The sequence below is a fragment of the Jaculus jaculus genome, chromosome X, assembly GCF_020740685.1.
Source record: "Jaculus jaculus isolate mJacJac1 chromosome X, mJacJac1.mat.Y.cur, whole genome shotgun sequence".
Taxonomy (NCBI): domain Eukaryota; kingdom Metazoa; phylum Chordata; class Mammalia; order Rodentia; family Dipodidae; genus Jaculus; species Jaculus jaculus.
In genome coordinates, this window is record NC_059125.1 from 61,972,834 (window position 1) to 62,215,006 (window position 242,173).

The 242,173-nt window shown below is 39.8% G+C and overlaps 4 protein-coding genes and 2 pseudogenes across 8 annotated transcripts; 3 read left to right on the forward strand and 3 right to left on the reverse strand.

The window, feature by feature from the left end:
* Positions 1 to 45,460: 45,460 nt before the first annotated feature.
* Positions 45,461 to 52,687, forward strand: Awat1 (acyl-CoA wax alcohol acyltransferase 1). The gene is made up of 7 exons (XM_004660983.3): positions 45,461 to 45,536; positions 46,861 to 46,968; positions 47,238 to 47,308; positions 48,218 to 48,422; positions 49,080 to 49,251; positions 52,133 to 52,332; positions 52,533 to 52,687. The coding sequence occupies exons 1-7, from the start codon at positions 45,461 to 45,463 to the stop codon at positions 52,685 to 52,687; spliced, it is 987 nt and encodes a 328-aa protein (XP_004661040.1).
* Positions 52,688 to 87,570: 34,883 nt separating this feature from the next.
* On the reverse strand, positions 87,571 to 88,668 carry P2ry4 (pyrimidinergic receptor P2Y4). Its single transcript, XM_004660982.1, has one exon. It carries the CDS (start codon positions 88,666 to 88,668, stop codon positions 87,571 to 87,573), a length of 1,098 nt encoding a protein of 365 aa, XP_004661039.1.
* Positions 88,669 to 90,468: 1,800 nt separating this feature from the next.
* On the forward strand, positions 90,469 to 90,950 carry LOC101602316 (annotated as a pseudogene).
* Positions 90,951 to 112,735: 21,785 nt separating this feature from the next.
* LOC101602019 lies at positions 112,736 to 124,432 on the reverse strand (annotated as a pseudogene).
* An 11,785-nt stretch (positions 124,433 to 136,217) lies between these two features.
* On the reverse strand, positions 136,218 to 139,290 carry Pdzd11 (PDZ domain containing 11). 4 transcript variants are annotated; one of them, XM_045140607.1, is made up of 7 exons: positions 139,258 to 139,290; positions 138,783 to 138,878; positions 138,266 to 138,349; positions 137,737 to 137,793; positions 137,198 to 137,296; positions 136,906 to 136,966; positions 136,218 to 136,754 (listed from the first exon to the last, which is right to left on the reverse strand). In XM_045140607.1, exons 2-7 carry the CDS (start codon positions 138,867 to 138,869, stop codon positions 136,720 to 136,722), a joined length of 423 nt encoding a protein of 140 aa, XP_044996542.1. In that variant the 5' UTR covers positions 138,870 to 138,878; positions 139,258 to 139,290; the 3' UTR covers positions 136,218 to 136,719. The 4 variants fall into 4 exon arrangements, with proteins under 4 accessions (XP_044996542.1, XP_004661038.1, XP_044996543.1 ...); XM_004660981.2 differs by having other exon boundaries at positions 139,216 to 139,278; XM_045140608.1 differs by having other exon boundaries at positions 139,213 to 139,259.
* A 142-nt stretch (positions 139,291 to 139,432) lies between these two features.
* Kif4a (kinesin family member 4A) lies at positions 139,433 to 241,400 on the forward strand. 2 transcript variants are annotated; one of them, XM_004660978.2, is made up of 31 exons: positions 139,433 to 139,504; positions 139,611 to 139,901; positions 140,004 to 140,118; positions 147,116 to 147,306; positions 149,249 to 149,341; positions 152,456 to 152,622; positions 152,848 to 152,942; positions 179,931 to 180,047; positions 180,678 to 180,853; positions 182,661 to 182,722; positions 187,753 to 187,885; positions 191,184 to 191,242; positions 191,345 to 191,450; positions 196,950 to 197,006; positions 198,121 to 198,306; positions 201,170 to 201,273; positions 203,016 to 203,160; positions 204,159 to 204,269; positions 206,842 to 206,925; positions 207,885 to 207,998; positions 215,301 to 215,453; positions 215,578 to 215,678; positions 222,471 to 222,600; positions 225,212 to 225,382; positions 226,298 to 226,405; positions 227,359 to 227,436; positions 227,788 to 227,886; positions 228,492 to 228,680; positions 236,174 to 236,290; positions 239,552 to 239,674; positions 240,655 to 241,400. In XM_004660978.2, the coding sequence occupies exons 2-31, from the start codon at positions 139,782 to 139,784 to the stop codon at positions 240,853 to 240,855; spliced, it is 3,705 nt and encodes a 1,234-aa protein (XP_004661035.1). In that variant the 5' UTR covers positions 139,433 to 139,504; positions 139,611 to 139,781; the 3' UTR covers positions 240,856 to 241,400. The 2 variants fall into 2 exon arrangements, with proteins under 2 accessions (XP_004661035.1, XP_044996614.1); XM_045140679.1 differs by lacking the exon at positions 227,788 to 227,886.
* Positions 241,401 to 242,173: the final 773 nt, after the last annotated feature.

The window sequence follows — 242,173 nt, forward strand, 5'->3', positions numbered from 1 at the left end:
TTTTTTTTTTTTAAATGAGAATAAGTTTTTATTTCCCTGGGATAAATACTTAGAAGTGCAGTTGCTGGGATATGTTGTAATTGTGAGTTGAGTTTCTAGGGAAAAAAGGAGAGAGAAAGAGGAAGGAAGAGAGAAAAGGAAGGAAGGAGAGAAGAAAAGAAGGGAGGAAGGAAGGAAGGAAGGGAGGGAGGGAGGGAGGGAGGAAGAAAGGAAGGAAGGAAGGAAGGAAGGAAGGAAGGAAGGAAGGAAGGAAGGAAGGAAGGAAGGGAAGAAGCCTGTCAAACTCTTTTCCAGTCTACCATTTTATATTCATCAGCAATGTGTTAAGGAATTAGTTTCTCTGGATCTTAGTCAGTATTTTGAATTATTAATTTTTTCAATTTTTTAAAGAATCAGGCTGAGGAGATGACTCATTGGATAAAACACTTACTGCACAAATGTGAGTACCTGAGTTTAGATCCCCAGATGCTACTTAAAAGCCAGAAGTCATGGAAGGTTTCTGTAATCTTAGACAGCCAAGGACATAATGGAAGGTGGAAATAGGAGAATTTTCTGGAAGCTCGTGTACCAGCTAGCCTAGCAAACACTGGGGTGAACAATAGCAAGAATGAGAGTCTCTAGGGCAGAAGAGATGGCTTAGGGGTTAAGGCACTTGCCTCCAAATCCAAAGGGCCCAGATTTAACTCTCCAGGATCCATGTAAACTAGATGCACAAGGTGGTGCATGTGTCTGGAGTTCATTTGCAACAGCTGGAGGCCCTGATACACCCATTCTCTCTCTTTGCCATACCCATTTTCTCTCTTTGCCTCTTTCTCTCTCCCTCCCTCTCTTTCTCAAATAAATAAAAATAAAATATAAAAAAGAATGAACTCTCCCTCTCTCCCTCCCTCCCTCCCTCCCTCCCTCCCTCCCTCCCTCCCTCCCTCCCTCCCTCCCTCCCTCCCTCCCTCTCTCTCTCTCTCTCTCTCTCTCTCTCTCTCCATGTCAAATAAATAAATAAAAGAGTGAGAGATTCTTCCCCAGAAGGAGGTTGAAGGTGAAGACTGACACCCAAAAGTTGTCCTTTGGCCGGGCATAGTGGCTCGTGCCTTTAATCCCAGCACTTGGGAGGCAGAGGTAAGAGGATCACTGTGAGTTAAAGGCCACCCTGAGACTCCATATTGAATTCCAGGTCAGCCTGGGCTAGAGTGAGACCCTACCTCGAAAAATCAAAAACTAAGTTGTCCTTTGACCTTCACACCTGTGAATTTAGCCTTTCTGATATACATGCAAAGATACTTCACTGTAGCATTAGTTTTCATCTCCTAATAGCTAACAATGTTGAACATCTTTTTTATGCTTATATTTCTTTCTGTACAATTCTTCTGTGACATGTTTCTTCATATATTTTCCCCATTTTATATATGGATTGGTTTTTGAATTTGAGTTTTGTGAATTATTTATATACTCTGTATACTATTCTTTTGTTGGACACAAGGATTGAAGATTTTTCTCCTAGTGTTTTTTTTTTTTAAATCTTTTTACATTTGTTTGAGAAAGGGTCTTACTGTGTCACCTAGGCTGACTTTGAACTCATGATCTTCCTGCCTCTGACTCACAAGTGTTGGAATTCTAGGTGTGTAGACCACACCCAACTTCTTTTTAACCTCTTAAAAGGACCTTTTATAAAGAAAAAATATTTCTAATTTTGTTGAAGTTCAATTATGATATTTTTTCCTTTCATAAACTCTATAAGATTTTTTTTAAGTAAAGCTATATAACAAATTCAGGGCTGGAGAGATGGCTTAGCGGTTAAGCGCTTGCCTGTGAAGCCTAAGGACCCCAGTTCGAGGCTCGGTTCCCCAGGTCCCACGTTAGCCAGATGCACAAGGGGGCGCACGTGTCTGGAGTTCGTTTGCAGAGGCTGGAAGCCCTGGCGCGCCCATTCTCTCCCTCTTCCTCTGTCTTTCTCTCTGTCTGTCGCTCTCAAATAAATAAATAAAAAATGACCAAAAAAATATTAAAAAAAAAAACAAATTCAGCCTTCATTATTTAAAACCACTAAGTGTTCTGAAAGCCAGAGACCAAAGAACAGATGTGACTAGGATAAAATTTCGGTGCTGATTTGTTCTTTCTGGAGGCTCTAGAGGAAGATCCATCCCCTTGCTTTTCCTTGTTTCTGGTGGCAGTCCACATTCCTTAGTTCTTGGCTTTCTTTCAGCAAAGGCACCACTCCATCCCTGCCTCTGCCACCTGCTCTCTTGTACCTCTGACCTCACTGCCACAGTCTTATATAGACCTAGAAGATAATACTGGGTCCACACAGGAGATCCCTGATAATCTCCCCATCTCCATACCCTTCCGTGTATCCTATCTGCAAAGTCCCTTTAGGGAAAGTGCTACTTCGCAGTTTCTGAGGATGAGAGCCTGACCATCTGTTGTATGAACTTTCCCTGGGGAAATGTTAACAAATGTGGGCTCCTCCCAGATACAGCACCAAAGACAGGTCAAAGTAACAATTCTACCAAAAGTCTGGTTGCTTACATTAGCAAAGGTGACCCCAAAGTAGCCACATCACACTTCCCCATAGCTGCATAGATATGGAGTCACCCCTTCATTTAACCATACACACACACACACACACACTATATACATACATACATACATACATACATACATACATACATACATACTCACTCTAGCACCTCCAGCGACCACAAATCACTTGCAGCTGGGGCAAATTTACATACAGCTGGCTAAAAGGTGAAAGAGTGTGTGGGAGAACTTTCAGGAGAGAGCTGCACATGAGCAGTCACAGCTACTTCTGCCAAAGATGATAATGACTGCTGTGGTCACTGGAAAGCATTCCATAACACCATCTTTTGGAGAGTCATTTTTCAGCCTACTACAGGGATGTTATTTTTAGTGTCTTGTCTACAAACTTCACCAAGTTCTAGGTCTCTAAGATTTTATCCTATGTGTTTTTGTTGTAAATTCTAGTTTTATGTTCTATATTTAACCCCATGATCTTTCTTGAATTATTTTTAGTATAAGGTGTGAGCTATTAATTCATTTTGGATTATGTATGAAGTGTTACCCAGAGCAAATGGAACCATAGAAGGCCACCAAGATTGCTGTTCTTTTTCATAGGTTTTCATTAATTATATTATATTACCATTAATGATACAAAACCATAACAGCATACATGCCAAGAAATGTAGAATATCATTTACAAAGATGTAAATATCTTAAGTAAATTAAGAGTAAATTGAATTCAGAATTCTTTTAACATATATGTTATATTAATGTATGAAGATGTCATAATGAAACTTATTATTTTGTACAATAATAAACACTAATAAAAAGCATTTCCCCAGCCAGGCATGGTGACACACACCTTTAATCGTAGCACTTGGGAGGCAGAGGTAGGAGGATCATAGTGAGTTTGAGGCCACCCTGAGACTACATAAGGAATTTTAGGTCAGTCTGGGATACAGCAAGACCCTACTTCAAAAAAGAAAAAAAAAAAAAAAAAAAGGAATTCCCTTAATAGAACACTCCACCACCAAAAAAGTATTATCCCAGGATTGCAAATATAATCAAGTATTAGGAAATCAATTCCTATAATACAATAATGAGCAAACAAATAAAAATTCCACATTTTTTGACACTGTAGGTTGGCCTTAGAAAGTCACACATGCTAGGCAAGCTCCCTATCACTGAGCTGTACCTTCAACCTTCTTTTTCCTTTTTTTTTTTTTTTTTTTTTTTTTTTTTTTTTTTTTTTTAGGTAGGTTCTCACTAAGTTGCCTAGGCTGACTTGGAATTCACTCTGTAGCCCAGATAGGCCTTGAACTTGGCATCTTCCTACCTTGGCCTCCTGGGTAGCTGAGGATACAGGCCTTCACTAAGCCCAAGTCAATCATTTCTTACGTGTGTGTATGTGTAATATCTCCGTATGTGTGTGGTGCATGTGTGTGTATGCACGTGGAGGCCAGAGGTTGATGTTATAAGTCTTCCTCCATTGCTCTCCACCTTATTATGAGTTAGGATCTCTCACTGGACTCAAAATTCACTGATTTAGTTGGTCAAGCTAGTCAAACAGCCTTGAGAATCCTCCTGGCTCCACCTCCGCAGCACTGGAGCATTGGCTCATACCACCATGCCAGGATTTTTTTATGGGTAACATGAATCTAAACTCAGGTCTTCATGCTTATATGGCAAGCACTTTACCAACTGAACCATCAACCCGGCCTCTAAATAATGTTAGTATATACTAAAAGTAACCAAAAATGAATTAAATGTTCATTCCCCACTAAACTCTCTTTAATACTGAGGAATAGGAGCTACTTCCATAACATCAAAAAGACATCTATCTTGGTGGGTGTGGTGTTGGTACATGTCTTTAATCTCAGTACTTGGGAGGCAGAGGGAGGAGAATCACCATGAGTTCAAGGCTACCCTGAGACTACATACTGAATTCCAAGTCAGACTGGGCTAGAGTGAGACCCTACCTCAAGAAATCAAAATAAATATCTATCTCAAATTAATAGCTAGTCTCATACTCAAGCCTTGTAGATATTTCCACTACAATCAGAAACAAACAAAAATGTTCTTATCAATACAGTCATTTATCACTCCCCCCACCAAACTTTTGGCCAAGGCAAGTGAAACATAAATGAAAAACATGGCAACATACCATCATGAAAACAAATGATCATAAATGTTGGCGGGGATGTGGAAAAAAAGGAACCCTTCTTCACTGCTGGTGGGAATGCAATGTGGTCCAGCCATTGTGGAAAACAGTGTGGAGGTTCCTAAAACAGCTAGAGATTGATTTACCATATGACCCAGCTATAGCGCTCCTAGGCATATATCCAAAGGACTCATCTCATTTCCTTAGAAGTACATGCTCAACCATGTTTATTGCTGCTCAATTTATAATAGCTGGGAAATGGAACCAGCCTAGATGTCCCTCAACAGATGAGTGGATAACGAAGATGTGGTACATTTATACAATGGAGTTCTACTCAGCAGTAAGGAAAAATGAAGTTATGAAATTTGCAGAAAAATGGATGGACCTGGAAAGTATTATACTAAGTCAGGTAACCCAGGCCCAGAAAGCCAAGCGCCACATGTTCTCTCTCATATGTGGATCCTAGCTACAGATGACTGGGCTTCTGCGTGAGAATGAAAATACTTAGTAGCAGAGGCCAGTAAGTTGAAAAGGAGACATAAAGGGTGGAGAAAGGAAGGGAGGAGGATACTTAATAGGTTGATATTGTATATATGTAATTACAATGATTGTAATGGGGAGGTAATATGATGGAGAATGGAATTTCAAACGGGAAAGTGTGGGGGTGGGGAGGGAGGGAATTAACATGGGATATATTTTATAATCATGAAAAATGTTAATAAAAATTTAAAAAAAAAAAGAAAAACATGGCAACAAAATAAGTAATAAGAAGGCAACAGAATTATATGATCCCTTTTATCATAAGTATGAACCTCACAGTGATTATACTGAGAGCATGAATTAATTACAAGCTGAAGTCCAAGTGCTAGATAGGCAGGCGTCAAATTATACAAGGACTTACAGGTCTGGGCAAGTATTTGCTATGCTACTCAGTTATTAAATGGGAAACCACTGTAAGTTTTCAATGGGGTATTAATGAAATCTGATCCCTTTATAACATTTTCACCTAGTTTTTTCTTGAAGGGAAAGAGATGTGAAAGAGGGGAAGAAGAGGAAAGGGTGTGAGAGAAGGGGTGTATGCACCAGAGAAAGAGATTGTCACTTGTTTTAGTCAGCTTCCTTCAAAACTGAACAACTGTTCATTTTCTCTTTTATAATATGAGAAATGATGCCATATCTTTAAATTCCATATCATAAAAACACTGTGGTAGTTTGATTCAGGTGTCCCCCATAAACTTAGGTGTTCTGAATGCTAGGTTCCCAGCTGATGGAGATTTGGAAATTAACACCTCCTGGAGGCAGTGTATTGTTGGGGGCAGGCTTATGGGTGTTAGAGCCAGTTGCCCCTTGCCTGTGTTTGGTACACTCTCTTGTTGTTGTTGTCTACCTTATGTTGGCCAGGGGGTGATTTCTACCCTCTGCTCATGCCATCGTTTTCCCCTGCCATCGTGGAGCTTCCCCTTGAGTCTGTAAGCCAAAATAAATCCTTTGTTCACAAAATCTGCTCTCGGTTGGTTGTTTCCTGTCAGCAATATGAACCTGACTACAACAAACATCACAGTTATGAGGAGGTGGGGAGATTTCTCACTGGTTATAAGTGCTTGCTTGCAAAGTCTGATGACCTGGGCTCAATTGCCCAGTACCCATGAAAAGCCAGATGCACAAAGTGGCATAAATGCCCAGAGTTCATTTGCAGCATCATGCACCCATACACACACACACTCTCTCTGAATAAATATATCTCTAAAAACAGTTATGATTTAAAATTTAATTACAGTGCTTGGGGAGATGGCTCAGTCTGTAAAGTGGACAAGCTGTGTAAGTGTGAGGACTGGCATTTAGATCCCAAGCACCCATATAAATGCCAGGTGGACATGGTGGCTGCCTATAATCTCAGTGCAGGGAGGCAAACAAAGACTCCTAGGTGCAGGCTGGCTAGTCACACTTGCTGAATGTGAGAGCCCTGAGCTCAAGTGAGAGACACTGCCTTAGGAAACAATGGGAAGAATGACTGAGGTTTATGGCTTATGTACATGTGTGCACATTCACACACACATATGCATGCAGGTGTGCACACACCCACACAGATTTGTAGCCATGTCACACACACATGCACCACATACACATGCAAAAATTTGAAATAATATTTTAACTTAAAAGATTATTGAGGGGCTGGAGAGATGGCTTAGCAGTTAAGCGCTTGCCTGTGAAGCCTAAGGACCCCGGTTCGAGGCTCGGTTCCCCAGGTCCCACATTAGCCAGATGCACAAGGGGGCGCACGCGTCTGGAGTTCGTTTGCAGAGGCTGGAAGCCCTGGCGCGCCCATTCTCTCTCTCTCCCTCTATCTGTCTTTCTCTCTGTGTCTGTTGCTCTCAAATAAATAAATAAATAAAAATTTAAAAAAAGATTATTGACAACTTTTATACTTTCAGACAATAAACCATGATAATTCCCTCCCCACCCCCACTTTTCCCTTCACAACTCCACTCTCCATCATATCTCCTCCCTCCCTCCATTAGTCTCTCTTTTATTTTGATATCATCGTCTTGGGTATTGATAGGCACTATGAGGCCATGGATATTGAGGCCAATTTCTGTCTGGGCAGTTGCATTGTAAGGAGTCCTGCCCTTCCTTTGGCTCTTACATTCTTTCCACCACCTCTTCTGCAATGGACCCTGAGCCTTGGAGGGTGTGATAGAGATGTTTCAGTGCTGGACACTCCTCTGCCCCTTCTTTTCAGCACTATGTTACCTTTTGGGTCATCCCAGTGGTCACTGCTATCTGAAAAGAGAAGCTTCTCTAACCAGAAGTGAGAGTAGCATTAATATATGGGTATGAACATTAAGTGTAGTGCTTACAGGGCAGTTTGGTGAGCATAATATACACATTTAGTCAGACAAGAGCAGGCTTTATACACTTATGCTCATGACCTCCCCTTGCCATAGGCTTTTGATTAGGTCTTCAGTACCAGGCATGCATTTCCTCCCATAGAGTGAGCCTCCAGTCCAATTAGAGAGCAGTTTGTTTCCCCCAGAGCAGACATGCCATTATTGCACCTGTTTGGTCATTTGGCCTGGCTGGCCAAACTTGAGGCTTCTAATGTCCACTGCTGTCACCACTGATGACTTCTGTCTCCCATAGGGCTGCATGCAGTATAGCTTTCAGTTGGCTAAATGGGAGGAGGTTTTCAGCTCAGCCCCAGCTTGATTTCCCAGTGACCTTGCCACCTAAGCAAGTTGAATCTTCAGCAACGGGGTCTTACCATCTGTTTCTCCTAGGAAACCAGGGGCCTTGGCAATATCCTGTAATGTTTTGGAGGCAACAGGGGCCTCCCTGGCCAACAACTAACTGGAAGGTATCCCATCCCTGGCACTAAAAATTTTATAGTAACAATCTATGGTTTCTGGATATGCCATTATCCAAAAAAGTAGGCTTTTATATGTCGTATTCAGAATATCTTAAATTTTGATTGACCCTCTCCCACCCTTCTTTTACTCAATTTCTTCCCCTAGCCTCACTTAGGCCATTCCATTCCCTGTAATCTGTTCTTCTACTTACATTAATATAATACCATCCTCTTAAATTCTTCCCACTCCTCCCTCCCTTATAGCCTTTTGACTCTATGAACCAAGAAATAATTTTGCCAAATAACATCGTATTTCTTCTTTTTGTTTGTTTTTACAAGGCAGAGTCTCACTCTAGCCCAGGCTGACTTGGACCTCATTCTGGAGCACCAGGCTGACCTTGAACTCACATCAATTCCCCTATCTCAGCCTCCTGAATGTTAAGATTAAAGGTGTGTGCCACCATGCCAGCTTCACAACATTTGCATTTCTTCTTCTTTTTATTATTAGATATGGACATATTTTGTATGTAAACATCACACGTTGGTACCATCCTTTCCCTCTTCCCTGACCCTTTTCTGAAAAGGCCTTCCTCATTGGAGATGCAGGTCAACCCCATGGGTGTTGTGGGTCATGCATTATGGGGCAGCAGTCAGTTATGGGGGAGAGGCAATGTCTCTGTGTAATTTAGTGCTATCACAAATCCAAGTCTACAATAATTAGTTTCACAAACGAGCTAAGCCACACAAGGATTTGATTGAAACAGGAGAGTAACAGATCACTGTTAGAGTTGCTATAGAAATTACCCTGCTCTAAATATTTGCCATGTGTAATTGCATATCTTATTAACAATATGAACTTCCGTGAAATGATTCTATTTAAAATGTACATGGGTTAGTCCTCCAGGCTCACTTCTTCAAAGGCCTTGGCTGCTCAGCTCCTTGGTGTCCTGTGTTTTGTGTCAATCACCACTGCCAGGGGTAAAATGTTTAGGCACAAGGACCTCAAAATGGGACAAAATGTTTGTAAAGAACCAAAAATAAATAATGTTAATCAAGAACCAGATAATTGTTAATTCCATAGACCTTGTCTTATATTTTCCAGCACTCAATATAACTTCTTAGAATTTCAGTGGCAATGCAACATATCTTATTAGAAATGAGATTGGTGTTTTCCAACCCATATCTTCTCAAAATATAAATGGCCATTCATATGAAGTAGTAGTTTCACTGTCTCTTTTTCTTGTGTGGTTCAAAGCACATTGATGTTACCCTGTATATACCATCTTGGGTTTGTGACTTGTATACTATAGGGTTTTAGGAGATTAGAAGCTGAACTGATTTTATTATTTCATTGCAGATTGTGGAACCTTCAGATGGAAGTAGTTAGATTATGAATTATTATAGAACTAGACTGAATAGTCTAAGTATTACAAAAGAAACACTTAGAAGAGCATAATTATATTGATAAATGATTTTGTTTTAAGGTAGGGTCTCACTCTAGCTCAGGCTGCCCTGGAATTCACTATGGAGTCTCAGGGTGGCCTCGAATCATGGCGATCCTCTTACCTCTGCATCCTGAGTGCTGGAATTAGAGGCATGCACTGCCACACCCAGCTCTTTTTTTTTTAACAAAAATATGTTTTTATTTATTTTCCAGGTGAGAGAGAGACACAGAGAGAATGGGCACACCAGGGCCTCCAGTCACTGTGAACAAACTCCAGATGCATGCTTTACTTTGTGCATCTGACTTTATGTGGGTCCTGGGGGATCAAATCAGGTCATTGGGTTTTGCAAGAAAGTGCCTGAACCACTGAGCAATCTCTCTAGCCCCTATAGATGTTTTCTTTAAAAAAAAAAAAAAAAAAAGGATTAGAGCCTACTTATTTTTTTTTTTTTTTTTAGAAATAAGGATTGAACCCAGGCCTTGCACTCATTACTAAACTACCCTAGCCTCAATACTTTTTGATTTTAGTTATGTCATGGGGAGGACTAAAACCCAGGCCTCACAGATGCTAGGAAAGTATTTCACCATAGAACTATATCCCCAGCCCACTTTTTACTTTTGATCTTGTGAGAGGATCTCACTAAGTTGCTCAGGCTGTCTTTAAACGCATTCTATAGTGCAGGTGTGTCTTGAACTTGAGACCCTTCTGCTTTGACCTCCCAAGTACCTGGGATTACAAATAGCTGTACCACCAGGGCAGATAAACCTCACTGGTTTTAATATAAAATTCCCACCATGTTGACTTATGGATTTTCCTTTTTTCTTGTTCATGTACTACTTTATGGATTCTATATGACATTTTGGTTGTAGTTTTGTTTTTGTTTTTGATTTTTGAGGTAGGATCTTGCTCTAGTCCAGGCTGACCTGGAATTAATCTCAGGGTGGCCTCAAACTCAAAGCAATCCTCCTACCTCTGCCTCCTGAGTGCTAGAATTCAAGATGTGTGCCACCATGCCCGGCTATAGTTATTTTTGATTTGTTGTTTTAACATATGTTATTTTAAGATTTACTTACTGAAACTTTTTGAATAGTATATAACTGACTTTCTTAGACTATTTTCTTTATGTGGTAGATACCATATTACTCTGTCATTCTTTAATAGCTTTTATAAAAGCAAGCTGCCACTTGTCACTTTTTGCTTTTGGAAAATAAAAGTACAATACTTTAAGAATGAAAACACATTTGGACAGTTCTGAGGATGATAAAGAACATCTGTATTCACTCAAGTGATATTTATCATGTAATTATGACATTTGGTTGCATGCTTCAAGGATTGGTATTTTTCAAGTTGATATATAACTCACATACCATAATGAATTTCTCTCTTTTTCCTTTTATTTTTTTTTGAAACAGATTATAACTCTGTAGCCCAGGCTGACCTGGATCCCACTACATAGCCCAGACTGGTCTTAAACTCATGGTCATCTTTCTGCTCTATCCTTTCAAGTGCTGGGATTACAGGTGTGAGCCATCACACCTGGTTTACCATATAATTCATCTCTTTATCTTGTATCTTTCAAGGCTGGAGATTATGTAGCACAGTGGTAGAATGCTTGTCTAGCATGCACAAGTCCTGAGCTCAATTATCAGTATCACAGAAGGAAGGGAGGGAGGAAAGGAGGAAGGAAGAGAGAGAGAGAGAGAAAAGCATTAATGTGTATAATTGAGTGGCCTGTCATCGACCTATAGTGGGTCTTCATAATACATTTATTATTTATTCCCGTGTACAGTGTATTCAGAATACATTTTAAGACATCTTCCAGAGTCTGGTCTCTAAGGAAAACTAGACCTCCAAATGAAACCTTTATGATGTAGCATTTCTAGTGAGAATTTTGAAATAAAGGTTTTAAAGGCAATGTATTTGGATTTTCTTATTACCAATTTTGGTATTTTCAAAGTTTGAGCTGAGTTTTCAAAAACAAATGTTAGAATGTACTATTACATTGTATTAATAGGATAAGAGCTTACCTTATGACAATTTAATGTTTAAATTTGATCCAGGCTATAAGGCATTTGAAAATAATATGGTTGTTTACTTTAAAATCTCCATAGAGAGCTGGAGAGATGGCTTAGCAGTTAAGACACACTATAATGAATGTCTCTCTTTTTTCTTTTCTTTTCCTTATTTATTTATTTATTTATTGGTGACAGAGTTTCACTCTGGAGTTCAGGCTGGCCTGGAACACACTATATAGGCTGGTCTCAAATGCATGGCCACCCTCCTGCCTCATCCTCTCAAGTGCTGTCCAAAAGAAAAGTTACATCCATCAAAATCTCTCTTAATTAATTATACTTATCCCCTTTAACCACTGCTGCTCTCACCCTCCGTTGGAGAACATGTTTTCTCTTTTACAGAAGGCAGTGAAAACTCGGGAGAACCCAAAACTATCTACATGACAAGAAAAGATAGCTGACTCCCTATCATGAGATGAGCTACCTCTTGCACATCATCTGGGATCCAGGTGAAACCACAGAGGAAATGGCAAGTTAAGCAATAGTGCTGCTCGCACAGCAAGCCTGACAACCTGCACCAGGGAAATGGCAAGAGACACTAAGGACACTCAAATCATACCAAATCAGAAAACCAGAAGTTGCTGAAATCTCAACAGTAAGGTATACTTAAAACACACTTGCCAAGGCTCAGGGAACATTGCAGAAGAAGGTGCAGAAAGAATGTAAGAGCCACAGGGTACAAAGGAGTATCCATAGGCATTGGCCCCATAGCTGACTGCTGTCTCATAATTCATAACCCATAACCACATAGTGAATAACAATAACCCCAATGAAGAGGGCCCTCAGTGGAATAGGGGTGGGAAGGAGGGGAATGGGACCAACACATGAATTGTCCATACAACAAAGTTTCTAATTAATAAAAAAAATTCAAAAGCAAAAAAGAAATGTGGGGATATAGTCTAGGAGCAAAGTACATTCTTAGCATGCACAAGGCCCTGGGTTCAATTTCCCAGTACAAAAAAAAAAATAAATTTAAAGCCAACTAGGCAGCTTTTAAAAAAAAAAATTAAGATGAATGAATGGGTGGGAAGAGTAACCAAAAAGAGTATATCAAAATTTAAGTTGTTATGAATAAGCCATATATATACATGCGTGTGTTAAAAATAGTTTTGGCAGAAGTATCATATGAAGATGGATAGCAGTATGCTCAAAAGCCATAGATTGTTATTAGAAAAATTTCAGTGTCAAGGGTGGAATACCTTCCAGTGTGTTGTTGGCCAAAACATTACAGGCCATTACCAAAGCGCTTCATTGCCCACCAGAACTAGATGGTCAGACCCTATTGCTGAAGACTTCACATGCTTGCACTATAGGTCACTCAGAAATCAAGCTGGAGCTGACCTGGAAACTTCCTCACTGTTGACTAGCTGTCAAAATGCTGGAAAGAGCTATGCAGCATGTAGCCTTTTTGGAGATAGAAGTGTTAATCAGCAGTGCACCCTGCAAGCCTAATGGCTTGTGAGTCAGGTGAAATGTGCCAACTGGTGCAATAGTGGCATGTCTATTATGGGGGAAACCCAATGGAGGGTAGACTTGGGAAAGGAAAATGGGAATAGTAGAAAAGAATTTGGGGGGCTTATTATCTATACTTATGGAATTTGTCTGAAAGTTTTTAAAAAGAAGACTAATGAAGAAGAGCTAGCACAACTTGATACTAAAGAAAAAAAAAACAAATATTCACACTTTAAAATATTGAATGGGCCGGGTGTGGTGGTGCACGCCTTTTTAATCCCAGCAGAGGTAGGAGGATCACCGTGAGTTCAAGGCCACCCTGAGACTGCATAGTGAATTGCAGGTCAGCCTGGGCTAGAGTGAGACCCTACCTCAAAAAAATAAAAAAAAAACTGAATGGTACTGGAACAAAAATTGTTATATAGATCGATGGATCAGAATAGTTTATAAACAATTGTATGAATGTGTGTGTGTGTGTATGTATATATGTATATGTATATGTGTGTGTGTGTGTGTATATATATATATATATATATATATATATATATATATATGTCTCCATACTGAACCCAGGATCAAAGATGCCTCACAGACATGAAAATGGATTGTTTAATATATGACATTAAATGAGTTAATGAACTGAACAAACATTTTTCAAAAGAGGAAAGAAAAATGACAAATAAATATTTGAAAAAAAGTGTTTAACTTCCTTAGCCATTAGGAAAATGCAAATTAAAATTATTTTGAGATTCTTTTTTATCCTATTCAGAATAACTATTGTCAAGTAAATAAATGAAGCCAAACAAACGCTTTCATAATCTCAGCACTTGGGGTGGGGGATGTGAGAAAAGAAAATCACAAGTTCCAGATCATCCTCAACTATGTAAGTTTTTTAAGGCTAGCCTGAGGTAATTGAGGATTTTGTGAAACTGAAACTCTTATACACTACCATGATAAACCTGTTAACAGCCTAGGATCCGCACCTACATTAAGCTGTATGTATACCCTACTTCAAACAATGCAATAAACTTCTCCTCCCTAGGCAATTTTGAGTAGCTTCCCTTTTGTGGTCAGTTTCTATTCAAATGTGTTCTTATATATATCCAGTACCAGGAAACAGGAGGCTAATCTGGCCTGGACTAGTTTTGGAAGCATATATAGTGAGGCAAACTGTGTCCACTAAGTGAACTTCTATGCAAAATTGGGTGCACATATAATTAAATCAGATATATTATGGGAAGGCATAGGTGCAGTAGAGAAAGCTTATATTACCCAAGGTTATCATTCAAAATAGAAAAGCATCCTCACTGTACCCCATAATAATCGGCTTCTCCTTTATATACAACTCATGAAAAGGAACCCCAAGCAATATCTGGGGGACTTCAGTACTTTCTCACTCAGGTTGCCTCTCTTGACAACATATTCATGCATTTAAACTTGTGCTTTTGTTTAATCCTCTAATAAAGTTTCTTATTGCTTCACTATTTGTGTGTGTCTTTCAATTCTTTGAATGAGATGCCAAGAAGCTGAAAACACTCACACATAGGCACTGGTAACAAAAGCAAGACTCTCACCAAATGACGCAACACCATCATCCAAGTATGCAGCAAAATCAGTGGCCAACAACTTTTAGAACTTGTAGACCTGAAAACAGTTGAATGGGATCTCTGCCCAGGCAACCCTAAACAAGCTTCCCTCAAGTGCCACAGGCCCAAGCTCACTTGTGGCTTCATAACAAGAAAATATCAAACTGGGTACAAACCACTCCCTCCCAAGCTCAAGAAATAATGTCTGAGGAAGAACCCAAAACTTTTGAGGGTCTAGACTCTGATTTCTAAGACCTTGTGGAGTTTGTCTTCCCTCCACAACCAATTTTACTGTTTTCCCCAGTAACTAGAAGAAAACAGAAAACAGAGATGGTCTGTTTAGGAATTGAGTGAGTCAGTAAACTAAGCAGTAATGCTGATAGCTGGCGAAGGACACCACCCCCTTTACAAACCTAACTACCTGGAGGTAATCCAGGCAATAGCCTCAAAGCATCTGGGCAAACAAATCCTCCCTGAAGATAAGCAGAGTCTGGGAGATGGCTTATCTTGATCCCCAAGGTCTTTCACACCATATGACATATACAGGTCAGGGTAGCACATGGTGTTCCTAGAGAATTAGCAGTTAAGCAGATATGTCATTCTGATTTGTTATTCTGTGTCTTCAAGCTACTACTATACTATTCTAACAAATGTCTATAGAGCTTCTACTATGCAACAGACACTGGTCTAGATACTGGGATAGCAACTAGAATAAAGCAAATACCTATCTTCCAAGAGTTGGCAGGAAAGCAAGCAACACCATCACTTGTGAGTGCTGGGAGTAAAAGGTGTGAGCCTCCACACCCAGCCTGATCTGCTATGAAGGAAAGTTAAGGCAAGAAGGCATCAGTGGGTGGAAGGGAATGATATTTCAGATGGAGTAGTGAGGGAAACACCAACCATGTGTTGCTTAATAGCGATCTGAATGGAAAGATCCAATCCTGCTCACCCCTTAGGAAGAATAGTCCAGGGGGAGAAATACGCATAGAAAACATCCAAAGGGGGTATCTAATTGACATGAAAATTTCAGGGAACAGAAAGATGGCCTGGTAACTGTTTGGAATAAAACAAACAGAAAGAATGAAACAGGTGGTGAGACGTAGACAGAAACTAGATCAAGTAGGACCTCATAGACCCAGAGGACAACTCTGGATATTTCTTTCTAAGTGAGAGGAGGTATTGCCAGAAGGATTAAAGATTATATATATATATATATATATATATATATATATATATATATATATATATATATATATATTGACAACTTTCATAATTATAGACAATAAACCATGATAATTCCCTCCCACACATTCCCCTTTGCAATTCCATTCTCCATCATATCCCTTCCCCCTCTCAGTCTCTCCTTTATTTTGATGTCATCACTTTTTTCCTCCTATTGTGAGGGTCTTGTGTAGGTAGTGCCAGGCACTGTGAGGTCATGGATATTGAAGCCATTTTGTGTTTGGAAGAGTGTATTGTGAGCAGTCATATCCTTTGTTTGGCTCTTACATTCTTTCTGCCACCTCTTCTGCAATGAACCCTAGGTCTTGGAAAGTATGATAGAGATGTTTCAGTGCTGAAAACTCCTCTGTCACTTCTCAGCATGATGGTGTCTTCTGAGTCATACCAGAAGTCATCACCACCTGAAAAGTGAAGCTTATCTAACCAAAAGTGAGAGTAGCATTAATATATGAGTATGAACATTAAGAGAAGTGCTTACTGGGCAGTTTGGTGAGCATAATATATGAATTCAGCCAGACAACAGAAGGCATTATACCTCCTTGGGCTCATGACTTCCCCCATCATAGGTTTTCAGCATTAGGCATGTATTCCCTACCATGAAGCAGACCTCCAGTCCAATTAGAGAGCATTTGGCTTCCCCCATAACAGACATGCCATTATTGCACCCATTGGCTCATTTGGCCTGGCTGGTCAAACTTAAGGCTTGCAGTGTCTACTATTATTCCTTTCAAATGATGACACCTCCCTCTCTCCCTCCCTCCCTCCCTCCCCCCCCTTTCTCTCTCTCTCTCTCTCTCTCTCTCTCTCTCTCCTGCATGCAGTGTAGCTTTTTCCAGCTTTCTGTCAGCTGGTCTACATAAAGGAGGTTTTCAGCTCAGCTCCAGCTCGAATACTCAGTGATCTTGCAGCCCAAGCATGTGGAGTCCTCAGAAATAGGGTCTTACCACCTATTCCTGGTGGAAAACCAAGAGCTTCAGCAATGGACTATAATGTTTTGGGGGCATCAGGGACCTCTCTGGTCAATAACTCACTGGGCATTATCCCGTCCCTGGCATTGAAAATTTTCTAGTAACAATCTATGCCTCTTGACTATTCCATTGACAAAAAAGTAGGTTTCCATATGCTATATTCATACCCTCTTAGATTTTGATTAACCCTCCCCCACCCTTCCTTTACTTGGTCTCTTCCCCTGACCTCACTTAGGCCTTTCCACTCCCATTAATCTGTTCTTCTACTTAGATATATACAATACCATCCTCTTAAGTCCACTCCTCTCCTCTCTCCCTTATAGCCCCTTTCTATCTTACTAACCTCTGCTGCCAAGTTTTGTTCTAATTCACATACAAGTCCAAAAATTTGTAGCTAGGATCCACATATGAGAGAGACTATGTGGTGATTGGCTTTCTGGGACTGGGTTACCTCACTAAGTATAAACCTTTCCAGGTCCATTCATTTCCCTGCAAATTTCATAATTTTATTTTTATTTACCATTGAATAGAACTTCATTATATAAATGTACTACATTTTCATTATCCACTCATCAGTTGAGGGACATCTAGGCTGGTTCCATTGCCTAGCTATTGTGAATAGAGCAACAATAAACATGGATGTGCAAGTATCTCTAAGGTAGTGTGGTGAGGCCTTAGGATATATGCCTAGGAGTGGTATAGCTGGGTCATATGGTCTTTTAGCTGTCTCAGGAACCTCAGCACTGATTTCCACAATGGCTGTACCAGATTACATTCTCGCCAACAGTGTAGAAGGGGCTCCTCTTTTTCTGCATCCTCACCACCATTTATTGTCATTTTTTTTTATAATAGTCATTCTGACAGGAGTAAGATAGAATCCCAAAGTACTTTTAATTTACATTTCCCTGATGGATAAGGATGTAGAATATTTTTTAAGATGTTTATATGCCACCTGTATTTCTTTTTTTTGAGAACTATCTACCTAGTTCCATAGCCCATTTTTTAATTTGTTTGATTTCTTATTATTTAGTTTTTTGAGTTCTTTGTATATCTTGGATATTAGTCATCTGTCAGATGAACAGCTGGAAAAGATTTTCTCCCATTCTGTAGGCTGCCTCTTTGCTCTTCTCACAGTGTCTTTTGCTGTACAAAAGCTTTGTTATTTTAGGAGGTCCCAGTGGTTGATTAGCGGTTATATTTACTGAGCAACAATGGTTATATTCAGAAAGCCATTGCCTATGCCAATATGTTGAAGGGTTTCCCCTACTTTTTCCTGTACCACTTTTTGGGTTTCAGGTCTGATATTAAGGACTTTAATTAATGTGGAGTTGATTCTTGTGCATGGAGAGACATAAGGATCTACTTTCATGCTTCTACAGATACATATCCAGTTTTCCAGCACCATTTGTTGAAGAGGCTGTCTTTTCTCCAATGAGTATTTTTGTTGAAGATCAGCGGGCTGTAGCTGCCCAAACTTCCATCTGGGTCATCTATTCTGTTCTTCTCTATTGATGTATGTGTCTTATTATGTGCCATTACTATGCTGTTTTTGTTACTATGGCTCTGTCATATAGGATAAAATCAGGAATGGTGATACAACCAGCCTTATTTATGTTACTCAAAATTGTTTTGGATATTTGAGTTTTTTGTGCTTCCAAATTAATTTTAGGATTGTTTTTTCTATTTCTGTGAAGAATGCCATTGAAATTTTGGTAGGAATTGCATTAAATGTATAGATTTCTTTTGGGAAGAATGACATTTTGGGGCTGGAAAGATGGCTTAGTGGTTAAGGTGCTTGCCGGTGAAGCCTAAGAACTCATGTTCAAATCTCCAGGTCCCACATAAGCAAGACTCACAGTGATACAAACGCACAATGTTGCACATGCGTACAAGGGGGTACATGTGTCTGGAGTTCATTCACAAAGGTTGAAGGCCCTGGTGTGCCCATTCTCTCTTTCTCAAAATAAATTTTTTTAAAATTTAATTTATTAGTTTTCTTTTCAACAAATACAGGGAGTTTGGTACCATTGTTTAGGCTCATCTATGATCTACCCCCTCCCATTGGCCCCTCCTTGTTGAGGTATATGGGTCATGCATTGTGGAGTTAGCCCACAGTTATTGGTATGATAAATGTCTCTGCATATCATGACCCAACATGTGACTCTGACATTCTTTCCGCCCCCTCTTCCGCAAAATTTCCCTGAGCCATGTTGGGTTCATTTTTGGTCTGCTTCAGTGCTGAGGTGTTGGGGGCCTCTGAGGCTCTGGCTCTCTGATTTGGTAGGAGTTGATTTTTCTCTGTGTTGGTCTCCTTCCCCTTTGTGCTGGTATCCAGTTCGCAGGAAAACATCACCCTTGCTTGTTTCGCCAATTGTCCTTAGTTTCAGTCGGGCCCCTTTTGAGGTATGTTGGGGCAGCTCTCTCCTTAGGATCTGCATCTATCTGAAAAAGAGAAGCAGATTCTCCAACGGAGAATAAGTTAGCACCCAGAAAATTGAGATAACAATTACTTTTTTGATAGAGTTTGATAGGTGTAGGCCCTCTTGTACCCCATGATTGATGATAGCTTGATATTGGAGAGTGGGCTTATGTTTGGGTATGGTTCTGACTTGTTTCTCAGCTCCAGCTATGGGTCTGGTACCACTGAGGGGATCAGTTAGCCAAATCAAGAGCAGTTGGTTCCCCATCAAAATAAATTTAAATAAATAAATAAGTAAGTAAAAGATTGACATTTTCACAATATTCTTTCTTTCAGTCCAAGATCATGGGATATCTTTCCATTTCCTAGAATCTGCTGCAATTTCTCTCTTGAATGTTTTGAAGTTTTCATTGTAGAGGTCCTTCACTTCCTTGGTTAGAGTTATTCCTAGGTATGTATTTATTTGAAGCAATTGTGAATGGGCATGATTCCCTGATTTCATCCTCAGCATGTTTGTTGTTAATATATAGGAAGGCTACTGATTTCTGCATCTTTATTTTGTATACTGCTATGTTGCTAAAAGTTTTTATCAGCTCTAACAGTTTGCTGGTACAATTTTTAGGGTCCTTTATATACAGAATAATATCATCTGCAAATAATGATAATTTGATCTCTTTCCAATTTGTATCCCTTTAAAAACATTTTGATTATTTTTATTTATTCATTAAAGAGAGGAAGCAAGAAGGAGAGAGAGGGATAGAGAGGGAATGGACATGCCACGGCCTCTAGCTACTGCAAATGTATTCCAGATGCATGAGCCACCTTGTGCATCTGGCTTATGTGTGATCTTGGGAATTGAACCTGGGCCCTTAGGTTTCACAGTCCTTAACCACTAAGCCATTTCTCCTGTCCCTGTATCATTTTTATGTGTGTCTTTTGCTTTATTGCTATAGCTAAGACTTCCAGTACTATAGTAAATTAAAATGGGACAGTGGACAGCCTTGTCTTGTTTCTGACTTTAGTGAAAATACTTCAAGTTTTTCCCCATTTAGTATTATGTTGGCTGTGGGTTTGTCATAAATAGCCTTTATTATGTTGAGATATATTCATTCTATTCCCAGTTTCTTTTTTTTTAATTTTTATTAACATTTATTCCCAGTTTCTTTAGGAATTTTATAATGAATGGACGTTTGATTTTGTCAAATGCCTTTTCTACATCTATTGAGATAGTCATGTGAATTTTTTTTGTCCTTCAGTCCATTTGTATAGTCTACTGCATTTATTGATTAACATATGTTGAACCATCCCTGCATCTCTCAGATAAAACCTATTTGGTTGGAATAAATGATCTTCTTGATAAATTCTTGTATTCTGTTTGCCAATATTTTATTGAGAATTTTGCATCTATGTTTATGAGGGAGATTGGTCTGTCATTTTCTTTTTTGTTGTTCAGTCTTTGTGTGGTGTTGGGATCAGGGTGATGCTAGATTCATAGAAGGAGTTCAGTAGTGTTCCTTCATTTTATATTTTATGTAGAAGTTTGGGAAGCACTGGTGTTAGTTCTTCCATGAAGGTCACTAGCAAAATTCACCAGTGAATCCATCTGGATCTAGACTTTTTAGTTGGGAGACTTTTTATAACTGCTTATCTCCATATTTGTTATAGGTCTATTTAAATGATTTATCTCATCTTGATTTAATTTTAATAGGTCATATGAATCAAGGAAGTTGTCCATTTCTTTCAGATTTTCAAACTTAGAGGCATATATATTCTTAAAGCATGTCCTTATGATTTTCTGAATGTCTTTGGTATCTGTTGTAATGGTGCCTTTTCATATCTAATTTTATTAATTTTTGTCTCTTCTCTTTCTTTTGGTCTGATTTGCTAAGGGCTTATCAATCTTGTTTCTCCTTTCAAAGAACCAACTCTTTGTTTCACTGATTATTTGTTTTTTGGGGGGGTTACATTTCATTAATTTCTGCCATAATCTTTATGATTTCTTCTCATCTACTGATTTTTTTGTTTACTTTGTTCTTCTTTTTTCAAGGCCTTAAGGTAAAGAATTAAGTTGTTCACTTGCAACCTTTCTAACTTCTTCACTTAAAGCTATAAATTTCAAAAAAAAAAAAAAAAAAAAAAGCTATAGATTTCCCTCTTGGGATTGTCTTCATAGTGCCCCAAAAGTTTTGGTATGTTGTGTTCTCATTATCATTTGATTCTATGAACTTTTTGTTTTCCTTTGTGATTTCTTCATTGACCCATTCATTATTTAGTAGTGTATTGTTTAGTTTCCATGATTTTGTGTATGCTCTATAGATTTTCTTGCTGTTGATTTGTAGAATGCAAGGAAATATTTCAATTTTCCTGTATTTGTTAAGGTTTGCTTTGTGTCCTAATATAGTCTATTTTAGATAATATTCCATGTGCTACTGAAAAGAATGTGTATTCTGCAGCATTTGGATGAAGTGTTCTATAGAAATCTGTTAGGTCCATTTGTTCTATGATCTAAATTAATCCAGATACATCTCTGTTTATTTTTCCCAGGATGAATTATCATTTCATAAGAGTGGGGTATTAAAGTCACCTATTACAACTGTGTTTGGTGTTATCTGTGACTGTAATTCTAATAGTGTTTGTCTGATGAAATTGGCAGCCCCTATGTTAGATGCATATATATTTAGAATTGTAATGCCCTCCTGTTGGAGTGTTCCTTTAATCAATATAAAGTGACTGTTGCAGTCAGATTCACATTGCTGGCAGAAATTACTCGATCAAGAGCAGCTTTTGGGGAAAAATGATTTTTTTTGGCTTAAAGACTCAAGGGGAAGCTCCATGATTGCAGGGAAAAATGATGGCATGAGCAGAGGGTGTACATAACCCCCTGGCCAACATAAGGTGGACAATAGCAACAGGAGAGTGTGCCAAACACTGGCAAGGGGACACTGGCTATAATACCTATAAGCCCACCCCCAACAATACAGTGCCTCTAGGATGAATTAATTCCCAAATCTCCATCAGCTGGGAACCTAGCATTCAGAACACCTAAGTTTATGGGGGACACCCCAATCAAATCACCAAAATGACCTTCTTTATCTTTTCTAACTAATGTTGGTTTGACATCTACCCTGGCTGGTATTAGGATAGTGACACCTGCTTGTTTCTAGACCCATTTGCTTGAAATACCATTTTCCATCCTTTCACCCTAAGAGAGTGTCCATCTTTTATGGAAAGGTGAGTTTCTTGGAGGCAACAAATAGAAGGATCCTGATTTTTAACTCAGTCAGAAAACCTGTGTCTTTTGATTGGAGCATTGAGGCCATTGTTATTAAAAGTTATTATTGAAAGGTGTATACTTATTCTTGCCATTCTTCTTGTTTTGTATTTCTTCCAGATTTTCCTTTTGTCTCTCATATTAACTAGGATTTGAGTATGATTTATTTTTTTCCCATTTACTTATGTGTGTGCTTTTCTTTCTCTTCAGCATGGAGAATCCTTTCAAGTATTTTCTGTAGAGCTGGTTTAATCTTCATATATTCTTTTAGCCTTTTTTTTGGAATGTCCTTATTTGTCTATCAACTTGGATGGATAGCTTTGCTGGATAAAGTAATCTTGGTTGACAGCTGTTATCTTTCAGAACTTTAAATACCTCATTCCAAGCTCTTCTGGCTTTTAAAGTTTCTGTTGAGTAATCTGCTATTATCCTGATGGGCTAGCCTTTGTATGTGACTTGATTTTTCTCTCTGCTTTCAATGTATTTTCTTTGGTTTGTGTGTTTTGTAGTTTAATCACAATGTGACAGTGAGAGGTTCTTTCCTGATTTTGTCTGTTTGACATTCTAAAGGCCTCCTGTAACTATTTTGGCATCACTTTCCCTATTGAGGGGGGGGGGATTTTCTTCCATGATTTTGTTGAAAGTACTTGCTATGCCTTTGGAGTGAAGTTCTCCTTCTGCTAGGCCCTGAAATTTTTTTTTAACTTTAAATACTTTATTTTTGTTTTTTTATTATTTACTTGACAGAGAGAGAGAGAGAGAGAGAGAGAGATAGAGTGGGCATGCCAGGGCCTCCAGCTACTGCAAACAAACTCCAGATGTATGCACCCCCTTGTGCATCTGGCTAATGTGGGTATTGGGGAATCAAACCAAGGTCCTTTGGCTTTGCAGGCAAACACCTTACCCACTAAGCCATCTCTCCAACCCTGCCCTCCCTGAATTCTTATGTTTTATCTCTTCATAGGGTCCCAAATGTCTTGAAATTCCCATTCATGCTTTCCTGTTAGCTTGTCTTTCTCTTTGTTGGACTGTATTAGATCTGTCACCTGGTTTCCTAGTTTAGATACTCTGTCCTCTCCTTGATCCATTCTACTGATGAGACTTTCTACAGACTTTTCTATTTGACTTACTCTGTTTTTCATTTCTAGTATTTCTAATTGGTATTTTTATTGTTTCTATTTCCTTATGCATGTCTTGTAATTCCTTCCTTATTTCATTAAATTGGCTTCCTGTGTTTTCTGTAGAGTTTTTATTTGACTTACTCTGTTTTACATATCTAGTATTTGTAATTGGAATTTTTTTCATTTTTTTTCTATTTCCTTATTCATGTATTTTATTGACTTCCTTATTTCATTAAGTTGGTTTCCTGTGTTCTCTTGGCATTCCTTCAGAAGTTTGTTTTCTTCTTTGATTCCCTTAATTTCTTTGAGCATAGATATGATCATTTAAAAAAATTTTTGTCATGCATTTCATCTAAAATAATATCACTGACAGTCATTTCTAATGGATTTATAATTTTTGTGGAATTGTATTGTCTTGACTTTTTGTGGTTTGTGTATTATAATGTACAGATTTTTGCATCTTTAATTAATTTGATACTTGATTTTTCTAATTATCTGCAGTGTTCTTAGCCATGCAAATCTGACTTTATATGTCTTCAGGGTAGTTTAAGGTGCCAAGTGTAGCTCTTATATTTTGAGAGATGCAGCAGAAGTGACCTCAGCTATTGAATTTGTCTTCTATTCAAGTATTCTAGTAGACTGTGTGGAGCAAATAACTGAAAAATTCTAAAATTCAACTGAGCAATATAAACATTCAATTAAAACCAGCGCAGAGTATTTATGCAAGAGTGGGGATTAAAACAAATAGATAATCTAATAAAGCCAAAGTCCCTAAGGGCGTGTGTTGCCCCACATCCTTAATCATGTCAACTGGGAGGATGAGATTTCTGGTCTGAAATGGGTTTCAGGTCAGCTTGGGACTATTGCTGCCTTTGACAGTTCCTGCTTTATAGAGCATTCACTATTGTTGCCTTTGACAGTTCCTAGTTTATAGAGAATAATGACAGAAGAGAAAGACATGCTCTATAAAGCAGGAACTGTCAAAGGCAACAATAGTAAACACCAAAATACAGCTTATTTGAGAATGGTAAAGCCAACCAAGAATAAATCAATCAAATGTAACACATAACATGCCCTGACATGGAAGGTGAGATTAACACTTACAGTGTAGGCCTCTGTACCTGGCTTTGTCTAAATAGGCCCTGTTACCCTTTGGACTGGCTTCCAATCACATCAATGCTGAGTCCCCACCTTGACCCCTCTCTATTGCACTGTGGACTTTTAGGCTGCTAATGTCACTGGACCTGGTGTTCTTTTATAACAATATTTTTTTATTTTATTTATTTATTGATTTTTGGGGGCAGTTCAAGGTAGGGTCTCGCTCTATCCAAGAGCTGACCTGAAATTCACTATGTAGTTTCAGGGTAGCCTCAAACTCGTGGTGATCCTCCTACTTCTACCTCCCAAGTGCCGGTATTAATGGTGTGTACCACCATGTCCAGCCTGTATTTATTTTATTTTTGAGAGAGAGAGAGAGAGAGAGAGAGGCAGATAGAGAGACATAATGGGTCCACCAGGGCCTCTAGCCACTGCAAACAAACTCCAGACACATGTACCTACCTTCTGGAGCATCTAGCTTATGTGGGTACCAGGGAATCAAACCTGGGTCCTTAGGCTTTGCAGGCAAGTGCTTTAACCTCTAAGCCATCTCTCAAGCCCTGGACCTGGTGTTCTGATTGGCTGTGCTGAATGCCATGTGGCTGGGGGCTGAATGAGTTCTTAGGTGGTTTATGGCACTAGAGGTTGGGAAATAGGAGGCAGTGCAGGATGCCTGGAGTTGTATCAGAGCTACTCAGTGGGTCCCATTTGTGTTCTCTTTCAGCAGCTGCTCAGCTGGTCCCTGCTGTCTTCCCCTTGTTTTTTTCACTTTTCAAAGAGACTGATGTGAGTGAAAAATCCCTTCACCTTGTTTTTACTCCTTCAGCTCTGCATCCGGCAGGTGGGCAGGCAAGCATATTGATTGGGGCCTTGACAGAGTTCTGGCCAGTTTCCTCCTTTCTAGAATATCTGAGTCTCTCCTGTTTCTCTTTTGTGGTTGATAATAACTTATCTACCTTCACTTTTGGGTATAAGAGTGTATTTTGCTATTTTCTGTTTATTTCCCTCCATAGGCTGCTTTGATGTGGCTACTATGCCACCATCTTACCTGGAAGTCCTAAAGGTTTTTTTGTCTGTTTGTTTGTTTTTTTATGAAAAACTTCAAACACATACCAAAGTAGAGAGACAAGGATACTTAATTTCCAAAATCTTGTCACTTATATTTAGCAATTATCAAGGTTTTAGCACTTGAACTTGTTGCATCTATTCTACCCTTATGTGTATCGCATCTAAAAAATAACCAATAAATTTTAAGCCTATTTTCTTACATAGAGGTAAAAATACTTGTGGTATGTTGAATATATGGCCCCTAATATAGTCAGTGTTTTATTAGTTTGTAGTTTAGATCTGCAGCCACCTGGCTGGATGCAGTGTCACTGGGTAGATCTTAGGATCCAGCCCTAAGGTATGGTGGTGGGTTTGAAATTCCAATCTAAAGATATGCAAAGTGCTTAGTTTCACCTGGAGTTCCTGAAGTGTGCTGTGTGGCTTTTGGCTTTAGGGCTTGGGGCTTCTTTCTGTGTTTGTTCCTATGAAAGCAGGCCAGCTTCTTCTGCCATTATGGAACTTCCCCTAGATCTGTAAGCTTCAATAAATTCCTTCCTCCCTAACTGTACCTGGTCTGGAAGTTTATCTCAGTGAACCTGAAGCTGCCTGCTACACTATTAACCACACCAAACAAAATTAACAAGATTCCTTCCGTATAATCTAATATTTAGTCCATAGCCAAATGGCTCTCTTTACTTTCAAAATGTTTTCTTCCCAGTTGGTTTATGATGCTTCATAAATTATTTGGCTAGACTACTCTTGTCTTCTTTCCACTTTTTTTCACAACAGTGATTTTGTGACAAGACTAAGGCATTGCCCTATTAAAAAGTCCTGTATTCTAGATTTGTCTGTTTGCTTCTTGTGATGTATTTTAACTGTTTCTTTATTTCCTCTACTTACTATAAACTAGGTTTGTATAGATTCAGATTCAACTTTGGAGGCAAGGGGATTTTACAGATAGGTACCATACATTAAATGTTTATGCTTTCAGTGATTTTGATCAGAAGTGTTTGTTTTGAGGAAAAGCTTCATGTAATCCAGGCTTACCTTGAACTCACTATATAGCCAAGATTGACCTCAAACTTCTGATCCTCACACCTCAGCCTTCTGAGTGCTAGAATCACAGGTGTGAGCCACTCAACTTGCTTGTTCTTTCCATTGTGAAATTCCAGGGAACCTTTTACCTCATAGTTTTAGCAGTCACTGATGTCCATTGACTGATACTCTCATTTCATCAGAGGTTGTACAATAATGTTTTTCTACCATTCTGCCAGATTTATTAGCAGATACTATATAGTGTATTCCAATAAGTTTCATTTCCAACTATAACCCCTCTACCTAGTTTCTTTTGTCTCCCCACAAGTAACCATTTTGGTTAATTTGATGTTTTATTTTTCTTCTAAGTTTCTTTTTGCAATTAGAAGTATTTGTATATATGTGAATGTGTATATACATACTTTCATATATATGTATGCATATAAATGTATGTTTATGTGTACATCTATATACATCCCACTATATATGTATATCTGAATATATTCATATTTACTTATTTAGCACAAAGGGTAGCTTTACTGTGTGCACTATTCTGTGTCTTATTTTTTAATTTAAATATGTCTTAGAGTGGCTGGGCATTGTGGTACACTCCTGTAATTCAGGCATATTGGTACATACCTGTATAATCCCAGCACTCAGGAGAGACTGAGGCAGGGGAATCATAAATTTGAGGCCAACCTGGGCTGCATAACAAGACCTCGTCTCAAAAAATTAAAACAAAAAATATATGTCTAAGAAATCTGTTCACATCACTGTCTAAAGCTAGCCCTCCTCCCTGGAGAGATTCTGAGCAGGGAAATGGCAAAAACTGACTCAGAGAGTTTACAAGCCATCCTCTATGTGCTTGTAGAAGATAGGATTTATTTTATTTTATTTATTTGAGAGTAACACAGAGATAAAGAGGCAGAGAGAGAAAGAGAATGGGCATGCCAGGGCTTCCAGCCACTGCAAGCGAACTCCAGACGCATGCGCCCCCTTGTGCATCTGGCTAACGTGGGTCCTGGGGAATCGAGCCTCGAACCGGGGTCCTTAGGCTTCACAGACAAGCACTTAACCACTAAGCCATCTCTCCAGCCCTCCTACTGTTTTCTTTACTTGTTTCTTACTACACTCCACCCACACTGACCCACTTGCTGCCCCATGAACAAATTTTGTATGTTCTTTCCTCAGGGGCTTTGTACCTGCTCTTTTCTCTATCTACAATGTTTTTTTCTCTAGATGGTCACATGCCTTCCTTGACTAACCTATCTAAAATTGCAACCTATTCCCCATCCGCTTCACTCTGCCTAATATTAGTTCATAGAATGCAATATAATTATTATTATATTATACACTTGCTACTATCTTTCTTTCCTAGAATGTAGGCATCATGAAGACAGAGATTTTCCTCTAGGTCACTCCTGTATGTAAGACCAGCATTTAATAGACCATGTAGCAGTTAGGACATAGTAAATGTTTGTTGAATAGATGAATGAGATTTAAACTATCTTTCACTTAAGTCCTTGGGCTAGTACTTTTCTCCAGTTATTCTTATCTAGAGGATATATGAGGTATTAGTGATGAGGAGGAGAGGGCTAGGATGGAAGCTCAGCCCTGGTCCTACAATGAAGGAAGGAGCTGCCAACGGGACCAAGAGACTTAGGTCTACTTCATTTGCAGACTGGGAAGCATTCAGATCAACTTTTGTGGAGACAAAATTTGTTACTTTTTTCAGCCCTTTCTTTTCCCTAAAGTAATGAATAATTTTTAGAAGAAAACACAACTTTCAAACTTTTGGAAGAAACTATAAACAGAAAAAAATCATAGCCCTAGGGAAAAGAAAGATTTATTAAATTGCACAGAAAAGTGCAAACTTTAAGAAAATGGTTGGCAAACTCAACCACATTAAAACTAAGAACTTCTAATCTTTTTGCTGTTGTTGTTTTGAGGCAGGATCTCACTGACGTGGAAATTAATCTGTAAGCCAGGCTGGCCTAGAACTCATGGTGATTTTCTAATATCAGCCTCCCAAGTGCTTAGATTAAAGGGATGAGCCACTACACTCAGCTTAAAAACTTAAAAATCTTTAAAGAAGGTGAAAACAATTGATATATAAGGGGAAAAATTCATTCAATAAATATTTTTGAGCATCTACTATGGCAACAGCCCATTGAAAACATTACTGTGTGTACATACGATCCTTAAGTGCTACAGTCTGAACTTGGAATGTCCCCCCCCCCAGAGCCCATATGCTAAAATTTTAGCAGTGTGATAATATTAGGAAGTGATGGATCCTAGTAGAATCCAGTTAATCATTGGGAGTATGGGGCTATTGAGACTTTGACCCCTTCCTGTGTGCCTCTCCTTTGCTTTTCAGGTGCCTCCTTCACCCCACCCTCCAACCATGATGTGCCATGTTGCCAAGGGCCCAAAGCAATGGGGCCAAGAGATCATAAACTAAAATTTCTGAGACCGTAAGTCAAAATAAACCTTTCCTGCTTATGGGTTTGCTTAATTTGCACACATGCAACAGCAAAACCAAACAAACAACCAAAATGAAAAAGCTCACAATGAAGACTGTGTCAAACAAAAGGTGGAAGGAAAGCCAGGCGTGGTAGTGCATGTCTTTAATCCCCATACTCAGGAGGCAGAGGTAGGAGGATCATCATGAGTTCAAGGTTATCCTGAGACTATGTAGTGAATTCCAGGTCAGCCTGAGCGATAGTGAGACCATATCTCAAAAAAACAAAACAAAACAAAAAGTGGAAGGAGAGGACAAACAACCCCAGAGTTGTCCATGGACCTCCATGAGCACTCAGGGGAGAGCACACCTATACACACATCATACACATCTTTGCATCCACACACCAACACACACACACACTAATAATAATCACAAATAAACCCTTTTCCCTATAAGTTAATTTTCTCTCATATTTTGACACAGTGACACAAAGCTAACTAGAACAGTGAATTCAATCATGATTTGACTTAGTTTTCAAGTGTGATTGTGCAAAATGATCCGGTGCAAAATGAAGAGAAACATAGTTTTAAGTTTTGACTTTTGCCCCCAAGTTAGTCATTCTCTCTCTCTCTCTCTCTTTTTATTGTTTTGTTTTGTTTTTGGAGGTAGGGTCTCACTCTAGCTCAGGCTGACCTGGAATTCACTCTGCATCCTCAGGGTGCCCTCAAACTCATGGCGATCCTCCTATCTCTGCTTCCCGAGTGCTGGGATTAAAGGTGTGCACCATCACGCCCAGCTCGTCATTCTCTTTTTGTTATACTTGACAGTGGTAGTGAGCCACAGCTCCCAGCCAACCACATAATCATGAAGGGCAACAACCAATGTTCTGCAGTGTGTTATGTTGCTAAACTGTGATGTTTGGGAAGTCAGGAGTATAAAATGTATTTTCATAAACCAGGCTGGTGGTTCATGCCTGTAATCCAAGCACTCTGGAGGTCACTGCAGGAAGACCAGAAGTTTAAGGTCATCCTTGGTGATATAGTGAGTTCAAGTCAAGGCCAGCCTGAGGTACAAAAGAGCCTACCTTAAGAAAAGAAAGAAAGAAAGAAAAAATAAAAACAGGACTGAAGAGATTAGATTAGATTAAGAGATTAAGAGATTGCTTAGAGGTTAAGGTGCTTGCCTGCGAAGCCTAAGGACCCATATCCCACATGTACATCAAAGTGCATGCATCTGGAGTTTGTTTGCAGTGACTAGAGGCCCTGGCATGCCCACTCCCCCCCTACCCCCATATCTAATAAATAAATAAATAAATAAATAAATAAAATTTAAAAATAGAAAAACAAAATGAATTTTCAACTGATAATATGTTTATATAATATGATAATATGTTTATATTATAATTATTATATTATATATATAATGATATATATAATTGATAATATGTTTATATTATAATGGGTTTATCAGGATGTAAGTCAAGGATCATCTGAAAAGCAGACAAACTTTAATATCATTTGTTTGGGGACTTGAATACACATAGGATAAAATTACAAATAAAGGAGAATATAGTATTGTTCATGGTGTAGGTGCACATTAGGAAATAACGTCTATTTTCTTAAAATTTTATTTATTTATTTATGAGAGGAGAGAGAAGAGGAAAGAGAATGGGTGCCCCAGGGCCTCTTGCCATTACAAACAATGCATGCACCATTTTGTGCATTCTGCTTGACATGGGCACTAGGGAATTGAATCCAGGCCAGCAGGCTTTGCAAGCAAGCACCATTAATGGCTGAGCCATCTCCCCAGCTCAGTAACATCCATTTCTTTTATTTTTGTTTTACAGCACTGAGGATTTACCCCAGGGTCTTGTGCACACTAGACAAACACTCTAATACTGAGGTATACCTCTAACCCAGTAACATTTATTTCTTAAGCTGGGTGCTGGGTAGTAGACATACATGCTGTCACATTATTATTCAATATATATATATGTGTGTGTGTGTGTGTGTGTGTGTGTGTGTGTGTGTGTGTGTGTGTTAGAGAGATATCATAATTGCACAAATATAAAACATAGCAACCCTAACAAATTTGTAAAGGATTGTATATTGATATTATAAATAAGAAGACTGGGAAGGAGCTGTTGATTTCACCCTTTGTTCCATGTCAGAGCTCTCTAGTTTTCACTGGGCTACCAGGACGTCTTCAGGCACTTGGTCTGTTCCCCATTTCAGCCCTCCCCTAGTATTCATAAATTAGCAGGACTTGAGCCAAATTTATATATAGTTTTGTTTAGACAGCATAGTCATCATTGTTCTTAAAGTTTTAAATGCTGTGTACACACATCCATATACATACAAAGAGACAAAAATATGCTTGAGGGCTGGAGAGATGGTTAAGCGCTTGCCTGTGAAGCCTACTGACCCAGGTTCGAGGCTCGGTTCCCCAGGTCCCACGTTAGCCAGATGCACAAGGGGGCGCATGCGTCTGGAGTTCGTTTGCAGAGGCTGGAAGCCCTGGAGTGCCCATTCTCTCTCTCTCCTTCTATCTGTCTTTCTCTCTGTATCTGTTGCTCTCAAATAAATAAATAAATAATCTTTAAAAATATGCTTGATATTGACAAGTATTGAATGTAAGTGGTTGATGATATGGATGCATTCGTTATATTATTCTTTCAACTTTCTTATATTTTTGAAATTTCTTACAATACCACTATAACAACTTTCTGTTTAGAGTCTTCATTTCTAGACCTCTGGTCCCCAGAAACATTTATGTTTACAATCTCTAGATCAACTTGTATGTTGTTTTTTAAAGACTAGAAGGTTTCTCCCTGTTTGATCTCTCTTGCTCTCTCTCTAATCTATTTGTATGTATGTATGTATAGATAAATATATATACATATCTATACATATATACATACATATCTATATATCTATATCTATATCTATTTACAAGGGGAGAGAGAGAGACAGAATGGGCATGCTAAAGCCTCCTGCTATTGAAAACCAACTCCAGACACTTGTACCACATTATGTATCTGGCTTTATGTGGGTATTGTGGAATCAAACCCAGGCTTTCAGACTTTGCAAGCAAGTGCCTTTAACCACTGAGACATTTTTCCAGCCCCATCAGCTTGTAAGTCTTGACTCCTATGTTTGCCTACCTACCGCAGGTAAACTAGTCACAGTTTTGGGGCATGACAGGTGTTTCTCTTATTCCATAAACTGAATAAGCCACACATAGTTTAATTTTTAAACAGGTAAAGGACAATAAAGTTAATGTAATTACTCCCTACCCTGTAGTAACAGACAGCCACTCCTTTTTTCTAGCAGCTACAGTGTCTTTGGGACATGTAATGTATCTTATAAGATAATGATGGGATCTTGGAATAGTCAAGTCACACCAGGTAGCTTGTCTCACAAGATTAAACAAAGATTTTTATAATTTTATATGACTTGTCTTCTCTCTGGCACCAAAAGTGAAAAGGATGAGAAATTAAGCTCTTCCAGAAACATCAAAGAGCTGTGGTGTAAACTGCTATTTCAAAGATATCATGCATGAGATGAATGGCTGTTACCCAGTGGATACAAGCAACTTCTCCAAGTTGCCACATGAGGATAAGTAGACACCAGAGTTTTTTTTTGAAGTCAATATGCTTCCCTTTAGACTGATGGACTCTTAGTCACTCACAGTCTAATCACCATAGGGAGGCTCAAGTGGCTTCTATATTAATATTTAAGGAGGCACATTCCATGATGATAGGCTTTTTCATTTCAATTTATTGTTTTCACTCTTGCAGCTATTACAATGAAGTGAAGAAATCCTCAATCCCTACCACCCCCAGCCTGGTAACTTCCCACACTCCATACAAAACGAATCCATGCAAAAGAGCTTTGAGTTAATCTGTAGGTTTCCAGAATTAAGCAGGGTAACATGGAGAACAAGCTGAGGTTGGCCAGTGACACAGCATGTCAGGTTGGGTCAGCATGCAAGAGCAAGTGGGTAAATGGTAAGATCCCTTATCTGATTATTTTTCACTCATGTGGATAGACAGATCAAGGTCATTTGCTCTTTTAAATGCTAGTAAGCTTGACTTGGACCTGTGTGGTTTCTAATGAGTAATTTTTTGTAATGGCCTTATCTTTTGGTTTATTCTTGCCTTGACTTCCCTGTGCTGCTGAGCCTCCAGGGCTAAAATCTTCAACTTATTTCTCAATATCCACGTCTCCAGATGACAGAACATTGACTTAGGAGAATGTTCATACCTGCCCATCCTGGTCTGTGACCTACTTTTGTTAGGTACTACCCACGTCTTCTTGTGACAGAACTTGCTTGCATATCTTTTTTTTTTTTTTTTTTTTTAACAAATAGGGTCTCACTGTAACTCACTCTTTAGTCCCAGGCAGCCTCTAATTTAAAGAGATCCTCCTACCTCTGTGCTGGGATTAAAGGTATGCACCACCATGCCTGGCTTCCCTGGTATACTTGAAGCTCCTCTAATTTGTTTTAGAGCCTGGAAACTGAAAACAAGGCAGAGACAAGCTCAATTTCTCAGCTATAACATACAGAAGATTTCTTTAGCTCTCAGAGGAGGACGTGAAGGGCAATGCCAGACAATGAGCTGCTAAGCTGGGGTTTAGGGGTAAGAAGATACTTTCCATTTGTAGTGATCAAGAGAAATTCCTATCAGGCATTTTATTTATTTAGCAAACAAAAATGTCTTGAAGGAATTTGCAGGTAGTAGGGACAGGTGGGGTAATATGGAAAGAAAGAACAAATGTGGAGGATAACATGGATCAATAAAGGAAAGGGAGAAAGAAAGAAAGAAAGAAAGAAAGAAAGAAAGAAAGAAAGAAAGAAAGAAAGAAAGAAAGAAAGAAAAGAAAGAAAGAAAGAGAAAGAGAGAGAGAGAGAGAAAGGAAGGAAGGAAGGAAGAAAGAACAGAGGGAGGGAGGGATGGAAGTAGGAAGGAAAAGAAAGAACTCAAAAGTAAAGTACTCATAAATCAATGATGAGAGTTGTCATCAAAAGTCAGGAATGAGCCGGGCATGGGGGTGCACACCTTTAATTCCAGCGCTTTTGAGGCAGGAATAGGAGGATTGCTGTGAATTCGAGGCTACCCTGAGAATATATAGTGAACTCCAGGTCACCTTGGGCTAGAGTGAGACCATACCTCGAAAAATATTTGAAAAAAAAAAAACACTAAAAGAGTCAGAAATGGTGAAATGCACATATAACCCCAGTACTTGGAAGATGAAGGCAAAAGGATTAGGAGTGCAAAACCAGCTTTGGATATATAGCTAGTTTGAGGCCAACCTGAAAGACATGAGATACTGTTTCAAAAAAAATGTAAATGGGGAGAATATGTCATCAACCAAAGATTATGATTAATATAATTCAGTGAGGTCATAGTCATAGAAAGAATAACAAAAATAAAGCATTAGTGTACTTACAACCACACTTTCAGGTTTCCTAATGTCTTTTGGCTATTATTTCATTTCCTTTAATGTAATTCAGGGCAGCCAGATATACTCACATACCAAAAAAGTCCCTGGATGCCCCAGATATTCTGGCCAAGAAAATTGCAAAACATGCACCGTTAGTTCAGGTGAAGCTAGATTTATTTTCCTTCTTCTCAAAAGGAAAAGAAAATGAAAGCATAGAAATCACACACTGATGAAACACAAATTTATTACTCTAATTTATTGTGGGTACAGTCTGACCTCAATGACCCATGGCTTACAAATCCTATTTTTCTAAGTTTTGCCTCCCACTGGACTTGGCTTGCATTTGAATGTTCTCTTGGCTTATACTCCAGGTCTAGTAGGATTGGTGGGCATGTGGGAAAGTGTCACTAATCCTGCTTCCTCAGCTGTTTGGAGAAGAGAGTCAAGGCCTCTCTCTAGGTCTGCTAACCTCCTTGGAGGGAGAGGCTGGCTCTGCTACTCTCGGTCCCTAGTATCTGTGCCCTAACTCAGTTCTTGGAGGACTAGGAACACACCCCACTTTCTGTATCATGTCTAAACTCCTAAAACTCATTGAGGGAGAAGACACTGAGAAGGTCTTCTGATTAGTGAGTACCCTTAATTTACCATGAGATAACCTAGAAATCTGACAAGAGTTTGGAAGATACTTGTCTAAAAATCAGTGCTTCTGAGTGGGCATGATGGTATCCACTTATAATCAGAACATTTGGTAGGTAGAGGCAGGAGGTTCATGACCAAGGTCATCCTGTAGGTTACACGAGTTTGAGGCCAGCTTTCTTTTTGAGGTCATTATCTCCAAAATAAATACAAATAAAAAATAAATAAATAAACACAAACCATAAAAAGTAAGTGTTTCCTATATAATAAGAGATTAATAAATGAATTACAGCATGTTCATACAAGGAAATGTTACATATGATGCTCTAGAAGAAAACTGACATTTACAAAAAGGACCACCAAGGCTGGAAGGATGGCTTAGCAGTTAAGGCATTTGCCTACAAAGCCAAAGGACCCAGGTTCAATTCCCCAGGACCCACGTTAGCCAGATGCACAAGGGGGCGCATGCATCTGGAGTTCATTTGCAGTGGCTGGAGGCCCTGGTGCACCCATTCTCTCTCTCTCTCTCTCTCTCTCTCTCTCTCTCTCTCTCTCTCTCTCTCTGTCAAATAAACAAATAAATAAAACAATAAAATATATTTTTAAAAATGACCACCATTGGGTGAAAAACAGGTTACAAAATGGAATATAAGATATGGTCCGATTTTCATTAATTAATTATATATAGTAGCTGACATTTACTGAGCCTTTTTAAACATTCCAAAAAATTCAATTTTTTTGGTAATTTTTATTTGTTTATTTGAGAGTGACAAAGAGAGAAGGAGGCAGAGAGCAAGAGCGAAGAGAGGGGGGGGGGAAGAGAGAGGATGAACACGCCAGGGCCTCCAGCCACTGCAAACGAACTCCAGGTGCATGAGCCACCTTGTGGATCTGGCTTACGTGGGTCCTGGGGAATTGAGCCTCGAACCCAGGTCTTTAGGTTTCACAGGCAAGCACTTAACTGCTAAGCCATCTCTCCAGCCCCTCTATTTATTTTTTTGAGAGTGAGAGGGAGGAAGAGGGAGAAAGAGGGAGAAAAGGGAGAATGGGCATGCCACGACCTTCAGCCACTGTAAAATAACTCCAGATGCATGTGCCATTTTGTGCATCTGGCTTATGTGGAACCTGGGGAATCAAACTTGGGTCCCTTGGCTTTGCAGGCAATTGCCTTAATTGTTAAGCCAAAGCTCCAGATCTTACTGAGCTTTTTCTCTTTTTAAAATTTATTTTTATTAGTTATGGACATACTTAATATGGAAACAACACATGTTGGCACCATCCTTTCCCTCATTGCTGCCCCTTTTCTGGAGGGGTCCTTCTAGTTGGGGTCGCAGGTTATTCCAATGGGCATTGTGGGTCATGCATTATGGGAGCAGCAGTCAGTTATTGGGGCGTGGCAATGCCTCTGGGCATAAGGTCCCAACTTGTGACTCTAACCTTTCCTCCTCCTCTTCCACAAAATTCCCTGAGCTATGTCGGGTGTGTTTTAAGTCTAATTCAGTGATGGGCTCTTAGGAGCCATTACTGAGCTTTTAATATGAATATATATATATGAACAAAACACTAAGCAAAGGGTTCTACATGAATTATTTTACATATATAGCAATCATATGATGTGGATAAGTCATATGATGAGGGTAATCTTTTTACAGACGAAGAAACTGAGGCACTAAGAGGTTAAGTCATCTATCATAGTTTATTTAAGTGAGAGCAGAGATACAGACTTTGGTATCTTGGATTAAAGATGCCAAACTCTTTTTTAAATATATTATTTTTTATTTATTTATTATTTATTTGAGAAAGAGGCAGATATAGACAGAGGGAATGGGCATGCCAGGGCCTTTACCCACTGCAAATGAACTCCAGATACATGTGCCATTTTGTGCATCTGGTTTATGTGGGTCCTGGGGAATTGAACCTGGGTCCTTTGGCTTTTCAAGCAAGAATCTTAACTGCTAAGCTATCTCTGCAGCCTAATTATTCTTTTTTTTTTTTTTTTGGTTTTTCAAGGTAGGATCTCACTCTAGCCCAGGCTGACCTGAAATTCACTATGCTGTCTCAGGCTGGCCTTAAACTCACAGTGCTTCTACTACCTCTGCCTCCCAAGTACTATGATTAAAGGTGTGTCAACATGCACAGCTACGATGCCAAACTCTTAAACAATGACACCACATCTATGCCTGTATTTGTATGGGAAAAGGAGAAATACTGAAGAAAAATTGATACCAGTATGTCCATTAGCAGTTAACAGTGATTATTTCTGAGTGGTGAGAATATATGTAGATTTTGTTCCATTTATACTTTCCTGAATACTCTGAAATGGTGTGGTTCTTTCTTTTTTAAATTTATTTTTATTAGTTATGAACATACTTAGTATGGAAACAACACATGTTGGTACCATCCTTTTCCTAATCACTGCCCCTTTTCTGAAGGGGCCCTCCTCACTAAAAATGGTGTGGTTTACATGAATTATTTACATAATCAGAAAAAGAATCATTTATAAAGCAATAACAAACCATTACTCTCACAACCTGTAGGAAACAAACTGCTGAGGAATAGGAGAGTAACTTTATTATTACAAGGGCTTTGGAAGCTTTGCCTAGTTCAATCACTGTCTAGAATGAATAAATAATATGTTTGCATATATAGTTTTCAAATTTATGCAGATACCATCATAATGTGTACACATAACAAGTTTAGTGTGGCATCTATATCTCAATCAAAATTTAAAATATGTCAGCCTGGACTAGAATGAGACCCTACCTCAAAAAAACAAACAAACAAAAAAGGATTTAAAATACACTAAAATACTGAGGCAAGGGTTGAGGTCTGGTATTAAATAGAAAAATAGATATACAGATCAAATTTCTGTAGGTTAAGTGTCTTCAAAACAATTTCTCTCTCTTTTCAGGAGTCAGGAGGAAATACAGGGGAATGCCAAGAATTCATAAACTGTTAAAAGTTAACCCATGAGGCTGGCCTCCTGAAGAAGACAATTTACAGAGTTGAGAGAAGAGAGTGAGAGAAAGACAGAGACAGAGACAGAGTGCTGATGGTGGCCCAGGGTATTTTCTTCTGGAAAGAAAGTGCTAATCTCCCTAGTATTGCCAAGAAGGAGGACTCATTCCCAACCCCAGGAATGTCACCACATCAGCAGCACAGTTGTGCTGTAATACTTTAGCACTAACATTTACTCCATGGCCAGTATTGTTTCTGACCAGCAGGATGAGCTGGAGAAGGAGGGTACTGTGAACTAGGGGAGGCAAAGTATATAGAAGGGATTTGTGTGTGTATGTGCCAAACTGCTTCAAAGTTCATCCAGCATCTGCCTTTCTTTCTTGCGTTCTTTCATCTCCCCTTTTGTAATGCTTCCTATGTTTTATATTCTTGTAAATCTTGTTGTTCCTTATTGAAGTGCCTAGGAACACTCCTCCATGGGATTCCAGGGATCTCACTATACATAAAAAATCATGTATGGGGTTACAGAGATGACTTAGCAGTTAAGGTGCTTGCCTGTGAAGCCTAGGGACCCAGGTTTGATTCCCCAGGACTCACGTAAGCCAGATCCACAAGGTGGCACATGCATCTAGAGTTTTTGTTTGCAGTGGTTAAAGGCTCTGGCATGCCCTTTCTCTCTCTCTCTCTCTCTCTCTCTCTCTCTCTCTCTCTCTCTCTCTCTCTCTCTCTCTCCCTCTTTCTTTCTCTATCCCATAAATAAATAAATAATTTTTTAAATCATGTGATCACAGATCTCAAACCTGAGATACTTAATAATTGTATACTAGATATTGACCAGCCTAGAACTTGACAGATATTAAGAATAGTTACACTGGGGCTGGAGATATGGCTCAGCAGTTAAAGGCATTTGCTTATAAACCTTAATGGCCTGGGTTCAATTCCCCAGTACCCACATAAAGCCAGATGCACTGGGTGGTATATGTGTTTGAAGTTCATTTGCAGTGGCAATAGCAAACCATTCTCTATTTTTATCTCCCTCCTTCTTTTCAGCTCTCCCTCTTGGCAAATAAGTAATAAATAAAAATTAATGCTGTGCGTGGTGGCGCATGCCTTTAATCCCAGCACTCGGGAGGCAGAGGTAGAAGGATCGCCGTGAGTTCAAGGCCACTCTGAGACTACAGAGTTAATTCCAGGTCAGCCTGGACCAGAGTGAGACCCTACCTCGAAAAAAAAATTAAAAAAAGAATGGTTACCCTACTAAGGATGCAGTTTAGTGGTTGAGTGCTTGCCTAATGTAGCCAACGTCCTGAGTTAATTCCTCAATATTACAAACAGAAAATAAAAAAAAACAACAAAACAGTTATACTGACAGATAGGTGAGAGTTTGTTACTATCAGTTTAGATGCATATAATCTTCAGGTGATAAAAGTGAAAAACTACACACACAAATACTTACAACAGCCCAACATGCTATAGTGGGCATAAAGTTACAACAAGGTAAGAAAAGAAAAAAGAAAACACGAAAGAAAAAAAAAAGGTAAGAGAGTAAGAGAGATGAATGAAGATTTTGCTTCCTCTCACACCTATATTTTGGTCTTATATAAATTCCAGGCTACACAACCTATCTCTGCTTATGAAAGCTGGTAATGAGGCTGAAAAGACTGTCTTATTTTAGGAAGAAACAGTTTTCAGTAAGTTAAAGGTGTGGAGTAAAAGGAGAATGGGAAAGAAGTTTATTCTATACTAAAAGTAAATTAAAATCTTGCCAATGAGATCCAATATGAATCTACTCAATCTTTGGTTTGAGCTGTCAACCTGCAGGAATTAGAGAACATGCTGAAGTGTACCATGAAATTCTGTAGGGGAACTGTTACATGTGGGTTCTGAAACATCAAAATCTTAAGGAAAGGAAACAGATAGAAAGAAACCTTGTATGTTAAATATACCTAAGGAGCTAGGGAGATGGCTCAGGAGATAAAGTGCTTGCTGCAGAAGTGTGAGGACTGGAGTTCAGATGCCCAGCACCCATATTAAAAAAAAAAAAAAAAACAGACATGTGGGCTGAAGAAATGGCCTAATCGTTAAGTGCTTGCCTGTGAAGGCTAAGGACCTCAGTTCGAGGCTTGATTCCCCAGGACCCATGTAAGCCAGATGCACAAGGTGGCACATGTATCTGGAGTTCGTTTACAGTGGCTGTAGGCTCTGGCCTGCCCATTCTCTCTCTATCTATCTGGCTTATTCTCTCTGTGTGTCTGTCTATTGCTCTCAAATAAATAAAAATGAAAAAAAAAACCAGATATGTAACACATGTCTGTAATCCCAGCATACCTACAGCAAGATGAGAGGTGGAGACAGGAGAATCAGAAGCTTGTGGGCCAGCTCGCCTGGTGTACACAGCAGCGAATAAGAAGAATCCTTACCTCAAACAAGACCTCTATATGCATGTCATATCATGCACACACCTGCAATTACAGACACACATACATAAACATGACACACAAATATTTTAAAAAGCATAAATTTGAGGCCAGGGATGGTGGTTAACATCTGTAATCCTAGCACTTGAGAGGATAAGGCAGGAGGATTGCTACAAGTTAGAAGGCATCCTGGTCTACATAGTTTCACAGTACCAAAACAGCAAGGACTACATAGTGAGACCCTGTCTCAAATAACTAAAACCAAAACCAAAACAGAATATGCTTAAGCTCTTCAAAAGTTCCAACTTTAAGAAAGACAAAAGACCAAGAAAATGTGGAGGTAACATAGAAGACATGATGACTCAATAAAATGTGAGATCTTGATGGGGTCTGGGAAGGGAAAATGGGTATACGTGGGAAAACTGATATATTGGTTACTATCTTATTGTGAACAAATACTTAACAAGACACATCTTATAAGGAAAGTGTTTCATTTTTATTTATAGTTAAAGAGTTTACAGCCCATCTTAGCAGGGAAAATATGGTGACGGGAGTTGAAAAGTGGCTGGTCATATTGCATCCACAGTTAGGAGGCAAGAAGTGATGTATTCTGGGGCTGAGCTTGCTTTCTCCTGTTTATCCTGTCTGTGTACTCAGACAAGTTATGGTCGGTGTTCCCACCTCAATTAAGCTACCATATCATATGCCTCAAAGATGTGTCCTTGGATTGTGGATTGGTCTTCTAGGTGATAGTAGATACTATCAAGTTGACAACATTAACCATCACCAGTCTATCTCTTGTCAATGTTGACATCCAAGCATAGCATTTTTAGTTTTTATTCACTTATTTGAAAGTAGAGAGAGATTGAGAGAAGAGAGACAGGCAGAGAGAATGGGCATGATAGGGCCTCCAGCCACTGCAAACAAACTCCAGACATATGTACCACTTTGTGTATCTGACTTTACATGGGTATTAGGGAATTGAACCTGGATCTTTGGGCTTTGCAGGCAAGTGCCTTAACTGCTAAGCCATCTTTCCAGCACCAGACATCACTTGTAATTCCTATCCCCATCTCACAATGCACAATGCACTCATTCAATCTGTCTCTAAAAGTCCCCATATGATAGTCCCAACACTGTTCAAAGGTCCAAAGTTTCTTCTGAGATTCTAAACATCTGCTTAACTGAGAGTTCATATAAAATTAATAAACAAATTATATACTTCAAATATACAATGGTACAGAATAAATGTTCTAAAAGGAAGGAATAGGTACATAGCAAGGAAGACTGGAACAAACCAGGACCAAAATCTAGCAGTGCATATATCAAATCCTAAAGCCCCATGTCCAGTATCTGAGGCTTGTGATAGAATAGTCTTGGCTTCAAGGGATTGAGTACTGCCACCTCTCCAGCTCTGCTACCTTCAAGACTCATGGTGTCTTTCTTGGGCTATCTCTACTGCAAGCCTACAGCTTTCCTCAGCAGATGTCCTATGGTCCTGGCATCTTCAACATCCTGAGGTCCCCATTGCAACTTAGGCTTTACCCTCATGGCTTCACACAATTGTCTTTCAGGGCCTTCCTGCAGGGTCTCCAACCCTGCCCTTGGCCTGGCCTTAGCATCTCTCTGAAACTATGGAGAAAACTTTATGACCCTCTCAATATAGTATATGTCATGCATATAAAACAAGTACCATGTGCACAATGCTGACAAATTCTCTTGCCATTTTGTGATAGAGCCTAGCATGCTTGGACCACAACTGTTCTAGCCTCCATATGCTTTCTAGACTGGCCCTGGGATGCACTTGCCTACATCATTATTTTTCAGCAGGAAGCCCTTTCATCAGTATCCTCAATTTCAGATATTTTCAAATGAATTTGGATTTTGCACAACATGTAACCTCTGATGGGTGACTCCATTTTGTGAGCTCTTAGTCCACCTTTTCTATTGTCCCAGTGTGGCACATTAGTGGTACTGATTTCTTTAACAATTATAGCTGCTTTCTTAGAACCAGCCTTTTTTGCTACTTTAAATTTCCTCTTGTCCTTACAAAATGACACATTTTCCATATACTTTTGCTCTGCTTATACTCTATTTCACTGTATATCTGGATCAAAGCAGTGAGCAGTAAGCATAACACAGCCTGGATGCTATTCAGTCTTGAGATTTCCTCCATCAAACAAATTCATCCATTACTTTTGAATATTGCCTCACTTAAGTTCTCAGGATATAGGCAGAATGCACCCAGACTCTTTACCAGAATATAACACAAATTGCTTCTAATCTAGTTCCTAATGATGTCCCTTTTTCCCTTCTGAAACAATATGAATCAGACCTCCATGGTTCTTGTTTCTCTTGATATTCTGGTCTTGTAAAATTCAACCAGAATAGTTCATTAAGGCCTCTTCTATTCTAGGACTTTTTAATCCAAAAGGTCCAAACTCTCCAACATTTATTCTACAAACTCCTTCCAAAGAACAGCACGGTCAGGTTTATCATAGCAAAAGACCTACTTCTTGGTATTATACTTCTGTGCTGGTTAGTTTTATCATTGATGGAAACAAATACCTGACATGAACCAACTTAATGGAGGAATGACTTATTTTGACTTATAGTTCAAGGGAATAGAGTCTATCATGGCAGAGAAGGCATGGCGGCAGGAACATGAAGTGGGATGTGACATTCAATCTGTAGTCAGGAAGCAGAGAGTGATTAATGCTGGTGGTCTGCTCACTTTCTCCTGTTCATTCAGTTATAAACCCCAGTACATGGAATGGTGTTACTCACAGTTAAGGTGGGTCTTCCCATATCAATTAACCTAATATGGAAACCCCTTCAGATATGTTCTAAGATTTCTCTCCTAGGTGATCATAGATCCTTTCAAGTTGACAACATTAACAAGCATAACTGGTTCAATGCAAGGAAAATTTAGACTGAATTTAGTAGAATTGTTCCAATTTTGGCTTCTAAATTGTAATAAATATAGCATGGTTATGTAAGATGCTGCTCTTTGTACTTTTTTGCAACTCCCTTACAAATTTTTAAATTATTTATTTATTTATTTATTTGCAAGCAGAGATAGGAGAGAGACAGACAGAGAGAACTGGTGTACTAGGGTCTCCAGCTGCTGCAAATGAACTCCAGATGAATGTGCCACTTTGTGCATCTGGCTTCATATGCATATGGGTAGCCAAAACAGGGTCATTAAGCTTTTCAGGGAAAGTACTTAACTGTTAAGCCATTTTTCCAGCCCAAAAATTTAAAGTTATTCGAAAAAATTAGGAAGTGGAGAAAGCTTAAAGGACATATTAATTTTTTGAATGGGAAAAATTAAATCATAGTAATTAGAAGATTATGGTTGGATAAGAACTACATAGAAATACAAAAAAAAGATTATTCTAAGTGTTAGAATAAAGTTATTTGTTGATGAGGGGCAGGATTGGGACTAGAATAGGACACATTGAGTGAGTTCTGAATGGGATAGAAACATTCTACCAGGTGTTTGAGAGTAATGTGTTAAACCCTACATTTACTTAAGTGATTTTTGGTCTGGATTATATTTTATATTTAGAGAGAGGAATGAAAGAGAGATAGAGAGAGAGAGACTTAAGTGTGATGGAATCCAAATATAATTAGTGGACTTTGTTTGGAACTAACCATAAAAAGACATTTTCCAGTGTTGGGGAGATTGCTTAGTGGTTAAAAGTGCTTGCTTGCAAAGCCTGCCAGATTGGGGTTTAATTCCCCAGCACCTGTGAAAACCTGGGTGCAAAGTGGCTATGCATCTGTGATCCCAACACACCTATGACAACAATGGAAAGGGAAGCCAGGAGAAGCAAATGCTCATGGGCCAGCTAGACTGGCACTTATTCATTTGCTGTAAGAGCACTTGTCTCAAAGAAGGTGAAGCACAGGCGCCTCAAAGTTCTCCTCTGACCTTCTTGTTCATGCTGTGGCACTCATACCCCCTCTCCCCACATACATATTTTTAAAAAGTCACTTGATTGTATATTGGAAATTAGCTATTGTTGGGAAATTGTTGCATTTGTTAAGGGTGACAGTGGTGCTATTATTGTGGAAGAAAACATCTGTGGTTTTGTAGATGCATGGTAGTATTCAGTGGTGAAATAGCATAATGTCTTATAATTGCTGTGAAATATTCCTCCCAAAAGTAGGGAGAGAAATGAAACAAATATGACAAAATGCTAATAGTTGTTTTTCTAGTGTTTGGATGAACATGAAGATGAAAAGGTGTTCCAGTCTCCAGTTTTTTGTGTGTGTGGAAATTTTTCTAAGTTGCAGGGGTAGGTGAGCCCCAGAGCATGCTGCTTCAGGGCAACAGAGGCCTGATCCCAGATGATCTGTACATTACAGTTCTCTAAAATGACTTTCTTTCCAGTCATCTCCTTCAGCCTCGTGGTCTCTGAATGGTCTGTGAGAGGATTTTCCCCTCTCCGAGTATCTGTCACTTGGACTGGATGGCAATCATTCTCCCCTTTCTCCATCCTGATGTCCTAATAGTCCCAGGAAAAAGTGTCAAAGGGCAGATGGGCTGGGCCAGACCTGATGGGGCAGTCCTCAGCACTCCAGAATCTGCCTCTGCAGTGGGTGGGGAGTAGGGGTAGGACAAGGAGGGGAGAGGGCAGGTGCCAGCTCTTCATAGTCCTGTGCATTCACCGTGAAGTGAGCTTCCAGAGACTGGAGGAACTTTTCATTGGAACTCACTCTGGGATCTTTGTCTCCCTCGGGCTCCTGGGCATCATGCCTTGTTCTAAGCAGCCTGATTACTTCCAGGCTTTGAGCCTTCTTCAATGGCCCTTGAGCTACCTTGCCATCTGTGAGTACTGAACCAAGAGAACACAAAAAGAAGCCAAAGCGAGAAGGCAGGGCCAGACCGTGCATGATTTTTTTATGGCCATGGAAAGTCTCATCTCTGCCCTCTTGATCAGCTGGGATGGTACTAGAGAGTCAAGCTAAGGAGTCTTGCATTCAACTAGTACCCTGGATGGAAAAGGAAGAGATGGAGCCCCAGAGCTCAGTGAGAACAGACAGGGGTTTGTGGTGGTCATGGTGGATATGAGAGAGCCAGCTAATTTCAACCACTTCCTAACCTGTGCTACTGACAGAGAGGAAATGTGGTCACAGGACTATTCACTTATGATCATGGAGAATAGCACAGAGAAACTACTAACATTATAGGCTTAGAGAAGTCCAACCTGTGTGGGGTGGGGAGGTTCTTGCTTGCTTGCTGTAGTTTTAGTTTGGTTGGTTAGGTATTGTGTTTTGTTTGTTTGTTTGTGCACAGTTAGGCAGTCGCCATCTTGGCCAGAAGCCTTTTTGGTTTTTCGAGGTAGGGTTTCCAGGCTGACCTGGAATTCACCATGTAGTCTCAGGGTGACCTCAAACTCATGGTGATCCTCCTACCTCTGCCTTCAAAGTGCTGGGATTAAAGGCGTGCACCACCACGCCTGGCTTTGGTTATGCATGTTTTGAGGCAGCATCTCACTATTTTATTCAAATTTGCTTCTCATTATCCTTCTGTCTCAGCTTCCTAAGTGCTGGAATTACGAGTGTATGCTACCCCACCTGGCTCTATACCCAGTGTTTGAACTACAGAGTTTTTCACTCTGGCATGGGGTTGGTAGCATGGGGTGAGAGACAGACGAGGAATGAATGATGAATAATAGGCAAGAGGACAAGAATAGTGGTTAGGAAACAATATAGAGTTGAGTGGATGGGGAAAGAGATAGTTGAGTGGAAAGAGATATGGAGAGTACACATGTGAGAGAAGGTGGGATGGTGACCCAACAAGGGTTCTAAGATAAAGGATAGGGAGAGAGATAGGACATGAAGGAAAAGATGGTGGCTGAATACAGGCACGAGAAAGAAATTTATGCTAGACGAGAACAGAAGGATGGAGCAGGTCAGAAGCTGGGCAGGATGGCAGGGAAACACGGATGAAAAGTAGGCAAATTAGGGATTGTATAAGGTAGATGAGAGACTAAGAAATTTCTGAACTGCAAGTGGCACTGATGATGAGTAGGCCCGACTTACTGAGGTCCAAGACCAGAGTGTGGGTAATTCAAAGAGGTGGTAATAGGACTGAGAAAGGTCAAGTTCTGCTGCAAGTACAAATTTGGTCTGACCTACTATCTCTTCAGTTTGGATCTTGCAGCCACTGTTCATTTGCCTGCTGTTTACACCCCTGTGGCTGATACCAGTGCTTTACTTTGCCTGGTTGTTCCTTGATTGGAAGACTCCAGATCAGGGTAAGACTCGTGGACCTCGAAGGAAGAATTCTTCACTCAGGCTGCAACCCAGCATGGGGGTGGAGGATGACCTACTTACCACATCACAAGCTTTCCTCCAAGTCCTTAGCTCCAGGAGTTAGGCAACTGGAACCATTATGGAGTATTCTTCCCTTCTAACCTCTCTAGCAGAGCTTTGGTCCCTCCAGTCTGCTAGAGAAGCCCTAGGTAAAGGAGATGTGAGGGGTGACACATGTTAATATCATCTTCTACTGGTACTTTTGTCTCAGGTGGCAGGCGTTCAGCCTGGGTAAGGAACTGGTATGTCTGGACCCACATCAGGGACTATTTCCCCATTACAGTAAGTATCTTTCCCCCAGTTACCCTCTCAGCTCTCAAAACATTAGACATTTAGCCAAATAACTAGGATTACACATAAGGAAGCTCAAGATCCCAGCCAAGTATCAGACCTAGCTTGGTGACTTCAGGGTTCTGTATTTTTCTGGATATTTACTTTAGACACTCTTGGCATGGCCTGTCACATGGCACAGGCTGGGGGCAAATACAGCTCAGCTCAGTTTAATAAATATGAATCCAAAGTTTCCTCTGATCATGCATTTGGGGTTCAGAGAAATAACTAAGATCCAATTCTCAGCAATGAAGGATCTTACATCTGATGGAGAAAGCAGGCAAGTGCATAATTATAGTCTGGTACAAGGTACAGAAGTGATGCCAACAGAGGATAGAAAGGAAGGGCTACACAGACATAGTGATACCTAAGCAATGTTTCCAGTTTCTGTAAAAGTTGTCTTGGCTGGCACTGGAAGGGGCATGGGAGTACAATTACCAGGAGGAAGTTCTAGAAAGATATTGCTTTGCAGCTCCTATGGACAGCCTGAAGTAGATGACAAACATAGTCCTGATTTTTAGAGCAGAGGTTCCTGGCCATTGTCACATAGCATCATGCAAACACACAGACACACACACACACACACACACACACACACACACACACACACACAAAGCTCACTGAAACAGATGTCCAAGATTTCTTGCAGCCACAAGCAAGAGGCTCAAATATTCTAGCTGCCCCAGATCCTATCTTGTTATCCTAGGTATGAGGAGGCCAAAGTCTTGGCTCCCTGAAAACCTTGCACATTCTGTCTATTGAGCAGCTGTGCTCAGAAAGCACTCATATCCCTGGCATGTCTTCACCTTGCTGCCCATGAGCTGATTCCATGCCCTCTGCCTTTTGTTTCCATGGTTATAGATCTTGAAGACTAAGGACCTGCCACCTGAGCACAACTACCTCATGGGGGTTCACCCCCATGGCCTTCTGACCTTCGGTGCCTTCTGCAACTTCTGCACTGAGGCTACAGGCTTCTCGAAGACCTTCCCAGGCATCATTCCTCACTTGGCCACGCTGTCCTGGTTCTTCAAGATCCCCCTTGTTAGGGACTACCTCATGGCTAAAGGTTTCTCTGACCATACACACTGGAGCTTCTGATCCAATTCTTGCACCTCTTTCATAAATGGAGCCCTTTTAAGCCCCTGTGCTCCACTATGCCGTTCTTTTGCCACATAATCACAGTATAGCTATAAATGCACACATGTTGAAGATAACATGCCTGGGCTTGAAACTTGGCTCTGTTGCTTGTTATTTGATCTTGGGAAAACTGGCTAACTTCTATTGGCTTCATCTTTCTCATCATCTGAAAAGTTGTGCTGATGGTAATAGTCCAACCTTAGATGTGGTATGGTGATTAAATGAAAAAAAAATATAAGCTAAAACATTCAACATGATTACTGGTACAGAGTATGTATTCAGTGAACAATGGCAGTTTCTATTAATGGAAAAGGGTAGAATTTTCATTGAAACTCAGTAAGTCCAGTTCATCCCACTAGAAAACTTCTTGCTGTAGTTTCCATCCATTGCTTCTTGTGAAGTGGACATATTTCCTTCAGGCAAAATGTGTTCTCTCTACCTACTGCCTTCTCTCCTCCATCCTTTCATCTCTTGGAGCCTCTCTTCCTATGATCCATTGGAACAGAGAAGCCATTCAGCTTCCTCTCCATTATTTGCTCCTCTTCTGATGAGTTTGTCCTTCTCTGTGTGTCTTGGATCTCTTTAGGCGTATGTTCTGTGAGCCAGAAATCCATCAACTACCTGCTTAGCCATGGCACTGGGAACCTTGTGGGCATTGTTGTGGGAGGAGTGGCAGAGGCCCTGCAGAGTGTGCCCAACACCACCACCCTCCTCCTCCAGAAGCACAAGGGGTTTGTGCGCACAGCCCTCCAGCATGGGTAAGTGGCCCTCTCACTGCAGCATATTGCCAAAATGAATGCCATGTGATCAAAAAACTTATGTCATCAAAAAACTTATGACTGGGGTTGGAGAGATGGCTTAGCAGTTAAGGCACCTGCCTGTGAAGCCTAAGGACCCAGGTTCAATTCTGCAGGTTCCACGTTAGCCAGATGTACATTGTGGCACATGTGTCTCGAGTTCATTTGCAGTGGCTAGAGGCCCTGGTGTGCCCATTCCCCCCCCCCCCCTCTCTCTCTCTCTCTCTCTCTCTCTCTCTCTCTCTCTCCCTCTGTCCCTCTGTATCTAATAAATGAATAAATAAAATGATAAAAAATTTGAAAACTCTTTTAAAAACCTTATGACTGAATAAGGGAGATGAGCATATAATGCTTAAATTTTATTTTATACATGTATATTATATCAGATTATGTACTATTAGTTCCTTGTCCCAACTCCTGTTACCCTGGGAGCCCTCCTCAGTGGGTTTATGGTATTCACTGTGGTGTCACAATGGCCTCACTCAGTCCATAAGAGGTAGCAATGGACTGAGCCTCAGGGTATTCCTACCCACTCTGGCTCTTGAAATCTTTCTGCCCCCTATTCCACAATATTCCCTGAGCCATGGCAGGTCTGTTGGAAGTCTGATTTAGTGTTGAGTTATTTGTAGTCTCTGGATTTCTGCTTTTATTATTCTGTGTGTTTGTCACCATCAACCTGGGGCTGGTTGTCAGGCTAGCAGTAAAAGCAGTATTCATGACATTGCTTCCTCTGCAATTTCTCCTGGGCCCTGGCAGATGTGGCTGAGGTAATATATCTTGTGGGTGGACAGTCAACTATCTTCTTGTCTTATCAATGTATCTATGCTCTCCTCCATTTTCTGCCATCTGTAAAATAAAACAGATTCTCCAACTAAATGTGAGAGCAATTTGGGTTAAAGGAGGTATGCAAAGTTGTTTAGGTGATTTTTGGTATGCCAGCCCACTGTTTTTTGAGCATGGGATTCTGACTTAGTTTCCAGTACCAGATATGAGCTTTCCCCCACTGAGCGGGTTGTGTCTAATCAGAGAACAGTTGGCTACCTGTAGATGCTACGTGCCTCCATTGTACAAGTGTGTACTTCCTGTCCAGCTAGTTGATTTCATAGTCTGAAGGGTCCCCTGTTGGTGACTGTTTTCCTCTGTCAGCTCCAACAGAGCTCTCCAGCACTTTGAGGGGTATCTAAGAGGGAGACAGTTTCCCTTTTGGTTCCAGCATGACATTCTGACCTCCTGTGATCACAGCCTGTGATGTCTTCAGCAGTAGGGTCTTACCTTTATGTCTGGCATGTAATCAAGTTATATTCTAATAATGGCAGTAATAATAATAAATAAATAAAACCCCAGCTCTATGACTTTCCATGTTCACTGTGATAGGTGACCTAACCATTTTGAGCCTTAGTGGTTTTATATTCACAATATGGTTACTTATAAGCAAATGTGGGCTTTGGAAGATTTTAAACTTGTGATACTCCTTCCTCAGTCTCCCAAGGAGCTAGTTACAAGTATGATCTAACATGCCCAGTGAACTTTAGATTAATTCATCCATATAAGATACTTACCATATACCTAGCATTCAGTGTGTGAATGATAAATGTTAACCACATTGACTTGGGCTTCATAAAAAGAAAAAGGAGCCGGGCGTGGTGGCGCACGCCTTTAATCCTAGCACTCGGGAGGCAGAGGTAGGAGGATCGCCGTGAGTTCAAGGCCACCCTGAGACTACAGAGTTAATTCCAGGTCAGCCTGGACCAGAGTGAGACCCTACCTCGAAAAACCAAAAAAAAAAAAAAAAAAAAAAAGAAAGAAAAAGGAATCAAAGCTCGACCCCTAGCAGTTCATCAGTCTATATCATTGGACACAGGGACAATTAGAGAAGAGGAGAATTTATCTTCTGAGGACTTCACCTGTATGGCTTATTTGTCTGGAGCATGATGTAGGCAGATAGTTCTGAGTCAGGAACCAAGGAATCTTGGATTTTAGTCCCTGGCTGCCTGAATGACCTCTTCCCTCTCCCTCCCCATCTAGACCTTGGGGCTCGATCCCCCAACATATCCTCATTGTCTGCTGTGAGAAATCATTCAGATAACATACATTTAAAGTGCAGAGAGATTGATATTAGTAACTCACAAGGAATTGCATGAGAAAATCTGTTCTTTTTTCTCTTGTTTAAGGTATAAGGAGCGTGCTTCTGTTCCTACAGTGCTGTTCAGAATGGGTCTAGTGGTTTTAGGAAAAGAGAAAATTTTCTCTACTCTAATCTCATGATCCAAGGACAGAATACCTTATCCTTTGACCCCCTGAGTGAGAAACATATCATATATTTATATCCGTAAATTTATCTTCATCTCATGCTTTCTGTAATAGAAAGTCAGATATTTGTTCCTTCCTTAGCCCTTCCTGGAAGCTTTACACATGTGGGTCTCTGGGCATTTTTGCACACTCTTCTTCACCCCCTACACCTCCATATCTTGCTCTAATGATCTAGAACAGAAATAGCACCCTTAGAAGTGTGGAAATGTATAAGACAAAAAAATGCTAAATAATAACTTTAGTAAATAAAAAAAGGAAAAAATGGGCTGGAGAGATGACTTAGCCCTTAAGGTACTTGTCTGCACAGCCCAAGGACTCAGGTTTGATTCCCCAGGACTCATGTAAGCCAGACGCGCAAGGTGGCACATGTGTCTGGAGTTCATATGCAGGAGGTCAAGGCTCTGGCTCGCCCATCCCCCCCCCCATAAAGTATATTTAGAAAAATAAAAGGAACTTTAGGCCTCTGATAATGTATCATAATAGATGAGTGCCATTGACTGGATCTGGACAATAAATCAAGATTTTTCTACAGGGCTCATCTGGTCCCTACTTTCACGTTTGGAGAAACTGAGGTATATGATCAAGTACTGTTTCAAAAGGATAGCAGGATGTACAAATTCCAGAGCTACTTCCGTCGTATCTTTGGTTTCTATTGTTGCATCTTCTATGGACAAGGCTTCCACCAAGGCTCCATTGGGCTCCTACCATACCACAGGCCTATTGTCACTGTAGGTGAGTGCTGTTCTCAGCCCCAAGTCCAGCTCAGCACCCTGTCTTCTACCCCCACCCCCACCAAAGAAGAGGGCAGCAGAGTGAGAGAAGCTGGGAGCTGACCTGAGTGGCCAGAGGATGAGGCCCATTGGAAAAAAGGAGTGAGAGAAAATGAAGATTCTAGCACATTCATTCTTCCCTTTTCTCATCTCTCTTGGTAGTTGGAGAGCCTCTGCCACTACCTCACATTGAAAATCCAAGCCAGGAGCTTGTGGACAAATACCATGCACTCTACATGGATGCCCTGCACAAGCTGTTTAACGAACATAAGAGCCGGCATGGCTACTCGGACACCCAAAAGCTGCTTTTCTTATAACTGAAGAGATTGAAAGCATAGGAGTGCCTTCTTTGGAGGGGAGACCAGATTGTCTCCAACCAGTGGCCTGGGGAAGGAAGGAAGATGGTGGGGGAAAGGACATGAGGTATTTCTCCCTTAATGCAACACTGCCCCTCCCCTTACCCCCATAGGAACTGTCCCTGAAGAACTCCACTAAGTTATTCCTCAAAGGAAACATTCTGAGGCTCCTCTTACCCTCATCCTTCTCGGAACCAGATATCCCAGATTCTAAAGGACTCTATGATCAGGCATCCCATACCCCAATTTTTAAACTCTTAATAAAATTTTTAAATCAAGGTGTAGTGTGTATAACCATAAGTTTACCCATTTTAAAGTGCAACATTCAGCAGTGTTTAGTGTGTTCACAGAGTTATACAATGACTACCACTATCTAGTTTTGGAATGCTTTCCAGTACCCCCAAAACACAGTATATATTAGCAGTCATTGTCCACACCCCTGGCCTCTGGAAACCACTAATCTACCTTCTGTATTTATGACTTTGGCAATTCTGAGCATTTGATATAAATGTAACAATATAACGTGCGCTTTTTCATGACTGAGTTTTTTTTCTTTTAGCGTATTTTCAAGGCTTGTCCACATTAAGGTCCGTATTAGTGCTTCACTCCTCTTCATTGCTGAATAACAGTTTGCAGTGTGGATACACCACATTTTGTTTATACAGTTAACTATTTGAAGGACATCTGGGTTGTCTCCATTTTTTGAGCTATTATGAATAATGCTACTATAAATATACATATGCAAGTTTTTGTGTGGTAATATGGTGTCCTCAAATATAAAGGTTTACTTAAGGGACGAAACTCAGGATCTCTTTTCAGTTGGTATAGGCATTTTACATAACTGTCCTCATAATTATCCATGGCTATTAATGCCCTTTTAATTTTTATTTGTTTTTTAATATGTGTATGCATGCATACTGTAGGGATTGCATGTGTGTGTGTGTGTGTGTGCGCGCGCGCGCGCGTGTGTAGAGATCAGAAGTTGATACTAGGTTTCTTCCTCATTCTCCACCTTATTTTGGAGACAGTTTCTCTCACTGAACCTAGCGCTTACCAATTTGGCTAGACTAGTTTCCAGTGAGCCCCAGGAATGCTCCTATATCCACATCGCCAGTGTTGGGATTACCGGTACATGCCACTGTGCCCATCTTTTCATTTGCGTGCTGATGATCCAAACTGAGGTCCTAATGCTGGTGCAACAAACACTTTACTGAGCCATCTCCCCAACCTTATGTTCTTAATCTTTACTAAATTATGTGTATGGGTTTTTATAAAAGCTATATTCTGAGAGTTTTAAAGTAGTAAATAAAAACACAGCTGGGCATGATGGCACAAGCCTTTAATCCCAGCAATCTAGAAGCTTTAGGAGTAGGATTGCTGTGAGTTCGAGGACAGCCTGGTACTACAGAGCGAGTTCCAGGTCAGCCTGGCCTAAAGTGAGATCCTACCTTGAAAAAAGAAAGCCTCAAAAATGTCTCTTCCTTTATGGGGCAACCAATTCAGCAAGTGTCCCAAAGTTAAAAGATCATTTAGACTATTGGCCTCTTTGTCTTTTCTTAACCCTTAGTTGTTAGGCCTTTGGGCACCCTCTTCTTTTACTTTGCACTATTTTATGTTGGAAATATCTATTACTAACACAGATTTTCCTCATAAGCAATAGCCAATTAGATCTAATTTACCAATCTCCAATAAGCACCTTTCCCAAAGCATGCCTAACCTCCTTCCTTTCGACCTCCCATCTTATCTTCAAATATTATCAATTTTACCACCATCTTATTATTAATCAAACATGTCTTCTTTCTCCTCTAATTTTATAATCTAATCAAGACCCTTACCAAAATTCCTAAGCTATTGCTATGCTTTGTAGTAAAGTCTGCTCTAATCAACCCATGCTTCAGACTACTTCCAGGACAACCTTGCTAAATATTAAATCTGATTAGTCATTCCTCAACTTAAAATCTTTTCTTGCCCCTACCAGAATATCCCAACTTGTGGTCTATGTATGACTAACGTTGCTCAGATGCCAATGAATATTTCACAGAAAAACCTGGTAAAAATAAATCTGGGGATAGAGAGATGACTAAGTAGTTAAGTTGCTTGCCTAAAAAGACTAAAGACCTGAGTTTGACTCACCAATACCCTTGTACCACCAGAAGTACAAGGTGGTATATGTGTCTGGAGGTCATTTGCAATGGCTAGTGGTCCTGGCATGTGCTCACTTGCTTGCTCTTGCTTGCTCTTACGCTCTCACGCTCTCTCTCTCTCTCTCTCTCTCTCTCTCTCTCTCTCTCTCTTTCTCTCTCTTTATTTTAAATGAAATGTTTTAAAAAATAAGTTTGGGGATACTCTGGTTTCTCTTCAGACCGAATAAATCTTTCACATTTTACTAAAAAAAAAAAAAAAAAAAAAAAAAGTTTGGGAAGTGCTAGAATAGATAGGTGTGCTTATAAGTATTTTCAAAGGGATTACTACACTAATGAACATTGTGATTTTCCAAAAGCTCCTAAACTTATCTGAAAATAGAATCCTCATTTCTAAAACACTAATTATCTCATGAAACATTTATCTCCTCTAGATATAATATTGGAAATGCTGGCATACAAGATGAAGTTCAAACTCCTGAACTTCTCAGAGAAGGCTGCTAGTAATACAAGGAAAGTGGCTGACCTGCTTTAGAAAATTATGAGGTTGGAAAAGGGTTTTGTAGAAGTCAGGTTCATACAGAGTGATAAGGATTTAATTAAATTAAAGCAGAATTGGATCTGCAGTGTTCCCACCTGTTTTGGTTGCTTCTTCCAAGTTGTAAAAACAGAATTTTCCAGAAGAGACCCAAGGCTGTAACATGGGAACAAAACTCTCTGTGTTTCATAGTTATGACTTCCTGGAAGAGTAAAAAATCAGATAGATAGCAACCTAAAATTTTGCATTCTTAGTGGCATTAAGTACTTGCTGCTCAAAACCTCAATCCCCACTTATCTTTTCCCTCATCCTTACACTCTCCTGAACAAAGTATTCTCCATTTCCCAACCTCTCTAAATATATTTAAGACACTCTAATACCTTAAGCATTTTCACTATGCCTTGTATGTCACAATTATATCATATGTGTTGACCATCAAGGGAGCAGATCAATAGGATTTAGTCATGGAATGAAAGTAGCAAGGAACATTTCCATTGAGTAGCCAGAATTTCTATTGACTAGCTAGAGTAAGGACCCCCTAGTGGACCAGATGACCAGAATCTATCTTAGGTAATAGTAGAGGTATAAAGTGAGCAAAATACTCGAGTTATGGACAGAGGCTTACCATCCCACAGAGACCTATATTCTTGGTTATAGCTTTTTAGAACCAAGATGACAGCCAAAGAACTCAGCACTTCCTCATACATGCAATAGTTCATTGGTTTATCATAAATGCCACACAAGGTCCTTACATTCTGGCATCTACTGTTTGATCTTTATCTCTAATTACCCCTTATCATGATCCAAAGTAGTACAGTTGACATTACATTTTCTCTTTACATGGCAAAGCCTACTTGTCTTTCAAGACCACAGGAAATGGCACCTTCTCCGCAAAGCCTTTGGCAGGCATAATGAATAACCACTTCCTTCAATTCTTTTTTTTTAATTTATTTTTTATATTTTGAGATAGGGTTTCCCTCTAGCCCAGGCTGACCTGGAATTCACTATGTAGTCTCAGATTGGCCTTGAACTCACAGTGATCTTCCTACCTCTGCCTACTGAGTGCTGTAATTAAAGGTATGTGCCACCACACCTGGCCCTTCTGTTCTTTTATATCCTTTTGTTGTCTCTCCTATGGGACTCACCATACTATACTATAGAGCAACTATTTGCTTCTAGCCAAGTCTTCCCTACCAGAGATTTTTGAGAATAGAAATTATGCCATATTAGTTATATCAGGGCATGGTATGTGATAGCTACTAGGTAGAGAAGGGGAATTTTCATAGGAGATTTCATAGACAAAAGCAATAATAAGTTAGAAAAATCTAAGGCATATGTGTCAACAACATGTTACTTAGTGAAAATCTAAAAACTAAATAAGATGACAGAAAAGGGCATTAAATAAGCTGGAAGAGCCGGGTGTGGTCGTGCATGCCTTTAATCCCAGCATTCAGGAGGCAGAGGTGGGAGGGTTGCCATGAGTTTGAGGCCACCCTGAGATTACATCGTGAATTCCAGGTCAGCCTGAGCTAGAGTGAGAGCCTACCTTGAAAAAACAAAACAAACAAACAAAAAGCTGATAGAAATTTGAGGGAATATTTCAACTGATGGTAAAGCTTTGAAAATCATAGATTTGATATAGCTTCAACAATCTACAATCTTTGAAGCTCCATGAGCATAGAAGTTATGTGTACCTTACTTCTACATCCATCAGCCCCAGTGTCTGACTCATTTTGGGTGGTCAAGAATCATCGCTGAATGTAGGAATCCCAAAAAGTCCATGATATATGGGCAATTTCTAATTTCCTAAAGTAAGTCACTGAGAAAGTGAATGAATTGAACCACAACAAAATCTAAACTTGATTTTCTTAGTCTGTATACAAGGTGAACCTCATTAATGATATAAAGGAGATATTTGAAATTTTCAGTTATAGAGTTACTGTACTTTATGAGTAGAATTCATATGTTCTCAAGATGTATATCTCAGAATATATTCCTCACACATCAAAGGTGTGCTACATAATGTAATTGTATATTTCAACAGTCTGATATTAGGATATGGCAAGTATAGTTGACAAAAAAACAATTTTTATTTTTAAAAACTTTTTATTGACAACTTCCATAAATAAAAAAAAAACGCGGGCTGGAGAGATGGCTTAGCGGTTAAGCACTTGCCTGTGAAGCCTAAGGACCCCGGTTCGAGGCTCGGTTCCCCAGGTCCCATGTTAGCCAGATGCACAAGGGGGCACACACGTCTGGAGTTCGTTTGCAGAGGCTGGAAGCCCTGGCGTGCCCATTCTCTCTCTCTCCCTCTATCTGTCTTTCTCTCTATGCCTGTCCCTCTCAAATAACTAAATAAATTTAAAAAAAAATTTTTTTAAATGCCATGATCATAATACCCTCCCCCATGACGTTTCTCCTTCCCAAATCCCCTCCACTGAATCTCTTCTTCTTTCCAACTAGTCTCTCTTCTACTATGTCATTATTTTCCCCTCCTATTATTCAGGTCTTCTGTAACTAGAGTTAGTCACTGTGAGATCATATAGGCCTCCTTGTGTCTAGAAGACAAAACTATAAGCACTCATCCCCTTCCTTGGCTGTTACATCTTTATACCACCTCTTCTGCGATGATGTCTGAGCTTTGGAGGTTGTAATAGAGGTGTCTCAATGCTGAACATTCCACTGTCTTTTTTTAAGCATTATGGTGAGCTTTGAGTCAATCCAGTGTTCACCACCATCTGAAAAGAGAAGCTTTTCTAACCAAAAGTGAGAGTAACATTAACATATGGGTATAAACGTAAGTATTTAGAGGGCAGTTTGGTGGGAATAATATATCCATTTAGCCAAACAATAGTAGTATCTTCTCTAGGGCTTATGACTCCCCCAGCCATAAGCTTTTAATTATGTTTTCAGTGCCAGTAGGCCTCCAGTCCAATTAGAGAGCAATTGGTTTTCCCCATAACAGACATGCCACCATTGCACCACTTGGTACTTTGGCCTGGCTGGCCAGATGTAAAGCTTGCAGGCTTCACTGCTAGTTAACACCATTGAGGAAAAATAAACCCAATTTTTCAAAAGTATAAGAGTTAGATGTCATGGCACACATCTATAGTTCCAACTACAAGGAAGGCTGAGCCAGGAGGATCAATTTATCCCAGGACTCTGAGATAAACCTGGGCAATATACCAAGACCTCATCTCAAAAAGAATGAGAGAAAAGAAAAAGACAGGAAAAAAGAGAAACAGGAAAATTTTAAGGTTAGTCTTCATCTCACCCTCTCCAAGGCCCTTCATTCCAGGTGCTCCCCCTAAGGTCGTGTTGAGGGTTCAACCTCTTAGTATAATTTTGAAGATAAAGGTTTCTATGGTACCAGTTCAATTTGGATTCAGATTTTGTGCCCCCCCCAATCTTCCCTTCCCCCAATCCCCACCCACTGTGTTGTCCAAGTCTCTAGATGCTATTCAGGTATGTCAGAAACTCAGGCTGATCCAGGTTAGGAACTGCAGATGAGTGAGATCATGCAATGATTGTCTTTCTGTGATTGTGTGAGTTCTTTTAATATGATCTTTTCCAAATTCAACCATTTTTCTACAAAATTTAATGTGTCATATTTTCTTACTGATGAGTAGAATTTCATCATGTAGATAAACCACAACTTGGTTATCCATTCATCCAATGATGGGCACTTGGGTTGTTTCCAGTTTTTAGCTATTATGAATTGAGCAGCTATAAACATGGTTGAGAAAATAACTCTTAACTGAGATGTGGAGCTTTTAGGGTAAATGCCCAGTAAGGGAATAACAAGGTCTGTTGGTAACTCTTCAGGAGACTCCATATTGATTTCCACAGTGGTTGTAGCAGCTTACATTCCCACCAACAGTGAATAAGAGTTCCTGTTTCTCCACATCCTCACCAACATTTGTTTTCAATTGATTTTTTAATGTTATCTATCCTTACTGGGGTAAGGTGGAATCTCATAGTTGTTTTAATTTGCATTTCCCTAATGGCTAGGGATATTGAACATTTTCTTAACTGTGTGATAGCCATTTGTAATTCTTGCTCTGAGAATTCTCTATTCAGTTCTCTGCCCCACTTTTGGAGTGGGTTGTTTGATCTTTTATTGTTTAGTTTCTTTGAGTTCTTTGTCGATTCTAGATATTAGGTTTTTGTTAGTGGTATAGCTGGTGAAGATTTTCTTCCATTCAGTGGGTAATCTATTGGCTCTGCTTGTGGTATGTTTATCTGTGCAAAACCATTTTAGCTTCATGAAATCCCATTGGTCAAGTGCTTATTTAATTTCCTGGGTTACTGGGGTCTTGTTCAGGAAGTCATTTCCCATTCCTATATCATGGAGCTTGCCTCCTAGTTTTTCTTCCACTAGTTGGTGTATTTAATCCACTTGGATTTGATCTTTGTGTATGGAGAAATGAGTGGGTCTAATTTCATTTTTCTACATATGGTCATCCAATTTGTCCAACACCATTTGTTGAAGTTGTTGTCTTTTCTCCAGTCTACATTATTGGGACCTTTGTCAAAGATCAAGTAGCTGTAGTTACTTGACCTAAGGTCTGAGTCATTAATTTTGGTCCATTGGTCTATGCTTCTGTAGTTATGCCAGTACCATGCTGTTTGTCACTATGGCCTTGTAATATAGCATTAGATCAGGTTTGGTGATACTTCCAGAGGTGTTTTTGGTTTTGTTTTGTTTTGCTGAGGATATATTTGGATATCTGAGGTCTCCTGCCATTCCATATGAATTTTGAGACCATTTTTTTCTGAGAAGAATGATGCTGTATTTTTATTGGGATTGCATTAAATCTATAACTTTTGGTAGAATTGCCATTTTCACAATATTAATTCTACATATCCAGGAGTATGGGAGGTCTTTCCATTTTCTCAAGTCCTCCTTAATTTCTTTCTCGAGTATTTTTATGTTTTCATTATATGAGTCTTTCACATCCTTAGTTAGTGTTATTCCAAAGTATTTAAAAATTTTGTTGCGATTGAAAATGGGATAGCCTCACTGATTTCTTTCTCTGTGTATTTGTCCTTTCTATATAGAAAAGCTACTGATTTTTGTGCATTGATTTTGTGTCCTGCCACTTTGCTAAAGGAATTAATCACATTTAGAAGTTTTGAGATGGAGACTTTCAGGTCACTTATGTACAGGATCATGTCATGTGATAATAGGGCTAACTTGATTTCTTCCTTTCCAATTTGCATCCCTTTTATTTATTTCTTCTGTCTTACTGCTTGGACTAGGACTTCTAGTACTATGTTGAAGAGCAGTGGTGAGAGTGGGTACCCCTGTCTTGTTCCCAATCTCGGTGGGAACTTCTTGAGTCTTTCCACATTAAGTATTATTTGGGCTTTGGGAGCTTTATATATAGCCTTTATTGTGTTGAGCTATAAACACTCCATGCCTATTCTTTCCAGAATTTTGATCATGAATTGGTGTGGTATTTTGTCAAAGGCCTTCTCTGCATCAATTGAGATAATCATGCTTATTTTATGTGATATAATTTATGTTTACTTATGTGGTATATTATGTTGACTGATTTCCGTATGTTAAACCATCCTTTATATCCCTGGCATGAAGCCTACGTGGTCAAGGTGGATAATGCTTTTGATGTTTTGTTGAATTCAGTTTGCAAAGATTTTGTTCAGTATCTTTGCAACTAAATTTATCAGGGATATAGGCCTATAGTTTTCTTTTCTTGTTGCATCTCTGTCTGGTTTTGGTATTAGAGTAATGCTAGATTCATAAAAGGAGTTGAGGAGGATTCCCTGATCTCCAATTATGCATAACAGTCCAAGAAAAATTAGTTGCAGCCAGGTGTGGTCTTGCTCGCTTTTAATCCCAGCACAGACAGAGGTAGGAGGATCACCATGAGTTTGAGGCCACCCCAAGACTACATAGTAAATTCCAGGTCAGCCTGGGCTGGAGTGAAACCCTACCACGTAAAACCAAAAATCGAAAAATTAGTTGCAGTTCTTCAATGTAGGTTTGATAGAATTTGGCCAAGCCATCTGGTCCTGGACTTTTCTTTTTGGTGAGATTTTTGATTACCTTTTCAAACTAATGGATGCAATAGGTTTGTTTAAGAGATTAATCTTCTCTGAGTTTAGTTTTAGTAGGTGATATGTGTCTAGGAATTTATCCATTTCTTCCAGATTATTTAATTTTGTGGAGTAGAAGTTTTCTAAGTATGCCCTGATGATTATTCCAGTTTCATTGATGTCTGTTATGATCTCTCCTTTTTCATTTCTGATTTTGTTAATTTGAGATTTCTCTCTTTTTTTTTTTTTTTTTTGCTTGATCAATTTGTCAGAGGTTTGTCAATCTTGTTTAGTTTTTCAAAGAACCAGCTCTTTGTTTCATCAATTTTTAAAAATTGTTTTCTTAGTTTCCAACTCATTAATTTCTGCTCTAATCTTGCTTATTTCTTTCCATCTGGAGCTCTTTGTGTTGGATTCTTCTTGTTTTTCCAGTGCCTTTAAGTGAACAGTTAGGTTATATAATTTGGGATCTCTTTGTCTTTGTAATGAAAGGATTTAGGGCTATGAATTTTCCCCTTACAACTACCTTCATTATGTCCCATAGGTTTAGGTAGGTTGTGTTTTTATTATCATTCAAATCGAGGAATTTTACAATTTCTTTTTATTTTTTCCATGACCCATTCATTGTTTCAAGGTGTGCTGTTTAGTCTCCAAGAACTGGTAAGGTTCTTGATGTGTGTCTTGTTGTTAATTTCTAGCTTTAAAGCATTGTGATCTGACATGTTGCAGGAAGTTACTTCAATTTTCCTCACTTTATATAGGCATGCTTTACGGCCTAATATATGGTCAATTTTGCAGAAGGTTCCATGGTCTGCTGAAAAAAATGTGTATTCTGTAGAGTTGGTATGGAAACTTCTGTAGATGTCTGTTAGGTCTAGTTGATCTATGATGTTGTTGAGCTCTATTATTCCCCTGTTAATTTTCTGCTTGGATGATCCACTGATGATAGTGTAGTATTGATGTCTCCAACTATGATGGTGTTGGTGTTTATTTCTGTTTTGTTGTCAAGTAGATTTTGTTTTATACACTGTGGTGCTCCTTTGTTTGGTGCATATATATTTATGATTGTGATGTGCTCATGTTGGATTATTCCCTTGATGAGTAAGAAGTGTCCTTTCTCCTTTTTTTAATCTTTTATTTTTGTTCATTTTTATTTAGTTAGTTGAGAGTGACAGAGAGAGAAAGAGAATGGGCGCAACAGGGCCTCCAGCCACTGTAACTGAACTCCAGACGCGTATGCTCCCTTGTACATCTAGCTAACATGGGTCCTGAGGAATTGAGCCTTGAACAGGGGTCCTTAGGCTTCACAGGCAAGTGCTTAACCACTAAGCCATCTCTCCAGCACCCTTCTTTCCCCTTTTTGATTACTTTAGGTTTGAAGCCTATTTATCATATAACAATATAGCAACACCTGCTTGTATTTTATTTCCATTTGCTTATAATATCATTTTCCATCCTTTCACCCTGAAGAGGTATCTATCCTTAGTGGTGAGGTGGGTTTCTTGATAACAGTAGATAGAAAGGAAAATTTTGTTTGAACCACTCAGATAACTTGTGTCTTTTGATGGGTGAATTAAGACCATTAATATTTAAGATTATTATTGTGAGGTTTGAATTAATCCCTGTCATGATGAGGTATTATGGGGTTTGGTGCTTTCTTATGTTTTGTACTACATAGAGCCTCATCTATTTTTGGTTATGGTGATCTTCTTGTTGGCTCTTGAGATTGGTTGTTTGACTGTTCTATGTGGAGTATTCCCTGAAGTATTCTCTATAGGTTTGGCTTTGTGTTCATAGAATCATGGAGATGACTTTTATTCATGGAAAGTTTTCCTTTCACCAGCTATTATGGGGGACACTTTTCTTGGGTAGAGTAGCTTGGGTTGGAAGGCACAGTTTTTCAGGATTTGAAGTGTTCCATTCCAGACCCTTCTGGCTTTCAAGGTTTCCATTGAGAACTCTGACAAAGTTCTGATGAGACTGTTTTTGTATGTTGTGAGTTGTTTCTCTCTTGCTGCTTTTCAAACTCTCTCTTTGTTTTCATTGTTAAGAGTTTCAACTATGATGTGTCTTGGAGAGTTTCTTCTTTGGTCCTGTCTGTTTGGTGTTCTGTGTGCTTCTTATATCTGAATGGGCCTCTCTTTTGAGAGGTTCAGAAAATTTTCTTCAATAATTTTGTTGAATATGTTCTCTATGCTTCTGGCCTTGGATTTCCTCTCCTTCTGGTATACCCGTAATCCAGATGTTTGGTCATTTTAGAGTATCCCACAGTTACCTGGTATTCTGTTCACTTGATTTTTTTGAACTTAGTGAAGTTTTTGGCTTCCCAATCAATTTATTCTCTCTTGTCTTCCAAATCAGAGGTTCTGTCTTCCACATGAGTAACTCTGTTAGTGATGGGTTCTATTTGTTTTTGTTTTCTGTTGTGTTATTTTGTATCGTGTCCATGTCTTTTTTGAGGTAGGACTTCAGTTTGAGTTCTGCCTTCCTTGGTGTTCTCTGGAATTCATTCTTACATTTGATCAAGTCTTCATTAAGCTTAATCAATTAGCTGTTGAAATCTTCCATTCCTTGACTCACCTTCAATTTATTTATATATCTTTTGAGGGTTGTAACATTTTCTTCAATCAAGTTAATCCTACTGTCAAAAGCTGAATGAAGACTGGAGAGATGGCTTAGCAGTTAAGCACTTACCTGTGAAGCCTAAGGACCCTGGTTCAAGGCTCAATTCCCTAGGACCCATGTTAGCCAGATGCACAAGGGGGCATATGCGTCTGGAGTTTGTTTGCAGTGGCTAGAGACCCTGGCACGCCTATTCTTCCCCCCCCCCTCGCCCTCTCTCTCTCTCAAATAAATAAATAAAAATAAACAAACAATTTTTTTTAAAACCTGAATGATCTAAGAGATTATTCTGTTCAATTTCATTGATATGATTGTTGGTTCTTTGATGGTTTGCTTCCAGTTTAGTGCTTCTTTTGAGCAGGGTCTCATTGGTTGTTGTGTTTTCATTTGGGGATTGAATTCTGTTGATCTGTGATTTCATTGGAGGTTTACATTGTAGGACTAAGCATCTTTGGTGGAGATCTCTTAGTTTTCTGACTTTCATTGGCTTTTTCCCATTGTTATCTACCCATTTTAAGGAGACTCTTTATTTTATTGAAGAGGAAGCAAGTTTTTTCCTTTGGCCTGTGCACCCTCTGACTCAGGTGAACAGGGATGTGGATACCCAGTGGCCAGTCAGGATACCAGAGAAAAAATCCTGATTCCACAGCGCACATAGGGACCAGGCCTCCAGGGAACTGGGAGGAGCTGGGAAGCAGGGACCTGGCCCATTCTCTCCAGGCCCTGTGCCTGCCTGCAAACCAGGACCAGGGAGCTGGGAGGAGCTGTGAAGCAAGGATCTGGTCTATTCAGTCCATGCTGCCACAACCACCCACACACCCTCTGGCACAGGGAACCCAGAGCAGGGACTAATTTCATATTTTTAAAAATATATATGTTTCAGGATATTATGGGTAAATAATATAAATCAAGTCTAGTCTACTCTTCTATAAAGAGCTAATTCAAAAAGCCTTTAAACTTTTTTAACGGTCATATTAAAAGTCTTATGGTAAGGACAATAAAAGTTTATGTTTCTAATTATAAGATAAACTAAGGAAGATAAACTGGAGATAAAACTTTAAATGTTCGATGTTAAATGTTTGGTGAAAAGTTGTTACAGAGTGATTACATAGATTGCAGAATAAAAATATGGAAATAAAAGTATCAATAAAATATAAAGGTAGGAGTAAACGTAAACAGAAGGTTAAAGACAAAGTTGATTAACTAAATCTTCAAGTTCTTGATCAGATTACAGACTTCTTGAGACATAAAGAGACTATTAGCCTAGGGCTTACATCAGACTAACAAAAAATTTTAAGAAAATGGATATGATATACATGTGATTGGTTTAAAAAATACATGTTAAAACATAAGGGATTATGACTAAAAAGATTTTAAAAATATATAAAGTCACTATAAGAGTTAACTGCTAAAAGACTAAACTTATTTCTGTTGGTAACTGAAAAAAATCCCCAAAAAATAACTGCTATCAATCTTTGTTCAATTGGTCCCCCTGGTTAACTACTCTTATCTCAGCTATAGCAGGCCCTTTATTACTTATCTTACTTACCCTAACAATTGGGCCATGTGTTCTCCGGGATATTACTAGTTTTGTATCCAGACGGACAGAAACTGCTAATATACTTGCTCTTCAAAAACATTATCAACCAATATAGCCAACAGAAATAAAAATACCCTATTAAAGATTTGACAGGGATACATTAAAAAAAAATGAAGAGCCAACCTGACTCCATTTTAACAGCAAGAGCCATTTTAATATAATGACTAGACTAAGTTTCTGTTTCTCTAAGTTTCTGTGAGCTGGGTCCACAAATTGTTCCCTCATTACTGTTCCCAGGATTATGTATTCATAAAGTTCTGGAAAGTAGTTTAACTACGACTGGTCTGCTTCTGTCACCAAGCTTACTTGCCTTCAATAGCCGCTCCCCCCCACACACACCCCTACCCTGTGTTTTTTGTGGTTTTGCCCTATAAAAAAGCCTAAAAGATTAACTTGGGGCAACCTCTACACCCGCACATTAGGAAGACAGCCACTGGACTGGTTCTCTTGCACACAATTAAAAGCTTACTTCAGTTTAACCATAATTTATGGTGGATAGTCTTTATTCTCATAAATTCTGGGTTACAACCTAGAACATATGATCTTTATAGCCACAAGGTTTTGACTAGGTTTTCAGTATCAGGCATGAATTCCCTCCCATGGAGCAGACCTCAATTCCAATAAGAGAGCAGCTGATTATTACCATCACAGACACAGCACTATGGCCCTCATGGGCACATCTCACCTGGTTGTCCAGTTGTGTATCTTTCAGGATCCACTGCTGGTTTAGAGTGGTGAGGACTTTCCTACCCCAGCAGGCTGCATAGCACTTTGCAGCACTATGGCAGCTAGTCAACAGAGAGGAGGCTTACAGGTCAGTTCTAGCTTGATTTCTCAATGTCCTGAAACAAAAGCATGTGGTATCTTCAGCAATAGGATCTTACCATCGAGTTCTGTTGGGCAACCAAGAACTTTGGCAATAGGCTGTATTGTTTGGGGGGCCTTGGGGGACATCCTGACCACCAATTCACTAGAAGGTATCCCACTCCTGACACTGAAATTTTTCTGTAACAATCCATAGTTTCTGGGTACAATATCTTCTACCTCGCAGGGTACTTTCCCCAAATTGTCTCTTTTTAAAAATCCTATGTTTTTAAAAAAAAATCCTATGTTTTTAATTGGATAACAAAGAAGCAGCTTTCCATATGGCTTATTCACAATATTTTAGTTTTGATTAACCCTCCTCCCACCCCATTCTCTCCTCCTCCTCTGTAAAAGTTCTTTAAATAAAAATAAGTATACTACTACATTTTATCTAATATTTTAAATTCTACAAGTCATCAAAATCACACACAGAGATATCAATATTAATATATTATTATTAACAACTGTACTTTATTAAATCTCCTTATCTTTTACATAATGTCATTTTACTGCTCCAGGATCCCATCCAGGACATGACACTACATGTGGCTCCTCTTTGCTATGACAGTTGACCTTCCTTGTTTTAAATGATCTTGAGTGTATTGAGGAGTGCTGGCCCAGTATACTGCAAGATGCCCTTATATTGAAATTTGTATGATGTTTTTATTATGATTACTCTGGAGTAATGGGTGTTATGGATGAATACACAGAAGTAAGCAGTCTTTTTTATCACATTATAGCTAGGATACCTGATCTCAACATGTTATATGCCTATTGATGTTGACCTTGATCACTGTCTGAAGTGATGTCTATAAAGTTTCTCCACTGTACAGTTACTTTTTCTCTATTGGACTCTGGGTGGAAGTCTCTGTGCATGGTTTACAGGGGATGGGACATTATACTATCTACACAAATTATTTGGAATTCTTCTGGAAATTTGCTTCCAGTGACAAAAAAAAAAAGCTCTTTGATGAAGCCTAACTTGTCAAATTATTTCAAATGATTCTGTATCCTAAGAAAGTGTTGTCTACCCCATGAGGTTCTTTTTGCTTGTCTGTGTCATCTGATTCTTCTATAATAAGAATTCATTACTTTATAATAATGAAAACCAAGTCTTAAAAAACATGCCTAGGGGCTGGAGAGATGGCTTAGCGGCTAAGGCACTTGCCTATGAAGGCTAAGGATCCAGGTTCAACTCTCCAGTGCCCATGTAAGCCAGATGCGCAAGGTGGCACATAAGTCTGGAGTTGGTTTGCAGTGGCCAGAGGGCCTGGTGTGCCTATTCTTTCTCTCCCTATCTGCCTCTTTTCTCTCCCTCTCTCTCTCTCTCTCTCTAATAAATAGAAATGAAATACATTAAAAAAAAAACAGCTTTTAATCCCAGCACTAGGGAGACAGAGGTAGGAGGATTGCCATGAGTTCGAGACCAGCCTGAGACTACATAGTGAGTTCCAGGTCAGTCTGGGCTAGAGAGAGACCCTACCTTGAAAACAAAGCAAAACAAACAAACAAAAAAGCCTTAATGAAAAGAAGTCATAACTTTTAAGATGAGTTTTTCTTCTTACATTTTTGGAGTTTTATTTCTTATTAATATTTAGACAATTAGGCCAATCTTAGTTTTTCAATGTTTTCACAAATCAAAAATAAAAAAAAAATTAAAGATGTTTGAAAATGTTTAGAAATTGTGCTGGTTTGACTATAAATGGCCCCAAAAACTCATGTATTTTTAATCTATTTTTTATTTCCTATTATTTATGTATTTATCTATTTAAATTTATTAGAGAGGGAGAGAGAGAGAGAATGGGCATGACAGGGCTTCTAGCCACTACACATGAACACAAGATGCATGTGCCACCATGTGCATCTGGCTTATATCAGTTCTGGGGAATCAAACCTGGGTCCTTAGGCTTCACAGGCAAGTGCCTTAACTGCTAAGCCATCTCTCCAGCCCCTGACTCAGGTATTTTGATTAAGATTAAGCTGCCTATTTAATTCTCTAGTAGGCAGAACCCTGCTAGAGGTGTGTCACTGGGGGTAGATCTTGAGTTCTGTCCCAGGAGAGATGTAGAGAACCATTTTGAGCTCTTACTGTTTGTTTCCTGCTGTTGGTCTTTGTCTCTCTGATATGATGTATGATGGAGTGAGCCAATTTCCTCCACCATGCTGATGCTTCCCCTGTAACCAGTAAGCATGAAAGGGACCCTTTCAAGCCATAAGCTGATTCTGGTCTGGTGTTTCCCCAGTAATGAGAGGGTAACTACAATATAAGGTAACAAAAATGTCTGGTGCACCAAAATTACCATATGTGAAGAATCAGTAGCAAGTTTTAGAGAGTGGCACTATTTATTTAGACTGACAGTCTAGGTTAAAACCAAGTCCAGGGAAAAAGCCAAGATTTTACATTTGGGTTATCTTCTGTCACATCTTCACCTGCCAAGTCTACTAGGTATCTAAGTCAGAAAAGGTACTAGACAGTTGTAAATACAGGTAAAGATAAAAATCTGAGGTAGATGTAATTAAAAAAAAGAATGAATTACTCAAACCTGGTGGCATAAGCCTGTAATCCCAGCTACTCAGGAGGTTGAGATGGAAAAATTCAAGGCTAGCCTGGGCAATTTAGTGAGATCTTGTCTCATAATAAAAAGTAAGAGATTGAGTAAAGGGAGGGTGGAGGGAGGGTTAATCAAAATTTAAGAGGGTATACCGGGCATGGTGGTGCATGCCTTTAATCCCAGCACTTTGGAGGAAAAGGTAGGAGGATCGCCATGAGTTTGAGGCCACCCTGAGACTACATAGTGAATTCCAGATCAGCCTGGGCTAGAGTGAAACCCTACCTCAAAAAAAAAAAAATTAAGAGAGTATGAATAAGACATATGTAAACCTACATTTTTGACAATGGCACACCCAGAAGCCATAAACTGTTAGTAGAAAAGTTTCAGTGCCAGGGATGGGATACCTTCCAGTGAATTGCTGGCCAGGGAGGTCCCTGATGCCCCCAAAACATTACAAGCCATTGCTGAAGCTCTTGGTTTCCCACCAGGAATACATGGTAAGGCCTTATTGCTGAAGACTCCACATACCTGGGTTGCAAGGTCACTGATCAACCCTGCTGGAGTTGAGTTGAAAACCTCTTCACTGTAGACCAGCTGACAGAAAGCTTGAAAAAGCTACACTGCATGCAGCCCTATTGGAGAGAGAAGTCACCAGTGGATATAAACAATAGCTGACACTGCAAGCCTTAATTTTGGCCATCTAGGCCAAATGAGCCAATGGGTGCAATAGTGGCATGTCTGTTATGGGGGAAATCAACTACTCTCTAATTGGACTGGAGGCCCACTCCACAGTAAAGAATACATGCCTGATACTAAAAACTTATGATGGGGAAGGTCTTAAGCTCCCAGGGTGTAATGCCTGCTGGTGTCTGGCTAAATGTATATATTATGCTCACCAAGCTGCCCATGAAGCACTTCTCTTAATGTCCATACCCATATATTAAGGCTACTCTCACTTTGGTTTAGAGAAGTTTCTCTTTTTCAGATAGTAGTGACCTTGGGATAACTCAGAAGGCACCATGGTGCTGAGATGAAGTGACAGAGGAGTGCTCAGCACTGAAATATATCAATCACAACTTCAAAGACTCGGGATCCATTGCAGAAGAGGTGGCGGAAAGAATGTAAGAGCCAAAGGAAGGGTAGGCCTCCTTACAATGTGCTCCTCCAGACACAAAATGATCTGGATATCCATGATCCTAACAGTGCCTGACACTACCTACACAATACCATCATAATAGGAGGAAAAGTTGATAACACCAAAATAAAAGAGAGACTGATTGAGAGGGAGAGGGGATATGATGGACAGTGGATTTGTGAAGGGGAAAATGAGAGAGGGGAGGAAAGTATCATGGTTTATTGTCTATAATTATGGAAGCTGTCAATAAAAATATTTTTTAAGTAAAAAGTGGGCTGGGGATACAGCTCAGTGATCAAGTACTTGCCTAATCATGCACAAGGCCCTAATTTTAACCCCAGCCCTACAAAAAAAAAATGCTGAACCTGGTGGTATAGGCTTATAAAACCAGTTACCTGGGAGACTGAGAAGAACCTGAGGTAGGAAGATCAGAATTTCAAAGCCTTCCTAGGCACAGAGAAAGTTCACAGTCAGCTTGATTAACTATATAAGACTCTTTCTTAAAATAAAAAAAAAGACAAATTAATACATGTTACTCAGTGGTAGAGTACTTAGGATGTGTGAGGCCCTAGGGTTACACATCTTAGAAGTGGAATAAATCACTCAGAGTAGAAAGAAAGAAAGCCAAAAAATTCCTCTTTTGTTATTTTTTGAGAAGATATTATATAGCCCAGACTGGTCTCCCACTCACTATGTAACCCAGTGTCCTACTTGTAATCCTCTTGCCTCAGTCTCCTGAGTGCTAGGATTACAAGTAGGAACCATCATCACTTCTAGAACAATTTTCTTTGTTGTTGGTGATGGTGGTAGTGGTTTGATTTTTTTAAATTTATTTATTTGAGAGAAAGAGAGAGAGAGAATGGACATGCCAGGGCCTTCAGCCACTGCAAATAAACTCCAGATGCATCTGCCACCTTGTACAGCTGGCTTACGTGAGCCCTGGGAATCAAACATGGGACCTTTGGCTTTGCAGGCAAGTGCCTTAAATGCTAAGTCATCTCTCCTGCCCTAGTTTTTCTTTTTCTTTTTCTTTTTAAAGACAGGATCTCATTCTGTAGTTCAAATTGGCCTTAATCTCTTAACATTCCTTGTACCTCCACCTTCCAAATACTGAAATTACAAGTATGAGCCACCATGCCTGGCACAAATTGCTTTTGAATTAATTGTTTGCAATTCTGTTTTTTCTACTCTCTTTCTTACCTATAAGCTGATCCTTGCTACTCTGGGAGAGGATCAACCTCCATAGACCAGGGCCTTAACAGACCTTCCTAGACACCTCAGTGGATTTACTCATTCCTGTACTTTACTCAGAAATATTTATTGGTACTTGTTATGGGCTTAGGTACTTGGGGAAACAGAACTTAGAGGAGACTTGACATATACCTTGCCCTTCAGGAGCCAGTGTATGCATGAATACTCAAATGTAATTGGCAGTTGGTGACTTAGTATGTGCCAAACATTCTTTTTTTTAAATTTTATTTATTTATTTATTTATTTATTTATTTATTTATTTATTTATTTATTTATTTATTTGGTTTTTCGAGGTAGGGTCTCACTCTAGCCCAGGCTAACCTGGAATTCACTATGGAGTCTCAGGGTGGCCTCAAACTCACAGTGATCCTCCCACCTCTGCGTCCCGAGTGCTGGGATTAAAGGCATGCACCACCACGCCCGGCTCAAACATTCTTGAATGTGTACATTGTATGAAGGTTTGCATGTGACAAAAGTTAATGATCTCAAGCTGCAACTATATGTAGACAATGACAAAACAATTTGGGGGCATTAAACTTGTTGCAAAATTCATTAGGTGCTTAAGTTTCCAAAAAGTTAACATCATAATAAAAATGATAAAATTTTAAGCTTTCTTTTTTTAATTTTTATTTATTTATTTATTTATTTGAGAGCGACAGACACAGAGAGAAAGACAGATAGAGGGAGAGAGAGAATGGGCACGCCAGGGCTTCCAGCCTCTGCAAACGAAATCCAGATGCGTGCGCCCCCTTGTGCATCTGGCTAACGTGGGACCTGGGGAACCAAGCCTCGAACCGGGGTCCTTAGGCTTCACAGGCAAGCGCTTAACCACTAAGCCATCTCTCCAGCCCAATTCTAAGCTTTCTTGAAAGGCAGTTTGATTGTGCTATAGAATCTTACTATGGAAAACCAAACTTCTAAGTCAGAAATCAAGCAATATGTACACACCCTGATAATATCTTAGTCAATATCCATTTTCCTCATTTTCTTTACCAAAAGAATGAATGTTGTTTGGGGCAGCAATATACTCAAATTTCCATAAATATAGCTAGGGATGGCCACATGACCTAGCTCTGGCCACTGAGATGTATACAGAAATTTATTGGATTGTATTTCTGGAAAAACTATTGTTTTCCTCATAAAGTTAATTTAGAGCTGATGGACATACTCTCCTGTTGTTATTGTTGACCTGATGTTGGCCAGGGGCCCAGGGAGTGATGTCCACCCTCTGCTCATGCCACTTTTCCCCTGTCATCATGCAGCTTCCCGCTTGAGCCTATAAGCCAAAGAGGTTTATTTTGGTTGTTCTTGGTTGGGTGATTTCTACCAGAAATGTGAACCTGACTGCAACAGTAAAGTGGCACCGAGGAGTGGGATTGCTGCTAGACACCTGACTGTGTGGCTTTGGCCTTTTGGAGCTTATTTTCAAGAGGAATGTAGAAGGATTTGAAATCTTGGCTTAAGAGACGCCTTGCAGTGCTGTAAGTACAGCTTGATGGACTATTCTGTTCAGAGTTGAAAAACCTGAACACAGTAAGAACTATGTAGTTTGAAGTTTGTCTTATGAGGGTAAGTAAGAGCTTTGCTTGGACTGGGCTAAGAGCAGTTTGTGTGAGAGCTTGCTGTTATGACCATGTCCTGAGAACTTGTAAAGGGTTGCTTTACGCAGAAACAGACTAATGTGAAAAGAGGCATATGGAACAAAAAAAATAAATCTGTGTGAACTTCTGCCCGTTTAGCTGCAATTTAGAGATTACAACCTTTGTGATTGGGCCAGCTGACCTGCATTGGGGCAACAGGAAGAATGCAGACTCTTTTGGAGGGGCCTGAGTGCTCAAGGAGTACCCTGTTCTTCAGCCTGCTTTATCCCCCCCCCCCAGATTAACAAATTGGCACCATACCTGGTATTGTGGAGTATAAGAAATGCAGGAAAGAGAGGGTCATTGAGTTTGCAATGATGTCTTGTGCTTTGGAAACGGCCATGGGCAGTATGAAGCAGGTTTGCTGTATTCCTGCACAGAGACCCAATGGAGCTGTAAGGATGAAATATGGCTTGCAGTAGAGACCCAATAGAGATGCCCAGACCATGAGACAGCTGCCAAGGAGAGCTACCAGCCCCAGATGAAGTTTGCCAGGACTGTGAGTAGCCTAGCTGGGGGGGCAGAATTGGAATACCAGAAACTTGTTGCTGGTTAGAATTATCAGACTTGGAGATTTGTCACTGGCTAGAGTTGTTGGACTTGAAGCTACAGAGTTTGATGTTTGCCCTGTTTTGTTTTGTTTTTTCCTAAGCTTTTCAAGATAGGGTCTTACTCTAGCCCAGGCTGACCTGGAGGTCACTATGTAGTCTCAGGGTGGCCTTGAACTCACAGCGATCCTCCTACCTCTGCCTCCCAAGTGCTAGAATTAAAGGTGTGCACCACAATGGCCAGCTGCCTTGGTTGTTTTAAATTTTGTATTGGATGAATATTTCTTTGCTATACTCAATGCCATCTTTTGCAGTGTGAATGTTTATTCTGTGCCATTATGGATTTTTTTTTTTTTTTTGGTTTTTTGAGGTAGGATCTCACTCTAGCTCAGGCTGACCTGGAATTCACTATGTAGTCTCAGGGAGGCCTTGAACTCATGGTGATCTTCCTACCTCTGCCTCCCAAGTGCTGGGATTAAGGGCGTACACCACCACGCCCAGATCATTATGGATTTTTCTGAGTTTATTTTTTTTGATTAAAAATTTTTATTAACATTTTCCATGATTATAAAATATATCCCATGGTAATTCCCTCCCTACCCACCCCCACACTTTCCCATTTTAAATTCCATTCTCCATCATATTACCTCCCCATTACAATCATTGTAATTACATATATACAATATCAACCTATTAAGTATCCTCCTCCCTTCCTTTCTCTACCCTTTATGTCTCTGAGTTTATTTTTGTATTATGGGGAAGTATGAAGATCATTGAAATTGATAAAAACTGTGGGGACTTTCAAAGTTGGATGAATGCATTGCATTTTACATCCATGGATAATTATCAGTTTATGGGGGCCAGGGGCAGAATGTGGTGGTTTGACTCAGGTGTCTCCCATAAACTTGGGTGTTCTGAATGCTAGGTTCCCAGCTTATGAAGATTTGGGAATTAGCACCTCCTGGAGGCAATGTATCTTTGAGAGCGGGCTTATGCGTATTATAGCCAGTGTCCACTTGCCAGTGTTTGGCACACTCTCCTGTTGCCATTGTCCACCTAATGTTGGCCAGGGGGTTATGTCCACCCCCTGATCATGCCATCATTTCTCCATGCCATCAAGCTTCCCCCTTGAGCCTATAAGCCAAAATCAGCATCTTTTTGTCCCCACAAAAAAAATAATAATTTGGGGCTGAGAATGTAGCTCACTTGGTAGAATGCTTGCCAAACATGCATGAAACCCTGGATTGGGTTCCTAGCACCACATAAACCAGATGTGGTGATGAAGACCTGTAATTTTAGCAGTCCAGGTAGTAGAGGCAAAAGGTTTAGAAGTACAAGCTCATCTTTGGCTTCATAGCAAGTTCAAAGCCAGCCTGAACTACCTGAGACTCTATCTAGAAAAAAAAAAAGATGGGGCTGGAGAGATGGCTTAGCAGTTAAGGTGCTTGCTTGTGAAGCCTAAGGACCCAAGTTCACTTCTTTGGGTCCCACATAAGCCAGATGCACATAGTGGCACATGCATCTAGAGTTCATTTGCAGTGGCTAGAGGCCCTGGCATGCTCTCTCTCTCCCTGTCTTTAATAAATAAATAAATTAGGGAAGAGAGGGTAATACATGGGATTTTTTTTATAATCATGGAAAATGTTAATAAAAATTAAATAAATATTATAAAAGAAAAAAAACTAAAATAAATAAATTTTAAAAGGAAAGAAAGATAGGCTGGAGACATAATTTAGTGCTTAAGGCACTTGCCTGTGAAGCCCGAGGACCAAGGTTTGATTCCTCAGAATCATTTTCCCCCCACATCTGCTTCTTTCTCTCTCTCAAATAAATAAGTAAATAATTTATTTTAAAAAAAAGAAAAGAAAAGGAAAATAGCTTAGTAGATTCTTGATTTATACTCTTACCTCTTGTTTGCTTTGAATATGAAATGTACCACACAGGCTCATAGGCTCTGTGCTGAAAGCTGGTGGTGCTATTTTGAAAGGTTCTAGAAACTTTGCAGGACGTGGGGTATACTTGGAGGGTTGGTCACAGTGAATGTTCTTTTAAAGGTTCTGTCTGATACCAATCCATTCCTCAATCTTTTTTTTTTTAATTTTTCATTTTTTTTTTATTTATTTGAGAGCGACAGACACAGAGAGAAAGACAGATAGAGGGAGAGAGAGAGAATGGGCGCGCCAGGGCTTCCAGCCTCTGCAAACGAACTCCAGACGCGTGTGCCCCCTTGTGCATCTGGCTAACGTGGGACCTGGGGAACCGAGCCTCGAACCAGGGTCCTTAGGCTTCACAGGCAAGCGCTTAACCGCTAAGCCATCTCTCCAGCCCCTTCCTCAACCTTTATCTTGTCTGTCACGAGGTAAAAAGCTTCCTACCTTCACAACATTATAATGTGCTGCCTCACCTTGAGTCCCAAGTCAGCAGAGTCAAAGTCTATGAGCCAAACTCTTTGAAATGAGTGAAAAGAAGCCAATGCTCCTTTATTTTGTTCTTTCTGTTATTCTGGTGATAGGTACACAAAAGTAACTAATACACCTCTTTCTTCTTTTTTTTAAATATATTTTTATTTATTTATATGCAAGCAGAGAGAGATAGATGAGAGACAGACAAAGAGAATGGGCGCATCAGGGTCTCCAGCCACTGCAAACAGACTCCAGATGTATGTACCACTTTGTGCACCTGGATTTCCTTGGGTACTGGGAAATCAAACTTGGGTTGTTAGGCTCTGCAGGTAAGTACCTTAACCACTGAGCCATCTCTCCAGCCCCCTTTTCTTCTTCTTCTTCTTCTTCTTTTTTTTTTTTTTTTTTTTTTTTTTTGGTTTTTCAAAGTAGGGTTTCACTCTAGCCCAGGCTGACCTGGAATTTACTATGGAGTCTCAGGGTGGCCTCGAACTCACAGCAATCCTCCTACCTCTGCCTCATGAGTGTTGGGATTAAAGGCGTGCACCACCACTCCCGGCTTCTTCTTTTTTTAAAAAAAAATTGTATTTATTTATTTGCAAGGAGATAGAAAACAAGAAAGAAAGAAAGAAAGAGTGAATGGGTATACCAAGGTTTCCAAACCGACTCCAGCTGCATGCACCACTTTGTGCAGCTGGCTTTACATCGGTACTAGAAAATTTAATCCCAGGTCATCAGACTTTGTAAACAAGCACCTTTAACCACTGAGCAATCTCCCAACCCCACCTCTTTCTTCTTGTGTGGAATATAAAGTGCCTGGAAGTTGAGCAGCCATTTTGTAACTATAAGAATAAACACATAACTAAAAAGAAATGGTGAAACAGGAAGCTGTAAGGATTCTCTTGAGCAACCATATCTATCCCATGTAGCCTATCTGGGAAGTTTTTATTTAAAAAACCTCACTAATGCATCTTGTGTTTGCATGCTGACTTCTCTCTGTCCAAGTTTGGCAAGTCTTCTGCTATGATTTCATTGAACAACCCTTCAGTTCCTAAATTTATATCTCACCTCCTTCTTCTACCCTGTGAATTCTAAGATTTAGTCTTTTGAATGTATCCCAGACAATTTGGAAATCTTCTTCACATTCCTTTTTTAATTTCTTTATAAGTTTCTATGTAAATTATTGTCTCGACTTTGTTTCCTGTTCTAAAATTCAATCTCTACATGGTCTTATCTATTGACAATGTTTCTCTGTTGTGATTTTGTTTGAGTAATTGTTTCTTTCATTTCTAGAATTCCTATTTGGTCCTTTTTCAGTATTTCAATTCCCTTGTTGAATTTATCTTCCATGTTTTGGACTTTCTCCTCCAATTTGCTTACAGTGCCATTCACTTTAGAGACTGTCTTGTTAAGATCTTGATTGGATTTCCTTAGTTTTTTTCATCTGGTTGTTTGAACCTTGTATGTGATCATTGATCTCTCCTTCCTTCCTTCCTTCCTTCCTTCCTTCCTTCCTTCCTTCCTTCCTTCCTTCCTTCCTTCCTTCTTTCTTTCTTTCTTTCTTTCTTTCTTTCTTTCTTTCTTGGTTTTTCAAGGTAGGGTCTCACTGTAGCCCAGACTGACCTGTAATTCACTCTGTAGTCTCAGGGTGGCCTCGAACTCACAGTGATCCTCCTACCTCTGCCTCCTGAGTGCTGGGATTAAAGATGTGTGCCACCATGCCCAGCCACTGATCTTTTCTTGAAGTAGGATTCTGAATTCTTTCCCTGATATTTCCCCTATCTCTTTCCCTTATGAAAGAGTTAAGAGGCTGGGAATGGGTCAAGGTAGGCTGATCCTTCATATTCTTTGTGTTCCTTTGCTATATTTTAAACATTTGATCCATATTTAACTCCCCCCTCTTTTCAGTACTAGATGGTGGTTTTGATTTTTTTTTTTTTTTTTTTTTGTCCTCTATGGGACCACTTACTGGTAAAAGATGATGTCATACAGGCTGGAGTTCTCTGGTGTGGGCCAAGCAGGTGAGTCAGGTGCCAGGGCCTTCCTTCTGCTAGTAGTTTTGGCTGGAGTTTTCCATCGAGGCTAGGTATAAGGTCCAGCCTTCCTCCTGCTTGGAGATACAGGCTTGACTGCCTGTGCCCACAGCATTGGGGTATCCGAGATTTTGTTGGACCAGGGTCTTATAGGTCTGTCTGGTTGCTTCTACCACAATGATGTCATAGAGGTCTGTGGGGACTAGGGCAGGCTGACCTGGATGCATGCTTCCTCCAGGTCCAGAGGTCTGTGTGGACCAGAGTGCATAGATCTGAGGCTGGTGTACTACTAGACTCTTAGAGGTCCTATCTTCCCAGAGATAAATATCCCTCACTTCACAATCACACTTTATGCATGTCATCACTTTTTAGAAGAACATACATTTGTGAGAAAGTGTTATCCAAAAAGCTGGGCATGGTGGTGCTCACCTTTAATCTCAGCACTCGGGAAGCAGAGCTAGGAGGATCACTATGAGTTCAAGGCCACACTGAGACTATATAGTGAATTCCAGGTCAGCCTGAGCTAGAGTGAGACCCTACCTCGAAAAACAAAACAAAACAAAAAAAAACAGAAAATGTTATCTATAATCAAATACACCAAGAATAAAAACAGAACCAAAATATCTGATAAGCACCTGAGAACTCACTGAAAATTTCAACTACTTCTGTCGAATCAAATACTGATACATTACTTTCTCAAATACAATGTTAAATATCTCATGAGTCTTATAGTGTCCCCTTTTCTTTTGAATCGATATTAAAATATATAAAAATAGCCGGGCGTGGTGGCACATGCCTTTAATCCCAGCACTCAGGAGGCAGAGGTAGGAGGATCACTGTGAGTTCAAGGCCACCCTGAAACGACATAGTGGATTTCAGGTCAGCCTGAGCTAGAGTGAGACCCTACCTCAAAACACCAATATATATATATATATATATATATATATATATATTTTTTTTTTTTCTGGGCATACTGTGCATCTGTGCATACCTTTGATCCTAGCACTCAGGAGGCAGAGGTAGGGAGACTGCCATGAGTTCAAGGCCAGGCTAGGACTAACAGAGTGAGTTTCAGGTGAGCCTGGGGTAGGGCTAGAGTGAGACCCTGCCTCAAAACAAAATCAATAAGTTTTTAGTACTTAAATATACTCATTTTCTTTATTAGTGATTATAAACTTGAGAGCTGATTGGTGATTTTAAAAGACTCTCAAAACAGGGGACTGCATAATTGGGATTATATGTGAGGACATTTTTCCTTATCTATAGTGGCAGACATGAAAATTCTTCCCAAATGGACATTTTTTGCTCATCAGCTTTCAATGGTATTTGTCTATTTAATATTTTGCCCAAGACAATTCCTCTGTGTCCACTGTTCCTCAGAAAAGCCAAAAGGTTAAACACTCCTTGAAATATGTGTTGCCATAGTAGGTTCTTTCAATGTGCCTTAGAGAATTAAAGCCCCATTGGTAAGTAAGTTCAGAAAAAACTGTATTCTGTGGTTTGGATATTGTTTTTCTGCTTCTAACACTCATTAAAAATAAAAAAAGTCAAATAATGTAACAGTATTTAAAGGTAGTGGGATCTGTGTGTGATGTTAATGTGCATGTATGTGGTTGCATGTTCATATATGTGCACACACATGTGGAAACCACACATCCATATTATGTACCTTCCTCAATTTATCTTCTCCTTTTTTTGAGATCTGTCTCACATTGGTTTGGAGCTCATCAATCAAGCTAGAGTAGCTAGTCAGCAAACCTCAGAGATCCCTCTGTCTCTGCCTTCCCAGGAGTGGGATGACAGGCACATGTTGCCATGCCTGGCTTTTTTACATGAGTACTGGGGATCCAAACTCAGGCCATCATGCTTGAACAGCAAGCATTTTACCCACTGAACTATCTTCATAGTCCCCAGGTGGTGGGATCATTAAAGAGTGATGAGGCCATTAAGGAGTAATTCTTTCTTAAGAGAATGGCTGAAATGTTGGAGAGATGGCTTAGCAGTTAAGGCGTTTGCCTACAAAGCCAAAGGACCCAGGTTCTATTCCCCAGGACCCACGGTAGCCAGATGCACAACGGAGTGCACATGTCTAGAGTTTGTTTGCAGGGGCTAGAGGCCCTAGTGCGCCCATTCTCTCTCTCTCTCTCTCTCTCTCTCTCTCTCCCTCCCTCCCTCCCTCCCTCCCTCCCTCTTTCCGTGTGAAATAAATAAATAAAATATTTAAAAGAGAATAGCTTTTTATTTTGTCAAAAATAGAATACTTATGCAAAATTCTTTTAACACTAACATGTTCTACCCATCCCCTATTTTGTGGCTTATCCTTTTGTTTGGTAAATAAAGCATTTATTGAGAAAAAATAAAAGAGAATAGCTTAATTCTCAAGAGACTGGAATCATTACCTTGAGAGCAGGTTGCTAGAAAATTAGACTGCCCCTCATCTTTTGCCTTTTTCTCATGTCTCTGCTTGCCTTCACACTTTGCATCATGAGTTGAAGTAGTACAAGTCACTTGCCAGTGTATTACTCTTCGACTTTCCATCCTGCAGAACCATGCTCCAAAATAAACCTCTTTTTCTTATAAATTACCCAATCTCATGTACTTAGTTTTAGCGATAGAAAAAAGACTAAGACATACAATCTCTTCCTCAAAGCAATTTATATTACATTAACATTATGATGTTAAAAGCTCTTGATAAATCCTGCAATAAAGAAACATACTGACAGTTGTTTAACTTATGTTCTTAAAAACTCAGTAGCACCTATTACTAATCTATAAAATGTGCTTTTGGTAGTGTCACTAGAGAAATGGATAAAGACAAAAAAAATCAAATTGACTAAAATCCTTGAAGAACAAAAATAATGGCTACCCTCTGTAAGTGAATCTTACAAGGTTCAAAGTAAGTAAAAATGTTTTATTCATGTTGGAGGTTAGGAGACCATTGTGTGTTAAAGGAACATTTACAATGAACACTAAGTTAGGTATCAGGAAGAGTTAACCCAAATTGATCAGCTGCCATTGGCCTGCTGTATCTGTGAGGATATCAGTTGGGTTTTGGTTACTCCTTCCTTTGAGAAGATACCAGAACATGACCTGGGCCCAAAATTATGGTACACAATTGACAGTGACAACCATCCAGCCCAAGAAGTATTTTTCCTTTTTTTTTTTTTCTCTTAGAGAGTTACTTTAGTAATTTTCACTTTGTCTCAAGGAAGAAACTTTTGTCTTCTTCCCATTTTGTGACCCAAATACATTATCTCTGGCAATTAAACACACCAAGGTGCCTGTAGACAGATTAGCTTGCTGATTGCTCTCAAGTATCTTTGCATTTTATTTTGGCAACAAACCACAGCTCATACTGGAAATATCAGCTCTGTAGGTTATGTTGCCATTCAATGGCTTATACAGAAATCTTTGCAATGAAGTCGGAGCACTTAGAAACTCAAAGTAGAAAAGAAATTTGAAAGCATGATGACAGTTCTTCATTACAAAAGTTATTTGAGATTGGCCTCTTTAGCCAATGTCAATGGCTAATGTGTTTTTATCCATAAATCCAGATTGGCAATGAAACAAGAATTTTTAACTGTTTTTAATTCTGAGTGCCTTATCCTCCCTAAATTCTCTTAGGCAGTTGACACTGTTGTTATTTTCTTAGTCTTTTTTATTCAAATGTTTATTTTTTTAAATGGCTGTAAGTCTCTCATTTTAAAACTCTCCTTTCCCTTGATGCAATGCCAGAGGCCCAATTTGTTCTCTTCTAATTCATCACTAGGGGAATTCTTCTGTGATTAGTTCTTAGACCTTTTGTACTCACAAAAGCTCATTTTTGTTGTGATCTTATTACTTTGAAGCAGTGCCAGAACCAAATCTAGAATCCTGGCTGCTCATCTGGTTTCATTAAAGTTGAAAACTATTGAGAGGGCATTCCCACCCTCAGGAACTACAAGTGATGTTTCTGCATTCATTACCCTATGGAGTCTTTACCACCTCAGCCCTATCAAATTGGCATTCCTATCCTAATTTATTGATGAGGAAAATGAAGCTTGACAATGTCAAGTATTTTGGCCTATCACCTAGGGACTATGGGATGAAGCAGTGAAATATGTGGGGAAAACAAAAGCTTAGATATGCCACTTCTTTTCATATCTATTTGAACCAATTATTAAGTAACCTACTTAGTAAAATACAAGAATGTTGATAGGCCTACTTCCTTTCAAAATATCTTTCCAATGCCCATTTCAGCCCAAGTGTTCCTAAAGTCCCTCTAGATCCTCAATTCCTTAAAATACCTATAGCACCTTAAGGTGGAAAAATACACCCAGGAGAAGACACAATAAACTGGATTACTATCATGTAATCATTCAGAAAGTATTTATCAAACACCATTGATTAAGCAAATAGGATGCTATGATAACAGCCACTTATATTTGTTTAGCACTCCAGATTTGCAGACCCTTAGCATAATCTAAAGAATTACAAAAGGCTGAGATTGTGATCTTCATTTTACAGATGATGAAACTGTGGCCCAGAGAGTGTGAATGACTCATTAAAGATGACACACTTGAGCCCCATTTTCAGAATCAGGGCTCAAACTTGATCTTCAGCCCTTTGCTCTTTGCTTTCTATCCCATTAGCTCAAAGGGTTTGCAGGTGAGGTCGCAAAGACAAGCATACACAAAGGTTAACTGACAGTTCAAAATAGTGTAAGTGAAGTTAACAGGTATTAGCAATATAAGCAATACTAGAGTATAGAAACTAGAAAGGTCACTGTATGAATCAGCAGAGATCTCAGGATGTGAGGTGTCTGGCACTTGGCAACTGGGTAGGAAAAGGATAGCTAGGGAAGAAAGAATGGACATTTTAGACAGCAGGCAGGAGCATGTCAGTCCAGAGATGAGAAAGTACAAGTCAGAAGAAAAAGACTCATGTACCCAGAGAAGTCTAGAGATAAAGTTCAGTGGTAGAGCACATGCCCTGTGTTCAATCACAACTACTACACTAAAAGCTAAAGAAAAGAAAGGGTTGTATTGAGACAGAATGAAAGTAAAATTGGAAAAGCATTCTTGAATTTCAGGTTAAAGGATTTTGACAGATAGATGGTAAAGAGCCATGAATTTTTTGAGTTAAGAGAGAGAAACTCTGAAAGCAATGTTGGGGGTGTTGATCTGGCAATGTGCATTATGCAGTATCCATTTCTGTGGAAAGAGAATGGCAGCAAACACCAGACAGGAACCTATGAAACTTGGTCAGGGAGAAAGTGACAAGAGTCAGTATTACAATGGTAGCATTGGAACTCTTAAATACGGCTAATTATAACCAGCAATCCAAAGAAAGCAATGTCAAACCTAGTGGGACAGAAAAAGAGAAGAGTGGGAGTTTTCTACAAGTTTTAGAGCCAGGTGACTTGAAGAAGTTGCCTTAAACAGAAAGGAGCAAGACGGTTGGGGTAGGTTATATATATATATGTTAGAAGTGAACCTATAGGCACATCATCTAACTGTGTCTGTTTCTTCAACGGGAGAATGAAGGTGAGATCAGGCCCTGTATGAGCTCTGAGGCATTCCCAAAGAGGAGGTGTGAACTCAAATGTGTTCACCTACATATTTATTCTTTCTGAGAGCAAATAAACAATCTGATGATGGGGAAGCAAATCAAGTAATCCCCACATGACAGAAAGATGCCAGTAAAGACTACAGAGAGAAAGTAATCAGGGAAAAGCATGAGGAAAAAGATTCTAAATCTAGGGAATGAAATAAGTAAATTAAAAGTACTATAATAAATGGGATAAAAATGTCCAATATTGCAGAAGATGAACACATGTATTAAATAAATACCACTTTTAGATATGAGCACCACTAAGATGGTGTCTTTAGGAGGATGCAAATATTAAACATAAGGGAAAGTGTTCAAACCCATGAGTAATCAAAGACATGAAATTAACAAAGGAAAATTTAACAATCCAAAAAGCTTCTCCACAATGTCTGATGCTAAAACTGCAAGGAAACTGGAATAGTTGTATATCATCATGACAATGAAACATTATGGGGCTGGAGAGATGGCTTAGTAGTTAAGCGCTTGCCTGTGAAGCCTAAGGACCCCGGTTTGAGGCTCGATTCATCAGGACCCACGTTAGCCAGATGCACAAGGGGGTGAATGCATCTGGAGTTTGTTTGCAGTGGCTGGAGGCTCTGGCATGTCCATTTTCTCTCTCTATCTGCCTCTTTCCCTCTCTGTTGCACTCAACTAAATAAATAAAAATGAACAATTTTTTTTAAATTATGTAGTAATTTTGAAAGCCATAACCCATAAAAACATTCAAGCTCTTTGGTCTGCTAATCCCACTCCTGAGAACTTGCCCCAGAGACAGAATGGCAAAGAATAAAAAGCCATATACACTAAGATGTTCAAAGCACAGAAAAACTGAGCTACCAAAATATCCAATTAAGGGGGAAATCAAATTTTAATCTACAGATGGAAGTAATTTTACATGGCTCTTGAAATAACAAACATAAAAGACTGCATCAACATGGAGAATATTTATAATAAACTGTAGATCTGTTTGTTTAAAAACAGGTTCTCACTATGTTGCCCAGGTCAGCCTTGAACTCATGATCATCCTTTCTCTGCCTACTGAGATTACAGACATGTACCACCACACTTTTAACAGTTCTTAAAACAGAATTTAAAAAATATATACATTATTGTTATATGTCTATAACATACATATACAAATTGAGAAACCATAAAACAGAAAAAATGAAACATATTTTTGAAAGTGTAGTTGAATACCTTCCCTCCAAATTTCCTTTGATGTTGTCACAGTGAGATTTTTCAAATGCTTTTATAGAAAAAAAAAATTTAAGAGGAGATTTAATACAGTCAAGTGAAGTAAAGAAGCCAAAGAGGATAAAGTAGAGAAAATATCATTAAATATCATGCTGAGGCAGTCATTTGTGTTTTGAGTGCAGAAAGTGGAAGGAAATGGATTCAGAAAGTTAAGGAGTAATTTTATGGTGAGGGAACGGGATTTACAGTATTATTCCTGGAAATTTGGTAGCGAAATCAATATAGAAGAACTGAATGATAGAAGAGATAACAAGGTAAAGGTTTGTGTGGTAATGTTTCGTTTTTGTTTGTTGCTTTATGGTGGTATGACATTGGTGATTGAAGAGCTCGACAGTGATGAAGAGGGATAAATAGAGGAACAAGAATTAGGACCTTAGTCAGAGACTTCAGGGAAGAAAGGAGGAAAGACAGGGCAGGCATAGATGCAGAGTTATGAATGGAGTAGAGAGAAGTTGAGGTATACTAACTTTTCAGCTATGCAAGAAGCAAAGGAGTTCTGAGGAGCTCACAAGAGTAGAACGGAGTGGGGGCCTCAGAAAGGTAGAAAATATAAGAAACAGAAGCCGTGGAATATTCACTAGAAATGCACCAGGTCAGGAGGAATGAGAACTTAGGTGATGTTCCAGGGCATGAAGGTATAAGTCATGCCAGCCTTTTGCCCTCCAATGTGAGGAGAGAGGAGATTGGCCCAAGGTGAAAGGTGGTTAACTGAAAGTCGAGTGAAAAGGAAGATAGTACTAAAGCAGGAAAACCATGAAATTCAGGAAGTTAGCCTCAACTAAAGCTGGGGCATTATAGGATCTGAGAAATGGAGGAAGCTGAATTAGCTGTAATGAAGAAAGCAGCTTCACTGAGTGGGGCTGCTGGGAAAGAGAAGTGATGGGCAAGGAGGCTGTGGCCAAAGAAATCAAAGGGAGAGTGTGCAGGTGAGGAACATTCTAGGCCATGACCAAGAGAGTGAGAGCCTGGTCAGAATGGAGAAAGCTAGTTCATTTATTCTTAATGGGAGGACTCCTGGGTACCTAGGGACAAAGGAAGAGTCCTTTAAAGAACCTCTCTTCTTTACAAACACAGGAACATTAAAGTTATTTTATTCTGCAGTCCAGCCTCCCCCTCCCCCTATGAAAGAGGGAGAGAGAGAGAGAGAGAGAGAGAGCATTAGCACCTTTGGAAGCCAGTATGAGTTGAGTGGATCATTACACGAGTGATAGATCAGACCAGTCAGGAAAGCCTGGAGTCTGATTCCAGAGACCAATAGGTGAGAAGGTAATCTCAGATGGAGGAGGTCTGGAATTGTGAGACCACCCCTCTCACAAATGCCTGTCCAGGAATTCTTATTGCTCAAGGCTCACTAACTCCATACCCCTGCCACTGGATCCTCTAAGCCCATAAATGCTGAAACAGCACTGGGGGGAGTGGGTGGACTGAATAGGTGGGAAACTCTGAGGGGAGCCATTCTAGTCCAGTGCCTCACCCTAGCCTTAAAGTCATACAGCCTGATCCAAGAGAACAGGTGACAAATTTCTCATTGTTCTGGGACTGGAGCTAGAGAAAGGGAAGAGAGCAGTGAATAGCCAGTTCAAGGCATCTATTCCTGTCAGTACCCTATCTTTTTTAAAAAATATTATTTATTTCTTTATTTATTTGAGAGATAGGAAGAGGTATAGAGAAAGAGAGAATGGGCATGCAGGGCCTCCAGCCACTGCAAACGAACTCCAGATGCATGCGCCCCCTTGTGCATCTGGATTACATGGGTCCTGGGGAATCAAACTGGAGTCCTTAGGCTTCAGAGGCAAATGCCTTAACTGCTAAGCCACTTCCCCAGCCCAGTACCCTATCTTTTGCACAATCCTGCTTTACCTCTCAGAAATAGAACTTAGAGCCATGGCCCCAAGAGCTCCTCCTTCCCTGTCAGCTGGAGCTATCCACTCTTCCTTTCATTAAACATGAGCTATCAAACATGTTCTCAGCAAGTATCATAGAGAATAGTCTCATTCCTGTTTCAAAGGCTGCTGTTAGCTTGAGCCTTGCCCTTTGAGTCTTCTCAGTATTTCTACACCATGACAAAACTCTATCTTGTGGTTGATCAGCAGTTTAATAGCCCCAGACCTCCAGCTGCCTGTGGGGCCCTGCATGCAGGTGTGCAGGTATTGTGCCCTATTTCAGCACCTTGGCAGGCAAGATTATCCTGTCTTTGAAAGGAACCAGGAAATGGGTGTGGATACTACACATTGGCAAATATGGTGTCTGTGATATATCAGGGTCCCTACTTCCTGATTCTGGCTATCTCCATCAGATACGTTAAGCCAATCCCGACCTTGCCCCACCAGTTGAACTCAATCCCTCCAGTTGAATTCTCTGCTCTGCCTGGTGAAATGCATGTGCTAAGGGAAACAGAATGAGGAAAAGGCACTGGGGGCTCCAGAAACAGGACCAGTGGCCCCCAGGAAGGGAGAGAAACAAAGAGAAAGAAATAGAAGCAGAGGAGTAACTGTTGCTGGCATGAGCTGAAAAGAACAGGGCGTTGATGCACCTTATTAGGTGTCATTTGTAGATGGATTCTCTCCCTTCTGTTCTGAACCCAGCCCCTTTCCCTTAATTTCTCATCCTCAGAGTCACAATCGTTCTCCCCTACAAGAAGGATAGCTACTGTTTGGGTGAGTGGCTGTCCATCTGCAACTGCTATCCTCATGCAGGGTCACCAGTGCCAGGGAGGAGGCAGTTGTGCGGGTCTGGGGCCCACCACCACAGCAGAGCTGTTGAAACTGGCGTCGATACTTGTCCCCAGTGAGCAGATAGAGCACTGGATCCAGGCAGCTATTGGCACTAGCCAAGGGTCGAGTCACCTTATAGGCCACATTGACAATGTTCAGCACCTGGCAGTCAGCTTTCAACAGCCTTGCCAGGTAATAGACGGTGCGGGTGATGTGGAAAGGCACAAAGCAGACAGCAAAGACAGTCAGGACCACGGTGATGGTGCGGAGAGAACGGAGCCGAGAAGATGACTGTGCAGCTCCTGGCAAGGGCCGATACAATCGCCGGGCCATGAGCCCATAGCAGACTAGAGTGACCAGGCAGGGCAAGCCAAAGAGCAGCCCCATGACTGCCGAGCTAAAGTGCACATAGTGGTCAAACTCCTCAGGCCGAGTCGTATCGTGGCACAGGATGTTGGCTTCCTTGGTGCTGGTTGTGACAAATAATAGGTAGGGCACAAGACAGCCAGCTACCACCAACCAAACTGATAGGCAGAGAAGGCCTGCAAAGCGAGGGCGGCCCCAGCGTAGTGCCCGCAGTGGGTGACAGATGCCCAGGTAGCGGTGCACACTGATGCACGTGAGGAAAATGACACTGCAGTAGAGGTTCCAATAGAAGAGAAAGCGAATGAATTTGCAGAACCCAGTGCCAAAGGGCCAGTGGTTTCGGGCTGCATAGTAGTAGACCAGGGTGGGCAGTGATAACACATACAAGGTGTCTGACAATGCCAAGTGGAACATGTAGGTGGCTGTTGCATCCCAGGGTCGCAGGCGAAAGAGGAATAGCCAGAGGGTCGGGGCATTGAGGGCCAGGCCCAGCACAAAGACAACCGCATAGCTCACAGGCAGCAGGATGAACTTGAACTCCTCATCAAATAAGCAGCCTGGCTCCTCCTCACCATCTCCAGAACTTGAGCTGGGGCCTAGTGATGTAAGCAGCAAGGACTCTGCACTGTTCATGGCCCCCTAGGGGTGGAAAGGGCAGAAGTGAGTACCTGGATTTCCCCGGTCCCCGAGTCCTGATATAGAACAAAATAGTTCAGGGAGAACAGAGACGGCAATGTTAAACACCAGGGAGAGCTGGGAGGAGCATATCCAAGTGCAACCCGGAGCTGCTGGGCCCTACCCTGGCTCCCTGGCTCAGCTCAGGGAGGAGGGAGCAGCTTAGAGGGAACTTAGCTTAGGAGGCAGTTGTAGGGCTCCGGAAGGCAGTCAATGGATTTGGCCTGTTCTTATTCTACAACTGTCCCTGTCCTGCAGGGCATGGCTAGCTGAAGAGGATGGAGTCTGACCAGCATGATCTAAAGCAGGAAGGTGGTACTCAGGCCCAAATGTTTAACTCCCCAGCACAGTTCTGTTCTAGTGATGAGGGGCCTCTCTCCCCACAGTGCCTTCACCTCTCCTTCCCGGGCTCCCCATCCCAGTTCTCTGAACTCTATTTGCCTCTGATACTTTACCCACCCCTGCTACCTCCAGTCCAAAAGCCCCATCATCACCCTTTGTCCATGAACCCTGGCACATCAGATCACCTACCTGATCGCCTTGAAGCTGAGCCCAGCTGACTCTGTCACCTTTCCTCTTGGCAGCCAGAGGGCATATTCAAGGAGGTGGAGCTCAGGGTGGGGCCTGTCCCTCCTCCAGTCCCATCCCAGTAGATACTCAGAGCTGGAAAAGCCTTGGAGATTATCTAGTCCAACCCACTCAGCATACATATTGGGAAATTGGAGCCCAGTGAGATAACTACTTAACAACTTCAAAATGATCGTGGGAAGGAGTACACAAGGAAACATCAAAGTTTACCGATAAGGAACTAAGCCACCGGAGATAATTAAATTATAGGAAGATCATATAAGTCTGTGCAAGTAAATAGAAACGTGGAAAATAAATTTTTAACATGCGAAAAGGCGAGACAACACATTGAAAGACTTTGAGAAACCTAAACTACTCATATATATCTTAATTCTGCATGTATTTAATTATAATAAATGTTTATCTAGCCCTTACCATGTGCTGGGCACTGTTCTAAGGACTTTATACCTATTAATGGCTCCCCACAGGCTTTCTATCAAATATGTTCTATTACTACCCATACTTTGCTAATAAGAAAACAAAGGCACATGGGGAAAGTGTGGGGGTGGGGAGGGAAGGAATTACCATGGGATATTTTTTTATAATCATGGAAAATGTTAATAAAAATTTTTAAATTAAAAAATAAAATAAAATCTCAAGGCCTCGACAAAAAAAGAAAACAAAGGCACAGTTAGTTTAAAGTGGTTTGCTAATTAGTGGTAGCATCAATATCTGTATCCAAGCAAGCCTGCCTTGGACCTGTCTCTAACATCCATGGGTATGATAACTTGCTCTTCTAAGCTACTGTCTGTGGAAGGGATCTACAAACATTTTTTGAGAGTCTTTTGTGTGCCTGATCCAGTTCTTGGTGCCGTTGGTTCACTAGGCATGAAGAAGATAGATAGAAACTCGCAGCTTAGTAAGGCTTCCACACTATGACAGGTACTAATTGCTAACATATATCAAGTATAATCATTGTTATAAAGAAAAATAAATGAGGGGCTTTGACCTGATCCCAAGGCAGACCCAGTGCAGTTGGCACTGTGGAGCCGTCCACCTTGGACAATAGCCCCTCCTCAGGCTTCCCTGAGAGCCCTGGTGCCCCAAGGCCTCTCAGATCAGTGTCACAGGGTGAGGTGAGAACAGGCTGGGGGAGGGTGGTCCGCTGTGGAGCAGGCACTGTCAATCAAGATGATAGAAGTACTGACAAATGACTCTCAGAAACTGTTCCACTACCTGAATACCCTGGGAGAACAGGAATCCAGATGTCCACCAACGGTCTATTGCTTGAAACTGATTGATAATGGACTCAGGATGACAGCAAGCATGAGGGTCTTTGAAGATCTGCTTAGTCTAACTCAGTTTTTTGGCTAAACCTGGAGACATTTTCCTTAGCTGTGAATTTACTGGACAGGTTCTGGTCTAAAATCGAGGTACAGCTGAAGCATCTTAGGTGTGTTGGACTGAGCTCTTTTCATTTAGCTGTAAAATTAACCAAAGAATAAAGGAATGTCCCACTGGCAACTGACTCAATGCGAAAAAGTCAATATAGATTCATGGTTTCAGAGTTGATGAGAATAGAAAAGATTGTATTGAAGATGTGTTGGAAAGTCATAGCTATGATTGCCTTTCAATTTATGCAACTCTATTATTCACTCAATCAAAACAAATAAATGAGGGAGGGAACCTATGGAAGAAAAAGGGAAAGAGGAGTTTAATGTTTTGAAAATTAGGGGACTTGAATAAAGACAGGGTGGTGAGAGGAAGAGAAAACATGAGATTAGTACATTTGGCAGGTACAAGAATTTGAAGGCCCTTACAGGCCACTGTAAGCACTTTTTACTTCTCACACTAGACAGAAAGCAATTGAGGGTTTAGAGAAATGTCATGTTCTAGAAGACTAACCAGGAATCTCTATGTTGAAAATAGACTGCAGGGCTCGTGGCACAGGGAATAACAGGCAAGATGATGACAAGATGATGGCTGTGTGGGCCAGGGTGGTACAGGTGGTACGAAGTGGTCAGATTCTGAATAAAATTTTAAAATAGAGGTGGTATTTTCTTTTTTTTTTAAGTAGAATCTTTATATGGACACATCATGTGTTGGTACCATCATTTTCCTCCTCCCTGCTCCCATTCCACTGAGGGCCCTCTTCAGTGGGATTGCTGGTATTCACCATGGGGTTGTGAGTTATGAGCTGTGAGCGCAGCAGTCAGTCATTGTGTGTGGGGGGGGGGGTCAATGCCTCTGAATATCCCCTCCCACCCTTTGGCTCTTACAATCTTTCCACCCCTCTTCCACAAAATTCCCTGAGCCTTGGTGGATGTGCTTTAAGTCTATATTAGTGTTGAGCTGTCAGCAGCTTCTGAATATCTGCTTGGGTTCATTTTAAGTATCCTCAGTGTCTGTCTCCTTCACCCTGGCCCAGGTTGTCAGGCTTGCCATGGCAGCACTCTTGCTCATCTTGTCAATTCCTCTGTGGTTTCATTTGGGCCCTAGATAATGATAATGCCAGGGAGTCTGCTATCTTTCTGGTCTTGTGGATAAATTTTGGTTGACCTCCATTCTTGCTGCCTTCTGAAAAAGAAAAAAAAAAAAAACAGTTTTCAAACAGAAAGTGAGACCAGCATATGTTAAAGCAGATAAGCATTGTTGATTTAGAGAGATTTTGACAGGTGTAGCCTCTGTTTTGGCCATAATCATGGTCTCCATAGGATTCTGACTCTGTTCCCAGTTCCAGTGATGAATTCCTTTCCACTGAGTAGATCTCTTAGTCAATCAGAAAGCCATTAGTTAGCCACCTAGGCTGGGTGCCACCATTGCACAGGTGTCTAAGTCTTGTCAGGCTGGTTGCTTTCCTATAGCAGTGTCCCCTGCTTGATCACAACATTGTTGGCCATTTTCCCCCAGAACCTCATGTAGCACTTTCCAGTACCTTCTGGGAACTGGCTTCCTTCCAGATTCCAGCCAGATCTTTTGATGTTCTGTGACAGCAGCATGTGGTGTCTTCGGCAATAGGGTCTTACTTTTTACCTTATCTTTTAGTCTACTACCCAGGAGGAAGATTTCTATGGTACCAATTCATTTTGGATTTAATTTTGTATATATCTCCATCCACCCTCACATTCCCCTCCCCCAACCCCTTCTATCTCTATTATCTTCCCTTGAGTTGCATGTCAGGTGAACTCAAGCTGTTCCATGTTAGGAACCACAGATGAGGGAGAACATGCAATGTTTATCTTTCTGTGCTTGTGTGAGTTCACCTAGTATCATCTGTTCCACGTCTGTCCATTTTCCTACAAATTTCATTATATATTTTTCCTTACTCCTGGGTAGAATCCCATTATGTAAATGTACCACATCTTAATTATGCAATTGTGAAACATTGGGCATAGAGGTGGAATGTTCTGGTGTAAATATAAGAGAAAGAGGGGAGTCTGGAATGACTCCAAGCCAAGTGTAGCCGCATCTTTGTAATTCTTGTATTAGAAGGCTAAGTCAGGAGGATTACTGCAAGTTCAACACCTGGGATACATAGTGGGATCCTGTTTAAAAAAAAAAGAAAAAGAAAAAGAAAAAGAATGACTCCAGGATCTGGAGAGATGTCTAATTGGGTAAGAGCAATTACCACATAAGCATGAGGGCCTTAGAGGTCTGATTCATCCTAAGTTTGGTTTCCTGTCACCCATGTAAATAGCTGTATATGGCCATGCACACCTGTAACCCCAGTCTTGTGGGGATCAGAGACTGGAGAATCACTGGGGCTCACTGATTTACCAGCCTTACTGAAAATAGTAGCTCCAAGTTTATGAGAGATCCCATCTCAAGGAAACATATGGCTGAGCATTATAGAGGACACCTGATATTCTTCTCTGGTTGCCACATGTGCATGTTTGTAGCACATGTGTCTGCACTCACACATGCATGCACCACACTTCCCATGCACATATTAAACATACCTGCAAAAGAAAATAACCCCAAGTTTGATTGCCTGAGCAACAAGAAGAACAGAGGTCCAGTTAACAGGTGTAGAGAAGGCTAAGGAGCATGGCTGAGGAAAGATGGAGAGTATTGTTTAGAATATACAGTTTGAGATGCTTGTGACCCATGTGAGAGCAGGTGGCCAGGAGGCAGCTCATGCCCAACTGTGGATGCTAGCCAATGAGCTTCCTTTATACATCTCACCCCTCCTACAAGGCACTCATCTGTCTCTGTCACTCCCAGAGACACTGGTCTCAATACAGTGGAGAAGGCATGGAGAGCGAATCTAGATTTTTTTCAACAGCCTAATGCCAAGAGAACTGTCTGTAGCAGTAGGTCTGGGGCTTCTGGAGCTAACCGAGGCTATTATGTCAGACACACTGCCTTAGGTAAACTGGGTCTGAAAGACTCTGAGGATAAGGTGAACAGTGTTTGTAGGGAGGGGTAAGCAGGCTGGAACAGAATCCACTTCAAGTTGAAGACTCAGAACCTGATCCTCAGGTCTCAAGAATGTTACCTAGCTGGCTCCTGGAGAAGATAAGAGGAGGCAGGCCTGCAAAGGAGACTACAGGATCTGGGGTCTACAGCTATACCATACATACACACACACACACACACACACACACACACGTCCTAAGGACTCATCTCATTACCTTAGAGATACATGCTCAACCATGTTTACTGCTGCTCTATTCACAACAGGTGGGAAATGGAACCAGCCTAGATGTCCCTCAACTGATGAGTGGATAATGAAGATGTAGCACATTTACACAATGGGGTTCTACTCAGCAGTAAAGAAAAATGAAGTTATGAAATTTTCAGGAAAATGGATAGATCTGGAAAGGGTTATACTAAGTGCAGTAACCCAGGCCCAGAAAGCCAAGTGTCACATGTTCTCTCTTATATGTAGATCCTAGCTACAAATGATTGGGCTTCTGTGTAAGTAGGAATAAAACTCAGTAGCATAAGCCAGTAAGCTAGAAAGGAGATATAAAGGGAATAGAAAGAGAGGGAGGTGAACTTAATAGGATCCTATTGTATATATGTAAGTAGAAGAAAAGGTTAATGGGGGTGAAAAGGCCTAATTGAGGTCAGGGGAAGAGATCGAGTAAAGGAAAGGTGGAGGGAGGCTAATCAAAATCTAAGAGGATATACATAAGTCATATGGAAACCTAATTTTTTTGACGATGGAACACTCAGGAGCCATAGATTGTTAGTAGAAAATTTTCAGTGCCAGGGATGGGATACCTTCCTGTTGAGTTGTTGGCCAGGGAGGGCCCTGATGCACCCAAAACATTGTAGGCCATTACCAAAGCCCTTGGTTTCCCACCAGGAATAGATGGTAAGACCCTATTGCTGAAGACTCCACATACTTGGGCTGCAAGGCCATTGAGAAATCTCATTGGAACTGAGCTGATAACCTCCTCCATGTAGGCCAGCTGACAGAAAGCTGGAAGAAGCCATTCTGCATGCAGTTCAAATGGGACAGAGAGAAATCATCAGTGAAGATACCCAACAGTGGACACTGCAAGCCTTATATTTGGCCAGCCAGGCCAAATGAACCAATGGGTGCAATAGTGGCACATCTGTTATGGGGGAAAACCAACTGCCCTCTAATTGGACTGGAGGCCCACTCCATGGGAGGGAATACATCCCTGATACTGAAAACCTACAACAGGGGTAGTCATGAACCCTAGGAGTATAACGTCTGCTGCTATCTAGCTAAATATATGTACTATGCTCACCAAACTGCACAGTAAGCACTTCTCTTAATGTTCATACCCATATATTAATGGTACTCCCACTTTTGGTTAGAGAAGCTTCTCTTTTCAGATGGCAGTGACCTTGGGATGAATCAGGAGGCACCATGGTGCTGAGAAGTGACAGAGGAGTGCTCAGCACTGAAACATCTCTATCACACCTTCTAAGGCTCTCAGTTCATTGTGGAAGAGGAGCAGAAAGAATGTAAGAGCCAAAGGAAGGGTAGGACTCCTTACATCGTGCTCCCCCTAGACACAAAATGGCCTGGATATCCATGACCTCACAGTGTCTGATACTACCTACACAAGACCATCAAAATAGTAGGAAAGATGATGACATCAAAATAAAAGAGAGACTGATTGAGAGGGGGAGGTGATATGATGGAGAGTGGTGTTTCAAAGGGGAAAGTTGAGGAAGGGAGGGAATTACCATGGGATATTGTTTATAATTATGGAAGTTGTCAATAAAAAAATAAAAGAATCTGGGGTTTAGGTCTCCTAGAAAGCTTACAGTCATAGATGGGAGAATCTTAGAAACTGCCCTGTGATAGAGTAGCATGTGGGATAAAAGTAGAAGTGGAGAATTGAGAATTGGGTATAACCTGAATTCTGGACCATTGATTACTAGGATGCTGCATAAAAAGTCCAGATGTTTGGAGCCACATTTGAGTTCAAATCTTTGTTCTGCTTATTATCTATGTGATGGGCTTTTTCTTGTGACATAATTTCCTCACCAGTGAAATGGGGATAGTAATCCTAACCTTTTAGTGTTTTCTGAATATGAATTGTTTGGTAGGCATGAAAACATTCTATAAGTCATAAAATGCTGCAAGCTTATATATGGTGTTCTCTCTTTTCTGTTTGTTTAACATTACTTTGTTCCCAAGGATGAACCTGACCTCTTCAGGGAAGTGAACTGTGACTTGAAGCTTGGTGCGCACCCAAGAGGAAGTGTCACACTAGAAAAGCCCTTCCTGGTCCTAAACTAACTTAGGTGTGTGATAGGTTCATCTGATTTCATGCTAGGCTTCTGCATGGCCGTGAACACAACTGCAGCTACTGCTGCTGCCTCCCAGTGGCTATTTCAGGAAAAGACCTCTTCCAATATACCCCAACTGAAAGCCCTAGTTTCTACTACCTTAATCCAGGCCAAAAGGAATGAAGCGTCCAAGAAGAGACTTTCTGTCTTCTCTCAGACTCTTCTTCATCTTGGTTTCTGAAAATTTGCATTGCTCATCTTTTCCTGTTCTTCCAGATATGCCTTCTGATTCCTTCCTGGGCTCCACTTGTCCTTTGCTTGAATGTGCCAAATGTGGGCTTTGCCTGAAAATGTCTTCTCTCTACTCCAGCCTCTTCCTCCTCTTTCTCTTCCCCTTGCTCCACCACGTCCAGTACTTCTTTCTTCTCTTCCCCTCCCTATTCCTCCTCAGAACTCTCATAGTTTTAGCTATGATGTCACCAACAATTTGTTTTGGTTGGTTGTTTTGTTTCCGAGATGGCATATTGTTGTGTAGCCCAGTCTGGCCTTGAATTCATGCTCCTGCCTCAGTCTCTCTAGTGCTGGAATCACAATATATGCTTCCTCACTTAGCAGATATTATTAACTATTCTAATAACCAAAAGATTTTAGCACCCAGGTAAATCTCCTTCTCTCTAATCAAAATTAATCTATCTTATAACACTCTTACCACATTTGAGTTTTCAGAGTTCCTAGGATCAGACTCATTTGTGTTTTTATCCACCACCTCCTGATCCTCCCACCCCTAAGCTATATCCAGAACTCCTTGAGAACATACATTTCATCTTACCTCTGAATTTTCCCACAGACTTCCAGGAAAATTATGATAGCATTTTCAAATTATGTGTGTGATTGTCCAAAGAATACCTTCCAGTCCACCATTAAGAAAATAGGTACTTTTCACACATGCCAAATGGTTTCTACATGTCTAAATTAACCTTTTATGTATTGTTTGCTGTAGATTATATTCATTTGGGTGTTCACTATGGAAATACTAAGGAAACGTTTATTATCTTCTTTCCTCTGACAGAGAAATAAAATGTTTTTATACCATTATTGCTGATTTACTTCTCTAACTTTTTTTTCTAGTCTTCTATTTCCTGGCCTATATTATTACAGTTTCTCTGGAATGTCTATTGTTTTCAGTAGAAAGAGGAGGTATTGTGCTTTGAATGTAAACTGTCTCCTATAGGCCTGTGTTGGAACACCTGGTCTCCAGCTGGTGGCACTGTTTGGAAAAGTTGTGGAAAGTGTAGGAGGAGGAGCATTGCTGGAGGAAGTGGGTCAGTGGGGTAAAACTCAAGGTTTTACTAGGCCAGTACGCTTTCTGTTCTGTCTCTGTTTCCTGACTATAGATGCAGTCTGACCAGCCTTCCTCCTACTGCTGCCACCCTGACTTTTCTACTATGATGGACTATACTCCCTGGAACTGTAAACTGGAAAAAAAAATAAAACTTTTCCTTCCTCAAGGTACATATTGTCATGTATTTGTTCACAGCAATGTGCAAAGTACCTAATACAAACATTTGGTGCTAAGAGTGGGGTCATTGCTATGATAAACATGACAATAGAGTCCATAGGCCTTTGAAACTAGTTTTGGAGGAGGAATGTGGAAGAATTTAAAACTTTGGTCTAGAAAAGCCCTAGAATGCTATAAACAGAACTTGATTTTGGTGGTCAGAATGCCAAAAGAAATACAGACATTGGAGGCTTGGCTCATGAGGTTTTAGAGGGACATAAGGACTCTATAAGGAACTGGGCTAGAAGCAGTTCATAGTTTATGCTGGCAAAGAATATGGCTGCAGGGCTGGAGAGATGGCTTAGTGGTTAAGCGCTTGCCTATGAAGCCTAAGGACCCCGGTTCAAGGCTCAGTTCCCCAGGTCCCACGTTAGCCAGATGCACAAGGGGGCGCACACATCTGGAGTTCGTTTGCACAGGCTGGAAGCCCTGGCGCGCCCATTCTCTCTCTCTTCCTCTATCTGTCTTTCTCTCTGTGTCTGTCGCTCTCAAATAAATAAATAAAAATTTAAAAATTAAAAAAAAATCCTGATATTTTTTCTGCAACCCTCAGCATATTGTTTAGCAACATTCATGGTCACAAGGTGTGGTGGTTTGATTCAGGTGTCCCCCATAAACTTAGGTGTTCTGAATGCTTGGTTCCCAACTGATGGAGATTTGTAAATTAATGCCTCCTGGAGGCAGTGTATTGATGGGGGCGGGCTTATGGGTGTTACACCCAGTGTCCCCTTGCCAGTGTCTGGCACACTCTCCTGTTGCTATTGTTCACCTTATGTTGGCCAGGTCATGATATCCACCCTTTGCTCATGCCATCGTTCTCCCTGCCATCATGGAGCTTCTCCCTCGAGCCTGTAAGCCCAAATAAACCTCTTTTTCCCACAAGCTGCTCTTGGTTGGGAGATTTCTAACAGCAATGCAAACCTGACTGTGACACAAGGTGACTGTGGAAGTTCAGGCCTTGCATTCAAATGAGTCACAATTCATTTGGAAGACAGGAAGGTATCCCTTCCTGTGTGTTTCTTTATATCACTCAGGAAATTTTTTTTTTTCTGGACACTCCTCCCCCAGCATACTGTTCCCCTCACATCTCAGTGACCTAAATTTCATTATACCTGTTACTAAACCAGTCATTTTCAAAAAGGGTGAAGTGACCATAAGGAGGAAAGTAGAATACATCTAAAAATGGTGATTCCTGTCCAAAATATAGGGGAGATGAATTGGTAAGCAACTGTGTGTGTATGTACAAAAGTTCCCAGACAAGAATCCACACCTATGTTAAACATCTCTATGGCTGATTGACTGATTAGAACTTCTGTGATTGTGGAGAGCTAGAATGTAGTAGGTTTGGAGCCAAATTATCTTGGGAACTATCTTTATCCCTTAAATAGCCATTTCTTATCTCTATGTGTGAGCTAACATTCTTGGACTTATCAGATAAAATCCTTCTTGGAATGTACAAACAGATCTTTTAGCTTTCACCAGCCACAGACTAAGGAAGCACATCATCATCATCAGGTAGCATCTGAGATCTATAGCAGAGATTACTCTGCTTTTCTATAACCTCTCTGAAATTTCCACCAATGTATCTGAAAAAAAATGCCTTAACTTACAACTTTCTTTGTTCTGCTACTATATGAACTTTATGAAACTGTTACCACATTGGAACATGGTTGTAGCAGAGAGCTTCAGGTTCACTGAGATAAACTTCCAGACCAGGCAAAGTTATGGAAGAAGGAATTTATTGAAGCTTACAGATCCAGGGGAAGTAACATAATGGCAGAAGAAGCTGGTCTGCCTTAACAGGCCCAAGCAGACAGAGAGAAGCACAAGCCTAAAAGCCAAAAGCCAAATAGCACACTTTAGGAACTCCCGCTAGGCACACTTTGCATATCTTTAGATTGAAATCTGAAACCCACCACCACACCTTAAGATCCATCAAGTGGCATTGCCTCCAGCCAGGTGGCTGCAGATGCAAACTATAAACAAATAAAAAACTGAATATGTTGGGGGCCATCTATCCAAACCACCACAATGGTGTTTGGGGAAACCAAAATCAGTGTTCCTAGGCCATGGTCACTCATATTTGTGACCGGAATAAACTATTTATTTCCACTGAGATGAGAGGTGTGTTTTTGCATCAACAGTTTTTGGCACCTGAATGTGGGGACCCAAGGATGATTCACTTTCACTTGAGGAGTCATCTAGTTTGGTGCCTGGTAACAACATGGGTCCCGTATGTCCAGCCATTTAGAGTTGCATCTTGAGGTGGATGTTGGTGGATTCCTTCTGGGTTTTGGACATCCCTTGCTTTGGTTGACAGTTTATTCAAAACTGGTTATCTTGGTTATTAAGATCATATCTGTTTGGGTAGCTTTTTCTGTATGCTTTTAGAGCATTTAGTTGGTTTTTAAGGTACCCATTTTGGTTACTTTGGTCTTTGGTTTCAGACCACTCGGTTTGTTTTCATTTTCAGAATATCCAGTTTGTGAATTTGTTAGCATGTAGCCTTTGTTTTTCCCCCTTGCCACCTCTCCAGGATCTAATTTGTGTTTTTCAGTGCCATCTCCTGCTTATTGCAACCTTCTCACATTCAGGTTAAGCATTCTATGTGTGCCTGATCATAAAGATACGGAAAATAAGAAGCACCTGTTTCCTTTAGCTCACTAGTGTGGAGGTGTCAGGGAGAATACTGTAGGTAACATAGAGAAGCTTGTAGTTTTCAGGAGCAAATTAGAAACAGAAATTCAAGGTAGGAGTGAATGGAGAAAAACTGCCATTGGATACCATAGCTGATTTTATGTTAGATAACTGTGTTAATTCAACTTTATGAGTATTGAGAAAATGGACAAATAACTTGACTTTATGATCCCCTTAATGGAGAACATATAATATCTCTAAATCAGTATTTTACATGCTAAACTAAAAGGCCCAGGAAATAAAATTAAAGATCATGGCTAGGTAGCCTACTTCAATTGGAATTTAAAACACACATTAAAAAATAAAAATGATTAAAATGGTAACTTAGTTAATTAATGAGAGTTTAAAATACTACATATAGGGCTGGAGAGATGGCTTAGCTGTTAAGACATTTGCCTTCAAAGTCTAAAGACACAAGTTCAATTCTCCAATACCCACATAAGCCAGATGCACAAGGTGGGTCATGCATCTGGAGTTTGTCTGCAGAGGCTAAGGCCCTGATGTACCCATTCTCTCTCTCGCTCTGTCTCTCATAAACAAATACAATGAATCTATTAAAATAAATCTAAAAAAATAAAAATCTAAATTAAAAGAAAATGCTAAAAATAAATAAGAAATTAATAAGATAGAAGTTGTATTATAACTAAAGATAAATTCTGAGAAGTCTAACAATTCTCAGGCCTTTACTCTCATCTTTCTTTCTATGACTTTACCTCTTCCTTCTACATCTCTAAGCCCAACAAAACTCCATATTAAGAAAAAGATTAGCTGGGTGTGGTGGCTTACACCTTTAATCCCAGCACTTGGGAGACAGAGATAGGAGACTCACCCCAAGTTTGAGGCCACCCTGAGACTACATAGTGAATTCCAGGTCAGCCTGAGCAAGAACAAGACCCTATCTCGACAAATAGATAGATAGATAGATAGATAGATAGATAGATAGATAGATAGATAGATTATGAGATTGGGGGGGGGAATTCCATTCTATATTAATAGTTTTTACTTATTAAAAAAAAGTCTCATCCCCATTAGATCTTACACAAGGAAAGCTAGAAATCTAATTCTTCATAACAAGCTTCACTTTTGATCTTTTCGCAATGACTAGGCTTTTCTTACATCTCTTACAACTCAAAGATATAGAAATGAGTCAAGCATGGTGGTGTCTGCCTTTAGTCCCAGCACTCTGGAGGCAAAGGTAGGAGGATTGCCATGAGGTCAAGGCTACCTGAGACTACATAGTGAATTCCAAGTCAGCCTGGGCTACAGTGAGACCCTACCTCAAAAAACCAAACAATAAGATGTAGAAATTTTAAACTTTCTCCTTTCTTTAATGAGAAATACAATCGGTGTTATATGTTTTCATATAATTGTCTTATGTGAGAGAAAACTCAATCTGCCCCCAAAATTCCTAAAAATAACTAATAAAATCTGTGGCCATTTTACTTTATACTTTTTAAATATTTTATTTTTATTTATTTATTTGACAGAGAAACAGGGAGAGAGAGAGAGAATGGGCACACCAGGTTCTGCAGCCACTGCAAATGAGCTACAGGCCCCCTTGTGCATCTGGCTACCGTGAGTCCTGGGGAATCAAACCTGGATCCTTTGGCTTTTCAGGCAAACACCTTAACTGCTAAGCCATCCCTCCAGCCCTATTTTTATACTTTTGAAGACTTATTATATACTAAAATTACTATCCTTGGCATGTCTCATGTAAGATGTGTATGTATGTGTATGTAAATATAAACATTGTAAGATGACTTTTGATTGCTACTGACTCTTGAAAAACAAATTTTTTAAAGTTATTAGCCAAGAGAGATGCAAGTCTAAAAAAATTGGGGTTAATTAAAAAAAAAAAAAGAAGTCATTTCAAAACCTGCTTAGTCTGCTTACATAGGCTAACAAAGGTTTCTTAAATTTAAGGTAATACTGGTGTATTTCATTATGCCATAAATATAATTTCTCTTTTACAACGTATTAGGAACAATAACTTATCTCTGTGTTGTGAGACCCTACCTTGAAAAACCAAAAAAAAAATTTTTAAGTATGAATTTATCCAGGTGTGGTGGCACCCACCTTTAATCCCAGCACTTGGGAAGCAGAGATAGGAGGTCAGCCTGGGTTAGAACAAGACCCCACCTCAGAAAACCAAAAAGAAAAGAAAAAATAAAGCCTTATAAATAGTTAATTTAAATGTGTTTAGAAAACACAGAACTGCTAATATATTTTGCCTTTTTTACAGCTATTAGATATTTGTTTTAATATACATGTCCTCAGTGTATCAGATATAGCTTCCTAGTTTTTCATTTGTAATACATTTATTTTATTAAGAAAGAAGTGCTTAATGAGATATTATATATATATAAATAGATGAACAGATTACTCATTCCGCCCCTGGCCACAATAAACTGATACCCATACATGATACAAAATACAATACATTCAGTACAATTTTAAAAGTCCCCATAGTTTTTATCAATTCCAATGATGTTCAAACATACCCACAGTCCAATGTCTTTTAACTTAGTCATAATACCAAAAAAATCCCCCCCAAAAAAACCATAATGGCATGGAATAAACATTCACACTGCAAAAGATGGTACTGAGCATAGCAAAGAAATATTCAACCAATACATGATTTAAACAGGGAAAACACCAAACTCTGTAGCTCCAAGTCCAACAACTCTAGCCAGTGCCAAATCTCCAAGTCCACTAATTCTAACCAGCAACAAGTCTCTGGAATTCCAATTCTTCCCCTCCAGCTAAGCTACTCACAGTCCTGGAAAACTTCATCGGGGCCAGCAGCTTTCCTTAGCAGCCATCTTGTGGTCCTGGCATCTCCACTGGGTTTCCACTGCAATACATGGTTCACCCTCATGGCCCCATTGGGTCTCCATGAAGGCATCCAGCAAACCTGCTTCACACTGTCCATGGCCATTTCCAAAACACAAGACCATGTAGCACTCTCAATGACCCTTTCTTTCCTGAATTTCTTATACTCCATAATACCAGGTAGGGTGCCAAATTGTTAATCTGGGGGAAAGTAAAGCAGATTTTGAAGAACAGGACACTCCTTGAGCACTCAGGCCCCTTCAAAAGAGTCTATATTCTTCCTGTTGCCCCAATGCAGGTCAATCTCAATGGTTGTAATCTCTCCAACAATTTGCAGGTGAACAGGCAGTAGTTTAGGTCCAAAGATTTTTCTTTCTGAGCATATCCCTCTGCCCACACCAGTTCATTTCTACACAAAGCAACCCTGCACAACTTCTCAGGACATGGGCATGAGAGCAAGCTTTTCACACAAACTGCTAGCCCATTCCAGGCAAAGCTCTTTCTCACCCTCATAAGTCAAACCTCACAGTCCATAGTTCATACTGCATTCAGGTCTTTCAACTCTGACCAAAATAGTCCATCAAGCTGTACTTACAGCACTGCAAGGCATCTCTTAGGCCAAGGTTTCAAATCCTCCCACATTCCTCTTGAAAATCATCTCCAAAAGGCCAAAGCCACACAGTCAGGTGTCTAGCAGCAATCCCACTCCTTGGTACCACTTTACTGTTGCAGTCAGGTTCACATTGCTGGTTGAAATCACCCAACCAAGAGCAGCTTGTGGGGAATAAAAAAAGTTTATTTTGGCTTACAAGCTCAAGGGGAAGCTCCACAATGACAGGGGAAAATGATGGCATGAGAAGAGGGTGAACATCACCCCCTGGCCAACATAAGGTGGACAATAGCAATAGGAGACTGTGCCAAACACTGGCATGGGGAAACTGGTTATGACACTCATAATACCACCCCCAACAATACATTGCCTCTAGAAGCCATTAATTCCCAAATCTCCATCAGCTGGGACCTAGCATTCAGAACACCTAAGATTATGGGGGACACCTGAGTCAAACCACATTCCACCCCTGGGTGAAAAGAGCCCTTCCTTCTTCCCACTGGGCTGCAAGAGTTGCTTGCTGCCTTCCAGCATGGATTGAAGACCAGCATCAACTGAAGACCCGTGTGGATCAGAACCCAGTGGCTCCTCAGGAAGCCTCCAGATCTTCCGGCACCAACTGCAGTGCCAGATCAGAACTTCTGAGGCATCTGGCCACGTGGACTGAGCAGCTACCAGATTCGTAGATTCTCAGGCCTGCAACTGCTATTGGACTACCGTAAACTAATCCAATAAATTCCCTTTTGAAAATAATCAATTCTAGCAGTTCTTGTTCCTCTAGAGAACCCTGACTAATACACTGGGGATGGAATAGCCTAAGTGAGGTCAGTGGAAGAGACTGAGTAAAGGAAGGGTAGGGGGAGGGTTAAAATTAAAATTTAAGGTGTTATGAATAAGCCATATGGAAACCTACTATTTTGGACAGTGACACACCCAGAAGCCATAGATTATTACTAGAAAAATTTCAGTGCCAGGGTGGGATACCTTCAAGTGAATTGTTGGCCAGGAATGTCCCTGATGCCACCAAAACATTACAGGCCATTTTCAAGGCTTTTGGTTTCTCATCAGAACTAGATGGTAAGACCCTATTGCTGAAGGCTCTACATGTTTGGGCTGCATGATCACTGAGAAATCAAGTTGGGAGCTTATCTGAAAACCTTCTCCCTGTAGACCAGCTGACAAAAAGTTTCCATAGATTTTATCAATCACAATACTGTTGAAACATCACCACAGTCCAAGATTTTTTAATTGAGCTGTAAAACCCAAATGACATAATGGGACAGAGTAAACATTCACACTGCAAAAGATGTCATTGGCCTTAGTAAGGAAAGATTGAACCAACACAAGATATAAAACAAATAGGGCAAACATCAAATCTTGTAGCTCCAAGTCCAACATCTCTAACCAGTGATTGTCTCAGGAGTTCCAATTCCACCTCTTCAGTTGGGATGTTCATAGCCTGGGAAAAACTCCATCCCAAGCCCTCAATACCCTTTGGCATCTGTCCCATAGTGTTAATATATCCAAAACGTAGTTGGGTCTATACTAAAAACCACAGTTTGTACATATGATGGCTCCATCAAGTCTCTACACAGGGAATCCTACAAGCCTGTTTCACATCACTCAGTAGCCATTTCAAAAAAAAAAACAAACAAACACACACACACATTGCAAATCCAATGACCCTCTGTTTCCAGCATTTTATGTTCCATAGTACAAGGTAGGCTACCAAATTTGTTAATCCAGGGGGGAATAAAGCCAACTTTGAAGATCAGGAAAACTCCTTTAGCACTGTGGCCCCTTACTTTCAAAAGAGTGAGCATTTTTTTTTTTTCTGCTGTCCCGGTGCCGGACAGCTGGCCCAATTCCAATGGTCATGATCTCTCAAGCAGCTACAGCTAAATGGGCAACAGTTTCAGTCCAATGTTTCCATTTCTTTCTGTTCCATATCCATCTGCTCATACCAGTGCATTTACATGCAAAGCAACCCAGCATAGGTTCTCAGGACATGAGAAGAATGCAGCAAGCCTCTTTCACCAAACTGCTTCTAGCCCAGTACAGACAAGATTATTTCTTTGGGCTGGAGAGATTGCTTAATGGTTAAGGCATCTGCAGAGCCAAAAGATCCCAGTTCAACTCTCCAGAACCCATGTAAGCCAGATGTACAAGGAGGCACATGTGTCTGGAGTTTGTTTGCAGTGGCTAGAGGTTCTGGCATACTCTCTCTCTCTCTCTCTCTCTTCCTCTTTCTCAAATAAATAAATAAAATATCTTTTTTAAAAAGATTATTTCTTCCCCTCATCAACCAAAACTCAAAGTGCGCAGTTCTCAGTTAATTCAGGTCTTTCAACTTTGGCCAGAATGATCCATCAAACTCTGCCTTCAACATTATAAAGCATCTCTTAGTCCAAGGTTTCAAATCCTTCCATTTCCCTCCCATAAATCACTTCCAAAAGGCCAAATGCCACAGTCTGGATTCTAGCAGCAATGACCCTACTTCTTGGTATCAGATTTTCTTTTGCAATTACCTTCTCATTGCTGGGATAAGATACCTGACCAAAACTAACATGGGGGAGAAAAAAGTTTGTTTTGATATACAGACTTGAAGGTAAGCTTCATGATGACAGGGGGAAATGTGGTATGAGCAAAGGGTGGACATCACCTCCTGGCCTACATCAGGTGGAAAACAACAACAGATGTGTATATCAACAAACACTGTCAAACTGATGGTCAAAGCTGCACTTTCCAAATTGCCATCAGCTGGGAATTAAGCATTCAAAACACATGAATTCAAGAGGGACACCTAATTCAAACCAACACACGTAAATAAATAAAATTTAATTGTTTAAGATGAGGACAAAACTAGAATGTTAGATTATGGTATAAAAAGGAATATAAAATGGATATAACTAAGTTAGCTGTAGGTTACTAAAATTCCTAAGGTCAAAATTCAATTCCCTGAAGTAAAATTGGTACCTTATTCTCCTTTACAATAATAAGGTTTCCTTGGGCTAGAGGGATGGCTTAGAGGTTAAGGCATGTAGCTACAAAGCCAAAGGACCCAGGTTCTATTCCCTAGGACCCACGTAAGCCAGATGCACAAGGTGCACATGTATCTGGAGTTTGCAGTGGCTAGACATTCTCTCTGTCTCCCTTCTCTCTCTCTCTCTCTCTCTCTCTGCTTACAAATAAATACAATAAAAAAATTTAAAATAACAATAAGGCTTCCTTAAATATTTATCTAATCTTAGTAACATTTACAATAAACAATGGCTTAGAGAACAATGGTTTTGTGTCTTGTCCTTGTATTGTATGAACCACTTAAAACCTTTTGATTGGCTAGGTATTATGGCACATGCCTTTAATTCCAGCACTGGGGAGGCAGAGGTAGGAGGATCACCATGAGTTTGAGGCCACCCTGAGACTACATAGTGAATTACAGGTCTGCCTGGGCTAGAGTGAGACTCTACCTCAAACAAAAAAAAAAAAAGCATGAGGACCTGAGTTTAGATCCCCATCATCTATGCAAAAGTGGCATGTTTCTGCTATCAAATGCTATGGAGGCAGAAACAAAGTATTCTTGATGGTTTTTAACTAGCTAATCTAGCCAAAAGTTGGGGGGGCTCTTCAGGTTCAGTGAGAGACCCTGTCTCAAAAAAATAAAGCAGCGAGTTATTGAGGCAGATACTCAATGTTAACCTCTGGGTTCCACATATGTACATATATGCCACACACAAACATGTACACCTACACACCCAGAAACACACATACATACCACACACATATATACAAACAAAAAGGAGAATTATTTCTTCTTAGGGTATTCCTACTAAATTACATAATAATCATAAAACTTGTATCAGTAAACAAATATTTATATGTATATTTGGCTTATGGTACAAAATTTTTATTGTGTGTATGATTGTTTTTCTTATTTATTTATTTATTTATTTATTTATTTATGAGACAGAGAGAGAATGGATTGCCAGGGTATCTAGCCACTCTAAACAAACTACAGACGTATGCACCACCATGTGTATCTGGCTTACATAGGTCCATAGGCTTAACAGGCATGTGCCTCAACTGCTAAACCATCTCTCCAGCCCATGTGTAGGATTTTTTTTTTCATTTCACTCTATTTGGGGGGGGTTGGTATCTTTTTTTTTTAATTTTTATTAACATTTTCCATGATTATAAAAAAATATCACATGGAAATTCCCTCCATCCCCCCCGACACTTTCCCCTTTGAAATTCCATTCTCCATCATATTACCTCCCCATCTCAATCATTGTACTTACATATATATAATATCAACCTATTAAGTACCCTCCTCCCTTCCTTTCTCTTCCCTTTATATCTCCTTTTCCATGTGTGGGATTTTTAATCATCTTGTTTGGTTGTGAAATAGATGGCTCTAGTTGCCAATTGTCTAAAGTGTTAGTTTTCTTTAGTCAACTCCAACTAGTTCTTCTAAATCTAAGATGTATCCCTTCTTGAAAGAAATTAATTAAACCCTTATAAAATATGGACTGCTTATCCTATAAAAATAAAGTAAAATCTATATGAGCCATCTCTATTAAAGGGATACATTACACACTCTTATATGGAACTTTAATACATACTAACTAAAATTTCAAAATTGGTTATAGTCTTTCCACAGTGAGCTCCAGGAAGATGAACAAACTAGGAGTGAGAGGTAAAAACAAATTGATTTCAACAATTGAAGAAAAAAAAGATATTGCATCAAAGACTTCCTGCAGTCTGACGGGAAAACACTCTACCTCCTGTGCTATAAAACGTCAGGAGACAAACTCTTAAATTACTTTTTCTCACCTCAAACTTGTGCCAGCTTCTTCTGAGAACACATCTACATAGACTTCAAAAAAAGCTGGGTGACACTCATCTTCAGCTATCAACAGTTGTGTATCCCAAGTAACTGAATTCAAAATCCCTCTAAGAATATTTCTGACTCTCATTTCTCTCTATCCCCCAACACTCACTCTTTATATTTCTCAAGTCCTTTTATATTTAGGTATTTTAAAAATTGCCTAAAGTATTTAGAATTTTCTTTGGTATATTTGTAAGTGATAAAAATTAATGCTTATTTTGGTTTTAATGAAGCAACAAATGGGAATTATGTCCTTGCATTAATCATGCTTTTGTTATAAGTGTTTGTAAAAATATGTTTATTATTTGTTTGCAAAGAGAGAGACAGACACAGACAGACAAAGAGAATGGGAATGCCAGGGCCTCCAGCTGCTGCGAATGAACTCCAGATGTATGTGCATCTGGCTTTATGTGGGTCCTGGGGAATTGAACTTGCTTTAACTGCTAAGCCATCTCTCCAGCCCTATAAATGTTTTCTTACTCAGACCTCCTACCAGCAAGGCCAAAGGACCCAGGTACAATTCCCTAGTACCCACATAGGCCAGATGCACAAGGTGACACTTGTCTCTGGAGTTTGTTTGCAGTGGCTAGAGGCCCTGCTATGCGTATGCTCTCTCTGCCTCTTCTTCTTCTTCTTCTTCTTCTTCTTCTTCTTCTTCTTCTTCTTCTTCTTCTTCTTCTTCTTCTCTCTCTCTCTCTCTCTCTCTCTCTCTCTCTCTCTCTCTCTCTTTCTCTCCTCTTAAATGAGTAAGTACATAAATAAATAATTTTTGAAGGTAAAAATAAGAATTCGAGATTTATTTTACTGTCTTTGTAAAATAGTTCTCACTTTATTGAGCAAAATTTGGATACAAATTCTAGTTTTTAAATTAACAAGGACTTATTTAATTAACAAAGACTTATTTAATTCTTCTAACAACTCAACTCTGATACCACAGGGCATTGAGATATCAAGCTGGAACTGAGATGGAAGCCAACTCCCTGCTGGATAACTCTCATAGTGCTGGAAAGCACTGTGAATAACTGGGGACTACTGGTCATCTGCTGTGTAAAAATTTTAAAAAAAAAGTAGTGAATCCTGCAAGTGGCAAAATCAACCAACCAGGCAAGATGTACACACCTGTGTAATAATGGCATGTAGGTTATGGGGCTAATCAACTGCTCTCTGATTAGATATGAGGCCTGTTCAGTGGGAGGGAATTCATGCCCAGTACTGACAACCAAGTCAACCCTATGGCTTGGAAGTTCATAGATCTAGACAGAATCTTCCACTGTTCCTTGACTAAAAGGAGAGATTATACTTGTCAAAGGTGTTCTAAAAGTCTATGCTTATCCCCATTGATCCATGCTGCTCTCATTCTTTGCTACAGAATCTGCTTTTTACAGATGGCAGTGAATACTGGGGAGACCCATTCCCATCAAAATGACAGGAACAGAAAACTTAGTGCCTTGAACAGCATGAATCATCTCTATCACAACCAACAGGGCCCAGAAAATACTACAGAGGAAGTGGCAGATTACATATGAGTGCTGCTTTCACTGCTAGACTGAGAATCTCCTCCAGGGAGATGTCAGGAGACACTGAGAAGACTCAAAACTCATCAAAGCAGAAAATGAGAGGGTGCTAAGAGCTCAAGTGAATATTGGAGAAAGGGGAGCTGAAACAATGGAAGAGCCTCAGGGTAGTAAGTATACTCTGAGGCATTGACCCGACCCATAGAGACTGACTGGTACATTCATGACCCCACAGTGATTATCAATGATAACCCCACTGAGGCGGGCCCTCAATGGAATGAGAGGTAAGGGAAAGGAGAACATAAGAGCATAACCCGATGAGAATATGATCAAGATGCAATTTGTATATATATATTAAAGTTCTCCATTAAAAAGAAAGTAATGGAGAGACAAACAAAAGAAAACAGGGAAGACTATGATCAAAATATATTATGGGCTGGACATGGTGGCACATGCCTTTAATCCCAGCACTTGGGAGGCAGAGGTAGGAGGCCTGGATATCCATGACCTCACAAAACCTACACAAGACTATCATAATAGGAGGAAAAGATGATGACATCAAAATAAAAGAGAGACTGATTGAGAGGGGGAGGGGATATGATGGCAAGTGGAATTTCAAAGGGGAAAATCGGAGGAGGGAGGGAATTACCATGGAATATTGTCTACAATTATGGAAGTTGTCAATAAAAAATGAAATAAATAATACCTAATTTGGGCAAAATTATTCTTTGGAGGTGAATATTGCTCAGAAGCTACAGATTGTTATTAGAAAAATCTCAGTGCCATGGGTGGGATACCTTTCAGCCCATTGTTGGTCATGGAGGCCCCTGATGACCCCAAAACATTATAGGCCATTGCCAAGGCTCCTGATTGCCCACCAGGACTAGATGGTAAGGTCCCATTGCTGAATACTCCACATGCTTGGACAGCAGGTCACTGAGAAATCAAGCTGGAGCTGAGCTGGAAGCCAACTCCCTGTTGACTAGTTGTTATGATACTGGAAAGAGCTACGCAGTCTGTTGGGGGAGAAAAGTCAAGGTTGTTAATTAGCAGTGGGCAATGCAAGCCTTAATACTGGCCATCCAGGCAAAATGTACCAACTAGTGGAATGGTGGCATGTTTGTTATAGGAGAAACCTTAGGCCAGGCCTATTGTGCAGCAGAGGAAAATACTATAAAGAAGTTTCAGCAGTTGATGTACTTACCTGCAAAGCCTAGCAAAGCAAGTTCAATTCTCCAGTACCCACTTAAAACCAGATGTAGTAAGTGGTCCATGCAATCTGGAGTTCATTTGTGGTGGCAGGAAGACCTGGCACACACATATTCACTCTCTGTGTCTGCCGTTTTCTCCCCCCGCCCCTCTCTCGTTTATTTATTTGAGAGCGACAGACACAGAGAGAAAGAGTCAGATAGAGAGAGAGAGAGAGAGAATGGGTGCACCAGGGCCTCCAGCCGCTGCAAACGAACTCCAGATGCATGCGCCCCCTTGTGCATCTGGCTAAAGTGGGTCCTGGGGAATTGAGCCTCGAACCGGGGTCCTTAGGCTTCATAGGCAAGCACTTAACCGCTAAGCCATCTCTCCAGCTCTCTGTCTCTCTCTTAAATAAATAAATATTCTTAGTATTTTTAATTTTATTTTTTTAATTGACTAATTTATTTTTTTGAGAGAGAGGGAAGGAGGGAGAGAATGGGCACTCCAGGACCTCCAGCCTCTATAAACAAACTCCTATACTTCTTAGCAATAAGTAAAGGGCAATCCATTACATGGACAAGAAGAGATATAATAAATACGCTCATTCATTCATTCTTCTGCTTACTGTGTGCCAGATGGTGTCCAGCCTCATGAAGTCCAAGAAACACATTTTCCTCACACTTTTCAGAATTCAGGCCTCTATCTGGCCTCTTTTCAGAAAAGTACATTCTCTCTGAAGGATGGCAATGATGTTCTAGCCAACTCCCGAAGCTCAACCCATTTTAGGCAATAGACAATAGGTTAATCAAATATTTGTACAAAATAGGGAGGATTTTGCATAAGTGTATGGCTGACGGTTGGGTAAGTGTATGACTGAAGAAGTGCCCTTGGAAGGAAAGAAGCACCAGGAAACACTTGGTGATGATAAGATATCTAAGGAAGTAGGTTTCTATCATAATAGGTCTGTCTGATAGATTGGGGTGGGGACAGGGAGAACAGGGACTAAATGACTGAGATTACCTCCCCCTTTCCCTCATCTCATAAAAAGCTCAACATCAATTCCATGGCCAGCATGTCCAAGTGAGTAACGCCTCGTAATGCTCTGAATCTGTGAACTCCTTTTTACCCAAACCCAAGTATTTGTGTTTGGGGTAGAGAGGTTTCCAACCTCTTCCTAACTTGTAGCCTTGGACTCTACCACATTGGCTCTACCTTTGCTCCATCTCATACTCCTGGAGCCTCCTCCTAATCCTAGAAATCTTTTGTCTCCCTATTCTCTCTTCTTTCCTACTCTCTCAATATCCCTTGCTCTTCCTGGTCTTCTGGCCATAATTATATGTGTGTGTGTGTGTGTGTGTGTGTGTGTGTATTTATAAGACAGAAAGAACTCAAAGGACCAGGGCCTCTTGCTGCTGCAAACAAACTCCAGACACAAGTGCCACTTTTTTTTTTTTAGTCATTCCCAGATTTATTGAAAATATTACAGAATAGCAGAAAACATTCAAACAGCTCCGCGTGGTGTTTTGAAATTCATCCCCACTGTAGGCTGAGTGATCTGCAGGTTGAAGAGACTGCCAAAGTCCAAAAGCTTCAGCATTTCCTTAGTGTCTGGATCCACCTCAATGATCTCCTGATCCAAGGCTGAGACCTCAGGAACATAGTTATCTCTCCTCTCTCTTCTTCCTGTAGCTTGAGGGAGATTCCTCTCACAGGACCTCCCTGAATCCGCTTCATCAGATGCGTGACATAGCCTGCTATCTTGTTGCGGAGCTTCTTTTTGGGAATGATGGCGATCTCCTCGCACACGCACTTGTTGGTGTGGAAGTCATTGCCCAGGCGCATGTAGTACTTCTCGATGATGACCCGGCCGCTTTCTTCATGGTCTTCGTGCGCACGCGGCCCGTGTTAGTGGGTCCTAGGAAAAGAGGAAACAGGAAGCACAAGAGAGGCCTCACAAGTGCCACTTTTATGCATCTGGATTAATGTGGGTTCTGGGAAATTGAACCTGGGTCACCAGGCTTTAAAAGCAAATGCCTTTAACCCCTGAGCAGTATTTCCAGTCCCAGTCATAGGGTTTTAAGAAGACTAGTTCCAGAGCTGGGAAGATGGTTTAGTGGTTAAGGTGCTTGCCTGTGAAGCTTAAGGACCTAGGTTCAATTCCCAAGAATCCACATAGGCCAGTTGCATATGGTGGCACATGCATCTGGAGTTCATTTGCAGTGGTTAAGGCCCTGGAACATCCATTCTCTCTCTCTCTCTCATAAATAAATAAATAAACAAATAAATAAAATTTAATTTAAAAGACCAGTCAGTTCTGACGGGAAGGTAAGATAGCCTGGTGCAAATGAGATGGCAAAAAGGATAGGTAGGTACCTTCTTCAAGGTCTTGGGGACTTGAGGTTGGGGGCTTCAGAAGAATTTATTTAGACATGACTAAAACTACATAGGAAGTAACTCCTCAATAGCTTTCTATTTGCAGTCTATCTTTGTGACTTCATGGACACTGTGTAACCCATTGATCAGTGAATCCAAAAAGGTAAAGAACCTGGGGAGAAGGAAATGAGCACCCTGAAGTAAAGCTCAGGAAGGACCATGCAAAGAAGAAGGTGAATTGAATGGGAAGAATCATTTGAAGGATCAATATCTGTTTAGTAAATTTTTTCTGACCAGTGAACCATCTCTCTTTCTCTCTATAGATGACATAGTCCTGGTTGACCCCAGATTTCATGAAAGGTCAAAAGAGTAAGTGAAAATCTATTGATTTTTTGTAAGTTTGGTAGGGCCTCAACAGGGAATTCCAGTGCAATGTTGTCTTTTTTTTTTTTTTTTTTTCCTGAGGTAGGGTCTCACTCTGGCTCAGGCTGACCTGGAATTCACTATGTATTCTCGGGGTGGCCTCGAACTCATGGTGATCCTCCTACCTCTGCCTCCCAAGTGCTGGGATTAAAGGTGCGCACCACCATGCCCAGCCTTTTTTTTTTTTTTTTTTTGGTTGTTAAAAGAACAGTGGAAGGGACATGGGGGAAGAAGGCAGGAGAGTGGGATGGGAGGGGACAATGATCAAAATATATTATATACATATATAAAACTGTGAAAAATGTTATTAAGAATAAACCTACACTGGAAAAACCTTGAAATGAAGTTCAGATTAAAAACTTTTAGAGGACTGGGGAGATTGCTCAGCAGTTAAAGGCACTTGCTTGCAAACCCTGCTGGCCTGGGTTCGATTCCCCAGTACCCACATAAAGGCAGATACATAAAGTGACACATGCATCTGGATTTTGCTTGCAGTGGCAAAAGGCTATGGCACGCTGATTCTCCCTCTCTCTCTCTCTCTCTCTCTCTCTCCCCTCCACACAAATAAAAATAAATTTAAATTTTTCAAAGAAAAACCTTTACATACCCAAAGTTTAAAAACATTGTAATGCTCCTTACCCAAACAACATTAAAAAATAAGCATATTTCTAAAGCATAAATAAAATTGTATTCTTCAAAATCACACAAAACTACAAAAGTTGGGGCTAGAGAGATTGCTCAGTGGTTAAGGCACTTGTCTGCAATGCCTAACAACCCAGATTCGATTCCCCAGTACCCATGTAAAGCCATATTCACAAAGTGTTGCATGCATCTGGAGTTCACTTGCAGTGGACTGAAGCCTTTGTTCTCTCTCTCTCTCTCTCTCTCCCACTCTCTCTCTCTCTCTCTCTCTCTCTCTCTCTCTCTGTGTGTGTGTGTGTGTGTGTGTGTGTGTCTTTCTCTTCCCTCCCTTCCTCCCTCTCCTTGAAACTAATAAATAAAATATTTTTTAAACTACAAAACTAACAAGTATGCTGAAATTCAAATAGCTTCTGTTGAACCTTTCCTTTAAAAAAAAAAAAAAGAAGCAAAGTAACCACAGGAAGTAATAGCAAGAGATATTACACTGGCAGCGGGGCTACAGGTCAAGATCACACTGAAACTTTTTTTCCAATGCCTTTTTTTCCCTTTTAATTCTCACTATGGATTAACCCTGCTGTGTTCCAGCTAGACTGAAATGAGGTAATGAATACTAGTTCAGATATAACCCTTAGCTTACTGAGTAACAACATAGCCTTAATCTCTCAAAGTAGGCCATCTATCTGCTTCTAAATATTTGAGGGACTTTGCATACTAGCCATAAATTAACCAACTTACTTATGATTCCCAAGTATTCTATACTTCTAAAATGTAAATGATTTTTCATTTCTTACAAAATATTTAGAATTATCTATGGAAAGAAATCATTGGTTTAGAAATATTATTGTTACTGGGCATGATGGTTTATGCCTGTACTTCCAACACTCAGGAGGCAGAAGCAGGAGGATCGCTCCAAGTTTGTGGTTGGCCTGGTCTACATAGTGAATTTCAGGTTTGGCTAGGCTACATAGTGAGACCCTGTCTCGAAAACAAAACAAAAAAAAAAGTGTTAAGCCAGAAATAAGAGGCATTTTCCTTGTATTTGAATATTATTTTATGTCTTCTTAATAGAGTAAAATTATCAAAAGAAATATTCTTGGGCTGGGGAAATGGCTTTATGGTTAAAGACACTTGCTTGCAGAGCCTGATGATTTGGGCTCAATTCCTCAGTACTCATGTAAAAGCAGATGAACAAAGTAGTGCATGCATCCAGAGTTAATTTGCAGTGACAATAGGCCCTTGTCCTCTCTCCCTCCTCCTCTCTTTCTCTTTGAAAATAAATTTTAAAAAATTTTGTAAAAGATTCTTAAGGCCAGGTTTGGTAGAGAGATACTAAAACAAATTTCTTCTGGGGGACAGGTTTATGAGTTGGGGGGTGTTATGCCATGGATGAGCATTATGGGATTCTGAAGCCAGAGGAAGGATTCGGTTCGGAGGAACAAAGTAAGATGACCTTACTTATAGGTTTTCAGGGGAGGGAGAAAGTTCCAAGGTGACCCAACTTAAGTGCTAGAAGCCACAGAGGCACTGAATAGAACTGGGAGATGTCAGAAAGACACTAGATAGGACCCAAGGCCACAATTCAAGTGGACTTTTGGCCCCTGGAAATAGGGAGCTGGTCTTCCTTTCCTGCTTGGCTTTGGGCCCTGGGCAGCAGTGGGGAGGGGGTGGCCTGCTTATCATTGTATTCACAGCAGTGGCAGCCAAGAGGATTTTAGCTTGTGAGTCTGCCCCCCCCCACACACACACACACTGCTTTAGGTGTGCATTGCTACCTTCCTTCAGAGCAGCAGCATCTATGTTCTCACAAATAGGGTTTTAGATTATTATTCACTTAAATTATACACACTTCTGAAAAGAAAGTTATAGCTTATGTTATGAAGGTCATAGGTGCAATGTCTTTTCTAAGTGATTTTCTATTGAGGTTTATTTGTTATGGTAAAATAGCTCATTCAATGCCATTCAGTAATAAAAGCCAGTGATAGGACAAAATATGTGTGGGTGTGAACAGATTATTGTTTAACAACCTATATAGGAATTTTTGCTGTCATTTCTTACAAGTGCATGTGAATCTACAGTGGTAACAAAATAAAAACAAAGGGTTGATTTCAAAAGGGAAATGAGAAGTTTCAAGTACCTAAGGTAATCTTGTGTCCAGTTATAGAAACAATACAATTTGGGATGCATTCACATCCAGTATTAACAGCAGTTACTAGACTATGTACTACAATAGAGTTTTCAGTTACTTTTTTTTTTTTTTTTTTTTTTGAGGTAGGGTCTCACTATATCCCAGACTGACCTGGAACTCACTCTGTAGTTCCAGGCTGGCCTCAAACTCACACCTCTGCCTCCCAAGTGCTGGGATTAAAGGTGTGTACCACCATGCCTGGTGAGTTCTTTTCTTGATTATATTTTCTGATATTCATAAACTTATACATATATAATTTAAATAACAAAAACAAAAATTAAAAATTTAGAGTAGATACTGCCTTTAAAAAGAAAACAAAAACAACCTGCCAGACCTGGTGATTGCCGGCCCATAATCCCAGCTACTTGGGAGGCTGACCCAAGAATATTTATCATATATTCAAGGCCTGCCTGGGTTATGGAGTAAGTTCAAGTACAGCCTGAACAACTTAATAAGACCCTGTCTCAATATAAAATGTAAACAAAACTGCTAGTCAAGAAATGGGCTAATGAAATGAACAAAGAGTTCTCAAAAGAAGAAAACACAAATGACCAATTTTTTTTAAATTTGCATTTCCCTTAGCCATTAGAGAAATGCAAATTAAAACCACTTTGAGATTCCATCTCATTCCAGTCAAAATGGCTAGCATCAAGAAAACAAATGACAACAAATGCTGGTGAAGATGTAGGGAAAGGGGACCCATTTATTCATTATTGGTGGGAGTGTAAACTTCTGTATTCACTATGTAAATCAGTGTGGAGGTTTCTCAAACAGCTAAATATAACTATCATATGATTCAGCTATACCACTTTTGTATATATGTTCAAAGCACTCTACGCCTTAATGCAAAGATATTTGCACATCCATGTTCATTGATAGTCTATTCACAACAGCAAGGAAATGGAATTGATCTAGATGCCCATCAACTAATGACTAGATATTAGGTTGTAAATAAAAATGAAATCATGAGATTTGCAGGAAAATGGATGGAACTAGGAAAATGTTATTGAGGTCATCTATGCTCAGAAAGACAAAAATCCATGCTGTTTCATACGGCTGTCCTAACTTTTAATATTTGTATATATGTAAATAAGGGAATTGAAAAGTAGATAGGAGATATGATACTAGACATGAGACTACAAGAGGGAAACAAGACATGATGAGAAAAACAGAAGGCTATGGTGGGGGAGGCTGCAAGAGAAGGAAAGGGGAAAAGTAGGGGAAGGGAGAAAAAACAAATTTTATTTGAAAAGTACATTAATGAAACCTAATTTTTTGTATTTTAATATAAACAATAAAAAATAATAAAAAGACGACTGGAGATGTAGTTCAGTGGTAGAGCCCTTGCCTAGCACATGTGACTCCTTAGATTCTTTTCCCAGTACCTTTAAAAAGAAAAAAAAAATAAATAAAAGCTATTTCCTATCAGGAGACAAAGGATGGTTCTAAACTGCCAGAAATCCAATTTGAGCTTCAGCAGGAGCTTAGCATGTCCTCTGCTGCTTCTGCTGCCTTCCTTAGGCACTCATAACTAGGTGTGCCAAGAACAATTTATCTGTTTAACAGCCTCACATCAAGGACCTTCTCTGCCTCACCCCTCCTAACCTTTTTCTGTCTTATTTCTCATCCCTTTCATTTCCTCCCTCCTCCTGCATTCTTCTGGCCACTTTTTTAAACTTTTTATTTATTTATTTTTGCCTGTTTACTTGTTTATTGATTGTGGTGCTGGGGGTTAAACCTACAGCCTCCTGCTTAAAAGCTCAGCTTGCCAAAGTGAGCCAAGCTCTCAGCCCTGTAAGATAATGATTTGTAAAGTATTTTATTTATTTATTTAGAGAAAGAGACACGGAGAGATAGACAATGGGTGCGCTAGGGCATCTAGCTACTGCAAATGAACTCCAGATGCAGGGGCCAACTTGTGCATCTGGTGGTGCTGGGGAATCAAAATACATGAGACATTTCACATTCAAACCACATATTTCTCGGCCATTGCTTAACTTTCTCCCCTTAAGGATAGCTGTGAAATCTAATAAATAGACTTAAGGCTCCCATTATACTCCTATTTTTAAATTATTAAATTAGTATTAATATTAATATAATTAATATATATAATATATATTAATATATAATTATTAAATTATTTTTAATTTTTTAATTGAATTTTACATATAGCAGGTTATACTCTTTTATCCCCTCACCCTGGCTTCTGTTACTCTGGGGGCCCTCCTCATTGGGATTACAGTATTCACTGTGGGGTCATGAAAACCTCAGTCAGTCTTTGTGGGATAGTGGGGCACCATGCCTCAGGATATTTGTACCCACTCTGGTTCTTACAATCTTTCCATACCCTTTTCCATAATTTTCCCTTGGGTATGGCAGGCATGTTGGTAGTCTGATTTATTGTTGAGCTCTCTGTAGCCTCTGGATTTCTGCTTTGATAGGTCTTTATTGATCACCATGTCTGTCTCGAACTGGTTGTCAGGCTAATGGTAACAGTAGTACTCATGTCACCACGTCCTCTGAAATTTCTCCTAGGCCCTGGCATCTGTGGTAGAAGTGGCACATCTTGTGGTGGGCAGTCACCTATCTTTATGTGCTATAGATGGATCTTGTTTCTCCTCCATTTTCTTTGTCATCTGTAAAATAAAGCAGATTCTCCAACCACGAGTGAGAGCAGCTTGGGATAAAGGGGGTATGAAAGTTATTTGAGAGATTTTTTTTGGTGTGCAAGCCCACTCTTCTTCTCAAGAGAGCAGTGGGGGTTTCTTTCTGAAGTGTGAGTTTCTTGACCATGGGATTCTGACTTTGTTTCTAATATCAGATATGAGTTCTCTCCCACTGAGCAGGACTCATATCCAGTCAGGGAATAGTCAGTCACCAGCAGAGGCTGCATGCCACTATTGCACAAGTGTGTGCTCCTTGTTTAGCTGGTTGATTTCATAGTCTGCAGGGTCCCCTGCTTATTCATGCTATTGGTGACCACTGTCCTCCAGCAGCTCCCATAGGGCTCTCCAGCACTATGAGGGCTATATAGGTGAGATGTAGTTCCCCTTTCAGTTCCAACATGGTATTTCAATGTCCTGTGACCACAATCTGTGGTATCTTTGAAGGACCCAAAAACTAAATGACACCATGACAGGCTTCAGTAGAGTGTTGCCCTGGTTAGGCCTAAGTTACAAGTTTCAGCTTAAACAAAGAAACTAAGGGGCAGCTGCCCCGCCCCCTATCCAGGACACCTGAGACTTGTCCCTCCTACCTCCCTGTCTCGGCCAATTAAGAAATTTGTCCCTGGCTGGAGACATGGCTTAGTGGTTAAGCGCTTGCTTGTGAAGCCTGAGGACCCTGGTTCAAGGCTCGATTCCCCATGACCCAGGTTAGCGAGATGCACAAGGGGCGCATACGTCTGGAGTTCGTTTGCAGTGGCTGGAAGCCCTGGTGCCCCATTCTCTCTCTGTCTGTCTGCCTCTTTCTGTCTGCTGCATCACTTTCAAATAAATAAATAAAAATAAACAAAATTAACATTTAAAAAAAAAGAAATTTGTCCCGCCTACCTCCCTGTCTTGGCCAATCGAAATACATACAAATGTTATTGCTGCTTGTTGCTTAGTTACCTAGCACCCGCCTGCCAACCTTGCAGCCAATGTCCTAAGAAATCAACCAATCATGTACCCATTCCCTACTTCTTTGTTCAAATCCCTATAAAAAACCTGCCCCCCTGCTACTCGGGGCTCTTGTATGGATCCACTGCATTGGTGAAGTCAAGAGACCAAGCTTAAGCCCGAAAATAAAGCTCCTTGCTCTTGCATACATGTTTGGTTCTCCTTGGTGGTCACTGGGGGTGCCGAGCACTGGGCAGAACAATCTTCAGCAATGGAGTCATGCCTTTTAGGTCTGGGAGGTAATTCAGTGCTTTGGCAATGTCCTCCATTGTTTTGGGGATCTCATGGATATCCCAAGAGCTCATTGTGGAGGCAACCCAATTCTGGCTTTACCAAGTATCAGGGATGTACTTCTATTTTTGGCAGACGTAATAACAGACCCAGAGAATTTGAGCAATTTTTACAAGTCTAAGTGATTTGTACAGGTCCTATTCAAGCCCAGGTATCCTGACCATAAATCTTTTTTTAACCAATTTATTTATTTTTAATTTTTTAATCATTGATAACTTCCATAATTACAGACAATAAACCATGATACTTCTCTCCCCCTTACTTTCCCCATTACAACTCCACTTTCCATCATATCTCCTCCCTCTCAATCAGTCTCTCTTTTGTTGTAATGTCATCATTTTTCCTATTATACTGATCTTGTGGCGGTAGTGCCAGGAACTGGGAGGTCATGGACATCCAGGCCATTTTGTGTCTGGAAGAGTGTATTGTAAGGAGTCCTATCCTTCTTTTGGCTCTTACATTTTTCCCACCATCTATCCTGCAATGGACCCTGAGCCTTTGAAGGTGTGATAAAAATGTTTCAGTGCTAAGCACTACTCTGTTACTTCTCAGCAGAGTCATCCTAGAGGTCACCATCATCTGAAAAGCAAAGCTTCTCTAACCAAAACTGAGAGTAGTATTAATATATGGGTATGGACATTAAGAAAAGTACTTACAGCTGGGCGTGATGATGCATGCCTTTAATCCCAGCACTTGGGAGGCAAAGGTAAGAGGATCACGGTGAGTTCCAGACCACTCTGAGGCTACATAGTGAAATCTAGGTCAGCCCGGACTAGAGTGAGACCCTACCTCAAAAAACAAAACAACAAAAAAAGCACTTACTGGGAAGCTTGGTGAGCATAATATATGTATTTATCCAGACACCATCAGGTGTTTCACCCCTAGGGCTCATGACTTCCCCCCATCATAGGTTTTCAGTGTCAGGCATGCATTCCCTCCTGTGGAGCAGGCCACAGTCCAAATAGAGAGCAGTTGGTTTCCCTCATAACAGACATGCCACTATTGCACCTGTTGGCTCACTTGATCTGGCTAGCTAAATTTAAGGCTGGCAGTGTCTACCATTGAGTGTCTCCACTGGTGATTTCTTTCTCTCCCATGGAACTGCATACAGTGTAGCTTTCGGTCTACATGGAGGAGGTTTTCAGCTCAGCTCCAGCAGGATTTCTCAGTGACCCTTCAGCCCAAGCATGTGGAGTCTTTAGCAATAGGGTCTTACCATCTATTCCTGGTGAGAAAACAAGAGACTTGGCAATGGCCTGTAATGTTTTGGGGGCATCAGAGACATCCCTGGCCAACAACTCACTGGATGGTATCACATCCCTAGCACTGAAGTTTTTCAAGTAGCAATCTATGGCTTATGGGTGTATCACTGTACAATAAAGTAGGATTCCATATGACTTATTCATACCCTCTTAGATTTCGATTAACCCTCCAGACCCTAAATCTTATTGTTTCTATTGTCAATTGTTAACTGTTTTAGGCATAGAAAATTATGTAATCAATATCTTGTATCTATTACCTATTTTTGAAAAGAATTACAGAAACTGAAGGTCCCTATATCCTTCTCTGATCCCATCTCTTCCTGTCTACCTCGTCTTTCTCCTTTTCCCTACCCAGGTAACTGCTACCCAAATTTGGTTTTATTCTTCCCATGATGTTTCTGTACTTCTGCTCAATATTTACATATCTGTGATCAACTCTGATATTGTTCTACATGGTTTTAAGTTTTATATAAATGGAAAAACATTGTGTATATACTTCTAGAGCTAGCTTTTTTCACTCAGTAGTTTTTAAGATTTAACCATGTTAATATATTTCTTAGTACATTTAGTGGTATTATACCAAAATACCTGAGACTGGGTAATGTATAAAAAGGAGAAAATTTGGGCTGGAGAGATGGTTTAGTGGTTAAGACACTTACTTGCAAAGCCAAATGACCCAGGTTCAGTTCCCCAGGACCCACATAAGCCAGATGCAAAAGGTGGCACATGTATCTGGAGTTCGTTTGCAGTAGCAGGAGGCCCTGGCTTGCCCATTATCTCTTTCTCACTCATTCTGTCTCTTTGCCTGTCTCTCAAATAAATAAAAATTTAAAAAGAGAGAAAATTTATTTTCTCACTAATCTGTTGCCTGGGTATCCAACATAAAGTCACTATCAGGTTCAGTTGTCTAGTAAGGACTGCTCTCTGCTTCCAAAATGGTGCCTTGTTGCTTGGTCCTTCAGAAGGGAAGACCACTATATCCTCACACGGTAGAAGGTGGTGAAAAAGAGTTGAATGCTGGAAGATGCACTTATGACCTAATTATCTTTGTTTTCTTTTTCTTTTTCTGTTTTTGCTTCCATTTTTTAAGGCAGGGTCTCACTCTAGCCCAAGATAACCTGGAACTCCCTCTGTAGCCCCGGTTAGACTTGAACTCATGGCACTCTTTCTACCTCAGCCTCCCCAGTGCTGGAATTAAAGGTGTGAACCACCATTCCTGGCCTAACTCAATTATTTCTTAAACCTGTTATTTAACATATATGTTTTATTTATGTGCAAGGGGAGAGAAAGAGGAAGTGTAAATAGGCATTTCAGGGCCTCTTCCCACTGCTAATAAACTCCAGATGCATGTATCTTTCTGTGCACTTAGCACAGGCTTTGCAAGCAAGCACCTTTGAACACTGAGCCATCTCTCCAGCTCTAAAACATAATCTTGAAACCACCATATGACTATTAAGTTTCAACATCTGAATTTTGGATGGGTCTTGCTGAAACAAAAGCATTACATGAAGTTGTAGCTTGTTTATTTTAACCTCAGTTTTGTATTCCATCATCTGAATACTTCAAAAATTTATTGCCCATTTTTCTGTTGATAGATATTTTGATGAGTTCCCATTTTATGTTCTGAGAATCACTGGTTCAATGGATGTTTGCATCTTGTAAATGTGAGGAAGAGTTACTCTAAGGGAATAGAGTTCTTAAGATATGAGCAGGTTTAATTTGACTGTATGGTACCAAACAGTTTTCCCAAGTGATTCCATTAAAGCATATTCCTGCCAGGAGTTAATATCAACTCCAACTGCCTTGCCAACATCTTGTGCACTTAGTGTTGTTGTCAGCCTTTAATTGTTTTGACAATATAATGCCAAAGTTCCAAAAGCAACCAATGTTATCCTATTGTGGTTTTAATTTGAATTTACCGAATTAACTACTATGACTATATAAGCCAGTGGTCATCCCGTTTTTAGCCTCTGTTAACAATCTGTTCACATTGTTTGCATACTTTTATGTTTTTTTTCACTGATTTGTAAAAGTTCTTATGTATTCCAGATGCTAAACGTTTGTTTGTTATATGTGCTGCAAATATTTTATCCCTGAATTTCCTTTTATCTTTGTTTATAAATAAAGACATGTAAAATTTTACTATGGCCAGATATAGTACTTTTTTTTTCCCTCTTATGCCATACTATTTCAATTAAACTATGTTGCCTGTATGTATCTTCCTAAGACCTATTTAAGATCTTTCCCCAGTGTTTTGACATCTTTTCCTGTTTTGTTTATATATTGACATGTACTTTTTGCCATGGCCATGATGACTTGGATATGATTGGTGTGACATTTTGTAAAGATCTGTATGTACAGATCAAGCAAGTGGTTGCAGCTGAACTCACCAGCACCAAGGGGCCTCTCAGTCTCACGGGAGGAATTACTGCCCAAGCTGGAGGACAATGCCTACTCCTTTATCTTGTAACTGTTGACCCCAAGTCTTGGTCAAAGTTTCCGGAGAAGATCAAAAGATAAAGCTAAAGAAGATGTCTGGGCATGTTGGCACATACCTATAATTCCAGCACTCTGGAGGCAGAGGTAGGAGGATCTCTGTGAGTTTGAGGCCAGCCTAATAGTACATAGTAAATTCCAGGTTAGCCTAGGCTAGAGTGAGACTCTAGTGCAAAAACAAACAAATAAAAAGCTAAAGAAAGAGAACAAAGGAGAAATGTTTCATATTTCACTGACCTCCTTTTGGTTCCCCAGATGATTACCAACCTGCTTTAATGGTGACACTGTAGCCTAGTCCTAAAGATTTAGGAAAGGTAAGTTCTAAGCTTTGAGAAAGAGGGTGTGCTAGTTAGCTTTCTGCCAATGAGATAATTAACTTAAAAGAAGGGAAGGCATTTTTCAGCTTATGGTTCACTCTAATGGTTTCATGGCTTAGATGTTTTGGAAGTGTGAAAAGACTTTATATCATGGTGGGAGTGACAGAAGAAATCTATTGACCTTATAGTGGCCAGGAAGCAGAAAGAATGCTAGGAAGATCATGCCTCCAATAACTTAATTTCCCTCATTCCTCTTAAGAGGTAGGGTCTTACTCTGGCCCAGGCTGACCTAGAATTTACTATGTAGTCTCAGGGTGGCCTGGAACTCACTGTGATCCTCCTACCTCTGCCTCCCAAGTGCTGGGATTAAAGGCGTACACCACCACACATGGCTGAGGGTTCAACTCTTAAATGTTCTACCACTTCCAAATAGAACCATAGACTGAGACCAAGCTTTTAACACATGGGCCTTGAAGGACATCCCAGATCCAAACTATATCAAATACATAGATATGTAGTAATAAGGGAGAACAACAAAGAGACAAGAGGTCAAGACTGGAGAAATGAACAGCCAAGGGATGAGGTCAGACATTTTCATATAGGCCCACAAGGAAGGGAGGACTACCATCAGAAATGAGCTCTCTTTGACCTTGTCCCCTTTACAGCCCTGCATGGTTGACTTTGAAGTGAAGAGTCTCTGTGCTGAAAATATGGAGGAAAACAATCCACAAGCAATATTCTTCGGTTTTCTCCACCAGGAACAAAAGAAAAAAACAACACACTTCTTCCTCTGGGAACATAAGCATCCCTACTCCAAACTACCACAGAACCATTGCCACCAACTTGGATACGCTGTTAGGAGTCCCCTATGGCTCTTTTTCTTCACTTTAGGAAGTAGTCAGCAAACATTTATACAAAGGCAAAGTCAAAAATATTTACTTTGGGGCTGGAGAGATGGCTTAAGGGCTAGGCGCTTGCCTGTGAAGCCTGAGGACCCCGGTTTGAGGCTCAATTTCCCAGGACCCACGTTATCCAGATGCACAAGGGGACCCATGCCATCTGGAGTTTGTTTGCAGTGGCCAGAGGCCCTGGCGCACCCATTCTCTCTCTTTATCTGCCTCTTTCTCTGTCTGTCGCTCTCAACTAAATAAATAAAAATAAACAAAAAATTAAAAGAAAAATATTTACTTTTTGTGGGCCATAAACTCTTGGTTCAGCTACTGACTTCCATTGTAGAGCCATGGCAGTCACAGATCCTATAGAAATTAAAATATGTGCTTGAGCACCAACAAAATGTCCTTCATTGACATTGAAATTTGAATTTTATATAATATTGTGTCATGAAATGAGGTTTTTTGGTTTATTCTGGTTATTTACAAATATAGTCAGCATTTTCAGCTTGTAGACCATATAAAAACAGGTATTAGGCCAGTAGGCCATAATTCACAATCCTGTCATCTAGATAATCTACATTGATGGTCTGATAGTGGCCTTCTCCTACTCCCATCCCCAAGCATGGGCAGAGATATGTAAATGACATAGGCTGATCTGAATTTCCAAAATGAGATGTTCTAGTTAACATTTTGTCCTCTACTCAGTGACTGTGTATGGTCGGCTGTACAGAAAATACAGTTTGCTCCCCTGGAGCCAGGACTTGGCCCCTGGGCCCAAACCATCCAGTTTCCTTTTGTCAGCTCAGACTCTGCAACTTTAGTCCTCAAGGACAGGAAGGTTAGTGACCTGTCTCCTACCTGAGAACTCCTCTGATACCTTTTCTTTAGTGATTTCCTACTTGGGTAGGCAGAGATGAGAGCTAGTTCAACAACAGTTTTAAAAGAACATAAATCCTATGCCCTGGCCTGGGTATCCTCCCTCAAACATTGTCATAGGCCTCTCCTGCTTCAGGTTCATTATCTTCAGAACCCATTTCTGCATGCCTCTATCAACAACTCTACCAACAAGGTTATCAAAAGAATCAAGAGGGCTGGAGAGATAGCTTAGTGGTTAAGTGCTTGCCTGTGAAGCCTAAGGACCCCGGTTCGAGGCTTGGTTCCCCAGGTCCCACGTTAGCCAGATGCACAAGGGGGCGCACGCGTCTGGAGTTCGTTTGCAGAGGCTGGAAGCCCTGGCGCGCCCATTCTCTCTCTCTCTCCCTCTATCTGTCTTTCTCTCTGTGTCTGTCGCTCTCAAATAAATAAATTAAAAAATATTTAAAAAAAGAATCAAGAATTCAGGTTAGTTAGTTATTTCCCTGTCTTTAATTCCCAAACCATAGCTCACTTTCTAAAACTCAGTCCTACTTCTTACCCATCTACATTTATCTCAGTATTTCCTACAATCCAGGCCTATCAAAATATATATTCACATCCATGCCTATGGATAAAATCATCTCAGAGAGTAATGATCTTGGGTATTGAAGATGAATTATCAATTATAGTAATGTTCTTTTCATGACTTTTTCAGGTGACCAGATCATAGATGTTGTCCTGCATTCACTAAACAAGTACGCTAAGACTGTGTTCATTCAGGAGTTCATGTGAGGTGGTGTTCAGGTTAGAGCAAGAGTTAAGAGGTAGGATTGTAAGAAGACCAAGAGGAAAGAAGGGGATTTGGAAAAAAAAAAAAAAGAAGTGGGTGGGAGGATCTGTATTTGAGAAAGATCAAGGTGTGTTGAAGTATAGAAAGAGAGGGACCCTCAGGTGAACTGAAGAAGGGGACACAATTTATTCACAGGAGGCCAATTACAATGCCAGGACAGGGCAAAGGCATAATGATTTCCCAGCAAAGCTAATTCCTCCCAGTCTTCATAGTTACACATATATGTTATTTTTCTTTAGATACTTCACTAGGTTCTTGAGATTATACAAGATACTCTTTGAAGTGAACACACACTTAGGTGGCAAGCTGAGTCTGTCTTCATCTTGCTCTCTTTCTTTCTTATCAAATATTTGATTTATTTATTTGAGAGAGAATAAGAATGAATATGGGCAGGGCCAGGGCCTCCTGCCACTGCAAATTCCAAATGCATGTGTCACTTTGTATCTGGCTTTATGTGGGTACTGGGGAATCAAAGTTGTCCATCAGGCTTTACAAGCAAGCACCTTTAACTGCTGAGTCATCTGTCCAGACCTTCTTGTATTCTTTGAAAGAGAGATAGTAATTGCTAACTGCAGCTTCTCCCAGAACTTTGCAGTAACTCTACTCCTGGCTGCTGAGAACAGGGCCGGGCCCTGGTGGCAAACTGAAGCATGAAGATACCAATTTGGCCTCTAGCACAATGTAAGCTAAAATGTAACTTCTGACTTCCACTTCCTTCCCCTAATTCATCCCATACATGACACAGCTCTGAGAGACCATCTTGGTCAAGATTCCCTATCTTTCTTTTTTTTTGAGGCAAGTCCAACAGACTGGCCTTTTTTATGTGAGGAGACGGGGAGAGAGAGAGTGAGAATTGGCATGCCAGGGTGTCCAGCCACTGCAATCAAAGTCCAGATGCGTGTGCCCCCTTGTGTGCATGTGTGACCTTGCGTGTTTGTGTTATTGTGTGTCGTGAGACCTGGAGAGTTGAACATGAGTCCTTAGGCTTTACAGGCAAGTGCCTTAACTGATAAGCCATCTCTCCAGCCCTTTTTCAAGAAATATTTTTATTTATTTATTTATTTGCAAGCAGAGAGAGATAGAAGAGAGACAGAGAAAATGGCTATGCCAGGGCCTTCAGCTGCTGCAAATGAACTCCAGATGCATGTGCCACTTTGTGCATCTGGCTTTATGTGGATACTGGGGAATCAAAACTGGGTTGCTAGGCTTTGCAGACAAGCAACTTAACCAGTGAGCTATCTCTGTAGCCCAAGATTCCCTATCTTTTAAAATGTCCTTCTGCCCATGTTCAGAACCCTCCCAGACCTTACAGCTAGCTGCAAACTAAATAAATATGCATGTGACCAATGGTAAGCTTTGGTCATGAGCAGCAAGAAAAGAAAGTGTAGAGAGCAGAAAATCCTTATGTTTTATAATATTTTACAGTTAAAACTGGGTGTGGTGATGCATGCCTGTAATCCCAGCACTCCAGGCTCAGGCCTGAGACAGTAGGCTGATTTTTTCAAGGCAAGGCTCAGCTAAACAGCAAGACCCTGTCTCCAAAAGAAAACAAGTCACCATTCATATTATCTTTGTAAGAATCTCATTAGATTGGGCAGATGCTCTTTTTGGAACCCTTACCTGGACAACTCTTCATATTTCATTTTATAATTAAGACTCCACGACTCAAAGAGAAGGGGCTTGCTCAAGTTTATATAACTAACAAAAGTGTATAGGATTCTATTACATGTCATCTGTCTATAAATGCTATGAATTCTACAGTAGCTACTCTCCAGAATAGACTGAAATGGAGCAGAAGGTCAGGAGATGAGAAGTAGAGGAAAAGGATGATGAAAATTGAGTCAGTTGATACAATTATGTAATGACATACACTTGGTCTTATGTTGTCAGAGGCCCTGTGTTGGGTGCCAATCCCCACCAAAAGCCATCTGCCCATAATCTGGCAATCACAAATCCCCTCACCAATGCTGCCTATGCCTTATCAATCAAGTAGCTACAGACTGTTACTGCCAAAAATAGTCTTCGAAATCAACCAAAGAGCATTATTTTACAGGGGGTCAGCATCCCAGAGCCATGAAGAGACTATCCCACCCTACAACTTTCAATGCCTCATGTTTCAATCAGCATTTTTTTTTTTTTTTGGTTTTTTGAGGTAGGGTTTCACTAGCCCAGGCTGACCTGGAATTCACTATGCAGTCTCAGGGTGGCCTCGAACTCAAGGTGATCCTCCTACCTCTGTCTCCCGTATGCTGGGATTAAAGGCATGTACCACCACACCCGCCTCAATCAGCAATTTTTTAATTGAGCACTTGTTAAATGCTCATTACTATAATAAGTAATGGGGCATACAAAGAAATTTGAGACAGTCTCTGCTTTCAGACAAAGCATGGCCTAGATGAGGAACAAAGAGGAATGTAAATGCAATCTAACAGTTAAATGTTAGTGCATGTGGTTCATATTCTAAATCTAACAGAAGTTGAAAGAAACTAATAGCCAGGTGTGGTGTCACACGGCTTTAATCCCAGCACTTGGGAGGCAGAGGTAGGAGGATTGCCATGAGTTCGAGGCCAGCCTGGGACTACATAGTGAGTTCCAGATCAGCCTGGGCCAGAGTGAGACTCTACCTCAAAAAACAAACAAAAAAGGCCAATTACTGGCAAGAGCTTCTCAGAGCAGACAGAATGAGCTATATCTTGAAAAATGTTTATGATCTGGATACCAACAGGGGAAGAAAGGAGCATTCCAGACTGGAAACAGCACAAGAAAAGGCTGGAGAGTGGGAATCCAGAAGGCATTTCAGAGAGAACAGAGGGAAGATGAGTCTGTCTAAGCTATATACTAGAGGTTACAGCAGAAAAAAGATTAGAGAAAAGAAATGAGGCCAGATTTTTCTGGGTCTTGAAAGTCAAGCAGAGTATTATATTAAGGTAGGCACTTGGACAGAGGGTGTGGTGCTTTGAATCAGATGTCCTCCATAAACTCATGTGTTCTGAATGCTTAGTCCTCAGTTGAATGCAACATGGAGAGGTGGAGCCTTGTTGGAGGTATGTCACTGTGAGCGAGTCTTGAAGTTTGTTAGCCATCAGGTTGCCAGTGTGAATTTGGCTCACTCTACTGTTTCTACTTGCTGTAGAAGAGGTGATGCCCATCCTCTGTTCATGCCTTGTGTCCCCCTTCCATCATGAAGCCCCCCTTTGAGATTATAAACCAAAATAAAAACTTTCCTCCAATCAGCTATTTTTGGTTGGGTACTTTGTCCTAGCAACTACACCAGAGGGTCACATGGTTAAGCTGAGTTTTAAGAAGAAAAATGTGGTCTCAGTGGGTAGGAGAGATTATCCCCTAGGCGATCTTCTGAGAGAAGACATAGGCAATAATAGGGTGTGGTGATGGGAGTGCAAAGGAAGGAACTGGGGGGACTGAATTATCCCCCACACCTAACACACTACTACTGCTACTACTACAACAGCTTCTAGCCTTCTATTTGCAATAAACAAAGTGATCCTGGTGTCCTACAAAAGTTAGAGTCAACCTGACTCTGCCCTATCGTGGGTAAGTGAGGGGTTGGAGTTGGTCTAGGCAGGGGCTCAGGAACAACTTCTCCCTTGTTTTTCTCCAGTTAAGTTCCACAGGTTGTGAGTTCAATATGTAAACTTCTCTCCAAAAACCCATTCTGTTACTAAATTGGCCTTATAATTAATACCTCATCCTCCAGCAAAACTGAGCTGTTCTTCGCCCATTTTCAGGTGCTAATTTTGGGTCTCTTCTTTTTCAAAATATTCTTATTTATTTATTTGAAGGATCAAGAGAGTGGGCATGCCAGGGCCTCTAGCTGCTGCAAACAAACTCCAGATGGCTTTATGTGGGTACTGGGTAATCAAACTTGGGTTGTTAGGTTTTGCAGACAAGACCCTCAACTACTGAGACATCTCTCCAGCCTTAATTTTGGGTTTTTATCCACAGAATGTTAGGAGGACTGCTATTCAGGTGAGAGACTGCAGTGAGGACTGGTGCAAGGAGAAGAGAATAAAGGGATAAGGAGACCAAAAGAGTGATTAAGAAGAGTCTGAGGGTATTCTAGGCCTGCAAACTGAGGAAAGGCTCAGGGATGGGGCTTGTAGGGACATTAGTAACTCCATCTTGGGATCCCTTCAGTAATGTTGGAGAGAGCTGCTCCTGATCTATCCAAAGCACTCTTATGATGAGTGACCATGGGGAATTCCCAGGAATCATCCTTCTGAGGGCTGAAGAACAAATAATTCTTGGAGAGTAGCAGTTTGGGTAGAGATGGAATAGCAATAAATGGTTGAATGTTTAGATTTTCAGAGAACATGTCTGGGAGGGGAAGGCCTGGAAAGGAAGGGGAAAGAGTAAAGTTTTCAGAGAAATTAAGTGTTCCTTTATCAGCTTCAGTTCTGCTTTCCCTCCCTGTCCATGCTTGTCACAGTGGCTACTAGGCGAGTGAATATGAGGCCTGAAAGCCCCATCTCTTCCTTTCACTGCACCATTTAATGCTGGAGATGATTAAAAACTAAAAACGTTACTTCAGGCCTGGAGAGATGGCTTAGCTGTCAAGGCGATTGCCTGCAAAGCCAAAGGACCCAGGTTCAACTCCCCAGGACCCACGTAAGCCAGATGCACAAGGGGGCGCATGCATCTGGAGTTCGTTTGCAGTGGCTGGAGGACCTGGCTCACCCATTCTCTCTCTCAAATAGAAAAATAAAATAAATCAAATAATATATTTTAAAAAGTTACTCCAGGAGTTGTATGTATATTCATACATATACATATACATATATGACAAAATTAAAATGCTACCCTAGGGGCTGGAGAAATGGTTTAGTGTTTAAGTGTTTGCCTGTGAAGCCAAAGGACCCAGGCTCGATTCCCCAGGACCCACGTAAGCCAGATGCACAAGGGGGTGCACACATCTGGAGTTAGTTTTCAGTCAGTGTCTGGAGGCCTTAGTGTGCCATTCTCTGTCTCTCTTTCTCTTTGCCTATTTCTCTCTCTCAAATAAATTAAAATTAAATAATGCTACCTTAAAACATTGCTTTCAATAGTTGCGCAGTGAAAATATATGGTATAGCTTCATATCAAAGCTCAGAACTTTTCCTGATCCCTTTTCCCTTTCTGCATCCCTGTGCTCAACTTGCTGCATTTAGAATATTTTTTCTACCCCAATCCCATCCATTTTTAATATTTTTTTTTGAGGTAGGGTCTCGCTCTAGCCCAGGCTGACCTGGAATTCACTATGTAGCCTCAGGGTGGCCTCAAACTCATGGCGATCCTTCTACCTCAGTTTCCCAAGTGCTGACATTAAAGGCGTGTGCCACCACACCTGGCTTCATTTTCTTTTTTTTTTTCCTTTTCCTCTCTGCTTCCTTGTGCTTTTTCTTTCATTTTTAGATCTTCTCCCTACATTCCACCCTTTATTTTCCTTCCAGAAATCCTGTGGGGTCTTTGTTTTGGGAGATTTGAGAGAAACCAAAAGGAACAAGCCATTGTAGTCAACTGGTGAAGGTGGGGTAATGGAGACTACCACAAGAGGACTCAACGTCCCAGCTAAGGAACACAGAAGGGATTCCATCTCTGGCAGCAGGAAAACAGAAAGGACACAGTCATTGAGGAGTATGATAAGGTGAACTTGAATGTTGTGGGTATTAGAGGGGCTTGAGGGATAACTCTGATAACTGTCTGGAAACACCCAATGTAACTGTCATAAATACCAGGCTCACTGCAAAATCCAGGTTTGTATTCTGAGGTGGAATTGGATAGGAGACTGTCTCTAGGGAAGCTTGTTCCTTCTCACTGGGTATTTTTTGTGTTGGAGAAAGGGTTCTTAGAGACTGTAAGTGGGAAGAAGGGCAATGGTTGGTCTACTTATCCTTATGGGGAGACTGGCTCCATCAATGCAATCTGAAAATTGAGCCCAACACCAAGGAGTTTTACTATCCAGTTTTGTCCCTTTCCTTGGCAGACTATCATACAATTCAAAATGATCTATTAAGTGCTGGGAAATTGAGCCAGGACAAACTCCTTAAGGGTCATCCTCTACTTCTGGTTCTAAGACTGCCTGGTATTGAGGGTAGAAGAGGAGAGATTCAGAGTATCTGACTCTTTTTATTTTGCAGGAAACCATCTTTATTGACTTTCCTAAGGCCAGGAACTTGGAGAACCAAATAATGAGTGTTAAGCATCATTAACCTCCAGGCCTACTCATCACAGCAGTACAGCACTTGTCCACATATCTGTGAATTAAGGAAGGGATAAAAAACTGAAGCCTCCACAAATCACCAAGCCCTTTGATGTTTCTGGTCCCCTCTGCCTTTATCTAATCTCAGTAAATAATAGATGAAATTCAAGAGGCCTTGAAATCCTTTTCATAAGATCAACTGGACCTGCCCTAGGATATATGCCACTTGGTTTGAGATTATAGCAGCTACTTTTCAGGGATTCAGTATAACTCTTTTTATTTTACCTTTGGTAGGTTCTAGCTGCACTACCTTTTCCTATTGTCTTCCTAAGTACTTAGTTTATGCAGGCTCAGCTGCAACTTTGGAACACAGGTGGCCAGGAGTGCTTTTGCAGTTTAACTCTTATCTACATTTGTGATTCAACTATTGTCAGTAATATAAATGAATGTCATGGAGTGTTTTCTTTGAAATGGGGATTATGAGGGAAGCAATATAAAGGCAAGCGTTCCAGAGTCTGTTCAACCTCTATGGAGTATTTCAACTCTTTCAACATACTTCTTACAGATACGTGTTTCAGAGACAAGCTATATGGGCAGAAATAGGTGATGATGTTATCAATTTGGTAACAAGACTGATCTGAACAAACCATAAGGTATAACTACAAGTTCTAGCATAAATGAAGTTCAATCCTTAAGGGGTCTAATGTTCTGTTTACTTGGGAAGCAGATACCAGTGTTGGATTGGAAAGGTCATGGGTTCAAGGCTTCTCAGGTTCTTGACCCTAGGGAAACATCATTACAACTCAGAATTTATCCTCATCCACGAATTCTAGGTTACCACTATCTGGTCTTTTCCTTTTTCTTTACCCAGACAAATCTAGGTGAAAAATAATCCAGAAACCTCAATGTAATGTTTATTGAGACCAGTGCCCAAGCCAATTGCAATGTGAAAATCAGAGCACCCATTGCAGCCTCTAGCGACCAATTACTTTTTTAGACAATCTTGGATTATCCTCTGGTGGGGTAGAAGTAAAGTTCATCATGTAGCTCAAAAGCTTAGAATTATCTGTGTCTGGGACCTTTTTCTTTTGTTACCATCAATACAGACTACTATTCTGGTTTCTACCCTTCCTTCCAGAAGTAACTTTACCTCCACTGCAGGAAGAAGGAAGCATCCTTTTTCCTAGCTTTTCTGGGGTATGGAGTGTACAAGAAGAGAAGGAAAGCTTCCCTTGCTGAGTTAATACTCAGGCCAATTTTTCTGCCTGAATAATAATAACAAATGGGAATAACCTTATCCAAAAGTGGCTTCTTGGTTTGTCTTTAGGTGAAGGGAATCATGGGATCAGAGTTTCTTGTTTTTGCTAGAAGCTATTACTAGCAGTTGAGACTTGACTCTAGTCACTTTTCTCTTACCACCTTCCTTAACATAAGCTTTAGTGGTTGAAAACTAACTCAAATTCTTTCAGAAGTTTAGCCTCAAAAACCACTGTTGCTGAGCATGGTGACTCAAACCTATCATCCAACACTTGGGAGACAGTGGCCAGAGGATCATTGCAATTTTGAAGCCAGCCTGGTCTACATGGTGAGGTCTATATATTAGCCAAGGCTTCAGTAACACATTGTCTCAAAAACAAAACAAAGCAAAAAAAAAAAAAAAAAAAGGACCAAGGCCTGGGCCTGGGTAGGTGGCTCAGAGGCTAAAGTCACCTGCTTGCAAAGCTTGATGAACCAGGGTTCAATTCCCAAGTCACCCATGTAAGCCATACACAAATGGCACAAGCGTCTTGAGGTCCTGGCATGCCCATACACACACAACATTTTTTTTTTTTTTTTTTTTTTTTTTTTTTTTTAGTATTTCAAGGTAGGGTCTTGCTATAGCCCAAGCTAATCTGGAACTCACTATGTCACTATGTAGTCTCAGGGTGGCCTCGAACTCACAGCGATCCTCCTACCTCTGCTTCCCAAATGTTGGGATTAAAGGCGTGCACCATCACACCCAGCTTATTTTTTTAAATATATTTTTAAAAGATATTTAAATATTTTTATTTGTGCTGGGTGTGGTGGTGCACGCCTTTAATCCCAGCACTTGGGAGACAGAGGCAGGAAGACTGCTGTGGGTTCAAAGCCAGCCCAGCACTTCAGAGTGAGTTCCAGGTCAGCCTGGGCTACATCAAGACCTTTCCTCGAAAAAAGAATCAAAAGTAACAAAAACATCCTATCAATAGCTTGCTTAGACCATCTCTGCTTAATTGGATAGGCATTGCATCTGTGCTTTCCACACCAGCTGTTCTCCCAACTCTATGTTTATGGTGTTAATATTTGGCCACTCACTCTCTTCCAACTCCTTCCCCAAAAGTGCTATCATTTTTTTTTTTCTTGACTATATCTTAGTTATTGTGTAGAAGCTTTCTATAGTGACTGGGAAGTCACTTCTAGTGGCTCTTTGGAGGGACTTTTTCTTCTTATCTCAACGTTACATCAAAACTATCATTCAACTCACCACATTTATTCAGTCTTGTGCTTTACTTTTTTGGGGTAGGAGGAAGAAAGGGGAAGAACAGTGTCTCATCAAGAGTCTCCAAAGTGTTTGGAACTTTTGGTTGTACAAGGATTAGATAAAATGGCCAGCCAAATCAGTTGGAAGGTCCCTAAGATTCACTTTTATACTGATATTTACAATTTAAATGATAGTGTATAAGCACCTAGCCCATGATAGCTAATAAATGTCTGGTGTCTTCTAGCTGTGCTCCCTACAGGTTAAATCTAGACATTATCATCTTTTTCCTTTCAGAGGATGAAGCTCATTTAGAAAAGTACAGAATTCAAAGTACAGTACATCTTTTGTAATGCAGTTGGTGAGCTGTCTCCCCATCTTTCCCACCCACTAAGCCAGGGAGGAGTAGGGAGTACAATTTCCCAACTGGCTACCCTTGGGCCTAGCCAGCTTGTCCAGGCAGATTCCACATGGAAGGCTGTGGGATGCAACTCTAGTGCACAGTCCTTTCTTTCTGGCGATGGTAATCTGGAGGAAGAAAGGTAGAACAGAGCAGGTTATTTTCAGGCCTGAGCTTCCAATATCCCATCCCTAACTTCTGGGGCTTGCAGTTATCAGTATTCGAAGAGTTCTAGTAACCTAGGTCCCTACCAGGTATGGAAAAAAGAACATGACTTACTGTAGGGAAAGAAGCGCACACGCATGCTGATTTCACGGGCTGTCTTCAGGATCTCAACAGCCTGGAAGGAACACAACAGCTTATACAAATGAGAATATTATCCAGGATAGAATCATAAAAACAGAATAGAATTTGTCACTCCAATGATCTAGGTTACTAATAACTGGTTACATCTGGCACATGTCCTTGGGTGAGATGCCTTCTTATCAAGTTACAGATTAGGCTAATCCTGTCCAACCTGTCCTAACTGGGATGGCTTCTGGCATGATCACAGCTCAAGTGCTATGCTTACCTTGCTGTGCTCAATATCTTGGAAATCCACATCATTCACAGCTAGAACTTGGTCCCCTTCTTGAAGTCCTGCTCGATGTGCATCAGAGTCTGGAATTACCTGTTGATAAAGAAAGAATACATGTGATTGAGACAGTTATTTCTGAAGGGTGAAATTCAGTGCTATTTGAATGCTATTGTTTTTCTGGGACCACACAGGAGACAAATGGCTTGCCAAATGGATTTTTTTTTTTTAATCTTACTTTCTGAGACAGGATCTTACTATGCAACCCTGCCTGCTTAGGAACTTGTTATGTAGCCCCAGCTGGCCTCAAACAGGTAATGGTCTTCCTGATCTGCCTTTGGAATGCCGGGATTATAGGCATGCACTACCACAACTGGCTCAAATGGAAAGTTCTGAGTAGGAAAGGGTGAAATCCCATTATGCCTTTTGTATAGTTCACCAAGTCTTATTTTTCAGCTCTTGAGACATAAGGGGACTTCAATGTGATAACAAAGGGAAGTAGCTATACAAATGATCTACCAGACCCACATACATACCTTAGAGATGAAGATGCCTAATTGGGAGGCCTTTCCTCCTCGGATGTTAAATCCCAACTGGAAAACAAAAACACAGAATGGGGGGCTGGATAGATGGCTTAGCGGTTAAACGTTTGCCTGCGAAGCCTAAGGACCCTGGTTCGAGGCTTGATTCCCCAGGACCCACATTAGCCAGATGCACAAGGGGGCGCACACATCTGGAGTTCGTTTGCAGTGGCTGCAGGCCTGTGCACACCCATCCTCTCTCTCTCTCTGCCTCTTTCTCTCTCTGTCTGCTACTGTCAAATAAATAAATAAAAAGAAAAAAAAAAACAGAATGGGGGTTTAATATAGGCCACAAACAACATTTAGGAACCTCCCTGTACAGTAGCTTGGCTTCTGTGTTCCTGGGAGGAAAATGAGACATTATGGAAATGGCATCTCTGCTTTTTTGGCCACCAGATTCCAGTCCACACCCAACCCCCAACCACAGCCAACGTGTTGTGTGGACAAATGTAGCCCAGAATAAGAGCTTAGACTATCATCTCACCTGAGCCCCAGGAGGCTTCTTTAGTGTGACAATTCGGGGAAGAAACTGAGTCAACTCATTATTGTAGTCTGGATGGTACACTCTCTGCAAGACACAGCAATGCCAGAAACCTTACTATCAGTGTTAGATCATATACTACCTTCTACTAGGACACTAATACATCATCCTCAACTCAAGGAAAGATAAAAGTGATAGACAGCTGAAGTGAAACAGATTAGACTGCCTAAATGGATAGATGTTTAGCACTAGGACATGCTAGAAGTCCAGGGGCTCCCTATTCCATTACATTCCTAATGGGATGGACACAAGGGCTCTGAATTTCCAGGGACCTGCAGGAGGATTCCACAAGTTCCCAGTAGGTACCTGTTGCTCAGAATTCAACTTCTGGGTCCTTAGGCAAAAACAAGGGCTAAGATTCACTCTCCAGTGAGCTGTCTCACCTTACCATCCTACCTTTAACACATTATCTCATGTGCAGGGAGGGGGTTTCTTATTTAGGAATACAGGTAGTTCCCACCTCATGAGGAGGAATCCATGCTGGGGGATTCTCATAGGCAGGCAGGAAAACCACTGGGTAGTCATCATAAGGAATCCGGCTGTCCATCTCATTCACCTGGAAAGGGTGAATCAAAGCAAACAAGTGATCTAATAAGTATTGTTAGATGCCTAGCAACTCTACAGACATAAACTCATTTCTCACAATCCTATAAAATAAAATGTGACCGTCTTCATCCTAAGAGTCGCATCTTCTACTTTCAAAGAGCAAGGAAGTACAAATTCCAGCTATCTAAAAGGGACGCGGGGCCAGGCACCATTCCACATTCTCTAGCGGTGTTTAGGAATGGTGACGTCCACAGATCGACTCTTCCCTCAACACCAGCCACCATCCAGATCCCTATCCCACATCCCGTCTGAGTCTCGCACACACGACCACGTAAATAGCGCACCACCTCAAAGGCACACAGGACTCAAGAAAAGGAACCTCGGCTCACCGCCAATTTGGCCCGGGAACCGGAAGCGGATGTTCTCGGGGGTTGCGAGGGGGCGGGGCCTGCCTGCTTCGCGTTCGCCTTCCAGCTCCTGCCTGCGTCATTTTGTGCGCGCCCACGTGCGTGCTCCACCCACATGCTATCTGCGCTTCGATTGGTTGGCGTCTCTGGAAACAATTTGAAACTTGGCGGTTAAAGCTCCAGTTCGGATAGGGCGCCGGGAGTCCGGGGAAGCCCTGTGTTTTCTTTGGTAAGTTTAGGGGCTCCCATTAGTTCAATATTCTGTCTCTCCCTGTCCTCTGGGACTTTGGTTCATGGTCTCTGTGTCCGCTGGTGTTTTTTTCTTTGCATTTCAGACTCCACTCTTCAGTGTCGGAACTGACCGGCCCATTTCGTCGAGACCCAGTCTGAGGGCGAGCAAGGCAGAAACTGCGACCCAGTCAAAAGGGAGGCTACCACCGCGACTGCCAAATCCTCCGAGGAGGACCTTCCAAACCCCGCCAAAGAGGCGGTGCTGAGCGAGGACCATGAAGGAAGAAGTGAAGGGGATTCCCGTAAAAGTGGCACTGCGCTGTCGTCCTCTAGTTCCTAAAGAGATCAGCGAGGGCTGCCAAATGTGCCTTTCCTTCGTGCCCGGAGAGCCGCAGGTTAGTAACGGAGCTTCCGCGAACAGCTGGCTTCAAATGGCAATGAGGGGCGTGGTCTGGCCTTTCCTCCCTTATGCCTTGTCTCTCTCTTGGCTTTTGTAGGTGGTGGTTGGTACTGATAAATCCTTTACCTACGATTTTGTGTTTGACCCCTCTACTGAACAAGAAGAGGTCTTTAATACAGCCGTAGCACCACTCATAAAGGGCATATTTAAAGGTGAGACTATTATTTCATTTGCTGAACGTTTCTTGTGCTTGTATGTCAGGCACACAGGCACTGCAAAAGACAGGAATGGGTGGCACATGAGTCCTGCCTTAAAACATTTGGAAAGTTTGGTAACATTTGTGAAAATCTTTGTACTCGTAATGCTAGTTTTGGATTTGGTTTTTGTTGTTTGGTTTTATCTTTGAATTGTACATATTTATGTTTGTTTGTCCTGGGACCTCCTCATGAGAATATAAGCTCTTTGGTTGGTTCTGAGGGTCACCAGTGTGTGCCAACTTGTTTGACTTCCAAGCCTCAGTATTCATTCAGTATAAGCCTGCAGACTCTGAAGGAAGTCAAAATCTACAGGTTGAAGAGGTACATGACTACATAAATAAGTTTGAATACATAGAAAAAAATTTGTTACACCTGTATTAATTTAATTTAATGTTTTTTTTTATTTGACAGAGAAAGAGGGAGAGAGAGAGAGAATGGGTATGCCAGGGCCTCTAGCCACTGCAAACAAACTCCAGATGCATGTACCACCTTGTGCATCTGGCTTATGTGGGTCCTCGGAAATTGAGCCGAGGTCCTTTTGGATTTGCTGGCAAATGCCTTAACTGCTAAGCCATCTCTCCAGCCCTAATTTTTGTTTATTTTGAGACAAAGTCTCTTGTAGCCCTGGTTGGCCATGAACTTCTTATTCTCCTGCCTCTGCTTCCCAACTGTTGGGATTACAGGTGTGTAGCATCATGCCTGTCTCTTAAAATTATTATTTTTTTGCCATGTGTGCTGGTGCACACTTTAATCCCAGCACTTGAGGGGCAGAGGTAAGAGGATTGGCATGAGTTCAAGGCCACCCTAGACTATGTAGTGAATTACAGGTCAGCCTGGGCTAGAGTGAGACCCTACTTCAAAAAACAACAACAAAAATATTATTTTTTAAAAGAACATTTTTTTATTTGCAAACAGAGAGAAAGAGAGAGAAAGTATGGGCACACCCAGGCCTTCAGCTACTACAAACAGTCCAGATCATGTGCCACCTTGTGCATCTAGTTTACATGGGTACTGGGAAATCAGACCTGGGTCGGTAGGCTTTACAGGCAAGCACCTTAACTGCTGGGCAATCTCTCTGGCCCTTAAAATTATTATTAAAGATTTAAAATGTCAGTCATGCTATAGAAATAGCACACTATTTTCATACAAATTGGTATGAGAAAAGAGTGGCACTCATCCTACTTTGAGGATTTCTGGTGAGTTTTACAGAATAGGGAGTCTCTGAGACAGATCATGAGTGATGAGTAATTATTTAAATGAAGAAGGGAATCTACTAAAGCCCCTGAATACGATAACAGGTTAATAATCTTCTTTGTAGTTGTTTTGTTTTTTGAGGTAGGGTTTCACTCTAGCCCAGGCTGACCTGAATTTCACTATGTAGTCTCAGGGCGGCTTCAAACTCATGGTGATCCTCCTACCTTTGCCTCCTGAGTGCGGGGATTAAAGGCGTGCATCAACATGCCCAGCTTTATCACGTTAATAATCTTTACTACAGAAACTAAGGTTTTAATGCTGTCAATTGTAGCAGGGTTCTAAAGAATAAAGCAGAACCTGAGAAGTGTCTAATTGTTATTCTAGTGCATTGGTTATTCAGATTTCAAATGATTAATTCATTTTTTAGGTAGATTCATAGTATACCAGTGCCTTTAAGTTGAAAGCTGCATTGTATATGATCTCATGTAACATTCCATCCTAAGAAAATTTTTTCTACCAATTAGTAAGGTTCCAGGTTGGTTTTTTTTAATTATTTATTTATTTGAGAGTGACAGACACATAGAGAAAGACAGAGGGAGAGAGAGAGAATGGGCGCGCCAGGGCTTCCAGCCTCTGCAAATGAACTCCAGACGCATGTGCCCCCTTGTGCATCTGGCTAACGTGGGACCTGGGGAACCAAGCCTCGAACCGGGGTCCTTAGGCTTCACAGGCAAGCGCTTAACCGCTAAGCCATCTCTCCAGCTCTGTTTTTTGTTTTTGTTTTTGAGGTAGGATCTCATGGAGTCAGGGCTGGCCTCAACTTCTTGATCCTCCTGCTTCCACCTCCCCAGTGTTTTAGGATTACAAGTATGTTCCAACACACCTGACTCTAGTATCTGTTTAATTATTTTCTTTGACAGTGAAGTAATAGATTCACAAGGTAGCCTACTTCATAGTTGTTTTTTTGGACAACTCTGTTAGAAAAATCTTGATACTGAGAACAAATTTACTTCCTCTTAATTTCTACCCAGGGATGTTAGTTCATCCCTTTAGATAAGCTGAAGTCTTCCAGGCAACAGGTATTCACAGATATTTTCATTTTTTCTTTTATAAATGATGTCATGGTTTAGGGCACATTGAACAGTTTGATTTGTTTGTTTTTGAGACAGGGTCTCATGTTTCCCCGGATGTCTTTGAACTCACTATGTAGTCCAGGATGACCTTAAACTTTGATCCTTCTGTCTTCCCTTCCCAAGTGCTAGAATTACAGGTATATGCAACATTATGCCACGTATGTGGTGCTAGGGACCAAATTGAGGGCTTCATGGATGCTAGGCAAGCATTCTACCAAGTGAGTATATCCTTAGCCCGAACATCTTGTTTTAAAGTGTAAAATACTGAAATTATAGGAATATCACAAGAATAGCATAAAATAGCCTCTTTTTTCTCAGCCGTTTAAAATGAGGTTTGGATCCCTTGAATACTTTAGCATATATTTCCTATAAAAGACTTTTCTTATAAGATAATTATGGTAATAAAACCATCATACTCATGGAATTTGCATTGCCACAGTACTGCAATATAATCTTCAAATACCATTGAAGTTTTGCCAATTGTCTCAATATGGCAAAAGGATTTAGTTCAAAAACATGTTATAGTTAGCCATGGTGTGCTTCTTTTTTGGTCTCAGTTTTATTTTGCTTGATGTTACGATTAGGTTCATGTTGTGTATCTTTTAGCAGAAATGCTATAGAAGTGAGCAGATTTATCGATTTCTATCAAGCAGTATATAATTTGATTTGTTCTATTATTGTTACTCATTTTGATGTGTTAATCTGCCAAATTTCTCTTTCCTTTTTCCGTATGTGGAAAACTATTTTATGGTTCTGTCTGATTATCCTCTAAACCCCCTCCTCCTTTTATTTGACAGTTTCATGGATGCTAGGCTGACCTGTAACTTGCTCTTTATAATTTATATAAGACTATTCTTTTTTTTTTTTTTTTTTTGAGGTAGGGTCTCACTCTAGCCCATGCTGACCTGGAATTCACTGTGTAGTCACAGGGTGGCCTCGAACTCAAGGCCATCCTTCTACCTATGCCTCCCGAGTGCTGGGATCAAAGGTGTGCATCATCATGCCCAGCTATCTAAGACTATTTTTAAGCTCCTAATTCTTTTGCTTCATTCTCCTGAACTCTGGGATTACAGAAGTGTACCACTGTGTCTGGCTACCATCCATCCCACTTTTCTTTAGTCATTTCTAAAATAATGTTTTTCAGGCTCTTCACTGTCTGGTCATCTTCCTCAGAATGTACCTCCACAGCTTACTAAAACCACAATAGTTCTAATTTCATGGTCGTAGCTTGGGAGACGATGAGTAACAAATTATTTTTGAAGACAATACCACATATTAAGTGACTCCAGTAACTATATTTGTTTAACATTGTCCACAGTTATAACCAAGCCATTATTTTTCATATTCAGCTCTCAATTGCTTGTACCAAAGAGCCTAAATGTTTGATTAAAAAGTACTGAAACGTGGTTTTCAAAGATAATGCTGTCTATATCTATCTACAGTATTGCAGAAATTTATTTACTATTAATGTTATTCTCCTGCCCCATAGTTATACCACATACTAATAATCTATTACAGTGAAAATCTCAATTTATAGATTATGATCTTTCATTTAGGCCAGAAAGTTCTTTAAAAAAAAAAAAACTAAAGGTTTTCATTTAGATTAGCACATTGCTTCAAAGGCATAAAGATTTCCTTTTCAGACTCCAAAATTATGTTGGCAAATAGTAGATAATAGCTTTGATGTAAATATGATCATTTAACAGAGAAAGCTGTCTTATGTTCCTTCAGAGCATGTCTACCACTCTAATAAGGGATACCTTCTTACGGTACTTATTTCACCTTGAAGTAAATTTGGATTTATAGGGCCTTCTAGTAGTTCCTACTTTATAATCAATTACTGAGTTATAAGAATTCAATGTTGCTACCATTGTAGCTAGGATTATCTAGTAGTAATTCCAATCAAAATTTTAAGTATGTAGAATAAAAGGATAATGCCCAAATAACTATAATATATATTCTCTGCCATAAAATGTAAAAATCAATCTACAAAATCAACACGCCAGGCGTGGTGGCACACGCCTTTAATCCCAGCACTCGGGAGGCAGAGGTAGGATCGCTGAGAGTTCGAGGCCACCCTGAGACTCCATAGTGAATTCCAGGTCAGCCTGAGCTAGAGTGAGACCCTACCTTAGAAAACAAAACAAAACAAAACAAAATCAACACTTTTACAAGCAGTACTCTAGTTACTGTACCACTTGCTGCCCCCTTACAGTGTACTCAGTAATCTTTTTCTAGAGATCCAGGTGTGGTGGTGCATGCCTTGAGTTCGAGGCCGCCCTGAAACTACATAGTGAATTCCAGGTCAGCCTGGGCTAGAGGGAGACCTTACCTCGAAAAACGACCCCCCAAAAAATATTTTCTAAAATAAGCACCACTTGGGCTGGAGAGATGGCTTAATGGTGAAGGCACTTGCCTGTGAAACCTAAGGGCCCAGGTTCGATTCCCCAGTACCCACATAAGCTAGATGTACAAGGTGGCACATGTGTCTGGCGTTCATTTGCAGCTGCTAGAGGCCTTGGTATGTCCATTTTGTCTCTCACTACCTCTCTCTTTCTCAAATAAATAAATAAAACTATATGTTTTTAAAAAGAAACACCACTTTTACTGGAACTAAACTCAAACAAATTGTCTCCATCTCTCTGCAAACAGTATAGATTATCTAAGTAGTAGTAATAGAAAATACATTTTCTGTTCACTAGTGTATCATATTTAACAACATAGAAAATGCAAACATAAAAGTCAAACAATCCCTTCCATCCTGTTATTTACAGAAAGTCATAAAAATGTTAATCAATGTCCTTTTGGTCTTTCCTTATATATTATGTACACATAATAGTTACTGTTAACCTGATTTTTTTTTCCATTAGCTATTAAATAGATATCTTTTTGTCCTCTCTTTCCCTCTCTCTATCTTCCTGTCTGACAGGGTTTTCCTACCCCTATGTAGACTAGGCTGGCTTCAGTCTCTCCATCCTCTTGCCTCTACCTCCTGGGTGCTAGGATTACTAGGCTTCACCAGATCTGGGTCATGAACATCTTTGAATGAATGATTAATCCTTTTTTTTTTTTGAGGTAAGGTTCCACTCTAGCTCAGGCTGATCTGGAATTCACTATGTAGTCTCAGGGCAGCCTCGAACTCAGGGCAATCCTATCGCTGCCTCCCAAGTGCTGGGATTAAAGGTGTGTGCCACCACGCCCAGCCGAATGATTAATCTTCATAAAAGCAAAGGATAGATATCATGTTGAATAATTCTTAAATGATGACATTTGAGGAGCCAGATAATGCGACCTGTGTACATTCTGAGAGTTCTGATCCTGAGTAGATGTTTTTATTAGTTTTGAAAAATCAACAACAATGTTAATGCCTTTCAAATTCTCCCCTGCCCAATTCTTTAAAAAAATTTTTTTTTGTTTATTTTTATTTATTTGAGAGCCACAGAGAGAGAAAGAGGCAGATAGAGAGAGAATGGGCACGCTGGCTGACGTGGGTCCTAGGGACTCGAGCCTCAAACTGGGGTCCTTAGGCTTCACAGACAAGCGCTTAACTGCTAAGCCATCTCTCCAGCCCCCCTGCCCAATTCTTAATCTTCCTGTGTTAACCTCCTCAGTATTGGGATAGTAAGTATATACTTTATAATCAGGAAGTATGAAGTAAATAAATACATGCCAGGCATCCCTTCTATATTTATATCTTCTAGGAATTTAACCATAATGTAGAGTTGCTCAAGATAGGAAAACAGAATTATAAATATAGTCAAGGCTTTTGACCATGGCTTGCCCACCTTTATTATCTTTACTCACAACGTAAGATAACTTCTTAGCTTTTAAGGGCTATTAAGCAGGGTCACAATCTGGAGTTGGCATACTTCTTTGCTAATGTTATGTAGCAAAATCGTGGAACCCAAAGAGCTTTTCTTTGTGTGTGTTATTCTTGAGAAGTGTGCCTTAACATCAAAAGAGAACTGGGACTAGCTGGGAAGAAGGGGTTGTTGATGGGTGGGAAGAGAAGGTAATGGGAGGTGATTATGATTAAAACACATACATACTTACACACACACGACATACATACAGATATACATGTATAAAAATTGTCTATAAACAAAACTGAAGGAAAAAATACCAAACAAACAAACAAAAAAGCTGGGCGTGGTGGCACACGCCTTTAAGCCCAGCACTTGGGAGGCAGAGGTAGAAGGATCTCTTGAGAGTTCGAGGCCACCCTGAGACTACATAGTTAATTCCAGGTCAGCCTGGACCAGAGGGAGACCCTACCTCGAAAAACCAAAAACAAACAAAACTGAAGGGTAAGACATTGTCTGAAAGCAATCTTGGGGCTGGGCTGATAGCTCGTGGTTAAAGGTGCCTGCTTGGAAAGCCTACCAGCCCAAGTTCAGTTCCCCAGCCACCCATGTAAAGCCTGATGTAAAAAGTGGCACAAGTGTCTGGCATTCTGTCTGCAAAAGCAGGAGGCCCTGGTATACCCATGTACATATACAAACACATAGGAGTAAATAAATAAAAGAAAGCAATTTCAATTTTGTTACAAATAATTGCTAAAGGAATTGTATATTAACTGAATGAAAGGTTTTGAGCATCACTATACATGTGACTTTTTTTTCTAGGCTACAATGCAACTGTCTTGGCCTATGGGCAAACTGGCTCTGGAAAAACCTATTCAATGGGAGGTGCATACACTGCAGAGCAAGAACATGAACCAACCGTTGGAGTCATTCCTCGGGTAATACAACTGCTCTTTAAAGAAATTGATAAAAAGGGTGACTTTGAATTTACTCTGAAAGTGTCTTATTTGGAGGTAAGTGACTTATCTTTAATTATTATGAATTCTAAATTATCCTTGTATAGATAAATAAATCCCAATCAGACTTTCCTTGTCATGACTCAAATGGTGGCACACGCCTTTAATCCCAGTACTTGGAAGGCAGAGGTAGGAGGATTGCCATGAATTCAAGGCCATCCTGAGACAACATAGTGAATTCCAGGTCAGCTTGGGTTAGTGAAACCCTACCTCGAAAAAAAAATAGTAAATTACATTTTAATAACTTTCATTGTTAATAAATTGATAGCAAAAACATATCTACTTGATTAGGACTGTCTGCCACCCAATTCTTTCTTATTAGAATTGTCTAATCTGATTGTAAGAGGAATTGCATTATTATAGAAAAAGATAATAGGAATTCTTTAATTTTAGTTTGGCCTGTATTACTGATTTCCTATGGAGTACTTAGTAAAGTACTTGATTTTTCTGTACTGTTTTGAAGCTTAAGTTATAATGCTGCTACTTCATGAAGAATGTTATTAAAAATCAAAGACATAGTAAGTTTTATAAGTACTATCAGTGTGATTATCCAGTAGATATTTATTAAGCAACCTATTATATGCCAGTCTTTGTTCTGTGTACTTGGGTTATATAATACTGGGGAGATACTAATGGATAAACCTAAAAACCTTTGGCCTTAATGAGAATTTGCATGGTATGCAATTCTATCTAACTTCATGACACCAAAAACAGTAAGGCATGTTTAGGGAAATTGTTGCTTGTGATTATCTAGCTTATTGGTTTCACAGCAGTTATGTCTTTTCTTGGAGGAACAGTAGTTAAACTCATGAAATTTATGCATGTAGCTATAAATTGTATATGAATAGTTCATCTTGAAGTTTAATCTCTGTTATCAAGTATATAAGATATAAAGTTGAAAGGGGGGAATTTAGATCATTAAGATTACCCTTTTTAGTTTGTTTGTTTATTTATTTATTAATTAATTTATTTATTTATTTTCAAGGTAGGGTCTCACTGTAGTCCAGGCTTACCTGGAATTCACTATGTAGTCTCAGGGTGGCCTCGAACTACCTCTGCCTCCTGAGTGCTGGGATTAAAAGTCTTGAGCCACCATGCCCGGCTACCCTTTTTAGTTTTAATTAGTCTAGCTGTGATCAAGGTAATTTGATGTAAAAATAACATGGGAACTTGAAATGTTAAATAATAATATCACTAATAGTAAATAAATATAGTGCTTCTCATATAACTAACCATAATTTTAAACACTTACCATTGATATATTAGTTGTTACACATCCCTTTTGTTTCCTTTGCTCCCAACTTCTACTTTCCCCTCTCACAATGACCCATTACTCACATTTTTTAACAAAAATCAATAAAGGTGATGCTATCATCACACTTATCAAAGAACCAAATTTGGGTATCCATATAATTTTTCACATGTCTGTTATTCCCAAAAGACTCTATCCTAAAAAGCACTATCACAGAAGCTGGAGAAATGGTTTAGTGGTTAAGGCGCCTGTCTACAAAGCCAAAGGACTCAGGTTCAATTCCACAGGACTAACATAAGCCAGATGCACAAGGGGGCACACACATCTGGAGTGCATTTGTGGCGGCTGGAGGCCCTGGCACACCCATTCTCTCTCTATCTCTCTCTCCCTGCCTATTTCTCTTTTTCTCTCTCTAAAATAAATAAAAAATGAAGTATTTTAAAATATAAAAAATAAAAAATCACTATCAGTTTTGTTCCAAGTAATATGTGAATTCACTCATTTCTACCATGGAACTATACCCTGAGCCTCTTAAAGTGTGTTTTTATTCTATAAATAATGTGTTTATTGTAAACAAAATTTTGGGCACAGAAAGTCACAAAGTGTTTTAAAATTTTCTGATTATACCACCCAGACAGAAATGAGCACTATTAACATTTTCTGCCACTTCGTTTTCAACAACATCAGATTTACAATGAAGAAATTTTGGATCTTCTTTGCCCATCTCGCGAAAAAGCATCACAAATAAATATCCGGGAGGATCCTAAGGAAGGCATAAAGGTATGTTTATCTTTCATTTGATGTTGTTACTGGTACGGCCACATTCCTTTTCTTTGCCACTGTAGTTTTAAAGGACTGCTAACATCTGAGTGTTTCAGGTTTTGTGTGGTCTGGACTCCCTTTTTTAATCTAGAGTTACTAGATAGGAGCTCTTGAGGAAAGAAAATAAAAGGAAGGCCCATATTCAGCTGTATCACTTGTTACTTCTTGAAAGATCATTAATATCAATTAAACACTGATTGTTAATTAAAGAGTAATGAGACTATGCTGTCTAGTATTGTAGTCACTAGTTAGAAGTGGATATATATATCTTTTAATTATATATATATATATATTTATTAACAACTTCCATGATTATAAAAAATATCCCATGGTAATACCTTCCCTACCCCCACTTTCCCCTTTGAAACTCCATTCTTCCCATCTCAATCAGTCTCTCTTTTATTTTAATGTCATGATCTTTTCCTCCTATTATGATGGTCTTGTGTAGGTAGTGTCAGGCACTGTGAGGTCATGGATATCCAGGCCATTTTGTGTCTGGGGGGAGCACGTTGTAAGGAATACTACCCTTCTTTTGGTGCTTACATTCTTTCCACCACCTCTTCCGCAATACTTCCTGAGCCTTGGAAGGTGTGATAGAGATTTGCAGTACTGAGCACTCTGGTCACTTCTTTTAATTTTATTTAATTTATTTTTTATTGACAACTTCCATGGTTGTAAACAATGTCCCATTGTAATTCCCTCCCTCCCTCCACTTTCCCTTTGAAACTCTACTCTCCATCATATCCCCTCCTCTCAATCAGTCTCTCATTTGTTTTGATGTCACGATCTTTTCCTCCTATTATGATGGTTTTGTGTAGGTAGTGTCAGGCACTGTGAGGTCATGTACATCCAGGCCATTTTGTATCTGGGGGATCCGTTGTGAGGAGTCCTATCCTTCCTATGGTGCTTACATTCTTCCTGCCACCTCTTCTGCAATGGACTGTGAGCCTTGGATGATGTGATTGAGAGATTTCAGTGCTGAGCAGTTCTCTGTCACTTCTTCTCAGCACCGTGACACCTTCTGAGTCATCCCAAGGTCACTGCCATCTGAAACGAGAAGGTTCTCTAACCAAAAGTGAGAGTAGCATTAATATATGGGTATGAACATTGAAAGAAGTGCTTACTGGTCAGTTTGATGAGCATAGTATATACATTTAGCCAAACAGCAGCAGATATTACACCCCTAGGGCTCATCACTACCCCTGTTATAAGGTTTTCAGTATCCAGCATGTATTCCCTCCCATGGGGCGGCCTCCAGTTTAATTAGAGAGTGTTTGGTTTCCCCCATAATTGTCATGCCACTGTTGTACCCGTTGGCTCATTTTGCCTGGCTGGCCAAATTTAAGGCTTGCAGTGTCCACTGTTGAGTATCTCCCCTGGTGATTATGCTCTTTCCCATTGAACTGCATGCAGTTTAGCTTTTTCCAGCTTTCTGTCAGCTGGTCTACATGGAGGAGGTTTTCAGTTCAGCTCCAGCAGGATTTCTCAGTGACCCTGCAGCCCAAATATGTGGAGTGCAAGTGGATATTTAAATATAACTTAATTAATATTGAATAAAATGCAAAAAGCAGCTCCTCAGATATAATAGCTACATATTAAGAGCTCATACCTTTTTAAAAATTTTTTGTTCAGTTTTATTTATTTCTTTGACAGACAGAGAAAGAGAGAGAAAGAATATGGGTGCACCAGGGCCTCCAGCCACTGCAAACAAACTCCAGATGCATGTGGCCCCTTGTGCATCTGGCTTACGTGGGTCCTGGGGAATTGAGCCTCAAAGTGGGGTCCTTAGGCATCACAGGCAAGCACTTAACTACTAAGCCATCTCTCCAGCCCCTCATATTCTTTGTTTAAAACTTTTTTTGACAACTTCCATAATTATAGACAATAAACCATGATAATTCCCTCCTCTCCCCAACCTTCCTCTTTACAAATACACTCTCTATCTTATCCCTCTCCCCCTTCAGTATCTCTTTAATTTTGATGTCATCATCTTTTTCCTCCTATTATGAGGGTCTTGTATAGGTATTACCAGGCACTGTGAAGTCATGGATATCCAGGCCATTTTGGGTCTGGAAGATTGCATTTTAAGCAGTCCTACATTTCCTTTGGCTCTTACATTCTTTCTCCCACCTCTTCTGCAATAGACCCTGAGTAAGGGCCCATATTCTGACTATTATGTTGGGCAGAACAATACAGGATATATCCATGATCATAGAAAATTCTGTTGGACAATGCTAGCAGATACTGTACTAGGTCCTAGGATGATATAATAAAGTAAAAAATTAAATATAAAACATTTAAAATCCATAGTACTGTAGTAAGAAGAGGTCACTTGTTATAGAACCTTTGTCACATGGTGTAGGTATAGAATTTAGTATTCAGGAATAGAGGAGTAAGAGCCTAGAAGTGGATGACAATACATAGTATAGGCTTAGGAAAACTTAGAAAAATCATGTGTTCTCCTTCCCTCTTCACCTTCACAAAGAAAAAGCAAGATTGACCATTTGGGATAAAGATAAGGGGAAAATGCTTATGCTCCTTAATCAGTTTTTCCTTCTAAGTCTTAAAGTTGTTAACATGTTCGAAAGTAATACTTGAAATATCAGGCCTAGAAAGTTTGGAATATAGGAAGACAATTTGGATAATGAGGCTAAGAACCCTGAGCAAAGTATATGCTATCACCAAAAAGAACTATCTCTTTCTTTTTTGGTAACAGAAAAATCACACAGAAGTTTACATTGTACTTGTTCTTTGTGATCAAACTTGACATTGACTTAGGACTCCCTGGTAGAAACCTGGCCATTGTTATCCTCCACGACCAGATTTAAAGAGCTTCTCTAGCTACAGCATTTGCTGGAACCCTTATTTCTAAAGTTCCTAGGGAAGAATAGAGACCTTGGTATTTAGACATCTTCATAGAGTTCCTACTTAAACTGACCTCATTTCTATGGTTATTGTATATATTAATGTTCTGAAACATAAACACTTTTTTCTTACCCACTAATCCCTATATTTCTTGTCAAATATTTGAAGTATGAATCATAAGGGAATTTTTTTATTTCTTGAAATTAGATTGTGGGACTAACTGAGAAGACTGTTCTAGTTGCTTCGGATACTGTTTCCTGTTTAGAGCAGGGCAACAACTCTAGAACTGTGGCCTCCACAGCTATGAACTCCCAGTCATCCCGATCTCATGCCATCTTTACAATCTCCATAGAACAAAGAAAGAGAAATGACAAGTAAGTTATAAATTAGAGACAAGATTTTTATGTTTTATGAATGTTAAATACTAGGATGCTTCATAGTTGATTGGACAATTCAGGCATTAATATTGTGAGCATTAGTGTCCAATGGAACTCTTTTTATTGACTTGAAAGAAAATGAGAACTGGATGACCAACTATGATACTCAGCTACTTTTGAAGCTTACATATTATTTTCTCTGTCTTCCTGTTATTATCACAGAAATAGCAGCTTTCGCTCTAAACTGCATCTTGTTGACCTTGCTGGATCAGAAAGACAGAAGAAAACCAAGGCTGAAGGAGATCGTCTAAAGGAGGGTGAGACTAATTAAGGTCATAGGTATAGATAAATCTCCCCTGCTCGTTTAATGTTTTGATTAGACTATTTCAGATCACCTTCTAACAGTACCTATAATTCAAATTTAAGGATAATTTAAGAAATAGTGACAATTCTTTCTTGCGCTTGCACTCATTCTCTGATTCAGATCTGAGATTTTGATCTGGCACTTGACTTGATTGCATCTTGTCTGACAAATTTTAGTCTTAGGTTTCACTCCAGCCATTTATAACTAAATATTATAATTTGTTGTTCGAAGTATTCACTACCTTTTGAAGATGCTGTCATGGATAAGCCTTATCAGCATGGTTTTCATATCTTCATTCAAACTGTTGGTTAGAAAACCTTCAAAAGTATATGTTAGTAGAAACCTTAATCTAGCATTAAAGTAATGTGATGATCTGTATGCTTTGGGAATGATCCTTTAGGTGATTATTAACCTCTAACAAAAATTAACATACAGCTTCTATTTGTAATTTTGTTCTTAAGAATTTCATGAAAATATTTTGTTAAATGCCTTAGTAATCCAAATCTACTATGCCTACTGTATTCCTCACAGCTGTTAGCTTAGTAACAATAAAATAAAGCTTAATTTGGGCTTTTTTTCATCGTGATGTCAAGCTGCTTCTAGTAATCACTATTTCATTTCTAGGATCTTGCAAGCCATCATTGTAATAATCCATTCTAGATTTAACATCTAACTCTGTTCTGTAATTTGTGGAATCAATTTTACATCTGTTTTGAAACATGAAATTATATCTGGCCTGTCTACCAGAAAATCTTTTTCTGTGATTCCTCAAAGATCACTGACAAAGCTTTAGTCGTTTCATTTGAAATTACTCTTAGTTCCCTCAGTTGTATTCATCTGGCCCACAATATTGGAACTCTTAGTAAGTAATTGTGTTCTCACTATCTTTTTACTCATATTGGGATTCAGTTCCCTGCTGGGAACTGAAAAGATAAACACAAAAACAGTAATAGAGGAAATTCTCCTCTTTGTCATTTCCTATCTGCTGGCATAGGGCAGAGACCTATTTCTTCATTCAGCTTTTGTTCTAAATGTATTTAAAAGTGCCCTTTTTGTCATATGAGTATGTATGTATATATGTGTGTGGGGGACATATATATATATATTTGGGGAGGTTCACTGTAGGGTTTTATTCTAGCCCAGGCTGACCTGGAAATCACTATGCTCTCAGGGTAGCCTTGAACTCTGAGCGATCCTCATACCTCTGCCTCTCAAGTGCTGGGATTAAAGGTGTGTGTCACCTCACCAGGCTAGTTCTATATTTTTAATTTTGGCATTTAGCTTTTTTTAAAGATTCTATTATTTTATGTATATAGTTCTGAGTTTTATTTAGTAACGTTGTTGTGATATAAGTCACATGGTATAAAATTTACCCATTTAAAATTGGATTTTCATGTCTGTGGATTTTAGAATGTTTACGGAATTGTACAAGCATCACTATAGCCTAATTTTATAACATTTATTACTCCAAAGAGAAGCACCATAACCCATTAGCATTAGAATTCCCACCTAACTGTAGGCAACCACTATCTTACATTTCATATAAATTTGATCATGTAATATGTAGTCTTTTGTGACTGACTTCTTTCATTTAAGATAAGGTTTAGAGGATTCATTCATATTATAACATGTTATCAGTACTTCATTCCTTTTTTTATTACTGGTTAATATTCAATTGTATAGATATACCACATTTTGTTTGTCTGTTCATCAAATATTCCCCAATGTTGGCTGAAGTGTACATTTCAATGACTCAGTATAATTTCATCTCTCCCCAATATGCTATATCCATTAGCATTCACTCACTTTTTTGTATCAACATCTTCCTCCACCCTAGCAGTCACTAATTTAAGTATGCCAGGAATTTCATATAAAAAAGAAATGGAAGGGTTGAGGAAATGGCACAGGAGGTAAAGATGCTTGCTTGCTTGCAAACCCTGCTGGCTCAGGTTCAGTTTCTCAGCACCCATGTAAAGCTGGACAGGCATTCTTTGGCAGCAGCAAGAGACATCTAAGTGAATGGATGGATGGATAGATAGGTAAGTAGGTAGATAGATAAAGTTTTTTTTTAAAGAAGCAATTATGTGGCATGTGCCTTCTTTTCACTGTTTTCACATAGTATGTTTTCATAGTTCATCCATGATTTATCTTGTATGAATGTTTCATTCCTTTTTGCCAAATAATATTCCATTATTGTATTGGAAATAATACGTCTCAGATGCATTCATCTATTGATGTTTGGGTGGTTTTCATTTTTGGTTACTATGAATATTGTTGCTATGATTTTTTTAAACAAGGTCCTATGTAGCCCATGATGGCTTTGAACTCATCTTTCTCCCTCTATTTTCAAAGTACTTACATAATAGGCATGTGCCACCACACTTGGCTTAACTATGAATATTTTTATACAAGTTTTGGGGTTTTTTGCAGATGTGTGTTTTAATTTCTCTTTGGTATATACTCAAGAATGGAATTGGCTAGTGGATTGTTGAAGAATTGCCAAGATGTTTTCCAAAGAAACAGGACAATTTTATGTTCCCATCAGCAATATATCAGGGATTTTAAAAAAAATTAGAGAGAGAATTGGTGCATCAGGGCCTCAGCCACTGCAATCAAATTCCAGATGCTTGTGTCACCTAATGGGCATGTGCAACCTTGTGCTTGCCTCACTTTGTGTGTTTGGATTATGTGGAATCTGGAGAGTCAAACATTGGTCCTTAGGCTTCTCAGACAAGTGCCTTAAGTGCTAAGCCATCTATCTAACCCTATATTATTAGGGTTTTAATTTCTCCTCATTTACATCTTTTTAAGTATAGCCATCCTAGTTGGTATGAAATAATATCTAATATTTTATTGATGACTAGTGATATTAAACATTGCTTCATGTACTAATTGACAACTTGCATATCTTATTTGGGAAAATGTCTATTTTTATCATATTTATATCTGATTCATTGTAGTTTAATATACACTGTGAAGTAGTTATTTCCAATCTTTTGCATGTAGAAATCCAGTCACCCAGTGTTATTTGTTGAAAATGTCATTCTTTCCCCACTGAATTTTCTTCATCTCCTGTCAAGAAGTAATTAAGACTGTTCCATTCATCTACATGTCTGTCCTTATACCAGTATCATACTGTCTTGATTACTGTAGTTTTATAGTATATTGTAACATTGAGTTGAGAGGTATGACAACTTCAGCTTCTTTTCAAGATTGTATTGATTTTGTTTGGTGTCCTTTAATATATCCATATGAATTTTAGGATCAGCTTGTCAATTTCTTCAAAGAAGTCCCAGGGATGTTCATAGGGATTGTACTGAATCTATAGATCCATTTGGGGAGTATTTCCATGTGTTGTGTGATTTTTTTTTTTTCCCTGAAAAACATGAAAATAATATTTATTCATTCCATATAGGGTACCAAGAACAGGACAAAGATATTATTTCACCCATCTAGATTAGTGAACTAGTGAGTTTATTTTTGTTATTTACAGGAGCATGGACATTCAAAGGGAGCTGCATCTCCAAAAAGCCCACTTCAGCTTAGGTGATAAGGGAGCTCAACAGATTGTAGAGTCTGCTCTCCCTGGTAGTTGTTACTGCTTGTCTAACCTTGGGGAGGTTCCTTGACACTCATACATTTAAAGAGCAGCCTGAGACTTTTAAGTTTTGTTTATTTCTTGAGTCTTAAGTGGTTTCCCTTCAGGGAAGAACATTTCAATTACAAGGATATAGCTTATCTACAGAACACCATCTTAGCAATATTAAGTCTTCTAATGCATAAACATTGCTGTTTTGCCTTTAGTAACTTCTAATACTTTAAAGTTTTTTGGAGTATAACCTTAGTGTTTCTGTTAAATTATAAGTCTTATTTTTAGTGCTATTGTAAATGGAATTGTTTTAATTTCATTTCCAAATTGTAATAGTTTAAAAGAGAGCATTAGGGCTGAGAAGATGGCTCAGCCATTAAAGATACTTGCTTACAAGACCTGCCAGTCCAGGTTCCATTTCCCAGTACTCACATAAAATCAGTAGCAAGAAGCTCTGGCATGCTTGAACTATCTTTTTCTCTATATGTCCTTCTTAAATAAAAATAAATAAATAAATAAAAATAAATTAGAGCTTTAAGTATGTCTGAATATATGACCATGTCATGGTGAATAGAAATAGTTTTATTTCTTTCCAGTCAGGATACAAGTTAAATAATGGCACATATTGACAGGAAAATGTAACTGAAAAAGGGTATTGCCAATTTTAAAAAAAGTCTGCTTAGCTAGTTTAATGGTTAGCTAATTATTGGTCACAGATTTCCTTAAATGCTTAAATCTACAAATCTTCTATCATTTGCATTTGTATTATGCATGTGTGGGGAGCATGCCTTCCACACTCAGGCACTTTACAACTCTAGCATTCTTTCACTACTTATGCCGGGTTTCAAAGTCAGCCAGAGGTGCCAAATTGAGTTATTTTGAGGCTGTTCCTAATCATGCTCTTATGAATATGGCTTTTGAGATATGCAGAGATATGATCAGAACTGTTTTTAAGGGTTTTACTATGTAGCCTAGGCTGACTTTGAATTTACAAATTACCTATCTCAGCCTTTTGAGAGGCTGTAATTGTAGGCCTATGACGAGCTTGATCAGAACCTAAAAATGCTCCTGACCTCAATGGTTATTAAATTTTACTATTTTCACCAGGTGATTTCTATGCAAGTGTTTATCTTTTCTAAAATTACTTTTGTCTAGTTGGGGGGAGGAGAGCGAGGTAGGGTCTCTTTCTAGCCCAGGTTGACCTGAAACTCACTCTGTAGTCCCAGGCTGGCCTCAAACTCAGAGTGATCTTCCTACCTCTGCCTACTGAATACTGAGATTAAAGGTGTGCACCACCATGCCCAGCACTCTTGCCTATTTTTAATATTTTTATTTATTTATTTGACAGAGAAAGGGGGGGAGAGAGAATGGGCGCACCAGGGCCTCCAGCCACTGCAAATGAACTCCAGGTGTGTGCACTCCCTTGTACATCTGACTGACATGGGTTCTAGGGAATCAAACCTGGGCCCTTTGACTTTGCAGGCAAATATCTTAACTGCTAATCCATTCTTCCAGCCCCACTCTTGCCTATTTTTAAAAATTAAGTTATCCAACTTTTGTTGATGATTTATAGTTCTTTATAAATTTTAGGATTCTGGTTGCAAATATCTTTCACAGTCTGTAGCTTATCTACATTTTTTTAACTGAGTTCTGTTATGTAACTCAGGCTGGCCTTGAACTCTGGACCACTTAACCTTTGTTCCTAAGTGCTAGACTGTGCACCACCACATGGCTCTTGCCTACTTAAAAAAAAAAATTATTTGCAAACAGAGATAGAAGAGAGACACACAGAACGAATTGGTATACCAGAGTCTCTAGTCACTACGAATGAACTCCAGATGTATTTGCCACTTTGTGGTTCTGGCTTTATGTGGGGCCTTGGGACTCAAACTCATGTTGTTAGGCTTTGCAGGCAAGCACCTTAACTGCTCAACCATCTCTCCAGCTATTTTGCCTAATTTTAATGGTGTCTTTCTTGGACAAATTATATGTGTGTGTGTATATACATATATATATGTATACACACACATATACACATATATGTATATATACATATGTGTGTGTGTGTGTATTATTTTTGTTTTACGAGGTGGGGTCTCACTCTAGCCCAGGCTGACCTAGAATTTGCTCTGTATTCTCAGGGTAGCCTCTAACTCATGGCAGTCCTCCTACCTCTTGTCTCCCAAGTACTGGGATTAAAGGCATGTGCCACCACACCCGACAATATATATTTTTTAGTGACCCAATGAGTCTATTGGGGTTAATTACTGATCAGTGTCAGGGGTTGCTTACAAGAGCAATGGATGACTTAAAGGCAGCTGCTTCACCAAAATGTCCACCTCAGCTGGGCGTGGTGGTGCATACCTTTAATCCTAGCACTTGGGAGGCAGAGGTAGGAGGATCACCATGAGTTTGAGGTCACCCTGATACTACATATTGAATTCCAGGTCAGCCTGAGCTAGAGTGAGACCCTGTCTCAAAACAAAAACAAAAACAAAAAAAAAAAGCTTCGGGCTGGAGAGACTGCCTAGCGGCTAAGCGATGCTTGCCTGTGAAGCCTAAGCCTAAGGATCCTGTTTCAAGGCTTAGTTCCCCAGGACCCACGTTAGCCAGATGCACAAAGGGTCACACACATCTGGAGTTCGTTTGCAGTGACTGGAAGCCCTTGTGTGCCCATTCTCTCTCTCTCTGTCACTGTCAAATAAATAAATAATGAACAAAAAAATATTTTAAAAATGCTTCAAAATGTCCACCTCAGCCTAGGATGACTCATGGAAGCTATGTGTCGGGAACACAACTGCAGACAGCTCCACTGGTGAGCATCTTGAACACACTATACACAACTTTCAAGTAGCTCAATTGCAATAGAGTCTCGAAATAATAATTTTGATGAAGTCCAAATCATCAAGTTGTTGTTTAATGGCTTAGTGTTGTTGGTATCCTGTCCACGAAATCCCTGCCTATTTCAAAATCATGACGATATTAAATTCAAGGGCTGGAGAGATGGCTTAGCAGTTAAGGTGCTTGCCTGCAAAGCCAAAGGATCCTGGTTCGACTCTCCAGGACCCATGTAAGCCAGATGCACAAGGGGATGCATGCATCTGGAGTTCGTTTGCAGTGGCTGGAGGCCCTAGTGTGCCCATTCTCTCTCTCTCTCTCTCTCTCCCTCTCTCTCAAATAAATAAATAAAATGTATTTTAAAAAAAGAATTAAATTTAAGGGCTGGAGAGATGGCTTAGTGGTTAAGCACTTGCCTGTGAAGTCTAAGGACCCCGGTTCAAGGCTCAGTTCCCCAGGACCCATGTTAGCCACATGCACATGGGGGCACATGCGTCTGGAGTTCGTTTGCAGTGGCTGGAGGCCCTGGCACGTCCATTCTCATTGTCTATCTGTCTCTCTCTCTCTCTGCCTCTCTCTGCCTCTTTCTCTCTGTCGCTCTCAAATAAATAAATAAAAATAAACAAAAAAATTAAAAATAAAAACAAAAAAATAATTAAATTCAATTAATAAGTCAAGGAGGGGCTGTAGATATGGTTTAGTGGTTAAATCTGTTGCTGGCAAAGCTAAAGGACACAGGCTCAATTCCTCAATACCCCTATACAGCCAGTTACACAAGGAAGTACATGCATCTGGGGTTTCTTTGCAGTGACTGGAGGCCCTAGCGAGTTTTGATTGTGAGAAAATATTCTTTATACTGCCGGATTTGTTGTCTTAGTAATCAATTTAGGACTTTTCTAAATTTGATCCTATTGATAGAGATTAGTAATACAGTAGCATTTGTTAGGCAGCTAGTCAGGCTTACAGTCCCAAAAGAATAAACAATTATCTGTATGGCCTGACAGAGCCAGTGAACAAAGATTTTTATAAGTCTGGAAAGAGAACTTAAAATTCAAAATGCTAGATAACCCAAAGCTCATTAAAAAAAAAAAAAATGCTGGCTCACAAGGATGTCAGCTGGCCCACACATACAAAGTAACCAATCATTTGCCTAAAGAATCAGCCTACTTACTTTATGTAACCTGTACTTTGTCTACCTCATCAGTTTATTGAAAGACCTTTCATACAGTAAGAGTAGGTAATCCAATCTGCCCCAACTTGATACTTACTTTGCATCCCAAAGGTAGAGAATAGAAAATGTCCAATCCAATTCACTAGGTGCACACACACAGACATTTCCCTGTTTGAGATCTCTTCTGCTTTACTTTCACTTCTGTCTTACTTTTGCTTTTTTTTTCCCTAATAAACCTTTGTTTAACCTGCTTTTCTTTTTTTTTTTTAATTTTTTATTTATTTATTTGAGAGCGACAGACACAAAGAGAAAGACAGATAGAGGGAGAGAGAGAGAATGGGCGCGCCAGGGCTTCCAGCCTCTGCAAACGAACTCCAGACGCGTGTGCCCCCTTGTGCATCTGGCTAACGTGGGACCTGGGGAACCGAGCCTCGAACCGGGGTCCTTAGGCTTCACAGGCAAGCGCTTAACCGCTAAGCCATCTCTCCAGCCCTAACCTGCTTTTCTACCATGACTGTGCTGGTCATTCTTTGCAGATGCAAGACAACAAACTTTCAACCCACTGGTTTGGGAGAGTTTTAGTGACTATTGAATGTCAGGGACTAACTCCTAAGCTCTGCCTATCCAGAGCTGAGAAAGGCTCTGTCACTCTCAAAACTAGTAATACTATGAGAGACTGTAGCCTGTAACTTTTGGTATATGTTAAATTTGCTTTTCTAAATATTGATGTAATTTGGTAATTTATATTTTTTCAGAAAATTCATTTTGTCTTTCAAATTTATTGATATAATGTTATAAATAGATTTATGTGCTATTTTAACTTATCTATAATTATGTTTTTGTTTCATTAGTTTGCATATCATGTCTATTTCATGCATGTGTGTGTGTGCAAGTACAAATGCACACATGTGCATATGGAGGCCAAAGGACAACCTTGGGAGTCATCGTCAGGAACATGATTCACTTCCTTTGAGACAAAACTTCTCATTGGCCTAGACCTGACCAGTTAGGCTAGGCTAGTCAATCAGCAAGCCCTTGGATCCTCTTGTCTCCATCTTCCCGCTGATGGGAATCCAGGCACGCATCTCCAATTGGCATTTCTTATGTAGGTACTATAATCATCTTAATATTTTACTGACTGAGCTGTCTTCCCAGCCCTCTTATGTTTTTTTTTTGTCATACTTTTCAGATTTATTCACTTGCTGTACTTTTTTCTATTTTCATTTTTCTTCTATTAATGTCTTCATAGTTTTAAATATATATATCTAGGGCTGGAGAGATGGCTTAATGGTTAAGATGCTTGCCTGCAAAGCCTAAGGACCCAGGTTCGATACTCCAGGTCCCATGTAAGCCAGATGCATATGGTGGCGCATGTATCTGGAGCTTATTTGCAGTGGCTGGAGGCCCTGAAGTGCCCATTCTCTCTCTATTTCTCTCTCTCTCTCCCTCTTTCTATCTCAAGTAAATAGATAGCCGGGCACGGTGGCACACACCTTTAATTCCAGCACTGGGGAGGCAGAGGGAGGAGGATCATTGTGAGTTTGAGGCCACCCTGAGAATACAGAGTGAATTCCAAGTCAGCCTAGACTAGAGTGAAACCCTACCTCAAAAAAAAAATACATAAAATGTTTTAAAATATATATTGATTTGTAAGAGACTAAGGGAAAGTGAGGATGGATGTGCTAGGGCCTCTTGCCAATGCAGTCTCCAGATGCATGTGCCTCTTTGTGCATTTGGCTTTATGTGGGTACTAGGGAATTGGATTTGGGCTAGTAGATTCAGTTTTTTCTTTTTCTTTTTTTTTTTTTTTCAAGCAGAGAAATATACGAGAGAGAGAAATGGGGACACCAGAGCCTCTAGCGACTACAAACAGACTCCAGATGCATGTGCCACTTTATGCATCTGGCTTTACAGAACAAATAAAAATACAGAAGAAGATACTGGGGAATTGAAAACAGGTCATTAGGCTTTACAGGCAATTAATTGCTGAGCCATCTCTCTGGCCCCTAGCTTGGGTTTTTGATTTCATATTTGCTTTATTACTCTTTGAGTTGAAAGCTGAGCTTGCTTTTTTCTTCTCTTTTATTTTTAAGGTTCTACAAGCATGTATAAAAGAGGTCATGATAGTATAATGATTCCCCTATACTTGTCATGTAGTTTGAACAGTGACTTATTTATGACCAGCCTTGTTTCATCTGTGCCCTACCTATTTTCTCCCTTTGATAGTATTTTTACACAAATCTCAAATTGTCTTGCATTGTGTATTTTAGTTTGTGTCAGGGGAAAAAAAAAAAAGAACTTTGGGCTGGAGAAAATAGCTTAGTGGTTAAGGCGTTTGCCTGCAAAACCAAAGGACCCAGGTTCGCCTCTCCAGGACCCATGTAAGCCAGATGCACAAAGGGGTGCATGCATCTGGTGTTTCTTTGCAGCTGGCGTGCCCATTCTCTCTCTCTCTCCCTCTTTCTCTCTGTAAAATAAAAAAAATAAATAAAAATATTTAAAAAATAAGAACTTTAAAGATATGCATAGATAGATATTCACCCAAAATTGACTGTAATGCCTCAATAGAACCAAATACCTTATGTGCAGTACTCCCAGAGCTGGTGCCACCTTTATACAGTGTGTATATCTTTTTTCTTCTGTTAGTCTGACTCACCTGCTTTTAACCTGTCAGAGATTTAGCAGCTTCTATTCCAACAGTGATAGATCCTTAAGTAGTTAGTGGTATTCCCACCTAAGAGCATCTTTATTTTTATGTATTTATGTATTTGAGAGGGGGGGGGGAGGGAGGGAGAGAATGGGTACGCCAGGGCCTCCAGCCACTGCAGAAAACTCCAGGCGCATGCACCACCTTGTGCATCTGGCTTACATGGGACCTGGAGAATTGAACCTGGATCCTTTGGCTTTGCAGGCAAGTGCTTTAACCACTAAGCCATCTCTCCAGTCCCAAGAGCATCTTTAAAAACTCTTAGAGATCTGTAAAGGAATTGGGTTCCATTGTGGTAGAGAATTTTTACATATGCATTTTGGGTTTTCAATCTTAGTTCAGAGCTTAATTTTTCTCATTTGTAAAATAGGACTTGAATACTTACCCTTTTAGGGATATGGTAATCAAGAGAACACACACTTATAAAACATTAGCATAAATGTAGTAAATAGTAGCCTCTTCATATAATTATTAATTCTGTCTTCTGTATTTTTATTTGTTCTTAGGCCTATAGGGTTCTAAACTTCATCAACTGAATTAAGATTGCTAAGTGTTTGATAGGGTGCTTGTTGGCATTGGAAGCAGTTTTAGAAATGGAAGAGGTTTTTAGAGATAAAGGTTTTCTTCAGCTACCAAATTGCCGTCCTTTTTTTAAAAAAAAAAAAACTATTGACTTCTATACTTACAATAAACCATGATAATTTCCTCCCCTCCCCCACTTTCCCCTTCACAACTCCACTCTTCATTAAATCCCCTCCCTCTCTCCCTTAGTCTCTCTGTTGATGTCATTGTCTTTTTCTCTTATTATTAGGGTCTTGTGAAGGTATTGCTAAGCACTATGAGGTCGTGGATATTGAGGCCAATTTTGGACATTAGCAGTGTAAGGAATCATACCCTTCCTTTGGCTCTTACATTCTTTCAGCTACCTCTTCTCCAATGGATCCTGAGCCTTGGAGGGTGTGATAGAGATGTTTCAGTGCTGGACACTCCTCTATTACTTGTCAGCACTATGTTGCCATTTGGGTCATCCCAGTGGTCACCGCCATCTGAAAGGAGAAGCTTCTCTAACAAAAAGTGATTAGTATATGAATTAGTGTGGTTAGTAATACAAATTAGTATATGAATATGAATATTAAGTGTAGTGCTCAGGGAAGATTGGTGAGAAGAATGTGTGCATTTAGCCAGATAAGAGCAGGCTTTATACTCCTAAGGCTTATGACCTCCCCTGCCATAGGCTTTTCATTAGGTTTTCAGACCATAGAGTGGGCCTCCAGTCTAATTAGAGAGCAGTTGGTTTCCCCCAGAGCAGACATACCAGTATTGCACCCGTTAGGTCATCGGGCCAAACTTGAGGCTTCCAGTGTCCACTGTTTTCACTGCTGATGACTTCTGTCTCCCATAGAGCTGTATGCAGTGCAGCTTTTTCCAGCTTTCAGCTTGTCTACATGGAGAAGGTTTGCAGCTCAGCACCAGCTTGATTTCTTAGTGATCTTGCTGCCCAGGCATGTGACGTCTTCAGTAATAGGGTCTTACCATCTGTTACTCATGGGAAACAAAGGGCCTTGCAAATTGCCATTCTTAAAGGCAAGTCTCCCTCTGTTGTAAGGTATTATTTACTACCTGTGGAAGAATAAGAAAGTTGTTATGTCCTCCATCATATTTTTTAAGAAAAATTATTTGAGAGAGAGAGAGAATGGGCATGCCACCACAAATGAATTCCAGATGCATGTACTACTTTTTTCATCTTGCTTTACATGGGTACTGTGGAATTGAACCCAGTCAATCAGGCTTTGCAAGCAAGTGCCTTTAACTGCTGAGCCATCTCTCCAGCCCCTTCCATATCTTCAGAGGGTAGATACTGTCCATCAAATTGTGTTACATGTTATATTACTTAGGGTGAAGAAAGCTTGTCAGACCCTTTAGGAGACATTGGAGGTGATAATCCTGCATATTCTCTCTCTGTCACTCTTATCTTAGACCTATCCTATAACTTAACTTTTGTGAATGACTCTAGTATCTGCATGGCCAAAGACTAAATAGCCAGTGAATTAGATTTGAACATATAGGACATGTGGAATATCTTCAATATACCCTTGTCCACAAATCTGTCCAATTAAAAAGAAATAAAAGATTCTACCAAATTCCCTTGAAGTAATGGCATGAGATTATTTTTCTAACTTTTTTTTCTGTTTTACAATGTGGGTTCTCACTGTAGCCCTGGCTGACCTGGAATTCACTATGTAGTCTCAGGCTGGCCTCAAACTCACAGTCATCCTCCTACCTCTGCCTCCCGAGTGCTAAGATTAAAGGTGTGTGCCACCACACCTGGCAAAGAGAGAATATGGGCACATTAGAGCCTCTAGCTGCTGCAGGTGAATTCCAGTCTTATGTGCCACTTTGTGCATTTGGCTTTACATGAGTACTGGGGATTCAAGTTTGGGTTGTTAAGCTTTACTGGCAAGTACCTTAACCACTGAGCCATCTCTCCAGCCCTATTTTTTTTTTCTAACTTTTCTAAGTATTATTGCCAAATAGATAAAATGGTATCTCTTTTTGATTTCTGCATTTGTCAATGAAAATGAATGTATTTTTATTTTTACACACCATTTGTTGTCTTGATTGAACTACCTGTCAAGGTATTTTTCTCCCTTCAAATAGCATACATAATTAAGATTTCTTGTTAAGTTTATCTGTATGTTTGTTGTGATTTTAAATATAAAACATATTTAAGCCACTACCAAATAGACTGCAAATAAATTATAGGCAGATAATAAATAAGATATTCAATTGAAGTGTAATATGCACCTAGAAAAATGCCCAAATCAGACAGCTAATTGTTGTGTTTGATAACATTTCCTTCAGTGGTATAACCACTGGTAAGTTGCCTATGCTTTAGTAAATTAACCCGAACCCATCCTCTGGATTCAAATGAAAGACCTTGTTTCAGCAAATAGTAATGGAAGAAGGTATCTGGTGTCAGTTTCTGACCTATACACATACACAATGTATATGCACCTACATACATGAACTAACATTACATACATACACAAAAGTATACCTGTGAGAGTCATCCATAGTGCTGCATGTCTTGTAGTTCATTCATTTTATATAGTATTCCACTAACAAATACAACAGAATTTATCTTTTTTCCTGTTGTATTGGTATTTGGGTAATTTCCATTCTGGGCCTGTTATGTGTAGTGCTGCTATGAATATTCTTGTACAGGTATTTTTGTTGAACATATGTACTGAAATGCTTTCAAAAGTGACTCCTTCTGTTACTGCTACTCTCAGAATCAAGTTCCTCTAAAAATTTCAGGGTGCTTAGCAACACTTGTGATTCATTCTTAGTTTCATTTCTTTGGTAAGTTATAACATACCTAAAGAAAAATTTCATAAGTCATGATATAAAATAACAAATAATTGTAAATGGAACAAACAGCCATGTGGCTATCACTAAAGTATGCATATAGTGCACTTACAAGCACCATGCATACCTCTCTCAGCTAGACCACCCTTGCCTCTCCACGTAACCACACTCCTGATGTTTGTTATGACACCTTTGCTTTTCTTTCCTTTTTTATTTTTTTATTTTTGAGATATTTGATGTAAGTAATTGTTATTGCCATTATAAGGCAATATACACAAGAATGATGAGCTGGCATGTGAAACTTACAAGATATTCTGTCTTTACTGCCATGAAATTACAATAAAACAGGACCAACTTATTAACTAGAATTGTATATTTAACATTACCTAGTACTATCTTTAAATGCACTCATGAGATCTTCTAGTAGCTTGCTATAAATGGTAGACAGAGCTTATAGAAAATATAGTATTAGCCATAGGACAAATTTGTACTCTTACTCTTTCCCACCTTTTTTCCCTTTCTCTCTCTTTTTTTGTTTAATTTATTTATTTATTTTTTTTGAGGTAGGGTCTCACTCTAGCTCATGCTGACCTGGAATTCACTATGTAGTCTCAGAGTGGCCTCAAACTCATGGCGATCCTCCTACCTCTGCCTCCCGAGTGCTGGGATTAAAGGCATGTGCCACCATGCCCGGCCCTTTCTCTTTTTAAAATTACTTTTTAGTGTGTGAAATGAGTTTCATTATGACATTTTCATACTTATACCTTGCTCATATTCTCTCAAACTACCCTTCCTTGCACCCACTTCTTATTGGTACTTCCCTCCAAATAATTCCCCTTCTGCTTTTCATGTTCCCCTGCTTTTCTTTCTTTTTTTTAATTAATTAATTTATTTATTTGAGAGCGACAGACACAGAGAGAAAGACAGATAGAGGGGGAGAGGGAGAATGGGCGCGCCAGGGCTTCCAGCCTTTGCAAACGAACTCCAGACGCGTGCGCCCCCTTGTGCATCTGGCTAACGTGGGACCTGGGGAACTGAGCCTCGAACCGGGGTCCTTAGGCTTCACAGGCAAGCGCTTAACCGCTACGCCATCTCTCCAGCCCCCCCTGCTTTTCTTGATAACAATGGCACCTGTATATGTGTGTGTGTGTGTGTGTGTGTGTGTGTGTGTGTGTGTATAAAGAGAGAGAGCGCGCGCGCGAGTGGACGAGCATGCATCATTTAATTTTCCCAATTTAAAACTTCATGTAAATAAAATTATATTGTACATGATCTATTTTGGATGGCATCTTCCACTCAGCACTGCATTTAAGAGTTTTGTTGGGCTGGAGAGATGGCTTAATGGTTAAGCTCTTGCTCGTGAAGCCTAAGGACCCTGGTTCAAGGCTGGATTCCCCAGGACCCACATTAGCCAGATGCACAAGGGGGCGCATGTGTCTGGAGTTTGTTTGCAGTGGCTGGAAGCCCTGGCGCGCCCATTCTCTCTCTCTATCTGCCTCTTTCTCTCTCTGTCACTTTCAAATAAATAAATAAAAATAAACAATTTTTTTAAAAAAGTTTTGTTTATGGTATATATCTATAATTCATTTCTTTGTATAGTATTGTCAGATTACTATGCTACTGTTTATTCTGTCTATATCTGATAGATATTTCAGATGTTTCCAGTTTGGGGCTGTTGTCAACAATGGCCATACAAACCTGGTTCGTATGTGTAAGAATTTTTCTAGGATGAGTACTTATAAGTAGAATTGCTATATCTACTAGATCTACTATTGCTATATCTACTAGATCTGCTATATCTACTAGATTTGGTGTGTATACTCCAAACTACATACATTTCAATTCATGAGACCTTGTCATTCCACATCCCCAGTTGAATTTATAATTTTTGCCAGTTGTGTTTGTGTGGAGTTACACTTCATTATATTTCCAGTTTTCATCCCCCAATGACCATGTGGTTGATAATTTTTCATATGTTGTATTTTTTTCTGTATATATTTTACTTTTTATAAAATGCCTATTCATTTTGCCTTTTTTTTTTTTTTTTTCGAGATAGGGTCTCACTCTAGCCCAGGCTGACCTGGAATTCACTGTGTAGTCTCAGGGTGGCCTTGAACTCATGGTTATCCTTTTACCTCTGTCTCCTGAGTGCTGGGATTAAAGGCATGCACCATCACGCCTGGCTTTCATCTTGCCTCTTTTATATGTTCTCACTGCTGTTTTTTTTATTTGTTTGTTATTTGGGACAAGGTTTTACTTTGTATCCCTGGCTAATCTGGTACTCACTATGTAGCCTAGGGTTTCCTTGAACTCACAGCAATCTTACTGCCCCAGTCTTCCTGGTAGGATTACAGGTAAGAACCACAGTGCTTGGGTTTTCTTACTGCATTTAAAAAGGAATTCTTTATATATTATAGTTTTGGTAGTTATATTTAGTACAAATCTTCCCACTCCTATATGGCTTCACAGTATCTTCTTCCTCATCTCTTCCCTTTCCCCCTGCTAGATGGAACTCAGGACCTTGTGCATGTCAGGTAAACATTCTGCCACTGAACTGCATTCCAAACTCTCACTTTTCTCATTTATGAATGTCACAGTATGGCTTTTTATTTTCTGTGTGCCTTTTTGAAGAATTTCAGGCCCAGTGTGATTGCACATGCCTTTAATCCTAGCCTTCATGAGGCAGAAATAGGAGGATTGCTGTGAGTTTGAGGCCATCCTGGGGACTACAGAGTGAGTTCCTGGTCAGCTTGGGCTAGAATGAAACTCTACCTCAAAAAAAGGAAAGAAATTCAGTACTTCAAGGTATTGAAAATACTCTATTATCTGATGTTAAAAAAAAAAACAAAAAACTTGTGGTATGTATGGTATGGTATGTATGGTGTGATGTGTGCACGTGTGTGTGTGTGTGTGTGTGTGTACACATGAAGGTACATAAGCCCTGTGCACATGCAGGTGAGAATAAAAGAGATCAGGGTCCTCTTCTATCACTTATCTGCCATGTTTCCTTAGCGCAGTGTGTCTCTCTGAACCTGGAGCTGCCAGCTGACTAGCAAGCCCCAGTGATTTCCTAGGCTAACTCAGGGCAAATCAGACCCTTATAGACCCTCCTGCTGAGGAGTCTCTGCAGCCTCTCACATTTAAGCAACACTCTTGCTCATTTCTCCAATTCCTCTGGTTTCAGCTGGGCCTGGGTTGGAGTGCATTGGGTCATTTATCTCCTCAGGTCCTGTTCCCATCTGAAAAAGAAGCAGAATCTCCAATGGAGAGTGAAGTCAGCACTAATTAAATGGGATAACCATTGTTAATTTAGAGAGAATTAAAAGGGTTTAGACCCTCTTATAGTCCAACGTTAGTGGGAGCTTGACAGTGGAAAGCAGAATCATTACCCGGATATGATTCTGACTTGTTTCCCAGTTCCAGATATGGTTTCCTCTCATGTAGTGCCTTTCAGGACTAGATAGGCTAACTGTTTGGAGACAGGCTCTCTTCCAGATTGCAAATAGGTCTCTCCATGCTCTGTGCCAACAGCATATGGTGTCTTCAGCAGTAGGATCTTACCATTAACCTCTGGTGGATAATCAAGTGCTCTGACAGAAGTCTGTCTTGTTTGTTTTGGGAGACCTTGTAGGTCTTTCCCATCAACAGCTTGTTGTGAATGTTAAATGCATCACTGTACCATTTCTGTGCCGCTTTCCACCCTGCACAGGGAACCCGGACCAGGAAGCTAGGAGAAGCACAGAAACAGCAAGATTCCATTGTTTTACACATCTTTGCCAGCATTTTTTGCATGTTTAAAAAAATATTTAGCCAGGCATGGTGGTACACACCTTTAATCCCAGCTTTGGGAGACATAGGTTGGAGAATCACTGTGAGTTAAAGGCCAGCCTAGGCTTCAGAGTGAATTTCAGGTCAGCCTGGGCTAAAGTGAGTCCCTACCTTGAAAAGTCTATATATATTTGTTAGCAGAGAGAAAAAGAGAGAGAGAGATGGTTGTAGAGTATGGGTATTCCAGGGCTCTTTTTGCTGCAAAGGAACACCAAACACCTGTACCATTTTGTGCATCTATCTTTACTTGGATATTATAGAATTAAACCTGGACTGGCAGGCTGTGTAATAAGCCCCTTTAACTACTGACCAATTCCCTAGCCCCTGGTGTGCATTTTCTTTTAATTGAGAGCTTTATTATATGAACATATTGCCTAATGGTCATATTCCTATCAAGTTATACTCTTAAGTTCCCTCTCTTCCATCCACCTTCCACTGAGGGTTCCCCCCCTCTAGTGGGGGTTTTAGTATTCACTGTGAGGTAATGAATATACCAGTCAATCTCTGTGGGGAGGTCAATGCTTCAGTAATTCTTCCTACCCTGTGGTTCTTAAATTCTTTCCATCCCCTCTTTTGAAATGTTCTCTGAGCCTTCCTTGCAGGGCATGTTGTAAGTCTCCATTAGTGCTGAGATCTCTGATTTTCTGCTTTGAGAAATTTTGAGTCTCCTCAGTGTCTACCGCCATCTCCCTGGAGGAGGTTCCCAGGCTGTCATATGAGAGCAGCACTCATATTTAATTTGCTACATCCTCTTTAATGTTTCTTGGGCACTGCTTGCTAACAGGTTTAACAAATTAGTCATTTTCACTGGAATGAGGTAATTTTTAAATGTATTACTGATTTATATTTTTCTGATATCTAGATAGGCTGAGAATTTTTCATGTGTTTATTGGCTATATGTGTTTTTTTTTTTTTTTCAAGGTAGGGTCTCACTCTAGCTCAGGCTAACCTGAAATTCACTCTGTACTCCCAGGGTGGCCTTTAATTCATGCCTCCCAAGTGCTAGGATTAAAGGCGTGTGCCACCATGTCTGGCATGTATTTCTTTTGAATAGTATCTATTTAATTCATTTGCTCGTTTTTAATGATACTATACTTTTTAAATTTTCTTTCAATTTCTTTATTCTGGATATTAACCCTCTATCACATGAAGAGTTTGGACTTCCTCCCATTTTTTTGAGGTAGGGTCTCAAGCTGACCTGGAATTCTCTATGTAATCTCAGGGTAGCCTCAAACTCAAGGTGATCCTCCTACTTCTGCCTCCCGAGTGCTGGGATTAAAGGCGTGCACCACCACGCCTGGCTCTCCCATACTTTAGGTTGTCTCTTCACTGTTGATTGTTCTCCTTTAGAAATAATCCATTTTGTTAATTTTTACTTTTTTATTATTTATTTATTTGAGAGTGACAGCGAAAGAGAGAGAATGGGTGCGCACCAGGGCTTCCAGCCACTGCAAATGAACTCCAGACGCCTGTGCCCCCTTGTGCATCTGGCTAACGTGGGTCCTGGGGAATTGAGCCTCGAACAGGGGATCCTTAGGCTTCACAGGCAAGCGCTTAACCGCCAAGCCATCTCTCCAGCCCAAGTCTTACTTTTGTTTCTTATGCTTTTGAGGTAATATTCAGAAAATTATTGCCTATACCAGTATCTTGAACTATTTTCCTTTTGTTCCCCCTCCCCTCCCATATTGGTCCCTTTTGAGGGTTTTTAGTTTTTATTGTTGTTGTTGTTTTGGGGGGGGGGTTGGCAGAATGAAAGACATGAGTTAAGCTGTCTTTTCTCCAGTGGATTTGTGGCCCCTTTTGGTATAGATAATTTGTTGTTGATGGTGAAGTTTGTTTCTGGAATCTCTGTGTGTGTGTGTGTGTGTTATATTGTTCTGTGTGTTTGTCTTTATGTCAGTACCATGCTGTTTTGGTTATTATATCTCAAAATTAGGTATTGTGATGCCTCCTGATTTTGTATTTTGCTTTAAATTGCTTTGGCTTAGCTGAGTGTGATGGCACATGCTTGTAATCCCAGTACATTGGAAGAAGAGGCCTGAGGTAGAAAGATTGGTTCCAGGCCATTCTGGGTTATAATGAGATCAAAGCCAATTTGAGGTATTTAGCAAGACCCTTGTCTAGCATGAACATAATCCTGGCCTTGATATCCAACACCATAATAAAGAAGAAAAAAATTATTTCTTTTGCTATTTGGAGACTTTAGTTCTTTTATATAAATCTTAGTTTATTTTATTTTAGTTTAGTTTAGTTTTGTGAATGCCTTGGACATTTTAATGCATTGCCTTAAATCTGTAAATTGCTTTGAGAAGTATATTAGTCAGGGTTCTCTAAAGGAATAGAATCAATGGAATGAATATATATTACAAAAGGGGATTTACTAGATCAGCTTACTGTTGTGTGACTGGGGTATCCCAACAATGGCTGTCTGCATGCTGCAGAGGCTGAGAACCCAGTAGCTGCTCAGTCCATGAGTTTGGATGCCTTAGAGTCCTAGACTGGCACTGAAGGCCTGGAGGATTCTTAGAGAGCCCCTGTTTTTCAGACCATGTTGGAAAGCTGAGTAATTAGCTCTGATAGTGTGAATAATGTCAGCAGTAGCAGCAATGAGATAGATGCATTCACCAGGAAGAAGTAAAGGCAGGCCTGTAGTACTTTTTCCTCAGACCTACTTGTGTCTGAGCCACTATGACTCAGTTAATTCTTCCTGAAAATTCCCCACAGACCTGGCTACAGGCATATCTCTTGATTCTCTATCCAATAAAGTTGTTAATTAAAATAAACCTTCATAGGTAGTATGGACATTTTAACAATATCAGTTCTTTTATTCCATAATTCTGGCAAGTTTTCCCATTTTTGGTTTTTCAAGGTAGGTTCTTGCTCTAGCTCAGGAATTCACTGTGTAGTCTCAGGGTTGCCTTGAACTCATGGCAATCCTACCCTGGCCTCACAAGTGCTGGGATTAAAGGCGTATGTCACCATACCAGGCTAAGTTTTCCCATTTCTTAGTGTTGTTCAATTTCTCTCACCAGTTTCATAATTTTCACTGTAGAAGTGTTTTGCTTCCTTGATTTAGTTTATTCCTAGGTATTTTACTTTACTATAGCTGTTGTAATTAAGATTGTTTTCATGATTTCTTTCTCAGCAAGTATGTCATTGACATATAGAAAAGCTACTTAATTTTCTACGTCAATTTTGTATGTTGATACTTTACTGAATTAATTTCTTAGTTCTAGTAGTCCTTTGGTAGAGTGTTTAGGTTTTTTTGTATGTAGAACCATATCATCTGAAAACAAGGATAATATGACTTCTTTATTTTGTGCTTTTTATTTCTTTCCTTGGAATCCTTTCAAATTTGATTTTCTAACTTTATTTTTGGTATATATGACAATAAAATGTCACTTTTTCATATTGGCTTTGTATCTGGAAACCTGCTTTGCTCTCAATTCATAAATCTATCTTCACCTACTTTGTTCATGTCACTAGGTATAAGATGACTGTGTACATACCTTACCCTACTTCTCTGAGCACTGACACTTCATCTGACCCTTCTTTGAAGTTTTCTTGCTTTGTAACTCCTTACTATTTTAGTCCTTTTTCTAACTCACATAATTCCTTTTCAATCTCTTGCCTTTTCTTTTTTTTTTTTTTTTTTTGTTTCATTAGGTTATTACATTCAGCATGAACTCCCAGATTGGGGATGGATATCCACTAGTTGCTGTTAGTTCTTCCTTAGTACCATTGTGGAGACCCACCCACTTCCAGTCTGTCCCTGTTGTTTCTGTAAAGTCTATACCTTAACTCTGTACATCTGGAAAATAGCTCCCTAACTCTGTCATTCCTAGAAGCCACTCCATTCTAAATTTCATAGCTAAGGTAAGTTCCTGAAAATTATACTTCATACATGACACCTGTCCTGAATAGAAACAAAAATGGCATATCACTGCTAATAAGATAATGTCTAAAATCCATAACCAGACCTTCCAGGTCTTTTGTACCCTGATCCCAACCTAGCTCCTCTGTTGTGTTTTGTTGCTTCTCTACCCACTGCATTGCTGGCAGAAATCACCCAACCAAGAGAAGCTTTGAGGGGGAAAAAAAAGGTTTATTTAGGCTTACAGACTCAAGGGGAAGCTCCATGATGGCAGGGAAAACGATGGCATCAGCAGAGGTTGGACATCACCTCCTGGCCAACATCAAGTGGACAACAGCAACAGGACAGTGTGCCAAACACTGACAAGGGGACATTGGCTATAACACCCATAAGCCTGACCCCAATAATACACTGCCTCCAGGAGGCATTAGTTCCCAAATCTCCATCCCCTGGGAACCTAGCATTCAGAACACCTAAGTTTATGGGGGACACCTGAATCAAACCACCCCATCCAGCTTCTTCTAGTTTCTGCATACTTTTATCACAGCCACCTTCTTTTCTTACGCAGAATATATTGTATATCTGTCCCTCACCCTACTGTTAGGTCTGTATAATATGACTTTCTTTCAAGGCCCAGCTTATCTTGAAGTTTTAGACATTGACTTTTTAAACCATTTCATGTGCTTTTTCTTCTCTGAAATTCTATAGTACCTGGAACTGCATTGTCATTTTTTTTTTTGTTTTTTGTGTTTTGAAAAAGTATTTGATAGAGAGATGGGGGCAGATAGAGAGAATGGGCTAACCAGGCCCCCTAGCCACAGCAGCAAACGAAGTCCAGACACATGCACCACCTTGTGCATCTGGATTTATGTGGGTTCTGGACAATCAAACCAGGGTCCTTAGGCTCTACAGACAAGCACCTTAATTGCTGAGCCACTTCTCAGCCCCATTTTCTTTGTTTTAAGGTAGGCTCTCACTCTAGTCCAGGTTGACCTGGGACTCATTCTGTAGCCCCCAGCACATCTTGAACTCACGTGTTCCTCCTACTTCAGTCTAGGAGTAAAGGCATGTGCCACCATGCCTGGCTGCATTGTCATTTTCTAGGCAGGGTAGTATTTTCAGTCCCTCACCCAACTAGAAGGTTCTGGCCATATCAGTCAAATCATTATTTATCCAAGTAGTTGTGTTTCAGATTTCTGTGCATATCTGCATATTCTCTACTAGGTTACTTTTATGCTTCCCATGGCCAAACTTGGTTCCATCAAGCACTTACGCTGAGAGAGAGAGAGTTGATTATGGTACTAGGAATGGGAACCAGGCATTTGCACATTTTAGTTAAGCAGGCCTCTACCACAAAGCTATACCTTCGGCCTTGTTTTTCACCTTTCTTCCTTTTCACTTCCTCCTTCCACATAGAAGAATACTGATGTTTCTATTTACTATAAAACAAAAAAAATCACCCTCCTCTTGCTACTATTCTTGTGCCTTTCCTTTTCACTCTACGCATTTACCACCTCTCCATATTAATCTCATTGAAATAGTCATTTCTGAGGTCTGCCAGTGGCCTAAACATCTGAATCCATTAGGCTGTTTTCAGTCCTTTTCTTATTGAGGTGACTATAGTATATTGTGTATATTTACCTTTGTGGATAATCATTGTCCTTTTCCAGGTTTTTCTCTCATTTTTCAGGATGTTTTTTTAGCTGCCCAGGTTCTGTTCTGGGACTTTTTTTTTTCTCTTTCTATTTGTAATGTCCATCACTCTGTCACCTCTCTTCCCAAAATAGTCTCAACCATTTGGATGCTTATAAGTCCTCTATATACTACCAATTCCAAACTTCTATCTTTAGCCCATATTCCATATAGTATTCAAGGGATTAAATACCTGTGAGAAATCTCATGGAAACTCATCTAAAACTGAGCCCCTCATTCCTCAATGGCACTGTTAAAGCTGCTCTCATTACCTTCAGTGAATAATACCAACATCCACCCTGTCACCCAAGCTAGTGACTAGGGTATCATCCTATGTTCTAACTTCATGCTGACTTCCTCCTCTAATCCCATCACTAACCTACTTTCTTGTCTCAAAACATTCTGTTACTCTAACCCTTCTACAACCTTAGTTCAAGCCATTGTCATTTGTTATGATGATAGCTAGTTTTATAACTGGCTTTCTTACTTTTAATTAGGTACCCTTTAAAGCCATCTACTGCCTGAATATATTTCCAAGATTATGTATCCCTGCTTAGAATTCTCCCAGAGCTCCTCATTGTGTCCCTTGCTGCTTAACATGACCTTGATATTCTAGCCTTCTACCTTGGCCAGCTTCCCTCCTCCTTCCTTGCAACCTGCAAGGTTGTGAAGTGCTGTTTCATCTCTATGTCTGTACATTTCACTCCCTCTGGCCTAAGTGTCTTTGCTCTATCTTCATGTGGACAATTCCATTTTGTCTTTCAGTACCTTTCTCAATCTTCCAGGAGGTCAAGCCAATCATAGGTGAAAACTGACATAATCTTCTTTGAATCCCTTGGATCTGATGTGGTACAGGATATGTCATGGGTCCTCATTAAATACCAAAAAATTATTTATTTATTTAGTGGTGCTAAGGATTGAACCCAGGGCCTTGTACATTCTGGGCAAGTACTCTACTACTGATCCATATGCCCAGACTTTTTTTTCTCTTAATATTTTTCTAATATTTTACTTTATTTATTTGAGAGAGAGGGAGAGAATGGGCATGCCAGGGCTTCCAGCGTTGCACATGAACTCCAAATGTGTGCGTTCCTTTGTGAATCTGGCTTACATGGGTCCTGGGAAATCAGACCTGGGTTCTTTAGCTTTGCAGACAAGCACAATAACCACTAAGCCATTTCTCCAGCCCTGTTGTTTTTTTTTCAAATAATTTTTAATTACCTTTTTTTGGGGGGGGGTGTTTCAAGGTAGGGTCTCACTCTGGTCCAGGCTGACCTGGAATTAACTATGTAGTCTCAGGGTGGCCTTGAACTCACTGCGATCCTTCTACCTCTGCCTCCCGAGTGCTGGGATTACAGGCGTGTACTACCACACCCAGCTCTTCTCAATCTTTTTTAAAATTAATTAAGTTTTAACAATTTTGTACATATATAGAATATATTTTGATCAAATTCACCCCAATACTTTCTCATCCCCCTCTCACATGTTTGTTTTGGACTCAATCCATTTGATTATATTATATCTTTAGACTTGTACCCCCCCACACACACTTTATTTAACCTGTTTTGTGGATGGGACTGAATATAGCTAAGTGGTAGCATACTTGCCTAATTGTATGAAGCCCTGAATTATATCCCCAACATAGAAAGAAAAAAAGAAACTTATGGTGGAGATTGACAGAAGGTCATGATTCTAGGGAGTGCTTGGAAAAGCAAAATTGAGATGACTGGTCACAGGGTTCAGAATAGGTAGTTTAAGGCCCCGAAGAAGCTAATATACAAAGAAGATTAGATGGCATAAATACATTGGTAGTCATGATAAGTAATGGAAATGGTATCCATGAAAAGATAGAGGTAGGAGAATTTGAAATTTGGGACCTGTGTTAGTTTTCATCACTGTGACAAAATGCATGAGAAATTTTAAAGGAAGAAAGTTATATTTTGGCTAACAGTTTCACAGATTTTAGTTGTCTCTTGGCTCCATCACTATGAATCTATGATGAGATGAAACATCACAGTAGGGTGGGCTGATGGAGGAAATTTGCTTGCCTTATGGCTGGAAAGGAGACAGAATCAGCAGAAGAGGTCAGGTGCAAGATAGGCCCTTGAAAGGCACATTTCCAGTGACCCTCCTCCAGCTATGAACTCTTAGATATGAAGACTGCCCTCATGATCCAATGACTTCTCTATAGCGCCACCAGCTGGAGACTGAGGCTTCAATATGTGAGCCTTTTAGGTTTTATGTTCAAACCATAAGAGGATCTTATAAATATATTCATTTTAGATTTTAAAGGAATTTAAAGTATGGTTAAGTAAGTAAAAAAGTAGAGTAGAGCTAACAATAATGATACCATTTATCTTACTTGATTTATACTGCTTTCACAAAATACCTCAGGTTTTTTAGTTTGTAACCAGTAGAAACGTGTAGAAATTTGTTTCTCACAGCTCTGAAAGCTAAGAAGTCCAAGATCATGGCAGCAACATAAGTGGTATCTGGTGAGAGTGTGTTCATTGTGCTTTCTCCTGGCAAAAGGGACAGAAGGACAAAGTAGACTACCTCATTTCTTCCAGGCCTACTATAAAGCATTGACTCCATTCACAAGTGTATCATAGTCTAATCATGTCCTAAAGGTTTTCCCTCCTACTACTGTGGCTTTGAAGATAAAACTTCAACATGAATTTTGGAGGAGACACAAATGTTCAAACCATAGACATAAACATTTGCCTGTCATTTAGCCTTGTTCTAGATACGGCATCTTATTTTATTCCTACCATAATTCAATAAGGTGGGTATATTTGCCTCACTTTATAGCAGAACTTACCTATAATCCTGTAATTACTCTGTAACAGCCAGTATTGAAGTCTAGGCCTATGGAACAAAAAAGCCCATGTACTTAATCAGTATACCATGAACCCTTCCCACTGTAAATATAACAATGAGAAGTCAAATAATTTAGAGAGACCTCAAAGATTATTCCAGTTTTTGAAAAGTAAACCTCAGAATTAAATAAGTAGAGATGCTCTATATTCAGGAGGCTGAGGCAGGGAGAGTGCCATGAGTTTGAGGCCAGCCTTTGCTACATAGTGATTTGCAAGTCAGCTTAGACTACTGAGTTTACTCTGCCTCTAAAAATAGAAAACAATAAATAAATAAACTAGAAAAATAATATTTACCTCTTTTTTTTTGTTTTTGTTTTTTGAGGTAGGGTCTCACTCTAGCACAGGCTGACCTGGAATTCACTAGGTAGTCTTGGGGTGGCCTTGAACTCACAGCGATCCTCCTACCTCAGCCTCCCAAGTTCTGGGATTAAAGGTGTACACCACCATGCCCTGCAATATATACCCTTTTTAAAGCAAAAGAAGTAAGGTATTTAGGTGTGGTGTAAAGAACATAGAATTTGAATGGGATTCTGAAGTGGAATTCTTACCATTTGACTTTAGGCAAGTCATTGAACCCCTGAGCTACTTTCCTTATCTATAAAATGAGAATGGTGGTAATAATGATAAGATCATAAAAACAGTTGTTCATCCAATTTCACAGTATTAATTTAAGGATTTTGATAATGGATATAAAAAGTAAATAACTATGTATGTGGTTGTTGTTATAGTAATAGTTATCTCTCCCTCTCTGCTTTGTTTCCATGAGAAAGGATAAGAAGAATCAGTGGACACAATTGTACAAATCCAACATTTAGACCTTTGTCCTTTGAACTTTACATGAAGAAGCAACACTGTCAGAAAAGGGAATAGGATTAAATGGTTTCATTAGAATTGATGACAATATTTCTATGGGATCTTTTTTCTTTCTCAGAAGAAAGATAAATATATGTTAGATGCTTTACCAAACAATTTGAATTTTGTTTCCTGCTATTAGGTATTAATATTAATCGAGGCCTTCTGTGCTTGGGGAATGTAATCAGTGCTCTTGGAGATGACAAAAAGGGTAACTTTGTTCCGTACAGAGATTCCAAGTTGACTCGACTCCTTCAAGGTAAGTAAGTCCAAAGTGCTTCTAACAATAAGAAAGTGTAACTCAGAATGATAGTATTGAGAAAACAAAGGTTAAACAGGTAAAAAGCTAGCTATTTGGGTTATCACATACATAGCTGTCTAACTAATAAATAGGGTAAATAGCTATTTGGAGTCCAATTTCCAAGATAATGAGAAAATGTCTTTACATATGACTTGAGAAAAAGAAAATCTGTAGTGTGCCAACTGTACTTAATACTTTGTACCTGAAAATTACTTAACCAGTTTCTTCAGTTAACAGGGCTGCCAAACAGAATTCTTTGGACAGTTAAAATCTACCTTGAGGGATATCCTAAGAATATTTAATTCCAATGGTGGCTCCTAAGTTACGTTGGACAGGCCTACTTGTTTTAACTGAATTAACTGCTGAAATGATACTTTCTCTTGAGAATAAGAATGCATGCAATAGGATTCTAAAAACTGTATCAGAAACCTTGGTGTTTTGGGTATTGGTACAGATAGGACAATTGTAATTGAGAATTTTGTTCACTATATTCCTTGAGTTAAAAGTCACTGACTCAAGTAGGCAGCTTTTTCTCACACCCTCCTTCTTTGATTGCATTTCCTTTCATTATTTATTATTCTATTCCAGATTCTTTAGGAGGTAATAGCCATACACTTATGATAGCCTGTGTGAGTCCTGCTGACTCCAATCTAGAGGAAACGTTAAATACCCTTCGCTATGCTGACAGAGCAAGAAAAATCAAGAACAAGCCTATCATTAATATTGATCCCCAAAGAGCTGAACTTAATCATCTTAAACAACAGGTAGCAGAAACTTAAGTATTTATATGAAAATTACAAGTGAAATAAAATAGTAGAACTTCGTTTTCTTTATTCTAGGTTTTCATTTAATGTAAATCCTAATAACATAACATGCTTGGTCCGCATTTAAGATTGGGGTGACACTGAGTATTTTACTGATGAAGTAAGCACTGAGAGAGGAAGCAAAAATGGTAATCAGGGCCAGATACTGATTACTTATATGACTAGTTAAAAATTTGAAACTTGGAAGTATTAAGAGTCACTGAAGGGTTTTAAGTAAGACAGATTATTCCAACAAGTATAGAAAAACTAGATTAAAAATGGTTGTGGGGCTGGAGGGATGGCTTAGTGGTTAAGGCATTTGCCTGCAAAGCCAAAGGACCCAGGTTCAATTCCCCAAAACCCACATTAGCCACATGCACCAGGAGGTGCACGTGTCTGGAGTTCATTTGCAGTGGCTGAAGGTCCTGGCACACCCATTCTCTCTCGCTCTCCCTCTTTCTCTGTCAAATAAATAAATAAAAATAAATATTAAAAAAAATAGTTGTGGCTAGAAATTGGAAAAGAAATCAGGCTACTATAATCCTTGTGAAATAATATGGCCTGAATTAAAGATGGCAACAAGAGAGATGAAAAGAAAATGACAAATTAGACAAAAAAAGTCAAGATGCAACCTTAATAGTAGACACTGTGTATGTGTGTGTGTGTGTGTGTGTGTGTGTGTGTGTGTGTGTGTGTGTGTTGCCTATCCCAGTGCTGTTTGGTTTTAAAAATAGGTGTCCAGGCTGGGGTTTAGAGGTTAAGTACTTGCCTGTGAAGCCTAAGGACCCCTGCTTGAGGCTCGATTCTCCAGGACCCATGTAAACCAGATGTCCTAGGGAGTTAATGCATCTGGAGTTAATTTGCAGTGGCTGGAGGCACTGGCATGTCCATTCTCTCTATCTGCCTTTTTCTCTCTCTGTAGCTCTCAAATAAATAAATAAAAATAAACACAAAAATTTTAAAATATTTTTAAAAAATAGGTGTCCAATAAGAGCTCATTAAGATATGGGCTAGGGAGATGGCTTTGTGGGTAAAAGAATTGCTGTGCAAGATGATGACCTGAGTTTGGGTGTCCAGCACCCACACATAGCCAGACACAGTAGTACATGTATGTAATCCCAGCACACCTACAGTGAAATGGAGAGCAGAGACAGGAGAATCCCTAGAAGCTTGCAGGGCAGCTAACCTGGCATATACAGTAATGACCAACTAGAAATCCTGCCTCAAACAAGATAGAAAGAGGACTGACACCTGAGTTTGTTCTCTGACCTCCATATGCTCACTGTGGTATGTGTACACACACGCATGGATGAGCACGCACACACAAAGTAAAAAAAAAAAAAAAAAGATACTTAGGAAAAAGAGGTAAATCATCTTCTAAATAATAGTTGATAATATGATGCTTATGGTCTTTTTATTATTCAATCATTAATCCTAATGCCTTCTGGAGTACCTAAGACCTATTTGAGAATACATAGGCATTAAGATCATCCTACTGCTAATTGTAGTAACTTCACTGCAAAAGGATAAGTAGATAAGTACCTACTTTATGTATCTTTTTAAAATTTTTGACACTAAGGCTCTCACAATATAGCCTAATCTGACCCAGACCTCACTATGTCACCCAGTCTGGCCGCAAACATGTGATCTTCCTGCTTTCACCTCCTGAGTTCTGGGGTTGCAGGATTACAGTTGTGTGCTGTCGTACCCAGTGATGAGTAGCTTTTGATTGGTAACTACCTGATTGTATTTTCCTTTGATTCTTCAGGTACAACAGTTACAGGTCTTGTTGCTACAAGCTCATGGAGGTACCCTGCCTGGATCTATAAAGTAAGAGTCATAGGTTAATTTTAAGTGTATCTGACTAGAGAGTATTTGTTCTAGTGTTTTGTTTTGTTTTTTTCTTCAGATACCTTGGAATGTCTGAGGGCACTTTGTTTCAAAGAAAGGATTTTACCAATCTTGGTGGCTACTTAGGACTTAACTTATTATCCTTGAAACAGTCTGGTGTAATGGAAAGGGCATGGTTATCTGGCCTCAAGAATTTACTTACTGAAATGCTACTATAAAGAACGCATCTCTTCTTCCCCACTTCTTCATTTGACTGCTTAGTTGTATCCACATAGATGCAGTAGATACATGGATATTCATTTTAGTCTGTGGGTTAGCAACCAATGCTGTCGTTTAATTTATTGCTTTTATTTTCCACATTTAAGTGAGTGAATTGTACCTTAAGTACACTTCAATTTTAACTCTAGAAATGCTGAATACAGGGTTAACTTAATGTCAGATTCCTTTTTAAAATTTTTTTTATTTATTTTTATTTATTTGAGAACAACAGACAGAGAAAGAGGCAGAGAGAGAGAGAGAGAGAGAGAGAGAGAGAGAGAGAGAGAGAGAGAGGGGAGAGAGAATGGTCACGCCAGGGCTTCCAGCCACTGCAAACAAACTCCAGATGTGTACACCCCCTTATGTGTCTGGCTAATGTGGGTCCTGGGGAATTGAGCCTTGAACTGGGGTCCTTAGGCTTCACAGGCAAACACTTCACCACTAAGCCATCTCTCCAGGCCATCAGATTCCTTCTAAATAAATCAACTGTCCTATTCCAGTTCTACCCATTCCTTCCAACTCCATCCAGCTACTGACAGTCCTGTTAACAGATTTACAAGGTATCTTGAGCCTAGGAGAGAATAGACGCAAGATTCTCCCACTGTCTGAGGCCCATCAGTGGGATTCCAGCCCCTCCCAACCATGTTTTTGGGAAATAGTGATCCAGATTTTTCCCATCTGCGCCAATGGGATAGTATAGGCTCCTAGGTTAGGACTTCAATGCTGAGACCCCAGGACCAGCTCAACAGCCACTCCAGGTACTCTAATCTAAATCCAAATGGCCTCACTCTGTGCAACTCCTACTCAAACCACTAGAATGTCAGCCAGGTCCTCCAACCTTTGCACCTTATTGTGGTACATGAGGGGAGCTCAGTGTTTTTTGTTTTTGTTTTTTTATGAAGAGAGAGAGTATGGGCACACAAGGGCCTATAGTTACTGTAAACTATCTCCTGATACATGCACCACTTTGTGCATCTGGCTTTACATGGATACTGTAGAGTTGGACCTGGGCAGACAGGCTTTACAAGCAGGTACCTTTAACCACTGAGTCATCTCCCCTGGCCTAGAAGCTCAGTCTTATAAGTACACAGAAGGTAGCATAGGTAGGGGTGGCACAGAAGAGACTTACTATGGTTAATTTTATGAATCCTCCTTTCCTTATTTTATTTTATTCATTTTATTTTATTTTATTTTGGTTTTTCAAGGTAGGGTCTCACTCCAGCCCAGGCTGACCTGGAATTCACTATGTAGTCTCAGGGTGGCCTCAAACTCACGGCAATCCTCCTATCTTTGCCTCCCGACTACTGGGATTAAAGGCATGCACCACCACGCCTGGTCCTTACTTTATTTATAATTTCATTCTCCAACAGTAATAAATACAACTCCCCTTATCTATAATCTGTTTATCTATATGTTCAATTCTAGTATACATATAAAATTATATCAGAATTGCTAGTCAATATGATTGTTAAATTTACAGAGTTGCACATCTGTTACCACTATCCAATTTTAGAACATATTAACCCAGAAAATCCCTTTTGCCCATTTTATCTTCCTCCTATTTAGACTCCCATCCCAAGGAAAACACTCATCTGTTTTCTTTCTGTATAAATTTGCCTACCATAGACATTTCATATACATGGAATCATAAAGTATATGATTTTTCTTGGGTTCTTTGGCTCATGCTCTTTTCAGGATTCATCCAGATTTATAACATGTAGCAGTACTTCATTCCCTTTTATTGCTGAGTAGTATACCATATCTGAATATACTATATTTTGTGTATCTGTTTGTCATTTGATAGACTTTCAGGTTGTTTCTACTTCTGACTATTGGGAATAATGTTGCTGTGTACATTCACTTGAAAGTGTTTATGTGGACTTAGGTTTTCACTTGATATATAGCTAAGTGTGTAATCACTGAGTCATATGTGTAACTTTTTTAAGAAGCTGCCAAAGTGATTATACTAGTCATTCTCCTTGTGCTTACAGATTTTGATTCTTAGTTAGGAAACCTTCCTCTCTATCAAGGTTAAAAAAGAAACCTGTGGCCGGGCGTGGTGGCGCACGCCTTTAATCCCAGCACTCGGGAGGCAGAGGTAGGAGGATTGCCATGAGTTCGAGGCCACCCTGAGACTACATAGTGAATTCCAGGTCAACCTGAGCCAGAGTGAGACCCTACCTCGAAAAAACAAAACAAAACAAAAAAAAAAAGAAAAGAAAGAAAAGAAACCTGTGCATGTTTCTTACAGTTTTTTATATTTCATTTTCCATTTGTTGTTTTTATATGTGATGTGAACCTACTTTATTTTAATATCTTTATTTTTCAGTAATTTGTAGTCTTTCATTATAAAAAGTAATACAGCCTAGTGTGGTGACGCACCACAACTTTAAGCCCAGCACTCAGGAAGCTGAGGTAGGAGTATTGCTGTGAGTTTGAGGCCAGCCTGAGACTACATAGTGAATTCCAGGTCAGCCTGAACTAGAGCAATACATTAGTTTTGATTACCTAGAACATACTATAAGCAATAATTTGAGTCTGGGCATGGTGGTACACTTGTAATCTGTGTCCTGGGGAGACAAGCAAAAGGGTCACAAGAACGAATGAATTTCTGTTTTAAAAGAGACTCTAAGAACAACTGAAAGTTCAAGAAATTAAGCTCAGGCTAGGGAAATAACTCAGCAGTTAAAGGCACTTGCCTGCAAAGCCTGCTGGCTTGGGTTCATTTCCCTAGGCAGTATTTATATAAAGCCAGATACACAAAGTGGCACATATATCTGGAGTTAATTTGCAATGACAAGAGACCTTGGCATACCCATATTCTCTTTCCACTCCTCTCTATCTAGAGAATTTTTTAAAAAGAAATTGAGTTCAATTATTATTTTAGCCGGGTGTGGTAGCACATGCCTTTAATCCCAGCACTCAGGAGGCAGAGGTAGGAGGATTGCTGTGAGTTCGAGGCCACCCTGAGAATACAGAGTGAATTCCAGGTCAACCTGGGCTAGAAAGCGAGACTCTACCTCAAAAAAATAAAATAAAATAAATGAAGTAGTTTATAAAGTAAGGTGCTACTTTAATCAAAAATATGTTTATGGTTTTAGAGAAATTTCATAAAGCTGTTTACAAAAAGTACATTTTAGATATGAGCAGTTTTACTTTATTCTTTCTGGTTCTGGATGTGTGTGGAATTTTTGGATTTTCTGTGACTGTGAACTTGCACGTGCTTAGAAAAGTTGAATTCCTAGTGTTGACAATTAAATAGAATGTGAAATAGAAAACATTGGTGTTTCTGTTGTTTTCTTCTTTTAATATTTTATTTATTTGAGAGAGAGAAAGAAAGAAAGAGAAAGAGAGAGAGAATAGGCCTCTAGCCACTGCAAATTCCATATGCTTACACCACTGTGTGCTTCTGGTATTACATCGGTACTAGGGAATTGAACCTGGGTCCCTTCGGTTTTGTTAGCAAGCACCTTAACCGCCAAGCCATCTTTCCAGCCCTTGTGTTTTCTTTCTTGTCTGATCTTTACCTGGTCCTAGGACTACTTCTTTATTCTTAAAGCCTTCCCCTCTCATATGGGTGTCCACTTCATTTTGTGGTCCTATACTGCTTTTGTTATGATCTTACAAAGAACACATTTCCCCCCTTATTGCTCTGACAGCTTTTATATCCAAAATGGTCTGTATTTCTACATAACCTATTTCTGAAGTTAACAAGATAGGAATATGGACTCAAAAACTAGATTGCTGAGCTCAAATCCTAGCTTTACCATACACCACTAGTTCTAGGACTTTGGCTTATTTAACCTCTTTGTACCTCAGTTTTCTCAACTGTGAAACAGGGCTGACAGTAGACCCTACCTAAAAGGGCTATTATGTGACTTTAATAAGTTTAATATATGTAAATCATTTTCAATATAGCCTAACAAATAAGTGCTGAATTTTCATTGGATAAATGAGCAGTTGACTTAAATAAGATTTCCCATTTAGAGAAATATTTTAGGGGAAAAACTGTTGAATTAAAACTATCTTCATAGCTTATTTTTATAAACTATTCATTTAATTGAACATTCCTTCTAAAGAGGCTTAGTAAATTCTTAACAAGGTACTATGTGACCTTGCTGTTAACTTGGTTAATAAGCCTAGATCTTTTATCAGAATGGATAGAGGCTTAAATTGGGTGCGAGGGCATTTGCCCTATTCCTGAATTCCTTTTCTAGCCTTTATTGAGATTGAAAACAGCTGCTCCCTGAGCTATATCCAGGCTGCAGCCCTACTTCCTTAATCTTTAATGAGGGTTTGAGGGTGGGAGGAAGAGGGAAGAGAACATGTATTTTATCTACAGTTTGCCTTCATGTCTTACCTGTATACACAAATAGTATGCAAAAAGGAAAAGGAAAAGTTACTCATTTCTGTTACAACCTTAATTATTACTTCTTCCAAAACATCACAGTATTTGAGGAGTGTGTTTATGTCTTTTAAAAAATCCATTTATTTGCATATGTCAGGCAGTATGCCAAAGTCTCTTGCAGCTGCAAATGTATACCTAAACCCAAGCTGGTAGGCTTTGTAATCAAGAGCCGTTAACTGCTGAGACATCTCCCCAACCCCATGTTTCTTAATCATCCATTATACTACCTGATTGGGACTACAAATAGGGTTGAACATCCTTTCCCCAGACTTTTGTGGGGGTAATTTTAACACAATCGGGCTATCAGATATGTTTTCCTAAAATGTTACTTTCTTTGCTTTAGTGTGGAACCATCAGAGAATCTACAATCACTGATGGAGAAGAATCAGTCCCTGGTTGAGGAAAATGAAAAATTAAGTCGTGGTCTGAGTGAGGCAGCTGGTCAGACAGCACAGATGTTGGAGAGGATCATTTTGGTGAGGTCTCAAAATTAAAATACAAGCCCTTGAACACTTACTAGCTTTAGTTTCTAAAGTATTAAACATGCTTGCCATTATGAGAGGTATTTCTACAGAAAGAAGTGTCTGTGTATTTTCACATCCTACAGGGTGCCTCTTGTGGAGTAATTATGGGTTTGTTATCAAACATACAGAATAGTTAAAAAGAACTGTACATTGAATACCTGCATATCCATCATAAGTATGTACATTAATTCTATTTTAAAATAGATTTTCTGGGCTGGACAGATGGTTCAACAGCTAAGGCACTTGCCTGCAAAGCCTATCCACCCAGGTTCAGTTCCCCAGTACCCATGTAAAGCCAGATGCATAAAGTGAAATGTACGCCTGGAGTTCGTTTGAAGTGGCTGGAGGCCCTGATGTGCCCATTCTCTGTCTCTCTCCTCTCTCTCCTCCCCGTTTGCAAATAAAAAAATAAAATATTTTAAAATAGATTTGTTCTAAAGTGCCAGAAAATAAAAAGGCAAGATTCTTTGTTTCCTTACGTCTTTCCTAATCCTTATCCATAATGCAGGTTAAGCATCCCTGAGCTGAAAATTTGAAATCAGAAAGGCTCCAAAATTGAAAACTCTTTGAACACTGACATGATGTTACAGCCAGAAATCTGACCTCATGTGATAAGTCACAGTCTTTAAAAGCAGTTGTATAAAAGCTGGGTGTGGTGGTGCGTGCCTTTAATTCCAGCACTTGGGAGGCAGAGGTAGGAGGATCCCCTTGAGTTCCAGGCCACCCTGAGACTAATTCCAAGTCTAGAGGCAAGACCCTACCTCAAAAAACAAAGAAAGGAAGGGAGGAAGGAGAAAGCAAACAAGCAATTGTATTAAAAGTAGTTTTTAAAACTGAGGCTAGGGGATGTAATTCAGTTGGTAAACTACTTGCTTAGCATGTACAAAGCTCTGGTTGAACTCTCAGAACCCTTTAAATCAATCATGGTGGCACATGTCTATAATCCTAGCACTTGGGAGGTGCAGACAGGAGGATCAGAAGTTCAAGGTCATCCTTAGGTACATACTGAGTTACGGACCATACTGGATTCCATGAGACCCTATTTCAAAACAAACAACTATAAATATCTAAAGCTGGGCGTGGTGGCACACGCCTTTAATCCCAGCACTCGGGACGCAGAGGTAGGAGGATCGCCATGAGTTCGAGGCCACCCTGAGACTCCATAGTGAATTCCAGGTCAGCCTGGGCTAGAGTGAAACCCTACCTCGAAAAACCAAAAAAAAAAAAAAAAAAAAACTATAAATATCTAGATAGAGATATAGATGATAGATAGATAGATAGACAGACAGATAGAATAAAATTACCATCAGATTATGTATATAAGATGTATATGAAACATATATGAATTTTATGTTTGTACTTGAGTCTCATCCCCAAGACATCTGATCATGTATGCAAATATTCCTAAATCTGAAAAATATTTAACATCTGAAACACTTCTTTCTGGCCTCAGGCTTAATGGTTTAGGAACATTCAACATATGCCAAGTAACTCTTCCCTCACTAAGATGTTAGCTCTCTATCACCTTTTCCCTAATACTGTCACATTTCATATCTATCTTTACAGCTGCCATGGTAAACTACAAAATCTGGGAAATTCATCTTAATTACTTTTCCACATGGCTTATTTCCAAATGGTGGATCACTATGTGACCAATTTATATCAATTTTAATTGCTACTACCTGTCTATCTGATTATGACCCCTTGGATCACTGTGTATTGGCTTTGTCACTAAGGTTCCCTACTAGCCTAACTACAAATCAATCTTTGATTACATAACTATTGCCAGAAGTGAAAGAGTTTCTACCAAAATGTAATTGACCCTCTGTAACTTATACACCTTCATGCATCAGTGTGCTCTCTAGTCAAAGAAAGGCAAGCTGCTTCAAGCCAAATCATGTTCATTGTATTGTTCACTAGTAGCAGAAGGTGAAAGTGGGAGCTAAGAGATTTTTTTTATATACAGCTTTCTATCTCCATTGTCCCATTTTTGCCTTTGAAGTAACTTTAGAAGCTGTGTTTCACAGGTATATGAGCATGGCTGACATAACAGATAGCACTTGTTATTCTAGCCACATAGCGACATGACCTTTATAAGGTTATTGCAATGACTGCCTGATAGGCTTATTGTTTGATATCCTCTCAAAACTTCATAGCAAGTGTATTTTCCTATGTAAGCTATCCTTTCCAAATCTGCTGCAGCATCTAACATGTTATAAATCTGTGATTGAAATAAAATGTAAAATAGTAATTATCCTTCCCAAAACATAGCTGCCCCCTACCATTTCTTTTCTCACTAACACCATTCTAGTGACTTACACATTTTCTTGTTTTATTTTGCTAAAAGTAGTCTACTATGTCATATAGTATAACTTTTTAAAAAATTATCTAAGCTTGGGCTTAGTGGTCAGGATGATTGCCCGTGAAACCTAAGAACCCATGTTCAATTCCCCAGTACCACATAAACCAGATACACAAGGTGGTGCATGCATCTGGAGTTTGTTTGTGGGGGCTAGAGACCCTGATGCTCCAATTCTTTCTCCCTATCTGCATCTTTCTTTCTCTCTCTCTATCTCAAAATAAAATAAATAAATATATTTTTTTAAATCTAAGCTCAAATTTAGGGTGAGGCCTTTTTATGTTTTAAATGACCTGATGCTGGGGCTAGGGAACAGTACAATGTAGGAGGCAGTTTATAGTGATCATAATTTTTTTTTGTTTTAAACAGCATGGAGTAAAATGCCAGGAAGTATTACTTTTCCCCCAGTTGCAAAGTTCTTCCTGGAATTAAGGTTTCACACTCCACCCCATAGTCTGAGCTTCACAGCAAGCATAAAACCCAGCTGCTTAGATGCTATTTTAGTAGCTCATGTTAACTTTAGGGCTAATTTCCATGACTCTATTAAAGAAAAAACATATTCCTCACTAAATAAACAAAGTCCCCTAGATCTTCTTTTACAGTTAAAGTGATAGCTCTCTACCTAAATTTTTATCCATACAATAGGGAAAAGAGGGAGCTGGTCATGATAGTGCACACCTTTAATCCCACCTTTAATACCAGGAGGCAGAGGTAGGATCACAGTGAATTTGAGGCCACCCTGAGTGTACCTGGTGCATTCCAGGTCAGCATGGGCTAGAGTGAGACCCTACCTCAAAAAAACAAAAATAAAAATAAAGACTAGGAAAGAGAACATAATTAGGTGAGGCTGTCATCCTGTGCCACTGATGATCTCCTGGGTCTTTGTTGCAGACAGAGCAAGCAAATGAAAAAATGAATGCCAAGCTAGAAGAGCTCAGGCAGCATGCAGCGTAAGTTTCCTAAAACATATTTGTTAGCAACCTATAATCTTCACATCTAATCTGGCCTTTGTTGTATTATTAACCCTTAGGTACTTTTGCTTAAATTTTCAGCTGCAAACTTGATCTTCAAAGGTTAGTGGAGACTTTGGAAGATCAGGAGTTAAAAGAAAATGTAGAAATAATTCGTAACCTGCAACAAGTGATTACCCAGCTATCGGTAAGCCAAGTAGGAGCACAATAATAAGCATATTACTTTCATTTCTTTCTTGAGGCATATAAACTTCTAATTTTCTGAATTTTTGATGAAACAACTAAATTGTAAACTGAGGACTGAAATCATGGATCATTGAATATTAACTGAACATTAAGTTTGTTAAAACATTCTTAGGTCATACATGCAAAGACACATTAATATTCTGTAGTCTGGCTGGTTCAGGCCTGTAATCCAAGCACTCAGGAGTCTCTCTCTCTCTCCCCCTCTCCCTCTCCCCTTCCCTCCCTCCCTTCCTCCCCCTCCTTTCCTTTCCTTCCTTCCTCCCTTTTCTCCCCACTTTGTAGTACTGATTGAATCTAATAGGTCTTTTCACATGTTAGACAAGGGCTTTGGACTACACAGCAAGAATGTCTACTGTTGGTATGCTTGGGAGGTAGAGGTACTGTGTTAAAAAATTATGTTTACTTTTAGCCTATCTACATTCTCCAACTTATATGTAAATGCCTGATGGGAATTCCTACCTCTTAAGCAAAGGTTTATATTTTCCCAGAACAGTAAATTTCCATCAGTGGTCTTGCCTAGTATTTTCTAGAGTTGTCACCAGGTTATCACAATATCATCCACACATAGATTTACTCTGTATAAGTGAAAAAATAAATACACAATATTATTAGGGAGAAAAGGAGTGATGGCCAAATAAATGAGTGAATGTCCCCTAAGTACTAGATCATGTTTTTATTAGAATAAGTAGTGCTATATAAAATTCCTAATCTGGACTGGAGAGATGGCTTAGCAGTTAAGTGCTTGCCTGTGAAGCCTAAGGACCCCGGTTCAAGGCTCGGTTCCCCAGGACCCACGTTAGCCAGATGCACAAAGGGGTGCACGCGTCTGGAGTTCGTTTGCAGTGGCTGGAAGCCCTGGCGTGCCCATTCTCTCTCTTTCTCTCTCTCTCTCTCTCTCTCTCATTCTCTCTCAGCCTCTTTGTCTGTAGCTCTCAAATAAATAAATAAAATTAAAAAAAAATTTTTAATGTTTAAAAAAATATGTTTAAAGATGTAGTTTCTTAAAAAAAAAAAAAACTTACAATCTATCCAAAGCAAGATAATTGAGAGCTTGGGTTCTAGAGCCCAACACACCCTGATTCAAAGCCAAATCTTATATAACCTTGTTAAATGCTATATGTGCTATCAAAAGGAATTAAGTGACTGAGATTGATGTTAAAGGCATCCAGCAGATACATTTAAGAAGCATGTGAACTCCATATAACTTCCCAAGGCAAGGTAAGATTGGAGTTTTATAGAATAAAGAGAAGAAAGTTGGGTGTGACCTTGTGGTTTGGCTCAGGTAGCAGTTTTTGTTGTTAATTCTGTGAAATGTTTGGTTGAAGGTTCCGGTTTTCATGCCTCTTCCTTGGGAAGATGTTGGTGTGATCCCTTTCTGAAAGTTGCTGAATTATTTTTAAGAGTTCTTTTAAACCTTGTAGTTTGTAAGTAGGTTAAGGTTTGTAGGTAGAAATGAAGACAAAAAGGTGAAGCAAGCAAGGGCTGAAGAGAAGAAAAACTAGGATCCCTCTCTAGTTTATCTTTTCACATTTGCAATGAGAGCATCAAGGAGGAACTTTCCAGAGGCATCACAGAAGAAAATAGAGCCTTAAAATGCAAAGGAGTTTACAGTGCAGGCACAGGGGAAAGAACAGTCCATACAGAGGAAAGGGTTACAGAAAAGCAAAGAGGAATTAAAGTTTAGAAAATGGTATATAAAAAAGCCCTTCAATGTGATGGAAATATATAATACTTTCTAGAGAAAGACTCACAAAGATAAATTCCACCATCTCTAATTTTATTTAAATATAGCTGAAGTATCTGATGGAAGAAAACTTTGTGTGTGCTACCTCATAATTATGATAATGTAGGATACAGAAGCCTACTAGAGCTAAAATTTATAATATTGGAAAATAAGGGCTCAGGATAACAGTTTTCATGGCCACCACATTAACCTTAGAGAATTTTATACTACCTCATTTTGGGTCTTTGACTCACATGTGAAAGATGAAGCAAACCTATGGAACCAAATTAATAAAATAAGATAAACTATTTTCTTTGAAGATCTAGCAGTATAAGTTATTAGTGGTGACTGGCTCAGAGCAATTCTGTAGAATTGCTCTCTGCAACTAAAATCACTTGGCACATGGAATAGGAGAGCACTAAAGATTGCTACAAGCTGACAAAGTTTCTGGCTTCCCTCCACTGTGATAGTTAAGCAAAGTAAACCCTTTTATCTAAGGTCCCTGCTGGACTCATAAATCAGAGCATTCCACATCTATTGTTTGGAGATCCTCTTAGCTAATTTTCTTTTTATATGAAAATACACAACAATTTATCACCATGGCTTTTATTAAGATTCACTACAGTGAAAGCGAATTGTTTCAAATGTAAGTACATGTGCTCTTCATTTTGAAATAAAACTTTACTCTTAAATTGTGGGTGAACATCCCCTTATCAGATTTGAAAGCAACCATTGTTCCTGGATGTTCGTCCTGGGAGCTTTAAGCCAAACTATACCTTGAAAATGTAATTTAAGCAAACTTCTTTGTTTCAGTTACCTGTGAAGAAATTCAGGTAGTTTCAGTTCTGACAGAATCAAATAATACTTTTGTTTATACTCCTTCTTCAAGACAAGATTCCATAACAGGCATTTGCATGCCTAGTACTTGGAATTAATTGTCCACAGCTTCCAAGCACAAACTTCGTTTGGGAAGGCTTTACAGTTAATATATGCTACCCTTGATTCTCTGACCCTCTCGTTGATCTAATCATGTCTTTAATTTAAAGAAGCTTTATTGAAGCTTTAGAATGAACAGAGGAGGGAATAAGAAGATTATCATATTGAAATAAGTACTATTGTTACTCATACATTTAGAATTGTGAAGAATCCTGCCATGACCAAGTAAAACATGTCACCATAGCCAGACTTTAGCACTGTGAAATTTTACTGGACCAAAAGCAAATGGTAAACCCACAGTAACAATATATCTTCTTTAGAGATTAATCCATCAGCTTTGATCCTGACCCTCTAGAAGGTACTAGAAAAAGTCTTCGTGCTGGGTATGTTAGTACATTCCTGTAATCCCAGTATTCAGGAGGTAGAAGCAGGAGAATTGTGAGTTCAAGGCCAGCTTGGGCTACATTACAATATGCTATTGCAAAACAAAACAAAAATATCTCCAGGGCTGGAGAGATGGCTTAGCAGTTAAGGCTCTTGCCTGCAAAGCCTAAGGACCCAGGTTCAATTCCCCAGGACCCATGTAAGCCAGATGCACAAGGTGATATATGCGTCTGGAGTTCGCTTGCAGTGGCTAGAGGCCCTGGTGCACCAATTCCCTCTATATCTGCCTCTTTATCTCTCTTTCTGTCTCAAATGAATAAATAAATAAAACAAAAACATCTCCAAAAGAAGGCAGTGTTATTTATAAGCTCTGATAATATACAATAGACCTATAAATAACTAGTTGTTGTATTGAAAATTGAACGTGAGAGAGGAAAGAATTACTGTTAACTAATAATAGATTGATGTTCTGGTTTTAAAGGAGCATTTGGTGTGTCCTACATTTAGAAAGAATGTGAAAATGCTGGAGCTTCCTTTGAGTTCTCTTAGAGCCTGACTAGTTGGGAATTTCTAGGAAGAGTAAAGGAAATGTTTTACAAATGGCACATATTAAGGACTTCTCCAACTCCTTGCCTTTAAGTGCTGAGAATTTGCATTGCAGGAACCATGTAATGTTTCACAGGGATGGGGTAGAGATTTCATGTGCTAACTCTAAATTCTTTCTTTGCTACTAAGCCAATGATTCTTTCACCTCTTGACCTTAATTATGTGACTTCCTGAGAATAAGACTATTTTCCCTAGGGTTTTACAGAGTCAATTAAACAGAAGCAATAAAAACTATATGTTATGCCAGGCATGGTGGCACACTTCTTTAATCCCAGCACTCGGGAGGCAGAGGTAGGAGGATCGCTGTGAGTTCGAGGCCACCCTGAGACTACATAGTGAATTCCAGGTCAGCCTGAGCTAAAGTGAGACCCTACCTCGAAAAACCAAAGCAAAAATACAAAACAAAACCAAAAAAAAAAAAAAAAAAAACCGAAAACTGTATGTTACAATGCCAAATAAAGCATAAGTCCAGTGAGGAGAAAAGAACTTGCTTATGTGATAGTCTATAAATATATTATTCCTAGTAAGTGGTTTGCAATTTCCTTTCTAGATGTTAGTTGTTCTTTTGCTCAAAAAAGGATTTGTGATTCAACTTACCTCCCAAAGTCTTGCCCTCTTCTGTAGTAGCTTTATATGATCAATTCTTATCTGATATGATGGACAGGGGCTACACAGCATTTATTGGTATGACATTATAAGCACAATTTTTTGGAGTACTCATCTAGGACATTCCTAGAAGTAAGACATCTCCTTATGGAGTTGTAGCTTGCCATTTTGACTGACTATAACATAAAACAAAAATAGCTCTTCATTCTGTTTACTGTTCTGCATTGCCATTATTTTATGTTCTTTAGATGGTATAACCATAAGAAGTAGCTACACTTGCACATTAACAGAGACTTAGTAGTAAAAGTATAAAAAAGAAAATGTAGGGCTGGAGAGATTGCTTAGTGGTTAAAGTGCTTGCCTGGAAAGCCTAAGGACTCATGTTTGACTCTCCAGATACCACGTAAGCCAGATGCACAAAGGTGAAGCAAACGCAAGGTCACACATGCCCACTAGGTGGCACAAGTGTCGCATTTGATTGTATTAACTGAGGCCCTGGCATGCCAATTCTCTCTCTCTCTCTCTCTCTCTTTCCCTGTATGTGTGTGTGTCTCTGTGTCTCCCTCTCACTCTCTCTAAAAGTAAAACTAACTAACTAAATAAATAAATAAAAGAAAATGTAGAGTTAATAAGATGGGTTAAGCTTTGTTAGAATGGCTGTGTCACTGGCTCAATTATCTCTGGTAAGTTGCCACATGATCTTACTTTTTATTCTTCACAAAGGCTACACAGTTGCCCTTTTATAAATAAGAAAGACTTTGGAAAGTGGGAAATGGAATTTTACAGCTATGTTATATCTTTGACTGCAAATGTGTCCAGTACCATAAATGGTCTCTGTATATACTTGAAAAAACTGGAATAGGGCTGGAGAGATGGCTTAATGGTTAAGCGCTTGCCTGTGAAGCCCAAGCTACCCTGGTTCAAGGCTCAATTCCCCAGGAACCACATAAGCCAGATGTACAAGGTGGCACATGGCACATGCATCTGGAGTTTGTTTGCAGTTTCTGGAGGCCCTGGCGCACCCATTCTCTCTCTGTATCTGCCTCTTTTTCCCTTTGTCTGTCTGTCACTCTCATAGTAAATAAATAAAAATAAACAAAAATGTATAAAAAATGGAATAGCCTGTGTAAAATCGCCTTGGGAACTTCAGAATCTTTTCCTAAATCAATACATTTGTCACTGCAGGATGAAACTGTGGCATGCATGGCTGCAGCCATTGATACTGCAGTGGAACCAGAAGCTGTAAGTAATTGACTCTTTATGTGGAACCAGGAGTTCTGACTGTGTAATTTCCTATCATTTATAACGCACCTGAGGAAGAGAATTTGTGATTAATACCATGCTCCATAGAATGCTCTAGAGATCTAGAAATATTTAGTGTACGTCTCCATTTCATAAAATCTTTAACTTGGATAGGGTCTGTCTCTAATAATGTAACTGGTAATTGGTGGCAGGACTTCTCAAGGGTGCCACGTTCCATATATGCAGTCTGGCTTACTGATTTCTTGTTAAATACTTGTATTCTGCATCAGATTCCAGAAAGTTAAGATAAGAGGAACAAATTAGGAAATTATGGCAAAGTCAAAAAAGCACAAGAAGAAAAATGGAAAACATTTTTTTCATCAAATTTTTTTTTTATGGATAGAATGACTATGGGCTAAAAGAAACAAGAGAAATATTTTGAGTTTTCAGAATTGTTAAATCTTGACTAAAGTTTACAGTGTAAAGTTAAAATGAAAAGTTAATCTGTGGTTTGTTTAAGACAGTTTTCTACCACTATAGCAAATATGGGATGCTAGTTTATTCTGAATGCAGCAAGAAAGGAAGTTTGGTAATAAAAGCCAGGTGTAAAGAATAAATGGGACTGGAGAAATAGCTTAGAGGTTAAGACACTTACTTGCAAAGCCAAAGGACCTTGGTTAAATTCCCCAGGATCCATGTAAGCCAGATACACAAGGTGGCACATGCATCTGAAGTTGGTTTGCAGTGCCTGGATGCCCTGATAACTATTTGTGTGCACTCTCTCTCTCTCTCTCTCTCTCTCTCAAATAAATAAAATAAATATTTTTTTAACAAAAAAGAATAAATGAATCTTCTCAATTCCCAAAGTGTTTTTTCCATTGTCTTTTTTGTGATCCATTGGGAGAAAGTAAAAGTAAGGAATGTTATCATATCAATAAAGAAAATAGACCATGGGATATTTTTTTATAATCATGGAAAATGTTAATAAAAAAATTTAAATTAAAAAAAATTAAAGAAAATAGCAAGAAAACAATAGTGTTTAAGGAACTATAGCTTCTGGTTTCTCTTATAAATGAAATCCATCCTCTATTATCCTAATCATTATTTTTTCCAGCAAGCAGAAAGCAGTCCAGAGACTAGCAGATCTTCTGATGCTTTCACCACTCAACATGCACTACGCCAAGCTCAGATGTCTAAGGAGCTAATTGAGTTGAATAAAGCTCTTGCACTGAAAGAGGCTCTAGCTAGGAAGATGACTCAGAATGACAGCCAACTACAGCCCATTCAGTTCCAATACCAGGTAAATTGTTTTCTAAACCAGTAGTTATTCGTTTCTACCATTCTATTAGTTACCTCCTCATTGCTGGAACAAAAGAGCTGACAAAATTTAGTTTAAAGCCGGGCGTGGTGGCACACGCCTTTAATCCCAGCACTCGGGAGGCAGAGGTAGGAGGATTGCCATGAGTTCAAGGCCACCCTGAGATGACAGAGTTAATTCCAGGTCAGCCTGGACCAGAGTAAGACCCTACCTTGAAAAACAAAACAAAACAAAAGGCAGGGGGCTAGAGAGATGGCTTAGCAGTTAAGTTACTTATTTGTAAAGCCAAAGGACCCAGGTTCAACTCCCAGGACCCACATAAGCCAGATGCCCAAGGAGACACATGCATCTGGAGTTCCTTTACAGTGGCTGGAGGCCCTGATGTGCCATTCTCTCTCCATCTGCCTCTTTCTGTCTCTCTCTCTCTCTCTCTCAAATAAATAAATAAAAATAAAATATTTTTTTAAAAAATTAAAGAAGGAGGAAGGTTTTATTTCAGCTATAGTAGTTATAATCCATCATGGTGGGCAAGGTAATAAGAACAGGAGTTTGAGGCAGCTTGCTACATTCAGTTCACAGTGAGGAAGTGAAGCAAAGCCATAGGTGGATTCTGGTGTTCAACTGGTAATCTTTTCATGTGCATGTATTCTTTATATTTCTTTATTTTTTAATTGTATTTGTTACTGGCCAGTTTGAATATGCAGAGTAACTTTAAAATAATGTGATTGATTTCCACATTTGTTATACTGAAACGGCTTAATCTATTGCTTAGAAAACAAACCCAGCAAATATAGAAGTAGATTCATATAATCTTCTTGGCTCCCACCTACTAACTCAGCCAGTTTTCTTTAGTTGTTTTAGGTTATGAGACCGAAATTGAAACTGATCAAGTGTTCACAGTATTGGAAATGGTGAAATTTCAGTTTCTAGAATTCATTTCCTCAATGCATGCAGGACTAAAATTGCTATTAAATTTATAAGTTTGGACTGGAAGGATGGCTTAGCAGTTAACACATTTGCCTGCAAAGCCAAAGGACCCAGGTTTGATTCCCCAGGATCCACATTAGACAAATGCACAAGAGGATGCACACATCTGGAGTTCCTTTGCAATAGCTGAAGGCCCTACCACACCAATTCCCTCTCTCCCTCCCTCCTTCTCTCCTTTCTCTGACAAATAAATAAATAGATCAAAATAAAACATAAAAAATTCATAAGTTTGAAAGTTATGATAGAAAAATATTTGTTCATCTATTTACAGCTTACAAAATGTCTACCTTTTTATCTTATTTGATCTTCCCAGCAGCCTTGTGAAGTAATTGGGGTTGTTTGTTTATTTCATTTTAAGATGCGATTCACTATATTGTCCAGTCTAGCCTATAACTCTGGGCTCAAGTAATCCTCCTGTCTCAGCCTTCAGAGTAGCTAGAACTATGGGTATGCAACACCACAACCTGGTTCGGGTTGTTAATTATTTACATGATATAAAAACTCTCAGAGATCCCCAAGGTAACCTCTATTAAGTCTAATGATTAACTAGGAAGACTCAGCAAATAGTCATATTCACAATTAAGATTTATTAGTGAAAGGGTACAAATTAAAATCAATAAAGAGAAGGGTATATGGACAAAGTCCAAAAGAAACCAAGTACAAGCTTCCAAAATTTCTTTCCCAGTACAGTTACATGGGAATCTCTTTTTTCCTCCACTTAAGGGTTATGATTGTGTGTGAAATATTCTCTGCTTGCAAAGACCCCTGAATTTAGGAATCCAGGGCTTTTACTAAGAGTCTGTCATGTAGGCCTTCTCTGCCTTGTACATATTTAATATTCTACACTTCCTGAAAGAAGACAATATTCAGAGTAATTCAAATTGTTTGCATGATTTAGTCATTAGTGAGCCACTGGTACCAGCTGTGGAATGGCAGGAAGTGTACCAAAGTCTTAGTTCCCAGACATAGACCAACAACAAATCTTGCAAGGAGTCCTTTTTTATGGATAGTGATCTGAGGCCTGACATATTAACTCTTTTCATCACAGATGCTAAGACTAAAAAGGACTTTCCATGATATGCTTAGTAAGTGTTAGAGTAAAGATTCTTACACAGGCTTGTGGATATCAACTCCATACTTTCTCCACTACATAACTTTTTCTTCATCATATCAGGAACAGAATTTGTTGTTCTCTTTTGAAGCAGAGTCTGGCTGTAGCCCAGGCTGTCTAGGAACTTACTCTGTAGCCCCAGGCTTGCCTCAAACTTAAATTAAGGCAGTCCCCATACCTGAGCCTTCAGAGTACTGGGACTAAAGGTGAGCACCACTGGAACTGGCAGGAATAGATACTTTTAGTATGCAATTGAAAGGTAAAAATTTATTTCAAGAAGCCAGATGTGGGCTAGAGAGATGGTTCAGTGGTTAAAGGTATTTGCTTGCAAAGTCTGATGGCCTTGGTTCAGTCATACCCATGTAAAGTCAGACACACAAAGTGGTACATGTGTCTGGAGTTCATTTACAAAAGCAGGAGTCTCTGATGTACCTATTCTCATATCTATTTCTCATTTGTATTCTTTCTCTCTTTCAATACCTCTCTTTAAAATAAATCAAATAATTGGGGGAAAAGAAACCAGATGTTAGGTGCCTAGGATCCTGAGGCAGGAGAATTGTGAGTCTCAGACCAGCCTGTGCCATATACTGAGACCCTGTAAAAAAAGTAAGAGAGAGAGGAAGGGGGAGGGAGAATAAAAAGAAGCAAAAGTAAGTTAATTCATGGTTCCTGGAAACAAAATATTAAGGCAGTTTTCTTCCTGTGATGTTTAGTTCTTTCTTCTTCTCTGACCTATAACCTTTCTAGGATAACATTAAAAATCTGGAATTGGAAGTCCTCAGTCTCCAGAAGGAAAAAGAAGAATTGCTTCTTGAACTCCAAACAGCAAAGAAGGATGTCAACCAAGCCAAGTAAGAATAAATTTACTAAATGTTAAGTCTTTAACATATCTAAACTTATTTTGCAGGAACAGAGTAAAATACCCATTTGTTGCTCCCAAGGATTTAAACCTAGTCTGGCAAGGAGACCTAGATGCAAGAAAAGCTAAATAATTAAGATATCTCTGGTTGGCAATAAAAGAATTCTGGGGCTGGAGAGATGGCTTAGCAGTTAAGCGCTTGCCTGTGAAGCCTAAGGACCCCAGTTCAAGGCTCAGTGCCCCAGGACCCATGTTAGCCAGATGCACAAGGGGGAGCATGTGTCTGGAGTTCATTTGTAGTGGCTGGAGGCCCTGGCACACCCATTCTCTTTCCCTCTCTCTATCTGCCTCTTTCTGTCCCTCTCTGTCTATTTCAAATAAATAAACAAAAATAAAAACAAAAAAAGTTTAAAAAAAAGAATTCTGTAACATAGCACATGACTAGTAGCCAAATAAATATCTTAGCATTGATTGTTTTAAGAGATAGGAGGTATCAATTCAGACTGGCATAATCAAGGAGAGATTGATGAAATAGTCAACATGTGAGCTGGTTTTGAAAGCTAATAAGACCTCCTAGATATCAACAGTTTCTTTGTCCTAATACTATCGATAAATTAGCTTAAAAATAGAATTTATTTTCAAGCTTAATCAAGTAAGACTAAAACTAATACAGAACAAAGAACAACCTCTTCCTCCTCTCCTTTGGACTTTGACCATAGGGAAAGCCTAACTGGCTATTGTCCCCTTTTTTGTTTGTTTGTTTTATTCTGTTTTGGTTATTCGAGGTAGGGTCTCACTCTAACTCACTGACCTGGAATTCACTCTGTATTCTCAGGGTGGCCTTGAACTCATAGCAATCCTCCTACATCTGCCTCCCGAGTGCTGGGATTAAAGGCGTGCGCCACCACACCCGGCCCTTCTTTTTTTTTTTTTTTTTTACATATATTTATTTATTTATTTATTTAAGAGGGAGAGAAAAATGAAGTAGAGAGAGAGAATGGGCATATCAGGGCCTCTAGCCACTGCAAACAAACTCCAGATACATGTGCCACATGGTGGAGCTGGCACACATGGCTACTAGGGAATCAAACGTGGGTCCTTAGGCTTCACAGGCAGGCATGTAACCACTAAGCAATCTCTCCAGCCACATACCATCTTTTTGTGGTTTTGTTTTAGCTCTCTATTGAACCTAAAACTCACGTTTTCAAGAGGTATGTTCATTGTTTAATTTTTGTGTCAGATTTATAAAATAATCACCATTACTCCTTAGAGCTAAAGCAAAATGAAATGCCTTCAAATAACTTTAATTTTTATTTATTTACAAGCAAAGAGAGAGAAGAGAGACAGAGATAATAGGTTATCAGGGCCTTCAGCTGCTGCAAATGAACTCCAGATACATGTGCCACCTTGTACAACTGGCTTTATGTGGGCACTGGGGAATCCAACTCCGTCGTTAGGCTTTGCAGAAAGTCCCTTAGCCACTAACCCATCTCTCCAAGCCAAATAATTCTTTTCACACAGAGTAATCCTGGAGGGCACAGTGAAGCAATTTGTTACTGTATACTTTTGAAAGTGTTTTTCGCTCTGGTATTAGTGTTCATTTTGTGAGACAGTTTTGGTTATGTAGGTGGTATTCATTGTGTTAAAGATTATTACATTTGGGGGCTATGAAACTGGAAATCCTATCGTTTTGAGGGAACCTTTGATGTATTTGTACTGCATCTGTGTTTTTAGGTTGAGTGAGCGCCGCCGCAAACGTCTTCAGGAGCTAGAGGGTCAAATAGCTGATTTGAAAAAGAAACTACATGAACAATCCAAACTCCTAAAACTGAAGGAATCCACAGAGCATACTGTCTCCAAACTGAATCAGGAGATACGGGTAATAAACTCTCAACCTTGTATTTACCACATTGAAACAAAGAGTATATCATTTAGAAGTAAACTACAGGGGTCTTTTCAGATGAGAAAGTAGAAAGCAGGGCAAGCATTTCAAGTGAGAAAATAGCCACAAGTGTCCTTTTTGTAGAAGATTATGCACCTTGTTGTCTAGAATTATAAAAACCTTGCTTTGGGGCTAGAGTTGGTTTAGTGATTAAAGCGCTTGCCTATGAAGCTTAAGAACCCATGTGCTAATCTCCAAATCCCACGTTAGCCAGATGCACAAAAGGTGGAGCAATCAGAAGGTTGCACAAGCCCACTAGGTGGCATAAGCATCTGGGGTTCAAGTGCAATGGCTGAGGCCCTGGTGCACCAATTCTCTCTCTCTCTGTCTTTGTCTCTCCTTCTCTCTCTCTCTCTCTCTCACTTGCTCTCTAAAATAAAATAATAATAATTAAAAATAAAACCTTGCTTTGGCATACACGTGATTTGATATTTTGGGAGGGGGGATGATTTTCAAGGTATGGTCTCACTCCAGCCTAGGCTGACCTGGAACTCAATATATAGTCTCAGAATGGCCTTAAATTCATGGTGATCCTACTACCTCTGCCTCCCAAGTGCTGAGCTTAAAGGTGATTTCGTTTTTTACACTCAGACTTTTGTTTTGTTTTGAGATAGGGTCTTGCTCTAACCCAGGATGACCTGGGATTCACTATGTAGTTTCAGGGTGGCTTCAAACACTGCAGTCCTCCTACCTCTGAAAGGCATGCGCTCCCATGCCTTACTTTTCCTTTATGAGTATTTATTTGTATACTCTACACTTGGAAACCCTGTGTAAGCAAAGTGAGGGGTATTGCCAGCCTAATCAGAAAATCTGTTGGTTGCCTTCTCAGCTTAGCTGTGGGTTCTCTTTCTTCTTATGGCAAGTCTATGCATCTGCATGTCAGTCTAGAATAAAGTGCAGATGACTAATATTTATACTGATTTTTTTCTTTACAGATGATGAAAAGCCAGCGAGTACAGTTAATGCGTCAAATGAAAGAAGATGCTGAGAAGTTTAGACAGTGGAAGCAACAAAAAGACAAAGAAGTAATCCAGTTGAAAGAACGAGTAAGTTTGGCTGGAGTGATGGCTCAGTGGTTAAGGCACTTGCTTGCAAAACCTAATGGCCTAGGTTTGATTCCCCAATGCCCACATAAAGCTAGATAGACAAAGTGGCATAGGCATCTGGATTTTGTTTGTGTCAGCAGGAGGCCCTGGCTTGTCCAATCTCTCTCTCTCTCTCTCTCTCTCTCTCCTCTTACAAATAAATAAAAGTTAAAAAAAAAAAAACAAAACAGAAGAGCAAGTAACTAAAACTTCTTAGAGGCCTTTCTCTGGGGTAACAATAGTAAAAGTTCAGAAAGTTTCATGAATTGAACAGTTTTTTATTAGACTGTACTATGTGCAAGGTACTATGGGAAATAGAAAGATGAGTAATGTGTGAGCTCTGCCTGTGAAAAAATGCCATGTCTTAAATATGAAGGTAAAACGGGGCATGGTAGTATATGTCTTTAATCCCAGCAGAGGTAGGATCTCTATGAATTTGAGGCCACCCTGGGGCTGTGCCATAAATTCCAGGTCTGCCTGGGTTAGAGTGGGGCCCTACCAAAAAAGAGGGGAGGAGGTAAAACATATGCATGGGTTTAAGAAATATATACATATATAGTTTGAGGGCTAGGGAGATGGCTCAGTGATTAACGGCACTTACCTATAAAGCCTAACAGCTTGGGTTTGATTCCCCAACACCTTCTTAAAGCCAGATGCACAAAGTGGTACATGAGCCTGGAGTTTGTTTGCAAACAAACAAAACAGGGCAAAACAAAAAGAAAAAAACAATGGGGCAAGAGACCCTGGTGTGCCAGTTCGTTATCTTAGTACCTCTCTCTCACTCTCGCGCTCTCATCTGTTTGCAGACGAGAATGATATAAATGATAGTTTTAGAAGTAATATATGAGTTCAGTAAGGTTTTAAGATATACAGTATCAAGAAAATAAATTGTATTTCTTTACATGAAATTAAGAAAACCATCCATTTATAACTCCATTTATAAATCCATTTATAAATAGCAATAAAATACTTAGGAATAAGCTTTGTGAAAGAAGTTTAAGATTTTCATACTGAAGACTATATAGTACATTGAATTAAAGAGCGAAATAAGTGGAAAAGTAGTGTTAATTGCTAGATAGACTTAATTTCTAAAGGTAGACTATCTTTTATCAGGTTTGTCTGCGCAGTTTCAACACAATTCCAATGAAAATTAGAGTGTTAGAGTGTTTGCCTAGCATCCAGGAAGCCCTGAGTTTAATCCCCTGTACTGAAAAAACATTTGGAGTCTATACAGAAATAAATATATAAAATAGCTGACCATGTCATTAAGACTGAATAAGCAACAAGTCAAGCCAGAAGTACTTTAATGGATTAATAAGACAGAGGAGGAGGCAAACAATCAAAGCAGTTAAAATGTATGTTCAACTGAAGCAGGTAATATCTCATAGTATTTCTTGTTAATTTTTTTTTTAATTTTTCAGCAGAGAATTTACATCCAATAGTAACTTGGGTTTGTTCAAATATGAGAAGCCTCTTCTTTAGCTACAGATTGTCTTTATTTTATAGGCAATTGGATATATGATAAATTTCTCTTTTTGTTAGTCAGTAGGTTTCATGATGAATGATCCAATGAGGTTGACAAGAAAAAGAGTATACCAATCTATTTATTGGTGGAACTTAGTTCCAGGTCTGTCAATAACAATCTTTGTGGGCAAGGCTCACTATTAGATGATTTGTAAGGTTACTTCTAGATCTCACATTCTATGGTATTATTTATAATAATTTACTTTAAACTGAGATTTAAATAATTTGAACACAGTAATAAGGTGAGGAAGAGAAGCACCTTCAGTGTGTGTGTGTCTGTGTATAAAATATGATTTCTAGAACTATGAGGTCTTCTGATAAGAGTCTTGAGATAAAGACAGCTCATTTTATTGAATTTAGCCTTACATATCAAGGATATCTTCTCTTTGCCTTTTTAAATTTTTTATTTTATTTATGAGAGAGAGCAAGATAGAATTGGTGCACCAGGGCCTCTGACTACTACAATTGAACTCCGTACACATGTCATCTTGTGCACATGTGCGACCTTGTGCTCATTCATCACCTTGTGCATCTGGCTTACATGGGATCTGGGTTGCCAAACCTGGGTTCTTAAGCTTTGCCGGCAAGCGCCTTCACCTAAGCCATCTCTCCAGCTCTTTGTCTTTTTTTGTTTGTTTGTTTGTTTTTGTTTGTTTGTTTTTCGAGGTAAGGTTTCACTCTAGCCCAGGCTGACCTGGAATTCACTATGGAGTCACAGGGTGGCCTCGAAATCACTGTGATCCTCCTACCTCTGCCTCCAAGTGCTGGGATTAAAGGCGTGCACCACCACGCCCAGCTTGTCTTTTTTTTTTTTTTGAGACAGGGGTCTCACTGTGTAGCCCAGACTGGCCTTGAACTCATGACAGTCTGCCTGCCTCAGTCTCTCAAGTGCTGGGATTACAAACAGGAGCCAACATATGTGAGCATGTCAAGGATAGAAAAACTTTTTTCTCTAAGGTTCTTTTTAACTAGTTGAACATCAATTAAGATCTGACTTTTCTTCTATCAGGACCGTAAGAGGCAATATGAGCTGCTCAAACTTGAAAGAAACTTCCAGAAACAGTCCAATGTGCTCAGACGTAAAACTGAGGAGGTAGGTAAGAAAATCCAGTCTGCTGGGTGAACTGTATTGTCATCTTCAGGATTAAATGATTACAAAGGGTTCCTTTAAAGAGCCAGTGTTCTAGAAAATTACAGTTATCAATATTGACCACTACTTCCTAATTTTTTGAGACATAGCCTCACATAGCCCAGGATGACCTCACATTTCACTTTTCTTAAATTCCTCCTGATCCTACTACGTCTGCTTCCCAAGTGCTAGGTATACAAGCATGTGACATCATGTACAACTGAGTAATTTTGTGATCTTTGCATATGGTGTTGCAGTCAGGTTCACATTGCTGGTAAAAATCACACAACCAAGAGCAGCTTGTGGGGAAAAAAGAGGTTTATTTTGGATTACAGGCTTGAGGGGAAGCTCCATGATGGCAGGGGGAAATGATGGCATGAGCAGAGGGTGGACATCATCCTCTGGCCATCATAAGGTGGATAATAGCAACAGGAGAGTGTGCCAAACACTGGCAAGGGGAAACTGGCTATAACACCCATAAGCCCCGCACCCAAAAATACACCACCTGCAAGAGACTTTAATTTCCAATTGCCATCAGCTACGGAACCTAGCATTCAGATCATCTAAGTTTATGGGGGGCACCTGAATCAAACCACCACATATGGTATGAACTTTTCTACCTGGATCAAAATGGTACTGTTCAAATAAGGAATGTTTTTCTGTAATTGCACTGCTTTCCAAAAAACAGAGTAATATTGATATATGACATTTTTAGGCATTTCTAATATGCAGAATTTTCTTAAAATATATCCCTCCTCTATGCTCTGAAGTAGTAGCTATTCATCAGTTATGTCCATACAGACCTAAAAATCTGGTTCCTATAGGAACTCAAACCTTGAATGTTTTTGTTTACTGATTTACTAAAAATTAGAATGTTCTTATCCTTCAACATGACTATGTGGCATTTTCTTTTCTTAATTTAGGCAGCAGCTGCTAACAAGCGTCTAAAGGATGCTCTACAAAAGCAAAAGGAGGTTGCAGATAAACGGAAAGAGACTCACAGCCGTGAAATGGAAGGCACTGCTGCTCGAATGAAGGTATGGAAAGCTTGAACTGCCATTTTTCTTATGTACACTGAGGATAGTAAAAAATGAGAAATAGCTTTCTTTAGGTTTAGAAGTAAAGGCAACAGAATTTGAAGTTCTACATTACATTATTTTCTAAAAGATATGAATGTCTTTAAAACTATTGCTAAAGATCAAAAATAGAGAAGTCTGGGCTGGAGGGATGGCTTAGCAGTTAAGGCATTTGCCTACAAAGCCAAGGGACCCAGGTTTATTTCCCAGGATCCACATTAGCCAGAAGCACAAGGGGTACATGCATCTGGAGTTTGTTTATAGTGGCTGGAGGCCCTGGCGCGCCCATTCTCTCACACTCTCTCCCTCTTTCTCTGTCAAATAAATAAATATAAATAAAATATTAAAAAATCTATAGAGAGAGGTCTGTCCCCTGCCCCTATTTCAAGTGTACAGCTTGATGAACTTGGAGCTTTGACATGTGTATGTACCCAAGAAATTATCATCAGAATCAAAATAATAGCAATTTATATCATTGCCTAAAACTTTTTTGGCAATCTTTCCTTCTACTTGGTCTACCTCCCTGTTCCCACTCCAGACATTAGTTATCTAGTGTGATGGTTAATATTGATTGTCAACTTGACAAGATCTAAAATCGCCTGGGAGACAAACCTCTTGGCATGTCTGTGAAGCAGTTTATAGATTGAATTAATTGAGATGAGAAGACTCATTTTAACTGTGGGTAGTAACATTCCACTGGGTAGGGTCCTGATCTTAATACAAAAAAGAAAGTTAGCTGAGCAGAAGCATTCTTCACTCTCTACTTCCTGACTAGATGCAGTGTTACCAGCTACCTTACACTCTTCCCTTAAGCTGCTTTTGTCAGGTATTTGATTATACCAACAAGAAAAGTAATTAATATACCTAGAATCCCCAATTATACTTTCAGGTCAGACATGGTGGTATATACATGTACTCTTAGCAGCACTTGGGAGGCTAAGGCAGGAAGATCATGACTTGAAGGCCAGCCTGGTCCACATAGAGTTTGAGGACAGCTTCAACTACATAGCACGACCATGTCTAAAAAGCAAACAATGGCCAGGCATGATGTACACTGTTCATCTCAGCACTCAGGGGGCTGAGGAAGGATTACTATGAGTTCAAGGCCAGCCTTAGACTCCTTTCTGAATTCCTAGGATAGATCAAGATTCTATCTCAAAAAAGCAAAAATAATTATGTATATTGGACTGGGATATGGCTCAGCAGCTAAAGGTGCTTGCTTGCAAAGCCTGCCAGCACTGGGTTCAATTCCCAAGTACCTATATAAAATGCTTGAGAGTCTGAAGTGGAAGGATTGCTGTGAGTTCAAGACCAGCCTGGGCTTGAGTGAGACCCTGCTTTGGGGGAGAGGGGTGGAAGGTGGGAAGGGCAAATGGTAATGAAGATGGTATTATGATCAAATTACATTATGTTCATATATGAAAATTATCATTAAAAAGTTTACATGGAGGGGAAGGAGGGCATTACCATGGGATATTTTTTTTAATTTATTTATTTATTTGAGAACGATAGACAGAGAGAGAGAAAGACAGATAGAGGGAGAGAGAGAGAATGGGCGCGCCAGGGCTTCCAGCCTCTGCAAAGGAACTCCAGACGCGTGTGCCCCCTTGTGCATCTGGCTAACGTGGGACCTGGGCAACCGAGCCTCGAACCAGGGTCCTTAGGCTTCACAGGCAAGCGCTTAGCCACTAAGCCATCTCTCCAGCCCAGGATATTTTTTATAGTCATGGAAGTTGTTAATAAAATAATAACAACAACAGTAATAATAATAAAATAGTTTACCTAGGGGCTTTCCCATTTCAAGCAACTCTGCTCCTGCCTCCTCTTGAGCAGGAGCTCTGTATTCTTTTCTTCTGTTAAGCTCTAAAAGACACCAATCTGGGCCAGGGAGATAGCACAGTGGTTAAAAGTGCTTGCTTGTACAAAGCCTGCCCGCCCAAGTTCATTGCCACAGTACCCATGTAAAGCAAGATGCACAGGGTGGTCCATGTATCTAAACTTCATTTGTAGTGGCAAGGCACTTTGATATACCCATTCATATTCTTTCTATCTTCTATCTTTCTCTCTCTCTATCAACTAGCAAATAAAGAAAAAAGTTTACATGTAGGTTACTGCTTAACTAATTTCACTTGAGTAAATACCTGGGAGTAGGACTGCTGGGTCACATGACAAGTACATATTTACCATACATATGCATATACCACACATATACACCACTGCATACTATGCACATGCAAAAAAAAAAAAAAACCTACAGAATTAAAAAAAGAAAAAAGGCTGGAGAGATGGCTTAGTAGTTAAGGTGCTTGTCTGCAAAGCCAAAGGACCCAGGTTCAATTTCCCAGGACCCATGTAAGCCAGATGTACAAGGGGCACATGTGTCTGGAGTTGTTTGCAGCGGCTAGAGGCCCTGGCACTTCCATTCTGTCTCTATCTGCCTCTTTAATTTTCTCTCTTTCTCAAATAATTAAATAAATAAAATATTTTTTTAAGTTAAATGCCAAGTAAGCAGAAGTAAGGAAATAATAAAGCCCAGGATAGAAATTAATGAGATGGATTTTACTTTAATTCTTATGGTGTACCCCTGTAATCCCAGCAATTGGGAGGCTGAGGTAGAAGGATCACAAAGTGGAGGCAGAACCTGAATAGTTTGACCCTATCTCAACAAATTAGGCATACTTTGGGGCACTGTCCTCCTGACATGAACCTACTGGTTCATTCATGACCCCACAGGGGTTACCTATACTCCCACAAGAACAGCACACTTCTGAACTCATCAGTATTTCAACATGGAAGACAGAGGAGAACAAAAGGAACAACACAACAAAACAGCAAGGACTACATTGAAAGAGTAGCATCGTCATGTTATGGGGCAGGAGGATGGGGGAGAGGAGACAAAAGAGAATATTGGGATGGGCACCATCAAATGATTGTATGTTTATATATTAAAGCTCTCAATTAAAAAATTTTAAAATAAATGAAAGCTGTGATGAAATATACATAATGTCAAATTTACCTTTTTAAACTTTTTATTGATAATATATAAATATATATATAAAATCAAAATCTCCCACTGTCTTCCTTTGTTGCCACCCCCTGTCCCCTATCCCATTCACTGAAACTTTCCAATTCCTGTTCTTTTTTTAAATATATTTTTATTTATTTATTTGACAGAGAAAAAGGGGGAGAGAGAGAGAGAATGGGCACACTAGGGCCTCTAGCCACTGCAAATGAGCTCCAGACACATGCACCCCGTTGTGCATCTGGCTAATGTGGGTCCTGGGGAATCAAACCAGGGTCCTTTGGCTTTGCAGACAAATGCCTTAACCACTAAGCCATCTCTCCAGCCCAATTCCTGTTCTTTTTGATGTCATCATTTTTTCCTCCTATTATGCAAGTCTTGTGTAGGTAGTGTCAGCCACTGTGAGGTCATGAATTATCAAGGCCACTTCATATCTAGAAGACAGTATAGTATTGTAAGCAGTCCTCCCCTTCCCTTGTCTCTTACATTCTTTCTACCACCTCTTCTACAATGGCTCCTGAGCCTTGGAAGGTATGATGGAGATGTCTCATTTAGTGCTGAACACTCAACAGTCACATCTTCTCAGCACTATGGTGAGTTTTAAGTCTCCCCAGTGGTCACTGCCATCTGAAAAGAGAAGCTTCTGTAACCAGAAGTGAGAGTAGCATTAATGTATGGGCATAAACCTAACTATTTAGAGGAGTATAATGTATCCATTTCTCTAAACAACAGTAGTTGTTTCCCACCTAGGGCTAGGCCTTATGACCTCCCCAGCCATAGACTTAAAGTAGATTTTTTAGTACCAGGCAGGAATTCCCTCTCATGAAGTAGGCCTCAAGTCCAGTCAGAAAGCAGATAGTTGGTTTCTCCCATAACAGACATGCCACCATTGCAACAGTTGGTGTATTTGGCCTGACTGCCCAGCCACAAGGCCACTGCTGATTAAGACCATTGATGACTTCTCTCCAAACAGGCTGCACAGGTCTTTTCAGCTTCATGTCAGCTAGTCATGTCATGAAGGAGGTTTTCAGCTCAGTTCCAGCTTGATTTTTCAGTGTCCTACAGCCCAAACATGTGATATTTACTTTTCTGTTTTTTTGACACAGAGTCTTGCTGTACCCTAGGCCACTTACTCCATAGCCCTGGTTGGCCTTAAACTCATAGTAATCCTGCTGCCTTAGCTTCTCAAATGCTGGGATTAAAGGTGTGACGCACCATGCCCAACAACTTGCCATCTGAACTATCTGTAAACCATGAGTTGGTTCTTTGATAAAGCCTATGGCTTTCCTGATCAGGAAAAAGGAGAAAAACAAACAAAATATAATTAACAGAAGTGAGATAAATAGCATCACTTACTTTTTTACATATTATAAGGATAATAAGGAATATGATGAATGCCTTCATGCCCATACATTTGACAATTTAGCTGAATTGGACAACTTTCTTGAAATAAACAACTTACTAAAGCTCACTGAAAAAGAGACATGTAACCTTAAATAACCTAAGATAAATTTCGAAGTTAAATCTAGTTAACAGCCTTGCTTTCTTTTTTTTTTCCGCTTTTATTTTTTTTAATTTTTATTAGCATTTTCCATGATTATAAAAAAATATTCCATGTTAATTCCCTCCCTCCCCCCCCCAAACTTTCCCCTTTGATTTTTTTTTTTTTTTTTAATGCAAGCCAGGTGTAGTGCTGCACACCTTTAATCCCAACACTCAGGAGGCAGAGGTAGGAGAATCACCATGAGTTTGAGGCTACCCTGAGACTACATAGTGAATTCCAGGTCAGCCTGAACTAGAGTGAAACCCTACCTTGAAAAGCCAAAAAGAAGGAAAAAAAAGGAAAATTAAAAAAGCAAGGCCTGGATGGCTCAGTTGTTAAGGCATTTGGCTGTAAAGCTTAATGACCTGTTCCAGTACCCATGTAAATCCGGATCCAGATGCACAAAGTACCGAATACATCTGAATCTCATTTGCAGTGGCTAGAGGCCCTGGTGTGCCTGTTTTCTCCTTCTCCCCCTACCCTCGCAAATATTTTTTGTTTGTTTGTTTGTTTTGAGGTAGTGTCTAACTCTACCTCAGGCTGACCTGTAATTCACTATTTAGTTTCAGGGTGGCCTTGAACTCACAACAATCTTCCTACCTCTGCCTCTCAAGTACTAGGATTAAAGGCATATGCCACCATGCTCGGCAAATGTCAGATTTTTTTTTTAAAATATGTTATTTATTTATTTATTTATTTATTTGAGAGAGAGAGATGCAGATAGAGAGAATGGGCACACCAGAGCCTCTAGCCACTGCAAGTGAACTCCAGATGCATGTACCCCCTTGTGCATCTGGCTTATGTGGGTCCTATGGAATTGAACCAGGGTCCTTAGGCTTCACAGGCAAACACCTTAACTGCTAAGCCATTTCCTCTGCCCCAAATGTCAGATGTTTAACAATATTAATTCTACACAAAGTTTACTAGACAATTGAGTCAAAAGGACCACTTCTCATCTCAGTTATGAGGGCAGCGTTACTTTTATATCTAAACCAAATAAGCCAGGCATGGCGGCACACTCCTTTAGTCCCAGAACTTGGGAGGCAGAGATAGTGGATTGCCATGAGTTTAAGGACACCTTGAGACAAATAGTGATTTCCAGGCCTGCCTGGGCTAGAGTGAGACACTGGGGGGGGGGGGGGGCAGACAGGACAAAAAACAACAACAACGACAACAAAATAAGTGTGAGCAGAGAGAGAGAGGGGGAGGGAGAGAGACAATGGGCATATCAGCATATCAGAGCCTTTTGCTTTTGTAAACAAACTTCTGATGCATATCACTTTGTATATCTGGGTACTTGAGATTGAACCTGAGCCTACAGGATTTTCAAACAAGCACTACTTACTTGATATTAATATAGATACTCCAGCTTTCTTGTTTTGTTTGTCTGGTTGGTTGATTGGTTGGTTTTTTTGAGGTACAGTCTTGCTGTAGTCCAGGCTCACCTGGAATTCACTATGTAGCCTCAGGGTAGCCTCAAACTCACAGTGATCCTCTTACCTCTGCCTCCCTAGTGCTGGGATTAAAGGTGTGCACCACCATGTCCTGCTCCAGCTATCTTTTATTATACGAAATCTTTTTAGAAATTTTTTGACATGTGCACTCATGCGTGTATGTGTATATTGGCATACCATTTGCTGCTGCAAATGAATACCTGCCTGTCTTTGTGTGGGTGGCTGGGAAATTGAACCCAAGCTAACTGGATTTGTAGGCTAGTGCCTTTAACTGCTGAGCCATCTCCCCAGGTCCAGTACGTTATATCTTCATCAAAATCAGAAATGTCGGGCTGGGGAGATGGCTTGGCAGTTAAGCGCTTACCTGTCAAGCCTAAGGACCCCAGTTCAAGGCTCAATTCCCCAGGACCCACGTTAGCCAGATACACAAAGGGCGCATGCATCTGGAGGTCCTTTGCAGTGGCTAGAAGCCCTGGCATGCCCGTTCTCTATCTATGTATCTGCCTCTTTCTCTGTCTGTCGCTCTCAAATAAACAAATAAAAAACAAAAAAAAATTTAAAAAATCAGAAATGTCCTCAGAAACGATTACTGTTATATTGTTATTGTTATGCTTGTTTGTTTGCTTTCTGTCTTTCATACTGGGGCTAGGATCCATAGCCTTGTGCATATATACTCCTGCACTACTATTGAGCTATATCCCCAGCCCTCAAGGTTACTGTTTTTTTAAAAAATATTTTATTTACTAACTTGCAAGAGACAGAGAGTGAATATGGGTATACCAGGGCGTCCTGCTGCTACAAACTCTAGATACATGCACCACTTTGTGCATCTGGCTTTACATGGGTACTGTAGAATCAAACCCAAGTAATCAGGCTTTGCAAGCAAGCACCATCTCTAGCCCATTGTTACTGTTTAAAAGTCAACTTAGTGAATTAAATTTTTCTATATATTTTTTCTGTAATTTTTATAAGGTGGTTAATTAAAAAAGGATATTAATTAAAAGCAAAGAACAAATGTTATAAAGTCAAGACAGGATATTTGGAGACAGGTTTTCTGTGGAAAGCCTATTTCTTGTGATTTTTAGATATTTTTGATAAAGGCATTTAGAGAAGTTCTGGCATTTTTTTGGTGAGTATAGATAAAAGTGAAAATCTCACTTCTAGTTACATGAGCTGTAGTTCAAGTGATATTAAGTTTAGCTGAACCTGGCCCATGGACTCATCCCCAGTGATTTCTCTTCTAGAATTGGCTTGGAAATGAAATTGAGGTTATGGTCAGTACTGAGGAAGCAAAACGCCATCTTAATGACCTTCTTGAAGATAGAAAGATCCTGGCTCAGGATGTGGCTCAACTCAAAGAAAAAGAATCAGGAGAGAATCCACCTCCTAAACTCCGAGTAAGTGCTCCTGTGAGGGGGGGAAAAAGAGGCTGTAAATACAAAGACTGAATTTCCTGGAGATCCTTACCGCTTTGGAAGATTACTTTCCTTTGAACACTCTGCCCACTATTGTTCTTTACAGAGGCGCACATTCTCACGTGATGAAATGCGTGGTCAAATTTCAGACTCAGAGGATTCTATTACAAAGCAGATTGAAAGCCTAGAGACTGAAATGGAACTCAGGTAATGGGGCATGAAAATTTATGCCATGAATCCAAAATTGAGTCTATCAATCCAATAATTGAAAACCTTTTTTTTTTTTTCAAAAGCTTTGTAAAGGTAGAAAAACAAAGTAACAATATTTTGAGCCAGATATTGTACCATACATGTTAGATACATTTCTCATTTAGTTTTTGTTTGTTTGGTTGGTTGGTTGGTGTTTTGATGTAGGGTCTCATCTCTAGCCCAGGCTGACTTGGAATTCACTATGTAGTCGCAGGCTGGTCTTGAACTCACATCAATCCTCCTACTGCTGCCTCCTGAGTGCTAGGATTAAAGGTGTGTACCACCATGCCCAACCCATTGAGTTCTTTTGATACCCTGTAAGGTAGGTGCTCTTCTCACTTTAGAAATATACAATAAATAGGAATAGTAATAAATATGCCAGCAGTGTTAACTAGACAATAAAAAACAGGGTTCAGACTCAAACATACTTTTTTAAAAATTTTTTTTATTAAGAATTTTTTTTAATTAATTAATTATTTATTTGAGAGCGACATACACAGAGAGAAAGACAGAGGGAGAGAGAGGGAATAGGCGCACCAGGGCTTCCAGCCTCTGCAAACAAACTCCAGATGCGTGCGCCCCCTTGTGCATCTGGCTAACGTGGGACCTGGGGAACCGAGCCTCGAACCGGAGTTCTTAGGCTTCACAGGCAAGCGCTTAACCACTAAGCCATCTCTCCAGCCCTCAAACACACTTTTATATAATTTAAAAGTACATACCCCTTACCATTCACTATAATTCTTTTTTCTTATGTAAAAATTTGTATTTGTATTTGTTGCTTCCCACAAATAGTTTTGAATGTATGACATTAATTTCTGTGATTAGCAAGAAAGTGTTAATTAGGGGGAAATGTTAACATGAACAATGGGATTTTTTCTTTTCACAATTTTTTTTTAAATTTTTTATTTATTTATTTGAGAGCAACAGACATAGAGAGAAAGACAGATAGAGGGAGAGAGAGAATGGGCGCGCCAGGGCTTCCAGCCTCTGCAAACGAACTCCAGACGTGTGCGCCCCCTTGTGCATCTGGCTAACGTGGGACCTGGAGAATCGAGCCTCGAACCGGGGTCCTTAGGCTTCACAGGCAAGCGCTTAACTGCTAAACCATCTCTCCAGCCCTTCTTTTCACAATTTTTATTAGCATTTTCCATAATTAGAAAAAATATCCCATGGTAATACCCCCCCGCACTTTCCCCTTTGAAATTCCATTCTTCATCATATTTCCTCCCCATCTCAATCATTGTACTTACATATATACAATACCAACCTATTAAGTACCCTCCTCCCTTCCTTTCTCTTCACTATAATTTTTTTGTTTGTTTGTTTTTGTTTTTGTTTTTCGAGGTAGGGTCTCACTCTAGCCCAGGCTGACCTGGAATTCACTATGGAGTCTCAGGGTGGCCTTGAACTCACGGTGATCCTCCTACCTCTGCCTCCCGAGTGCTGGGATTAAAGGCATGCGCCACCACGCCCGGCTTTCCACTATAATTTTTAATAGCATCTCTAATTGTAAAAGAAAAAAACAGTAAAAATTTGAGAACACCCCAAGAAATGATCACAGAAGAGCAACAACACAAAAGGAAACTTTAGATTATCAACAAAATAGGTATACTCAAATAAGATGTGTAAGTAATTTTGTGCAACAAATGAGTAATTAGTAATTTAAATGTAAACTGCACATCTGGCATATTAAAAGTTCTTATTTACTGGCTGTTTTTCTTCCATCCCAGGTTTAAACCAGAAATTTTGTTGTATTGCTTCTCTAACTGTTGTTACTGTCTTTTAAGCAGTTGTGAAATCTGGAAGGAACTTTGAGAATGATTCTATAATATCTTAGGGTAATGCCACTTTATTACCCAGAAGACCTTGGAAATTATTTAATTTGGTTTGGGCAATACTTGTTAGCTGTTTATCTTTGGATACATCTTAAGTCACTCGATATTAAAGTTCTTCCTTTATGCTATTGTGAATGCAGTGTGTGTGTGTGTGTGTGTGTGTGTGTGTGTGTGTGTGTGTGTGTATGGGGGGAGTGAGGTAGGGTCTCACTTTAGCTCAGGCTGACCTCAAACTCTGTAGTCCCAGGGTTGCCTTGAACTCAGGGTGATCCTCCTATCTCTGCCTCCTGAATGCTGCAATTAAAGGTTTAGGCTACCATACCTAGCAAAGAAATTCTTTTTTTCCCAGCTTTTGTAAAACAGATCTCACTATAGCCCAAAGTGACCTGGAATTCACTCTGAAGCCCCTGAATGGCCAGCAACTCATGGTGATCCTGCTTCATCAGCCTCCCCAGTGCAAGGATTAAAGGCATGTGCCACCTCACCCCACTGCAATTAGTATATACAGGAAGAATAAATGCCATTATCCTTCCTGTCAAGTAGAAATAGTATAATGACTCACAGTGTTCTCAAAATGTGATCTGCAGATCCCTGACAGTGTCCAAGACTGTAATAAAGGTTCTCATTTTGCAACAAATATTTCCATAACAATACTATTGTGGTATCTGCCATTTTTACTTTATTGACATTTGTAGTGATAATGCTAAATCAATATTAGACAAAACTGATGTCACTCTAGGCTGAATGAAACTACCTGAACTAATAGTCATTGTTCTGTCAGTTTCAGATATTTTTACTTGAGTGATTTAGATAAAGCTGCATAATTTGTTAATTTTATTAAATACTCAATCTTGTGTTTATGTCTTTATAATAACCAATGTGATAAAATAGAAAGGACATATGAACAGCTTCTGAATATGATGGATGTTTCAAGAAAAGCACTGTCATTGTTTGGCCGGGCATGGTGGCACACACCTTTAATCCCAGCACTCAGGAGGCAGAGGTAGGAGGATCTCCGTGAGTTCAAGACCACCCTGAGACTATAGTGAATTCCAGGTCAGCCTGAGCTAGAGTGAGACCCTACCTCGAAAAACCAAAAAAAAAAAAAAAAAGAAAGAAAGAAAAGCACTGTCATTGTTTGATGTGTGAGTTAAACAGGCCTCCTTTTCATGGAACATCATTTTTATTTGAAAGAATGATTGACGAATTGGTTATTATCTGAATAACCACTATCAATTTAAGATATCAGTCTTCACAGAAATACTCTCAAAAGCAAGCAGAGTGAAGCCTGGCATGATGGTGCATGCCTTTAATCTCAGCACTTAGGAGGCTGAGGTAGGAGGATCACCATGAGTTTGAGGCCAGCCTGAAGCTACAGAGGGAGTTCCAGGTCAGCCTGGCCTGGAGTGAGACCCTGCCTTTGGGGGGGGGGGGGGAAGGTCAGCAAAGTGAACTTATTGCTTTATGGAAAACAGCTGATAAAATTTGAACTTTGGAGGCAAGTTCTTATTGGCAACCAAAAGCAGGCCAGTAGTGTTACTAACACTGAGTGTGTGTGCATGTCTGTGCAATTTCATATGTGTATAGGCGCATCTGTCTGTGCTGGTGTGAATGTGCATATATGTGGGATCAGTGTTTGATGTCAGGTGTTTTCCTCAGTTACTCTTTGCCTTATTCTTTTCTCACTAAACCTGGAGCTCACCTACTCAGCTAGACTAGTAAGCTAATGAGCCCAAGGAATTCCCTGTCTCCACATCCCCAGCACTAGGATTACAGGACATATGTCCAGTATTTTTTTTTTCTTGTTTGTTTTTTTGTTTTTTCAAGGTAGGGTCTCACCCTAGCCCAGGCTGACCTGGAATTCACTATGGAGTCTCAAGGTGGCCTCAAACTCACAGCGATCCTCCTACCTCTGCCACCCGAGGGCTGGGATTAAAGGCGTGCGCCACCACGCCCGGCATGTCCAGTATTTTTAATGTGGGTGCTGAGGATCTGAACTCAGGACCTCATGCTTTTTGACAAGTACTTGACCCACTAAGCAATCTCTCCAGCCCCATTGTTATGATTTTGATTTTTCTTCCAAGGCTAGGGATCAAACTTGGGGTCTTACTTGGGCTAGGCAAGGATTCACCACTGAGCAATACCCCTTTTTAAAACCATATATCCATATGAGGCCAGATTGTCTTCTTTTACATCAGCTGGAACAAGATGTCACAAACGATTGATTGCAGAGGGAGATGTGAGATTCCATCTGTCTCCTATTAAGCCAGATATAAAGATTTGCACAGATGTAAAATAATCCCACTTTTCTCACTAAAGCATTCTTATTTTGGAAATTGTAGTTATTTTTTTTATAAAATATATATATAATGGATATTTAATTTTTTGTGTGGTGTGCATATGTGGTGTATGGGACGGAAATTGACCCAGGTGTCTTCCTCAATCACTTTCCATTTCATTTTACTGAGGCAGAGTCTTTCACTTGAAGCCAGAGCTCACCAATTGGGCTAGTCTAGATAGCTAGTTTGCCCCAGGGATTCCATATTTCTACCTCCCACGCATCCAGGAGTACCTGGCACTTACTTGGATGCTGGGGATCTATACTCTGGTACTCGTACTTGTGGAGCAAGAGCTTTATCCATTGAACCATCTTCCTAGCCTTGGAGCTTTAAGTTTTAAATGAATTAGTATTCTTTTTTCAATTCTGATTGATAATACTATAATATCCGCAATATAACATGTGAAGAAAATTTACTGCGGGACCTCAGTAATGTTTCAAAAATATAAAGGAGTCCTGAGACCACAAAATTTGAGAACCACTGTCTTAGATTACTTTTGTATCCATGTTCCTTATAGGTATTTATACCATGTGTTAAACACATGCTGATATTCCCCCTCATACTAGACACGCAAACTTGAGAAGGAACTTATTAATATAACTAGAATATTGTATAAACTTTGGTTTAGAAACCATACTTGATAAGAAGTCCTGGAAGCTACAGTAAGACTATCTAGTATCAGAAACTCTCTGGTCTTATGATAACAACTTCAAGATAACCTCTCACCACCCTAGCTATAGATGTCAGTTTGATATCTGAATCTGCAAAGAGTAGCCACCTGTTTGTTCTTTTGAAATTTTCTTTTAGGTGTCCAACTTGAATCTTATCTTTGCGTGGATGAGTCAATATATTACAGTCGGCATTTTGTGACTTCAAGAAAAAGTCATATTCTAGTTAATCCAGTGCAAAAAAAGCCTTATTATAAGAAATCTTTCCAAGTCCAACTATGTATGTCCCATGTATTTCAACCAGTATTCAGTAAATTAAAACCATTTTAATATCGGGGGGAGTACCTTTTTACAGGCTTTGATATGCCATGTAAAATTCTAATGTAATGATTCATTATTTTAGCAATAATTATTTTTTTATAATTAACAATTTCCATGATTGTAAACAATATCCCATGGTAATTCCCTCCCTCCCCCAACATTCCCCTTTGAAACTCTACTCCATCGTATTCCATCCGCCTCTCAATCAGTCTTGTATTTTGAGGTCATCTTTTCCTCCTGTTATGATGGTGTTGTGTAAGTAGTGTCAGCTGTTCTGAGGCCATAGATACCCAGGCCATTTTGTGTCTGGAGGAGCACATTGTAAGGAGTCCTACCCTTCCTTTGGCTCTTACATTCTTTCCACCACCTATTCCACAATGGACCCTGTACCTTGGAATGTGTGATAGAGATATTACAGTGCTGAGCACTCCTCTGTCATTTCTTTTTAGCACCATGATGCCTTCTGAGTTATCCCAAGGTCACTGCCATCTGAAAAGAGAAAGTTCTCTAATGAAAAAGTGAGAATAGCATTAATATATGGGTATAAACATTAAGAGAAGTGATTATTGGGCAGTTTGATGAGTGAGGTAACCCAGGCCCAGAAAGCCAAGCATCACATGTTCTCTCTCATATGTGGTTCCCAGCTACAAATGATTGGAATTCTGTGTGAGCAGGAAGAAAACTCAGTAGCAAAGGCCAGTAAGGTAGAAAGGAGATATAAAGGGGATAGAAAGGAAAGGAGAGTGGGGGGCTTAGTAGGATGGTATTGTATATATGTAAGTAGAAGAACAGATTAATGGGGACAAAAAGGCCCAAATGATGTGAGGGAAAGAGATTGAGTAAAGGAAAGGTGGAGGGAGGGCTAATCAAAATCTAAGAGGATATAAATAAATCATATGGAAACCTCCTTTTTTGGACAATGGAACACTCAAGAGCCATAGATTGTTACTAGAAAATTTTCATTGCCAGGGATTAGATCCCTTCCAGTGAGTTGTTGGCCAGGGAGGTTCCTGATGTCCCCAAAACATTACAGGCCATTGCCGAGGACCTTGGTTTCCCACCAGGAATAGATGGTAAGACCCTATTGCTAAAGACTCCACATGCTTGGGCTGCAAGTTCACTGAGAAATCCTGCTGGAGTTGAGCTGAAAACCTCTTCCATGTAGACCAGCTGATAGAAAGATGGAAGAAGCCATTCTGCATGCAGTTCAATGGAAGAGGGAGAAATCACCAGTAACAATACTCAACAGTGGACACTACGAGCCTTGTATTTGGCAAGCCAGGCTAAATGCGCCAATGAGTGCAATAATGGCACATCTGTTGTGGGGGAAACCAGTTGCCCTCTAATTGTACTGGAGACCCACTCTGTAGGAGGGAATACATCCCTGATACTGAAAACCTACAACAGTGGTAGTCATGAGCCCTAGGGGTGTAATGTCTGCTACTGTCTGGCTAAATGTATATGTTTTAGCAATAATTTAACTGTTAGTTTTATCCATAAAGTTCTGTGAAGTTTCTACTCAGAGTGCTTCCCTCTGTCCTTGGTATTGAGACTGCTCACTTAAATCTCACTGTTCTCTCACTGAAGGAGTGCTCAGATTGCTGACCTACAGCAAAAGCTCCTGGATGCAGAAAGTGAAGACCGGCCAAAACAACGCTGGGAGAATATTGCTACAATACTGGAAGCCAAATGTGCCATAAAATACTTAATTGGAGAGGTAAAATTGTCCTAACAATAATTAGGTGATCTGGCTGGGTATGTCTTAGTGTTGTTGCCACTTTTCCTGGTAGTAACCCAAGTGACAATAATGTCACAGAATTTAATGGGTAAAGGTTGGTTATAAACAAGTGAAAGCCAGTTACATACAAAACACTATCAGGGCTGGAGAGATGGCTTAGCGGTTAAGTGCTTGCCTGTGAAGCCTAAGTATCCCAGTTCAAGGCTCGGTTCCCCAGGTCCCACGTTAGCCAGATGCACAAGGGGGCGCACACGTCTGGAGTTCGTTTGCAGAGGCTAGAGGCTGGAAGCTCTGGCGCGCCCATTCTCTCTCTCTCCCTCTATCTGTCTTTATCTCTGTGTCTGTCGCTCTCAAATAAATAAATAATTAATAAAAAAACCACTATCAATTGATACTCCTCATGCCTTGCATTTTTAAATACTCAATAGGGTTAGCTGTTGTTAATAGAAAAAGATCAGAGTGCCATAGTAGACTACCAATTAAATATAAACTGTTTTATCACCTTATAAAACATCTATGAGATATGTATTCAAACAGTTCACTTTTGGGCTAGGGAAATGGCTTAGCAGTTAAGGCGTTTGCCTATGAAACCTAAGGACCCCTGTTCAATTCCCCAGGACCCACATAAGCCATATGCACAGGGGGCATATGTGTCTGGAGTTCGTTTGAAGTGGCTGAAGGCCCTGATGTGCCCATTCTCTCTTTCTCTCTGCCTCTTCCTCTTTCTCTCTCTCTCTCTCTCTCTCTCTTTCAAGTAACTAAAGAAATAAAAAAATATATATTTTAACTTTTTTTTTGAGGTAAGGTCTCGCTTTAGCCCAGGCTGACCTGGAATTCACTATATAGTCTCAAGCTTTCCTTGAACTCACAGCAATCATCCGACATCTACCTCCCAAGTGTTGGGATTAAAGGTGTGCACCACCACACCCTAGCTTAAAAAGTCTATTTTAATTTTTTTAAATATTTATTTATTTATTTATTTAAGAGAGAAAAGGGGAAAATGGGCACGCTAGAGCCTCTAGCCACTGCAGACGAACTCGAGCCACCTTGTGCATCTGACTTTACATGGGTACTGGGAAATTGAATCTGTTCTTTGGCTTTGCCAGGAAGCACCTTAACCACTGGGAAATCTCTCCAGTCACCAAAATTCTAGACACATTCTCAAAGAGAAAACTTAATCATTTGGCACATAAAGATTGATTTTAAGGAAAATTTTCTTCTGTTGCCTTAAATAATATATCATGTTACACAAAAGGAATAATAGTTGATCTGCATTGATTGCGGCATTTTTCATTCAAGACAAGCATACAATCTGAATCTATAAACTTAAGCAGTGTTATCCTTTATACATTTTTGCACAGGATTAGCAGATTTATTCTACTAAGAAATCCTAATTAGTATTATGGTTTATTGTCTCTAATTATGGAAGTTTTCAATATAAAATATTTTTTAAAAATAAATCTTTATAAGTCTTGTGAATACTGGTATTTATGATGCCCACAATCTAGGCCAGTAGTGAATATAAAAATAGCCCATCTTAAAAAAAAGAAAAAAAATGCCGGGCATGGCGGCACGCCTTTAATTCCAGCACTTAGGAGGCAGAGATAGTAGGATCGTCGTGAGATTGAGGCCACCCTGAGACTACATAGTTAATTCCAGGTCAGCCTGAGCCAGAGTGACACCCTACCTCGTGGGGGGGGGGGAAGCCCAGCACAGGATATCAATCTTGCCCATAGATCCTGATCTGCAATCAATTTCAGGAAATGTATCTACAAGTTCTGACATGTGAACAACATTCTGGGACATATTGGCTAAAAGGGTGTGTGCTGTTGATTTCTTTTAAAATTAAAGAGCTCCCTAAATTTTTAGCATTTTGGTGTTTTCAAATACTGCTATGTTTATACTTGGCTTGAGAAAGGGTAGCAGGTAAAAATGACTTTAGTATAAGTGGCTTCTATCCTCAAGATATATGCCTCTGACAAAAGATTCGTGGCCTAGGAACAGAGCAGTAGAATTGTTTGAATTCAATGTTAGAATCCATATGGCATGAAAAAATAATATGAATGGAGTTCTACTCAGCAGTAAAGAAAAATGAAGTTATGAAATTTGCAGAAAAATGGATGGATCTGGAAAGGATTATACTAAGTGAGGTAACCTAGGCCCAGAAAGCCAAGCGCCACATGTTCTCCCTCATATGTGGATCCTAGCTACAGATGATTGGGCTTCTGCCTGAGAAGGAAAATACTTACTAGTAGAGGCCATTAAGTTAAAAAGGAGATATAAAGGGAAGAGAAAGGAAGGGAGGAGGGTACTTAATAGGTTGGTATTGTATATATGTAAGTACAATGATTGAGATGGGGAGGTGATATGATGGAGAATGGAATTTCAAAGGGGAAAGTTGGGGGGGTATTACCATGGGATATTTTTTTTATAGTCATGGAAAATGTTAATGAAAATTTTAAAAGAGATAATATGGATGTGGATATGGAAGAACTTCTCAAACCATTTAAAAAAATCAAATATCTTTCTGCCTGATAGATGTGGGAAGATTGGCCTTTCTCTAAATACAGTGATCTTTTATCCCCTTTAGTTGGTCTCCTCCAAAATCCAGGTGAGCAAGCTAGAAAGCAGCCTGAAGCAGAATAAGGCCAGCTGTGCTGACATGCAGAAGATGCTGTTTGAGGAACGAAATCATTTTGCTGAGATAGAGACAGAATTAAAAGCTGAGCTGGTCAGAGTGGAGCAACAACATCAAGAAAAGGTAAGTTTTAGTGAAGCATAAGCTGTCACTGGCTTTTACTGTTTGTTTATATAAGGAAAGGGGGGTGATCTAGGCATGGTGGTTCATGCATATAATCCCAGCACTTTGGAAGGTTGAGGAAGAAAGATTGTCTCAAGTTCAAGGCCAGCCTGGGTTATATTGTAAATCTAAGTCCAGCCTGGAGTACATAGTGAGGTACTTTCTCAACAAAAAAAAAAAAAAAAAGCAAACCTAGGAAATGATGTTTTCTTTAAACAGCTATGAGAGGCTGGGAATATGGCTCAGTGGTTGAAGGTGCTTGCTTGCAAAGCCTGCTAGTTTAGGTTCAATTCCCCAATACCTACATAAAGCCAGGTGCACACAGTGGCACATGGATCTGGAGTTTGTTTGCAGTGGCTGGAGGTCCTGGTGTGCCATTCATTCACTACTCATAAATAAATAAAAATATTTTTTTAAAAAAAGCTATGTAGTCTTTTTAAGCCGGGTGTGGTAGCACATGCCAGCACTCAGGAGGCAGAGATAGGAGGATCACTGTGAGTTCAAGGCCACCCTTGAGACTACACAGTGAAATTCAGGTCAGCCTGGGCTAGAGTGAGACCTATACCTTGTAAAACCAAGCAAACAAACAAACAAAGCTATGTAGTCTTTTTCAATTTTTTCAAATAAGAAACCTGAAACCAAAGTGACTTGTCTAAGTTTATACCTACCAGGGATAATTACTCTTTGCCTCTGGCTTGAACACCAAGTTTAACATGCTGAGGAACATCTTTGTTGTGCTTTCTGTTTCCATCAATGAGGGGGAAAGACAGTATTTTACCTCTAAATCACAAGTCACCTCTATCACTGCTTGAACTAGGACAAAATCCCTTTTCCTTTGCTCCTATGATACTACCCAGTGGTTGTGTCTTTCTCCAGGTGCTGTATCTTCTCAGCCAGCTGCAGCAAAGCCAGATGGCAGAGAAGCAGTTGGAGGAGTCAGTCAGTGAAAAGGAACAGCAGCTGCTGAGCACATTGAAGTGTCAGGTATGAAATGGTAAAAAGTGTCTCATGATAAGCTTCTTGGGCCCCAGAAGCCCATTTCATTTAATCATTGCATTTACAGAGTGAAAGTCACTACTAAAGAAAAGGCCTCTAATGGTAGCCTTTACTACTTTAGGGTCCCATTTGACCAGGTTAATGTATAGCCACATTCAGAATAACCTAATTTTTTGGTACTGAAACAGTAGCTTCCATATCAGATTTAGGCCTCCTGATTCTTCTGCCTTAACCTGGAGCTCTAGAGTTGAAGAAGTGAAATCATGCAGTAGTTATGTAGAATCCTAGGGGCATTCAACTTTGTTTCTGAGCTTGTTCTGAACTTGAGACCTGACATGTTTATAAAATGCATAGGGTCTGAATTTTTCCAGAGGCTAAGAGCACCACACCCTTTAGCATGTAAGAGCACTATTTTAATCCAAGGTAAAATCTTTTTCATGTACTACCAGTCTCTAGGGTTTTCTTGGCACTACCTTAAGACCTAACCAATGTATTTAAGGTTGTATTATGAATCCAGTTGTCTTAAGTGCCAAGTTTAATCAAACTTGTTACAGTAGTGTGTGGACTGTCTAATCTATGTTAAGAAGGGTGAACAGATGTACCTGTAGACTTCAAACAATAGAGGTAACCCTCTGGGTTTCTGAGCCAGCATGCTGATGTGAGTAGGGTCTATGGGAGTAGAGAATGCAAACGGATAAAAGAGGTTTGTCGTGATTTCTACAAGTATACCTAGGGCTACTGGGAAGCACTGGCAAAGAGGTGGCACTCAGTGCACCTAGGAATGAAGAATAAAGCATTTTTTTTTTCTGTGTGTCAGTACCTGGTATACAAAAACCATCTGCTGGCAGCAACTTGAAATGGCATGTTTTCATCTAGTTGTTTGGTAACTCACATGTAATATCCAACATAACCCCACCTATAAATGTACTATCTGGAAATAGGATGAAGAGCTTAGGAAGATGCAAGAATTGTGTGAGCAAAATCAGCAGCTTCTCCAAGAAAATGAAATCATTAAGCAGGTATTATGGTTTCTCATCCATTTGATTAGCCCTGGGAGACCCTTTCTGTCACTGAGGCCAGCCCTTGGAAGCAGGCTTTAGTTTGGTGACTATTCAGCTTTATTTGGTGAGATCTACATTGAATTGCTATTTGATCCAGTCATGCACATTTCAAATTGATATAAATATACGTTTTTAAACATGTCTCTTTTTTCTAAATATGGAGTCCTCTAACCTACTTTATTATATCCATGCATCACTTTACCATGATTTACAAGGGAGTTAGCTTAGGTTTAGAATCTTTATGGTTTAGTCATGAACACTCCCAGAAGCTGCCCTACATTACATACTTTGTTTCTCCTTCCCAAACAGAAACTAACCCTCCTCCAAGTTGCCAACGTACAGACACCTCATCTTAATAAGGATATCTTACAATCGCCAGACTCTTCCTTTGAATATGTCCCACCAAAGGTAAAATGCACAGTGCCTATGATAATTTTCAATAGCCTAAGTTCGAGGTGATTGTGCTAAAATGGCCTCTTATAAGATGCTAAGATTTAGGAACCCCAAATTTTAACATCTCAATTTTCTTTGTAGTCTCATATAAAACTAGAATACAATCCTAAGGAAGATAGGCATCTTCTTTTTTAAAAAGGTTTAGTAAGGCTTTATTAGATTAAGAGAAGGAAAGGGGAGAAGTACAGAGAACTCCTGCCATGAAGGAGATGAGAGGGTTAAAACCCCAAAATAGACATTTTCTTTCTTCAGAAACCTGACTTGTAGTCAAGCCCAACTCTTAGGTAACACAACTGAGTAGGAGAAAAGCAATGTTCAGCTGCCCATCAATAGATGTTTATCTCATATTATGAGTCCTAGCTTCCTCCCTCACATTGATCAACCTCTTGTTTCAATTCCTTCAAACACTTTGCAAGGCCAAAATAGAGTTCTTCTGATTGGCAAAACCAAGTAAAAATATTTGAGAAGTCTTAGATCTCTGAGAATATATGTATGTATGTATGTATGTATGTATGTATGTATGTATGTATTTACAACTGTAAACTCTTTTTTTTTCTTAGCCAAAACCTTCTCGAGCCAAAGAAAAGTGTATGAAGCAAAACCTGGACAACGAGGATGTCAAATATTATTCAGAGCATTCTGTGACTGAGCATGAGGATGGTGACAGTGATGGTTATGGGGATGATGGGGATGATGAGGAATGGAAGCCAACAAAGTTAGTTAAGGTGTCCAGGAAGAACATCCAGGGGGTATGAGCCAACTCTTTAACTTTGCATATTAGAATCAATTCTCAGTGAGCTAACTTTCTAATTCTAGGAATGTGCTAATACCTACCCTGCATCTGTGCCCCTTGGACCTTATTTACAGGATTGACTCCACTGCGGGAAACTTGTCAGACTTGTTCTGTATGTGTATGAGTATGGGGCTAGGACTTAGCAGTTAAAGGTGTTTTCTTGCAAAGCTTGCTGGCTCAGGTTCAAATTCCCAGTACTCACATTAAGCCAAATGCAAAATTTGGTGCATGTGTCTAGAGTTCATTTGCAGTGGCAAAAGGCCCCACCACACACACAAATTAATAAATAAAATTGTACAAATTAAAGCCAGGCATGGTGGCACATGCCTTCAATCCCAGTACTCAGGAGGCAGAGGTAAGAGGATTGCCGAGAGTTCAAGGCCACCCTGAGACTGCATAGTGAATTCCAGGCCAGCCTGTGCTAGAGTGAGATCCTATCTCGAATAAACAACAAAAATCCAATTAAAAAAAAAAAAGAATATGGGCCCATAATAAAGGGATGTCCAAGGGTTCAAGTCACCTCTCTTCAATTTTTCAAGGACATGGCAGTCTGTCTAAACAAGTCATGTTCATTATAATTTCATTGACGCTGATTCCAAAATGATCATACTAGTCTTTCATATTTTGTAGTTGACAAACCATTCTCACATATTTGATCTTTTAATAATTACCAAAACTCCAGTAAGGTATTTATGGTTTACATTTTACAAATTAACTTCAGACCCTTAGAAGGAAGGTGGCCTTAAGAATAGTCATAACCCAGCACTTGGGAGGCAGAGGTAGGAGGATTGCCGTGAGTTCAAGGCCACCCTGAGACTACATAGTGAATTCCAGGTCAGCCTGGACTAGAGTGAAACCCTACCTCAAAAAACCAAAAACAACAGCAACAACAACAACAAAAAAGTCATCAGAACAAGTAACTGATAGGAATTAAAACTAAATAGTCTGACTCTAGCTCCAGTTTGTTTTTGTCATATTATTTTCATGTTAGTGAAAACTCAGACCAGAAACTACTTTATTTCCCTTACCTGTTAGGTTGAATTTTTGCTCACTAGCCAAATGGAATTATAGAAAAAATTAGTAATTAAGACCACCGAGTATATCAAGTTAAGGGTAGTGAGAAACGATCTTTTAGGGCTTTGTTTTTTTCAGACCAGGTTTCATATAGTCCAGGTTGTCCTCCCAGCTTGGTATGTAGCTAAGGATAACCTTAAATTCCTCATTCTCCCACCTTCACTTCTGATGTGCTATGATTACAGGCATGCACCACTACAAATGGCTCAGAAACAATCTGACTTAAAATTAAAAGCATGATTCATTTATTTACACAATGTTAGTTCTACATAATTATCAAATACTGATGTTTTAGGTTGAAACTTTAATATTTAGAACCCTACCATTCATCACCACTACCCCATCTATGCCTTATAGCCACATTCTCCTTACAGAGAACAATTCATAAATTACCTGAGCCAGGCATGGTGGAGCACACCTTTAATCCCAGCACTTGGGAGGCAGAGGTAGGAGGATTGCCATGTGTTTGAGGCCAGCCTGAGACTACATAGTAAATTTCAGCTCAGCTTGAGCTAGAGCGAAACCCTGTCTTGGAAAACAAAACTAAAAAAAAAAAAAAAAAAAAAAAAAAAAATACCTGAGCTGGCTTTCAAGAAGCTTACTTGATTTGACTAGTTGATAGCTCACCATATAGGAAGCTGGACTTTGTAAAGTGAAAGGTCAGAGTGAAACAAGCCATGAGGAATGTAGTCTTATCTGATCAGACAGAGTCATCAGGAATGCAACATACCATGCATCCTAGTGAGACCAAGGCCCATTCTTGGATACAGGTAGCTTATAGTTTAAGGGGAAAATAACACAAAGAAATAGAAACATGGCTAGAACCTTAGCATACTTATCTCGGGAGGATGAACTAAGGGGCTTTAGGTTATTAGAGCCAAATGGAAAAGATATAGTATATGAAGATGAAATTGAAGGTGGTGACTTGCTGCATGATAGCATGGAAAGGGAAATAAAGTCTTGGGAACAAAAGAAGGACATTTCTGGCACAATGAATAGCAAATTACAAAGGCTTAAAGATAGTAGAACAGAGAGTTGGGACACTTAGAGAAAGCAAGTCAGAACATGTCTGCTTTCTGTTCATTTACTCAACAAACGTTTGCACTGCTATGATTGAAGTGACAGCATGAACTGAATGTAGATTAAAAGGTCTTCTAAGTTACAGGAGGCTCAGTTTAGAAGTATACAAAGAAACAATTGGCAGAGGGAGGGCCTAAAACCTCTGGAAAGGAGTTTGCAGATGTGAAGCAAATACACATATACTTATCCTTGAGGAAAGTAGAGTATATGTGTTACAGAACTGTTGTTCTAATATAAAAGAAAAATATTGAGGGCTGGAGGGATGGCTCAATGGCTAAGGCATTTGCTTGCAAAGCCAAAGAACCCAGGTTCGATTCTCCAAGACCCATGTAATCCAGATGCACAAGGGGGTGCATGCATCTGGAGTTCGTTTGCAGTGGCTGGAGGCCCTGGTGTGCCCAATCATATATATTCCCTCCTTCTCTCTCTCTCTCTCTCTCTCTCTCTCTCTCTCTCTCTCTCTATCTATCTCTCTTCATCTCTCTCCACTTACAAATAAATAAGCATTTTTTTAATTTAGTGATGTCATAGAGAATGATGAGATGGGGAAAATGCATGGGAAAGAAAGAGGTATTTTGGCTGAGATCTAAACAAAGTGAAAGAGTGGTAAGTGTGGTGGCACACACCCATAATCCCTACACTCTGGAAGCTGAATCAGGAGGATCATAAGTTCAAGGCCAGCCTAGGCTGCATATAGAAACCCTGACTTGAAAGACAAGAACGGGAGGGAAGGAAATAACTCATGCAAAGACCTCAAGGTAGGAATGAGCTTGATGTCTCTAAGAAGGCCAGTGTAGAAAAGGTATAGTTAAACCAGATCATAGAAGGCCTTATCAATCATGTTATGGTTTATATTAGACTTATATACAAAGATACTTACTTTATCATGATTTATAATAAGGAACATTTTATTTCAAAACAATCTTTTATTGGTTTTTGAGGTAGTGTCTTGTTCTAGCCCCGGCTGACCTGGAATTCACTATGTAGACTCGGGCTGGCCTTGAACTCCCAGCAATCCTCCTACCTCTGCCTCCTGAGTGCTGACATTAAAGGGGTACTCCACCATGCCCAGTGGTTCAAAACAATCTTAATATCTAACATTGGGAGGCTGGTTAAATAAATTGACCCGTCAAAATAATGAAATATTGTATATAGCTATTGAAATCATGGTTTTTTACTTTCATGTTTTCCTTTGCCTTTATAGCTATAGAACAGAGGTTTTCATATGAAAACACGTAAAGGCTTGAACATTTTTTTTCAAGGTAGGGTCTCATTGTAGCCTAGGCTGACCTGGAACTCACTGTGTAGTCTCAGGCTGGTCTCAAACTCACAGCAATCCTCCTACTTCTGTTTCCTGAGTGCTGAGATTAAAAGCATACGCCATCACACCTGGTGGCTTGAACTTTTTTTAGTCGTACACAGTTATATTTGGTTGGTCTACTTTAGATATCATGAAAATTCTGCTAGTTATTTTCTTCTAACCTGTCCTTGAGCAAAACTTATGTGCTTGGATGGCTTATATTCACTAGAGGGTAAAAACTAAAAAGTTTTAGGGCAATTTTTTTTAACATTTTCATGCATGTATATAATACATTTTGAATCCACTCCTCCCAATTACCCTCTCTTACTCTTCCCTTCCGACTAAATCCTTTATTCCCCGTGTATCCCCACCCTGCTTTCATGTTTACTCTTTAGTTTTAAATTTTATTGTTAAATGGTTAAACAATATGATTCCAGATATATGACAAGAAAAAAAAATGCAACTGTGATTCAGGCCTCATTAATCAAACTATTGGATTGAGGCATTGGTCACAATCTATTTTTGTTTTGGTGGTTTGTTTTTGTTGTTGTTGTTTTCATTTGTTTGTTTGTTTTGGTTTTTCGAGGTAGGGTCTTGCTCTAGCCCAAGCTGACCTGGAATTCACTATGTCATCACAGCCAGGCATTGAACTCACAGCATTCCTCCTACTTCAGCCTCCTGAATGGAGAAATTACAGGCATGTACCACCACACCCAGCCACAACCCATTTTGTAATGGTCATACCACATTTAGGTTATATTCATTAAAGATGAATTTGGATAAATTGGTGTGTGTTGAAGATGTAGAATTTGGCCAGGTGTGGTGGCACACTGCTTTGATCCCAGCACTCAGGCTCAGGTAGGAGGATGATAGTGACTTCAAGGCCAACCTGGACTTCAGGATGAAGTCAAAGTCAGCCTGGGCTAGAATGAAGCCCTATCTCAAAAAAAAAAAAAAAAAGAGAGAGAGGGAGAGGGATAGAATTTAATACTGGAGAGATGCCATAGAAGTTAAAGGCACCTGCTTGCAAAGCCTGATGGCCCAGGTTCTATTCCCCAGTACCCACATAAAATAAGATATGCATGTGTCTGGAGTTCATTTGCAGTGGCAAAAGGCCCTAGTATACCCATTCTCCATTCATTCTCTCTTTCTTATTTCTTCTCTCTCTCCTTGCAAATAAATAAATTTTTAAAACTTTTAAGAACCATGTCTTTGGTGAGTCATCAAAGCAGCTAGTTAAAAGATTTGGACAGTGGGGACCGGGAAGCAAAAATTATGGGTAATATCTGAGTGGATATACTGTCAAAGTGGGGTTAAACTGGTGACATCATAAAAGTTATATAGAAACTTTTATTATCTCATGATAAGTAGAGCTATACATAATCAGACTAAGGATGTTAAACAGAGGCTTCATGCATCAAGAATTTATGCCAGAGTTTACATATTCTGAGGTCTTTTCTGACTCTAATCTTTCATCCTATGAACTCTGAAACCTAGATTTCTTCTAAGCCAGACTATCTCACTTGCTGCCACCATTTTCCATATATATATAATCTATTTGCAAGAGAGAGAATATGGGCACATCAGGGCTTCCAGCCACTGCAAATGAACTCCAGCCACATGTCCCACTTTGAACATCTGACTTATGTGGGTACTGAGTCAAACCTGTGCGGAAAGGCTTTGTAAGCAAGTGACTTTAACCACTGAACCATCTGCCCAACCCTAATTATAACATGTATTAATTATAAATGTTAATGGTTTCACCATGATATTTTTGCACATTCATATAGCATACACTAATCAAACTCATTCTTCCTTTATCTTCTCTCTCTCTCTCTCCATATATATATGTATTTATATATATATTTATACACACACACACACACAAATGCACCTTTCCCATCCTCAAGTAACCACCAGTCTGCATTAAGGCCTTTTTTTTTTTAACTTCCACATATGAGGGGAAAGATAAAGTACTCATCTTTCTGTGTCTGGCTTATTTCACTTAACACCTTCCACTTCCATCCACTGCACTATTTTTTCTTTTTCTTTTTTTGTTTGTGTTGAGATAGGCCTTACTATGTAGCCCAAGCTGCCTCCCAAGTGTTGGGATGACAGTCATGTGCCTGGCTCTGTTATTTTTCTTATAGTTTCACTTTCTATAATTCTTATCACCCTCCTCTTTTTTATATAATATTCTCTTCATTAAACATATATACAAGCGAACTACTAAGTGTGTGTATAAGAAAATATGCATATCAATTAAAGGGGTTTAATACATGGCAAGCCTTTGTAATAGTGCCCAGCTATTAATGTTAGCCATTATTATTGCAGCATTGTTTGAGAGAGTGAAAAATGTGTCAATCAGGAGAATGAAATTACAGCATTTTCTTAAAGCAAAAACAAACAAGGGTAACTTAAGAAGGAAGAGCTTATTTCAGGTTTACAGGAGCATGAGGCATGTGGCCCCACATCATGAAGCAGAGAAAGATGAATCCTGATGCTCAGCTTGTTTTTCTCCTTTGTACATTTCAGGACCCTTAGCCCATCGAATGGTGCCATCCACATTTAGGATGGGTGTTCCTGCTGCAATTAACCTAATGTAGAAAATCCCTCAGATATGCCCAGGGATTTGATTCCATGGTGATTGTAAATCCTAACAAGTTGACAATCAATATTAAACATTGCAGGGTACAACCGGCTTAGGGTACAACATGAAATAATTACTCCCCATGTTTTCAAAGTTCCAAATTTATACCTGGCTACATTTGCTTTTTTTGGGGGGGAGGAGTTTTGAGGTAAGGTCTCACTGTAGCCCAGGCTGACCTGGAATTCACTATATAGGCTCAGGCTGGCCTCAAACTCATGGTGATCCTCCTACCTCTGCCTCCCGAATGCTGGGACTAAAGGCATGCACCACCACACCTGGCTACATTTGCTTTTTGACAGCCATTTCGTACTGTTGATTCACATGGTGTGCTGGCATCTCAAAACCCCAGGCTCTTTTTGTACTAACTACTTTTAAGCTATGATCTACCCTTAGATTGTACTTACTTATGTTTGAAGGGATCCTAAACATCAAACATATTTATCTCTTTATGTCTTTTCTTTTACCACTCAGCCCATAATGCTAGCCTGTCGAAATATTTTGGGATTGTAATTTTGCCATCTTACCTATTAATCATTCTTCCAGCTTTGTGCTATTGTTAGAGCTGATAAACATACCTACCTTGTAGGCTGGCTATGAGATCATTCACATATATATATTCATTCTGTCAAAACTACATTGTGATCAAATATAAATTATTTTATATCATTAATGATTCATGAAACATGATTTAAATGTTCCTCAGGACAAAACCCTGCTGCCACTAGACAAAATGTAGAAATGTTGGTTGGAGAAAGTACAGTTTGGTTGATCTAAAGATAGGGCAACTACACTTGACCTTTTTATAAAAAAAATAATAATATTTTTTATTTATGTATAAGAGAGACAGAGAGAATGAGCATGTTAGCGCTTCCTGCTACTGCAAACACTCCAGATGCTTATGTCACTTTGTGCATCTGGCTTTACATGGGTACTGAGGAATTGAACCCTGGTCGTCAGGCATTGAAAACAAGCACATTTAACCAATGAGCCATCTCTCAACCCTATACTCAATCCTTGAATAGAGCAAACTCCAGCCTGCAGTTCTTTGTCCATAAAATGGCCTTTACTATTAGGTACTGTGCCATTATTATGACATCCCTTTTGTCTGCCCTTCAGATATGCTGCCCGAGACAGAACCTTGAATTGGTTGCCATGACTTAGTGATCCTGTGGTGGTTCTTGATGATCACTGTTGCACAAAAGGAGAGGCTGGAGCAGACTGCAGTTTGCTAAAGATGCTGCTACTTTCCTTTTATTCTAAGACAGCTTGCAAATGATGGGAATGTACTTTAAACTGGTCATATAATCCTTTCAGTAATGTGTCTTTTCGCTAACCTGTTTTGCAGTGTTCCTGCAAGGGCTGGTGTGGGAACAAACAATGTGGGTGCAGGAGGCAAAATTCAGACTGTAATGTGGCCTGTAGCTGTGACCCCACAAAATGTCGGAACCGCCAGCAAGGCCAGGTATGATCATTGCTGTTTTACCTCACCATTCCTTCAGACCTCCTAGAAATTTTTACCCTGAAACTTTGCAGTCTCCTGCACAGTTCTTTCTATATTTTTCCTTCCCCCTGCACACAGAGAAAGAGGCATTTCACTCCTCAGGTTTGGAGTTTCCCACCCCCAGCCTTGGGTATAATAAAGCTTCTGTATAATTTCCAAGGCAGGGACAAGGAACAGGAAAGCAGACATTTACAGATAGAAAGACATGCAGTATCAACCTAGTCCAAAGGCTTAGCTGGAACTATGAAAGCCACATGCTGAGATAACAGCTTCCAGAAGGAAGTTAAGCCATCTGACATCTTGAGACATTAGTTATTAGACATTCTCCATGGGAACCAGCTATTCCATAGCCTTCACAGAACCAGTTCTTTCTAATAGTTATTGTTTGTTGAACCAAGTTAACTGTAATTGTCCTTATATTGCTGCCAGGAATTAGCAAAATCAAGTAAACAAAAAGTGGTATTTGGCTGGGGAGATTGCTCAATGGTTAAAGGGGCTTGCTCACACAGCCTCTTGACCTAGGTTCAATTCCTCAGTACCCACATAAAGCCAAATGCACAAAGTGGTGCATGCATCTGGAGTTTGTTTGCAATGGCAAGAGGCCCAGGCACATCCTCCCTCTTAAATAAATAAATAATCTTTGTGAAAGTACATATCTCTCCCTGTATGTGCCTTATTAACCCACCTATATCCATGGTAAAAACTCATTGCTTAAGTCCCATATATGTATAATAATTTATACTGTATTTTTTTTTGAGGCAAGCCCAACAGACTGGCCTTTTTTTTTTTAATGTAAGAGAGAGAGAAAAAATTGGCATGCCAGAGCCTTCAGCTACTGCAATAGAACTCTACACATGGGCTGGAGAGATGGCTTAGTGGTTAAGGAGCTTGCCTGAAAAGCAAAAGGACCTCAGTTCAATTCCCCAGGACCCACATAAGCCAGATGCACAAGGTGGCACATGTCTGGAGTTTGTTTTCAGTGGCTGGAGGCCCTGGCATGCCCATTCTCTCTCTTTTGCACACACTCTCTCTCTGTCTCGCTCTCCCTCCCTCCCTCCCTGAATCTTTCTCTCTCATAAATAAAAAATATTTTAGAACTCCAGACATGTGTGCCACCTTGGGCGTCTGGCTTACGTGGCACCTGGAGAGTTGAACATGGGTCCTTAGACTTCTCAGGTAAGTGCCTTAACCACTAAACCATCTCTCTAGCCCTATACTGCATTTTTGAAACATCCACCTGTATGCTTGGCACTGGACCTTGGCTTCTAAGATAGGTAAGCATCAGTTAAGCTAGAAGTCACAGTAAGAGTCATAGAGGTATCAGGGACCTTAAGGGTTTTCCTATTCCCATGTTGTTTTGTTTTGTTTTTAAATTTATTTTTATTGATTGATTGATTGATTTGAGAGAGGCAGATAGAGAGGGAGAGAGAATGGGCACACAGGGCCTCTAATGTCACTGCAAATGAACTCCAAATGCATGAGCCACCTTGTGCATCTGGCTTTATGTGGGCACTGGGGAATTGAACCTGGGTCCTTTGGCTTTCAGGGAAGCACCTTAACTACAAAACCATCTCTCCAGCACTCAGTTTTTCATTTTAGGTTCTACAGCCTTGTAGCTACTAAATGGAAGGGTCTGTAGGCATAGCTGCATGTTCTGAAACCCTTCTACCCCATTACCAAAATAACTTATTCTTCACTTGTTTACATATTGGGCTTCCTATCTTACAGAAAAACGATATGAATACCCACAGATTAAAGTGACTTACCTGATAATATTATACAGATGTTCCTGACAAGTAAGATTGTACCTCAGATTTTCTGACTCTTAATTAGTCTAGCTTAATTAATCTAGTTGTTTCTATGACAAAAGCCTATAATTCTAATTCAAGATGTATGCAGAGTCTCCTTGTTTCTTAAGTAAGTGATTTATCTCTTTTAGAATGTTTTATCCTATTGCAGTGCTATTGCCTATTATAATAGAGAAGGGGAAGTTTAATCAAAGAACTGAACAAGGCATGGCCTATTTTTTTTTTTAATTTTTATTTTCTTTTTAGATTTTTTGAGGTAGGGTTTCATTCTACTCCAGTCTGACCTAGAATTCACTATGTAGTTTCAGGGTGACCTTAAACTCACAATTATCCTCCTACCTCTGCCCCCCAAGTGCTGGGATTAAAGGCGTGCACCACAATGCCCGGCTTTGGCCTAATTATTTTTTTGAGGTAGTGTCTCCCTCTATCACAGGCTGACCTGGAATCCACTATGTACTCTTAGGGTGGCCTTGAACTCAGGACAATCTACCTATCTGCCTCCCAAGTGCTAAAATTAAAGGTGTGTATCACCACACCCATTTTTTGTTTGTTTGTTTGTTTGTTTGTTTTTGAAGTAGGGTCTCACTCTAGCTCAGGCTGACCTGAAATTCACCCTGCATTCTCTGGGTGGCTTTGAACTCACGGCGATCCTCCTACCTCTGCCTCCCGAGTGCTGGGATTAAAGGTGTGTGTCACTGCACCCGGCTTGTTTGTTTTTAAATTTCATTCATCTGCCTGTCTATCTATCTCTCTGTCTTTGAGACAGGGTCTTGCTAAGTAGTCTAGGCTGGGCTCAAACTTGTCACCCTCCTGCCTCAGCTTCCCAAGTACTTGAGTTACAGGTGTGTACCACCACGTTAGTCTAATTTTAAAATCTACCTCATGATGATATCCCATGCTACTTTCCTACTCAGCCCTTTGCCTCCAGACGCTACCTCTTAAGCACTGCTTCAAAGCTTAAAGGAGATAGCATGATAAGCTCCATGACTTCTCCAAGCAGAGATTACCTAATATTTGCCCAGACTAATCAGAGCTGGGACCTCCTTTGCTGAAGAGCATAAAGCTGATTTTGGAACTCTTATAACTAAATTTATAATAAGCCTGTGGCTGGAGAGATGGATTAACAGTTAAGATGCTTACCTGCCAAGCCTAAGAATGCATGTTCAAATCTCCAGGTCCCACATAGCCAGACATATAGTGATGCAAGTATGCAATGTCACACATGCACACATGGGTGTACACACATATGGAGTTTGTTCATAGCGGCCGAAAGGCCCTGGTGTGCCCATTCTCTCAGTGTCTCTCTCTCTCTCTCTCTCCCTCTCTCTCTCTCTCTCTCTCTCTCTCTCTCTCTCTCTCTCTCTCTCTCTCTGCCTCTTTCTCTATATATTAAACCTATCTGCTTGGTTTTCAGGATAGCTTGGGTACTGTAGAATGGACCCAGGATTCTGAAAACTCCTTCAAACTGGAAGATCCTACAGAGGTAAACCCAGGATCAAGCTTCTTCAACCCTGTCTGCGCCACTCCCAGTAGCAAGGTAGATGCTCAAAAGCAGGCACTGGAAAGCTATATTTACATCTTTCTCTGCATTAGCTATGACAGGCTGGTGTGGAGGGTGGGGTGGAGAATGGTGTAATCAACTTGATGAAGAGATGGGCATTGATCATAGCTAATGTTTTTTTTTTAATAATGCTCTAATTTTTTTTCTTTTTGTTTTCAAGGTATAATCTCACTCTAGCCCTGGCTGTCTTGGCATTCACCCTGTAATCTCAGGGTGGCCTTGAGCTCAACGCAATCCTCCTACCTCTGCCTCCCAAGTGCTGGGATTAAAGGCTTATGCCACCATGCCTGGCGAGTGCTCTAATTTTTTTTATTTTATTTTTACTTATTTGAGAGAGAGAAAAAGAGGCAGATGTGTGTGTGAGAGAGAGAGAGAGAATGAGCATGCCAGGGCGTCTAGCCACTGCAAACAAACTCCAGAAACATACGCCACTTGAGCATCTGGTTTATGTGGGTCTTGGGGAATTGAACCTGGTTCTTTTAGCTTTGCAAGCAAATGTCTTAACCACTAAGCCATCTCTCCAGCCCTAGTTCTCTAAAATTGTATTTGTTTGTTTGTTTGTTTGTTTATTGGTTTTTCGAAGTAGAGTAGAATAGAGTTTCACTCTAGCCCAGGCTGACCTGGAACTCACTGTGGCCTTGAACTCATGGCGATCCTCCTACCTCTGCCTCCCAAGTGCTGGGATTAAAGGCATGTGCCACCACACATGGCTTAGTACTCTAATTTTTAATTTTACTTTTCTTTTTTTTGTTTTTTTTTTTATTAAGTAGAAACTTTCTATGGACACATCATGTATTGGTATCATCATTTTCCCTCCTTGCTGCCCCCATTCCACTAAGGGTCCTCCTCTATTTAATAGAGCATTCTTGGGGGATATTTCATATTTCTTGGAGTGTATAGTCTTTGCAGTAGTTCAGCTGGGCTGATCTAATCATACCTGTCTCTGTTCTTCCTAGATCCTAAAAGAGTTGTGTGATACAGATCAGATCCCGCTAAGGAAGATTGCTCTTATGCCCTCCTTTGACCACCAAGAACCTAAACATATAGCAACAGAATTACAAGAAAATAAGGCTCTGGGAAAGAAAAAGAAGCGAGCCCTGGGCAGCAATACCAGCTTCTTCTCTGGCTGCTCTCCTATTGAAGAAGAGGTCCAGTGAAGTTGTAGTCACTGTCTTGACCTTCCGTCTACCCTGGACATGCTCTCAGGCTACAGCCCTGATGGGAGAGGGGCTAATGGCTTCTCTGGATTTTAGGTTTCTTGGCTACTGAGAAAAGAAAGTATCACTGAAAGGAAGAGGACCTTTGCAGAATATTGACCCTTAGTCCAGCCCCTTGACTCTAGAAACTACTTTTTCCAAGAAACTGAATGGTCTTCCCAATGAGTCATCAAGAGCCAGTCCCCATTACAATCTAGCTCGCTCTTCTCTGTGAGCAGTTGAGTCTTCTCATCATGCAGATGAGACTAAGGCGGTCCTCTCTCATAGTCATCTCAACTTAGCAGAGGAGCCTAGTCCAGGATGGAGTTCTAGCTCAACTTCCTCACCCCACCTCAGGAATGGGGCTGGGAACTTCCTGTCCTGATCCATGACTTTCTGAATTTTAAGTGTTTTAATGGGAACTTTAATTGTCTGTCATGTTACTGAAGTAAGTGAAACACTTTTAAATGTTAATTAAGTAAATGAATAAACCTTAGCCCATCTACTGTTTGGGAATATCCTGCTTAGAGGGAGAAATAAAATTCTAACCTGTTTTCTTCAGCCTCTAGGGGAAAAAAGATATTATGAAAATCAATGACAGTCTCCTCAGTTTCCCTGCCTTTTCTGGGAAGACTGTCTAGCTGTTTTTTGTTTTGTTTGCAGGGTTGGGGATTGAGTCCAGGGCCTGGGACATGCTAGGCAAATGCTCTATCCTGTTCCCTGTGTTCCCATAATTTTATTTGCTTCTCACAAAAAAAAAATGGTAAAGATAGAATGGAGGCTATTTATGTCAGCTTCACACTATAGCAAATTGTCATGGGAAGACTTTTTCCCTGGAGAGACATGAACACATGTCTTCAGCCCAAATAAGAGCTCAGGCAGCAGAACAAAGTACAGTTGTACCAATACCAGTTTGGTGACCAAGGAGTTCATTGGGGTTATTTATAGGAACATGGAGTCCCCAAAGCAACCACTTTGATGGGGTTTCCTGTGTCAAGATTACACTTCAGACTCTCCTCCCTTGGCCACAGGGTGAGGGCTTACTTACAGAGCGTGGGAACCTGAAAGCCATACTTCAGTGGGGCTCACAAGTCAGGATTATCCCTGAGGATGCTTCTCCCTCAGGCTCAGGGTGAGGGCTTACAGAACATGGATACTGCAAAGAAACCACTTTGATGGATTTATGTTGTAATTACCCTGTGGATGGTCTTTCCTCAGTCTCATGGTGAGGGCTTACTTACAGAGCATGGAGACCCCAGAGAAACCACTTAGATGGAGC

What these genes read in the sequence shown, in the direction of transcription:
- Awat1 (XM_004660983.3), top strand. Translation starts at nt 45,461, where the DNA reads ATGCCTTGTTCTAAGCAGCCTGATTACTTCCAGGCTTTGAGCCTTCTT. An exon ending in TTGGAAGACTCCAGATCAGG is followed by an intron (nt 46,969 to 47,237) that starts GTAAGACTCGTG and finishes CTTTTGTCTCAG; the next exon opens with GTGGCAGGCGTTCAGCCTGG. An exon ending in CAGGCCTATTGTCACTGTAG is followed by an intron (nt 52,333 to 52,532) that starts GTGAGTGCTGTT and finishes CTCTCTTGGTAG; the next exon opens with TTGGAGAGCCTCTGCCACTA.
- P2ry4 (XM_004660982.1), bottom strand. Translation starts at nt 88,668, where the DNA reads ATGAACAGTGCAGAGTCCTTGCTGCTTACATCACTAGGCCCCAGCTCA.
- Pdzd11 (XM_045140606.1), bottom strand. Translation starts at nt 139,152, where the DNA reads ATGGTGGCTGGTGTTGAGGGAAGAGTCGATCTGTGGACGTCACCATTC. An exon ending in AGAAGCCTCCTGGGGCTCAG is followed by an intron (nt 137,794 to 138,265) that starts GTGAGATGATAG and finishes TTTGTTTTCCAG; the next exon opens with TTGGGATTTAACATCCGAGG. An exon ending in TAGGCATCTTCATCTCTAAG is followed by an intron (nt 137,297 to 137,736) that starts GTATGTATGTGG and finishes CTTTATCAACAG; the next exon opens with GTAATTCCAGACTCTGATGC.
- Kif4a (XM_004660978.2), top strand. Translation starts at nt 139,782, where the DNA reads ATGAAGGAAGAAGTGAAGGGGATTCCCGTAAAAGTGGCACTGCGCTGT. An exon ending in CAAAGAAAGAGAAATGACAA is followed by an intron (nt 152,623 to 152,847) that starts GTAAGTTATAAA and finishes TTATTATCACAG; the next exon opens with AAATAGCAGCTTTCGCTCTA. An exon ending in TTGAATATGTCCCACCAAAG is followed by an intron (nt 227,887 to 228,491) that starts GTAAAATGCACA and finishes TTTTTTTCTTAG; the next exon opens with CCAAAACCTTCTCGAGCCAA.